This window comes from Oryzias latipes, chromosome 12 (genome assembly GCF_002234675.1).
Source record: "Oryzias latipes chromosome 12, ASM223467v1".
Taxonomy (NCBI): Eukaryota; Metazoa; Chordata; class Actinopteri; order Beloniformes; family Adrianichthyidae; genus Oryzias; species Oryzias latipes.
The window spans coordinates 17,236,880-17,452,017 of NC_019870.2; the positions used below are offsets into that span (position 1 = coordinate 17,236,880).

General features: G+C 39.9%; 1 protein-coding gene and 1 long non-coding RNA gene across 2 annotated transcripts; both read left to right on the top strand.

Moving 5' to 3' along the window:
• The first annotated feature begins 21,414 nt into the window (after positions 1-21,414).
• LOC110016012 lies at positions 21,415-31,850 on the top strand. Its single transcript, XR_002291269.2, has 4 exons — positions 21,415-21,795; positions 21,891-22,036; positions 25,998-26,049; positions 31,087-31,850. It is a non-coding gene; the product is annotated as an uncharacterized LOC110016012 (long non-coding RNA).
• Positions 31,851-78,395: 46,545 nt separating this feature from the next.
• On the top strand, positions 78,396-213,569 carry LOC101155447 (matrix metalloproteinase-17). The gene is made up of 10 exons (XM_011481917.3): positions 78,396-78,945; positions 154,943-155,075; positions 155,967-156,102; positions 176,967-177,253; positions 186,273-186,449; positions 187,248-187,350; positions 191,877-191,959; positions 194,377-194,529; positions 194,612-194,869; positions 209,226-213,569. The coding sequence occupies exons 1-10, from the start codon at positions 78,826-78,828 to the stop codon at positions 209,546-209,548; spliced, it is 1,773 nt and encodes a 590-aa protein (XP_011480219.1). The 5' UTR covers positions 78,396-78,825; the 3' UTR covers positions 209,549-213,569.
• Positions 213,570-215,138: the final 1,569 nt, after the last annotated feature.

Genomic DNA, 215,138 nt, shown 5'->3' on the forward strand with positions numbered 1-215,138 from the left:
TACTTCATTATCAAGTTTTCCCATCTGCAAAACAAAGGCAATCATTAAGAAGTAAAAAATAATAACTTGCTTAATATTTGGTCTATGGGGCTTTTGTACTTTTTGATTTTGTTCGGGTTTAGAAGCTATATCATTTGTGGGCCACATATGTTGTCTATGGGCCTTAGAACATTGTTCAGTGCTTTTTTTCCCTGAACACTGATGTCAGTATTCTTGCATCTTTTTATTTTTTTTCTAACTTGTCCAACAACTACGAGAGAGCTATGAGAGCTGAAAGCCTTTTGTGTTGGACGTATTTTACTTTTACAACAGGGGTTATGAATCTTATGATACACCAGATGTATATTTAAAAAAAAACTTTTGTAATTTCAGCTAAACTTTATTCATGTTAATTATATTTGTAAATATATATATATATATTTTTTTGTTGGACTGGATGGAAAAGAAAAGGAGGAAAGAAGAGAGGGATGACAGATGGGGGAGGGGGTAGAGGGGTGATTATAGTAGTGAGGGTAAGATCATGAAGCGTCAGAAAGCAACAAGTTGCTGAAGCTTTATAATCAAAACTGACAGGTTAAGATGCATGAAAAATCTAAAATGAGCGGGGCCTGTCCACACACACTCAAACGTTACAAACACACCTGCCCCCACCGCAGCAGTAGCCATGACCCCCCAACACCCGCACAGTACAGCAAATAGAGAAGGACCACCTGCCGGGCAACCAGATCCGCCACCCCATGCAGGGTCAGCGAGACCGCCACAGCGGCCACCAACGCCAGAGAGCTGGGGGTAGAGAGTGCAAGCCCCAGCCCGACCCGTAGAGCAGCCTCCCCACTGCGCCCATGGGGCCCAACGAGGGGCCCCGCCCCAGGGGGGGCAGCCCAAGCCCCAAACAGGTGGCCCACTACCACCCAAGAGTCCTGAGCATCAGAAGATCAGACGTCCCTCTTCCTTGTGTCATGTATGTTTGTTAGTGAACGTGTATGGGTGTGTGTGTTGGAGTGTGTATTTTGTGATGTAAAGGGGGGGGTGTGTACTAAAGGGTGTGGTTAAAATTGGCGGGGAGGGCACTGAGAGGACATCTTCTGCTTGCAAACGGTGATGTCCAAGCACCCCCCTACCAAGGGTCCTAGATGTCTAAAGTGCAATTAAAACCGAGAGGGGGGGCACGTTCCATACGGCAACCAAGGGAGGGGGGGCCACTGCCAAGTAGCTCCTCCCCGCAAGGTGCATCGCAGGCCAACCCCCGCCACCCTCACCCTAATAAATGGTTATATGAGGAAGAGGGTCGGGGACAGCTGGAGGACTGATTTTTGCATCTTAAACTAATGTTGGAAACTAAAACCTTACTAAATCACCCAACACGTCAGAAATGTTACCATCTGTCTCCATTTAAAAAATGATATAGCAAATGTTTTGTGAATTTCATCAAAGGGTTTAAAAAGATAAGTTAGTTCCCCCCAATTTGTTGTCAGTTCTTTGGTGTTGTGGGCTTAAAACCATTGCAAAGCAAGAAACTGCAGTAAAATCTGACTTGTTTAGAACCTAAACATGCAATGATAAACAAGAGAGAACGCTGTGAACCCCACGCACTGAGCTTTAAAAGTTTTGTTGCACGTTGTGCAACAAACTCCAAGTATCAAAAAAGCTTTGAAACTAAATTGCATCCTACAGCCTTTGCATTAATACCAGAGAATCTTCATTGTCTTGGAGCAGAGCATATTCTTTTTTTTTTTTTTTCCCAATGTGTGCCTGACCAAGTGTAAAATTGGTTTGGGGTAGTCTTGTTTTGTTGGCTCAACTCTTATCTACATGGCTAGCACAAGGTTGTGTTGTGTTTTTGTGTTGGTCCTGATGAAAAATGTCTCATTGAACAAACACGTCTGTTTTCCTGCAGTTTTTTTTTCTACTAGCATTGCACAACAGGTGAGTGATTAGAGTGCTTTCAAAAGAAAAAGTTGCTTTATTGCTCCTTTTGTAATTTTATTTTGAAAGTCTGAAAATCAGAATGAAATTATTTCACAAGAAATTTCACGTGTGGAAAAACTAAAGAAAAATCGTAAAATAATGACATCGATGATTTTGTGTCACATCTACAAAGAGGTATTATGGAACCCCACCCCTTCGTAACCCTTGTGCTATCTAAGATGATCCCACCCTTACATTGATGTGTTCTCCCTACCATGACAAAGGTGGATAAAGGTGGAAAGATTTCATGTAATCCATGGACACCAGTGAAGATCACAAATCATTGAAGAAAAAAGGTTCAGAGCACTGTCTAGTGGGTCTATATGACCCAACTCCCAATGTCAAAGTGCCTAGGATAGCACAAGGGTTAAATGTACTGAAGCCAAATAGAATACTTCCACATCCCTTAACGGCCCCCTCTGATGACAGTGGTGGTTTTTAACATGTTCTTATGGCATTTTTGTCATAAATAAAGAAAATGCTGCTTAAATGAGCATTTCTGACTAGTTCTTTTTTCAAATCATTGCGAATCAAGAGCGGATGGAAAAAAAAGTTTAAAAAAAAAGCATATTTGTAAAAAAATAAATAAAACCCTGTGTCCGTTAAATTATATAGGGAATAGAGTTAAAGCCTTATTTTCCCACAAAGGGAATAGTGATGTCTAGAAGCAAACAGCATACAAGTAGCCACCAAGTATACAATCCCGAGGAAATATTTTGTAACTTTTTTAACCGTTTGGGCTTATTCATTCTGATGTCCATCAGTTTTCCCAACCCTTTTGGGGTCACTGAAGCCCATCCCAACCTCTGTTGGGTGAAGGCTGAATACACCTTAGACGGGACCACACACACTCACATTCACACCTAAGGGAGGATTTGGAGTGAAAAACCGCCCTGGACTTGGTTTCCGCATTGGAAATTGTACGGTTTAAGATTGTACATTTGCTGAGTTTACCACAAACTGGTGTACTTGATCCTATCCAAGGAGACAATTTTATTGGTCAATTGGGTGTAGGGGGGTTAATGTACCTTATCAAGCCCTTGTTCCACCTTTTCCTGAGAGTGATAGCCAGAACCACTCCTTTTCATGTTTCATGCCCCCGAGTAGGGTTGTCAATGCTGCTCCTCTATGTGTTTTGTCTATGAGGTGGGTCACCGGGGACGCTCCCCCTTATATGTTCTTTATCCCTTACCAGGGTAACTAGGGACTGCTTTCCTTAATGTTTCCAATCACTGCGGAGAACTGGCAAAAATTCTCCCATCTGTATTTCCTTTTCTAGAAGAAGGTCGTCTGGACCGCTCCAATTCCTGTTCTATTCCTGAAGGAGTTCACCCTTTTACCCCTCTCCCTTGTTTGGCTGCAGAGACCTGCACTATATTTTGTTTTTGCTTTCCGTTCTAGCCCTCCTCTAGATCTCTTCCACCAACTGCTGTGGTGTTTTGTGGCGCGTGGAACCTGCCCTTTAAGGTAGGGGTATCATGAGGATTGTTCCCTTTTGTATGGTTTGTCTGATCTCGGTTATGTTTTCATGTTGCATTTTTAGGCTTTGTGTTTTTTCCCCCAGTCACAGTCTCACCTGGTTTCATTTCCAAAATTGTCTTCAGTTGGATCATTCATCCTCACTGTATTTTAGTGTCTGGTTTTTAGGTCAATCTTGTCACCCTATTCTTTTCTGCCTTTGTTCCTTGTTTTGAGTTTATTCATTTAAGTTCTGTTTTTGAATTTTTGGGTCCATCAGTTCCTGAAAAAAGACTTCCTTAACTATAGTTGGCACAATTAGTAAGACATTCTGTGTTTGACAGATTTTCTTTCTTTTCTTGACAATAAATCTTCAGTTAGGAAACCATTTTATCCCTCTTAAATGGTTCCAGATAATTAAAGGCAGAGCTGAGCATGGGAGTTGCATGCATTTTCTTAAATTTCCCCCGCAAATGACAGAAAGCGTTTTCTATTAAGGCTACATTCACACCCGCCACTGCGACCACTTTCAATGAAAAGTCTTTGTAAACACGCATAAACTCTCATTCCAGGCTTCCGTGTCCAGAACCCTCGCATTCATGCGTCGCCACACAAGTTTTTAAGTCCACTAGCAGGCTCTATGTACAAATCAGGCCTTCTCTGATCGGACGCTGAAAGTTCAACCAGTTGAATTTTTGACTGCTAAATCGCAAAAACGCTGAACTTTTACCAATCAGGGACTTGGATTTGGAAGTGACATGTGGAGAGTGTTCTTTTCAAATTACGGCATACCAGCAATTGTAAACATGATCCCAAGGGAGAAATGAGTAACCCTTGTGCTATCCTATGACCCCACCCTTACATTGACGTGTTCTCCCTAGCATGACAAAGGTGGATAAAGGTGGAAAGATTTAATGTAATCCATGGACACCAGTGAGGTTCACAAATCATTAAAAAAAAAAGTTCAGAGCACTGTCTAGTGGGTCTAGATGACCCAACTCTCAATGTTAAAGTGCCTAGGATAGCACAAGGGATAATTGTGGTTTGTGTCTGGCTGGACTTATGACACCAAGTCTTTCATTTATCAGAATAGAGCTGTAAAAGAAAAGACCTGGAGTCAGATTTGCGGGATTTACACCACTTCCACATTTCGCACCAAGCCTCTTCCAATTGTCAGTGGCAGACAAGTGTTAGTAAACAGTAGAAAGACAATAGAAGAAGAAGCCCCTCCCTGCTTGTCCAGTTTGAACATCACAGGCCACGCCATGGTGTTCAACTTATACGATGTTCATGAAACATTGTATAACAGTGTGAAAAAGCTTCATAGAGTCTTAAATCAAACTTCTGGTGCTCCCAAGATAAAAGCTGAATTTGAAGACCCGGAGAATGCTATACTAATTGCAGCACTTTATAAAGTATTCTCTTTTGGTGGCGGTGGTGTGATGGTCTGGGTCAATTTCTACTTTCTTTGGGGGGAAAAAGCTTTGAAAACAATCTCAATGGGAGAAACATGCAATTCTCAAAGCAATGTCAATCATATTTCTGCACATTTAGGGACCAAACTGTCCTTGAAGATGATGCTCACCTTCACAGTGAGGTTCATCAGGGACTGCCGCGAAAATTTGGGAGAGGTGAGGATGGAATGGCCTGCAGCAGTCCTGAGCATTAAAGAGAAAACAGGCCTGCCAGCAGTAAAAGATTTATTGCCAAGAAACAGAGTTTACAACATAAAAAGTCACCCAGCAAACACAAATTCTTTATGAGTTCAAACATTCTCAAGAAATCAAGTAAAAAGTCTTTTCGAAGACAAACTAAAAGACAGCATGGATGGGGAAATAAATGAAAGACTAGATTTCCCTTGACGTGAACTATATCACAGTTTGACTGATGTCACACTCCATTGTTCAGACATCTTAGCAAATGATAAGACAATATTGTAAAACTGAACAAACCCTTTTGGTGTTTTACTGGACTGTGAGATTAGGAACTTCTGTTTAAAGCTTCTAAGCTGATAAATACAATAAACCAGATTTTTTGGTATTTCTTATTTATATCAGCAAGTGATTCAGCAAGCAGTTCATCTGTCCAATCCACTGAGTGTGAAAGGACACTTCCTTTATCATTTTTGCCCTTTATCTGTCTGCACAGCTGCACGGGTTTCGATAAGAAAGGAAAGGGAGGCCTTATGCTGCATTTTTCAAGTGGTAATTGTGTGCTACCACTGAGGAATAGATAAGTATGACTCAAAAAGAGTCCAGAGAAGCAAATTTATGTGAGAAATGAGCCTTTGTCCTTTTATTAAAGCGGTTAGTCATTTATTCGCAGTTTGTATGGCATTAGCTCTTCTGGCACATTTCATTGAGCCTGTTTTAATCATTTGAGATGTTTAGTGTCATTTGTTGTCGGAATATTCTGTTATGGTTTGTAGTGTAGGGAAAGCGGCCTCTATAGTAACAGAGAAATGTCCAATTGAATCCTCTTTGAGGCAGTTTGACTTTTTAACCCTTTCATACCAGAGACGTCGCCGATGATGCCCAAATGACAGGAAGTAACACTTTGACGTTCATGTGATCAACGTGAATCAACTGGTTCTGTCGCAGAGAAAAGTGGCTTTTTATATAAAAAAATTACGCCAATTTCGTGAACGGTTACGGAAGTTGAAAAAATGTCATCACTGGAGCTAAAGCTCTGGTGAAAAAGGGCTAAAAATAGTTTTGTGACCCTGGTACTTCAAACCTGTTTGCATCTCAGCTGTTTTTCCTCTCTTCACAATATCAGAAGCAATTATAAAAAAGAAATAAATAAATACTTATTTTTTCTCCTTTGGTTTAGGGGTGGTTTCAATATTGGTCAGGACATTGAAAAACCTCACTTGTGTGTCCAAAACTAGTTGACCGGCATCTGCGCCCATCAACAGCCATGGATTGGTCTAGCAGCCTTGGCCGACCTGGCCTCTCATTGCCTGATTTTTGCAGGACTCTCTCCTGTGAACGCGGACAGTGGATTTTACAAGCATCTCTTCATACTCCAACTTCACCCACAAACATGAACGGACAGTCATTACGGCACGCACAATCACCTTCCACTGGTGGGTGAATGATTTTCAGTCTAAACTTCAACATGTAAACTCCAAAGACTCTGTAATTAATAACGCGCCTGAGACTTTTACTCTCGTTTTTTTTTATTTATAGGAAATCTAGAACTTAATCTGGTCCACCTAGCTTAGATGTTTTTATGTCTACCTTCTTATATTTTATGACCTTTTATTCTTGTGTTTTTAACAACACCCAGGGCCCTGATCTGGATCTCCTGCAGGTATTCCTCACACAGTCCTCTCTCAACCGCACTTCACTCATCAGCCATCAGGTTTACCTGCTACACATCAGGCATCAACACTTCTAATATACTAGGCCCAAACCTGTCATGTCCAAGAAAAAAATCCAGTAACTTTATCTCAGCTTGGTAGAATAAGAGGCTAAAAATCACAAGGAACCATTTATGTTCTCGCGGGAAAACTCAACTCACATTCAGTGGACACTCAAAGGGGGAGGGGCAAAACATATAAAAGATTCTCTGCACGGGAGTCCTTCCAACATTACACAGGAAGACCTTCACAAAATGAGCAGCAGAAGCAGAACAATGACAGTCTGGGAGGCTCTGGAAGTCATCACTGATCATGATCAGAAGAAGACTATCTTGAGCTAAATTCTGATTCTAATGATTCTGATTTTGAACCAGATGAGGGAATTGTTATTCCTGTTCCTCCAAGCAAGACATTCATATCAAAGAATGGTGAAATACATTGGTCTTCATCCCCAAATATGCGTCAGACAAACCTGTCTGCAGAAAACAGAATAAAGGCAGTGCCAGGGCCCACTAGGATGGCAGTGATTCATGTGACCATGGCAATTCAATTCAATTTCATTTAATTTTATTTGTATAGCCCAAATTCACAACAACAGTCATCTCAATGGGCTTCGTATCGGTCATTGAAAACGGACATCCCTTCCCTTAGACCCCCTTCTAAGTAAAAACTCCTGAAAAAAACAGATTCCGGGAAAAAAAAGAAACCTCATTGGAGGGATCCCAGGACGGACAGGTGATTTACCAGAACTCATAGAGAAGAAATAATTTATCTAACTTTACAACCACATATTTAAAGTCCAGCAGACGAGGTTCATCCAGACGGAGTTGGGGGGACAGGATCCACAGCCAGAGTCGAGCCGGAGACAGGATCCAGGTCAAGACAAGCACGACCTGTGCGAAATGTGCAACATTAATTTGCACAAAGCACAGTGTGATGACTGGTCACTCTTGTGCTGTGTATATGTACAGACACACACAACTTCATTTTGCAATTGCTTGTCTGTTGTATTGTGATTTTGATAGAATAGGTTTTGATAGAATAATTAGTAATGAGCATAGTAATGATATATTCACACTGCTTGTTAGGATTTTTGGGGTTTCAGACATATTTTAATTAATAAAACATGCACCGGGTCAAATTGACCCAGGAACATCATCTCTGTTCCTCACAAATGAACATAATAGGAGGGTTAATCTTTCTTCTTTGCGTTCACTAAAGCCTGGAACAGACTCCAGGAAGCCACCAGGATTCTAACATCACTATTTAAAAGAACATCTCTACTCACAACAACAGATACAGCTGCAATTACTAATATTGTTTCTAACTTCCAAACATGCTGTTTCTTATTGAACTGTTAACGATTGTATGATTGTTTTTGTTTTTATCTTAGTATTTATGTTGGATGTCTTGAATTATTTGTTCTGCAGAACAGGAACTTGCTGAAAACCAGGTTTTAAACTTAGTCAGGCCCAATTGTTTTGAATCTTTTCCTGTGTAACCCTTGTACAATCCTAAGTATTTTAACATTGGGAGTTGGGTCATCTAGACCCACTAGACAGTGCTCTGAACCTTTTTTCTTCAATGATTTGTTATCTTCACTGGTGTCCATGGATTACACAAAATCTTTCCACCTTTATCCACCTTTGTCATGGTACGGAGAACATGTCAATGTAAGGGTGGGGTCATCTAAGATAACACAAGGGTTAAAAAATAAAAGACAGAAAGCCGCCTTATCTAGTGCACCTTAGATATGTATTCTAGCCGTGTTTACTGACCTCTGATGGATTTTCTGTGTTACATGGAGTTCAGTAATCTGTCAAAGTGTTTTGGTACGACTTTGGAAACGACTTAAGTAAACTATAAATGACTATTGGGAAAATTACAGCTACCATGGTCAAAAACTCATTAAGTGATACATATTGTCCTTCAGCTATTTGAGTTAAATAAAGTTTGGGTTTTTTTCCTTTACTTTTTTTAACCACCTTTTTGTTTTTCAATTTTTTTTTTTTCATTTACCAAAGAGCCACAGTGGAGAGGTAAAATAGGCACAATGGAGAGGTAAAAGAGCCACAATGGAGAGGTAAAAGAGACACAATGGAGAGGTAAAAGAGCCACAATGGAGAAGTAAAAGAGGCACAATGGAGAGGTAAAAGAGCCACAATGGAGAGGTAAAAGAGGCACAATGGAGAGGTAAAAGAGGCACAATGGAGAGGTAAAAGAGCCACAATGGAGAGGTAAAAGAGACACAATGGAGAGGTAAAAGAGCCACAATGGAGAAGTAAAAGAGCCACAAAAGAAAGGTAAAAGAGACACAATGGAGAGGTAAAAGAGCCACAATGGAGAAGTAAAAGAGGCACAATGGAGAGGTAAAAGAGGCACAATGGAGAGGTAAAAGAGACACAATGGAGAACTAAAAGAGGCACAATGGAGAGGTAAAAGAGGCACAATGGAGAGGTAAAAGAGCCACAAAAGAAAGGTAAAAGAGCCACAATGGAGAGGTAAAAGAGCCACAATGGAGAAGTAAAAGAGGCACAATGGAGAGGTAAAAGATCCACAATGGAGAGGTAAAAGAGCCACAATGGAGAAGTAAAAGAGCCACAATGGAGAGGTAAAAGAGCCACAATGGAGAAGTAAAAGAGCCACAATGGAGAAGTAAAAGAGGCACAATGGAGAGGTAAAAGAGGCACAATGGAGAGGTAAAAGAGACACAATGGAGAAGTAAAAGAGGCACAATGGAGAGGTAAAAGAGCCACAAAAGAAAGGTAAAAGAGCCACAATGGAGAGGTAAAAGAGCCACAATGGAGAAGTAAAAGAGGCACAATGGAGAGGTAAAAGAGGCACAATGGAGAGGTAAAAGAGCCACAATGGAGAGGTAAAAGAGACACAATGGAGAGGTAAAAGAGACACAATGGAGAGGTAAAAGAGGCACAATGGAGAGGTAAAAGAGCCACAAAAGAAAGGTAAAAGAGCCACAATGGAGAGGTAAAAGAGGCACAATGGAGAGGTAAAAGAGCCACAGTGGAGAGGTAAAAGAGACACAATGGAGAGGTAAAAGAGGCACAATGGAGAGGTAAAAGAGGCACAATGGAGAGGTAAAAGAGACACAATGGAGAGGTAAAAGAGCCACAATGGAGAGGTAAAAGAGGCACAATGGAGAGGTAAAAGAGCCACAAAAGAAAGGTAAAAGAGCCACAATGGAGAAGTAAAAGAGCCACAATGGAGAGGTAAAAGAGCCACAATGGAGAGGTAAAAGAGGCACAATGGAGAGGTAAAAGAGCCACAAAAGAAAGGTAAAAGAGACACAATGGAGAGGTAAAAGAGCCACAGTGGAGAGGTAAAAGAGACACAATGGAGAGGTAAAAGAGGCACAATGGAGAGGTAAAAGAGCCACAATGGAGAAGTAAAAGAGCCACAATGGAGAGGTAAAAGAGCCACAATGGAGAAGTAAAAGAGCCACAATGGAGAAGTAAAAGAGCCACAATGGAGAGGTAAAAGAGCCACAATGGAGAGGTAAAAGAGCCACAATGGAGAGGTAAAAGAGCCACAATGGAGAGGTAAAAGAGGCACAATGGAGAGGTAAAAGAACCACAAAAGAAAGGTAAAAGAGGCACAATGGAGAGGTAAAAGAGCCACAATGGAGAAGTAAAAGAGCCACAATGGAGAAGTAAAAGAGCCACAATGGAGAGGTAAAAGAGACACAATGGAGAGGTAAAAGAGCCACAATGGAGAGGTAAAAGAGCCACAATGGAGAGGTAAAAGAGGCACAATGGAGAGGTAAAAGAGCCACAAAAGAAAGGTAAAAGAGACACAATGGAGAGGTAAAAGAGCCACAGTGGAGAGGTAAAAGAGACACAATGGAGAGGTAAAAGAGGCACAATGGAGAGGTAAAAGAGCCACAATGGAGAAGTAAAAGAGCCACAATGGAGAGGTAAAAGAGCCACAATGGAGAAGTAAAAGAGCCACAATGGAGAAGTAAAAGAGCCACAATGGAGAGGTAAAAGAGCCACAAAAGAAAGGTAAAAGAGGCACAATGGAGAGGTAAAAGAGCCACAGTGGAGAGGTAAAAGAGACACAATGGAGAGGTAAAAGAGGCACAATGGAGAGGTAAAAGAGGCACAATGGAGAAGTAAAAGAGACACAATGGAGAGGTAAAAGAGCCACAATGGAGAAGTAAAAGAGACACAATGGAGAGGTAAAAGAGACACAATGGAGAGGTAAAAGAGCCACAATGGAGAGGTAAAAGAGCCACAATGGAGAGGTAAAAGAGCCACAATGGAGAGGTAAAAGAGCCACAAAAGAAAGGTAAAAGAGCCACAATGGAGAAGTAAAAGAGCCACAATGGAGAAGTAAAAGAGGCACAATGGAGAGGTAAAAGAGACACAATGGAGAGGTAAAAGAGGCACAATGGAGAGGTAAAAGAGACACAATGGAGAGGTAAAAGAGGCACAATGGAGAGGTAAAAGAGCCACAATGGAGAGGTAAAAGAGCCACAGTGGAGAGGTAAAAGAGACACAATGGAGAGGTAAAAGAGGAACAATGGAGAGGTAAAAGAGCCACATGTGGCTCCAGAGCCTTAAGGCCCGTACACACTGGGACGAATATTCGCCAGGTCTTATTCGCCAGCGTTTTTCGCCACGTTTTTTGTATTCACACCCAGGCGATTTTCGCTGACGATGAGCCGAGCGAACATGCAATTTCATTCCCTGACATTAGATGGCGCTTAATGTAAAACAGAAATACTCCTGTACACAAGGTGGCGCTGCGCAACTTTACGCTTCTTAAAGTCGCTTTTCACTCAGAAGAAGAGAGCAAGTATTTACGCGCTTGTCAGAATCATACAAAGAAAACATGAATATTTCAAGCACCAGTTGCTCCAACTGGTGCTTGGTTCGGGGATATTTTAGAATGTCCGTCATTATTTCTTCGCGGCAGTGTAGACGCTACTTGGCGTCTATCTTCTTTGCTGGTATATGTGCTCAGAAAGGCAGTTTTTTTTTTTTGAGCACCCCCAAGTTGTGTTTTACTGTAACTTCAGAAACTCCAGACACGTGTGCAAAAGCGCCATTCTCATTGGTCGTATAGTTTTTGACGCGGCGCGTCAAACCAAAAAAACAAACCCGAGGCGTTTTTTAAAAAGTGACGCTTTGACGCGTGGCGTTTTTTCGCGTCGGTGTGCACACTCACATTGGTGCCCTTTGTTTAGTCACGAGGCGTTAAACGTCGGCGAAAATCGCGCGCAGAATTCGTCCCGGTGTGTAGGGCCTTAAGGTTGCACCCTCCTGGACTGGGCGGTGATGTTTGGCAGCAAAACTCCCCATTTTCTTCCAAACAGAGAAAGAAGGATGTTTAGTAACATGCTTACATTTACCTTTAAGAATCAAGATAGTAATAATAGCTTGCTGATCTGTCATTACTGCAACAACATTATCGTAGTTGTTTTCAAATCCATACCATTAAAAATGTAGTGTTTGTTTTTAGGTGAGCATTTTTAAGTATCTGAATTGTCTATCCCACGGTTTCTTCAAAAGGCATACCATCAGCTGCTTGAAAACGCACAATACAACAGCTAATTAATACAAGACAGCCTTTACTCTGAGACTTCTGACGGTTGTTCAGCGTGCAAAAATGATAACCAGTCGGACCGCTCTTGAGACGCGAAGTAGTTTACCATCTGTGCCAAATTTAGCGATGGCACAGGTTCAAAAGCCCTGGGAGTAACAATAATGAAAACACTGATAGCTCTCACGCGTTAAACTAAAGCGCTCATCATAAAAGCGTATCACTGAGTGATCCACGCAAACGACTGCTCCACTCCTGCCTGCTCACAGTCCGGTCGCCGGTGACCATCATACCCACAAGGCCCCAGCTTAACATTAAATCTGAATTTTATATGCAATCAAGTCAAGCTCATCACATCTGCTCTGATTGATTCTAGGCTAAATTGCAGCCTGGCATTTGCAATTTCATTAACTCGTACTGGCAGAGAGTGATTGTGTGCGAGCGTGAAGAAGACGCTGAAGCAGAAAGGAAGACCGCATGGAGCAAAGTGACTCAGGCAAGCAGTTAGAGAGAAACAAGAGGGCAGGAGGAGTGTTTGTACTGCGGGACGTGAATGCACCGTAATTCAGTAAGACACGAGAGGGGAGTGGGCTGAGGAGAGGGCCGAGAGCTCTGGTGAAACAAGAAGCTCCTTTCCCAAAAGCAATTTATTTTTTTATAACTCGAGTCATAATTTCGGGGCTTCATATGTGGATGTTTTTGCCGAACCATGAGAAGATTTGACGGGATGTTGACGTACCTCGTGATTTTCCTGGTTGTTTGGGGTTTAATTTTAAGGAAGTGCTGCTGCACTTAAGCGTGATCGTAACTTTGAGCTTCTGTGTAAGTAGAGATGGAGGGGGAGGGATGACATGGCTTTGGCAGACGCAGACCAACTGTCAGATTCGGCTGAGCAGCAGCAAGAAGGACTCATCCACAGACGGAGACACAGCATTCTAATTAAGACATGTTTCAAGATAAAACATCTATCTATCGTTCCATCCATCCATCTATATGAAGCCCTCCATTTGGCAGCACTCAGGGCTTCAGCGGTGAAGCGGAGAGTCTTCGAATTCCTTCTTCTTGGCAACCGTTGCTACTGATTTTAATTAGACCGCTTTATCCTTGTCTGGAACAAAAGTCCCCCACAGTCTTTTCTATGTTTACCTTCTGGAGCAAATGGGTCAGACTGGCTTAGAATGTGGATTGCTCAGTGTGAAGAGACAAAAGAATATGCCTTGCACCCCCCACCCACCACAATAAATCCACTCAATCTTTGTCCTTAAAGGTTATTCTGTGATCCTCTGGGTTTCCTCCATGAGAGCTAAATGCCACGTTTCATTCAATTTACCCCGACCTGCGTACCAGCTGTCAACTGTGCTCAAATTCTACATAACAGTTCCTTTGATGACACCAATCTGAATCAACGAAGGCTTTAAAGCTTCATAACTCTCCATTCTTTTATGTTACTGGATGATAGCCAACCCCTCTGGACTGAAAGGGTTTAGTATGCGGGAAAACTATGGAAAAAGCTGAAATAACAGAACTAAACCTGCTTGGGACTGTATTTTGTACTTTACATGCGATCAGGTGCACAAGCTTTTAATTTTCTGAAAAAATTTTGTTTGTTTGTTCTTGTGATGGAATGGATGCTTTCATCTGTTTTTCAAATTTTAATTGATTTATTTTCCTTATATTTAAACTAAAACAAGCAATATAGTTAAATGAAAGTTTAACCAAACTAGATTGATGATTAAAAGAAACTAAGCTAAACTTTTTAAAGCAAACTTTTATAAAACAGCAAAATGGCGTGTATTTATTTGGCGCTTTACTACCTTCTTAGAAAGCACAAGTGCTTTACAGTCAAAAGCCAAATCCAAATTGTTTTCTTACCACTCTAGCTCCTCCCCATATGAAGCTGTAGTGGTGTCCAAAAGTGTTGTGTTTTTTTTGGAGGAGCCGTTGCCACTTAAGGCTGCCTATTCCCCTGTTGATAGGATGTCCTGCGATGGGCTGTGGCGTGGAGGAGAAATGCATTTCTTCACGTGGGTGTGCTCTGAAGCACAAAGTTTACATTTAAATGTACATATTTTAGTAATGTGACATTAATGAGTTTTTGCTCTTTTTAGGAGCTTTTCATAGTTATGAAAAGTATTACTTTTTTTTATTATTACTATTTCAAGTTTTAAAATCAATGTTAGGTATTTTCTGAGCGCTGACAGCTGCATGCTAATGTAAATGATCGGCAACTGTTGATGTCATCAAGCGGTGGTAACATCTGAAATTGAAGACACTAGTTTTTTTATATCTCTCCTTTTAGAGGGATAAATGTTGGGATAAGGAGAAGCCATAGAGGAAGGGAAGGAATTTCGGATTCATCTATAGTCCCATTCACCCGTGCACACACACATTCACACACTGGTGCCAAACTAGAAGTAATGTTGGGTTCAGTCCCCAAGGACACTTTGACACGTAGCCAGGCAGGGCGGGAACCAAACCTGTGATCTTCTGATCAGCCGCTCTACCTTTGCACCATGGCTACTCTAAATATATCATTGCTGTCTCTGCTAGCGCTGTTGCAGATTTAAATCCCTTCTGTTCCACACAGATTTTGATTCTATCAATAACCAAGAATATGAAAAATGTGACTTTTTAAAAAATTATTTCATGCCTCTTTTAACAGCATGTCACAAATAATTTTTTACGTCTGTCAGAGGAGCTTTTTTTTTAATGGATGAGCCAGATGGTTTGCGTCGCAGAACCATCTGCGGAGTCCCGTATGGAAGCAGTTTAAAAACTTTTGTGGAACTACTTTAGCAGCCAGATCAAGAGGAAAGCATGGTTTCTAGGTGAAATGGGCAGAACCATGTAGAATTAGTCAAACAGGGTTCTCTTTGTTAATGGTCAACGTGCCCCAAAAGCTCCACACCAGGACGGAACAGTTGGTGCTCACATTTCTTTGGTTGTAGCTCCTCTTTACTGTCCTCTAACAGAGTGTTCCATGAGTACATTTAGTTATTCTTCAGGCACTTTTACACAGTAAAAACAGATTATCTAGAAATAAGTAAAAAAATTGAAGAAAAAAAAACTGTATTTAAATAATTTTTAATAAAAAAATCTTGTCACTAAGACATGTTTTCTTAAACTAAGATTAGTTAGCTATTGAAAAACTTTCTTTACAAGATTACTTTTCTTGCAAGACAGAAAATAAGACACATTTTCTGAAAACAAGTCTATTCAAAATTCAGTCAACAAAATTTAAGTTAACACGAAAAAGAAAATGCCCCAGTGGAGAAACGTTAGACCTTCACAAGTAAAAAAAAAACTTTTCATAGTTTTAAGGGGATTTGAAGCTCCAGATGATTTAAGTTTTCGGGAAGTTTTGAAAATATTGGTTGAAGGAAGTTTGTCGTGCAGAGTTGGGTAGTTCATTTTACCATTGTGGATCACGGAGCTTAAAAATTTAGATTATGATCTTTTGCTGCAACATTAGTCAATCTTTGGTTTTATATTTTGCTTTATTTCATATTTCGACGACCTTTAACCTCTGTCATTGCAAAGCAGGGTTACATTACAAAATAATGAGGTTTTATTATCGACCAAATACGTATTTTCTGCTCCATTTTACAAAAACAAAATCTTTAAAAAGCATAAAAATTAGGTTTTTTCATGTTCCTTTTTTTTTATTCTCTCTCACACTTGAGGTTTATGTCTTAAATGTTTTAGTGTTTTGAATGTTTTATTGTCTCAATCTTTCAATGGTTGCCTCTCGTGCAGGACTCCCTTGGAAAAGAGGTTTGTAATCTCAGTGGGATTCTCCTAATTAAATAAATAAAGGTCATCAATAAGAATAATCATCTACAGTATGATGAAAATTACAAACCTCTACCATCTTTTTAGGAGGGACAACTTGTAGCATCGATGACTAACAAATACTTTTTGTCCCAAAATCATTTAACTCTTTGAAGTCCCACTCCGATCATCTTTTACTATATGGTAAAATCGTTCCCAGTGGTTTCTTTTTATTATGATTTTGATATTTTTAGACAAAATTTAAAAAAAAATTGTTGTTTTCTAGGACATAGTTTCTGCAAAGCCCCAGGAGCTCATCAGAAATTTGCCTCTGAGTTGTGGGCGGGACTGTAGCCCGCCGATTGTAGTAGCTGCGTCACAGATATAAGCTTTTTCAAATTGCATTTTGTCGTCAGAAAAACACCAAAAGCACAATTTTTATTAGAGTGGGTCTTTAACACAAGGAAACAGCTAGGTAACACACTTTCTTTGACACATTGTAACTCGTCGACTGTTTACGCCGTCAACACGAATTAGCTGATTGTGATGCACAGAAAAGCAAATTTTCATCTCGGCTCTGCTCCAACATGCAATACATTACTAATGTAAAGTGTTGCATAATGGCGCTTTTCTCCGCTTCACCATCCGCTGGTATTACCTCAATTGTGTAAACGGTTGAAAGACTGTAAACACTGGGACTAAACATTCGATCTTAAAGAGTTAATACCTTTATCAAGCTGGTTAGTGAACATCTGTCCCCATTGCTAGTCAGTAACTTTAACTATTTTCTCTTTTTTTATTATTCACATCTGGCTAAATCTTTGATAAACATATATTTTAGGAATCACATAAATGCAATAAAAGAAGAGAGAACCAAGAAGTAAATTTAGGAATTACAGTTCAAAATAATTTGTGGGTAGTACTGAATAGGATGAGACTTTGTGCTCTTACTTACCCAAAACACAGAAAAGAATGACCTTTTTTTTGTTTGGAAATGCTTTGTTGAAAGGGATTCATAACAACGGCTTCTCCTCATTAAAAGTGCAGATATGGCAAACAGCACCGCTGGATAATCTCCCTCTTTACTCCCACTGTGAGATCCCAGCCAAGATAGTGAGATGAATTGGCTAAAAGCGTCACATATATGGGCACCGGTTTGGCACCTCAGTGGCTGCTATCAAAGGAAAAGCACTCAGAGGTAAATGGTGGATTGTTGTGATGGATAGTGATTGCATTCTGCTTCTGCCAGTTGTATTTTCAGGCCCACTACTAACTGCCAGCCTAGTTTTGCCTCAGGTCTCAAATTGAAAAGGCCCCATACCAAACCTGCCTCTTGGATTTGGACCACAGATTTGTGGCAGCGGCGTGTTCATGGTCCCATCATTGATTTATATATTTAAAAAAAGCTGACATTATATAAAACACTTTGTCTGCAATCAGTGCTTCTAAAATGTGTATAAAAAATGTTTCAATCATATTTAGTCGCATCTCATCAATGTCCAAATAGCAGTAGCAAAATATATCTCTCCAGAAATCCACACAAATTACAAGATTTTAAGACCTAATGAAAAGATAAAGTCAGGAACTTGTTCAAAAACTATTCTTATCTCTTACCAAGCCACTTAGAGAAGTGTCGTCGCTGATACATTTCTCTGCAAATATGACATAATTACCATAACCTGAACCGTGTCGTGAAGCCTGTGATCTAATCTTGGCTTCAGCTGTGCCGTGCAGCAGGCAGCTATTGTCCGCAGAGACAAATGTTATCATTACTGCTCAATTGTCTGCCTTCACAGCAGGCTGGATGCTAAAATAAAATGTTTGTTGAGCAGTAATGTTCATCCGTTAGAGTGTCAACGCTTTCTCAAATATCAGAAAGTAGCACCATACTTTCATATGAACTTTGCATTCAGTTTATATGCAGGAAATATGGGAAATTGTACAAAATCAAAAGTAAATTTATTACAAGATGATGAAATTGTATTTGTTACCTAGACAAGTTAAACTGAGGCCCCGGAACCATATGTGGCCCTTTTACCCCTCTCTAATTAAAGGAAAATAAGAAAAGAAAAAAATCTGTAAGGTAAAAAGAAAGTGCAAAGGCAAATTAAAAAAGTAAAGTAAACCAACTCAAACTTTATTCAGCTTATGCTCAAAAAGTTGAAGGACAGTATTCCTTCAGCAGTTGAAGGGTTGTCATGGTTACAACCCAACTATTGGTGAGGGTTTTAGACTATTAGGGCTGCAAAGAAAGGTGTCAATCCTGGTCCTCTGGATCACCTTTTAGAATATTATAGATGATAAAAGACACAAAGACACACTTTTTATTTTACAATTGTGTGGGAAAAAACGAAAAAATGGAAAAAAGAAAGACTGTTGACTTTGGGAGGGTTTGTTGGGTTGACTTGGTGTCCTGACAGACCCGTGTTTGTGTGGGTTTTCTCCGAGGGCTTCGGTTTCCCCCCACTTATCCAAATTCCCTTGTATAGATGGTTTGGATCTTTCAAAGTCCTCAAAGCATTATCTGACCTGACATTTAACTTTGGATTCATTGAATCACTTGTCAGGTTTAGATACATGCCACCACCCTAAACACTGGGTTAGATCAAAGATTTCAGAAGCTTAGTACACTGAAATTTTGGCTGTGAATATATAATTGGCGCTTAAAAAAACAGGGCGGTACGTTGGTTTGTTGGGTAAACCTTATTATCTGACAGACCCGTGTCTGTGTGTGTTTTCTCCGAGGGTTTCCTCCCACTTATATAAACTAAAATTATATACAGAGAAAAAAAATCAGTCATCCAAAATTATTGGTAGCAAATTAAAAGAGGCTGAGCTGGCCTGTGGGTTTCCTCAGAGAACTTCGGTTTTCCCACACAAATTATTAGTAATTGGCTAACAAATTTTCCCCGTCCCTGAATCGCCACCTTATCGTGGTGGAGGGGTTTGAGTGCCTGAATTTACCGCAGGAGTCCGGTTGTTGGGAGCATTTGCCCCCCCCTTGTTAGGGTCAAATGCTCCATCATGACTGTGTAGCTCCTGGGAGACTTCAGGCAGGACTAAGGGCGATTCAAAAGATCTTCAGAAAAACAGAAACAGCAAAGATCCAGTATCCTAAAAAAAGTCACCACCAACCTTTCTTTTCATGTTAGGTCAAAAAAATAAAGAGACTGATAATGGTATGCCTGCTTTAGCAGGTTAGGGTTCGATTCCCTATGGTGCTCTGCAAAATATTTGGACTTTTATACATGAAAAGATGGGCATTGCAACAATAAAGCTGGAGAAGAAAAGACCAGACATTTATTCATTTGTGAGAAATTATTGATTTTTTCAGAATGGTCTTTTCTTCTCCAGGTTTATGGTTGCAATAAAGCTATCTGAATTTTTGGAAACACCTGCCTTCTTCCTGACCTTTGATGGGGCACCATCAGACTGACATCATGTGTCCAGTTCACTCCAACATTGTCCAGCGTAACTAGAGACCTGACTATGTCATCAGCTGTTGTTGTATCCATCAACTCAAGAAACTCCGCTGTGACCGTTTTTTAACACTTCTAAATGTGATGTTGGTGCTTTCATCAATAGTGACTGAAAATGCAATAAATGCCTGGATTCCTTCATTTGTGACCTCAGACGTGTTGGTTCTGCAATCGTAATCCTTGACAGACTCATGTTGGCAAAGGTGGACTGCTTTTTGGGGTACAAGACTTCTTCAGCCTTCAGCATTTTTCCATAAGCTCACCATCCAAAAATGGATTGGAAGTTGGCTCCAACTTGTTTGCAATCAGGTGTCTGTCACTGCTCCATCACTGACGTCACTGCTGTAGTAAATGCAGACGGTTGTTCTTCAGTCCAGCTAATAGTTGGTAAATCTTCTCTTTCCTTAACTGCAATTGGTGAAACTTTTCTTTATGGTGAGTCTCATAGTGGTGCTGAATGTTGTATTCTTTGAGCACTGCGACCTGTTGATGACATACCAAGCATGCAGGTTTTGCATTCAGCTCCGTGAACAAATAAAACTCTGTTCATTTTTCCTGGAAAGCTATGTATTTCACTTTAACCTTTTTTTTGGACAACATTTTGGTCATTAGGGTGTCGCTACTGATCATTCTTGTAGAACTGCAACAGCAAAGATCTTATCCAGACACAGAGCTGTTAGGTTTCGCTTTTGGCACGTGCAAAGATATGCTGCTTCACCTGTTCTGCTTTTCCTTTGCTCCCCCTAGTGGCGGAGTTGCGCATTTCAGTTATTTCTTTACAAAAATCAAAACTCGCCACAGGAAAGCATGCTTTTTTTTCAAAAACATCCTTGTAATTTTACCATTTCGTGGATAGGCCGGATTAAACCATCACGGCCCGCAGGTTTGACACCAGTATGTTTGACACTCCTGCTATAAACCAATGAACTTGATTCATTTATTCTTGGTGAAAACCCAAGATTCTTATCTGTTTTAATACACATTACTGATATAAAGCTAGAACACTTTTGATATAAACACAAATCATTTGCTGAAATCCCTGTGAAAAAAAACTTAATGAAGTTTTTTACAAGCTTACTATTATTTTTTGTTTCAAGTTTGTTTTTACAATGTTGTCACTTTAAAGTCTGTGTCAACCGGTTTGTTAGTATGTAAGCAGTGAGCTACATAGAATTATCTGAACTAGATCCAATTAACCTGCTTAACCAGAATAGGTTAATAAGGAATTAACATTCCAAGACAGCTTTGGTCAACCAATCAGTATGTCCGCAAAAAAAAAAAAAAAAAAAAGCCACATTTTTTAATTGAGGAAGAACACCAGAAAAGGAAGCATCAGTTCAGATGTTACACTACTTGGGGTGCAACATGTTGCAGCAGCAATGATCAGCATGGGTTCAACTCCAGGAACAGTTGCAGAATTTTAAAAAAGTTAAAAAAGGTGGTCAGATTTGTGAGTGGAGGCAAAAATTAAAAAGGAACTCGGCGCATCCAAGTGGGGTGGATCATCCACAGATGAGTGGATTTGCTGCATTAATAAAGAAACACTCTTGCCTAGAGCATGGACATACACACCGGACAGATAATCTCTGACGTCACCCATTCGTTTCTGCAAGAAGAAAACCTGAACGGAGAAGAATACATAGTCTGAGCATTATACTGCCCTACTCAATGTCTGGGAAGCAATGTTTTGGTGGGACAATTTGATGCTTTGTTTGGTTCACCCATTGGTCGACCTCTCTGACAAACAGTGCTTTATATCAGCTGTGTCAAACGTCAGGCCTCGAGGGTTGGCCTCCTGCTGGTCTTCCAGCAATCCTGCCTTATCTGCTGATGATTACCTGGATCAGGTGTCTTTAGCCAGTTAGGAGCTTCTATGGCAAGTTGGCTGGGAAACATGTTGGACACCGGCCCTCGAGGCCTGGATTCTGACACCTCTGCTTTATATGCTCAAATCTGAGCTCTGACAAAATAAAAACTTACAAACAGTTATTGAAAAACCACAGTATAAATAGGTTTATTGTAATTGGCAATCACATGGAACTAAATGGTAAACTCCTTCCTTTGGTAAGTTGCCTCCAGTGGTCTTTTGAGGGACTGCAACATTTGGTACTTCCTGGTTGTCTCCTAATTCAAAATGGAAGATGGAGGCTTGGTCTGGATTTGTCTAAGAAACTAAGGCTGAACCAAATGCAGGTAGGAGGTTGTAGAAAGAAAATTATTAAACTATTATTAATATTATTAATATTAATAATAAAACTAATCTCGACTTTTGTTTTTAATATTTTAAGGAAAAATGAATCTGATATCTGCAGATCAGAATTCTTTACTCTTGAAGTCTTCAGTGTTGTGGCAACAACAACAAAAGAGGGCTGTAGTGCTGACTGCACACGCTCAAAGCTCTCCAACTCCAGCTGGGGAGACAAAACAAATGCAGGTAACAACTTTACCTTGGGATATCAGAGATGTCAAATGTTTTCCTTCACATATATGACATATATACTCATTTTGTTTACTTCTGTGAATAATTTTTAGTAAAACTCTGTATTTTTGACTGTAGTGTAGTGTTTTTTGCTTTTGCTATCAAAAATTTCTCAATTTCTTCTGTGAACAATCTTTTGCTACTTCTTAAAACCCTTGTGTTATCTTAGATGACCCCACCCTTACATTGACGTGTTCTCCCTACCATGACAAAGGTGGATAAAGGTGGAAAGATTTCATGTAATCCATAGACACCAGTGAAGATCACAAATCATTGAAGAAAAAAGGTTCAGAGCACTGTCTAGTGGGTCTAGATGACCCAACTCCCAACGTTAAAGTGCCTAGGATAGCACAAGGGTTACAGTGGGCACATTGTTTACCTTAGATACTTTCCTTGTACCGGTAAATACAAAGCCATACATATTGGACGCAAGAAAAATAATTGCACATTTTTCTTACCAATCATCCAGCTGCAAAGTCATACTCACGCCTAAAAAACCAACCAACCAACCAAACAAACAAACTTTTCTTTAATGTCAGTATTTAGCAGCACCAGTGAAAAACTCATACAAAATTTTCTGCACTATAAGTCATTTTTGGAAAAAAAATTAAGTCTTCAAAGTGTTCCTTAAAGTACAAAAAATACACTAGTTTGTTTTAAGGAGAAAACTCTAATTTTTCCAAAAGGAAAGCTAAAGTTTGGATAAAATTAGTCTGTGCAACAAGAACAGCTTTATAAATATTCTAACAAAAAAAGAAAGCAACTGAGATACGGCATCAGACAAATGTCAAAACCCAGATTTTATTTCATAACATTAGCATATAATTATAACAATAAAATTACTAAATCACTTATCAAAGATGGTTAAAGTGATTGATCTCTAATCATATCACTTCACTTGGTTTCCCAAAAAGTGAATTACGTTCATGATTTTTCTTATGAAAAATAAACTGCACATGTTTTGACTTTTGATACTTTATCTGCATATGCTATCATGATTTGGGAAATAACATTATGTTTATTTTTAGATAATTGAAAAGTACTTTATCTTTGTCATGTGATTTATTGATAGAAGGATTCTTAATGACCTGAAACTGTGTTGGTAAGGTATAAATATTTGAATAAACCTTATAAATCGGACAATGATAATCAATGTAAACAAATTGTGAGGTTTTTTGATTTCTTAAAATTGGCCATTTCCAAATCCCAAGTTCCAAAATTTTACATTTTACCTTAGCAGAGAAACAACAGACAGCAAATGCTCCGACCTGAGAGGCCAGATGTTGGGTTTTTTGTTCGTTTTAAATGGATTTGCTGAATACCTATGAGAGTCACATTTGTTCATTTGCTGTCATTTGTAAAGTATGCTGCTATATGAAAATTTAGAAATTGAGCATATTGGAAATATTTCACCTCAGTGATTTTGTTGCACCTCACAATGATTGATGTCTGGAAAAAACAACTGGATTAATGCACACTGCTGTGAAGCCAGCAAAAATGGATTCAATGAAGACCCAAAAGGTTATATATACATATTTTTTTAAAAGTTACAGTATAAACCAGTTCCTATCTCCATGGCTTTTAATGTGCATCTTAACTTTGATCTTAAAATTGCATTTTGTTTTATCTTCAGTGTTCTAAAACACCAAATTTGAGAGTTTCTGTAAAAATGTATGTCCCTTTCAAACTCATGTCAAAAGCTTTTTAATGCCCAGACTTTTCACCAGTGGGAATCCCATCGTCAGGTAAAAGTCCCATCAACACTTTGAGGTCAACAAAAATCCAAAGTTCATCCTTGACCCAATGACTGTGTTCTGTTCAGTAGATACTCCTGTCCATTTATAAATAAAGCCATCTCACAACTGAAATACTCAAAAACTTGTGAAATTGAAGAGATAGTGGTGTGTTTTGCTGTAAACTGCAGCATGAGACACATTTTTCTTTTTTTATATAATAACAAGAGTAAGAGGTCTTTGACAGGCTGAGGAGGAATACCATCTGCTGAGAACTGCTGTTTTGTTACTGTTAGAACCAAATAATTACTACTTCTCACTGCTAAATCTGAGAAAAATTCATTCAAAAAAAATCTGACCTTTTTCCAAAAGAAATATGCGTCATCTGTCTTTTTAAATACCCACTCTGATGGAAATAGTATTTTTGGTGTTCTTAACATTGTGGCATTTTTCTCTTAATGCAGGACATATATTTAAAAAAAATCAAGGTCAATATCACATTTCGGAGTATTAGCTTATTTACACTGTTATGAATTGGGAGCAAATGAAAAAAATGCAGTTCAAAAAAGAGCATATTTGTGATGTAGAAAATATGCTGGGAGGGCCTAAACGGAGAGCTCTCAGTAATGGGGAGGGGAAGGGAGGACGGGGTTGTTCTGAGCCAACTGTCCCGCCCACAACTCAGGCAAATTTCTAATGAACTCCTGCTGCTCTGCTGAAACTAAGTCCAAGAAGACGGCACAGTTCTTTGATTTGTTTGTTTTTTTGGCTAAAAATGGCATAATCATGATTAAAAGACCACTGGGAATGGTTTTAAATTAGATCAAAAGATTATCAGAGTGGATGACTGTGGAAGAGTATTCAGAAATTGTAAGGCATTTGGCTTCTAATGTCTAAAAAAAAGCTAATTTTACCCTGTTACCGATTAGTTTTTCTTTACCATTTAATCCTAAAACGTTAGTTTCCTTGCTCGCTTCCTCCAAATAGAAAATTTCCTAAACCTCAGGGGACAATTTTCTCTGTGTTGACCATCACAATGTCTAAATCTACCATGGACAGTTGAAAGAAGCAGCAAGATATCAAAGAGAATTTCCGTCAAAGTTGTTGCTGGCAGGCGCGGACAAGTGTTTACACCGGTGAATATTTTCATAAATGCATTGTTTAGAGCTTCTGCCGTTGGAAGCTGGCGGTAAAGGTTTATGTACACAGAAGTATCTGTTATGCAACAAATAAGCTTGCAGCTAAATGGACTGATTTCTCTCATCTTTGTTTGGACTCATGGAAAACATGGTGTGGATTTCTTTTCTTTTTTATTAGGTGTTCTAGTTTTGCCTTGTTGATGTGACAGCGTGACTTCCCCGCAAATTTTGTTCCCATTCTGTCTTTCCTTTTTAAACACTATTCTGATTTTTCCATCCATGCAACTGCAGAATGTTTGCAGAGAGTGCTCAGCCCACTGTGACATTTTCTAAGCACAACAGGAATTATTAGCCCTTAATTTATGCAAACAAAGCTGAAAGTGTTTCCCTTTTTTATTCTTTGTTGTTTAAATATAAAGAAGAGCGCTATTCATGGGTAGTTATGGGTAAAATACTTATTACAGTCCGATTAAATCTTTAGATTGTATTTCTTTTCTTTTTTTTTTGTTTGGCAAAACTACAAAAATGTCAGGGCCCAGATAAAGATATAAATAAAAAATAAAAATAAAATTGGATTATCACATACTTCCACTGCTTCAGTACACCCAGCAGACATGACTCATTGTTCCACTTCACAGTGATTTTACCCACACAAAGACTTAAAAATGAGAAAAAGAAAGGTTGCAGAGCAAACAAAATGAAACCATCCATCCTGCTATGTTAAATTTCTGGCACCGTGCATGCAGAAAAGCGGATAAAAGTGAGACATTCCCGGCTCTTGTTTTGGGGAAAGACTGCAGACTACAACGAAAAGTGGCAGATATTTTTACATTTGCATATCATCGCGGTTTAGTATCCCGTTTTAGTCTGAAATAGAGATGCGAAAAAGATTGAAAAGACAAGAAAGGAAACAAATAAAACAGAAGTTACAGGGAACCGAAAACTTTTTTATGAGAAAAGCACTGTTGTGGATTAAAAAACGAAAACGGAGGTGGCAGGAGCAATTGTAAAAACTTCTGCTGCATCTTTTTTTTTCCCATTTAGGATCACCAGGAAGTTGTTTGCTTGGTTGGGACTGAAGCTATGGACACAACAGGTATGCGACGTTTCGCCCATAGTTTTCACACTGGGTAAGCAAGGAGGGGCTTTTTTGTTGTTTGTTTTTTTAACTTTTTACTAGTGCACCTACAGCTGAAAAGTTTCGATGTGAAATGTCAAAGTGGAGCCAATCTTGCTCTATGTTTTCTTTTCTTTTACAGCTTTTTTCTGATATCAATGAAAGACTTGGTGCTGTAGCATTCCAGCCAGGCACAAACCGCAGTTATTAATTTCTCCTCCATGATCAATTTTTAAACAGTTGGCACATCCTTGATTGTGCTATCCTATGACCCCACCCTTGCATTGACGTGTTCTCCATACCATGACAAAGGTGGATAAAGGTGGAAAGATTTCATGTAATCCATGGACACCAGTGACGATCACAAATCATTAAAGAAAAAAGGTTCAGCGCACTGTCTAGTGGGTCTAGATGACCCAACTCCCAATGTTAAAGTGCCGAGGATAGCACAAGGGTTACAAGGGACAACATCAGTACGTCACTACCAAATCAGAGTCCCTGATTGGTTAAAATTGAATTGCAAAGGCGTCCAAGCTGTTTTTCAAACGTCACTTTTCACCTACTCCTGAATCCAAATTATTTTAAAAAGGAAATACTCAGAAATGCAATTTTTAGGCTTGATATGTGTCCTCCATCATTGGACAAATGCCACATGAACATGTTAAAAACACAATTTTTCTCTGTCATTCCTTTGGCTCAGTTAAACAGGGCAAACATCTGAGTCGCACAATTAATTTCGTGAAAAGTTGGATAATTTTTTCTTTCCCATTAGACAGAATTTGCTGTATTTTTGTTGGATTCTTAATTAAGATCAAATGGTAACCCAAAAACACACAGCTTTTCATATCTTTGTGGTTTACTTTACTGTTGTGATGGAGGCTCTGTAGCACAATAAATAGAGCTTTTTGCAGCTGCATCATGGAGAGAAAGAGCTAAAAACAGGCTCCAAACAAAAGCCCAGATGCACACGCATGCGGACATGTAAAGTGCAGCTGTGGACAATGCGGTGCTTCACCCCTGGCGCGTTCACCTTCTTCCTCTTCATCATCTACTCCACAGCACGCTGAAAACATCTAAGGACCTTGGAGTGCACGCCTCGATTGCTTTGCTCCTCTTAGCGGAGCAGCGCAGCAGGGCTTCGTCTTTCCCCGGTGCTTTCAAAAGCACTTACCAACTTTTGCTGTGTGTCCACACAAGTGTGGGACTTGAATATCCATTAGCCGGAGTCGCTCACATGCTCCTTCAGCTCTCATTATGAATAAATATTTTTATGAATCCCTTTGCATTGTTTTACAATTTACGCAATTGGATTTTTAATGGTTCCAAACACTTGTGTTTTCCATGTATTTTTTTATCTGCCTCTTATGGTATTTTTCTGATGATGGAGGACATATGTTAAGAAAATCAAGCAGAAAATTGCATTTCTAAGCATTTATTTATTCAAATGACATTGTGAATCAAGAGCAGACACGAAAAATGCTGTTTTGAAAGGAGTTCATTTGTGACATCAACAATACACTGGGAAGGCCCTGCAGGGTAGGTCCCGCCCATAATATTCAGGTCCCACCCACAACTCCTAGGCAGCTTTCTAATGAACTCCTGCCGCTCTGCAGAAACTATGTCCTGAAAAACGTCACTGTTTTTTTTACTTTTTTCTTTTTTTATTTGAGAATCTAAAATCGGTGTAGGTATCAAAAGTATTCGGCCTGCAATAACTGTTCGGGGTCCTGTTCGAGGTATTGAACGCGCCCCGGGGCAACATTCTTCAAGACCGCAGTATCATTAAGATCTGACCTCAACGGTTCTAATATCGTTACTAGAGAAGTCACATTTTTTTGTGTCCCACAAGATATAAACGTTATCTTCAAGATTCAAGATTAAAGAAGTGTTTATTGCCATATTCAGTGAAGTTTCACAGAATTGGAATTTGCTTTGGTGCCAGTGTGCAACATAAAACCACAGAACAACAGTAAGCAAAAATTCAAAATGACACAATGGTCAGAACAATAAATAAATAAAGTAAGTAGTGCAAAACAGTGCCAAAAACAGTGCAAACTAAGAATGATCAAGGTGCAGGTAGTGGGCTGGTGACTGACAGGACATAGAAGTGAAGTTTGGGGGGGTAGGAGTTAAAAGGTGTTCATGAGTCTGACTGCAGGATCTGCCATATTTAACTCACCAAGTCAGTCAATTTTCCGTTAATTACTGATGATATTAATTTCACTATTCTCACTGAAAAGGAGAGGTCTGTCTGGCTATTTGTGTGCGCGGGGCTGTTGTTCAGACAGCACGCGGCGCGCGCGTGAAATTAATTAAATCTGTTCCAGAGCACCCCGACTATCGTGTCAACCTGCAGCTATGATGACCGTATTTTGCGCTCTCTGTGTAGAACACACTGGAGGAGCGCAGGGAAAAAATGACCCGCTGCTGCAAAGGATATGAACAGGTGAACAGGTAGAGAGGAAAAGCAGGTAGAGAGGCGGGGGATGGGCTTTGGCTTCAAACTCTTTCTCTGGGAGGATCTTATGAACTTTAACATTTATTTAATTTGTTTTATTTTACATCATGACAGCAACATGTCAAAACATTGCTGTTTATTATTCTTTTTTTTCTTCTTTCTTATTTTTTCATGTATTAAATGAATTATATTATACATGTATTAAAAAACATTTTGTTGCATAATGAGGAAATAAACAATTTATTTTCTTAATTTGTTATTTATTTTTTTGTTTATTTTTCGTCCTCAAAAAGTATCGATAAGAGTATCGTTAAAATACCGGATCAATAAGCAGTATCAATAAAAGTAGTAATATCGTTAGGGTTAGGGTTACGGTAACACCGCTTGGACAAACTGCATAGCTACGTAGAGTCGAGCTGTTCTTTTCTCTCATAACTAATGATGCCTTCCCCCAGTACAAACAAAAAAGCAATTCAAACATGTCATTTTGCTCAGCTTTATGATTTAATATAAGTTTATTTTGTGTTCGTTTCCCCCCTGGCACTTTGAAAAATTGATGTACAGTTTATTGTTCTTTGTTTTTTTACTGTATCACCTGTATTCTAAAATGAAAAAATAAGAAAATAATAATAATGCCATTTTGAATTTTAAGAAGTGTCTGACATAATTGTTTATTACACCAAATGTATAACAGGGAGACACATCGGCAATATAAACTTGTTTTTCCAAGGTGAGTAAAGAAATAATATTTATTTATGGTGTGCAGTCTAATTGGCCCAAATGTCCATTTCTAACAGTTATGATTGCAAGGTTTATGTTTCCTTTTTAAAACACGTTGAAAGCATTAATATACGAATTACAAAACATAATTGGTTCAATGTAGCTTATTCCTTCCCGCTAAGACTTACGGTCCTTCAAATCCTTGAAACTTTTCAAGATCTCCCAGGATTTCCAGGACTTTTAGTTCTTTTGAAAGACATTGGGAATCCCTGCGCTTAACTCCTTCTACAATTTTTCACCTATTTCAACCATTCTACTACTAAAATGTTTAGCTCTTTTAGCTTATTCCTGCAGTGACTTTTGGTCCTTGAACTTTTCAAAATATTCCAGGATTTTTGCCTCCATTGAAATACATGGGGAATCCTTGAAAACCTCTTTAAAACATTATAACTTCAACATACTTTTAGCTAGGAGACACCATTTAAAATGACCACAAGGCTTTGAACTACAACATAAGTTTTGAAATCATTATGGGATGGCGACGGTTTGGCAGCCATTTTGTGTTCTTCAATTTTTCAACAGTTCAGCCATTTCTTCAGCAAATTCAGCTTTCATTCAGCAGTACAGCATTCAACCCTGCATTTTCTTCTGGAAATACAGCTCCTTCTAGTTATAATTAAAGCCCACTGGGACGCTTTTGAAATAGATCAAAACATGATCAGAGTTGGTTTTTAGCAGGCGAGTGTCAAGCAGAAAGGCATTGGGTCCCATTTTGAGATATTTTGGTATGGCCTGACGATGGATTTGAACATAGACCATCCAGTCTTGAGGCAGACTCTCCATATCAAGGCTACTTAACCCTTGTGCTATCCTTGGCACTTTACCATTGGGAGTTGGGTCATCTAGACCCACTAGACAGTGCGCTGAACCTTTTTTCCTTCAATGATTTGTGATCTTCCCTGGTGTCCATGGATTACATGAAATCTTTCCACCTTTATCCACCTTTGTCATGGTAGGGAGAACACGTCAATGTATGGGTGGGGTCATCTAAGATAGCACAAGGGTTACTTGTAAACATTAAAGGGGAGTTTGTCCAGTTTTAACTAAATACAAAAGCTCTTAAGCTGGAAAACTCTAAAACAATGAGAAGATACATTAAAAATGATTGAAGTTAAAGCTCTGTTGGCATGGTCATAGCCTAAAAATGTCATCTTTTGAACTAAAAAATGAAACATGCTTGCTTTGGATTTTTTTTTCCATGTCTCAATCTTGTAATTATCGTCTAAAGAAAGCTTTTTGTTAATCTCCCCTGTCGTTTGTTGGATTACCTCAAAGAGCTGCTCTGATTTGAACCCGTGTGCGTGGTTTCTACCCCAGGACTGCTCATTGAAATCTTCATTTTCTTTCAAAAAACTTATCAAAGACTTTTTTTCCATTTCACTCCTCTCTGCTGGAATTGACATGTCTGAGGACTTCTTGTTGAGCTGATTTTTTTTCCTCTTCTCCTTTTATAGTCCTGGTTTGCTAAAGAGCCATGCGGCATCCCATATCTTCTAATAAAAAGACCTTTTTTCCCCTCTTTCTGTCTCTGGGGATTGATATTCAGCTGAGAGTTGTTCAGATGGGTGAGGCATCATCTTAATTAGAGGCATTATTACCCCAAGAAGGAACCCCACCGAGCCCACCAACGCCATCTATCAACGCGACGCAGCCGAATAATTAAATGAAGACACCAGTGCTTCCTCTTTCTTCCTCTTTCCTCTTCCTCTTCTCTTTGTCAGGATCTCCAATCGCTCCATCTATTTTCAGTTTTTTTGTTGTTGTTTTTTTTTACTCAGAAAAGCTGCGGTGGTCTTATCGCCCGGATATTACATAGCAGCCTCTTCTCATTCAGAGCAGAGTGAGGTCGCAGCCCGGCCGCTTTCAGCCTCACCAACCAGCACGCCGGCTTTTCTCCTAATTGTAGCAGCACACGTTGCATCTGGCTTCTGACCGTCCAGCTGTGCACACGTCGCAGGCAGCCCAACCTCTGCCACCGCGGAGCAACAACATCTGAGACACCGAGCTCTCTTCACAGGGGCGCCTTTCTGTTTTTGTTCCCTCAGACTGGCGACAGCAGCATTGACCTGTTTGCCCTCTTGCCCCCATTATAAGTTATGATCGCTGAAACATGCAGCTAAAATAACACATAAAAAAAGGCTTGATGTGATCATGTGGCCGCCAACTGAGAGCATCTTTCATCGACCAGCTTTGTTTGGACCACACAGAGACCAAAAGGAGGGCTTCTTGTTGAACATGCTGACGGAGTGGAGATCAGAAAGTCAGATGTCGCCGAACAGTTAGAATAAATATTAAGTCTTACCCAATGACTTCATAGCTGTTGATATCTGGATCAATTAACCAGAAATGTTATTGAAACATCGCAGTAAAAACTGTCACTGGAGCAGGTGTTACACTGTAAAACATGTTGTTGATGAATTATTGGATGTCCCAGGTTGTGTGTTTTACTGCTTAATGTATTCTGTATGTGGTTGCTGCAGCAACAATTCATTCTAGTGAAAGAGAAAATCTAAAATTCCCAATAAAACTGTGTTTTTTTTAATTTTATTTTCAATAATGATTCCTATTGAGTCTGAAAAATAAAAATAAAAGTTCAAATAATATTTTTAGAATTTTTCCAGCATGAACCGGCAGTTATTGCTATTTTTAGCAATAAAGGACAAGAAAATGTTGACTTTTAGCAGTTAAACATATTTAAAACAATCTATTTTTCAGACACTGAAAAACCGTTTGAACATAGTGTTTGCTTTACTCTTTGGAAAGGGTTAAATCAGTCAGGAGGAAAAACTACATGCAAAATTCATGTATGACTATTTATTTATTTGTTTGTTTCTACATTTCACACACTAAAATCATAGAAGTTTTATATAAATATGCCAAATAAACATAATAAAAGAGTAAATATAACTATGACAAAATATTATAAATAAAATATGAAAATTTTGCAACTTTTTCAAGCTCTTCTTAATTTTTTCGTAGGTTTTTTAATGGTAAAAAAACAACAATGTCAAACCATGAATTTCATTGCGTTTGAGTCCTGTGCCGGTCCCCAGCCCGGATAAAAATACAAAGTTGTGTCAGGAAGGGCATCTGGCATTAAATCTGCCAAACCAAATATGAGGATCACTGAAAGCTGATTCACTGTGGCGATCCCTGAGGGGACGTGCCAAAATATGAATGAGCAGTAGCATGGCAACTAACATCCACTGAAGCTAAAAGAAAGACGTATGTTAATGTGGGAATAATAAAAATGTACCTTTGTCATGGTCAAATGGACTGTTGTGCTGTTTGGAAAATGGTGCTCAGAACACATTTGATATCTCTGCAGTCTCAGTAGATGCTCAGGTATGGTTTGCTGATTGACTGCAAGCTAAAAGAAAAATAGTGATAGTATCCCTGCATCCGATCAGTTTACAAATACATCTATTAAAATTAGCTTTTTAATCTCACAGCTGTCAGATTTTAGCAAAAATAAAAAGGTGTACGTCACATTTTTTTTCAGCTGGAACGTTAATAAATGGTGTTCAGTGAAGGTGAAATACTTGCAAAAGGAAGACAAATAAAAAGTCCCGGGTGACCTAGATGTGAAGGAGAGTAAAAATAAACTAAGAGCAACTATAAAGCATTTATTTTAATTATTTTTATCATACTTGCTTAATGTCCCACTTCAATCATCTTGTAATCTGTTTTACATGTAGCTTCTGCAGAGTTGTGGGTAGGGCTGTTGACACAAAGCGACTCCGCCCCCTTCTTGTTTGTTAAATACAAATCCCTTCTATCATTCACATATCTCTTGTAACACTGTAATCACATTACACTGAGCCTGACAGTGACAGCTTAGGTGTAAGTTTATGTATTTATCAAGTAAGCTTGAATCAATCCAAGATCAATTCACAGAAACACACACTAATAGCACACCTTTATGCTGTAGGCTGACCCTGCACCAGTCCCACACTTTCCCCAGACCACTCCTCCCCCGTGATCCCCCCATCTAACCATAATGTACGAAGACCTCCTGTCCTGTAACTCGTGGCTGATCCCTTCTGCAATCCCTGCTGTGTTTTACTCCATCAGCCTCATCAAACCTGTGCAGTCATTCGGATCCAGCAGATAAAAACCCAGACACAGAAACATAAAACTTTAACCTGCCGAGTGATTTATTGTTTTCTATTCTACAGCTGCAGCCTCTATTTACCTGTGTGTCTCTTGTCTAAGGAGCCCATGGCTCTAGCATCCAGTGTGAACATTGGTACTGATGTCAGACATGCCTTTCTCTGTGAAAGTCAAATTTACAATAATAAATGAACCTAGCTTTTATTTGTTTGTTTCATGTGTTAATGAAGGTTTTATTTCAAGTTTTGCACATCATTGAGACTTAGCATTCAGAATTTATAACTGAAATTACAAATATATTGTAGCACCTTGTTATTTTAAAAAAACAAAAAGAGTTGTGTAACATTTTAGATGTAAAAAAGAAAGACGAGATTCAATAAACGTGGGGAGCCCAGACGAAAAACATTCAACAATAAATGAGCATGTCCTCTCTCTTGCAAAGACGAGACTACTATTAAAGCAAACCAGAGTTTGCTTGTAAAGATGGAGTTTGGGGAAGCATGTCAGCAGCACAACTTTGACCTTGCATCAGGCCGTTTCTTGACTCAGAGGAGGGGGGAAGGAGGAAATGCTTACAGGGTTTTTTAGGACCTGAGAGGAATAGATGAAGTTGCAGGAGTTAGAAGATCAGCAAACAAATGGAACGTATGTGAATAGGAGCTGGGTTGAGTCCCAGTTGAACGAGATTGACTTAACATTTGTGTCAGATTCTTTCTGGAGCAGCGGTGCTGCCTTAGGAGGAAATTTGAAGGGAAATAAAACAAGATTTCTAGGTTAGGAATCGTTCCACTTCTGTTTTATTTGCCCTTGAAAAAAGAAAGATCCATCAATGTTATTGTGGCTCAGAACAGGGCTTATGAAGATTGTTAGTTTTCTTGTTATCTAATTATTTTTTCTCTTAATTTTAGGAGATTCATTGTTTTGTTTTGACTTTAAAGTATTTATTTTTTATTTGTCAAAGATTACGGGTATAATGCTTGACATGTTTCATGTTATAGAAAAAGTGAGAAAAGCAGGAGAGCTTTTTAAAATCTGGTACAAATGAAGCAGTAGGACATTTTATACCACATCCATTTAAAATACATTTTTAAAACAATTATAAAAATATCAAGAATATTTCTATTTGTACAGTGCACGTAAAATTCTATTTTTTAAATACTCCACATTTTAAAAGGAGGCAGTTTTAGTAATTATATCAGATACTTGCTAAAAATAAGCCCTTTAATTTAAAGATCCACTCTGACGAACAAAATCTTTTTTTTGTGTTTTAACATGTTCATGTGCCATTTTTCTGATGATGGAGGACATATTAAGGAAAATTAATATCAAAACTGTACACAATGGTTTTTTTCAAACCATTGTGTATCAGGAGCAGAGGAATATATACCATTTAAAAAAGAAAAAGAGCTTAATGGTGTTGTAAAAAAACACACTGGATGGTCCATAAGCTCCCTGCTCCAAGCTGTCAGCAAAAGGGAGGGGAAGGGGGGCGGGGTTGCTTCAAGACAACGGCCCACCCCACAACTCAGAGGTGAATTTTTTATGAACTCCTGCCCCTCTGCAGAAACTATGTCCTAGGTTTAATTTAATTTTTTTGGCTAAAAACGGCACAATCAATTAAAATAGATAAGATGATCAGAGTAGGAACTTTAAGTATTTAGTCTTAATATACAGAGTAAGTTGAGTTGAGTACCTTGTTTTTAAAAGAAAAAACAAAGCTCTTCTTAAAATTCCTATTTTCGATGTTCTTAGAAATCCAAAAGAACAATATCATGACAGCTCCAAGAGAACAACCCATTGAGAGCTGAAGGGAAGAAAAAAAAGCAGCCAAATTTTCTCCCTTATCGTGTTACTATTTAGGCTTGACTCTAATTTAGAAGATGCTTATTGACGGAGTCTTGTCTGTTAAGAGCTGCTCTCCTTGAGCTGCAAAGGATGTCCTGTACTCCCCAGTGTCCTGCAGTCAACTTATAAAAGATCGATTTTAATTTGAGCTGAATAACCTCATCGGGTGCTAATGGATTGCTCACATGGGTTTGAATGGATCTGGAAATCGATGGAAAAATAAAAAGAGTGTTTTGTTTTTCTCAAAGGGAAGCATATTCTCTTTTTATCACCCTGCTAACAAGGATGTCACAGAGTTTCAGATGGGTGGACTCACAGACACCAGTTCTTGCCTCTATAAGTGCCACCTGTTGGCCTCCATGACGGCTCAACGGATGTCGAGGTTTCACTACTTCTTCACATCTTCTGGTAAAAGCAATGGTTTCATGGTAAATTGATTTTGAGCTGAACTTAGAGAATAATAATATACCACACTGTTTTTATGAGATGATAGATTGATTACCGTATTTTCCGCGCTTTGGGGCGCACCAGATTGTAAGGCACACCGTCAAGGAAAAGTCTATGTTTGAACTGGCGTCATATATAAGCCACACCGAACTATAAGGCGTATTGAGAAAGACAAAAGAGTCAGAGATAAGTCTGTCAATCAGTCAGATTCTGGAACCTTTTGTAACACGCTACATGCTAGCCACGTTAGTATATTAGGAATATCTGTGACTCCCAACCTCGTTTGCAACACATAAAAAACACGTAAAAAAACAGACTAATATAAGAAAGGTTACTGTGGGTACACTAATTCCAAATCTTGTTAGTAAAGGCCCGTACACACCGGGACGAATATTTGCCAGGCGTTATTCGCCACGTTTTTTGTGTTCACACCCAGGCAATTTTCGCTGACGATGAGCCGAGTGAACATGCAATTTCATTCCCTGACATTAGATGGCGCTTAATGTAAAACAGAAATACTCCTGTACACAAGGTGACGCTGCGCAACTTTACGCTTCTTAAAGTCGCTTTTCACTCAGAAGAAGAGAGCAAGTATTTACGCGCTTGTCAGAATCATACAAAGAAAACATGAATATTTCAAGCACCAGTTGCTCCAACTGGTGCTTGGTTCGGGGATATTTTAGAATGTCGGTCATTATTTCTTCGCGGCTGTGTAGATGCAACTCGGCGTATATCTTCTTCGCTGGTATGTGTGCTCAGCAAGGCAGTTTTGTGTTTGAGCGCCCCCAAGTTGTGTTTTACTGTAACTTCAGAGGCTCCAGACACGTGTGCAAAAGCGCTGTTCTCATTGGTCGAATAGATTTCGATGCGACCTGTCAAACCAAAAAAACGAACCCGAGGCGTTTCTTAAAAAGTGACGCTTTGACGCGTGGCGTTTTTTTCGCGTCGGTGTGCACACTCACATTGGTGCCCTTTGTTTAGTCACAAGGCGTTAAACGTCGGCGAAAATCGCGGGCTAAATTCGTCCCGTTGTGAACAGGCCTTAACACGTAAAAAAGCCACAATTCAATACCGCTACATATTAACCCTTGTGCCATCTTATATGACCCCGCCCTTACATTGACGTGTTCTCCCTACCATGACAAAGGTGGATAAAGGTGGAAAGATTTCATGTAATCCATGAACACCAGTGAAGATCACAAATCATTGAAGAAAAAAGGTTCAGAGCACTGTCTAGTGGGTCTAGATGACCCAACTCCCAATGTTAAAGGGCCTAGGATAGCACAAGGGTTAACCGCATCAGCGTTTATTTCACAATAACAATCAACCTTATTTGCAGTGGAATTAATCCATATATAAGGTATGTATAAATTCGGTATTGGCCTCAGCAAATGAACATACTTCAAGGATTATATTGGCTTGTTAGTCAAGTTTCTGTGTCTAAGACTGCAGGGTAAAAAAGGGAAGTTTGGAACAAAATTTAAGGTTTAAAATATGACCAACTATAAAATTTAATAATAGATATGATTTATTGATTATTCAGAATTATTAAAAATGTATTCAGATGGCACAAAGTTAGAAATGTGGTTTTTGTGTCATTGTATGTGATTGGTTGATACTGTAGCATGTGTATAAATACGTAAACATTGGTTGTACCCGAATTCCTTTACTACACAGTGCACTTTATGCTGCGGTCGCCATTTTGTAGTGCTGTACGAATCTACAGTTCCAAAATCGAGTGCCCTAGAAATTTCCCAGAAGTCTCTGCGAAAATCCAGTGTGCTTCAATGCTCACTAGGTTGGGGGATATAGACCATAATGCATTGTGTTTGAATTTTTTTTTCAAGAAAATGAATTGAAACATTTTTTTAATGAACCATCAAAGTTTTTTTTCTTAAGAAGACAGTGGATTCATGAATGATCGTCCCAAAACACTTAGTTTAACAAAAATAGTAAGCATGGTGTCCAAATAGCTTTTAAAACCCAGGGTACTACATAGTCCCGCACTATATGGTTTTTTAGTAGTTAAGGGTTAGGGTGAGAATTGGGACACAGCCATTGAGAAAAGGTTAGTTTTTCTCAACCAGAAAGAGTTTTTTTTGATCAGAAATGAATTAGGCGTCTCTCAGAAGGTAAAAAGATGTTATACAAGAGGCATTGCTGATTAAAAATAAATAAATAAGAGAAACTCTGCCTTTATTTACATTCAAACAAGTCCAGCAAGACATGTCCATAATTTGTCAGACATAAAGAATTTTGGACTTGACCATCTCTTTATGTGTGAATGTATTTTATGTTCAGCCTGTACAACCTATACAACCTATACATTTATTTGGTTTTAGCAGGTGACATATTATGTTTATGTGAAGCTCTACAAACATGAAAGTGACAGAAAGCATTATTCTAAAGTAGAACAATTGAGGCTTTTGCTTCCCCACACTCTTTTTCACATGTGTTCATATTTTTTTAATTTTTATTTTTAAAATGTATTTGTTGGTTTTCTTGTCCTTCTGCTAGATTCTGTGAGTTACATTCCATTAATGTGGTAAAGTGTTTTGCTTCAGCCTTTGATTGGTGCGGTGTAGATGTTAAAAAATGGTTAAAGATTGTTTCTGTGATTATCTTATGAATAAAATACTTTAAAAGAGACAGATTGACAGATCATCAACTTATCACAGAACAAAACCATCCTTTATTTTCTTTTAAAATGGGTACAAAGGTAATATGAAGGTTATTTGCCTAACACAAACCAAATTCGCGTTCTTTAGGCAATTTTCCACTATAACAGGAATATGTTGCCAATATGTATTTAATACAATTTGACAGAATGAACAATATTTCATGCAGCAACAGTTTCATCTGATGGCCAAAGGCCGTAGTTAAAATGTCAGGACTCTATGACCTCAGTGAAGTAACGCTGACACTTTCCCCCCCAACATTAATGAAATCATACATTGACCTTCTGTCTACATTTACCCCAACTGTCACAGGGTATGAACATTCCCACTTCTTGTTTTGTTGCATATTGAAGTTTGCATTTCTCATTTAAACTAGCATACAAAATTGTAGCCACATGTAGAAACGTTATCTTTACCATCATGTACTAATTCTAAATATTTACCTCAATTTAGAGAGTAAAGGAATATCATTAAAAATAGGACATTAATTTGATTAATGAAAAAAATACTCTATTTAAACATGTATCTTTTAAAGTCTGTATTTAGGTTGTATGTTTCAGCGAAAACCAACATGTAAGAATAAACCATTTGTGGCTTAGTTTATCAGTCATTAACTCAAAGAAAGAAAGACGACTGTAGAAGCTGGTGACTAAACGTTTCATAATTACAGAGAAAATAAAGGTTATTCTAAAACTCTTCACCTCTCTTGACAAGTTTAAGATCAAACCTGGTTGGCAAATAACATTTGCACAATTGTCGAGTAAATAGCAAAAGAATTATTGCACATTTTCTCCCTTTAGTAGACACAATACGACTGATCTGCATACTTAACTTTGTTTCCAAATCCTCCCAAGCTTTGGCCACACTAGTGAGATGCTAGACTTATTTGGTGGCACATATTCAGTAACACTTAAATTTGAGCCCAATACTGGATTGTTGTTCAGTATAAATTTAATCCCATACCAAGTAAACACTGTTGCCAAGTTACAGATTGTCTCATAGATTTAAGTTTCCAACTAAAGCACTTTAAATTCCTGGTTATTGCAGAAAATTGGGACAGTGGTTTAATTTAAAGGCATTGCAGCTGAAAATCACTCCTAGCAATTTGTGCATGTGGTGGATGGTTATGACACGCATTATTTGCACACTTTAGACTTAGCCTCCTTCTTAGCCTTCTGTCAGAAAAGGGATGGAGTGTGGTGAAGATGGAAGTGGCCATGACCAGGTCCAAAACCTGGCATCATCACTGAGCCCCCCTGGATGGCATTATGAACCCACATGTCGTCTATTTATACTGTCAGTAGTTTTATCTTATCACCAAGCTCCTGCGTTTTAATTCATCACAACCTAAGGATAACTTTAAATTTGCCCAAGCAGAGTTAATAAGTAAGATTTGATCTCATTTTATCCGGCTTTAAACTCTAACCTTGTTCCATAGTCCTTAGATTCCACACTAACATTCTGATACAAGCCTGTCAGGAACTGATGGTGTAGGACCCAGTATACAGGAGACCAGGCTTGGTGGCAGAATAATTGTTTAATAACTAAACTTGAACATGACAAAAATGAGAAAGAGAAACAAAAATGTGACAAATGAGGTGACCTGAGCAGGAAGAATTGAAAACCAGACGCCTACACTGTATTGAGGACAATAAACTGAATCAATACAGCTGTGAATGGCAGGCAACCTAAACCTGGTGTGACTGACAGACGGAGGGAAAGCAGCAAATAGAACATGACCAAAACCAAGAACTCAATAGAAAAAACAAACAAAAGTGCTCACACAACTCTAACCTTCATGGTTACCTTTATGGCTATGTGGCCCATCTGAGGAAGGCGGACATAGTTTTGGAGATTTTATTTGCAACCTGCTTACCTAAAGTAAATTCAGATTGCAAATATTAAATAAACAACTTGGTAACCACAGAAACAAGCTTGTGACCATATGGGATTTTATCCTCATGTATAGTTTCAATAAGGGCAATTTGCCTTAATAATGTATACATCAATTGTGATTATTAAATAGGCCCACAATATGCTTGAAAATAAAAAGCAACAACATTGTTGAACGCTTACAAATTATCCAGAGAACCAGATACACAATTTTACTGCTGAGTAAACTTTAATGCATTTGACACACAAGCACCACTTACACAGTAAGAACTGCTCAGAAGTGCCTTTTGCTCTGAAAATACATAACTAAAGGGGCATAATTTAACATATTTTCATTTGTAGAGAATTTCATTATTGCTGTCAGCTCCGAAAGACAAACGGGAAGCAAGAAGACACCAAAAAACAGGGGCCGCGTCAGTAGAATGTATGTGAGCTGTCACTTGGGAATAAGATGAAGGATAATGAGTTCCTCACAGAGTCAGCAGAAAAGTGATGCTTCCAGGGGTAAAACACAGATGTGATCATGAGCTCACTTGTGTTTAGATGACGTCTAATGTAGAGCATATGCAACAGAAACATGCAGTGATCTCAACGCAATTCATCAAGGAGTAAAGTAAACGAGCCGTTAAATATTTTGTGAACATGAAATGTCGGTGACAGAACAGAAATATTTTTTCTTTACATCACTGCAGATGTGCGTTATAACTGCATCCTGTCATATGTTGTCTGTCCTAGGCTGGTATTGCTGCCCAAGTGGTAGTCACTAGCCCAACACATAAATTATTTAAAAAAAATAAATAAAAGCCACGTGAGCAGCTGTTTTTTGAGCTCATTAGATCTGAACCAAAGCAGAACAGATGATGCGCACTTGGTTTTGATCTTCTTTGCTCTTTGAATAAGGCAGCCTGGATGACACTGCACGTTTGAACAGAAGTGAGGAGGGGGGAAAAATGAAAGGGGAAGACTATAACACAATTCAAACGATTTGCAGAGATGACACGCGTTTATTTTTGTTTGTGTTCATGCCACCAAAAATGTTTTTGAACATTTTTGAGCGAATTTTTTCAAAAAGAAATGTCAGTAACCTCTCAGATAATTGGAAAAGAATAGGATTATACCTGTTTTCTCTCCACATTGTGTAACCTCAAGACAACCAAACCTCCCACTTCATTCAAGCTGTTGTACAATTATCTGACTGTTTAGAGGTGCGACTGAAATACAAATTTACCACATGAGATTAAAAGGAAATTAAAAAAGCAGAAAGAGTGGGATTATGAATTGTTTTACAGTTTCAAGAGAAACTATTTTACTATGGCTTCTGTTTTTTGTTTTTTTTTAACTTGTCCTGTCCAACAGCTGAGCAGACAAATGAGGGCTGAAAGCCTCTTGTGTTGGACATATTTTACTGTTACAATAGGGGTTATGAAACGTTTGACACACTAGGTGCATATTTAAATAAACCCCTTTTGTAATTTAGGCAAGACTTTATTGATCTTACTCATATCTGTAACAGTCTTTTGTTGGACCGGACGGAAAAGACAGTCAGGTTTATAAGCAATATAAACCCAAAAGGGGGCGGGGCCTGTCCACACACACACCCAACAAAAATGCCCACACACAAAACATATCAACATGTACACAATACAACTGATGTTCACACATACATACATATGCATTCGGACTGACCCATGGGATTCATTCATTCAGTCATCTTCTTCCGTTTTGTCCCTTTCGGGGGTCACAGGGCTGCCGGTCCTGCGACAGACCTGTCCAGGATGTCCCCTGCGTTCACCCACAAGTGGCCGGGATAGGCTCCGGCCTTGTGAAATATTTCATTTAATCACTCAAACTATTTGTGCAAAGGTGAGATAGCACCTGTGCTCGAGTGGGACTTTATGTTCTTCTAAAGTCTTCTAGAGTCTGGGTGTCATCCTCGACAGCTCACTTTCTTTCCAATCTCATATTAATGACATCAACCATTCTGCTTACTTTCATCTCCGTCCGCAATATATCTCGTCTCCGCCCTTCTCTCACCCCTCATACAACTGCTGTACTTGTTCATAGTCTTGTCACTTCTCGAATCGATGACTGTAATTCCCTCCTATTTGGCTTGCCCAATAAATCTCTCAAGAAACTGCTGCTTCTCCACAATTCTGCACCCCTCATCATCACCAGGACCCCGTATTCCCACCAAATCACACCAGTTCTCCAAAACTTACACTGGCTTCCCATACAGTAAAACAAAGGATTAGATTCAAGATTCTCCTCATAACCTTCAAAGCACTCCCTTGCCTGGCTTCACCCTACATTTCTGATCTTCTTCACATTTCCATTCCCTCCTGGTCTCTTCATTCCTCTCTCCAACTCCATGTCCCACCTGCCCATCTTGCCAACATGGAGGGCAAGACCCCCGCCACAGCAGCAGCGGCAGCTAGAACCCCCCCCCCCCCCCCCACACACACACACACACACCCACAACACCCGCACTGCAGCAGATAGAGAACAACCACCTGTCGGCACCAGGGGACAGAGAGTGCAAGCCCCAGCCCAACTAGGAGAGCAGCCCCCCTAGAACGCTGGTAGGGCCCAACACGTGGTCCAACCCCAGGAGAGCACCCACAGCCCACGACAAGCACCCCACCGCCACACAGGAGTTCTGGGCATCCCCCGACCCCGGGTACGAGCCAGGGCCCCCCAAGAGAGACCTGCCCTACGCTCCAGACAACTGCCCACCCAGTCCACGTTTGATCCAGGTAAGAGCAAGGCAGGGGCGAGCCACCCCTGCCCAGGAAGAAGACGCCCCAGAGAGGTGGGGGTCCACAAGGAGTGTTGTTACCATGGCCCGACTAGGCTCACCCATAGATGGAATTTGGAGAAGGCCAGTGCTCGAGAGCAAGGACCAGAAGCCACACCACAATCAGACACTCTTTTAGGTCATGCCCATAAGTTCTGGATTTTGAACATTTTTAAAACCAAAACCAGAATAATAGCCCACATCAAAGGCTGTTTGTTCCAGTAAGAGGGTTTGAAACAAGCAGCTAAAATCAGAGAGGTACTTCTTTATTGAATTAAAAACAGACAAGTGATGGAAAAATTCATGCCACATTGCCCTTGTTGAGTTGACTTCAAAAGAAGTGCTCTTTGATCCTTTTCATGTCTCCTCAAATGCCCACATTAGCAAGATAATTAAAGAAAAACATTAGTGCCCACCCCCACAAGTCCTTTCTGGTATGCACTCCACCCTACCATTTACTTCTATTCAGCTACTAATTAATAAAGAGCTGTGAAAGGGCCACCCAATCAAACCAGTGCGAATAAATCAAAGATTTTTATTTCCAAAGGGAATTTGGCTGTGTCATCAACCATTCAGGAATTTAAAAAAAACACTTCATTTTTTGAGTGAGTAATCTCTCCAGAATCAGGAGGTTGTTGTAGTTATCATGCAGAGTTTCAGTAAGAGGCCAAGCATGGATGTGAAGGAGCGGTGATTTAAAATCAAAAGTGTTTACTATTTGCAAGGTGGAACTAAGATATTTGCTTTGCTCAGCTGCGCAAAGACTGGACCCATTAACCAGATTAATATGGAAGATTGGATCAGTGTGAAAGGAAGAAAAAATAGACGTCATCAAAGCCAAAAGCAAGAGCTGGAATGAGACGGCATGGAAGAATGAGAAGGGTTTTTGTGTGTGGTAAAAAAGAGGGCTTTTGTCTGCTTCATGATAACATGTCAGTGTGTTTCTGAGAAGGTCCAAAAATGCTGCAGAAACCCAACAAAATGCAGAAAGGTGCAGTCATGAGATTTTCACAAAGAAAAAAAGGAAAAATAGTTATGCTATGAAGCCTGGAACCCCGTTATGTGACATATGTTTTTTTAATTTTTAAAATAACTCATAAATGTTGATGTTTTTCATCCTTCAGCTTTTTGTTACGTTAACACCGGGCATGTGTTGCACCTTCAAAAATGCGCTGAACTAGGGTTCGTGAACACACTATTGTTTGCGTGTTCTGTTGTGTAAGTTAAACCAGGTCAAGCTTTGTCTAATCGGGGACTCTGATTTGGTAGTGAAGTATTAATTTGGTTTAAATGGCAGACAGGCTCTAGTAAACAGTAGAAAAGGAAAAAGAAGGAGAAGCCCCTCCCTAGTTGTCCAATGTGAACTCCATTGAACGCGTGTCACATGCCTTGTTTTTTCCGTAGCATTAGACATGTATGAAAGCCAATGCCATGGCACAGTCTGGGCTCAAGCAGCGTTTGAAAAAAGATAATAATACAGTTAATAATTAAAAAATACTGAAGTGGCTATGGTCTTTTCTCTTCCATTCAGGCATCCTGATGGCTTGTGTAATTGTGACTGAATGGGGACAATCCCGCCAACTCTGTCACTACAATGGAATTGTGCTTCGATGTGCACTGCCTTTAGTTTTAAGTTAGATCTTTACTCAAATTGAACGCTTTCAAAAGTAAGCTCTCTCGTGTGCCTCAGTAATGTTGATTCATAAATAAGTCAGTATATTTCCAGACGCCCCTGTGGTTAATGGAACTGTTGAATTGTTTTCAGCAGGGCATACAGGAAGGGGGAGAAGTAAATGTGGAGTAAACGTGGGATTTGAGTTTCTCATTTGAAGAGCAAATACTGAACACATTATTTGATGAAAAAAAGGTACAAATGCAGCATTTTACGTATATGATTTATCAACGTTATTCTCCTTTGGTTACACAGAATTTTGTGAAGATTTTTAAAAAAAAGGTTATTCTATGTGCTTTAAAGTTGTTAAAAATAAAGGTCATTTTGAATCTGAGCAGTAAGCTGAGCAGTAAAATTCATCTATTTTTTTATGATCCTTTATGAGTCTCTGTATTGCATCCATCCATCCATCCATCCATCCATCCATCCATCCATCCATCCATCCATCCATCCATCCATCCATCCATCCATCCATCCATCCATGCACACTATAGTTTTTCTTGAATACAAAACAATTTTATACAATTAATTTAATAAAAAAGCAAAAAATATTAAAAAAATTTATGCCAGTTTATTCAAGAAAAGATTAATAATCCTCCAAGAATATCACTTGCTCATGTTGTAGATTGGACATTGTTGTTGGTGGACAAGAGTGCTTTTAAACTAAATTATTCATTGTTGTTCAAAAGTGCGCAATTAATAAATAATATGGATTTTTATTTTTAAAAAGACAAATCCCAGCTGTCATCTTTCCATTGTTCAGAATTAGACAGGATGAAATGATTCATTTTATTTGAAGAGATAACACTGCTCTGACACAGCTACTGCCAAGATACAAAGTCTGGGGTGATGTTAGTTTTACTCCTTTAGGGTTGATTACCTCCCCACCACCATCACCACCAGTATGCACAGCTAGATTAAGATTCTTATGCTTACATAAAGTTTATTAGCAAACGTTTTGGTTTAATCATCACCATTTATAACCATCACATGGATTTTTTTAATTTTTACGTCTTCAAAAACTGAGTCTGTCTTTTTGTCCCTCAGTCTCTGCACTGAGAGTCGCACACAAAACCAAGCCGTAATGAGTTAGAAACTACTCCACAAACCAAACCATTTATGAGTAAAATACACAAAAGAATTTAAAGAGATTTTGCATTTAACACCACATGAAGACACTTTTTCTATATGTTAGAATATCAAACACCAATGATAAATTCAACTGCAGTAAAATTGGGCAAATACAGTATTTCTGACATCACTTTTTCCTTTTCTTTCCACATTTCTCCTTTATAACATTTTTTAGCCACAACCTTAAATGCCCACCTTTTCATCTTGTTCACCCACCTCTTCCTCCTTTTTTTTCCTTTTAAAGTCCAAAATGTCACCAAATCCCTGCACAATGCAATGGTAGTTACATTATTAAAAACTGTCCAACTTTATCACCCAAACCCAGAGAAATACAGATATTTTAGTACAGTCTGTGAGATATAAATACAGATCTACTATGAAATTATCACCAATTCCTTTTACCGTAGATACAGAAAAGCAATAATGTTTAAAGGTAATAATCTAAATGACTTTGAGGCAGAAATTAAAGTAGTTTCTGCTCTCCTGTCTTTGTCTTTTTTTTGTTCATGTTTTGACTTTCTTACACTTATTTTAGGTCTACTATTTTGAATTATTTTCTCTAACTCTACTTCCTGTATCTCTTGTTGTTTGGTTGTTTCATCACATTTTCTGACAAAAATGATAAGGGTCTTTCTTCTGATAGTGTGAACAAACACTTCTTTTCTCCTCCTTCAACACTCAGTGTTAACGCATCTCTCTGCTAATGCATTCCCTGCACATACTTTTTTATAATTAGTTTTCAGGTTTTATGATTGATTCATGGAGCGTGTGTGTGCCCTTCTTTTTTTATCTTGTTCATAGTTTTTGCGCTGCGCAGACCTTTGCAGATGTTATCAGCAAACAAGTCTGCCTTCAAAATCAATTCCTAAAATTTGTACTTCTTAATTTATGCGGTAATTGAGGGAATGCCTGATGACATTAAAACTATTGAGATTATTTCTAATCTTGACTGTATCATGTTCTCTGGCTTTTTAAGTAAACTCATAGTAACCCATTTGAATTTTTCCGGAAATTCAAATGATGAGCAATTGTAAAGGCGTCCCCAGTGGTCTTTTAATAATTATTAGGCTGTTTTTAGCCAAAATCCAAAAACCTGTGTCATTAGTTTCCACAGAGCAGTAAGACTTCATTAGAAATTCAGGTATGTTGATGTGGAGTAAGGCCACCCACTTCCCATCATCCATCTGTTTACACGCTCTAACTTAACAGCCCCTTACAACCGCAAAAATGACCAACACTATTGGAGCTATCCAGACGTACAGTTTTTAGCCAGATGCCAGCTCGGATGTGGATGTAGTTGTTTCCAAGTGGATGTATAAGAATGGAGCAGAGCAGGGAGCTTGTGGCTTGCCGTAGTAGCTTTTACATCACACCTACAAGCTTTTTCTGACAGCATTTTCTCATCTGCTCCTCATTCTTAATGATTTAAATAAATAAATCCTCAGAAATGCAGTTTTGTGCCTAATTTTCCTTTATATATCATGAGAAAAATGCCACAAGAATTGTTTTTTTTAAATCAGAAATCTGATGACCAGCAAGGATAACTTTGTCCCTAATAAGCCCGGACATCTGCAGTATGTAAAACTAGAGGAATCGTTAAAATCTCATACAGTTGAGGGGTTAGCAGCCTTTTTTTTAACTTTTAGTTTACTGTAACAGTTTCATAACAACATCAGCACTTCAACATCCAATTTACACTTTTTGTGTCTTTATGAATTAAACACTTTTCAAATGCTTTTTATACATAATACCTTTTTATTAAATCATTTTTGTATTTAAGTATCATTTTCAATGTTCATAAAAAAAATTTCAGCTACTTTAGCATTTAAGTTTTTTAGGTTGTTGCAGAAGCTTCTGCAATAAATGTTAGGGTTTTGCATTTACAGTGATAGCTTATCTCCTTCTTGATGAGGCAATTTAACGACATAGACTTTTTGGTATGTAAAGCATTCCTTTTTTTCAGAAAATTCAGTTGTTTTTCTGTTGTTTGAGAATCTGTTTTATTTTACTTTTCCTATGTTTCTTCTCCTTTGTGCAGAAAAAAAGTCTGTCATTGGCGCCTGCTGTGCCTCAATTCTATCTTTTTGAAGGCCCTCACTTCGGTGTGAGATGCTGAAATGCACTCAACTTTTCTGCTCCTGTTGTCCCCTGAGCAGAAGCTGGCAACATACACTGAACACAAGCAGAATTGATCATCTTCCAGATTGTTGGGGGCATGTGAGGACAAGTAAATACCCAGCCTGTCCAATCAGCTCATGTTTAAAAGCAGAGGGAATCATGAAGTCAAAGTTGTTTTAAATGCAACAGCAACTTGGACACTGAAGTGATGGATAAACAGCGGGGAAGACAGAGCCAAGGGGAATGGCAGCACACAAGTGTTGCGCTCTGAAGACTGGATTAGCTTTAATTTGAAGGGGGGGGGGCTCAAAAAATGTATAAAAAAGCTCAGAGCAAAGAAGGTTTATCTGAAATGTGCTTAAATGTAAACAAAGTCAGGTGAAGACAGGTCATTTTAATGAGCTTAGCCTCACCTTGGGCTATTTTAATGCTGCAGTGACTTTAGTGAAAAAATTCTAAAAATAATCATATTTTTATGTCAGGCTGGGAACAGGATTTACATGTGAATATGGATTAAAAACATTCATTTTTATCAATTATAAAAACGTGTTCAGCAGAAAAGATGGTATAAGTCCAAATCGTATGGATGTAAGAACACTTTCTGATGAAAAGAATGCCGAGCAGAGAGATCACTGCTCTTTCAGGCCAATGATGCAGAATTTGGCACCCATGCGCTAACAATTCAACCACAGCAATGTGATACTTAAATAGTCTTTATAATGTTGCTGTGTAACCTGTATAAACAAAATTACAACATCTAACTGAATACTTCTGTTCATTCACAGCTGGTCTTTACTGTCACTGTCAGATTTAAAGTTTTGTAGCACTAAACTTTGTTAGTTCATTTTTTTTGTAATATAGCAGATATTGAAATTATATTTATCCAATTAACAGTCTATTGTCTAAAGTATTAATTTTCCTAGTGGGAACAAAAAATAAAAACATGTGGCTAATGCTTTATCATATCTATTTATGTGAGTTGTGTTATAACATTGTGTATTTTTCTGTTATCTTATTTTGAAAATCTGCACACATTTTTTTCACAGATTGTTTTTTATTTAAATACTGATGATTGCTTTCAGTTTTGCATCCACACATTGTAACATGGTTTATGCAGCTTTATGCAGAGACGCTTATGAATTAGGCCCCAGGTCAGACGACAAACTTGTTTTTAACAGAATTTTATCTCTAAAAAATTTTCTGAAAAAACAGCAAATAACTTGAAACTTTCAAAATATATTCCCATGCATCGTGTTCACTATAGCACAGCTATGCACATAAAGCCAATACATGTGAATTAACATGTTAATTGAAAGACAACAACCAAGAAAAAGCCTGAAATGAAACAAGCAAGATGAGAACAGAAATATGACAATGTTTGATTGTTAAAAAAAAGGATGGTTATGACAATAGTAAGACACAAAATTTGTTTCAGTTAGACTAACAGGAGCAGGGTGGAACACAATTGAAGGCTAGAAGGTAGGTCCAGTGAACTCCACAAACTCCAAAAACAGAAAATAACAAACACAAAACAAAAAGTCATTGGGCAAAAACTAAATTGAAAGAAAATATGGAAGGAAAAAAGGGCAGCCAGACAAAACACACCGAAAAAGTATCCCACAGAAAGGGGCGGAGTCAACCTGGGAGGAGCCACAATTAACCAGCCTAAACCAAACATAAAGATCCATGGCATAAATTATGACAAAAACACATCCTGATGTTCAAAAAAAATCGTCATTTTTATGAGAATGAAATTTTTTTGCCTAAATTAACTAATTTATGAATTAATTTATCAACAAAATACATAGATCGACTAGTGTGTTCAAACTGAATAATAATGATAAAAGGAAAAAAAAAACATTATGGCTGACGAAAATCATTTTTTTCCAAGATCAGCTGTAGAAATTTACTTCATAGTTAGTCTTCAAAAAATGAATATTTGCAAAAGAAACAAACACATACATTTTCAGGTAAAAGTGCTTGTGCGTCTAAACCTGCCTGCGAGGAAATACAGCCCCATGACGGGAAACGTCAGCTGAAACAATGAAACAAACCACAAATTCACGAAACCTCCTCTGGATTGAAAATTTAACACACAGGGTTTCAAAAGATGTTTGCAGCTTCCCGCCAGCTGTCACCTATTTGATGCAAGTACAAACAAAGAGATGTGAAGTTGTTAAAGACAAGTATGCGGACAGCCTGAGGAAGATGTCAGAGGGAGAAAAGAGGGGGGAAAAAAACGAACAGATGGCAGAGCGAGTTGGTATTGTTTGTCCCTGATTTAAGGGTTACCGCCTGACACAGGCAGTCAAACACGAACCTTCAGCAGGGAGAAAAGAAGATTATTAAATATTATGGAAGAGTGCATTTCCAGACGCTTTTTGTGATGCAAACTTATTGAGATTTGATCCGTCAACTGTTGGGAAAAAAGGCAATCCAAATTTACTAGATGGCAAAGAATTGTATTATTTTTTGGGGACATTTTTTTTTCCTAAAACTGAATGATAAAACTATTAGCTGGTCATAAAAAAAAATTAGAGGGTGGCTGGATATTGGAAATTAAAGACTTTCATCTGTGGCTTTAAAGTCTTGGGATCAGCTGGATTGAATGAAAATCGGTTCATATTTAATGTATGAATTTTTCAATGCTGCTCATGAAGAATAGTGTGTGGGGGGGGGAATGGTTGTTTATTTTAAAAGCTTGATATGTTATCAGAGCTAAGGGTGTAATTACATGTTAAAATACGTTTTTGTTGCTACTAAAATATATAGGCACCATTTAAAAATGAAATAAAAAAATAAATAGTCCACCAAATACAAGTTTTTTATTTTTAGAGCTAAATGTAGCTCTTCTGTTTTTCATTATCTTAGTAACACTCATTCAAGATGATAAATGTAGCGACAAGGCTTGTTAGCGTGTGATTTATGCTCAAAATATATATAAAAAACTTGGATGTATATTGTTTACAAATGAAAGGAAAAGAGTTTTGATGAACAAACTCTGTGGGCTGAAGGAAAAAAAAGTTTAGTAAATGCTGTTGTACAACTATGTTGACAAAGGTCCTCCTGGAAAAGAATCTTTAACTATCATCTCTCCACTCATCACAACAATAATTAACTCTCCACTCTCCTCTGGTACCGTTCCCCAGTCTCTCAAGCTGGCAGCTATAACCCCCATCATGAAAAACCTGGTCCTGACTCAAACAAAATTGCAAATTTTCGACCCATCTCCAACCTGCCATTTCTGTCCAAAATACTTGCCTTCCAGCTCAAATCGCATCGAAACTCAATCTGTTTGAACCCTTTCAATCTGGTTTTCGGAAATAACACGGCACTGAAACAGTCCAAGTCTCTAGTGACATCCTCCTCTCTTCCGACTCTGGACGGCTCTCCATCCTCATTCTCCTGGACCTCACTTCAGCATTTGACACCATAAGTCACTCCATCCTGCTCTCCCGTCTCAAGAATTGTCTCAACATCACCGGCTCTGCTCTGTCCTGGCTTCAGTCCTACCTCACCAACCGTCAGTTTATCAAGGGAAACAACTACTCATCCTCCATTGCTCCTCTGTTGCAAGGTGTTCCCCAAGATTCGGTGCCTCGGCAACATCATCCGTCGGCATGGTCTAAATTTTCACTCTTATGCTGATGACATAGAACTGTACATCACCACCAAATCCATCAGCTCCACAACTCACTTCACAGCCACCCGCCGTCTAACAGACATCAAAATATGGCTTAAACACAATTTTCTCAAACCTAACTGTGATAAAACAGATATAGCCTCAAAACCATGAAAAAAAAATTAACACATTTTCAGTTAAACTTCAATGCCACACTTTCTCCGCCACCATTCATCTGAAACCTTGGGATTCTCTTTGACAACAATCTATCATTTGAACAACATGTCAACCAAATAACCCGGTCTGCTTGTTTCCACCTGTCTCCGCTCAACCCTCTCTTTTTCTGCTGCTGAAACCCTCATTCATGCCTTTATTTATTCCCGGTTATATTCCGGCAACAGCCGACTTTATGGAACAGCCTCCAAAATGACAATGCTGCTCGTCTGTGCACACATACCCACTCCTGTGCACACATCACCCCTGTCCTCCAGAACCTTCACTGGCTCCCCATCAGCTTCAAAGCCCTTCATAACCTGACCCCGCCCTACCTCACCGATCTAGTCCAGCGTCACACTCCATCCCCCTCCCTGCGCTCCTCTGATGCAAACCTCTGGTCCCTCCCCTGTTGGACCAAGCATCAAACCTGGGGGAGACAAAGCCTTCTTCATTGCTGCCCAAACCCTCTGGAACACTCAGCCTCAACATCTCAGAGACTGCACTGACCTCCCAATGTTTAATAAATCACTCAAACCTCATCTCTTTAAAATTGATTTTAACCCTTGTGCTATCCTTTTACATTGGGAGTTGGGTCATCTAGACCCTGCAAGACAGTGCGCTTAACTTTTTTCTTCCATAATTTGTGATCTTTACTGGTTTCCACGGGTTACATGAAATCCTCTCCACCTTTATCCACCTTTGTCATGGTAGGGATAACACATCAATGGTCATCTTGACCCCATAGGATAGCATTATTTTAAGTTTTTATTTTTTTATTGTATTTGCTCTTGTTTATATTGACTGCTTTTACTTACATGTTGTAAATAGTCTTAATGTGACTTTTAAAACGCTATACAAATAAAACTGTATCATTACTATGATTAATTAGGCTACAACGTAAACGTGGAGACTGTTTGGGAGTAGTGATTGGCTGTAATCGGTTTGAGTCATTGTTTCTATGGCAGACACTCTCACCAATCAGGAGTAAGCTTGTTGGAAGGCCACACCCCTACCACTTGAAAGTGGGCTTGGAAGAATCTGTCAATAGAATATTTCGAACACTCGACATGAGACCAAATCATTTTTTTAGGCTTCTTATTGGTCAGCATTGTATTGTCCCGCAGGCGCTACCCGCCCCACCCCTCGCCACCCGCCTTTGACCAAGCCTTAATTGCTGAATTTTTGCGGAGCCACAACATGCCCTATGGCCTCCATAGAAACCTCATTGACTCCCCCCACTCTACCTTGGTCAGGCTGGAGGTGCATGTGTCAAATTGATAAAAAAAAAAAAAAAAAAATTCTGTTACTTTTATCTCTAAAGCAACCATTTTATGTTTGGGTTGCCTGGGGATAACAAACAGATCTATCTATGTAAGTTTCAGAAGAATCAGGAAAGGTAAGCATTTGGAATGGCAACAGAAGTTATTTGCTAACCACACCCACTTTCTAACTATGTCTATATCCTATGTTATATCATCACATTTAGCTCTGTCACGGAATCCATACATTGAAGTTTCACAATATTCCATTAAAAAAATATGAGTAACAGGAAGACGTCACTTTTGCATTCTCGCCACAAGCAATTTGTTCACGCTACTCCAGGTCATGTGGTGTATGGGACACGAGTCGGCATAGGGGGGGCAGTTAGTAGTTGGTAGCACCCAGGGGGGAGCTAGTACAGTTGAGTTGAGTGGTTAAGTCAGTTTTCAGTCAGGTAGTAATATAGTTGAGTTATGGTCTGTCAAGGCATTAGTGTCTGTCGAGGCAGCCTTGGCACTTACTGCTGACTGTTCAAGGTTGTGCGCTGTATGGGACACTGATCAGCTTCAGTCATTAGTTGGTGGTACACAGCTAGCTAGTATAGTTGAGTTTTGTTCTCTCAAAGCTTACGTGTCTATTTACTTGTCTGTCCAGGCAGCCACAGCAATTTGTTCAAACTTCTTTGGGTCCTGCGGTGTATGAGACATGAGTCAGCTTGAGTTGTCTAGTCAGTGTTGGCAGTACCCAGGAAAATGGCCAGAAAAGATGATCGTGCATTATATGCCATGCTTAATTGTATCAAAGGCACGTTTAAAGTCGAGGGAGACGGTGCCTATACCCAGCCTGGTCAAGAGGATGTTTAGCATTTTTCAGAAAATATCATGTTGCAGTATCAGTGGAGAGATGCTTGCCAGGTTAGAAATGCAAAAGACCCCCAGTAGACACACCACAGGCAATACCACCCCACACCAGTGGCACACACAAGTACTTCAGGAACATGAAGTACGACATGTGCTAAAGTCGACCAACCCAAGAAGGCAACAGGCCCAGACGGGGTACCAGGCAAAGTACTTAGTGCATGTGCCTATCAACTAGCGGACATCTTCACCAAAGTTTTCAACTTTTACTTTAATATTTAGCTTGAAACAGTGTCTTTCAAAGAACCATTCAGGTAATCTTTTGAACTATTTTCAAAGTGTTCTCAATGGTCTTTTGATTAAAATAATGCTGTTTTTGGCCCAAATAAAAGCTGTTTTGTTTTACAGGACATAGTTTCTGCAGATGGACAGTAATTTACTGTTGGCATGGAGTAAACTCCCCCGCAATTCCCATCATCCACTTGTTAACACGCTTACAGCCCCTCACAACCCCAAGCTACCATTAGTGGTGCAACAAAAATGGCGAGCAATATTGAAAATATCCAGTTGTACAGTTTTGAGGCAAGATGCCAGCTCAGACAAGGAAAACAAAAGACATACATGGATATAGTCGTCAACAGGTGGATGCATCAGAATGAAGTGTATGGTGTCAATTCAGCGCCTAAAGTATTGCACATCAAACCGTGAAACCCAGAATCAAAACCCCAGATCCGCGAATCAAAATGCATAAATTGAGAACCAAAACCTGTAATCTGCAACCAAAAGCTATAACCCAAAGCACAATCATATTTCTCAGTTGCCGATTTGTTTTCTCGCCATTCTTGAAATTGTCTTTTTGAGTTGCAGTTTTATTTTGAAATCAGTGTCATCTTACTTTCTAACATCTTTTTTCACTAGCAGCTGCTGGTGGAGCTCATCTGACTGTGCTGGCCTCCTCCGGTGACATAAAGTACACGTTTGATCGTTCAATGTAGTAAAAGATTTGAAAAACTTACCGGTACCTTCAAAACTGGCCTGTTGAAGTAAGACTCGGAGTCATTCGGTAGCCAATGAGCTTCTGGATGTCGGAGATGTGCCGCCTCCCCTCCGCTTGACTGACGTGACACTGATTTTACGTGTCGACATGTTTTAGAATCAAAACCAAAAAAAAATAAAAGCGCATCTCAAAAAATAACAGCGTGACTCAAAAAGACAATTTCAAAATAAAAGCGCGCTCAAAACGACGATTTGAGAATAATGAGAAAACAAATCGGCAGCTGAGAAATATATTTGTGTATTGGGTTATATCTTTTGGTTGCAAATTGTGGGTTTTTGTTCTCATTTTATGCATTTTGATTCGCGGATTTGTTTTTTTTTATTCACGGTTATACGGTTTTGATGTGCAATACTTTAGGTGCTGAATTGACACCATAGAAATTTAAGCATGATTTTCTTTAACTGTGTCCTCCATCCTGAGAAAAATACCACAAGAACATGTTAAAATAACCAAAAACACAATTTTTATCGGACTAAGTTTTTATTAAATTATTGTTTCATGTATTCATGACAGCCCATTTCAATGCAACGTTAGAGTTACACAGAACTGAAAATGACAAAGAGTCTAAAGGGACTGTGAATTAGTGAGTAAACCTTCACCGTCAGAGTGGACCTAATTGGGAAACAGCTTAATGTAGCAGTGTGTGAAGTTTTTTCAGGAAGATCTTTTTTTCCCGGCTTGATCGTCCAACTTTAATGACACGGCCATTCTTTCAATAGCAGCAAGTTTACTCCATTGTCAGGGCAGGTTAGGTGTCAGACAATTTCCTGAAAGAGCACTTTTAATTCTTTTTTCTTACAGCACACCCTACATCATGTTTTGTTCATCGAAAGGGCACTCATCATGTTTTCTTACACCAGGGAGCAACTAAAAGCACACTTTATTGTGTGTGGGTCTGTGGTTGTGTGTGTATGTGTGTTAGGTTTCTATCAAAAAACATCTAGTTTTGCTTCAGTGTGCCATATTTCATCTTAACTATTGTCCTTTCTATTCAGATCAACACTGCATTCTGCATATTCAACACCATATTTCTGTGTAAGGAGTGAAGCCTCTTTGGCTTAGCCTTTTTGGTTGCTCTTGTGCCTAATTATGCTCGTGTTGTTTTACATTTTGTCCCCCCCCCCCCCCCCCCAGTCACCGTCGCACCAGGTTTCAGTTTTCAATTATCCCAGATGTTGGTGTTTTCTTAAATGGCCCTTCATGTTTTTAGTCCTTGGTTTTCAGATCTTTGCTTACCTTCCACCTTCATGTCAGGTAATGGTTTAGGTTCTTTGGTTTTTAAGTTTTGCTTTTCCTATACTTTACGCTTATTTACTAAAGCCCTCACATTTCTGCCACCAAGTTAGTTTTTTCAATTCAGTGTTCCCCAACTCCCGGGCCGCAGGCTGGTTCTGGTCCATGGGATAGTTGGTACCGGGTCACAAAAAAGAAGAAAAAAAAACTAAATATTTTTTAGTTTTATTTATAATCTGATTCTGAAGGAAGTTTTTATTTTGGTGAATAACTAGGTTCGCCCCACCACATCCAACTTATTCTTGACGGATCACGTGCAACAATCCATTCACTACTTTTTCACAGTGGCTGCACCGACCGCCAAATTGAAAGCCCCAAGCTAGCAGAGTTAACAAAAAACAAACGTATTTGGGAAGTTTCTTTTGATAGAAAAGAGCCAGTGTGGAAACAGAAGAGGAGCTGTAGACTTTAAAATAAAAGGACGGTGCATTTACCAGACAAAAACCAGAATTCTACTCAAATATTGACTTATTTCGACAGTTGTTTCAACAGACCATAATAATGCAGAATATTCAGCAACTTTCTCTCTAATGATGTGAGGACGCTGCTAGTAAAGTTGCTCAAATGGTAGATTCACATTTATAGAAAATACCAGTTTTAGTGTTGTTGGGTTTTTTTTGTATTTATTCGTCGCACCTTGAAAGCTGGATTGGGCTGAAGTTGGCGCCTGATATTTTAGCTTTCACTTTGACATTATGGGTTAAAGAAAAATGTATAACACATTTTAATGGTTCCTACATGAAAACTAGAGTACATTTAAAGTATAAACCCACTGCAGACATTTCACACACAATGGAGATAAACATTCCCCCTTAAAAGTTAAAGAGTCCAACGAAAAAGTTGTTTTTGATGTTTCTAACAATTACTTGACATTTTTCAAATGATGTAGGGCCAATGTAAAGTAAAAAGCTTGTATTTTTGAGTTTTTCTTCATTGTAATTGTGAATCAGGTGCAGATGAAAGAAATCTGTCGTCAGGTCATAGGTGTGACTTAGAAGGTACAATCTCTAGGTCACAAACTCCCTGCTCCACTCCGTTCTGATGGCATCTGGTTCATAGCTGAACAGCTGGATAGCTCCAATACTGCTCGCCATTTTGGGGTTGTATGAAGCTGTAAGCTAGCAGAAGAGCATGTAAACAGATGGATAACGGGAAGTGGGGGCAGGCTTACTCCATTCCAACGGTCCTGCCTACAACTTGGACGCAAATTTCTAATGAACTGCTGCTGCTCTGCAGAAACTATGTCCTAGAAAACAACACAGGTTAAAACAGCATAATCATAATTAAAAGTCCACTGGAAACGCTTCAGATCAAAATGTAATTGGAGTGGGACTTCAGAAGAAACTGGAAAAACCCCAAAACATCTGATTCACACTTCAGCCTAGTACAGACCGGTCCATGAAAGCATGACATTATAGCGGTCTGTGGCCTCAAAAAGGTTGGGGACCACTGGTTTAGTTCACAAACTTCTATCCGTGACATTCTGGTATTTCAAAAAGAATTGTTTGCAACTATGTCTCTTTTTCCAAATTAACACGCAAATGCTTTGTCCCGATTTGCCCTGTACCAAACAACCATAACAGTTCTTTTCCTGTCAATGTCAGAAAGCTGTGTGAGAGTTTTTAATCAGTCCTGCTCACATACGAAATGCTTTCTGCAGAATGATGCATGGGGTTGTGTTGCAGTTCAAGGTGCAATGGATTACAAAGTGGTAGATAATGTAGAAATAAGGGCTTGTAGAACAAATTAAAATATGAAATATGTACAATAATTACATGATGCTAATTGCATTGGTGCTCCACATTAAATCACTGTCCTGAAAATTAAAAGAAAGGGAATAATCTTCCCCAGTTCAGGTTAATGTTAAAAACCAATTCATTAATAATCCGGTTTCTTGGGCATTGAATTAACATTTACATTTGGTGCACTACATGGAGTAGATCTTCAGCTTCAGTGGCGGAATGATTTTTCATATTTTAGCTTGTGAGCATTTAATTAAAAACCTCTTCGGTGTACTATTTTATAAATATGTACCTCCAAGGGGATCAGACAGACCCAACAGACCCGGAAAGTTTCCTTCTTTGCGAACTTGGGCCTGGTAAATTTGTTTACAGGGAAATCTGCTTGCTAATTGTTAAATTGGATTATTAAACCGCATCAAATCTCTTTTTTTATATATTGGCTGCTATGAAAAGCATTTTTTGGACTGGACCTGGAGTGTTTTTCATGGCCTAATTCTATATATATGATGAAAAACAGTACTTATTGTACAGAGGATTGTACATGCCGGACAGGTCATTAAAAAAACCTGTCATATTTAAATACAAAAGAAGCCAAGCAAAAGAATAAAACGGCATGTCAGTCAGTAACTGAGAAAATGTTACCTGAATGTTACCTGAGTGTTGGGTAAATATCTGAACTCATATAAGAATTGTATGATAAAAAAAAATAAAAACAGATACAAGAGCCAGTTACAATACTTATCAATTATGTTTACAAAGCAAACTGGGATCGAAGAGTCGGTGGTTCGATCCCCCCTCCCCAGAGTCAACTGTCGTTGTGTCCTTGGGGAAGACACTTCACCCTCCCTGCTCCCAGTGTGGCCCCACTGGTGTGTGAATGTGTGTGAATGTCCCGGTGATGGTCAGAGGGACCGTAGGTGCAAACTTGCAGCCACGCCATTGTCATCACGAGTATGAATGAGGAGAGAATGAATAATGGACACACTGTAAGCACTTTGAGCTTCTGGAAAAGTGCAGATAAATCTAATCAATTATTATTATCATTCAGAAATAATCATTTTAATCAGAAAAGAATAAATTCGTATTCTGATTCTATTCTGATTCCATTTTAACAACTAGCAGACCACCAATAAATGTTCAACCGACTTGATTATTTATAACCCTTTTTACAAATTAATAAATCCTTATTCATGACTGCTTCTGTCAATTTATATACATTTTTATTAACTCACTTTTTAAACCTTACAGTTTTTAATTTCCCACTTTCATACCTTTACAACTAAGAAGCATTCAGACATTCGCAAATTCCATTTTATGTCCAGTTTCTCTATTTTTATGTGCGATGCCTTCTTTCTCACAGCTGGAGCTTCCCTGAAAAGGTTTGTTATCCAACAGTTTCCTGTCACACCAGAAAATTCACAGCAGGAGGCCGGAAAATAAATTAAGTGATGGCAGTGGACCTTTTAAAGTTTTGACCTCAAGTTGAATTAAGTGCGGTGGCAGGACATTCAGAGATGAATAAATCAAGACTAACATTAAAGCTAAAGAAGAGTGACCAATTTTTTTTTCTAGATGAACGTCTGGAACTGAGACATACTGTAAAGACTGCATCTTTCTTGTTATTTTTACACAAGGCTAAAGGAATTTCTAAAGGTACCAACTTGAAGCTATAAAGAAAAAAAAGTGTAATTTTTCCTTTTACATTTTCACAAACATATTAAAGTACCACTCCAATCATCTTTAAATATATTTTAAAACTGTTTTCAGTGGTCTTTTAAGTACAAATTATGCAGTTTTTAGACAAAATATAAAAATAATGTTGCCGTTTTCTAGGACATAGTTTCTGTAAAGTGGGAGTAGTTCATTAGAAAATCGCCTCTGAGGTGTGGGCTGGACCATTAGCGCGGAGAAAGCCTGGAGAAATCATCTTTTTATTTAATGCCCTCCTGCTAGCTTACAGTCCCTTACAACCCCAACCTTACATTACAACAAAAATGGCTTTTATATTTTTCAAACTGGATTTTTTTCATTTGCTCCTGATTTGCAACAAGAAATATTCATAAATGCATTTTTTAAGCTTAATATACTTCATATATGTCCTCCATCATAATAAAAATGCCACAAGAACATGTTAAAAAAAACAAATTTGCAATTTTCATTGGAGTGGGTCTTGAACTAATTATGCATGCAATACTGATTTGTTTGGATAGTTCATTTTTAACCACTATCAAATGGAGAACTTGTTCCCATGTTGTAGCTGTTTTATCATTTTGCAGTCAAGACACTGCAGCCTTCAAACCCTTCAAAGGCAACGCGCCCTGACAATTACAAATGATGAGAAATTGACTGGTGATGGAACAGCAGCACCCTCGAAGAGCACATGAAAGGCTGGCATCGAGAAGAAAAAGAAGGGGAGACCACTATTGCTTCTGTGATGTATTGGTTTGCTGCATCCCCTTTGGTGCAACTGTTTGTTATCTGAGTCACAGCGCTGAAAGAAACCCAAAAGGCTAAGCACGCAATACCACTTTGTCCTGTTAATACCCACAGGGAAGCAAACAGTAATTTTTGCCACCTGGAAAGCTAACATTAACAGAAATGTTGAAGTGGTGTAGTTTGGCTTGTGTTTGCATGTCCCTCAGCTACAATTCCTTCCTGCATTCCCCCAGCCGTGTAGCAGTCACTTTTTCAGTGACTGCATCGACTTTTCACGTGAAAAACTGCATCAAGTCCAGTGTAAACAATTAACAAGCTGTGCTAATGTCATAATTTACTCACACAACTCTGTGCATTGTGCATAATTAACTCTTATGCTCTCATCAACCTGTGCGACGTTGGCCAGCAGCCACTGCTTTAATCAATTTGCAGTTTACACCAAATCGACATTCTTTCTGTTATCAGCTACAATATGGCACCTCCTGTGATTTGAATTGAATTTCACAAATGGGGCATCTTAAATTAGTCTCTTCAAGTCCATTTTCAATCAGATTTGAGATAGTGGCTCCTCTCCTTGTGTACTGTAATAGGTTCCTAATCTGTTTCTAACTGACTGACTAACCTGACAACGGGTTTAAGCGAAAAAAGTTGCTTTAAGTATAAGTGGTCTACTTTAATGGAATAACACCCCTAAAATGGTATCCTGTCCCACAGCCAAACAAAACTTCAATGTTTGAGTCGTATGTCACTCTTCCAAACACAAACAACCTTTCAGGAGACGCTCAAATAGAGTTAACTGAGACATATTTTCTGTTTCCTTGGAGAATGATTAAGTGACTTAAACACTTTTAGAAAACCGATAACCAGACTAAAGGACGTTGAAGCTCCTGCAGCTAACCATTCAGCTGGCAACTGCACCAGAGCAAGTCTCCATTACACCGTAGTGACCAGCATTACTGTGTTAATACGTTCTGTGTTTGACTTGGTGCTCTGTATGGGAAGTGAATGTGATTGGGTGAATGTGGGTGAGGGCTGGAGAAGCAAGTGAAAATAAGGATGTGTCGTGAGAGCGCTAGTGTTGGGTGGACTGCTGATTGCTGCTTGCTTGTTGAAATGTGCAATCATCATGGAGCAGAAGATGCACAATAACTCTTTCTTGGAGTTAACAAAGTCAAATGTTGTTTTTTTTAGGCACTTAAATAATCCCAGCATAGCCAAAAGTTTTGCTTCAACCGATAAAACATTTAAATCTGGGGTTCTGTTACTGCGTGTGTATAAAATCTTCTGTTTAGGCATGCAAACTGCTTTTGGAAACAATTTTTGAGCAGCAAGTCTGGTTGCTAAAACTTTCCACATAACAAAATATTCCAGTCAACTGCCAGTAGTAGAACATGGTTGATGTGATTGGGAATGACTTAAACACAGTGTGGTTCGCCATGCAAACTCACAGTGATGTCGGTGGTTGCTGAGGCAGACAGTGTGTAGAAGTTACCAACCTTCTGCAGAGTAAACTTCAAATGATCTCAAAACCTTATGTGGCCTTCAGGTTAGCTCAGGAATAGTGAGGATTTGCACTTCATAGAAGTTTCCATGACGACTGCATCTTGGTTTGGTGAATGTCAGGAGAACAGTACTTCTCTGACTACAATGTGCTAAGAGTAAAGTTCAGTGAAGTGGTCACAGTGGTCCCTAGTGTGCTCATGGAGCTTGTGTGTATCCCTTGTGCTATCCTAGGCACGTTAAAATTGGGAGTTGGGTCATCTGGACCCACTAGACAGTGCGCTGAACCTTTTTTCTTCAATGCTTTGTGATCTTCACTGGTGTCCACGGATTACATGAAATCTTTCCACCTTTATCCACCTTTGTCATGGTAGGGAGAACATGTCAATGTAAGGGTGGAGTCATCTAAGATAGCACAAGGGTTAAGCACAGACGCATGAAACATTAGAAGGAAATATGGCCCGGGTATCCACGTTGGCTGGGATCGCCAGATTGTCATCCAGTCTTCACCGGGACCCCAGCCCATGTCAACAGTCTTCATCAATTGCCCGCACTGCTACCATACAATTTCTAACTATCAGGCGGTGGCAGTGGGATGGCAGCACAGGGGGAGGGAGGTAGCTGGATGTCTGAAATCGGCAGACGAAGTGGGGGACCTTGGAGAACCTCCTATCAGTCAATAACTGCGCTGCTGCGTTTTGGATTAAGTTTAGCTGCAACGGGTGGTCCGACATCCTAATAAGTCCTTTGAATCACTTAAATGTATGTGTGTGGGGAGATCAGGCAAATGATTTGGAAACAGTGCGCATTTACACACAAAGAAAGTAATAACACCATAGCCCTTATAAAAAATAGCTACGGTTTCCTTTTAAGTAAAATGTCTACATAAATACTGCGTTACCTTGTGCCCTGAAGTGAGCATGGCCCTTATTCTTTGGAAAAACCTTCTCCAAAGATATTGCATTCGCTGTTACTGTATCAATAAACCTCCTTGAGGATTGATGGGATTGTCAGGTCACTTGTTGCCTAATAGTTAAGTTTGTTTTTTTCATTTAATCGAGAAACATTCAAGTGATTTAAGACAGTTTCTCAGCAGGCTGTATTTCTCCCTGAGTCATGAACTTCAGTAATAAGTTCTCCTTGGATATATCTGAGCACTATTCCACATCTGACTGCTGACAAAACACACACTGATGATTGTGCTTACCTATCAGTCAATGCCCCAAAAGTCTCCTGCTCTTAGGACATTGATTGACCTTTTTTTTGTTACATTTTTTCCAAGTGATACTCCTTATTCTACATTTTGATTTAAAAAAACTGATTTGAAGAGAGAAGACTGGGTCCATGAAGTGTTTGCTCCAAGGGTTTTAGAATACAGGTTTCTTGTTACACAGTGGTGTGAAGGAAATTGAGATTGTTGCCTACATCTATTCAATTTTTTTCTTGTAAAGGCTTTGTTGCCTCAACAAAAAATTGCTTTTACAAAACATTGTGAATTGTTGGTGCTGTTGGGAAAACCACTACTCATGTTTTGATTTACCACAAGATTAGTCCTAAATAGAATGAATGGTCAAAAAGAAATTGTACACAAAACACATTTGCCTTGCTTGTTACAACACAAACACACTCAAACACATACACACACCGTGATAAAAAAGAGTGAGAAAAATGATACAATGTAGAAACCTTCAATGCCATGTTGTATTTTAGAAACAAGCTGCATCCACTGCTGCCAGAATAAACTGATACAACACAAGACAACTCGTCTGTCCCTTAGTGAGTATTGCAAAAAAAATGTTTGCAACAATTAAATTCTTTTTTTTTTTTAGCAAAAAGCACCAGTTAAACAAAGTTGTCTCAAAGAGCTAGAGGGAAAAAAAGATCAATATTAAGCTTTATGCATTACATTTTTCTAATTATGGCCCGCAGCAGTCACAGACTGCAAGGACCATATTGTAACTGCTACGAGGGTCGAACACTCAAAAAGGTCCAAAACGTCAAAAAACTGCATCAAAACGCCAAGAAATGAGGTCAAAAGTCGCCCAAAGCACACAACGACACGACAATTGTGTAACGCAACAAAAATACATACACACACGCACAACACCACCGCAAAAACGTCAAAATTGTAATCGCAAAGATGACGACAAAAAAGCCCAAAAAAGCCCTCAAAGGACGGATATAAAGCCAAAAAGACATGCCCAGCCTATAGTAGAAGACAGGCTGCATTGAAATACATAGGCCAACTACCGCAAAAACTTTTTATTGATTTTCAAATATTTTTTTATTATTATTCTGGTTTCTTTTTTTGTTTTTTGTTTTTTGTTTTTTTAACTTGTCCTGTCCAACAGCTAGGCAGGCAGATGAGAGCTGAGGGCCTCTTGTGTTGGACATATTTTACTTTAACAAGAGGGGTTATTAATCTTCAGACAAACCAAAGGTGTGACTGAACAAACCCCTTTTGCAATTGAGGCCAAACTTTATTAATTTCAACCATGATTGAAAATCTTTGGTGTTGGACCGGACGGAAAAGGAAAGAAGGGAAGAAGAGGGAGGGATGTCAGAGGGGGGGGGGGGGGGGGGGTAGGGAGAGGGGGGGGTAAGACCATGAAGCAGCATAGAGCAGACAGGTTTACTGGTTGTTTATCGTTACGGTACAGTTCAAATGTAGTACAAAAAGGGCGGGGCCTGTTCACACACACTCAAATATTATCAACACACCTGCTAGCTGCAAGAAATGTTCACATGTCAACATGTACACAAAACAGATAGTGTTCACACACGCATACTTATGCCTTTAAACCAACTAGTGTGAAATCTTTCATTCATTCAATCATGCAAACTATAAGTGCAAAGGTGAGCTAACACCATTATTCTGGTTTCTAACGGATACTTTGACCTCAAATTTGACCCCCGCCACATACCCGATATGGACATATAAGGAATGTAGACGTGGTTAGCATATAACCACTGTTGCTAAGGACAACAACAAGTTTACTTTTTCCGATTCTTCTGAAACTGACGTCAATCTGTTCGTCCTCCAGAGACGACTAAAACATAAAATGGTTGCTATGGAGATAAAATCAACAAAAACCGGCCATTTTGAAAAAGGTGGTTTTTTTTTATTAACTTATGACATATAGCTCTCACCAATGGAGCAATGTGTTTTTCTGTGTTAGTTGATGATGCTGATCGCTATGCTAGCACTTTTAGCTAGGTTAGCATAACCAGCATGGTTAGCATCTTCTTCTTTCTCTTTCGGCTTTTCCCATCAGGGGTCGCCACAGCGAATCATCCTTTTCCACCTCACTCTATCATGGACATCTTCTACCCTAACATTAGCCAACTTCATGTCCTCTGTTAAGACATCCATGTATCTCCTCTTTGGCCGTCCTCTCGCCCTCCTGCCAGGCAGCTCCATCTCCAACATCCTTCTACCAATATATCCACTATCCCTCCTCTGAACATGTCCAAACCATCTCAGTCTGGCTTCTCTGACTTTGTCCCTAACACAGGCAACATGAGCCGTCCCTCTGATGTACTCGTTCCTTATCCTGTCTAACCTGGTCACTCCTAAGGAGAACCTCAACATCTTCATCTCCGCTACCTCCATCTCAGCCTCTTGTCTCGGTCTCACTGCTACCGTCTCTAACCCATAGAGCAGAGCTGGTCTCACCACTGTCTTGTACACCTTTCCTTTGAGTCTTGCTGGCACTCTTCTGTCACACAACACTCCTGACACTTTCCTCCAACCGCTCCAACCTGCCTGCACTCGCCTCTTCACCTCTTTTCCACACTCCCCATCACACTGAACTGTTGACCCCAAGTACTTAAACTCCTGCACCTTCTTCACCTCAGTCCCCTGTAACCTAACGCTTCTACCTTGATCCCTCTCGTTCAGACACATGTATTCTGTCTTACTACGACTGACCTTCATGCCTCTTCTTTCCAGAGCAAACCTCCACCTCTCTAGCTGTTCCTCCACCTGCTCTCTACTCTCACTGCAGATTACAATGTCATCCGCAAACATCATTGTCCAGGGAGATTCCTGTCTTACCTCGTCTGTCAGCCTGTCCATCAGCATAGCAAACAAAAAAGGACTCAAAGCTGATCCTTGGTGTAGTCCCACCTCCACCTTGAACTCCTCTGTCTGACCTACAGCACATCTCACCACCGTCATACTTCTCTCATACATGTCCTGAACTACTCTGACATACTTCTCTGCCACTCCAGACGACCTCATACAGTACCACAGCTCCTCCCTCGGCACCCTGTCATACGCCTTCTCTAAATCTACGAACACACAATGCAGCTCCTTCTGACCTTCTCTGTACTTTTCCATCAACATTCTCAAAGCAAAAATGGCATCAGTGGTGCTCTTACGGGGCATGAAACCATACTGCTGCTCACAGATCTCCACCTTCTTCCTAAGCCTGGCTTCCACTACTCTTTCCCACAGCTTCATTGTGTGGCTCATCAACTTTATTCCTCTATAGTTGCTGCAGTTCTGCGTGTCACCCTTGTTCTTAAAGATCGGAACCAGAACGCTTCTCCTCCATTCCTCAGGCATCTTCTCACTCTCTAAAATCCTATTGAACAACCTCGTTAGAAATCCCACTGCTGTCTCTCCTAAGCACTTCCATACCTCCACAGGTACGTCATCAGGACCAACGGCCTTTCCGCTCTTCATCCTTTTCAGAGCCTTCCTAACCTCATCCTTTCCAATCTCTGCTACTTCCTGCTCCACAACAACCACATCTTCCTCCCTCCTTTCCCTGTCATTTTCCTCGTTCATCAGCTCCTCAAAATACTCCTTCCATCTTTTCTGTACACTCTCTTGGGTTGTTAGCACCTTTCCATCTCTGTCCTTAATCACCCTTATCTGTTGCACGTCCTTCCCATCTCTGTCTCTCTGTCTGGCTAGCCTGTACAAGTCCTTCTCTCCTTCCTTTGTGTCTAACCTGTCATATAGCTCATCGTAAGCTTTCTGTTTGGCCTTTGCCACCTCTCTCTTCACTCTACGCTGCGCTTCCTTGTACTCCTGTCTACCTTCCTCAGTCCTTTCTACATCCCACTTCCTTTTAGCCAACCTCTTCCTCTGGACGCATTCCTGTACTTCCTCATTCCACCACCAAGTCTCTTTACCGTCTTTCCTCTTTCCAGATGACACACCTAGCACCTTCCTACCTGTTTCCCTGATAATTTCTGCTGTAGTTTCCCAGTCCTCTGGAAGCTCATCCTGACCACCCAGGACCTGTCTCAACTTCTGCCTAAATTCCTCACAAGTTTCTTCATTCTGTAGCTTCCACCACTTGGTCTTCTTTTCTGTTGTCCCTCTCTTCTTCTTCCTGACCTCCAGAGTCATCTTACACACCACCATGCGGTGCTGTCTGGCTACACTCTCTCCTACCACCACTTTGCAGTCATTAACCTCTCTCAAATGACCTCGTCTGCATAGGATGTAGTCCACCTGAGTACTCCTACCTCCACTTCTGTATGTCACTCTATGTTCCTCTCTCTTCTGGAAGTAAGTGTTGACTACAGCCATTTCCATCCTCTTCGCAAAGTCCACCACCATCTGTCCCTCCAGATTCCTTTCCTTCACACCAAACCTGCCCATCACCTCCTCATCACCTCTGTTGCCCTCACCAACATGTCCATTAAAGTCTGCTCCAATAACAACTCTCTCTCCTCTGGGGATACTCTCTATGACCTCATCCAACTCACTCCAGAATCTCTCCTTCACTTCTAACTCACAGCCAACCTGTGGCGCATACCCACTGACTACATTCACCATCACCCCTTCAATTTCTAACTTTAGGCTCATCATCCTGTCTGAGACTCTTTTCACCTCTAGAACACTGTTTACAAACTCCCCCTTCAGAATCACACCTACCCCGTTTCTCTTCCTATCAACACCATGATAGAACAGTTTGTATCCTCCTCCAATACTACGTGCCTTGCTGCCCTTCCACCTTGTCTCCTGCACACACAGTACATCTACCTTCCTTCTCTCCATCATGTCTGCCAGCTCTCTGCCTTTCCCTGTCATTGTGCCAACGTTAAGAGTCCCTATTCTCAAACCTATGTTCCTGCCTTTTCCCTTCTCTCTCTGGCCACGGACCCTTCTGCCTCCCCTCTTTCTTCGACCAACAGTAGTCAAATTTCCACCGACACCCTGTAGGTTAACAGCATCGGTGGCGGTCGTTGTTAACCCGGGCCTCGACCGATCCGGTATGTGTAAAGTGTTGTGGATGATTCGCATGGTTATTTTGGCAATTTTTACGCCGGATGCCCTTCCTGACGCAACCCTCTCTATTTATCCGGGCTTGGGACCGGCACAGAGGCAACTGGCTTGCAACCCCTGCGGCTAGATTAACCAGCATGGTTAGCATAATTAGCATTTTAGGTAATGTGTTTTCCTGAGTCAGTTAATGCTGCTGATCGCTATGCTAGCACTTTTAGCAACATTAGCATAACTAGCAAGGTTAGCATAATTAGCATTTTAGGTAATGTGTTTTTCTGAGTCAGTTAATAAAGCTGATCGCTATGCTAGCACTTTTAGCAACATTAGCATAGCTAGCATAATTAGCATCTTGAGTAATGTGTTTTTCTGAGTCAGTTGATGATGCTGATCACTATGCTAGCACTTTTAGCCAAATTAGCATAGTTAGCATAATTAGCATACGCAGTTCTAACTATCCTTGATCAAAGGTGGCCGGTAAGGGGGGTGAGGGCGGTGGGGCTGGTGAGGGATAACTAGCCCTCACCAGAGAACAAGTGGTGGTGGTGCGTAGAGTTGGGCGTGGAAGGCGGGTTGTGTCTGCTGGCCATACAACGCCGCTTGCGGCTTTAATTCAATTTTCATTTTTCATTTGGATTACATTTTATTTTATAATGTTACCCTACTATTACATTATCTACAATATTATTAGTGCAACTCACCAAAGACAATTTTCAACAGACAACTATTTTAAAAAGATTTTTTAACTTGTCCTGTCCAACAGCTAACAAATGATAGCAAACAGATGAGCTGAAGGCCTCTTGTGTTGGACATATTTTATTTTAACAACAGGGGTTATGAATCTTCTGACAAACCAGAAGTATGTCTGAATAAACCCCTTTTGTAATCGAGGCCAAGCTTTATTCATTTTAATCATATTTGAAAATCTTATGTGTTGGACCGGACGGAAAAGGAAAGGAGGGAAGAAGAGAGAGGGATGTTAGAGAGGGGGGATAGGAAGGGGATTATAGGGGGGGGGGGGGGGGGGGGGGTCATAGCAGCATAAAAGAACAAGTTTCTGGGTGGTTAAACACATTACAGTGAGGTTCAGATGTACTACAAGTCTATAAAGGCGGGGCCTGTCCACACACACACTTCCACATGCCACAAACATACCTGTTGGCTCCAAACATGTTAACATGTCAACATGTACACAATACAAATAATGTTCCCACACACATACCAATGCATTCAAACCAACTAGTGTGAAATATTTCATTCAATCACGCAAACTATTTGTGCAAAGGTGAGCTAACACCTGTGCTTGAGTGAGTGTTTATGTTCTTCTAAAATGGATGATGGAATGTAAAAAGAAAGAGAGAGAGTGCCCAGTCCTCCCCACACCAAGACCCCCGCCGCAGCAGCAGTGGCAGCAGCAGCCAGAACCCCCCAACACCTGTACGGCAGCAGATAGCTGAACAACCGCCCCCCAGGCCTGGGCCAGCAGGACCGCCACGGGGTCCCCCAAAGCCAGAGAGCAGGGAGGCACGGGGGGACAGAGAGTACAACTCCAGCTCAACCAGGAGAGCAGCCCCCCATCGCGCCAGGGCCAAACGCGGGACCCTGTCCCAGAAGAGTACCCACAGCCCCAGACGAGCACCTCATCACCACCCAGGAGTTCTGGGCATCCCCCCACCCCAACCCCAGGAGTAAGGACCCCCCCAAGGGAGACCCGCCCCGCGCTCCAGGCAGCCACCCATCCGGCCCACGGTTGGTCCAGGAGAGAGAAAGGCAGGGGCCAGCAATCCCCGCCCAGGAGGAGGACACCCAGGGGAAGAGGGGGTCCACAGGAAGTGTTGTAAAACATGACCCGACCAGGCTCGCCCACAGTTGGAAATTTGGCGAGGCCCAGCGCTCAGGGCAGGGGCCAGAACCCACACCACAGGGACACGACACCCCCAAGCTCAGATGTAATGTGATCCCCGGGCCCAGGAAGCCAGCACCCAGGAAACATGGCCGCCGTTGCCAAGGGCCCAATACCCCTTCCAGGGATGGGGTAGGGGACAGATGGTCCTAGGTCCCACCTTCCTTGTGAAATGCATGTGTGTGTTTGTGTGCATGTATGTGTGTTTGTATTGGAGTGCATATTTTGAGGGGTAAAGGGTGTGTGTACTAAGGGGGTGCAGTTAAAATTGGTGGGTAGGGCACTGAGAGGACATATTCTGATTACTCACAATAATGTCCCATCACCCTCCCCACCAAGGGGCCCTGAATGAATAAGGTGAGAAAACCAACTTTACTGTATTTACAACTGCCACCAGTTTGAATTATTTTTTGAAAGTCTGGAAGAAATTCTTCAAAGTGAAACAACATTGTGTGGGATAGGGCTAAAGCGTCTATCACAAGCACATCAGAAACATTGGAAACTCCGATTTAACCTTGTTTATCATAAAATATGTAATATCACAGCAATGACGTAGCTCGAAAAACAGAATCCCCTCTTAATCACCTTAGAAACAGTCCATTGCCCACTGTTTAGTGTTTTGCAGAGACTCAATCTTACCACAGGATTGATATCAGGACATTTAATTACAACTCAATAGCATTGTTTTTGTGTGCACACATTCAACAGTCTGTGAATTTGATCAATAAACAGCTGTCTAACATCGGTGGGAAGGCAGCATGAGAGCCCGCAGTGTCACCAAAAGAGCCTGCAGTACAAGTGATAATATTTTAGTAATGAATGGTTTTACCCACACACCTGTGGATGCTGCTGAGGAGCAAAGAAAGAGCTGTCGATATAAATCATAGATAGCTTTCACTGATGCCTCAAACTAAGGACCTATTCCTGAGACAGACAAGGTCTTAACACAGATGACATTTTCTATCAGAAGTAGTCACTCTGACAAATAAAGAAAGAATTGAAAAGGGGTGAGCATCTTTCACTATTGCTTCTTGAATTGTTTTTCTGATTGTGCAGCCTGGATCAGAAAGTTCATTTGAAAAGGGAATTAAAGCAAGGGAAATTAGGAATTAAGTTCTTTAAAACTGGAAATTGCCTATCTCTTGGTAAAGCTATCCATCTTGCTGTGCTCTAAAGTTCTATACTTTTGCTTCCTGGCAAAAAACAAAACAAAACATATACATATTTTACTTTCATTATAATTAGAAATACAGGCCTAAAAAATAAAGATTTAAAAAAAACTTAAATCAGATCCTTCGTGCATCTTTAAGCATGGTGGGAAGAGGTTTTAGGAATAAATATGTAACATTTGCTTTCTTTAAAATGCTTTCTCATTATGGCAAAAGGTGTAAAGCAGAGGCAGGAAGATCAGTCCAACTCAAATATTGGAACAAAGACATAATCGGACGCTCATGACACCCCACACAGAACAGATTTTTACTCTGAGGACAGCTTTGTAATAAGACCACTCAAGAAAGCAAAATTACAGCATTATTTGAAGTGGTATCTGTCATTTTTGTGTCGCTGTATCATATATTGAACCTTTGTTTTGTTGCCAAAACAACATTGGCAGTTATATAAATCCATATTCCATTCTTTGGTGCAAAGATAGAGCCTTTCCAGACTTTTGTCACAACATTCAAACTCACTAAAATGGGAGCTGTTGCGTACATTTATTAAAACTTGCCATCTCTCAGTTTTCTACTTCCAGAAACTTTGTGACCTTTATGATATGTGTTTTTCAATTATTGTATTCTCCACACTACAAGTTGCACAGCAAGGAATGAGTGATCTATCTTCAAGCTCAAGTCATAAATAAGGTGCACCGAACTTCAAAGTGCATTAAGCGAGACAAAGGAATCAGAGATAAGTCCGTCAGTCAGACTTTATTGACTGCGTTCACAATAATTCCAGAAAGCTTGTTTATGACACGCTACATATTAGCCATGTTAGCGCATTTACAGTACCTGTAACTCCCAATCTTGTAAAAAAACAATCTTGTAAAAAAACAGACCGATGTCATTAAAACAAAAATTACTGTTACTTCATTAACCCCGAATTTACACTGGTCCATCTGCGGTGCATTTCCCTTGCGTTGCATAAGAAGTCCATTTCAACATTGACTCTGTTACGTCTCTGGTATGTCCATCCACCACACTTTGTCCTTTATTTTGAAACCTGCACCTATTTCCTGTTTCTCCTGCTTTTTACAGTAAAATTGACGCATTGGAGGGCCACTGCTGACAGCCGGACTTCAGACGCAGCCTGATGGAGGTGATGTAAAGATTCTGATTTATTAATGAGCATTCTGTTTTTCTGTGTCAATGCAACGCAACAGAGATGCATCGCAAATGGACCAGAGGAAATTAGCCTTAACTACCAACCTTGTTAGTAACGCTTAAAAAAACACAATACGACACCGTTACACATTAGCATATTCACAAGAACATCCAACCCTGTTCAAAACTCGTCCAAAAATACATAAAATTTTGACATGTTGCCATGTACCTCTCAAAATCATATCAGCAAACACAACCAGAATTAATCCATATGCAATAAGGTGATCTGCATTATAAGGCACACTGTCATTTAAAATAAATATAACATATAAAAAACAACAAATAAAAATAACATAAAAATTAAAGCATTTTAGTGAATTTTATAGAGCGGAAAATACAGTAGTTTGATAGTTGACATGGACCAAATATTTCTGATCCATGTCTACTATCAAAATACTGTATTTTCCGGTCCATGTCACCGGAAAATACAGTAATTTGATAGTTGCCATGGACCATTAAATCTATTAAGACTTATATTTTCTAAGAACAAGAAGATTACAATTTATTAAGACAATTTAAAAATAAGTAAGGGGATAAATGTGGCAAATATAGAACTTTTGACTGCAATAGACTAGCAAAATGTCCAGGGTGTGTCCTGCCTTTGCCCCAAGAGTAGCTGAGATAAGCTCCACCAGGCAACCCCCGTGACCTAACACAGTGTCACAAGAACAGGCAGACGGCTGGTTCCAAATGCAGCAGGTTTTATTAGCTCAGCTGAAGGGCAACAAAGCTAGATCAGGATCAGGCAGGCAGGGGTCAATAACAGGCATGAGGGCATCAGAGAAGAGACAGGGGTAATCAGGATCCAGGCGAGGGTCGCGGCAGGCAAACTAAGTCAGAAACAGCGGGTTTTGAAGATAGCTAAAAGTAAAATTTCAAAATGTCTCTGCTGATTTGAGTGGAACACACACTTTGATAAATAATTGTAGTTATTTTTTGCAGCTCCCTAAATTAGGAATCTTCCAATGATAGTTAGAATACATCAACTTATTTGTTCATTAAATATTTTCAGCAAACATTCTTAAAGATCCACTCTGATAACTTTTTGATCTATTTTTAAAGCATTCACAGTGGTTTTTTGATTAAGAATGAGTCTGTTTTTAGCCAAAATGTAAAAACCTGTGTCAATTTCTATGACATTGTTACTGCAGAGTGGCAGTTCGTTAGAAATTTGCCTCTGAGTTGTGGGAGGGACCGTTGGCGTGGATCAAAACCAAACCCCCTTCCCTTCCCCGTTACTGAAAGCTCTCTGTTTACACCCTCTCCTGTTAGTTTACAGTCCCTCACATTTCCAACCTAAAATTATCCTGATTCACAACAATTTCAACAAAGAATCAATCAGAAAATACATTTTAAACATAATCATCTTTATGTATGTCCTCCATCATTAGCAAACTCCCACAAAACATTTTAAAAACACCAAAAAACACAATTTTAATCAGAGTACGTCTTTAACTAACCTTGGAGAAAATGTTGTAACAGTCTTTTTTTGGATTAAATGTCACATTTTTACAGCAGGGAATTGCTGTAGACTGCATTTGGGACACAAAGGAATGATCTCCTCTAATGTTGAAAATGTCCTGCACAATCCCAGTGGCCTGTTAAAGGTCTGAAGGCTCAAGGAATCATTACACGCAGAGCTGCAGCCTTGTTCAAGTAAAAGTCAGACATTGGTTTTAAGATGATGAGCAGCCGACTTCACAAAAGAACTATCTCACAAAACAGGCATGGACAAAAATGAGAATGGTAACCAAAGAGCCCTCCTACAATATTAAAGGCTACCTCCAAGGTTAAAATGTATCAGTGTCAGATCTCACCATCCATCACTGTCTGAGCCAAAGTAGACTTCATGAGACGCAACCAAGGAGGAAATCGTTGTTGAAAGTAAATCATTGAAAAATGCTATAATTTGACACAATACTTTTTGACAAACCGCAAAGCTTCTGGGAAAATGTCCTTTGGAGAGATGACACAAAACAGAAGCTTTTTGGCATCATCCACTCTATGTTTGTGGATGCAAAAAGGAAAGAAAACAAGAAAAGAAGACAGTCCATTTTATGAAACATATAGGTCATTTATGGTCTTTCCTGGTTTGGTGCATCTGGTATAAGGTGTCTTGAATTTGTGAGGTTGAATGAAACTTAAAGACAATTTAGGCGTTCTGAGGTGTTATATGACCGGAGAAAGGTAGTTTGCCATCTCTTGGTGGGTGGAGTGTCCCTGCCCCAGGTGGAGGAGTTTAAATACCTTGGGGTTTTGTTCACAAGTGAGGGAAGACCGGAACGTGAGATTGAAAGGCAGATCGGAGCGGCGTCCGTAGTTATGCGGTTGCTGAATCGGTCCGTTGTGGTGAGGAGAGCTCTCAATTTACCGGTCGATCTTCGTTACAATACTCACCTATGGTCATACGCTATGGGTCATGACCAAAAGAACGAAGTTCCGAATACAAGCGGCTGAAATGAGCTTCCTCCACAGGGTGGCTGGGCGCTCCCTTAGAGATAGGGTGAGAAGCTCGGTCACCCGCAGAGAGCTCTGAGTAGAACCGCTTCTCCTCCATATCGAAAGGAGCCAGTTGAGGTGGCTCGGGCATCTAGTCCGGATGCCTCCTGGACGCCTCCCTGGAGAGGTGTTTCGGGCATGTCGAACTGGGCGGAGGCCCCGGGGAAGACCCAGGACACGCTGGAGAGACTATGTCTCTCGGCTGGCCTGGGAACGCCTCGGGGTCCCCCCAGAAGAACTGGAGGAAGTGGCTGGGGCGAGGGAAGTCTCGGCAGCTCCGCTTAGACTGCTGCCCCCGCCACCCGGACCCGGATAAGCGGAGGAAGATGGATGGAGGTGTTGCAGGGTTGTCCGAGCCTGTGAAGGGTAGTAGACAAGTGCAGCCACATCTGAAAGGGAGCTCAGGTGTGTGTTGGGTTAAAACAACCTGCAACATCAGAACAATTCAAAAAGAAAAGAAAGACAAACAGACCAAGGTACCTTAAATGAGGAGAGCAAACAGAGATCTATCCAGTAAACAATCTCTCTCCACTCTGGCATTTTCCCTAAGTTACACATGCGCTGTGCTCTAAGGGGGGACAAGAAAACACAGCTGCAGCACGATTAGAAAACATTAATTACAACAAGTCTGTCTGTTACTGTCTTCCCACATCATCTTCGGACCTGCAAAGCCTTTTCTCATGGATAAACTAACACAGAGCCTCCTTCGATTCATTCTAGACACAGCTATCGCACAAGTTCGCAGGAAGATGCTGGAAAGACGCAAAGATTAACGTTTTCTCCCAAGGGTGTCACCTCCACCTTCCTGTGAAACAGAGTTGGACACAGACACTTCTGCAAACATTATTATATCACCTATATATAGGTGATGCATAAAAAGCAAATATGAGATAACTTATATACATTATCCCAACAGTGTGTTGCACATGTGGATTTTGCTCTACTATATGAAAACTCGTGCCCCATACAGGTTTCCAATCCGTTAAGGCAATTGTGACTAAGGCATTATGGATCTTCCAACAAAGTAATGACCACAAACCCAAAAAGCAACAAACACTCAAGAAAGGCATAGGCAAAAAATATTTAGAAGAAACGGTCTAAGCTCTGATTTCTATCCTATTGAACATCTGTAAAAGTATATAAAAGAGGCTGAAACAGACACCCTTCAAACCTAAATCAAATGAAGCAGTTACCAAAGGGGGAGTGGCCTAAGAACATGTTGATAGTTACGGAGGTCTTATTGACCGTTTCAGAATTTAATTATGGTTGTTTCCTGTTTTATCTGTTTTAAAATTCTGTTAACCGAAAAAGTGAATAAAAAATGCATCACAGTTGTTAAACAATGTTTATCATCGTATCAATTATGTGTTTTTTTTGTGGCTCTCACAAAGGTTGTAAATTTTCTGCACATTTTAAGGTAAACAATGCATGTCATTGAGCGTTGAAGTTATAGCCAAATCAGGTATTGGTTCAGAGGGATGCAGCTGTAGAAAAACCTCCTCCTAACAAATCTGAATTTTACAGCGTTAACATGACTAATGGGAATGATGGCAAAACTAATTAAGTATAGTGTGAATACAAATTACACAAAGCTTAAATGATGTTATTAATATGAACATATCATCAATCACTGCCTCCATTGTCAAGCAACGTCCCAATCAGCTCATATAAATCGTCTTACCCCTAAGTGACTTTACAACATGTTGATCGATGTTGTGGAATATTTATTTATCCTGGGGCTTTAATTTATTGTATGGCGGTAGACAATAAATTCTGTCACTTGATTTCCCCTTTGCAAGATGAGACTGGAGCATGATGCCATTGAGTCAGATTTATATCCTGAGAGAAGAACTTTTTTTTTATAGTGACATCAGTGCCATTAAAAATGTTTAAAAATAAAAAATTTTAACATCTTCTATCCGATGATAAAGGATGTATACTAAAAAAATTAAGCTAAAAATTATCGCATTTCTGGGTATTTAAACCGTTGTGAATCAGGAGCAGACAAAAAAAGATGCATCCACGTTTAGATGACTAGATCCATGTATGGTACGTCTACATTTTCCTCGTCCGAGCTGGTATCTGCCTCAAAATGGTAGAGCTGGATAGCTCCGATTTTTCTCGCCATTTTCGCTGTAATGTTAGGTTGGGGTTATGAGGGGCTGTAAGCTACTGGGAGAGCGTGCTAACAGATGTGTGATAGGAAGTTGAGGTGGGGTTGCTTCTCAACAATAGTCTAGCCCACAACTCAGAAACTGCAGAAACTACAGTATGTCCTGGACACAGGTTTTTGATTTTTGCTAACAACAGCATAATGGGAACACTTAGATAAAAGATCAAAAGACGACCAGAGTGGGACTTTCCAAAGTGCTTTCTAAAAAGAAAATGTATAGAACACTGCATCTGAAAAACATTTCAAGCTTAAGAATTTTTTCCTTTTATTTAAAAAAAAAATTGTCTTTACAAAGGATGTTAATGATAGAAAACCTTAAAGGATTTATTACTTCATGTCTTAAACTTAAGGATGTGGATGCATTAATTCTATATGTTTTAGAAGTCACAGCAGTTTATTACTTGAGAGACTATTTCTGTGGCATCCTCTTCCCTCAATAAATAAATAAAACAAAATAAATTAAATTAGTTTAAGATAAAATTTAAGAATTGATTTGGACTTACAAACTACAATATTGTGAGAATCTAGGTGCAGCAACATTAGTATTTTTTTCTAGATCACAATATTAAAAGCAGCTGAATTTTTTCAGTCTTAAGAGATTAAATAACAACCCCCCCCAACCAAACTCCAACTCTCCAACAGCTGTTAGAATGAAGTTAGAAATGAACTCCATATTAAAACAAAAAAAGAAAGCAGGAAAACGACCTTTCAAAATAAAACCAGGCTATCGTAGGATAAAAAGTAAAGATGAATAGTTTCCTGTGACGTTTCTGTCATTATTAAACATGAGTTTGATAAGATTAATCATAAATCTGGTTTATATAATTTAATAACTTGAAAACAACAATAAGACCAAATTATTTAATTTTAATTAGAGATAAAATGTAATTAAATAAAATATTGAAATGAAATGTAAAAAATGTTTTTTCGCAGAACACACCAGTGAAATTGTCACTTTTTTCGAATTTGTACTATACAATGATAATTAATTGCATTTTTGTGTAAAATTGAGTTAAGGGAATGATTTATTTATTGTTTTCAAACATACTTTCTTTTTTAGATAATTATTGAGATATTGAACTGTACCTGGAATTAATTGGATGACTGAATGGTGGAATTTAGACATTTTTCGAGCATTTTATTTTGGGTTTCCTTCAGGAAACTCCACGAGGTTTCATGCTAGCTTGCGCGCTACATGCCCGCGCGCGCAGCTGCTGCTTTCATTTTTTTTTTTTTTTTTAATTTTCTTTCTTTTTTTTTTTCCTGCCCTCGCTGAGAGTCAGTGACCGAGCGCGGAGCTGGCGCCTCTAGCCAGAGGGATCCCACCTCTGAAGGACTTCAGACGGCAGGAGAACGCCGCCTCCGCTTGACTGAAGAGTGTTCGGGTTTTTTTTAAGTTTTTGCCGGAAAAAAACAAAGTGCTCCGATGGACTCCGCTGCTTCAGACGCTCCTCTTTTCATGGGTTTTAGGCGTTTGCGCTCAACAGTGAGGTAGACTTTCTTGGGGGACAAATTTATAATTATTACTATTTTCCCCCCCCTGATATATCGGTTTGTGATTTACCTCGTGAATGCGGCTGTCGGCGTCAAAGCCTTGCAGGAAGAGCCTGTCATAGGGAATCAGGATTTCTCTGCTGCTGCTGCTAATGCACATGTGGATGAGGAATATGTCCCCTAAGATGCTGCTCTTGCTGCAGATACTGAGCTGTTTGCCCCTAACTGGAGCAGCTCCTTCACTGACCACCGAGCAGCTGGACATGGGGGTGGTAAGTTTTCCACATTTTTTCCCCTCCCTAGTCTCTAAAAAATAAAAAATAAATGATCAAAAACAGGTGAGGTTTGGAAGTTTTTCCAAGTCTTCCCTTTGTCGTCTTCTTCTCATGGCTTCACTTACAGTGTCATCCTCCTTCCAAGACTTGATCCGAATTTTAACTTGGCTCTGCAGTCCAGTCAAGGAGGTAGGAATGAAGCACAACAATAAATAGTACATAAAACATATGTGCTACAGGGGTTTGACTCTCTATTCCACCTTAAAAGGCTGTGAGAGCATGGAAAAGGCGCCAAAGCCTGGTTAAAACGGAGCATCCCCTGGATAGGTTTAGGGAAATTTGCAGCATCCATGACTGAGGATGCAATTTTAATTGCAACTGTTTTAAAACCCTAAACTTTTGTGCTTGACAGCTGACAGCTCCAGATTTTCCTCATTGAACTGAGCTCTCATTAGCTGTTACTGTAGCGTTCAAAATCTTCTAAATGTATGGGGAATACAGATTGTCGCCCTAATTGCTCACCTTCAGCGCCTTTTCCTTTACGTTTCCCCAAATAACATGCAATTTCTTATCTTTTTGCTGTTTATATTCCAACTTCTACTATCTGCTTTGATTTCTTGTGTTTCTGAACTAATCTTTCTGATGCTTGCATCCATTCTATTTTGATTTCTTGTTTCACATCTTGCAAAAACATCGACTTTGCGTAGATTTATGTCGGGTCGTTTTTCACGCCGTGACAAAACTCAAGGTAAATACCTTCAGTTGATAATTAAAAAGCCTACTCATCCCCAAAGCCATAAAGTTGACTCCACCCACGCATTCTTACTGTGTGAAACCCTGAAAGTCACTGCTGACATCGAGACATCATTTATTGTGCTTTAGTTCCGAATCAATTCCTTTCAAGCTTCGGAAAAGGTCGGTTTGGCCACATCTGAGAAGGTTTTCAACAGTACCTGTGACATGTTTCTTTTGTCAAGTTTGTCTGTCAGGATGTCTGGGTTATTGGTCACGCTTTAAAAAGAAAAAAATAAAGTTAAAACGCTCCTAAACACTGTTAAATTTCAGCATTTTTTTCTTGAAATACCATGCCCCCCCCCCCCCCCCCCATCAAAATAAAATAAAAAAGAAAATGTATAGCTTGATTTGGTTTGCTTTCACACTATACTCTTGAGAGTGGACTAAGTGCCTCATGCAATTACAACAGCTGCTCATTGGGGGGCAGCATTGCCCCAAACAAGTACAATCTTGACTTGAACAAGAGTACGTCCGTGTTACTCAGTGGTTTCAGTTAGTGTTCCCTTTTTTATTTTGTAAGTTACATTATAAAATTAACCCCACAAGCGACAAAACTCACAATGTAGTCAACTTAATTTTTTACAATAATTGTAGTTGTTTAAAGGTGATAAAACTTCTTACTAGACACTTTATTCACTTTTTTCAGACAGGCACGAACATTTTCGCTCTTTTATTTTAACTGTCAAAGTTTAAACTTTAATTAGGTTTCTTTCAAAGGGGAAAAACTGATAAACATTGTTTAAAAAAAAGCCAGAACTAGCCAAGGCTAGTTTTCATCTGTAGTCTCGTGGCCATGATGTTAAAAACAAAAATACATATACAGTAAAATACATATACAAACACTTACTATACAAATAGACAAAAACAGCATCACAGCATAACATTAAAACAATGATAAAATATATATATAAAAAAAGAATAATCATAACATCAAATAAGGCTTATCTTTTACTGTACTGAATTTACATTTTTTTTAAATGTTGTTTGCAACCTACTCTCTGGTTCTACGCAATGGCACTCCTTGCTGATTTACCAAAAGTACTCCTGTGCAGAGGAAGCTGACAGTCGTCTCTGACAAAGCCATGAGTAACTTGCTCAATGCTTTTTCTTTCACTGACAAACTCTGTCAGAGGATCTGGAGTCATTTGTGGAGTACTTTATACAGTATATAAGTTTTATATTTGCAAAATAGGGAAAACTGTTTAACATACTACATTTTTTTAAATTACATAGTTATGGTAGTGTCTTGGTTTTCTTTTATCCATAATTCTAATTGTTTGTTTGTACAAGTGTTCCAGTGGTTTTTTGCACTCTGAGCAGCCTGGGACCAACTAGTTATAGAATTGTTGAAGTGACTGAAAATCATAGAATGCAAATACATTTTTGCATGTTCAGGTGACATTCATTTCGAATTGTGTGAACATTTGAAAGGTTAAACTTGATTTTTTTTAACTCAGTTTATCAACAAGGGCTTTAAAAGTAAGCTTTGAATCCATTAATAACTCAAGTTATTTATATTGGCTGACAATTTGTATCTTTTCTCCATTGATATGTATGTCTATCTATAAACATCTGTTGAAAAATAGTTTCAATATTCAAGATTATAACATAGTTTGGTTGAATACTTGATTCTGATTGGCTGATGGGTGTGCATTAAAAAGTGACAATCCATAGGGGTAGTAACACGCACACCTAAAAAAGACGTTTCGGTCACATAGTTTAAATGTTCTATATCACTGTGCTGGCTTCTTTAAAACAAACTTTTGCTTCATCATCTTTAAAGCCAGCCAGTACCATGACAACGTGCCACACCACGTGTCAAATAGTCTGCTAATAGTCCACTTTTTGTGAAAAAACTATTTAAAACTGAAAAAAATAACAAGAAAAAAGTACTAAGAATTGATTGGATATTTATTTCTTTTGTAAGCAACCATGGTATATGGGAGAATGCCCTTTGAAGAGCGCATCATCAGAAATTAAAACACTTCGCGGAAGCAACCATCCAACGCGGAGCACAGACTCAAGTCTGGCTACCACGGGTGCGTTAATTTCTAAAAATGCACACTTCGTCTGACATTATCCCTTACATAATGCCAAGATCATCTTTTCAAATCTAAACCCATTTTGTTCTGGAGATACGGCACAGACGATATTGATTGACAAAGGTCTACAGCCAATCAGGATGCACAAAATGAACAAAAACAAACAAACAGCAAGGCTGCAAAAGGTGAGCCATGTTATAGCAAGGGACCACTGTCTATCATTCTGTCAACCCCATGGGGAAAATTAGGGACAAAAATTCATTCATCAAAATTCTAAACCCAATTACCACTTGTTGGGGTCATGGAGTTACTGGAGTCTACCCAGCCACTGTTGGATGATGGCGGGGTTCACCCTGGACTGTGTGCTGGTCCATTGCAGGGCCACACAAAGACATACAACCACTAACACCCACAATCCCGCCTAAGGGACAATGTAGAGAGGTCAGTCAACCAGGAAGCTTATGTTTTGGACTTTGGGAGGAAGCTGGATATTTGCAGAAAAAATCTGCTCAAGAACGAGAACAAACAAGCAAACTCCACACGAATAGGACCCTGCTGAGGCTCGAACCTGGGTCTGTGAAGCGAGAATGCAAATCCCTACCCCACAAAACGTAAGAAAAATTGATAGAAGTTTTATTTCTTTTTTCACGCTCTTAATTTTAGTCATAGCTAAGTAGCCCTAGTTATCTATAAATTCATATCTGCTAAAGAATCTGGTGTAATATCAGAAAATGTCTTGAAGGGACCCAATATTCACCTTCTATTTATGTGAAAACCACACTGATGTCTACACTGACCCAATTCCTAAAGCCATTATTTCCTCTATTACTAATCTATTTAAAATGCTGCACCTAGAGTAATATCAAGATTGCTTATGATGGAAAAACTATGTGTTTATTAAAGAAATACAATTAGATCCATTTCTGTAAACATTCCCACTGTTAAGACTCCAAATTATACTGCATAACTGCACCAAACTATTGTCCATATTGCAATTATATTTTATTGCTATTTTAAATGTCAAGATTAATGAGGGGTTATTGATATTATTACAGAGGTGTTATTTTTTATTCTTTCCTTATTTGAAGATGTTTAAATTCTTGACATAAGGGTAAAAATAATACTCAAATGACAGATTTTAAAGCAGCTGTTAGAGATCCTTCAAACTGTTTCCTAGTTCTTTTACATATGCTTAGATTTGCTATTGTGGTCATCCGAGTTTTGATATACTCGTTGAAGGCCTAACAGTAACAGAGCCGCACCAGTTTTGTGCTGAAAGTCTTAGATAAACTCTTCTAGAGAATTGAATAACAATTGTATGTCCATCGCGGTAGTGCCACGAGATCAAATGCTTTTATCATATCTGAGGGTATAATACTTTAAGTGGAAGCTTTTGTCCTATTGTAGACTGAGATGTGTGATCTACGAAGTCTCTGGAAAGCTTTTTTTTATTGTTATGACATCTACAGCGTACAGTTTGTATATGTCGGTCTCAGCAAATAAAAAGTGCAGCACATTTACTTCTGTGGCCTTACATTTCAGAAGCCTCTACACGGAGGTCAGGCAGTTTTGTTTTGAAAAGAACTTTTTTTACTTGGTGTAAAACCACATGTTTCTTCCACATCCTGTGCTAAAGAAACCCAATTTTGACAGGTAAAGGATGAATTTTTTATGGTTTAAATTAATAATGCTTGCTTAATGCTGAAGCCCCTGTGACTTGAACGAAATTTGCGGCTCATAAACCCTCTGACTTAGCACTTGTATATTTCTGCTTTTAAGACTTTTCAGCATTGAATGGGTGCTTTTGGATATGAGTGAAATGCTTGGACTGTTGGAAGCGTGTTCTGTTGTATATGTCCTGAAGGACCGTGATAGATTTAATTTACACATTTAATTTTTAGTCTTCTTTAGCTTTTGCTTAGCATGGAAGCTTCTTCTGGGGTATGTGACATCCTGCACCAGTGACTGCTTTTAATGAAAAATCCATGTAAATGCATGCATATGCGCGTTTTGAGCTTCCGCTGTCACAACTCGCGAGTTGGCGTGTTACTATTCAAGTTTGTAAGTCAGGCTTTACATACAAAATGCACAGCCATTGAATAACAAACCTGTTGATTTTTGACCAATCAGGGACTTGTTGGGATGTATGGGTAGCGTCCTTTTCAGTAAATGGAAGTGCCAACTGTTGCAAAAATTGCGGTTTGTTCCCGAACAAAATAGTATAATACCAAGTCTTTCATACATCAAAATAGAGCTGTGAAAGGAAAAGCTTGGAGCAAGATTCATGAGATTCGCATCTCTTCAACATTTCCCACCAAGCCTCTTCCAACTGTGAGTACATGCACTAGTGCTGGGGGGCGATAGTCCAGTGTGAACACAAAATGCCAAACGCTCATTCAAGAATGCCCGCTCAGTGCGTTTTTAAACGCATGTCAAATGCCATGTAACAATATACATCTATAGCAAATCATTTGACTGTGTGTAAGAATCACTGGGCATGGCTTTTTTGAAACTGAAACACATGAAAGTTAAATGCATTTTATGTTTTCTACTATGGTCTTTCATGTAAAGCACAAATTGATTCATGTTTTGGTTTACGCTGTGGCTTTAAGGGCTGCTTTGAGCTGGTAGATGGGCCACACAGGTTATTTCAATGACATCAGATCTGAGTGTGTCCTTCGCCTACATTCAGACTGCAGGTCAAAGTGCACAGTCCCCATCTGTTGGTAAGGAAACGTTTTTGTGATGCGTGTTCATCCTTTCGTTTGGTCATGACTTGTATCAGATGTTATTCAAAAAATACAACACTGTGGCCGAATCTGGATTCTTCCTCTGCCCCTTTGGCTTCTCCCTACACTTACATTTAGCCCTCCAAATGGAGAGTTATAGAATAATAGTGTCTTTTAATTTGGACGTCACTCCTACTCGATAATGTCATCAATAGTTGCTGATCATCCACATTGGCGCTTAGCTGCCAGCACTCGGAAAATGCATGACAACAACAGTTTTATAACTTTAAAAAGTCATGCTAAAACAAAAGTCATTACTTACAATTACATGTATACTTCTGTGGGCGCCGGTTTAGCTTGTGCTGGTTTGCGGCGCCTTCCGTCCGTGAAACCAGGGTTCGACTCTGGGCTGCTCCCTGTTCCCTTCTCTACTTCTGTGCTGGTCCCAAGCCCGGTTGCTTTGAGAGGGTTGCGTCAGGAAGGGCATCCGGCGTAAAACATTGCCAAGTTTACCATGCGACTCGTTCGCTGTGGCGACCCCTGATGGGAAAAGCCGAAAGAGAATCATCACATGTATACTTCTGTGCTTCAGAGCACACCCACGTGATGAAATGCATTCCTCCTCCAGCATTACGTGGATTACCCTTGCGGTGTGGGGATGCAGAGTACTACGCCGTGAGGGTTTCCCATTCAAAAAACTATTTCGGACAGACTTATCCCTCCAAATGACCCTACAATTGGAGTGATAGGAAGAAGCTGGAGGGTTAGGGAAAGTATTCGGATGAATGTACATTTTTGTAACCATTTTCCACACAATAGGGCACACTGGATTAAAATTAATTTAATGTAACTTTTTTGACACGCTTTCAACCCTGCGGCTTATTCAATGATGCAGCTACCATCACCAACGGGTTTGGAAAAGCCGGTCTGCTGCGTGACGGAGAGGACAGCGCAAAATCAGGAGTGAATTTGCCTCAGGATGAAAGTGACACTGACAGCGACAACAAAGGAGACACTGAGAGAGTGTGTGGTGAAGAATATCTGACGCTATTCCAAACTGACACTGAGGAGGATCTTCCTTTGGGGTTCACTTCCCCATTCGGACCCTCAGAACCTCCAGAGTGGGTTAACAAAGAATAATTCACAGCTTTTCTTGGGGAAACCTTCTTTTATTACAGTTCCCCTTCACTCTGTATATCAAACATGAATGCGCACTCTCACTCCCTCTTGCGCTGCACGCGCTCTCTCTTCTTTCTTACACACGCCAGCGATTTCAGCAGATACACATCTTGTTCTACAACACATGTTTCAATGTGGGCACATGCGGCTTATAGACAGGTGTGGCTTATGTATGTACAATCAGGTGCGCTGTATAGTCCGGAAATTACAGTAATGAATTGCAGCCCCCTGGACTGATGGATTTGCATGTTGATCTGGAAAATTGTATTCGTTGTTTTTCAATTAAAAAAGAAAAAAGAATCATAAGATCCAATCATAAGACATGATATGTGAAAATTAACTTTGCTTAGAGCCAATCCCAGAAAACCTTGCAGTTAAAGTTTTCTAAGTAACATTCAATTATTATTTTATTAAATCATCAACTGACTATTGACTTAAGTGAATGTGAAGACAGAAGGGTTATAGTGATGCCGCTCTTTGAAGGATAGTTCTCTACTTTTTCTAACTGCCAAAAGGATTTGCAAGGAAATATTTTACATCTCATTACATTAATATGAGTTATATAATTGACTCTTAATAAAACGCATTAAATATACTTTACTATACCCTGCCAGTTCCCAGCCTGCTGCCTACAGAAGTGAATATGAAGTCAGTGATAAAAATGGTCTTTGTTGCATTTTCCTTCTCTTTTGGGATATTCATTAAGCACAGCTGTGTAGTTGTGTGTCATATGACAACAGTTTAGGAGCAGACCACAAATTAAAAAGCTTACAGCTGCAGACTTTGGGTTAAATAAATTTGTTTTAGTCTGACTTTTATTCTTTCTTGCCAGTAGTTGATCCTTATCTATAGATGAAGTCTGATTTGTGGTCGAACACCTCAGCGTGTGACATTTATTCTTAGAATTAGACCCATCTCTTGAACAACCAGTGAACTGTAAGCACAGCCGTGTCTGGGAATCGTTTTGTAGTTTTACCCTCCAATCCCTCCCCTGATACTGAATGTTGGATGCAGACATTTGGTCCTACTTTTAGAAACTTTGGTTCTGATTATCTTTGGGTGAAAATAAATAACTAAAGTAAACAGAAAAAAACTTAGTATACAAATATTTGGTTTGTAAAGAGTTTTTAATGAAATTAACAATAAAGACTTTGGGTTCTGACTGAGACAGGTAGTTTGAGGTCTGGATCAAAGACTAAAAGACAGTTTTAAGAAGCAGGTCTAGAGTCAAAATTGTTGAGATTTCCAGATGTACAAAAGCACATTAAAATTGCAACAGACATGTATTTGACAGGAGTAGTTTAAAGCCAGTAACATTTGAAGCTTAGATAATTTCACAAGATCACTGGATTGACGAAAAAAAAACTGTCTGGCTTGAGGACAATATGAAAAACAAACCTAAACACGGTAAATTTATAAAATAAGGATAATTTGAGTAATTTGACCACACATGAAATTTACCAAAATAAGCTTTTAAAACTAGAATGACCCTAGCTAACCATCATTATAGCATGTGTAAAGTGTCACACTTTGTACGATGCATTGACAAAAAGATGATGTCCCTTAGAATAACTGCTATTTTTTCCTGAAAAATCAAGTTTGTTTTGATGATGTGGATTTCCTGTTAATAAAGTAATATAACATGATAGTGTTAAATACAAATAATTTAATATTCATACATCCGGTAAAAAGACATGCATATAGCAACCGTTCAAACATTATAAAATAAATATTAAGAGTCATGGTTTAGTCTGCGAATCTCTGATCTTAATTCACAAATCAAATCACTTTAGTAACAATCCACAGCCATACTTTTGGGTACCGTCAGTTACCTCTTTTAGTTTTTTTTTTCTTTAAGTTGAAACCCTGTCAAAGCAGTCTCATCTAACTCCAGGTTTTGTTCACCATGAAAGATGGTGACAACCCTGAGCTGGCCAGTGATGGATTCCTTGTTGAGCATGAAGACACACACACACAGAGCATTACTCCACACTACTGAAGGGGCCGTAAAAAACAGATATTATTAGATGGTTGAACGCATTATTCACCTTTCACAGAAACTATATTTTTGTGTGCATTTGTGCATACACGTGTGACTCTGAGTGCTATTCTCTCAGGATGCAAGAACAAACAAATGAACTTCCATCCATCATCTGACGGGCTACTATTGCTGTCAAGTCCTCACACTTAGCTTTGAGCCGGGATTGTGTGTCTCCCTTTTTTATAGAGTAACTTAACTTAGAGTAGACTTTAAGTTCAGTCGTTCAGTAAAACACAGATGGGATATGTTGATTTTATTTTCCACTGTGCCTCTATCCAGTTATATCTTTCACCGCAAATCTCTTACTAGCCATCTTAGCCCTGGAGGGAACTGAGTCATAACAGCTAAAACGTTATGTGATCTTCGTGCTCTGCTCATCGTGTTACGCTCCTCTTGAGGACTATTTGTTTCAACAAAACTGGGCTTCCTAGAGAAACTGTTTACCCAATCTAACAGGGTTTCCTTTTGATAAGGGGATGTGAGCTGACCAGATTAGCGGCTGATAAATTCCCTTAATTACTCTTTACCCTGCCTCTGGTGGAATTCAATTTAAGGTAAAAAGTTGAAACATTCACAGCCAAGAAATAAACTCAACACCTTAAGAATAGGTGGAAAAGGAACCGTATCATTTACATTTTTTTATTCAATTACGCTGTTTCATTTATGTTGAAAAATTCAAAAATAATCTGGCATCAAATTTCGTAAGGTTGCAGATGTTTCACTTCTCCGCCTATTGCAGTAAAACAAATATTCTTACTAAATAAACTTATTTCAGGAAGGAGCAATTATAATAGAGAAAAAAATATGCTAATTTCCCCACTAACATGCACAAAAATGAGTTTGTTATTAAACATAGTTGGTTATTACGATTACAAATCCTTTTTATTTAATGTTGCTTTTTCAAAAAAGTTATTTTGGTTGCCCTGCATGGTTTCAAATTAAATGATGGTTGGAAAATAGTATTTACTAATTCCTGTTATTTGTTTCTTAATAAGGTCAGTGAGTTGCAACCTTGTGTTTTGTAGGGAAAGCAGAGCAGCAACTCGAGTAGCGTTTGGCACCAAAATAAATTCATAGCTTTGAAACTGTTTAGCAAAAAAAGAAAAGAAAAAAGAAATCCACTCTCAGTGAATTGCACTGAATCCCAGCTCATTTTCTTCAAGCGCCATTAATCCTCCACCCAACAGCAGCGGCTCACCAGTTTTTACAATGAGAGGAAAAGAAGAAGCTGTTAATATGGGTGATTCCGTTTTTGTTCAGAGAGCTATAATATGTTTTTTATGCAGCTGGTCTGGCCGGCCTCATTAGCACACCGTTCCCCTTGAATTTCTATCTGTTTCCTCAATCTTAAATTCCGAGCCTTCACACTCCGTCTCAGACAGATCAAATGTTCCGTGGCGCTCCTGCGTTTCACACTGCAGCTTCTGTGCTGCCTACCAACAAATCATGATGCCTCTGATTGCACTCAGAAGCCCAAGGATAGAGAGGCTGAAAGAGACTGGAATGTAGTGAGACTGGAGGCTGGTTACACTGGAGTCACAAGGTATATAGGCTTTGTTTTACTGTGTGCTCAAACTACACCATAGCAGATTTTGACGGCAACTTTGACTCAACATTATGATTTATCACTGAAATGCTTTTGGTTTGTAGATATTTTTGATGGCATTTTAGAGCTGTAATCTGTTATGGCATTTATTGACATACAGCACACTCAAGGTGAATGTCAGGGATTGGAAAGGATTTTCCATAGTGCTTGAAAATAGTTTTTTCCAAATGTGGTCTAGTTTGCAAAAACTCTCAATCACTTCTGTTTCAGAGGCCCTCCCAAAGCAACTGCACTGCTTATTTAGCGAATTTCACTTAACTAAAGGAAAATAGTAAACTCTGCCTCTAGTAATTAGTAAATCGAAGTTCACTGGAATGTAAGTATTGTAATAGTGTCTTGTTTAGGCCTTCAACACTGGAGCTTTATTCCAGTGTTGACGTACCTGAAATTAAAGTGACTCTTTAACTATTTATTAACGTAATTCAACAGATTCTGAAGTGAGAACGCAGCTTTGAACAGTAGTGAGGTGTTCACACATTAACTTAAACCAACTCATTTTGACGTGGAGAACAGTAGCTTTGCGCCATAAACACTTTACATAACTGCGTAAAACTGCTTTTCTCAGCTTTTTAATCTGTTGGAATCATGGTAAGTGCGTAAACGGTTGAAGAGTTACAGTAGTTCCAGGTGCGTGTTTTATTTGCGGTCTCCCAGCGACAACTCTGGTGTTAAAAGATTAAAGGGTCCAATAAAAAAAAATGTTTTCCCAATACATTTTCTGGCCATAAAATTTTTGATAAAAGCCATAAATTTGTGTATGCATCTCGCAAAAGTCACGCACAGTTGGGTAAGATTTACGTAATAATTGCGCATATACTATGCATAAACTGCGTAATTCTCAACCAACCAAAAATTTTGAACAAACTGAATTCACGTAAAGACGATGTTGGCTGAAACCCTTGACGGACATCTTCTACACATCGACGAATGATGAGAAACACATATGATTTACGTATATCACACATGTATCATGAAAAAGCCACATTTAATCAGTGAAAAATGCGCAAAACATACGTAGTTTGCGGCTGAGTAGCTCGGTTGGTTAGGTGAGAAGCTACCATGCAGGGATCCAGGGTTCGATTCCCGGAGGGGAAGAAACAATGGTACTGGGGGCAATCACCATATCAATGGCGAGCAGTTAACATTCACTCAGTGAGGGTCCTTAGGCAAGACCCTTAACACTACTGCCTCCGAAGCCAGGGCTCCAGACTAACTTTTTTCACTAGGAGCACTGTGGCCCCTAACTGAAAATTTTAGGGGCACAACCAGAAAATTTAGGGGCGCATACCGTAAATCAACATGCTAACCAAATCTACTAATTTCCTCTGTATTACTAATAAATGCTTTAATAATAGATGGAGAAATTACAATGTGCTGTTTCTAATTCAGTGTCACATTTTATTCTGCACTTTTGAAGATGCAACAACAGGTAAACTGACAGCACCATCGCTGTCATGACAGTACAAATAGTAAAGAAAACAGATGGAAATTTATCTTGGTGACACCAAATAGGTGCAGCCAAGATGCACAATGAGTGTGTTTGAGATCACCCAGGTGAACTCAACGCTGAGCAGATCACCTGGTGTGTGACATATATTTTTGTTTTTGCACCAACATCACCTGTCAATCATCACAAACATATTGCGAGAAAGGGGTGGGAGCAAGGGGCAAACCTACCCGGACACAGCTGGAAACTGAACTGACTGAAAGCTGCCCTACAGACTACAAAACAATGCATTATGGGACATGTGTCCTGATGGTTTTTGTACTTGAGTGATTAATTAAAATAATTTAAAATACCAATTGATTAAAAAAAGCTACATACATTACAAAACATTAAAATAATCATATAAAACAGATCACACTAAGGGGGAGAGGAATATTAATACTAAATTGAATGTTAAGGACAACTCCAACTTCCTGTTGTCCTTCAGTCTTGCTGCAGATTCGCCTTCATCTCACAGCCCCCCCCCCCGGCCTGGTCTCCCCAACGATCCAGGCAAGGTGCCGGTTCAACTCAAACACATCTATCGTTGCATTTTCCCCACGTATTTTCAGTGAGTCTAAAACTAATGTTTTTTTTGCTCGAGCGTGTTTAAAGTTCAAGCCCCGTTAGCTGTCACGCATGTAGGTGTGGGACATTTATTCTCGTCAGCAGACCATCTCCCGCAGGAGCGGTGAGCTGCGTAACAGCCGTGCACGAGAACCGTTTGATGCGCCGCCGTAACCGTAACCAAAACCTAAACCTTCCTCCGGTTCTGTGTGACTCAGAGAAAAGTTCAGCACGGACTGCATGTATGTAGAAAATTACGAGCGAATAGATACGTTCTAAAAAGGAAAGTAAGGAACTCTTTGATGTGGTCCGTGGAGGGGGCTGTCAGGTTTCCTGCTTTCAAGCCCCGTCATTGTCCCGACCCCAAGAGTCATTTACCCCACTGTGATTGGTTGGTCATCTCCGTGCACGACAATGAAAAAGTGTCATTCAGACAAACTGGCGGGCTGCAGTAACATTAAACTTTCATATATAGGCGGGGGCCGCAAAATATCATCTTGGAGGCCGCAAATAGCCCGCGGGGCTGGGTTTGAGACCCCTTCTGTAGACTCTGGCCCTGGTACACTAGCCGCAGGTCGGAAGAACGAATCAATAGTTTGCTTGCTCTTTGTTTAGACGCACATATCAGGTTGTGATATTTGTCTCTGTTTCCTTCCCACAGATGTTTACGGGCGCTCGATTATCTCTAGGCCCCTCCCCCTCCACGCATTTTAGCCACTCACAGTGGCTTTCCCTATTCTTCTCACACGCATTGGCCGCCTCACAGACGGGCATCACGCGAGTGTGTGCTCGCGTTTCATGAGTATGTGCGCGAGTGTGTGTGTCTGCCTGCGTGATGATTATTTCATCGATCATTGACGTGCCCCTTCTACGTTTAATGTATAAAAAATGCGAAGGGTGGGGGAGGCAAATTTACTGGTCGCACATGTGCGACTGGATGTAAAATTCAGTCGCACATTCTCAAATTTTGGTCGCATTTTGCGACCAATTGGTCGCAGTCTGGAGCGCTGGAAGCGCAGTTCAGTTGCAGCTCACCGCTCCCCCAGGGGATGGGTCAAATGCGGAGAAGAATTTCCCCATTGAGGGATAAATAAAGTATATGAAAAAAAAAAAATAGTGGCTGTGTGACAAAGGCTTAAAGATCATACCTGTCTGTGTTCCACTTCTAGATCACAAAAAAAAGAACAACCAAAAGCTACATAATGCTTACAGTTGATGTATATTTACAAATATGTTAGTAATTAAGTAATAGGTAAGCTTGTACCATTTCACTTTGTAGTGAACAGACTTAATTGTATATGTAGCCCGGCTAACCTCACCTGTGCACAGCTATTTTCATATTCAAACAAGCATTGATTTGGATGTTAGTAGTGTTTACTGATTTTCATTTCAAATTGCAAAATGCAATCTTAAATGAAATGGATGTCCATATTAAGCTATCAAACCTCTGTTAAACATACGAATGACCATGTGTATTAGCTATTATGTAAATCCAGACAAAAGATGGTAAAACATAATTCTGTTTCAATAATACATTATGCAAAATGTTATATCATACTGCAGCATCTCGATTAGAAAAAAGACAGCATATTTAAGAAATCTAGAAAGATTTGCTAAAAAAACACAAATGCATAGACAACAGCAGTCATCACAAACATCTCAGTTCCACCTGCAGCTCACATTCGTTATTCCAACCTTTTACAAAGCTCTTTAGCAGCAGCAGTGCTTTGAAGAAAATACATAAACACAGCAATACGTTTAATATTGGCTTTAGCGTGGCGTTTTTACAGATTCCCTAAAAAGGGGTTCGTTGAATTGTGGCTCTAAAATCTCAGCTTAGCACAAAATCTTTAGTTCTAATCATTTAAGTCCTAGTTCTGGGCTTGGATATGTTAGAATTTGGATTAATGCAAAGGGAAATGATGGAATTTCTTATCCTTCCTCTCTGTTAGATGTTGTTTTGTTGTGTGTTGCAGGTGCTGAGTTTGCTTTAATTATTCAATTTACCTTATTTTGTTAACCAGTTTGGAAGATTTTATTTTAATATTGCATGTAAGAGGTCAATTTTATTGCAAGTTGCTGAAAATCTTACAGTGGCAGTGGTTTGCATTAATTCCAGCTGTGAGTCATGGCTAATTTACACTGCCAGGTGTTGCCAAGTGCTGAGTGTTGTTATTTTCAACTATTTTGTCCCAACATTGTTAAGTTTTTGTCTTTTTCTTTTTTGCATTTTGCCAGCATCCTTTAGAGTTTGCAACTGAGAATGATCTACCTTCATCTAACCCTGTCCTCTGCATTGTTCTTGCTCACACCAACCACCCCATATCCTCCTTGACTACATCCATGAACTTCCTTTCTGGTTTTCCTCTAGCTTCCTTCATCCTGGCAACCTCTGTTTTCTTAGCAGCATAACCACTTTTCTTTCTCTCAATGTGTCCAAACCATCTCAATCTGCTTTCCTGCATTTATCTCCAAAGCATCTTACATGAACTGTTTCTCTGATGGATTCATTCCTAATTCCATCCATCCTTGTCACTCCTTAAGGGAATTTCAACATCTTCAACTCTGCTACCTCCAGCTCTGCCTTCTGTCTCTTTCTCAGTCCCTAAACCAGAAATTGGGAAGCTCTGAGCACAGTCTCCTACACCTTTCCTTTCTTTCTTTCTTGCTGACACTTTTTTGTCACACATCTCACCAGCAAACCTTCATCTCACTAGGTGCTCCTCCAGATGCTATTTCATTAGTTAACATTGTCAATGTTTGGTTTTTATATTAACCCTTTAACACAGGAACTTAAGCTTCAGTGCTGACAATCTCTTCACTACCGTAACTCTTATATGCAATTACCGGATTTCCAGCAAATTCTGATGATTGTGAACTGTTTAGAGTCCCCAACCTTTTTGACGCCACGGACCGGTATGACGTCACACAAAACTTTCATGGACCGGTCTCTCAAATGTAGGCGGGTGATTTTTATAGCAGTACTACGATGAAGGAAGAGATGTGACAAAACAAACCCCGATCTTTTATTTTGAAACGCATAACATTGTACATCGCACAGGGGTCATCATCCTCTCCCCTTCCCACACTTATGGTGCAAAAAGGTAGTACTGTCTATTAAATGTAGCTTTCTTTTTTTAGAAGTCATAGCTCCTCTTCTGTCTCCTGGCTGGACGTTTTCCCCTTGGCAAAAAAACTTTCCAAAGTTGTTTGTTTTTTACTCATTCTGCTAGCTCCTGGGTTTTATTTTAGTGGCAACCTCTCACGTGACCGAGAAGAGCGCCTTGGTCTGTGTCAAGAGTCACATAGATGGATGTAACAGAGAATCGGGCAATTTTGCAAAATAAAATATCTTTCACATTCCGAAATAAATAAAACGGAAGTAATGTAAGTTATTTATTCTTTCTCTTCGGCCCGGTACCAGTCCGCGGCCTGGAGGTTGGGGACCACTGGTTTAGAGGACAGCTAGATTCTCTACTCATCTGTGACAGAACAATCAGAAACATAAACAAGATCGGACTTTGGGTTCTAATGCTGTTTCTGTATCTCCTCTTAAAGAAATGAAATAGGCTGAACTTTGTACTATTAAGCAACCTCCTATGGATAAGTTTAACTGTGGGTTCAATGTTCCAAAACTTCAATGATCTAACAATTAGTTGGATTAGTAAGGACTATTGTTTTTCTTTTTCTGAGAAAGCTAAATTGTTCTGGGTCAGGTTAAGATACTTGTAGCACTGTTGCCCCACTTCCATCTACCAGAATGACCTTCTGCTTGCAGAACTGCTATATGGGACTCGTATTCAGGGCAAGAAGATTATTTCAGGAACAATGTCCTGTGGGGGAGGATTTGAATGTTGAGGGGACAGTACTTTTCCATTGAGATTGACTGAGGGTGAATGTACAGTAAGTTGCATAAAACACATATCCAGCTTCATAAGAAGGAATAGAGGCTTTTAATCAGTCTGCATGTTATCTGTCACTTTGGTTGTGTTGTGTGCTGAAGTTCCTGAGAGACCTGCAGATATCTTGAAAGGATTGTCAGCATTATTGAAGAGTTCATGAGTCCTTAGGAATCAATTCCGAATGGATCTCTGGGCTCTGACACCACGTTGGGTGTCACTTTAGCTCTGTGGCCTGACATTGATGTATGACAACTGCACAATATGCATTTGGATAATTATCTCATCCATTTGCAGATAAAGTTTGGCAGCATGTTTCCATAGCTTAATTAATTTTTAGGCCTTCGGATCAGAGGACAGAATAGCGTTCTAACACAAACTCTCATATTTCTCATATTTCAAGAACTTTATCTGTTTCATGTAGACAGCAGTTTGGGTTAACTCTTGGTCAAATTGGCTACAAAGGAGAAAAAGCTAAAAAAAAGAAACCAGGCTAAGTTTTTTAAATTAGTGATGAAAATCAATAAGAAAGGCTTTCTCCTAATTCATCTTTCCAAATGAGATTCCTCTAAATTAACACAAACACTTACATCCATTTAGACTTGTTTCCATGTGTGTTTCTGAATCTGATGCTGTTCTTCTATGTTTTAATGAAAGTTTATACACACAAAAAAAATTCTCAGAGTTTTTACAATTTCCAAAATGGTTTCCTAAAGCAAAAAACAAGTTGTATTTTATCTAAGTATATGAGAACTGGACTGAGTGACCCCTCACCCCTCACATTCCAAATAGGAAATACTCACTGGTTCCAGGAAGCCAAAATTCTATAGACTTCAAAAGAGAAATAAACAGCGATTAGTCACTCATTATATTTGTCAGAAAACCCATTCTAACATGTTCTTGCTAATCCTAATTTTTTTCCATGTATTTTTCTGTAGGGCAAGTTATTCAATTTATAATCTGGCCAATCAGATGCAAATTTTCAAGGCCGCTTTTAATTAATAAGAGTATGGACTTCCAACAAGCTCATTCCTGATTGACAAGAGTGGTTGCCATAGGAACGATGAATTACACTCATTCGGAATAATCCTTACTTACTGACACCGTCCAACTTAGCGGCGTCCCTATAATGAAAAAGGGGTGGCTTAATTGACCTCATTGTGTTGGAGTTGTATTTAAGCCATTGTCATCGCTAACTCGGTCCAGTCACAAATAGTCAATGATATTAACACAGAATTAAATGGATAGAAAGTTCCCTCTAACTGAAAAATTAGGAGATGAACTTATCAAGCTAATTCTTAGTCTATTTAAAATGAACAATTAAATAATTTAAAGTTTGAAAATGAAAATCTAAAATATATTAGGTTGAGATGCAGAATTGGTACATCTTATACCATGTGTTTGCAAAAGCATCTAGATAGAACTAAAAGACATGACTCAGATTATGTTAATAGTGTTTTACTAATGTATAAATTGCATTAGGAAATACATTTGTACAGCAGTTCATTTTATTTTAATGAAAAAAAATTTTTGGGGGGCGGGGGTATGACGCACTCATTTGATTATTCCCATTAACCCAGTGTCTGGGGCATAAACATTCAGAATGCAAGGCTGTGAGGAAAATGCGATGCGTTGAAATGCACTACCCCTCCATTGTGTGTGTGTGATCGAATCAAAGCACATGGTTGAGTCTAATGGTGGTGTGCAGCCGCTCCTAAATTAAAAGAAATACATTTATCAGCATACATCTCCTGCTGAGTTCAGATCGTTGTAGGGATTCATTGAACTAATTCCATAAAGGTGAAACACAGGCGTGTGTAGCAGACAGATCATTAATGTTTCAATGCAAGAATTCTGCTTTGCATTTGCTGATGTAGACATACTTAGCAGAAAGTTCGACTTGGCTGCAGTTAATATTTAAAAATGGTTAAATCGAGTTATCTTTTCTGTTTGAGCCTTGACTTTGGCCAAGTGAAAATTCTTATATTGAAAATAGATATAGTTTGGTTGCTTTTGGAAAAGATTTTGGATTAAAGCGTTTACAGTAAACCATTAACTAGAAATTTCATTTTTCCCCCATGATACTCTTCTTTTAATGTGTTGTTTTTTGTTCTGGAATCTGGCCCTTATCTCTACTGTATGTTTTTCTTGTAGAAACCCCCCAAACAAGCTGCATGTGGTTCTTCAGTGTTAACCATGTCAGTTTACTTCATTAATTACTTGTACAAGATTTAAGTTGGTTTTTAATGCAGTTCCGTAAACTTTCTTTTTTTTTTTTTTTTTTTGGGGGGGGGGGGGGGTAGCTTAAGCGTTACCACCAATATATCAAATTTAGAATGATCCAGAATTCCTTCAAGCATGTCTTTAGATAAACAAGGAATCTTGTGCTTAACCCAGATCTTAAAGAAGTCAAATATAGACGTGGGTGTGTGTGTTGGGAAGGGCGGGTGGGGACCTAATTTTGTCTAATCTAGAATAACTAAAATCCCTCTGAGTGAATGGTAGTGAAATGATGAGACATGACATGCGGTGACATACTTTCCAGGCAAAAAATACCTTGAACGGTCTATCTTTGTGACCTTGTTAAATTAACAATTTTTTTCCAATTCAAGCTTTGTTGATTTTAACAGCTTTACATATTTTGACTGCTTCGATATTCAGAACACAGGATAGTTTATTACTTTTGTTGCTGAAAATACGTTTTTTTAGGTATAATATATTTATATTGACTATTTAAGGGAACTGAACTGAGTGAGTGTGACATCACCAATAAAACAAGACTTACTTCTATGAATTCCCGATATGGGCGCTGCCATGAGGAAAGCAGTCGACAGTGATTGATCCAAGTCGCTCTGAGTCATCGTATCTATGGCAACTGCTGTTACCATTGCCATAGATGTGATGACTCAGAGTGACTCGGGTGACGCTACACATCGATTCGTCCATTGTTTTTACAGTCAATGCTTACTTCCAGCTCCAACCAAATTAAGTCAATTCAGTCGCCATTTCTTTGCAATACGGCATACGCCATGTTGTAACCAGACGTTATCTTTTAGCAGTCCTTGGTCCGAGTCAGTCTAAGGGTATATTCAGACTGGGAAAACCGTTTGGCTTAATTTGTTCTGGATCGAGTCCTGTACCTTGCGTTAGGTCTGTTTTCAGACAGCCGTCAAGGGAACTTTCCTGTTTCAAACCAAAGCTTGTAAACAAAACCACGTGACAAAAAATTTCTTCACTCATTAGTCAGGAATTACAAGGGGCGGAGAAAAGCAACTAGGACAGAAATTATGGAAGACCTTGGCTTTGCAGTCCTTGTTAGGGTTAGTTCATTCAAACTTTATATTTTGCTGACCAATTTTAAACGTCTGTATTGCTGTCAGGTACAACACTTTTTACTCGCTTTTTTGGTCCGGTGGAAGCATGCTGAAAGGCAGTTACTGACAAGAAGACGTCTAATAAGTTACTCTGATAAGTCTTTATGACAAAGATTGTCGGGAAAAGAGTGAGCAATGTGTGTCACGTTAAAAGTTGTTTTAATGAGCGTGCATTCATCCGATCACATTTTAATGAGTTGCTGTGTCGCATCGTTCTGGTGTTGTGGCATTGTTTTTTAGAGAATTTGTCAAGGAACTATATGGTAGCTTTAAGGATGATGTCGCAGCAGCGCCTGCCATGCAACGACGCACAGAAAAGCAAGTAAGAAGCGTTTTCAGTGGTGTTAAAATAAACATTCTAACAAATAAACAGTTGGACCCTTTTTCTGTCCCATAACACGACAATTGTTGCTTTATATTTGTCCACGGCTCATTTGGTGCTTTATTCCTTCTCAGTTTATGTCGGCTACGGTGGTCATTTGGTTCAGTCATTCTGCTCCGGGAACAGATTGAATTCAGACTGAGGAATTTCAGAGCGAAATGAAGCTCAGTCCGTTTGGAAACGAACCAAGACAACCTCCAAAGATGGGTCAGAGAAGGATTCCTGGTTCTGGACCAGGGTCTGCTTGGGTGTATTCAGACTGAAAATCAGTTCCGGATTATTGAGGAAAAAGATCTCTGGTTCACTTTAAGCAGATCAAATGTGTCCAGTCTGAATAAATCCTAAGTCAACGTTTCTATGGCAAGTACTCTTGCTAATCTGGAGTGAGCTTTTTGGAGGTCTACACCCCTACCACTCAAAGCAGGCTCAGGAGAATCTGACAAGCAAATTTTTTTAATGGTACCTGTGAGCCCACATTCTTTTATTGAGGCATCTGATTGGCTTTTGTATAACTTGAATAACTTGCACTAAAGGGTGACTCAGTCCAGGCCAGTTCCCATGTACAGTCAATGAGTTAACACTTATTAATAGATGCCTCCACAAATAGTGTACCTATTTATATAAAGGTTTTTTTTTTAAGCAGAGGTATGATTTTAGCACAGCTCAAATTTACTATTATTGGAGCCATTTGTTTTATTTTTGTTTTTCAGTCTTTTTCTTTTCTTTTTTTTTGCAGAGGCGTGGACTTAACAAAGCTCTCACTTTACTTTGTTCACCCATTTTTAGAACATTGGGTGGCGTAAACTTCAGTAAATACAGTTGACCAGCTCTAAGCTTGATTTTCATGTCCAGAATCCTAAAGGTGTAAATCCAAGATAATTGATCTAGCCAATATAAACCTATGAGGAAAGTTTTAGTTTTCTTGTATTTTTGGGTTTTTGACAAACCACACGGTGCCTAATGCAACTTCCTGATTCTAATCATTCATCAGAACAATAAAGCTGATCAGTAATTGAGGCTTTAATCTGGATTTCTGGCAAATTATTTTTATGAAATGATTAGTTGATTGGTACTAAGCTCTCAGAAACACAAACTGTTTTAGTTGGTTTCTGTAAAAGTCAAAACATTCACCTGGTCAACATACTGACCTAAGATAGAATCAGTGTAAAAAGATTGCTAGCAAATATATCTTTCTGAAAATACCAGAAGTAAAAAAACAAGATATAGTGGCTTGTGAAAGTATTTGGCTCCCTTGAACCTTTCAACCTTTTGTCTCATTTCAGGCTTCCAACTTAAAGATATAAACCTGTATTTTTTTTGTGAAGAATCAACAACAAGTGGGACAGAATCATGAAGTGGGAAGACATTTTTTGGATATTTCAAACTTTTTTAATAAATACAAAACTGAAATATTGGGGGTAGAAATTATTCAGGCCCTTTACTTTCAGTGCAGCAAACTCTCTCCAGATGTCCAGTAAGGATCTCTGAATGATCCAATGTTGACCTAAATGACTAATGAAGATAAATATAATCCACCTAATCAAGTCTCCGTAAAAATGCACCTGCTCCGAATAGTCTTAGAGGTCTATTTAAAGCGTAGAGAGCATCATAAAGAACAAGGACCACACCAGGCAGGTCAGAGATACTGTTGTGGAGAACTTTATAGCCGGATTTGGATACAAATAGATTTCCCAAGCTTTAAACATCCCAAGTGGTGCTTTGCAAGCAATAATATTGAAACGCAAGGAATATCAGACCACTGCAAATCTACGAAGACCCAGCCGTCCGTCTAAACTTTCAGCTCAAACAAGGAGAAGACTGATCAGAGATGCAGCCAAGAGGCCAATGATCACTCCGGATGAACTGCAGAGATTTACAGCTGAGGCGGGAGAGTCTGTCCATGGGACAACAATCAGTCGTATACTGCACAAATCTGGCTTTTATGGAAGAATGACAAGAAGAAACCAATTTCTCAAAGATATCCATAAAAAGTGTAGTTTAAAGTTTGCCACAAGCCACCTGAGAGACACACCAAACATGCGGGAGAAAGGGGTTTTGGTCAGATGAAACCAAAATCCAACTTTTTGGCAACAATGCAAAATGTTCTGTTTGGCGTAAAAGCAAGAAAGCTCATCACCCTGAACACACCATCCCCACTGTCAAACATGGTGTTGGCAGCATCATGGTTTGGGCCTGCTTTTCTTTGCAGGGACAGGGAAGATGGTTAGAAATGATGGGAAGATGGATGGAGCCAAATACAGGACTATTCTGGAAGAAAACCTGATGGAGTCTGCAGAAGACCTGAGATTGGGATGGAGATTTGTCTTCCAACAAGACAATGATCCAAATTGAGAAAAATCTACAATGGAATGGTTCACAAATAAACATATGCAAGTGTTAGAATGGCCAAGTCAATGTCCAGACCTGAATCCAATCGAAAAACTGTGGAAAGAACTGAAAGCCACTGTTCAAAAACGCTCTCCATCCAATATCACTGAGCTCGAGCGGTTTTGCAAAGAGGAATGGGAAAAATATCAATCTCTCAATGTGCAAAACTGATAGAAACATACTCCAAGAGACTTACAGCTGTAAACACAGCAAAAGGCAGCGCTACAAAGTATTAACTTAAAGGGGCTGAATCATTTTGCACACCCAATTTTTCAGGTTTTTATTTGTTAAACAAATTTGAAATATCCAATAAATGTTGTTCCGCTTGATGATTGTGTCCCACTGGTTGATTGTTTACAAAGATTACAGGTTTATATCTTTTTTTTCTGCAGCCTGAAATGTGGCAAAAGGTTGAAAAGTTGATGTCAAGAGTGATAAAAATATGCTCTTTTTTGTTTCTTTTTTTACATATGGTATGAGGGAAATAAAAGAGTGACCGTCCTGAATCAAAAGAATTAGCCCAACAATAACCCAGTCGCTTGGAAGCAATGCATTCTCGTAATTTTAATAAAGGCCAGGAGGTAAGAAATAATAAAGCATATAAGTCTATCCTTGCCTACAGTTAGTTTGTACTATGTTTCATTTGGACAGGCTGCTGCTGCCAAGACTGTATTTTTAGGAGCCTGTTTAGCTCAGCAATTATTTGTTGGCTAATTACAGGTGCGTTATGTCTTTTTCTCTTTGCAGCCCATGGGAGACAATCAAATGAGTTGTGTCTCATCACGTCCCTCCTTATGTGACAATTAAACTAATCAGGTAGGCTTTATTAGAAACAATATGATTTGTGGTTTAGACTTTTTTCTAAACTCAGTGATGAGCAATAACCAAAAGAACACAGTTGAGCCTTTAAAGATAAAACAGATGGGTCAGTGATGAAAATTAAGGTAAAACTTTGATAAAAAGAGAGAAAGATTAACCTTTAACATGATTGATTGGGCTAATTGTTGTTCAACACAACAAGCTGTATACAATTCTTTTGGATGAAGCACATGCATACGTTTATATATTTTATACCTACCAAATAAACATTGTTCTTCTATCTAAGTAAAGTTGCTTTCTGGTTTTTGTGTTCTTTTTAGGGATCCTTTTGATTCCACTGTAATTACCAGAATAAAGACATTTTGGTTCAACTTTACTGAACAACTTTGTCCAACAAATCTATCACTTTGTAGCAGTTCTGGAGTTTACAATAGAAAAGTCATCGTTCAAAGGGATACCTGAAATTTAGGGTCCACCAGTCGATGCTGTCAGATTTCTCATTTTGTTTAATTTAAAAACTGAGCCAATCCAGAACGTGCTCGGTCGAGGAATTTTTCACCATGGCAACTGAAGCTTTGAATATGTCATCCTGATCTTAGAGAGAGTACTAAATGAAAGACATTTACGATACATGGCTGTTGCAACTGCTGTGTGAGGAATAGTAGGCAAGAACATGTGTGGTCTTGGGTTTGAAAAAAAAAAAAAGGATTGTTGGCATGGACTCAGTTTTGTATTCCATGCAGTTGCAATGAGATGTTTAGATGGTGGAAGCTTGTGATTTTGTAGCTTTCAAGCTAACTCTCCATCAAAATTATTACCTTATTTATGGTAACAAAAGAGTTCAGCTTGATGCATTGTGCAGGAAAGTAAAATATATCAATGCCATTTAAATTTGATCCTCATTAGGTAAGAAACTGAACTTTATCAAATTTATCGTTATCGCAATATCCAGCTCTGCAATATGCATATAGCAAAAGACGGAATCGCAAACGGATCGAATGAATCTCCTTATGTATTTGACCAATCGGAGGGACGCCTTCACGTTGTTGACCAATCAGTTGGAGGCTTATTATGTTAGATGTTTGTCACCTATATTGACGACGGTCATTATGAGGATAATTTTAAACTGTTGCAATGAAATGGGAACGATGTTTTTGGTTATTTTGCTATTTGTTCATATACCACAAATTATATGGTTATTGCAATAATAATCTCTAATATCGCATATTGCGAGTTTTCTTTATATCTTGCAGCCTTTATCTTTATCTTGGTCTAATTTATCCTCTTTAACACGAGAGATCACGAGTAATAATTACAAACTTTTTGACTATTTACGGATCACTGTGAATCAGCTGATTTAGCATGTGGAGTAGTGGCTTTTTATCGGCTTTGTTCTCACATGCAATACATTACTAACACAAAGTGTTGCAGAGTGGCGCAAGATTGCTTTACTCAACTACAGAAGCCAATTTGTTGCCTAACCACTTCCCTACTAAGAAATGTTGCATATCAGCAGAATGTTGCTTTTCTCTGTGTCGGGATCCACTGGAATTACGTTGACTGTGTAAATGGTCGAAGAGTTTAAGCTTTGGAGTTAAAGGGTTAAGTTTAACAAGGTGGACATTGAACATCTGTGTGGCTGAGCAGAGGACTGCCCCTTCCTCCTGTGAACACACACACCGTTGAGTTATACGTTAGCTTTCTCTCTGAAAAACAAACTGCAAGATTGTCTTCGCAGTGTTTTCAGATGAAAATGGAAGTTGGCTCCTGTGGCTTTATCCCCCCTAATGCAGTTAGACTGAGAGCAAAATTGTGGAAAATTAAGTGTTTTTGAGCTTGCACCAAAGAAAGTAATCAAGTCCTAATGCACCTAGATAATCATGTGCTATGAGCAGAAGCACACAACTTGCCATAGCTCACCCAGTGCGGTTTTTCACATGAATTTAAATGAAACCCAGCACGCAGGCTCTCATTGATTTTGTTTTATTTTCTGTATTAAACGGTGACATTTAGTGTAAAGCAGTTTGGAGAGAGCTGCAGGGTGTGAAGGCAAGCTGACGAAACAACTCCAGATGTAAAGATAAGTCTGTTTATCTGCAGAGAGGACCTATTTGTTTTACCTTTGCTTTCAGCGGCTGCCCATCAGTTTATAGATTTCACCTCAAGTGCTCATATTGTTCAAATTGTTAATGATTTTTTTTTTTTATTAAATTGTCCGAGTCCAATTTCTTTTAGCAGAATTTGTTTGTTTTTTTCGCGGCAGATGACCTCATTGCTTAAAAGGTTTTTCCGTGTGAAATAAACACACCTTCATTTTCAGCCCTTCACAGGAGAAGTGAACGTTCCAGCAACCGTCTCTACGTCAGAGAAGTAACTGGAGGCTAAAGGAGTTTTGAATGCATTGTTGATGCATGTTTTATTAGAACGAAGGTGCAGCTTTACATCACAGCAGAGACTCTGAAGGACTCTGTTGTTTAATGCACTGCTGGATAAATAGAAACCCTCAGCTCAGTGGAAGTTGTTATCCCTCTTAGATCTTGACCTGTCTCCTCACACAAATCTCTTGCTCTTATCCCACTTTGTTGACATGATAAAAAAAAAAAAAGTCATTATAGAGCAGGACCGTAGGGCTTTGTCTGCTCTTTATCTTTCTTCCTCCCTCTTTGTTCCATAAACACAAACTCAGTGAGAGTCGTCACTTTCTCCCTTCTCTCAACTGCTATCAGGCAGATGTGGCTAATAAGGGATCTGAAAAGGCAAGCGGTGCAGTTTTTGTTGTGTTTTTTTCATGAATAAACAGATGTTGCAATGAAAGCAGCTAATTTGTTGTTAATGCGACTTGAGACAGGAAGAAATATAAATAATTTTACATTGTTTCTTAGCACAAAAAAACGTTAACACAAACCAAACCACTTGCATTGTTCTACATAGTGTTATTTGAAGCTAATACTTCTATCCTGGTGTTTGTTTTGCCTCTACCGAATGTTTTCTGATAGTTTTCCTGTTTTTCTTTCTTTTTTTATTTTCTATTTTTTGGCTTGCTTGATATATTTGTTATATATTTCCAAATGATTTTTATGAAAACCCAATTAAAAAGCATACTGTTAATGGATAGTTGCTTTGGTCAAAAATGTAATGTTTATTTTAAATTAATTTAGCAAATCTGATCAGTTTTTAGAAGGCCAATGTCTTAAATGTTTTGTTGATTAAATAGCTTCAGTAATCTGCAATGCATTTTAGATATGAAATATGTACAAGGCGTTGCTTTAAATGAAATCAACACACATAACTCTTAAAAAAATCTATTCAACACATACAAATATTTACATAATTCAGTTGTAAATGAAAAAAAATTGTGCAGGATAATAGTTATATATATATATACAAAAAATGTCAAAGGTTTTTACTGATAAAAGCTTATCATAGACAGATCATAGATAAAATGGGTGTACCTCTTACTCTAAATTTAAATCCACTATAATGCTTGATGTCAATGATTAATTTTATTTATGATTCAGTGTAACTTAATTTTTTCCACTTCCTCTGCAAAAAAACAATTTTAAGGCCCGTTCACACCGGGACGAATTTCGCCGGCGATTTTCGCCGACGTTTAACGCCTCGTGACTAAACAAAGGGCACCAATGAGAGTGTGCACACCGACGCGAAAAAACGCCACGCGTCAAAGCGTCAAAAAAAAACCCGCCTCGGGTTCGTTTTTTTTTTTCGACGCCTTGCGTCGAAATCTATTCGACCAATGAGAATGGCGCTTTTGCACACGTGTCTGGAGCTTCTGAAGTTACAGTAAAACACAAAACTTCCTTGCTGAGCACACATACCAGCGAAGAAGATAGACGCCAAGTAGCGTCTACACTGCCGCGAAGAAATAATGACGGACATTCTAAAATATCCCCGAACCAAGCACCAGTTGGAGCTACTGGTGCTTGAAATATTCATGTTTTCTTTGTATGATTCTGACAAGCGTGTAAATACTTACTCTCTTCTTCTGAGTGAAAAGCGACTTTAAGAAGCGTAAAGTTGCGCAGCGCCACCTTGTGTACAGGAGTATTTCTGTTTACATTAAGCGCCATCTAATGTCAGGGAATGAAATTGCATGTTCGCTCGGCTCATCGTCAGCGAAAATCGCCTGGGTGTGAACACAAAAAACGTGGCGAAAAACGCTGGCGAATAACGCCTGGCGAATATTCGTCCCGGTGTGTACGGACCTTTACTGAAGTTTCAACAGAACACAAATTTAAAGCACGGGTGAAAGTTGGATCATTTTAATTCCTTATACTTCCACTCAAAACAAACTGAAGTGATGTTTTCTACCACACAAATAAAAAAAATAGAAAATTGATTGATTCTTTCATTCATTCATTTACCTTCTTCCATTTTTTCCCTTTGGGGGTCACGGGGCTGCTGGAGCCTATCCCGACCACTTGTGGGCAAAGGCAGGGGACTACCTGGAAAGGTCACCAGTCTGTCGCAGGGCCACAATCACACACCCATTCATTCTCACACTCACACCTGTGGACAATTTAGAGTTGCCAATTAACCTATGAAGCAGGTTTTTGGACGGTGGGAGGAAGCCGGAGACCCCGGAGAGAACCCACGCATGCACGGGGAGAACATGCAAACTCCACACAGAAAGGTCCTCCATTTATGTTCTGGTTCAGGTCCCCCAGCTGGGACTTGAACCAGGGGCCTTCTTGCTGTGAGGCAAGAGCGCTAACCACTGTGCCACTGGGATTCATGGATTTTAAAATCTGTTCTTAGTTTTAAATAAAACATTCGACAAAATTATATGAACCGCCACCTTAACGTGGTGGGGGAGTTTTAGAGCTCGGGTGATCCCAGGAGCTAAGCTGGTAGGGTCTCCCATGGCAGACAGGGTGACGAGCCAGACAAAGAGCGGTTCATAACCCCCTTATGATAAGAAAGAACAAGGACCCGATTACGTCGCCCGGATTGGCGTCACCGGGGCCCCGCTCTGGAGCCAGGCCCAGGGTCGGGGCTCGCAGGCGAGCGCCTGGTGGCCGGGGCCCGTGGGAAGACGTGGGACCACTCTCCCATGGGCCCACCACCCGTAGGAGACCTCAAAAGGGGCCGGTGCAATGTGGTTTGGGTGGCAGTCGAGGGCGGGTGCCTCGGCGGCCCAAACCCCGATCATGGAACCTGGCTTTTGGGACATGGAATGTCACCTCTCTGGGAGGGAAGGAGCCTGAGCTGGTGCGAGAGGTTGAGAGATACCGTCTAGATACAGTCGGGCTCACCTCCACACATAGCCTGGGCTCTGAAACTTAGTCCTTAGAGAGGGGTTGGACTCTCTACCACTCTGGAGTTGCCCAAGGTGAGAGGCAGCGGGCTGGCGTGGGCTTACTCGTGAGCCCCCAGCTCAGCCGCCAAGTGTTGGAGTTCACCCCGGTGTACGAGAGGGTCATGTCCCTCCGCCTCCGGGTGGGGGACAGGTCTCTAACTGTGGTTTCGGCTTACGGGCCGAACAGCAGTTCGGAGTACCAGGCCTTCTTGGTGTCTCTTGAAGGGGTACTGGAAAGTGCCCCAACGGGGGACTCCATTGTCTTCCTGGGGGACTTCAATGCCCACGTGGGCAATGACAGTGGCACCTGGAGGGGTGTGATTGGTAGGAACGCCCCCCCTGATCTGAACCCGAGTGGTGTTTTGTTATTGGACTTCTGTGCTCGTCATAGTTTGTCCATAACGAACACAATGTTCGAGCACAAGGGTGTCCATCAATGCACCTGGCATCAGGACACCCTAGGCAGGAGGTCAATGATCGACTTTGTAGTTGTTTCAGGCGACCTTCGGCCCTGTGTCTTGGACACTCGGGTGAAGAGAGGGGCGGAGCTGTCCACCGATCACTACCTGGTGGTGAGTTGGATTTGCTGGCGGGGAAGGAGGCCGGAAAGACTTGGAAGACCCAAACGTACTGTGAGGGTCTGCTGGGAACGTCTGGCTGAGCCCTCCGTCAGGGAAGTCTTTAACTCCCACATCCGGGAGAACTTCAAACAGGTACCGGGGGAGGTTGGGGACATTGAGTCTGAGTGGACCATGTTTTCCGCCTCCATTGTCTTTGCTGCTGCTCGGAGCTGTGGTCGCAAGGTCTCTGGTGCCTGTCGCGGCGGTAACCCCCGAACCCGGTGGTGGACACCGGGAGTAAGGGATGCCGTCAAGCTGAAGAAGGAGTCCTACCAGGCCTGGCTGGCCTGCGGGACTCCAGAGGCAGCTGACAGGTACCGGCAGTCTAAGCGAGCTGCGGCCCGGACTGTTGCGGAGGCGAAAACTCGGTCATGGGAGGAGTTCGGGCCATGGAGAAGGACTATCGGTTGGCCTCGAAGAAGTTCTGGCAAACCATCCGGCGACTCAGGAGGGGAAACTGGTTCTCCACAGGCACCGTTTTCAGTGCAGGTGGGGAGCTGTTGACTTCGACTTGGGACATTGTCGGGCGGTGGAAGGAGTACTTCGAGGATCTCCTCAATCCCACTGACACGCTTTCTTTTGAAGAAGCGGAGAGTGAGGACTTTGGGGTGGGGCTGTCTATTACCCGGGCTGAAGTCACTGAGGTAGTCAACGAGCTCCTCGGTGGCAAGCCCCCGGGGGTGGATGAAGTCCGCCCTGAGCACCTCAAGTCTCTGGATGCTGTGGGAGTGTCTTGGCTGACACGTCTCTGCAAGCATCGCGTGGCGGTCGGGAACCGTACCACTGGACTGGCAGACAGGGGTGGTGGTTTCCCTCTTTAAGAAGGGGGACCGGAGGGTGTGTTCTAACCATAGGGGAATTACACTCCTCAGCCTCCCTGTGGAAGTCTATGCCAGGGTACTGGAGAGGAGAGTCCGTCCGATAGTTGAACCTCGGATTCAGGAACAACAGTGCGGTTTCCGTCCTGGTCGTGGAACAGTGGACCAGCTCTACACCCTATCTAGGGTGCTGGAGGGATTGTGGGAGTTCGCTCATCCAGTCCATATGTGTTTTGTGGATTTGGAGAAGGCGTTCGACCGCGTCCCCCGTGGCATCCTGTGGGGGGTGCTCTGGGAGTATGGGGTCCGGGGAGCCTTACTGAGGGCTGTCCGGTCTCTGTATGACCGGAGTAGGAGCTTGGTTCGCATAGCCGGCAGTAAGTCAGACCTGTTCCCGGTCCACGTTGGACTCCAGCAGGGCTGCCCTTCATCACCGGTTCTGTTCATAGTTTTTATGGACAGAATTTCTAGGCGCAGCCAGGGGCCAGAAGGGATCTGGTTTGGGGACCACAGGATTTCCTCTCTGCTTTTTGCAGATGATGTTGTCCTGTTGGCTTCATCAAGCCAGGACCTCCAGCGTGCATTGGGGCGATTTGCGGCCGAGTGTGAAACGGCTGGGATTAGGGTCAGCACCGCTAAATCTGAGGCCATGGTCCTTGACCGGAGAAAGGTAGTTTGCCATCTCTCGGTGGCTGGAGTGTCCTTGCCCCAGGTGGAGGAGTTTTAATACCTTGGGGTCTTGTTCACGAGTGAGGGAAGATCGGAGCGTGAGATTGACAGGCGGATCGGAGCAGCGTCCGTAGTTATGCGGTCGCTCTATCGGTCCGTCGTGGTGAAGAGAGAGCTGAGCCGAAAAGCAAAGCTCTCAATTTACCGGTCGATCTACGTTCCAGTACTCACCTATGGTCATGAGCTATGGGTCATGACCGAAAGAACGAGGCCCCGAATACAAGCGGCTGAAATGAGCTTCCTCCGTAGGGTGGCTGGGCGCTCCCTTAGAGATAGGGTGAGAAGTTCGGTCACCCGCGGGGAGCTCGGAGTAGAACCGCTTCTCCTCCACATCGAAAGGAGCCAGCTGAGGTGGCTCGGGCATCTAGTCCGGATGCCCCCTGGACGCCTCCCTGGAGAGGTGTTCCGGGCATGTCCCACGGGCGGAGGCCCCGGGGAAGACCCAGGACACGCTGGAGAGACTACGTCTCTCGGCTGGCCTGGGAACGCCTCGGGGTCCCCCCAGAGGAGCTGGAGGAAGTGGCTGGGGTGAGGGAAGTCTGGGCATCTCTGCTCAGTCTGCTGCCCCCGCGACCCGGTCCCGGATAAGCGGAGGAAGATGGATGGATGGATGGATGAAAATTATATGATATTGAAAATATTTTTTACACCAAAATGTTTTGCAACTTGTTAAAGAGGAGCAAAAGATGTCAGACTTCTGTACTTGCTTTGGACTCCACTACTCACTTTGGCCAAGATAAACACTAAAGTTATACTATTGCATGTTTCAACATGTTGCCATGCATCTAACCAACAGATATTTTTCACTTGTCAATTAAAATAAAAACATCCATCTATCCATCTATCCATCTATCCATCCATCCATCCATCCACATAGATATATATACATAGATAGATAGATATAGATTTATAAACATTTTATTACTAAAGTTCACAACCACAGTTTCTACAGACTCCATAAAAAAAGTTTTGGTTTCTAAAATTACCTGGCTGCTATGAGAGTAACATAAGCTCAGCTTGGATTTCTTGCCTACACGGTTGCATATCTTTGCAGCGAAGTTGCGCTCTGCCAGACAAGCGTCTTATTACCTCACAGTATTATCCAGAGGAGATGGGTTGGGAACACGCACACAGCTGTCCTGCTGACACCATGCATGGAGAAAGAGCTGCATAATGAACGGAGCCACAGAGGGCAACAACAACGCAAAGAAATACTATTGGTCATGTATTTGCATATATCGACAAGCTGCCTGTTTTGTTGTGGAGGTGTGGTTTTTATCAAGGGAGACCAGAAGTATTGTCAGAGTGTAAACTTTGACCTAGTTTCCAAGGCTGCAGCTGTGCGACATCAGAGCAAACAAATTGAACAAATTTTGCAGTTTTAAATCAAATCTAAAGTTTGGATGTGGCGCTCATAGGCTTCTGGTTTTGTTTGATGGTTGTTGCAGATGTGTTGGCGCAGATCTTTTCTGCATCCCTTTCAAAGCACATCTCCAGATAGACTTCTGCATTTCCACAGAATTTCATTCACACTAAGAGCATCTTCACATACACAAAAAAATCCTTACATAAAAGTCAGTATTTGCTCATCACAAGTGATGATAGATGCCCTGCTTTAAGCCTTAGTCTCATGCACCTGTACGGGGGTTGACCTGTATAGGTGCCGTGGTTGTTTGGGCTGTCTGGGCCAGTTGAGGGTATACACTGCATCTTAAAGGGAGCGCAGCTGTATCTTGCACTTTTAAGGATGATGTAAGTTGCACGCACTTAGAAAGTAGGGTGCCTTTATACACTTTACGTGTATTGGCCCTTTACTGACTGCACGCATATGCTAAACAGGTGTGCTTAGTTGTCCACGGGATATGTTTGGCCCCTAGGACACCTGTAGGATGCCCATAATTAGGGCTGCACGATATGAGGAAAACTCGCGATATGCGATATTGGTGATTAATATTGCGATAACGATATAATTCGCGGTATATAAACAAATATCAAACCAACCAAAAACATTTCCATTTCAATGCAGCAGTATAAAAATTATACTCCAAATGACCCTTGTCGACATAGGAGGCAAACATCAAACATAAAAGGGCTCATTTGATTGATCAACAGCGTAAACGGGTCCTTCCGATTGGTTAAATGCATAAAGGGATTTATTTCATTTATTCAATGTTTCAAGCTGCCATGAGTTTGTTTTAGCACATTTAACCCTTGTGCTATCTTAGATGACCCCACCCTTACATTGATGTTTTATTCCTACCATGACAAAGGTGGATATAGGTGGAAAGATTTCATGTAATCCATGGACACCAGTGAAGATCACAAATCATTGAAGAAAAAAGGTTCAGAGCACTGTATAGTGGGTCTAGATGACCCCACTCCCAATGTTAAAGTGCATAGGATAGCACAAGGGTCAAGGTAACCATTTATTGCGATTTTCGCCGTCTTTTGCGGTATGCATATTGCACAGCTTGATGTCGCGATAACGATAAATTTGCGGTATATTGTGCAGGCCTACCCATAATCATAATTAAACTCCGCTCTGGTTGTGTAATTTCCTAATATGTAAAAGTCAGGCTGCACTCAAGGAGTGTACACTAACAGGATCCTTGAGCAGTCTACAGAATTAAAATACTTTTTCTAATAAATGTTAACACCCACATAACTCTTCAAAACATCTATTCAACACAAATTGACAATATGCAGACTAATGGGAAAAATATTTTGATGCAAAGCATATATATATATATTTATATATATTTGGTTTACATGCTCTGCCTTATTAGCTTTGTGTACACATCAAATTATGCACCAATTTTTGTTTGGTGATATGGCAGTGAAGAGATGCTCTGTTTTATAATTGAATAGAGTTAATAAAAAAGGCACCCTTTCGAGAATAAAGGATTGAGTTTTCTAAAGAACTACTTCTTTCAAAACAGTTGAATCATTCCAAAAATATGATCTCATTTTGTACACATGATTCAAATTGTAAATGCCTAAATTTTTGAGCCGGGTAGCACTGCCAAACTTGTAAATTAATTTAATTTTTGATTCATTATAATTTAATTTGACAAATGTTCATTCTAAAGCCATTTTTGTTTGGTTATGAAAAGCATTTTTCTCATAATTTGTGTTTATAGTAATTAAAGATTCACTCCAATAAAAAACTGGTGTTTGGTGTTTTTAACATGTTGCTGTAACATTTTTCTCATGATGGAGGATATTTATAAAACTGCATTTCTGAGTATTTCTTTATTCTTAATTTTGATAGGTCAGGAGCAGATAAATATGCGCCGTTTGCAAAAGCTCATGTTTGTGACGCAGCAATTGACATCTGGTGGGCTAAAGTCTCCCTGCTTTGTACCACTCCTCTTCATGTACGTCTTCATTTTCCTTGTCTGAACTTGCATCAGGCTCAAAACTGTATCACTGGATAGCTCCAATATTGCTCACCATTTTTTTATTTTTGTGCACCGCTAATGTTAGGGCTATAAGCTTGTGCGGAAGTGGGCATACAAAGCGCTCTGCTACCGGGAAGGTGGTGGGGTTGCTCCACACCTACTGTCCCGCCCACAAATCGGATGCTAATTTCTAATGAGCTACTGCTAATTTGCTGAAATTATATCCTTAAAAAAACAGCACATATGTTTGGATTTGGGCTACAAACTGCATAATCATAATTAAAAGATCACTGGAAACAATTTTACAATAGAAAAAAAATGATCCAGAAATCAAATTGTTAAACCCAACTTTACAACATGGTCATATCATTAAAAACCATAGATGTACATTTACTTACATGAAGGGGCGGCTGTAGTGCAGGTGTTCAGGGGTTGACCTTGGAAGATTGCAGGCTCGGTTGAAGTGTTGAAGCACCTTTGGGCTAAACACTAAACCCCCACTTTGCTGTGACTGTGCAGCGCTGTAGGCCTTCTAAGAAACTAGTAAAGCGCTATATGAGTGTACGCCATTTACCATCAACTTGGATGACAGCTGAACCAGAACAAAAAAGAAAAACCATCCACCCTGACCTGTTGGAGTCAGTGAAAACGGTACAAAGATCAAACAAATTAGGGAAACTTTCTATTTTTAGATCCTTTCATTTATTTTGCAGAGGAAACTTCCAAAAAATAAACTTCAGAGATCAATTTGATAAGAACCACAAGGAAAAATTTCTGTCTGTTTGGCTCTAAACTTTGAAATAGGTTAAGTATTGACCTCGAAGAAACTCTAATTTCACAATATGAAGGTGAGACGAATTAAAGATCAACACGTGCTTGAATAAAACAATTATTGCTCTTTTAATAACAACCAATGAGTCTATAGTTTTGTTAATAGAGATGTGATTTTCAGAAATGATAACTGACATGATGCAAAAACAAAATCTGATTATTATCAAAAAAGTATCAATTTTCTTCACTATGTGCATGTATTCTGATAAAAATCAATAAGTATTACATATGTTTACTGAAATCATGAAAGAACATATTCTGAGGCCCTATAGGCACTCTATTTTGTTACTTGACAAAAGATCTGCACTTGAAAATATAAACAAATGGGTAAAATTATATAAGTTTGCTTCTTCGCACTCTTTATCAAGCAAGAAATCAAACTGTATTTGACTTTAGTTAATAATCAATATATTTAATAAATGTAATGTGGTCTAAGTGTGTATTGTGTGAATCACTGCAAAAATCTCTAGATATGATTATTAGTAATTACACTGTTACTTTTTTCTTACATTTGTGTTATTTTTTTCTTTGTTTTGTTTATGTTTGGTTTAATCAATGAATTTCATCATTTCTTTAGTGACTTTGATATATCTGTGTGATTCTTTGTTGTATTGTCTACAATTAATGCTTGCACCAAACCAATAAATCAAATGAAACTTCAAGGGATTTTGTTGACAAAACCTGTGCACATAGTTGTGCAGACACATTACTTTCATTGTTCAGACACTTTCATTTAAAGCAGTACAAGACAACATTTTCTCCGGCAGTGTGGAACTTGATGTCTTGGAGCCACTCTACCTCCTAAGCGCTGCCTCTTAGGGTGCCCTGATTTTCTCTGATCAAGCTTCTGACAGAGGTGTCATTAGAGCTCACTTCCTGAAGAGTGAGTTTATTTCCAGGATTGCGGCGCAGCTCCAACTCTGTCTCGAAACCCTGTTTTACAGCGCTACAGAAGGTTGCAGAGACACACAGTGTGGGCATCGATCAGTCAGTGGAAGAGCTGAGAGACTGATGACTCCAAAGATTAGGTCCACCTACTCCAGACCTTATGCAGGCAACAAGAGACAGGGGGGGCTTTGCCAAAGAAGCTGTGAGGCACCAGGTTTATGTCTCAATGTCTCTGGTGACCTAAACAGAGATCAGATATAAATCACTGACTGACGTCTACTGAAAGGATGCTCCTTTCATTAAACTGATTCACTTTTTCAGTCAGGTGCTTTTCCTTTTAAGCAATTTCAATGTTCTCTTTCTACATCCCAATTATTGACTGCAGAGTTTGTATTTCACACCAACTACAGGTGGTCATAGTCATTTTGGAAATATAAATTCAAGCATCCATCCATTTTTTAACCCGCTTAACCCTTTTTGGGATCACTGGTTGCTGGAGCTCGATGAAAGCGGGGTGCACCCTGTACAAGTCCCAGTCTGTTGTGGTGTCAAACAACCACACACTCACATTCACACCTAGGGACAAAGTAGAATCAACAAACCATGAAGCATGTTCTTGGGCTTTATCTCATACAATCACGAGGAGAACAGAACGGACCCTGCTGGGATTCAAACTAAGACGTTCTAGCTGTAAGGCAAGAGTGCTAACCATTGCACAACAATGCAGGCTGGTTGAAGCATTTCAAACAAATATTTCCAGAATTGTGTTCTAAATTAAGATAATTATCTTAAAACAATTTGATTCTGGAAGATTTGGATTCAGAGATGTAACTTGATTTGGTCTATCACATCCAGTACTGCTATATTTCTTCTCTACTACAACTGGCAAGCAATTGAAATGTGTCCTATGGATTTTGACAGTCCAGTGATCCATCGCTATAACAATTGGCGTCCTGATTACATCATTGCCAAGCAATCTTCTGTACAGTACAGAATGCTTTCAGGTTGCAAAGACGATCTTTGGTTTCATTCTATAATACTGGATTTATTTTTCTATGACATTTTTAACTTTGAGCGTTTAAACAGGAGAGAAAAGTGAGAAAAAATGTATGTCTGTCTGAGAAAAGTATAGAAATTGTGAAGTGAGGACAAAAACCCCATTAAATATATATAATTGTTATCAAAAATTAAATTAATAATTGGCAATTATACCTATGGAGTGATTTTTACACCTCTGGGACTGTCACAAACAATTGGTGGTTAGAAAGAAGGAAGGGAACTCCAGCTCTGTTAGTTGCCGGAGTTATACATGACCAGTTGGCACCAATCCTCAGAGCAATTGTCATCAAGCGGCCCCACAGCTAAACCCTCAGTTCTATAAATTACAGACAAGCTCCATAAATACACACTTGTATGTTCCTGCTGTTTATTTAAACTTGAAGCTGACATGTGAAGGCTCTACGGTCCAATAAACCTCCACACAGAGCTCAAGAAGAAAAAAAAATACATGGACATGCATGCACATCTGACAGTGACTTTGAAACACAGTGTGCAGAATACAATCCATACTCAAATTCACTGTCTTAGTTCCACACTTAAAAGTTATTTTTCTAGGCACAGAGCTGCAGATATTAACAGTTGAGCAGATCTGTCAAGATGTCAAGTGTCTTTTTTTTTATATGCATATCTATGCGTGTGTGCATTTGCATTTTCTTTTTTTTTTTACTGTGGAGAACGGGATGAAAGCCGAGAATGTAGGCAGGCGCTATTCAATCCTTGTGTTTATGCGCTTCCATGCCACATTTCTGCAAACAGAAGGAGAAACTTCAAAGACGGCTTGGAAATTTCTCCCCGAGTGGAGCCCCTGAATATTCCTGCTGTTCAAACTATAGTTTCAAGGGCATGTCCTAACTGACCTAATAAGAGGGTTGGTATTTTTGTTATTTTACCCTGAAACGGTCCTTCTTTCGAGTTTTGGAAATATGCCTTTCGTTGGATAATTTGGTTTCGTGGTCATTTGATGTCAAGCGGGCTGACAACCATGGAAAAACCAAAGGGCACTGGTTGCGTAATACTGTTCTCTACACTTTGATGGTTGCAAATCATAAAGTTATGGATAAAGGGTTAGCTTCTGCTTCATTTATGTCTCCTCTTTTTTTCTTTGACTGCAATTTAAATTTAAATAAATTGCCGTTCTCTTCTCTTTAAAACCTTGAAAAGTGTGCTCACTTTTCAAGGTTCAAGGCAAGCAAAGCTGAAATTACAGTCCATTAATGAAGTATCCATGCCCACAAATAAGCTATTTCCAGAAGGAAAGAATTTAAGCAATCACTGCCCTGCAATGTAACCTAATCCAAGCTGTTCTATTAGATGGATTGGTGAAATTAGCAGTTATTCTAGTATATTCAGCCTGACCCTTTTTCTATTGCCTTCATATGTGGATGAGCTTGGTGCGCTGGCATTTCCTTCATGGTGTCTGTGAGCAACACCCTTGCCTAGCCTCAAAATTGCTTCCTAAGTGCTACCCAAGGTTAGTTCCTCGCATGGCTGCATCGCTCTCGTCAGTCTGCCGCAATTACAGATGGTTCTGAGGCGCTTCTCCCTGTGGAACTTGAAGACATTAGTATGTAAGGATGCCAACAGGTTAATTCCACTGATCTATCAATCAAAATCCTTGTGGATGGATTGTCTTTAAATGTAACTAAAAAAAAAACTCATTGGCTATGTCTGGATTCTCTCCCTACTTCCTACTACTAAAATACTATGAAGTGCAAGACTATCTAGTGAAGGAATTTGGACATAACCTTGGTCTTGCATTGAGTTGCAAAGCACTCTGGGAACAATATCAACAGAAGAAAAAGTATATGGTGATACAGTTACCTGTATGTTCAGCGGCATACAGGTAAATGTAAGTGTTTAAAAAGAGTCTAAAAGCATTTGTCATTGTCATATCGGAATGTAAACATGGTACTGGTTGGCCGTCAGATGTAAGCAAAAATGTCAATGATAAAATTCCCAGAGAAACTGGTCAGCTGGGTTATGTGTGTATGGAATCCTAACTGTGGTTCTATTCTTTCATGCTAAAAGATCTCTGTGGGACGCTACTACATTTCATTGCTGTACAATGGTGGCTGTTGGCTCAACACAAACTGCACCCTCAGCATGGTAGGCATCTCTGCCATAGCCAATAAAGCTGAACTTTAAACCACAAAACAGACCTAAAGCATCATTTTCTTATTACAAACTTGCTGTATAATAAGGAGAATGTCTTCATGACCTTTTATTCTTCTACATGTTTCATGGATCTAAATGTTTCATGTAGCCAAGAAATTCTATGCAATATTTTCCTTTTTTTCTATTCTCAAACAAGTACCTATAATAATTGAGAAAAAATTCAAACTAGATCATTTTGCTTGAAGATGTCTGTAAAACTCTACCTACTTTACCCTGACAGCTACAGTTGTTTGCTGAAAACCTGGAGTTTCAGAGCTTACTGCGTTAAAGGTAAAACAGAAAAACATCATGAAGGACCTGTTCACACTGCACCTTTGCATCTGCAGCAGAGGGGTTATTCCTGGATGCTATGCTGAACAAGTTTCAAAGCCCAGCTGTACTCTAGTGCCTACCAAACAAACAAACAAACACCATTGCTCCTGAAAATAGGTGTCCCCAGTTAGCATAAATATAAACTCTGGTGCGTTCACCACTGTGTGACATTACACTAACGTCTTAGTGCATCAAAGAGCTGAAATGAACCAAGATGATCAAAGATGTAAGGACAGTACATTATGAATGTGAAAAAAAAAAGTCCATATTGTGAGTCAGCTGAACCTTAAGGTATAAAAAAATGCCCCATTAGTTAACATTATAGACCGTTGTAACTGCGGGACATTTCCAGGTAATTCCTCTCAAAGTAAAAGCCAACCAAAATCAATTAAAATGTGAAATGATTCAATAGTACCTGCCCGTTAGAACTGAGTAATTTGTAGTAAGATGTCTTACTTACTGATGCTTGCATAAACCTGTTTTCTGCTTGGACCACCATCAGAGAATCCATTTTTTGTTGGAGTCACTAAGCAAACCCATTAGTTCAAACTCAGAAAATAGAGAGACACTTCATTAATCTACAGATTACATCATGGCATTATACAGAGCTTTAATAAATCATATGTAAAATGATACATCTTAAATAATAACCCCAGTAATAAATGGTTCCACAGTTGGTTCTGATAGTTGGAATTTCAGCCACAGGACGGCCTCGATGCACTGTGGTCACAGCACCAGAGTCATTAAATGCATTACATTATATTGGTGTCTCTGTCAGTTACCTTCAGCATGGCAGCCTCTCAGATCAATTTCGTCTATTACCAACTTTTCCTCTCTCTCTCTATCCTTCCTTCTTTCATTGCTCCATATTTAACAGGATTGACCAAACGGCAGGCTTCTTAAACCAAGCATGCCTAGGTCATGCTGCTAAAGACTGTGAGTAAGGCGTTTACATTTTTTTCCCCATCTGACAGTGGGTTTTTTTTTTCACGGTAACTGCAGTTGTGTCGGGGCTGTCTGCAGAGCCAGCTGTTGTTAAACCTCAGATTAAATGATTCACTTACCAGCCGCATGCTAATCCTCGCTGTCACACTATTGCTGTCGCACGTACTATGTTGTCACATGGTCGCGTTCTAAATTGAATAGCACTTGAATTTTGCAGAAGAGCTAGATATTTGGAGTTAAAAGCACACATTTCTGTAGAAGCGGAAAAAAGGTGTTTGTAAAAGGATGCTTATCCTGGATGTATATTTGCCAAAAGTCTGCCATGTGCTCCATTATAAGTACATTAGATGGAGGTACTTGTCTAACGAGGTGATTGAGTGCTTGAGTAAGTGGGGGTGTTTGCCATCTGCTTGCAACGTAGTGGCTTTGAATCCAACAGATGACTGTTGGAGGAAATCACTTCTTGCATATCTAGTGTTATACCCCGTGGCATGCACAGTTGTGCAGCAACAACACAACGTGGGGGGCTTTACGTCTTAGCAAATTATTTTTTTTACAATCATATCTAAGCTGCATTGATTTGTTATAAAAATGTATATACTTGGTTGCTAAATGCTGCTATTTATGTCAGGAAAATGTGTTTTTTTTGACAATCTTCCATTCTACTGAAAGGAAGAATAAAAATAAAAAGACTTACACAACTTTTGTGGCTATTAGATTTGAGAGCTTCTTCCTGCACTTGATTCAACTCCCCACTGCTTGCTTTTGAATTTGCCAACTCTCCTGGCTCTCACATTTTTTTATCATCTACAATAAATATAATTCCAGTAAATATTCTATTTGGTTTGGAAAAAATATGACAGATTGTCAGGAACCTGTGGTGTAGGACCCAAAATACAAGAGACCAGGTTTGGCCTGTCATTTTCTAGATTCTGCGGAGCAGCAGGAGTTCATCAGAAATTCACCTCTGAGTTGTGAGCCATTGGCGGAGAGTGAGCCTGCCTCAATTTCCCATTATCCCTTTGTTTACATCCTATAGTAGTTTACAGCCCTTCACAACCCCAACCAAATATTACTGGTGCAACAAAAATGACAAGCAATATTAGAGATATCCAGCTGTACAGTTTTCAGTCAGATGCCAGCTCATACGAGACGTAGACTACGTTCACACTGCAGGGCTTAACCCTTGTGCTATGCTAAGCACTTTAACATTGGGAGTTGGGTCATCTAGACCCACTAGACAGTGTGCTGAACCTTTTTTCTTCAATGATTTGTGATATTCACTGGTGTCCATGGATTACATGAAATCTTTCCAACTTTATCCACCTTTGTCATGGTAGGGAGAACACGTCAATGTAAGGGTGGGGCCATCTAAGATAGCGCAAGGGTTAATGCTCAATTCCGATTTTTTTGAAAAAATCTGATTTTTCTGATTTTCACATTTTGTCACGGGGTGGGGTGCTCGAGAGCAGGTAGGACCCAGACGCAGAGGCGGAGGCACACGGTTCAAGGACAAGGGGTTTAATTATAACAAAAAGCGCTGCAGAGCAGGATTACAAAACAAACAAAACTTACGTTGGCGTGGCTTGAAACATGGAACAAGGCGTGAAGACAGGATGACAAAGACACCATGACAAAGCTAATGGACCAGCACAGGAGGAAGGCAGAGACAAGACTTAAATACAGACAGGGCAGACAAGACACAGGTGAACACGATCAGGGCAGATGGGGACCAAAGGAAGTAAAGCTCAAGAAACAAGACAAGACAGGAAACCTTTCAAAATAAAACAGGAAACAGAACCAAACAAGACAGAACAAGAACTAAAACGAAAAACAAGACACAACAACTCAAACCATGACACATTTCCAATTAAATGCAAACTTTTGTGATCTCCGGTGTGAACGTGAAATGACCCAGAAGTGACCCACATGCGCAGAAGACTACTCAACGGTGAACGTTGACTGCGGAAGTAGCTAACATTAACAATGGATGTCAACATCAGTGTTGTCAACAGAAGAGCTCTTCTTGCATTATTACATTTATTTTCACAAAGGAGCCAGCACAATTACAATCTTCTAATTTTAAGAAGGCATTGGAGCCAGGATCGTCTGTACCCACTGTTGTGGAATGGGGATGTGAATGTGCTGGGGCCGCGCGCATGTGTGTATGAGAGAGCGCGTGCAGCGCAGTAGTGCACTGTACGCGCTCTCTCCTCTCTGAGGGGCAGTGAGAGGGGCAGTGGGGGCACACATTCATGTTGTGTGTTAGGGAGGAAGGAGAACGATAATAAAGGAAGGCTTCCCCCAGCAGATCTGCTATTGACTCTTTATCAACCCGCTCTGGAGAATCTGAGGGTACGAACGGGGAAGGGAACTCCGAAGGAAACCGTCTTCGGTCCCCTGCGCTTCTGACCACGGTCGGAAAGGGGAAGAAAAAGTAATTGCAGGAAAGGTTCAACACCATGCTCGGCCATTTAGCTAGAAATGTTTTCAAAAACCGCCCTGTTGTGATAAGAGCCCTGGAGTTTGGCTTGAATAGAGCTGTCACCCCAAATATTAATCAAATCGGTGACCTCGCTTCCCTTCTACTGACTGGTCTCAGCAGCATCGTCCGCCATGGTTGATGTTTATGTTCTCGTTCCTGTCTACTTCAACGTAGAATGATGACGTTTGTAGCGTATCAATGACGAACGGGTCGGAGACATATGGCCTGGCACGTGTTGGATTCAGGACCACACACCCTAGTGGCCTGGGTCGCATTTGAAAAGATCAGATCCGTGTCGTTTAGACTGTCATGAAAAGATCAGGCACAGGTCAAATAGGGGCAAAAAAGGTAGGAATTGGGTCGTTTCAGCCTGCAGTGTGAACGTAGCCGTAGATGGACCTATTCGTTAACAAGTGGATGTATCAGAATAGAGCAGAGCAGGGAGCTTGTGGCCTGCTGAATGTATCTTTTATGCAATAATCACAAGCTTTTTCCTAGAGCATTTTTTTTCGCCTGCTTCTGATTCAGAGTGATTTGAATAAAGAAACCCTCAGAAATGCAATTTTTACAATAAATTGTCTTTATACTGTATATGTCCTCCATCATCAGAAAAATGCTACGAGGACATGTTAAAAAAAGCAAAAACACAATTTTTGCTGCACTGGGTCTTTAACCCTTGTGCTATCTTAGATGACCCCACCCTTGCATTGACGTGTTATCCCTACCATGACAAAGGTGGCTAAAGGTGGAAAGATTTTATGTAATCCATGGACACCAAGTGAAGATCACAAATCATTGAAGAAAAAAGGTTCAGAGCACTGTCTAGTGGGTTTAGGTGACCCAACTCCCAATGTTAAAGTGCCTAGGATAGCACAAGGGTTACCCCGTAAGAACCCGTACCCTTTTTTCCTGAAAAATTACATAATGTAGAATACACCATAAACCAGGTGGACCACTAAGCACATTTCTGATATGTGTCTGTTACACTGATGTCACCATGGGTTCTTGCGGGTTAAATAAACTAGGGAAGATTACCACATGTCAAGACGACCAACCAATGAAATAACACAAATAAACTAAAGGCACTAGCCTGTTATCCTGTAAGACTAAATGATGTGGGGGCTACACTCGGATTTTAACACACATAAAACTGTTTAGGTACAGATTAACGTTTGAAAGAAAAATAATTCAGTGAAGTAGTGTTGTATTGATATCTTTTTCTGTTTTCAAACCACTTGTCTCTCTAGCGGTTTGCCAGTTATACAATCACCTCTTGTTGTTTTTTGTTCATAAACACACATGCCGCTTTATGGGTTTTGCTTCTTGCATATAGCAAAGCAAACTTTATTATCTTTTGTTCAGTTCAGAAACTACGATATTTAAAATTCTGTTTATAAAACCCGAATTGAACTCTAATATGATACACCGACGTTATATGCAAACAAATAAAACAGATGAGACCAAAACATTTGGGAGAGAAGCAGTAGGAGATGGCCAAATTGAGTCTGGAGGAAAAAATACATATTCAGTATGAAAGATGTATTACAGCAGGGTCTGCTGGAGGTTGTTGCGTATATGTAGGTGATGCATAAAAACCAAAAGCTGTATGTGCTATGGTCTGTTTTAACCGCATGGACACAGAAGGCATCAAGATGCAGGACATCTCAGGTGCTCCTCTGTAACTACACCACTTGAAGGTTTTGAAACTGACATTTTTTTTCTTTATTAACTCTTTGACCATCAGGAAACCAATGTGGAACCTTAATGTTGGAGAAATTTGATCTCAGTTTTTTTAGGAAATGTGGCCATGAACCACCCCAGCCCGCAAACCATGCATAGCGCTGTAGTACACAAGGCAAAGAGGGTCAGCAGACCACAAGCTACTGAACTTTAAAGCTGCATGAAGGTAGAGCCAAAGAAAAATGTTCACTTTGCTCCGTCCATTTGGGAGGGTGTGTGTTTCTGAATTTCCACTCATAAGATCATTACCTGAACCGCATGATGACTGCTGCATTTGCAGCCTCTCCAATCTAAGCCTCAAGGGACATCTTGAATCATTTTCAGATAAACTGAAAACTTTTGTTAAAAAATTGTGTGTCGTAACACCTTTTTTTTTTATTGACATTAAAAGTTCACACTCTCACCTCACAGCAGGAACTCCCTGGTTCAAATTCCAGCTGGGACCTTTCTGTGTAAAGGTTGCATGTTTCCCTTGTGCATGTGTGGGTTTGCTCCAGGCACTCTGGCCCACAATCCAAAAATATGCATCCCAGGTCAATTGGTGAATCTAAAATGGTCCTTAGGTGTGTGTATGTTGTGTCTCTTAGTGGCCCTGCAATGGACTGGCAGACATTCCAGGGTGTACCCTGCCTTTGCCCAACAATGGCTGGGATAGGCCCCAGCAACGTCATTACCCCAAAAGGGAATTTACTGAGTTTAGAAAACGGATGACTAGATGGACATTTTTCATTTTGATGATGAATTGTTTCAGGCTTAGCTTCAAGTAAACAAAAAGAAGAGTGTTTTTTGATCATCAGATCAGAAAAAAAATGGGGCAGAGTAAAAACAAAATGTCCTTAATCTTTTTGCAAGAAGAAGAGGAAACAAAAAATAATTTTAAAAAGACTTTGTCTACATGATTAAAGTGTTGTAGCTTTAAATAGTGGCTGTAAGCATTTGTAATACAAACAGACAAGTTTAATGTGAATACTAAAAGTAAAATAGACATATTTTCCCATAATGTTCAATGACAATTTACCACAACATAGTGACACGGTTAATTAAAGACCTTTCAGCAGAACGCTTGCTACTCTGAATGTTGTTGGGTTTGCCCAACACACTGATAACTACATCTTACTGGAAAGCTTAGACAGAGCACACTCTGTGATTATTTTCTTTCTGGTGACCCCTTTAAAGGCACATAAGAGCGCAAATGAATCATTTCTGATGCCAATGTTTTATAAGATAATGACTGCAATAGATCAAATTCAGGCAGAGCGCAGTGGCTACTCTGCAATTATATGTGCCCTTTGCTTACAGAGTTCTCCGGGCATTCATCCTGGCATTCATGTGGGAAGAAATATAATGCCAAAAAAAAAGAAGTTCTGGTATATTTCAGCAAACAATGTATTAGACCTTTATAGAAATTGTTAAAAGTAATAGTTTATAGTCTTTTTTTCTTTCTTTCTTTATTGTGTACTTTTGCTACAGAATGCATTGCGCTACTGACGATGACATGGCACAAAAAGTTAATCCTGTCAAATGTACAATAAAATAGGAAAAAAGTATTGAAGCTTGAAACTTAACATTCTATGGTAGGTCCCAAGATTTTTGACGGCATCAAACATTCTGCGAAACTTTGATTGACGGCTATTAATGTACGTTTTACCAAAGAAGTAGAGTTTTAACATCCATTTTTGGATGCAATGCAGATAAATTTGAATAACTAGTCAAAACATCAAATATGGAAAAAGAATAAAGAAATATTTCAGCAATCCACAGAATATAAATACATTTGGATAAAACTGTCATCCAAGCAAACATAAACAAAAAAAAAACGTTCTTAGAGCTTTTTGGCGCCTTCTAAAGTCGTTCTTTGACAGAAGAAATTCTGAGAATTTTGTTGTTCTAAGTTAGGGTTGGGCAATTTATTGAAAATATTCAAAATGTTTTATATTTTTGGAGTAAGATATAGAAAATTAGCGTATTGTGAACAATATGCTAAAACTACAACAGGGGCATCTAATGCTGCATTTACACTGCAGGTCTTGATGCCCAAATCTGATTTTCTGACTATATCTGATATCTGACCCGCTTACATCATCTTTTAAAAGTGACCTGTGTCCAATTTTTGCACTTACACTATACAATCCTGAAACTACCAGACGTAGACGTTCTGACCCTGACATGCTAGGAGCAGTGCGGCCAAGCTTGTAGCCTTGTGTTAGCGGCAGGGTAGATGGCTTTGTGACGGTTGTACACTCATGATGATTGTACACAGTTTCTCAGGACTAAATAGCAGCATTTCCGCCTTCCGCGGTCCTCCTTCGGACGCACCGCGGTTTGTCGAAACTTTCCCCGGGACTACCTCTGTCTTCGGACCGGCAGGCGAAAGTGCTGCTACGTAGATCTGAGAAACTCTAAATCATCATCTGAAAATGTGTTTCCAGTGGTGTCCAGACAAATTAAAGGCTGATGTTATTATTCCTACATGTTTACATCCAAGATGCTCATTGCAGCATTACCTGCACAGAGTTTTAAGTTCCCCCACGGCCAATGTTTTTAGCATGTATTAGCCTAATGATAATCGGTCTTCGCGGTCCTGTAGCCAAGAAAAAAGCACTGACTGCACAGATAAAAAAAATTATGAGCGAGCAGACCCTTAATAATAATCATAACAGTAATAAAAGCACATTTAGAAGTTACGTGTTGGTCCAAACGGCAAACGTTTAGCATGGCGAATTCTGTGCTGAGTGCTGTTTTTTAGCAGCTTAGCTTGCCCCCCCCCCCTTTTTTGCTTGTGTTTCTTTTGTGTGACTGCGGTTGTCATGGAGGAAACGCAGCAACAGAAGGAGGCGTTGCCTTGGGCGCTCCTGGATGACGCAGGTGAACGAGGGGGGATGCGCGGGAGAGGAGAAAGAAGGGCTGCTCGGCCGGCTTATGTGTTCTCTCTGAGTTTTGAATGAGGAAGTGTTTGCAGACGTTGTGCTGTACTAACAGTTTGGTCCGAGCAAAAAAATAAACGACTACTAGCCTGTTTCAGAGCAATGGTGTCCCACTTGATTAGTTACCGTTTGCGTCCCAACCGGGACCGGACCGGAAATAACAGCGGTTTCCGACTACGGTCTGAAGCCTGAGGCTGAAAGGTAATACGCTGATGGGGCTCCAGCTGTCCTCAAACAGCAAAATCAGCGCACAAAAGCACCTATAATGTCATGTGATCTCAGTTGGTGGTGCCCACCTTAGTTGACGTCAATGACGTGCGACTCACATTTATTGGGGAATATCCGATTTGTGTGCTTACATGGCACACGCAAATGCACGTATCCGATTTGTATCCAATTTATTACCACATATGAATGAGGCCTGAATCTGATCTGAGAAAATCGGAATCCATGTGGTTTTTTCCTGCTTACACGTTCACCGGTCATATCAGAGCTCTGCCACATGAGAGGAAAAAAATCGAAATTGGGTCACTTAAACCATGCAGTGTAAATGAGGCCTAAATGTGAAACTGGGATCTTGTTTTTGTGTATAGTTCCATCATTGGACACAAGGAAAGGAATTTCAGACATCAAATATTTCTGCATCAAGCTGATTTATGGATTTTTTAAAGATACAGACAAATTATGAGCATTCTTTTTAAAAAAAAAGTACTCATATATACTATATGAAAAAGGAGTACTTTTTCTTCTAAAAGGATACTCATAAATTGTTTACATCATTAAAAAAAATCCAGAAATCAGCTTGATGCAGAAACATTTGATGTCTGAAATTCCTTTCCATGTGTCCACTGATGGAACTATACACAAAAACAAGATCCCAGTTTCACATTTAGGCCTCATTTATGAATATATATATATTATATATATAAACATATTTGTTTTATATGCTAAATTTCTGTTTTATGTTGTTTTTAATTTATGTTTTTTTTTTGTTGCACTTTTTATGCTAAAGCGTAATCTTGTTAATAGTAGAGGCTCACCTCTTCAAGTTTAAGATTTGGGATTTCAAGTCAGATGTGATATATTGGTAGTTGTGGGTTTATTAAGCAATATCAAATTTTTTATTACAAAAGCTGACATTTTTCTTTATTTGGTCAGTTTATTTATGACCCAAATTGACAGTAAACCTTTTGTTTTAATTTCATTCTAGATTTCATTTCACTGTAGATGTAAATAGAAGAACTGGCGGGCTGCACGGTCGAACAGTATAGTTAGCGTTCTCGCCTCACAGCGAGACAGTTTGTAATTTTCCTTAAAAGAAAGTTTTTAACTTGCAATACATTCATGAAAATCCCAATGCATCTGTCTTTTTTGGTGCCAGAGGTGTTTTGCCCTCAATTTGAGGCCTTTGGGCAGTGTCACTACTTAATATTCCATTTCTTCTCTATTTCATATCAGACTGGTTCTTGTTTGGCTGTTTCTGTTATATAGAGCTTTGCCTGTTCCACATTTTTCATATAAAGTTTCTTATCATGCTATCTGCCCTTGAGTAGCCATCTTTGTTAAATTACTTCTACGCTTTAGAGGTCAGCACGCCCTTCCTGCATGTAACTATGCATGTTCTCTGTGTTTTAGAATGGATTATCTGTCAGTTTGTTACTTGTTTTATTTTTTTTATTTTATCATTACTTTGTCGACTGGACTGAAGGTCAGAATCTTCCCACTCTGTTTTTACTGTATGTGCAACTGAGCATGTGCAGACTTTGTATGGCACACATAACCTTGGTTCAAATATTTACAGCAGCCTAATGAGAGATTTATTCAACAGTTTCCTAGTAAGGAAGACAAGGAAGATCAAGGTGGTTTCATTAAATCTACATGAGATCATCCAGATTTCAAAAGACACACAAGATAAATTAACTTCCCTTAATATCAAAATGAAGCAGTTTCTCTAAATGTTATATGCTCTACCAGGCTATTCTAATCAGTTTAATCTGTTGTTTTAGTGAATGAAAGTGTTTTAAGTGAAAGAAAATTGAATAAAAACAACAATTTACTGAACTGATCAGTTTTAAGCAATGTCTGTCGTTTTTGGTAGGTTGAATAATTAGGATGAAAGGGTACACATGTATATTCATATATTTTCAATAGCAAATAATGTATTACTTAAAGTTCAAACTGAGCATCAGAATACAGAAGAAGAGTGATTTAAGTGACTTTGAAAATGGCATGATTGTTGGTGCCAGACGGGCTGGTCTGAGTATTTCAAAAACTGCTGATCTACCAGGATTTTCACCCACAGCCATCTCTGGGGTTTACAGCCCCTTAGTACCAAATGAGCATGTTGCCAACGCCACAGTCTACCTGACTATTGTAACTGACCATGTCCATCCCTTTATGACCACAGTGTTCCTATCTTCTGATGGCTACTTTCAGGAGAATAACACACCATGTCATAAAGCTGAAATAAAATCAGACTCTCTGAGGAATGTCTCCAGTACCTTGTTGAATCAATGGCGCCAAGGATTAAGGAAGTTCTGGAGGGGAAAGAGGTCCAACCGGGTTGTAGCAAGGACTACATGATAGCCTATATGCATGTAATCTTAACACCACCATGATGCTATCTGTTTTGTTTGCCTTGGTAAACATATCCTATCTGATCATGAAAAATCTTGCAGTTCCCACTCTTAATGCAAATGATTTTGTTTGTGCAATTAAATCTGGGTTTAATACAGCCATGCATGACATTACATTAAATGACCATTTTCTGCTGATACTGTGCAACCAAATAATGATATTGAGTGCAAAGCAGTTCATTTGTGGCATGTAGTATTTTTCTTATCAAATAGTAGTTAATTGTTTGAGTCAGCTTGTTATTTTACAGACATTATTCTGTGTTTGTCTTGAAACGACCCCTCAAAAAATAACAACACAATGATCCCAACTTATTATTGGCGTTTAATTAAAAAAAGGAAATCTGAAATGGATGCTAGAAAACTAAGAACTTAAAGCCGAAGTGACAACAATATGACATATTAGAGCCACTTTGTGTTTTATGCTTTTCTTTGAAAGTACTTAAACTGAATTAAGTATTTCGATACACACAACTAATGTCATGCCAGTGTGCACATCAGGGTTGTACACACTAGTCTCCATCCTATGACGATGTAAACAGATCCTTGTTCCCACAATGTGATAAATACCAACTCAAAGACACACACACAGACACTTAGGCACACTCTGGTTTAACATCTCGGATTAAATGTGACCCTGGGATCAACATATGCTGCTCGTGTGTTTCACTCATAGCATTGCTCCACTGTTTCTGCTTGTCATTCATCAGGCTGTATCACAAAACCGAAACCAGATACACTCACTGAGCATCGAGAGCCCTCTGGGTCAAATGCCTTCATTTACATTCTAAGCAGTACCTGCTTTGGTTTGGATTGATGTTGGTTGTATTTTAGCAGTTAAGATGCACACTAAGGCCATCACATGAGTCTGAGGGTTTATAGAGAGAGTAAATCATTCTGTACGACAAAGAGCAGCATGGAGGGAAAACGTAAAAGGAGTTTAAAATGAAGAAATATCCTTAAATCCGCATACGTTTACATATTTGGGGCTGTTTTTCACTTTATTAGTTTCAGAATTGGCAATGAAACAACATGACAGAAATTTAGGTTGAGAATGAACAGAATGGAGAATGAAAAACCTTAATAGAGGTGGATTTTTAATCAACATGGTTATACCAACACATTTTATTCCAACTTCTTGCAAGAAGGCAAAGCAGCTGGATTTTAACATCCATCCATCCATCCACCTATCCATCCATCCATCCATCCATCCATCCATCCATCCATCCATCCATCCATCCATCCATCCATCCATCCATCCATCCATCCATCCATCCATCCATCCATCCATCCATCCATCCATCCATCCATCCATCCCTCATCACAGATGGAATTCACATTTATCATGCTTAGGATGCACAGTTAATCACTTTAATCCAACTTTAAATTTGATTAAATTTCCATCTGAACAAAAAAAAAGAAAACACATTAGTTCTTACAGTTAAACTGAAATGATAAATTGGTCGTCAGCTGCAGTCAAAAATTGTTGGAACCCCTCTTTTATTGAAAGATTATTGCCACAATTTTTACTGAAATAATGAAAAATAAAAAGGCAATAACAAACGAAGATTAACAGAAAATCAACAAATTTAACTCAGACATTTCTTTAGAATTGTTCAACAAAATTATCACAAAATACTAATTATACAATCTTGGAAAGAAATCTTGTTTCTTTGACTTGATAGGTTGCTGCCCAACCTTTTGATGCTATCAAATGATGTCTGTATCTGGTATTGAGACACGTGACACTGCTTTTTACAAGGCCATTGAGGCTGTAAAATCAAAGCTGAATGATCAGCAAAAGTCATCCAGCCAGCCAGCCATCCTTTTTCTAAACCTGCCCCACTTTTTTGTTTATGGTCACAAGGTTGCTGGGGCCACCCAGCGACTGGTAGATGAAGGCAGAAGCATTTTGCCAATTCATAACAAGGCCACCCTGAGACACACAACTACACAGACACATTCACACCTATGGGACAACTTCGTCACAATTAACCACTGAAGCATGTTTTTGTACTGTAGGAAGAAGTCGGAACAGTCGCAGAAGACCCACGCATGTCCAACTCCAAACAGAGAGAACCCATACAGGATTTGGATTTTAGGGCCAATATTGTGTCATAATTATTGTGCATCTCTGTAAGTCATCTTTTAAGTTGGAGATAAATCAAGCTCAAAGGAAGGTTTAACTGATTTATGCCTCTAGATAACAAATCACCTTGATGTAAACTATGAAGTCTTGGCTGAACTTTTCACAAGTCAACTATGCTCACAATACAATTGTTTATTGAGCCTGTTTTTTTATTTATTTTTATAAATACATCATCAGAGGTTGGCAGAGGTAATTTTCCCTTCACAATGTGATTTATGTTAATGGCGTTAACTTTGCATTTGCAGGTGGTTATGAAGTGTGGATGTAAAGTTAAGCTCTTCCTCACACTGCTTCAGCTCACTTGTCAAAAAGCAAAAAAATCCTGTTTGTTTGTAAGATCCCGAACAGCAAACAGAAGAACATTTGTTACAGAAAACCCGTCATGCTTCTCCTCAGCTTGCTTAGCATTATTTTTTTTGCAGCCTTGCACTGCAGCCACAATCTCTTTGACCTTAATCAAATATGTTCCCAAGATTGTGAAACCATCGCTTCACGCCAGCTGTAATATCTCTCACCCGCTCTTTCTCATGAGCTGCTTTTTTCCCCCGCTTGTTCTGTTTGCACAGGTAAGACTAAATCCTTCATTTTTTGCCGGAAATGGCATTTGCTCCTGAAGTCCGCCTATGGCTTTGCCTTTTATGAGCTTCTTAGTCAAACACACAAGCTGCCATTGCCTGCCTGTTATATCATCCCAGGGTAATGCTTTAAGTGAGTGATTTCTCAAAATAAGCTGCTGATATGAAATGGAAAGCTGCTCCAAATGCTTTTGAAAATGATAGCATTACTGCTGCCATTGCAATGCACACACTCAGAGGGGTGTTACAGAGACTTATGGAATGAAAACTGCTTGAAAGCTCCTGCTTGGTGGGATGCTGAAGGGATAAGGGCATGGTGGGGAATTTTAGGGCTATACAAATATCTATCAAAGGCATTTATCAATATCTTACATAGGATAGGTCTTTCTATCTTTATACCAATGAACAAAGGTTTTAGATCACTTTGGGATATTTTGTTTTTCTTTTTTCATTTTTCCTGAAAAGGAAACCCCAAATCACCCAAATTTCAAATGAACATTATATAAAAAAAAGTTTTTCCTAATAGATAAAGTTAAATGTGTTCTATAAATGTTATTGAAAAAAAAACATAAAGTCATACATAGCTGGGGCATTCTGGCTCCTAGTATTTAAGATAATTTTATAAGATTTTACTCCCTTCTTTCTAAACTGACTTGATGAAATCCATACCCCCTAGCTGCTGCCTAAACAGCTTGGTCAGATTTACACTATAATAGTCTTTAGTTTCGACATTTTTGTCATTTAAACTGCTGACACATTTTGGAGATGTTTGTGATCATTATCTCCTGCGTATGACATGATGCAAAATTTGCCTCCCTTTATCCAAATCTTGTTTTTGCCCTCCCACACCACCTTCACCATGCATAAATGATGCCAGTATTATGTGTTTTCATTTTTGCACACATCTTTTTAAGTTGGATCAGAAAATAAAATACTTTGATTTGTTTTTTTCCCAAAACCCTCTTCTTTTGTCGATTATAGCCTTTTGCTTTTATTTGTTTTACTGGTGTGTAACCAGTACCATTTGGTGCTACGCTTTAATCTCAGTAAAACTTGCACACTCAGACAGGTCTTCTTGCTGAGTTGTGCATCAGGGCGTCCTGGGCTTTTTTTCCATCCTTGTCGAAGCCAGTTTGTGCTGCTCCCCATAAATAGTAGATAAGAACAGTAAAAGATTGCAAGGTTTCTTGGAATTTCACGCTTTGCTTTCACTTCTAATCAGAACAAGAGGAGCATTTGCTTGAAGACAGTCCTTTTTTCCCCCATTAGAGGCTTAAAAAATAACTACAAGTGCTTCATACACTTAACTTACTGACAGTGTCATGCTCCCCTTATTGCTTCCTTATTAGTGCAGCAGTTTTCAGCTTCCTTAACAGAAATGTTAGAGGGTTCTAATACTCAAGAAGACTTAGAGCTACTTAACTGCTTAGCAGCTTTTAATACAGAGCATCAACAGTTGGAGGTAGTACAATTATCTGCAAAAATTGAGATTTTTATTTTAATATTTTTTTCTTTTTGGGCTGCACAGTGGTTTCATCACAGCAAAAAGGCCGCTGGTTCAAGTCCCGGTTGGGGGACCTGAACCAGAAAATCAATGGGGGACCTTTCTGTGTGGAGTTTGCATGTTCCCCATTGTGTATGCATGGATTTTCTCCAAGGACTTTGGTTTCCTCCCACCATCTAAAAACATGCTTCACAGGTGAACTGGTTACTCTAAATTGTCCATAGGTGTGAATGTGAGAGTTCCTGGGTGTGTGATTGTGGCCCTGTGACCTGCCCAGGATGTCCCCAGCCTTCACCAACAAGTGGCCGAGATAGGCTCCAGCAGCCCCTTGACCCCAAAACGGGTTTAGAAGATGAATGGAGAAAAAAAAAGGATAAATGATTGAATTAACAATTTTTTTATTGTGAAATAAGTGTATTTATGACTTTATGAAAATTGTTTTTCTTTAGAAAACAATTATTTGGGCAAACATATGAGTGTGTGTGTAAAATTCATCACATGGCTTCTTAAAGGGCCGATATCATGCTTGTCTTAAGCCTTTCAGAGTTAACTAGATCCAGATTTATAATACTTTATTACCTTTGGCACACATAAAGAATGATTTTTTATGAATATGAGATTTTTGTGAGTTCATTTTCTTACCCTGAAGTAAGATAATTCCATATCTGAGGCACCAGCTTTCACTCCTTGTGGATGCCGCCCATTTCATAACGTCAACCTACTGTAGAGTTGACCTCGGCAGTATGTCTGCATTTCACCTACAAAAACAAACAACATCCGAACTTTTGCAAAGATGGATGTGTCCTCACTTTGTGACATCACAATGTGAGGACCGTCTTGTTATTGTGGATTGGGTGGGGCTGGTGTTCAGAGCGTGAGTGATACTATGAGATGCGTGAATGGAGCAAAATACCGTTTGGGGTTGTTTTTTGCGAGGAATTAACTTTATTGTAAGAAATCTTTACCAATAAATCTGAACATTAGCTGTCAACAACAACAACAAAGGTTTTATTAATTAATAAGAAAGTTATTTGACATCGAGCCTGTTAACTCTGTACCGAGCAAAAAAGTCAGTATCAAATGGAAGGATACGGTGTAAAAAAACTTTTTCATATCAACCTCTCCCTTCAGAGATAATTTAAATGGGAAAGTAATGAACTGTTATCTACTGTTATATATGGCATTGCCCTACGACTGACTGGTGACCTGCCAAGATGTACCCTGCCTTCCTCCAACGTTCAGTGGGATAGGCTCCGGCAGCCCCATGACCTCAAAAGGGATTCAGTGGGTTCAGAAAATGGATGGAAGGATTTATATAGGATCATCATTGGACTAATTTACACACATGAAACAGTGCTATAACACTTCCACAAAAATGACGGGAAAGCAAGACCTGGTTGCTCATTGCATGTCTTCTAAACTTGGTTCAGTGGGACTCTGCAGGTTTTCATTCTAAAAAAACAGAGAACTTAATCTGAAAAACGAAGGCTCAATTTATGTCATTTACCAAATTTTAGAAGGCTAATCAAGGGCTTTAGTGTGATACATTAGATCAGTGATCTGTCTGGATCATGTTCTTTTTAATTGTTGCTTTAGATAGCCATATGGGCTGTTAGTGCTTGTGATGAAAAAGTGATAGTGGTGTTTATGCACAGATGGAAAAACTTGAGATGCTTTCAGCATCTCTAAAATCTCCAGTGTGGGAGCACTCAGGTTGCTGTGTTGAGAATTGCGGAGGCAGGATGGTTGGTGGATAAAAACAATGGAAATGTCAGTAATATGACAAAACGTTGAGCATGAACAAACAGCTGCTAAAGGGAGGCTCTTCACTGAAGGGCCTCCCTTTGAACATCCATTCACACCTGTATAATGCTGTGAGGAACTCTATTTTGATGCGTTTCTCTGTGGCTGTGGCACAAAACAGCTTGTAGCATTTTCTGATACAGAGACCATCGGATGTTTAAATATTATAACAGACTTTCTCAGTCGCCCTCAAAACTATAATTGGTAGTTTAGACTTTAAGTGTTGCATTATAGATTTTTAAAAATGTTACATTTTTTACAGTACTTAAACTTGTGTCTTCACAGCTTTGTCAAAAATGTGAAAGAAAGTTTGGGAAATGTCCATGAAAAAGGTGTGACATCAAGAGCAAAATCTTTTAGCTTTCTTACCTGTGTTAGGGTTTTTGTCATTTGTTGAAACAGGAAACTACATTTGTTTTAAAAGCTCATCAAGGAGACTAAAGCTCATGATCTATATTTGCTGTACCCATATAAAGGTTGCTGTGCTTGTTGTAGACATTTCTGGTAAAACAAATGTTGACACGCATAAAACAAAATATATATAACATTTTTAAAATGTAACTAGAAAATTAGTCATGTCAACTGGACTACCCACTGTCATAACCTTTAGTGAAACATTTTAGCTGTGTGATATAAAGTTCAAATAAAACGACAAAGCTCCCAGAAAAATTCACCCGGATTACTGGAAGAACCTTAATCAGACTTCAGAAGGCAGTGTTATGCGCAGGGCTCCTAATTTATAACACGACAAGGGTAAGAATGACATATTATGTCATTTTCAGCTTTCATAAAAAAAATAGGTAAACAAACAACATTTTCTTGATCCGTAAGAACTGGCTCACTTTTCATTGGTCTTTTATGTGAAGTAGCCAGCATTTGAATAGCTACTGATCCATATCAAATTGGTTTTAAAGATAATATTCTAAAAATAAATCATAGAGGTTGTTAATTTCAACTTCTGGTTCTTATGTTATCATACTTATTTTCTGTATTTTATGGTGCTATTTTCAAAGTATTCAAAAAGTCCATTAGTTAGTCCATTCAGGTTTACTCATTTCAATTGCACAATTTGCATTATAAGTAGGAGCCTGTTATCACTAACTTTGAAGCCCTCTGTGAGATGCGATCTCAGTACAGTGACAAGCATGATAACATGGATTACTGGCTTACAGGCTCCCTGAGAAAGTAAAAATATATCAATATGTTAATTCTCTGAATGTTTACCAAGAAATGAACATTAAAATCTAATCTTTGTGACTTGAAACAGGTTCTGGAAAGGTCTTAAACTTGTAGAAACCTATAGGAAGTTTTTTAGATCTTTGAAGTTTCCTAATGATTGAGTTGTAGCAACTCTTTTTTTCTTATTCTCCTCTAAATGTGTGCTTAGTTTGATAGAAAAATGTTTTCATGTTTCATGGCATTACAGCCTCATCTCAGACGTTAACCTCAGTCAAAGGGCTGACTTAAGGCAAATTAAAAGCATTATTAAAACTACCAGGGGAGTTATCGCTCCTTTTGCATCTTTAAGGCTATATAAGTGACTCAGCAATGTGGGAATACTTGTAATTGCAAAATAGATTAATTCAACTAAACAAAAGCCTAAACCAATCAATGTTCCATCTTTATTTGTGTCTAATGCTGCGTACACACCGAGCATGTGATGGACGCTAAACAGGCATTCTTGAATGTGCTTTTAGCATATAATGTTCACACTGTACTGCCGTCAACCGATACTAGTGCATGTGCTCTAGTATCTAGTAGTAGAATCTCACGAATCTTTCACATGTTTTTTTTTCGATAGAAAGACTTGGTGTCATATAATTCCATCAGACTTTAACTTTCAATGCGCTTTCAGTGGTAGCATGTTTTGTACGAAGAGCCCGAATACTGACTTAAAACCTTCTTTAGCAATGCGTGAATGGAGAGCTTTGAATGCGGAAGCCCAAAATCCGAATATATGCGCGCGAGGCTGTTATGAACGTAGCATTAAGCCCAGTTTCCACTGAGCGGTACGGTACAGTCCAGTCTGGTATGTTAAGAATTTCCATTATAAAATGGACCCAGTGAGGCGGACCAAACCGTACCATTTTTGGCGCCCATTGGTTGTAGGCCAAAGACATATGGAAAATGGAATGGACCAGTTAGGGCGATGCTACTGTTGAAACCTGTTGATTGGCTGAAGGTCATTACTACAAAAGACAGCGCCAAGAAAGTGGCTGTATTTCTCTTCCCCACAATCTTCTCTCAAACAGCATTAAATGCTTTGTATATATGAAGTACCAAAAGGCAAGCAGAAGAAATGTGCTGCTGGATGACCTCCATTGTGGTTGTTGTCAGCTTCCCTTGCATGCGCCAACTTTGAGTGGAAACGCTCACCTGAATTGCCTGTACCATCTAAACTGTACCGGACTGACCCGCTCAGTGGAAACAAGGCTTTAGAATGCTCTCAAATGAAACTGAAGACCTCTATTTGTGATTCTGCTAGCTGCCGATCTTTAAGTGCATCAACACTGTCGCATTTTTCTTTGCTTTGAAAAACAGATGCAGGCTCAATGACGTAGCGGCCAGAAAGGGGAAATCATGGCCGTCAACACAGGGGCTCTAACTTATCCCAAGCAGGTCGCTTATTTATGACACTGAGATCACCAGTCCACAGACAATTAGATCAAAAAAGAGGACAAACTGTGTGGACAAAGAGGACTCCTCCCAACCAGAAAAAGACAAAGAACAGGAGAAATGAGCAATTCCAACTGCTACTCACAGCTAATATATTTGGCCAATTACGCGACCTTAGTTTAGTACCTGCATAAACACTGAAGACATCATAGCTCCTGTGGTAGGGGGGAACTGGTGGAAACACAAACATTATAGTTTTTTTTCATATGCCTATAGAATAGAGAGGCATAAATATGACTTTATTTTAAGAGTTGATTTAAAAATAACAAACAATGTTAAGTTTATTCTGGACACAAGATTCGAGAAACCTTTGTGGAATTTGTCCAATTAGCAGGTTTTTATTTACCTACTACTTGGACGGAATCAACCTGGATGAATCTGAATCTACAGACACACCACAAGATTTTCTTCTCTCCTCTACAAGAAAAACAGACCCAAAAGGTAGAGGTGGAAGCAAAGTTTTATTAACCTACCTTTTAAAATGTCCAAAGCAAAACATCTGCTTAAACGTTATAATATAAAACAAAAAATAATTTGAAAGACAGGCTCACTGCTCAGTCATCCTCTAAATGAAATGAACACCAACTTCTGATTTTTCCATCCATCCAGGTTTATGCATCGAAATGTATTCTGACTGTCTTTTAATGTACAAAGCTTTTGAAAGAAGTAGATTACACTGACAATTTAAATGACAATTATTCATTTCTTGCAGTGTTTGTTTAAATTTAAGAATATGATGAATTGGTTGATTTGTAATGATAGATACAGATTAAAGATAATTTTAACTTTTAAAAAGGCACATTATTATTCTTATGTCTTCAAATTTGAAACTTTAATTTGTTTTTCTGACAAAATGTTTCCACAATCACCTAATTAAGCCTGAAGGCTATCAACTCCTGTACTCAGAAACTAATAACTACCAATATAACATCTGGACGTCTCAGCTAAACTCATTATGTACCACCTGCAGCCTTTTTTGAAATATGTCCAAAAAAAGGTGTATTATAGGGCCTGTAGAAAGTACTCCTCTTCACTGCATCAGAACGCATACAGAAGCTGCATACTAAGAGATTTGACTAAGAATACTTCTTTCAACACTGGCTGTAAATGCCAGTATAATTAGTCATCAGAAATAAAGCGCCCAAGTTACTTAGCTTTGTTACACACAGCAAGATCATTACCTTCCAGCACTGCTGGAATGGAACACAACAAGGTCATCTGCATACATCAAATGATTCACACGGGGGGTACAAACCATACCTCCGGGGTTACAGTCTTAAATGGGTTTGACTCACTATGTAACACAATTTTTGCTCCTGGCTTCTAAGTGTTATATTTCAATTGCTTATGTCTAAAGTATGTGAAAAAATGACTTCATTAAGCACAAACTTTGCTTTCTTGACAACAGCACCAAGAAAACTCGTTTTTTTGTGAAAATAAAACGATTTTTATTCATTTTTGTCATTATGATTAGGTAAAAACAAAAATTGCACAAGGAATAGTACAACACAGTCGGAAATCACTCAACAAGGTTCAGAAATATGTAGATTTTCTAGATTAACGATTGTACTTTGAATCACTTTCTCGAAGTAGCCCCCAAATGTAGTCCACTATCATGTTTTCGTTATACTGTCCTTGGTAACGACGTTCAAGTTCCAATATACCTTGATGAAAGCGCTCGCTTTGCTCCTGAGAGTAAGCTCCCATGTTCTCCTTGAATTTGTCGAGATGCGAATCAAGGAAATGGACTTTCAGAGACATTCTGCATCCCATTTTGGCGTAATTCTTTATGAGAGTCTGAACCAACTCCACATAGTTTTCAGCTGTGTGATTACCTAGGAAGCCATGAACAACTACAACAAAGCTGCTCCAAGTCGCTCTCTCCGTCCTGTTCAACAGCTTTGCGAAATCCTCTCATTCTATGATCTTCTTCATCTGTGGTCCGACTAAGCTTTGTGCTTAAGGTAGTCTAAAACAGTGTTTTTCAACCGGTGTGCCGTGGGAGATGGTCAGGTGTGCCGTGGGAAATTGCCCTCATTAACTGATCTAAAAACATTTACCATCTCCAAGATATCAGCTCTTTGTTCTTCCAAACAGGCCCTGATAAAACACTGAGTAGTTAGGAATATGAAAGATTATAAAACAGTTTTATCTTTGTGTTTATTTGATTCTATTAAAGACATTTTGATAAGAATGGTGGTACCGCAATTTAGCCGTAGCTTCAGCTCTGTTTTCGGAAAAGTCCGGCCCCTTTAACTGTCTCCACCAATCATTCTTGGAGGCTTAATCACATGTCATCAGTCTGACCAATCAGAAGTGGTTAAAGTCTTCACTTCCTTGTTTCGATTCTGCTCATAAAATTGCTTAGTTCCAACAAAAAGACCAGCTAACGCTCATATCTAGCGGTGTAGCTTTCCGCGGGATCCGGTATCAGACAGTGTAACATGTGAACAAAACAATGAAGCTCAGAGAACAGAGTCTGTCTGCCATCACTACATCTCCCATGATGCATTGGGTTAAAGTGACACTGTCTCAGCGTACAATGAGTCTTCTCTGCCTTCTCCAGTGCCTTTAACACCATCCGGCCTTCTTTACTGGTTGATAAGCTGCGGCTGATGGGTGCTGGTGCGTCCACCGTTTCCTGGATCACTGATTACCTGACAGACAGGCCACAGTTTGTCCGCTGAGTGGTGTGGGAGCCCCACAGGGCACTGTGCTCTCTCCATTTCTGTTCACCTTGTACACCTCAGATTTTCAGCACAACTCAGAGTCATGTCACCTACAGAAATTCTCTGATGACGAGTACAGGAGGCTGGTCAGGGAGATGGTGATCGACTTCCGGAGGAAAGGGACAGTCTTACAGCCCTTCTGCATCCTGGGCAAGGATGTGGAAGTGGTGATGGAGTACAAATACCTGGGTGTGACTATCGACAGCAGACTGAGCTGGAGGAGCCACAGCACTGCTGTGTACAAGAAGACCTGCAGCAGACTCTACTTCCTAAGGAAGCTGAGGTGTTTCAATGTGTGCAGCAAGATGCTGGGGATCTTCTACCAGTCTGTGGTAGCCAGCACCTTGTTCTCCTCTGTGGTCTGCTGGGGAAGCAGCATTGCAGTCAGTGACACCAACAGACTGAACAAGCTGATCAGGAAGGCGGGTTCTGTCATTGGCTGCAAACATGAAACATTTGAAGCAGTGATGGAGAGGAGGTCACTGAACAGACTACTTTCAATCATGGACAACCCAGACCATCCTCTCCACCCTGTTCTGGGCAAACAGCGGAGCTCCTTCTCTAGGAGGCTCAGACAGCTCCGCTCCAAAACTGCCCGGTACCAGAAATCCTTCATACACAATGCAATAACCCCGTACAACAACTCACAATGCAAAATATAACCTTTGCACATTTTTTTTATTACCTATTTTTTTTTTCTATTTTGCACATTTCTTTTGCACATCTTTTTACCTGCACTGTTCTGTAAATAGCTTTTTAAATTATACTACCTTGTTGTTTGCATTTATGCTACATTTTCTTTGTTCTTGTTTTTTTTTTTATTATTATTTTTAGTCTTTTTTTTTCTCCCTCTGCTGTCAGTTGCTATGGTGACAAGCAAATTTCCCACGTGTGGGATCAATAAAGTATTTCTGATTCTGATTCTCTGTTAAACGTCTTGAAATCACAACGAACACGCATCAAACAGTTTTTAAATCTTTTAACTTAACTTTTATTTCATCTTTTAGAAAAAAACAGCTGCAACTTCCAGCTTTTTCTTCCACAATTATTACAAAAATGCATGTGAGATTGCGGAGGGGCTGTAGATCAATACAGACTTTGAGTTTCTCCTTTTTTTTTTTTTGGATGCTGGTGTGCCATGAGATTTTTGTCAAAGTTAAAGTGTGCCCTGGCTCAAAAAAGTTTGAAAAACACTGCTCTAAAATAATTTGTTGCATTCAACTTTTTTGCTAAATAAAAAAATATAGTTGAGCTGTTTGGTGTGAAACTCAGTGAAATTGCTGCATTATGGTAGAATGCCTTTTTTTACAGCTAAGTTTTAAGAGTAAGGACCATTTTAGTGAGGCAGTGAACAGATTGGTGATGGAAAATGAGCTGGGGATAAGTTTTACACTTTCTGCTTTTATAAATCCATTTGAAATGTAGTTGGGTTGGCACATAAATAAAACACACGGATGATGGTCTTTCACTACTCTAGTCAGAAGTCTCACTCCTCCCGTGGTCTAGGAGACTGTTGTCTGTAAAGCCATCTCGATATCTTAATGTTATTGTACTGACCGCTTGCATTTATTTTCACTCATTTTGTTTCTTTCTCCATTGCTTCTGTTCTGTGTAAAAGTCATGTATTTCTTTACTGACCAAATGCCTACATGTGTAGCAAGGAGGACCAAGTCACTATAGAGAAAAAGGCAGACTTAGACAGGATGAGAAAAGGAGGTACGGTAAACAAATTGGTTTGCTGAACACAACTTGCATAATTGCAAGGCTTTCCTGTGCAGAATTTTTGAGCTGGCCTGGGGAGGTTGGTGCAGGGAGGGACTTTTTATAAGAGGACGTGCTTGGTTTGCAACTCTGTTTAGGTGGGCTTTGCATGTCAAAGTAACATTTAGTCGAACGTTGGGGCCCAAGGATGATTTCTAGCAAGTATTGCATCACATGAAGACGATCAATGTCTCTCACTTTTCCTGGCAGTGTTTTGATGTTGCAGCTGGGAAACCCTGGTCTTTTTATACCTTTCAAGATATCACTGCACTGCTGGTAAAACACGGCAGCTGTCAAACCATTGTGCTTCATGACAGATGACCCCTCAAACTTTCTTCTGTCGATGAGTCTTTGGCAAAGAGTATGTCGAAAAATCTTTATTAAGACGTTGGAGAATTACCTTTAAGCCTTTATTGGTTATCGAAGCTAAATCCTAAAGCTCAGCGTTATACGTAGTAATGTAATTCAGTTTTTGTATGAATCTGCACACTTGACAAATGAGGCAACACTAGAAAAATAGTAAAAGGAGTGGTTCTCCGGTAAGAGGGGAAACCAGAAAAGGGGAGTGCAACAGATGTAAGAAGATACTTCACTGTCAGGTTTCACATCAAACCTGATAAAACATTTAAGGATGCACAACTTTCATCTGAAACACTGCTTGATATTTTATGTGTAGTGGTCTCTAAGCACACCTGCAGAACATGGCATTCTTGTCCTTTTTTTTCATTTATAATATTTTAGTAAGGTGCTTCCTACTTTGGTCTGTTGTAAGAGTTCAGTTTTATAAAGTTGTGTTGCCTAACTGACATGCATTGGCATGAAATGGCACTTTTTCACAAGAGTGTCACAACTTTTTTACCTGACCTGGAACTGATAATCTGATTTCGCCACATTAAGATGATTTAGTGGCCCCAATATTTCTTTCTTTAACAAATATATTAGATATTAAAAATTAAAGTTTTTTGACAATACTAATAATATAAGTTTGGTAAATTCAGAAATGGATTTACTTGTCATGTTGTTAATGATACCTATTAAAGGCCATGTCACACAGCCACACCGTATATTTTGAGCATATTAAATTTATGTGAAAAAAAGTGAGAAAATTGTGGTCTTTAAAATTCAAAATTTGCACAAATGAACCACGTTAAACCATGGAAGAAGTACGAAAAGACCCACAAAAGAACTTTTAAATCAACATTGAACATGAACCTTGCGTAACCATTGTGCTGTTTATTTGCAATTTATCCGTGATTTGGGCGCCAATTACATAATTGACGTGTGTAATGTGCTTACAGTTGTCTGAATAAACCATTGTCCTATTTTCTTACCACTTTTGAACATGTTTACTTCTTTTATTGAAACATTTTTGCCTCTATTTCATAAAGCACACTTAGCAACCTTTCCTGTGTATTCTGCAATTTTTTTTTAGAACACTCTTGCAAATTAAGATTCTATTGTGTTATTTCATACTTTTATATTCTATAACTTTATTAATGTGTTGTTCTGTCCTCAACAAGCAGCAGTTTCCGTTACCGATCTTCTTTCACATTTTAAGTACCTTTTGTGAAACCTTACATCATATAGCGTTTTATGAAGTTGATGCTTGACTTTCCTTACCCTACAGTTTAACTCCCTCACACAGTAGCAGTCAAAGTCACAGTACCGTCACTTACAAATAGCAGACGCTGACAGGTAGATTGATGACGGACTTTTAAATTCTTGGCGGCGTACAATGACAGAACGCAAAACAGTAAAGTGCTGCTTTTAGAGAAATAGTCCCGAGGCCAAATACACATTGGTCAGTTCTGCAAAAGTCAGCCTAAGCTGTTTTTTAACCTTCAGTTTCAGATTTATTCTCTACAACAAAAGGCATCAGTCTTACTATCAAGTCTTTTCACAGAAAGGTCACTTCATCCTACTCTGAATAGGCTGCTAACAGAATGTGATAAGAGATAATTCCTACAGAAAAGGAAAAGGTTGGAAAATTGCAAAGGATGTAAAAATATTTTCCAATAAGTTTACAGTAGTTGTAATGCTATGTGGTTCACATGGTTAATTTCTGCCTAAACGAATTACAGTTTGCTAATATCTAATTATTTCACAGAAATATTGTATTTTGGTGCCCTTTACTGTGGTGTAATGGTAGTGCCCACATGAAAGGCACACTCTCCCACTTATTTTTATATTGTATTGCTGGAGTACAACAGCTACAGAGATGCACTTTCTTTATTCAGTTTATTTAGTACATTAAGTTAACTAAACGTGCATATTTAGTCATTTTTCTTCTCTTATCTTTAGTGCTTATTATTGATTTGTTTGATTACAAGTCCTTTGAGTTACTTGTTTATTTAGATTTCCTGGTTCTTCACTTGTTGAGGTCTTTCTGCTCCAAAGAGATGGTTGAGGATAAATCTGCCTTTTCTGATAAAGTTCATGGAAGGACCCAACCACAAGTGACAGAGGATATACAATGTTGATTCGTATTTTGATTCATTTAAGGAGCTAAGCTTAAATTAAAAATCAGCTTTTCATATTGGCTTTGCGGCGAAATGCAACATATTACAATCATGTTTTGCATAACGATCCAATGCAACTTTTCTCTGCGACAGAATTAGCTGATTTATCAGCTAGAGGAGCCGGTTTAGCTCGTGCTGGTTTGCGGCGCCTTCCGTCCGTGAAACCAGGGTTCGACTCCAGGCTGCTCCCTATTTCCCTTCTCTACTTCTGTGCCGGTCCCAAGCCCGGTTGCTTTGAGAGGGTTGCGTCAGGAAGGGCATCCTCGTTCGCTGTGGTCTTCCCCCTGATGGGAAAAGCCAAAAGGAAACAACAACAACAGAATTAGCTGATTTATGTCGATAGCGTAAGGATTTAACTACAGTAAACTGTTGTATATCAGCACAAGGCTGCTTCTCTCTGCTTCCGAATCTGCTGGAATTAAGTTAATTCTGTCAATGGTTGAAGAGTTATGGAAGTCAAAAAAATGTAAATAATCCCATGTTGAAGGTTTAAGACAGGGGTCGGCAACCCATGGCTCCGGAGCCACATGTGGCTCTTTCATCTTTCTGTTGTGGCTCCCTGTGACTTTGGAAAATAATGAGTATTTTATAATAATTAAATTTTGTTTTAGTTTGTTCATTTTAATGGCATTTCAAAGGCGCTGCTGGCTCCGCACGAAGCGCGAGCCACGTAAAAAACAGCTTCGTAATGAGCTCGTATTTATCCGGCGAGACCTGCAGAGCTGATAGCAGGGAGAGGCACGAGGGGCGGCTTCAATAAACACTCCGATCTTCTGCCGGGAACTTGACGTGCCGTGGGGCAGAGACCAACTCGCTGATGACAGACTGAGAGTTTGCGCCAGTGTTGCTAGATAGAGTCACAGTTTTCCAGCCCAAAAGTCATCTGAAAACCGCCAGACCCAGCCAAAAACCGCCCAAAACAGCTTTTGTTGATGTTTTTTCTCCTACTGGACTGATAAAATAAAAGATTTTTCTAAATAAAAGATAGTTCAGACTAATAATAAAATGTGTACAATATTGAATATTTCTTCAGCGAGCCGCCTTCTTCCATTCATTTTCTTAACCCGCTCTCCGCGCTACAACCTGCGTCCGGCTCTTTCATCCTTGTGCTGCACTGGAGCGCCCCGACTACCGGTGTCATCCTGCTATGACAGGGCTCCAGACTGCGAGCAATTGGTCGCATTTTGCGACCAAAATTTGAGAGTGTGCGACTGAATTTTGCATCCATTCGCACATGTGCGACCAGTAAATTTGCCTCCCCCACCCTTCGTATTTTTTTATACATTAAACGTGGAAGGGGCACGTCAATGATCAATGAAATAATCTATGAGACGCAAACGCACACGCACGCAGGCAGACACACACACTCGCGCACATACTCATGAAACGCGAGCACACACTCGCGTGATGCCTGTGTGTGAGGCGGCCACTGCGTGTGAGAAGAATCACAGTGGGGTATATGACTCTTGGGGGCGTGGCAATGACAGGGTTTGAAAGCAGGACACCTGACAGCGCCCTCCCTCCCCGGACCACATGAAGGAGTTCCTTACTTTCCTTTAGAACGTATCTTTTCGCTCGTAATTTTCTAAATACATGCAGTCCGTGCTGAACTTTTCTCTGGGCCGCACAGACCCGGAGGAAGGTTTAGGTTTTGGTTACGGTTACGGCGGCGCATCAAAGGGTTTATGCACGGCCGTTACGGCAGCACACCGCTCCCGCGGGAGTCGGGTCAGCTGAGGAGAATATGTCCCACACCTACATGCGTGACAGCTAACGGGGCTTGAACTTTAAACACGCTCGAGCAAAAACAACATTAGTTTTAGACACACTGAAAATACGTGGGGAAAATGCAACGATAGACGTGTTTGAGATGAACCAGCACCTCGCCTGGAAATGGAGTTGTCCTTAACATTCAGTTTAGTTTTAATATTCTTCTCCCCCTTTGTATGATCTGTGTTATTATATATGTTATGATAATTTTAATGTTTTGTGATGTATGTAGCCTTTTTTTAATGAATTGGTATTTTAAATTATTTTGATTAATCCCTCCACTACAAAAACCATCAGGACACATGTCCCATAATGCATTGTTTTGTAGTCTGTAGGGCAGCTTTCAGTCAGTTCAGTTTCCAGCTGTGTCCGGGTAGGTTTGCCCCTTGCTCCCACCCCTTTCTCCTGAAATTTTTGTGATGATTGACAGTTAATGTTGGAGCAAAAACAAAAATATATGTCACACACCAGGTGATCTGCGCAGCGTTGAGTTCACCTGGGTGATCTCAAACACGCTTATTGTGCATCTTGGCTGCACCTATTTGGTGTCACCAAGATAAATTTCCATCAGTTTTCTTAACTATTTGTACTGTCATGACAGCGATGCTTTTGTCAGTTTACCTTCTTGTTGCATCTTCAAAAGTGCAGAATAAAATGTGACACTGAATTTGAAACAGCACATTGTAATTTCTGCATCTATTATTAAAGTATTTATTAGTAATACAGTGGAAATTAGTAGATTTGGTTAGAATTTTGATTTACGGTATGCGCCCCTAAATTTTCTAGTCGTGCCCCTAAAATTTTCAGTTAGGGGCCACTGTGCTCCTAGTGAAAAAAGTTAGTCTGGAGCCCTGTATGACCGTATTTTGCGCTCTCTGTGTAGGACACACTGAGGAGCGCGGGGGAAACAAATCTCAGCTGCAGACGGTGTGAACAGGTGAACAGGTAGAGAGGAAAAGCAGGTAAAGAGGAGGAGGGGCTTTAGCTTCAAACTCTGTCAGAGAGATGAAAACACGGGCGTCAAATTGAGACGCGGCTTTCCCTGCGGGAGTTGAAGCAGAGACTTTCTCTGGGATCATTTTATGAACTTAAACATGGAAACATGATTACCAAGTAGAACTCTTCAAAATAATAAACCTGATCTCTCCACATTCTCAGTGTCTACCATGCATTGATAAACACATCGCTCCATGCAGCGGTCAGACCAGAACCAGTAGCTCCGCCCACACGCAGCCGCTGTATCTTTCTTTAAAGAACATAATGTGCATTTGCAGCGACGTATGCTTCAGACAATGTCCGATTGGCCAATCTACATGTCAATCAAGTTCCGTGCTTCTCTGTGAGGATTTTGATTGGCTGGTGGATTTTAAAGAAGTACTTCTTTTTTTAAAATCTTTTCTGGCCCGCGATCCACACTCATGTCATTGAAGATTGACCGGTCGATCGCGATCGACGTAATGAGCACCTTTGAATAATGTATACATGCATAATACATATAATGATGTCAAAACGGGTTGTGGCTCCGGGTGCTTTTTTTTCATTAGGGGCGGTCCCAAATGGCTCTTTGAGTAAAAATGGTTGCCGACCCCTGGGTTAAGACAATGTTGTGTGTTGTGTTGTGTAGTTCCCTTTGTTTGAGTGAATGATCTGATCAGTCACTATGAACACTCCTGATGTGTCGTGACTTAAAGGGCCTATATCATGCAAATCACATTTTTTTTTATTTTTAAGTGTATTATAATTAAATTCCCTACAAAAACCATCCCCAAAGTTGTATTTTGATCCATTCACGCATTTCTGAGCATTCCTATAAAAACCTGTTTTCTGAGCACCCGCCCCTCCCAACCCACGAAAACAAGCAAGTTCTCACGAGCTGACGTAGTGAGAACAGCCCCTTCCAGGAAGAGTCTTTGCTGCCAGCACCGCCCCCAGGCTAACACAGACACCCACTTTCTCCGTGGACCTAGCAGTGATTGGCTAAAACACTGTCTTTGTACATGTGCACATCCATCTTTGCAGAAATTTGGATGTTGTTTGTTTTTGTGAGCTAAACACAGAAACGCTGCCGAGGCCGACTCTAGGTTGACGTCATGAAACGGGCGGCACGAGGATCGAAACCCAGAGGCTAAGAGATCAAGTCGTCTTACTTCCGGGTAGGAAAGAAGCTCAGGAAATTAACTTGTTTTTAATAAAAAATAGTTCTTTTTTTTGCCAAAGGTAATATCATGTATGTATCATGTAGGTTGTTGTTTTCTACAAAAGGCTTAAGAATAGCATTGAAAGGGCCCTTTAAGGTCAGTGGTTTGTTTTCACATTGAGTCAGTTTTATTTCTGTCTTGGTTTATGTTTATGTTTGCTGTTGGATAGATTTTCAGTTGAGATCTGTTGAGTTGACCCTTTAAATGAGCCCAAAAGTTTGTAGCTGTTTTTGTTTTTTTAATTCAATCAACTTTGCTGTTTGGGTAAATAAAAAAAAACAGCATTTTTCAAAATGTTTCTACTTGTGATTTTTTCCTAAACTCTCTGTAGGTTTAAAAAATTTGTTATCTTAAATAATTTGGGTGGAAAAATTCCACTGTCTATGTCATCTACCACACTCTCCAACGGTTAGAAAATGGTTTTGAAGCATTAAGTCTACAATTTCTGTATCTTTGGAATCATGGCACATTTATTCATTGAGAAGTTACAGCTCACATGCTGGATTGATCTGCTGGGTGGATGTTAAGACAGTTTTATGCACAGAAATATCTGCCTCTGTTCGTCTCAAGGGCAGTTTCGGTTCAACAGTGAAGCCTTACCGTTTCTTCTGCTTGGCCTTGAGAGTAAATGCAGCGAGAGTCTTGTGATCTGTCTTCTGACTCTCCTGTTGACTTTGTTGTTCTGTGATTGTTCTCTACAACCCTGACATGAAATGGAAAAAAAAAAACCTGACACTTACGTACAAAACACAGCCAAACATCTGAAGGAGATACATGCAGAGATGTTTTAAAGAAGAGTCTCACTTACTTGCATCAGACGTGTTTTTTTTAAAGTGCTTATCTCTTTTTAAATTATTCATGAATCTTCTCTCTCCGCTTTAGTTGGCCTGTGATTACCACAGAGAAACTTAACCAATATGTCATTTAAAGCCCAAAAATCTATTTTAATCAATGCCTTTTACCACAAACAGAAAAAACTGTAAAGTAAAAGGATAAACCACGAGTGTATCCAAGAAAACCTTTAATCAATGATTTAGCAAAGATGATATTTTACATTTAACATAAAAGTTATCTTTTTCTATTTTTCTTTTTGGATAAGACGTGAAATGTCTTCAACTTTAAAAACCAAGTCAAGAAGACCTCCTACTATGATCGAATCAGCTTAATTGACGTGAGGAAACAATACCAGGGATTCAGTTTTCCATGCTTCCATGAGTCGCGATCACCTGGCCAGCCTAAAAAAATAATAATGCCAAAAAATGAAGGCTCTCTCTCTCTGGTATTGTTCAGGTAGCCGGGTCAAATGGGTGGGGGGCCGTAGTTTGCGGACGCCTGCCCTAAATAAAAGACCTGTCACAATTTCAGGCAGGCACTCGGCAGTGTTTTACAGGTTACTCCCCTAGGGCGGTTCAGTCAATCAACTCACCTGCTCAGCGTCCTATTTAAGCCCAGGTGCGCAGTTGTTCATTCATTCTTACCTTCAGCGCTCATTCTTCGCCCCTCCCTCCTCCCCGGCTTCCACCTGTGGGCTCCGTTAAGGGGGTTTTTGTTACCCGAAAGTCTTATGGAAATGATCTCATGGAATTGAAGGGAGCCCTATGCCAAACGAAAAAGATGTGAATGCCAACTTAAAGAATGTGAAAATTAAGGATGTGAAATAAATATTGCTTACTGCAAGAGTTGTCTGACTGAAATGGATACAAAATGAATTAATTGTGTCTCAGCTTTGCTCCTGTTTCTGCACTTTTTTTTTACATCCTGAAAAAAACATTTGTATACCAACACTAAAGCACAGAGAAGTGTCTTATTTTGTAAACAATAAACGTCTTGTTTATTATCACAATAACCATAATCGCTATTCCTGACCTGACGTTCACTAACAACAGGATTCTAAATGTCAGCCATATAAATACCACAATTGTATCTATTGTTTGTTGTGTTGAATAACAAGGAGATATGTCCTTATGCAATCAAAAGTCTTAAATCGTTCTGGTAAAATGTAATCGAATCCTCATGATTTGTATTTCTACCATTTTGTTTTCCTCCAGCAATAGTCCTGTGATCATTCTTAAAGCTAATGTACGATTGCCAAAAATCAAAAGTGAAGCCACTTGTGTTTGCCAAACTTGTCCGCAGAAAACAATTGGTTTGCCACAGAGTCGTTGTTTGCAATCCAAGCAAATGAAAGCACAGCTGAAAAAAGAAAGTCTGGTTTATCAGGCATCTGCTCGGATCAAGGGAAAGTGGCACCAAAACGGGGGTTTTGCCAAAGAAGTTTAGCTTCTCAAGACTGAGGAGAGTAGCACAGACTGATTACACAACCTGAAAAAGAGTTACCTTTTCGTGGTAAATCTTCTACAACAGCAAAAATGATTTTACATATTTTTAGAGCTAGAACAGTTATTTTGGGTACATTTCTTGGAATTTAAAATTTAAAATCCAAATTTCATCAAACTATTTATTTTATTGATTCTTTTAGCATTTATCAAGATTTGCTCCCAACATCAAACATTTATATTATTTTCAAAGCTTAGTAAAAAAAAAAAAAAATTAAATGCGTATTTGTTTTTATGTTAGATCCAAAATTAGCTTCTATACCTTGAGTTTTAAGATGTTCAAGTCAACTGGTAACACTGGAGTTATTGTGGTAGTTAAAGTTCATTGTAAAATTAGTAAAGACTATAAAATAAGTGCAGCCTTAATTATTTCAAGTTCTTAAATGATATTGAGTTTTTCCTCCACTTAAGTGTTTTCTTGTGTAAATTTGTTTAAAAAAATAAACTAACTTACTAAATAAAGTGAAAATTTGGATGGATGAATGGATAGATAGGTGGATGGATGGATGGATAGGTGGATGGATGGATAGATGGATGGATGGATGGATGGATGGATGGATGGATGGATGGATGGATGGATAGGTGGATGGATGGATGGATGGATGGATGAATCGATAGGTGGATGGATGGATGGATGGATGGATAGATGGATAGGTGGATGGATGGATGGATGGATAGATGGATAGGTGGATGGATGGATAGATGGATAGGTGGATGAATGGATAGGTGGATGAATGGAGGGGTGGAGGGGTGGATGGATGGATGGATGGATGGATGGATGGATGGATGGATGGATGGATGGATGGACGGATGAATGGATGGATGGGTGGATGGATGGATGGATGAATGAATAGGTGGATGAATGGATAGGTGGATGGATGGGTGGAGGGGTGGATGGATGGATGGATGGATGGATGGATGGATGGATGGATGGATGGATGGATAGGTGGATGGATGGATGGATGGATGAATGGATGGATGGATGAATGGATAGGTGGATGGATGGATGGATGGAGGGGTGGATGGATGGATGAATAGGTGGATGGATGGATAGATGGTTGGATGGATGGAGGGGTGGATGGATGGATGGATGGATGAATAGGTGGATGGATGGATGGATAGATGGATGGATGGATGGATGGATGGATGGATGGATGGAGGGGTGGATGGATGGATGAATAGGTGGATGGATGGATAGATGGGTGGATGGATGGAGGGGTGGATGGATGGATGGATGGATGGATGGATGAATAGGTGGATGGATGGATAGATGGATGGATGGATGGATGGAGGGGTGGATGGATGGATATAAGGATGGATGGGTGGATGGATGGAGGGGTGGATGGATGGATGGAGGGGTGGATGGATGGATGGATGGATGGATGGTTGGATGGATGAATGAATGGATGGATGGAGGGGTGGATGGATGGATGGAGGGGTGGATGGATGGAGGGGTGGATGGATGGATGGATGAATGGATAGGTGGGTGGATGGATGGATGGATGGATGGATGGAGGGGTGGATGGATGGATGGATGGATGGATGGGTGGATGAATGGATGGATGGAGGGGTGGAGGGGTGGATGGATGGATGGATGGATGGATGGATGGATGGAGGGGTGGATGGATGGATGGATGGATGGATGGATGGAGGGGTGGATGGATGGATGGATGGATGGATGGATGGATGGATGGATGGATGGATGGATGGATGGATAGGTGGATGGATGGATGGATGGATGGTTGGATGGATGGAGGGGTGGATGGATGGATGGATGGATGGATGGATGGATGGATGGATAGAAGGATGGATGGGTGGACGGGTGGATGGATGGAATGGATGGATGGATGGAGGGAGAGGTGGATGGATGGAGGGGTGGATGGATGGATGGATGGATGGATAGGTGGATAGGTGGATGGATGGAGGGGTGGATGGATGGATGGATGGATAAATAGATGGGTGGATGAATGGATGGATGGAGGGGTGGATGGATGGGTGGATGGATGGTTGGATGAATGAATAGGTGGATGAATGGATAGGTGGATGGATGGGTGGAGGGGTGGATGGATGGATGGATGGATGGATGGATAGGTGGATGGATGGATGGATGAATGGATGGATGGATGAATGGATAGGTGGATGGATGGATGGATGGAGGGGTGGATGGATGGATGAATAGGTGGATGGATGGATAGATGGGTGGATGGATGGAGGGGTGGATGGATGGATGGATGGATGAATAGGTGGATGGATGGATGGATAGGTGGATGGATGGATGGATAGATGGATGGATGGATGGATGGATGGATGGAGGGGTGGATGGATGGATGAATAGGTGGATGGATGGATAGATGGGTGGATGGATGGAGGGGTGGATGGATGGATGGATGGATGAATAGGTGGATGGATGGATAGATGGATGGATGGATGGATGGAGGGGTGGATGGATGGATATAAGGATGGATGGGTGGATGGATGGAGGGGTGGATGGATGGATGGATGGAGGGGTGGATGGATGGATGGATGGATGGTTGGATGGATGAATGAATGGATGGATGGAGGGGTGGATGGATGGATGGAGGGGTGGATGGATGGATGGATGAATGGATAGGTGGGTGGATGGATGGATGGATGGATGGATGGAGGGGTGGATGGATGGATGGGTGGATGAATGGATGGATGGAGGGGTGGAGGGGTGGATGGATGGAGGGGTGGATGGATGGATGGATGGATTGATGGATGGAGGGGTGGATGGATGGATGGATGGATGGATAGGTGGATGGATGGATGGATGGATGGATGGTTGGATGGATGGAGGGGTGGATGGATGGATGGATGGATGGATGGATGGAGGGGTGGATGGATGGATAGAAGGATGGATGGGTGGACGGGTGGATGGATGGAATGGATGGATGGATGGAGGGAGAGGTGGATGGATGGAGGGGTGGATGGATGGATGGATAGGTGGATAGGTGGATGGATGGAGGGGTGGATGGATGGATGGATGGATAAATAGATGGGTGGATGAATGGATGGATGGAGGGGTGGATGGATGGATGGATGGATGGGTGGATGGGTGGTTGGATTGATGGATAGGTGGATGGATGGATGGATGGAGGGAGAGGTGGATGGATGGAGGGGTGGATGGATAGGTGGATGGATGGAGGGGTGGATGGATGGATGGATGGATGGATGGATGGATGGATGGATGGATAGGTGGATAGGTGGATGGATGGAGGGGTGGATGGATGGAGGGGTGGATGGATGGGTGGATGAATGGATGGATGGAGGGGTGGATGGATGGATGGATGGATGGAGGGAGAGGTGGATGGATGGAGGGGTGGGTGGATGGATGGATGGATGGATGGATAGGTGGATAGGTGGATGGATGGAGGGGTGGATGGATGGATGGATAAATAGATGGGTGGATGAATGGATGGATGGAGGGGTGGATGGATGGATGGATGGATGGAGGAGTGGATGGATGGATAGAAGGATGGATGGATGGATGGATGGATGGATGGAGGGAGAGGTGGATAGATGGATGGTAAGTTGGTTAATAAGATGGCATGTTAGGTGAACAAAGTAACAAAGGCAGTGCAGTTGTTTGGTAACAATAAAGGAATTTTTATATATGAGTGTTTTCCATTTTTTCAACCTCAGTGATCAATTGGAGGTGTGTGGCGCCCAAATATGCAGCTGATGTTGATTATTTTGCAATTTCCTAATGCAAAGAAATGTCAACTGCCTCCAGATTTACTGTATGTTGTGTCCTATGCTCGTCTTTCAGGACTGGCTGAGTAAGTTTGGCTACCTGCCCCCACCAGATCCAGTGACTGGCCAGCTTCAGACTAAGGAGGCGCTGACCAGAGCCATCAAAGCCATGCAGAAGTTTGGAGGACTAAAGGTGACTGGGCTCCTAGGTAAGGGGGTTATGTCTATGACTTTCCATGAATTGTGACTTTATTTTATTGAGAGACTATATTGTGTCTCATACTAAGTAGGTAGAGAAGAAAACACAAACCTTAAACATAATAGAATTCTACCATCAAAAACGCAGACAGTGGAATTGAAAATAGCTGAATCAATATCAGTCAGAGACACACACGGAGTTGTAATATTTATTCCTTCTTTCCATTTTTGTATGGCTAAGATTACAATGCACAGCTGTCTGCACGCCACAAGACACCTTGTAAACATAAATCAAATTTGCAGTCACACACATACACACACGGCAAAATGACAGTGCTCCGATGTGCCCACTGCATGTGATTGATGACACTTGTATGCGTAAACCAGAACAGTTTATTGATTAGTGTGCATTCTACCATTCTCTCTGCACTCATAATTTCCTGCAGTGCATATTGGCAGTCTCACTCACTTACTCACAGGCGCCGCAACTCTCAGCTGAATATGCTATCGTTCCTTATTTCTTGCACACACAACCAGGAGAAACACAGGAAGATGCTTCATTTGTGTGATCTTTTTATAGGCAGTGCAGTTTCGGGACTGCTTTTTATGCGCCGTACGGTCTGGACAGCGGCATATGTGATGCCATCATTTTGCACACAACAGGCCGTTTTACACCGCACGTGTATTTTATTACTCAATTGGCTTCTCAAAACCGATGAAACTCGCCATGCGTGAAAATGCACACTGTTTGCACAAGAGGACATGAGTTAGACCTATGGGAGCAGCCATTTTTGAATCACATGTATGAACATCTTAACAATTTTTTTGGTTTAGTGCATGTTGCATGCTTTAACTAAATTGGTTTTCCTAATTCTATACTCACTCCCGCTGCTGTCCTCTAGATCAAGCAACTCTAGGTTTGATGAAAACGCCCAGATGCTCCCTGCCTGATGTATCGGAAATGGATGTAGCAAGCAGGCGCAGAAGAAGAAGCCCAAGCCAACAGAACAAATGGAATAAGAGACATCTGTCTTGGAGGTGCGGAAAAATAAAATACCTTCTACACTACACTACAGAAAGTACAAATATCGCAAATGTCAGGATTTTCCAATGTTTTAAGCTGTTTTAAGTGATCGAAATGGGACAGATACACAAAACGCACAAAAGACAACACAGTTAAAACCGAGAAAAGAGCTAGTTCTTACACTGTTTCAGATGTATGCCATTTTGAAAAGCATGATGCTGTTGCATGGCAACCAAACAACAGGTAATCGATCCAGTACTCTCTTGGGAGTAATTGCAGTCTCATTCACATGTTCACAAACATCACCGGTCTCCAAAAAAAAGAATCTAATTTCTTCACTTTATGATATCTCTCATAGGTCACTTTAAACCAACACAAGTTCAATGCATTGCTGCTCTTTGTTTCCTCTGACTGTTTTTGAAGTGAAATACAACCTTGTTTTTTCTTTTTTTTTCTTTTAGCAACCCAGAATCTAAAAGCTATGTGGGAAATTGCTCAAAACCACCTTAGCTTGAAACTCAGTAGGAGGGAACAAAAAAAGAGCCCATAATTCAGTTAACTACAAACAGTTTAACTGTAATCTTGTAAAAAGCCAGGCTGCTGCACAGCTTAAGGGAAGACATATACAATACATCAGCCTCAGTGGATGCACAAGCAATACAATGCGGAGAAATGCACGAATAACCCCCTCGTGTTTATCTGTTTCCTGCATCTTTTTGGTTTACTGAAAAAAAACATTTGTCATTTGAATGAAATCATTTGGATAACTTAGAATACAGCTGCATGTCAATAAACATAAATCTACTGTTTATAAATTACTAGAAATAAATGTCCTTGAAAGCATATCCCCTATTTAGAATGTAAGGCAACCATGTTTAACGTGCATTTTCACAGGAAAAGCCCAGAATTGTAATGATATTCTCTCTGTCCGTATTGTTACATTTTTCCAGATTTACAGAATCTGTAGCTCTCCAAATGTAAACAGAACACAGACAACTCAATGAAAATCAGAATAATGAAATAAAGGTTCATCTGTCATACAGTTTTTAGATGCTTAATAACTGATACTCCATGAGTTGGACTTAAACACTACTGGGTTGGAAGAACCCTTTTGGCCTTTCTTAGTGTCTTAATGTGTGGACTAAATCATAATAGGTGAAGGCTTTTTTGTGCCATTTTAATCCTTTTAATCTCTCATAACTTTGTATATAAAACAGTAATAGGATGAAGCGTTCGACAAATTAAATAGTGGTTACTGAAAAAATAGCCCGTTGGAGTGTTTGGAATCCCACGTTTTTCCGCTACGCCCCCTTGTGGATCCCTTCAGACAGCAGCATGGTAAATAAAACCTGGAAGTGTTTGAGCATTATGGCTGTTTTTACAGCAGACTGCGTTTACAGATGTGCGCTTAGAGATTATGTGCGTCTGCGTTCGAAAGGAGATGCAGCGAGACACGCATGGCATCTGCTGCTTAACACAACACTGTCACGGTGATTCAACAAGGAAATGATCTACTGTAAGGTGGTGTGTCTGCCAAGTTCTGTAATCTGTGTCTGCCCATGCAGTGCAAATCATTTCAGCAGATGTAAACCTGCAGGAGCCTAGAAGCATATCTAAACATCATGAAGGAAAATAAAGTGTAGTACCACATATGCAAGCGTGCATACTGAGAGCTACATCAAAACACAAATAACTACAATGTTCTCCCTCCATGCCTTCCACTTATTTCTTTTCTCTGAGAATGCTTTTTGTCAAGCAAATGACAAAGTAAGATCTAGAAAATCCTGGAAGCTGCATTTATATTTTTCTTGTATAAATACATGTTACTTTATGATTACACAAACGAACAGAGCAACCCTTTTTTAAAGCAAGTTTATTGCAGAGAAATCTATAGAAAGAAGCAAATATTGATATTGAAGTTGACTTCTGCTCAGTTTAGACATCAACTAAACGTCATAGCAGAATGGCATCGTGGGAAGGTGAGAGGACAGAACCTCCTGTTGCTACACTGATCGTGGTGGAAATTCTAGTGGGTGATAGAGGCAAAATTTGATGACTTTAGGTTTTTCTGTGCATATATTATGACAAAGACAACTGATACACTAATTTCTATAACAACAAATCAGCAAATATTTCAGAGAAGAAAAACCATAATAATTTGATCACGCATGGAGAGGCCTGTTAGAAAAGAGTCTGATGTGCTGGCTCCTTTACTATAAGTATTATTAGCAAATCACCTGAAGACTGAAGCTCGCCAATTGTGGTTTCTTAAACACGGGTTTAGCCGATGGTGTTTACACTGGACCAACAGGGAGGACCTTTCCAATTGTTCTAAGGTAGGACAGAAGACGAAAAAGCGCAAAATCAGGTGAGATGAAGCCAGAAAGCAGGACTTCAAGGCTCCAGGGGATTAAGGGAACAGCTCCATAGGCAGGAGTCCTTATCTGAGGGGAGGTGGCGCTGGGAAAAGAGGAGTCTGAGAGGCTGGAGCCCAGGGGGTAATAAGAAGAAGATTCTGCTCAGAACACATGTGTTTGTATATACAAAAAAGCTAAAAATTATCAGTAAGACTTTACCTCTAAACAATTTGATTCTGACTATTAGATTCTAATCCAAACGTTGTTCTTTTAGATTTCTTGGAGTTCTTGAAATCAAGTTTTCTAGATGAATATTTTGATAGATTCTGATACCATACGACTTTTTAAGTCACAAAAGACCTTACGACAGGATACAGGCTGTCTGCGGGCAAAAAATGGGCAAACCTGTATGGGGCCTGCACGAAACAGCTAGGTTGTAGACTGCTTACTGTGCCCACAGAGCAGGGGTGCTCTATTCCAGGCCATGAGGGCAGGTGTACTACCAGTACATGTTTTCCAACTAACCTGCCATTGAATCTCCTTATTGGCTAAACACACCTGATCCAGGTAATCAGCAGCAGATAAGGAAGGATTTCTGGAAAATCAGCAAGAGTACGGCCTTCGAGGCCTGGAATAGGGCACCCCTGCCATAGGGCAGAAATGTTCATGCACAATTTTCTATTGGCATGCTGCATGCAACAGGTCGTAGGAAACTTTTAGACAACTCTTAGGGGTGAAGTAAGTGAGATGCAGGCGTGTCATACATATTTTTTAAGATCCCTGCTAGTGTGCAATGGGCCTGTAAGTACTGTTTATGTATTACTGTTGGAAATGAGGAAATTAGACAATCAGAGCGTAGTTGATGTGGGTATCCTACAGGCGACCTACAGGAACTTACCTGCACGCCCTGTGCATGCAGCCTTTACGCCCGGTCAGTAAGAAGCCAGTACTCGCACCTCATAAATGACAAGAGTGTGGTGCAAAAGCACTGTACAATAGTGTTACCCGTATGTCATAAGTGCACAAAACTTACATTAGCCTACATTTACAACAGGCTATGCAATGAGCGTTTAAGCGAACACCTCCAATATATAGTCCACGTTAACACGCATAAATGCTGTTTTGGGGCTTCTGCATTCAAAACTTTCACGTGTTGCTACACAATTTTTTTCGACTGTTTTTGGGGCTAAATGTACAAAACGTGCAGCAGTTGAATACACATTGAAAGTTGGTAGTGACGAATGGGCAGCATCCTTTTTCATTTACGGGAATGTCAGCCGTTTGAGAATTGATCATGGAGGAGAAATGAATAATGGCGGTTTGTGCCCAGGCAGAATTATATGACACCAAGTCTTCATTTATCAGAATAGAGCTGTGAGAAAGGAAAGCCTGGACAGAGATTTGCAACTCTTCAGCATTTGGCAGCAAGCCTCTGTCAACTGTGAGTACATGCGCTAGCATCCGGTAGCGACAGTGCGGTATCAACACCATATGCTAACTGTGCGATCATCAACCCATAGCGCATTCTTGAATGTCAAATGCCCAGAGTGTACGTTGCATTACAAATACTTCATGACACGCTTACCACCCGCATAACAATTGCACGTTCCATTTTCAGTGACGCTGCTTAAGGTGGTCGTATTAGCCTCAAAGAAACTGCAAGACAAATCCTTTGCTCTCCAAGATGCTCCTCTCTACAACCTTCCAGGAGCTTGTGCAACCCAAAAACTCAAAGCGCTTATACAGGTCAACCCCCATGCGGGTGCATGGGACTAAGGCTTTAGATATCTTCCAAACTGATTTTTGTTACAAGCTTTGATAACGACAGTCTCATTGGGCTTCACAGCTTGACTTTGACGATTACGGCAACCACGTTACTTCTGAAGCTTGCTTTAAGTGTAGATTCTGAAAAACAATCTTAACCTAGATTTGCAGGAATAAATGTCTGGCTCGTTCAGCCATGATCAGCTGAGCAGGGCAACTGTTTCAGCAGCTTCTCAGTCTGTGAGAGTGAATAGTTCAAAGGGATGTATTTCCTGTCACAGAGAGGGCAGGATAGTCGGTCCTTGTTGAAAACAAATTACCTGGAGACTTTTTCCCAGTGGCACTGCCTTGTTGAAATAATCCCACACATCACTGGAGGCTTTCAGTCAGAGGCTCCAACATTTTTGTGAGGAATGTGATTGCATTACTCCCTCGTACGGTCTCAGATGACCTGGAAAATAACAGCAGCAGCGTCCAGCTCTGCACTATGAAGAAACTGCAAAGTCAACATCTACTGCAGGGAACCAAGATTCACACAGCCTCAAGGCTCAACATTCAACTCTTTCAACTTTCCATGAGTCACTCTCTGCTCCTCTAGACCCCACACTTAACTGGTCTGTTTCATGTTTAGCAGGACTTCCTGGATTAAGGCTCATTATTGCAAGAAAGCCCTTCTCATTTCTGTACTGCTGCACTGAAATAACAGCGCCAAGGAGACATATTCAGCACAAATTAGGTATACAATGTGATCCAGTACAGCAACTTTAACATGAATTCTGCTTTTACAAATTTAAGTGTCCTACTTTATCTTACTGTAATCTTAGTTTGTCATTGGTAACCTTCAAAGTATCTGTTGCTACAGATACATTCATCACAGAGCCATTTTTTCAGATTGCTTTATTTTTAATGAGTGTTGCTTATATGTTCACCAACTATGCAGATATAACATCCAGCAAATCAAAACTATTAAGTTTAGCAAAATCTGAAAGTTGAGTACCAGGCACTTAGAAAGAGCAGTAAATATTATGATATCTATATATATTTTTTTCAGTTTTGGATCAATTAATGCTGAAGTAGTGGATCTGGTATGTGTTCATACATTTGAAACTGTCACAGATTTTGTCTTTGAGGCATGACAGTGTTCCCCCGCTTATTTGCGTTTCTACAGTCGCGGTTTCACGTATTTGCAGATTTCTTTTTTCAGTCACAAGACTCGTCCAGTTCATTACACAAGCTAAGACAACTCAAGACGTTAATGAGGAAGGCGCAAATTTCTGGGAAGGGGGAACGGAGATGCACGCCGGCCCGTTGGCCTCCCAACCGGCTGCTGAAGAATATTTAACAGCGAGCAACAGCTATTTCCACCTGTTCCTCAATCGTTATAACTGAAGTTTGTTCCCCTGAAAGGAGAAATGCCATCAGCTGACTCAGAAGCGGCTGGAAGATATCCTGATAAGCTGAGAAAGATAATCTCAGAAAATAATTATCATCTGGATGAATGAATGATGGATGAACCGACGTTGTGCCACGATATCTTTCCCCTGCCAGAATTTCTTTCCCCTCTGGACTGACACCCCTTGCCCCACACTGCAAGAACCCTCACACACTGATGAAGGAGGATGAACGGGCACAGAGTGACACTCCTAATGTGTGTTAGAAAGTACACTACGGTACAGTCAGTTGCTCTGAATAAAAAGAAAGTTGAGCAATATTCTACGGAGCTTGCAACCTGACATGGGTAAAAAAAATAATTATTCGCCGAGTCAATTATAAATAGATCCCCTAGTTTGATTCTTGTTTTTATTTTTTCCCTCTTGAATTAATGCGGGTCACAGAGACATGAATGTAGCGGCGGCTTTTGCGGCAGGACGGAGTGCGTACCAGGAGAGACTGAGGACGAACCCAGACATGGAGACGCGATCACTGATGCTTTTGGAGAGCTTTTTAAAATAAAGAAATCCGATCTCTACATGTATTGTAGATACAAGACTTCGGTCTTCCTGTATTGTCATGAGATACACACAGACAGAAATTTGAAGGTACCTGCTGTAAATCCAAGAATTGCTCAAATCCCTGTTCATGAATGACTTATCACGTGAATTATTATTTTATGGGAACGAATTAATTATTTTGTGGGAACAAAATATTATTTAGTGGGAACGAAATATTATTTCATGGGCACAAATTTATTATTTTTTTATCCACGTCAGGCTCCATAATATTCCAATATTCTTCAATGAATGTTTTACAAAGCATCAGAAATGTTTTAGAAGGGTTTTAGAAGGTGTTTCTCCATATTCTTGTACGAGGCATATTCCCAGGTACTATTACAGTATTTACTGCACCATAAGGCGCACTTAAAAGCCTTAATTTTTCTCAAGAAATGACAGTGCGCCATATAATCCAGAGCGCTTTATATAGAAAAGAATAGAATAGAATACAGTATGCTTTAATGTCTTTTTTACGTGTATGCATAACGAAAATTTCAGAAGTGTCCATACAGTCGTGTGTTCAGAAAAAGTGAAGAAAAAAACACAATGTTATAGTACACAATATATATGGATTACTTCTGGTTGTGCTTAGTGATGTTGAAGCAATTTTGAGAGGCATAGGGTCCTCTGACAAAATGTTGGGTTGGGTGTTATGAATATGCTAACGTGACCAACGTAATGAATAACAGTGCTGGGCTGTTTTACCATTGACAGTTGGTGTAGTTTGTTTTAGTGGCATCAATCTTTTTTTTATGTGTTGCAAACAAGGTTGGGATTTACAGGTGTTGTAAATACACTGATGCAGCTAACATGTCTAACATGGCTAACGTGTAGCACGTTGCAAACAGATCCTTGAGTTCTTGGTGAATTCAGTTAAAAATGTCTGACGGACTCTTTTGTCTCGCTATATGCACCTTGCAGTTCAGTGCGCCTTGTATACAACAAAAGTTTGACAGTGTACATTATAATCTGCTGTGCCCTATAGTGTGGAAAATTCGGACAACATACTGAGAAACAAACTTTTGTTGCACTTCTGATATTTTATGGGGACATGTGAGGACATTAAACTCATAATACCAAGCATTGCAGTATATTCACATCAAAGTGAATGAAAAAGACCTTAAAATGGCTCTGTTAGAGTTCAGTCAGACCTAAGCATGGTTGGATTCCTGTGACAGGACCATAATAGACCTGTTCATAGAGAAATGCCTGCAAACCCCAGTGAACTGAAACAAAGTTGTAAAGGAGAACGAGCCCAAATGTCCCCACCGATGGGCTACTTCTGCTTGAGAACAGAAGAAAATGAGGGAAAGTGAGTGGTTGGGTTTAGAGTCACTGGACTGTTTGACACTAGATTAGACAAAGTTGCTAAGTGGGCAACAATGACAGGGAGTTGTGGGCAAGTGTGCAGCTCACCTCTGTGCTTACGAAGACAAAGACTGGGAGAAGGAAGTGCACACACTGAGGAAAAAAAGGATATAATTTAAGGGCTGGAAGAAAAATGTCTACGCTGTAAGAGATGTCAAAGGCTAGACTTTTTTTTTTAATGGAATCTGCAAGAACATTGCCTTTTAACTTCTTTTTGAATATGCTGCTGTTCATCTAGATGGTTTGTTCCACCATCAAAGGATCAAAGAGCTCTCGGGTCTAGCTTGTGATCTTTTGCTGTGTGGACTGCCAGTCACCGTTCGTTGTCAGAACGCAGTGAGCAGGAGGGGTTACAGACCTACACGAGGGTGTTCAGGCAGGAAGGTGCCACTGAGTTGACCAGCTGTAGGCGAGCGCATGCGGACAACCACAGAAAGCCAATGCAGAGATCTGAGAGCTGACTTAAAATAAGGCAAGCAGCTGCATTTTGATCCTCTGTTGAAAATTGATTCTACAGACTGGTAGCCCTGTAAAAAAGCATTGCAAAAATCAAACTGACGAATGTCTACCCCAGGAGAAGGAGATGGACAAAAAAAGATTGCATCTGAAGTTCCTGATATGCAGACTGGAAATTCTACATGCTGGGAAGTGTAAGAGATCTGTACTGTTGGGATAAGCTGGTCACTGTTGATGATCCACGTGTTTTTCATGTAGGTAACAATTTCAAAAGATCACAGATTGATGGATAAAGCTGTGCTATAAGGAAAATCTGGTATGAAATATGACATTGTGTCCAAACAGAGAAGTTTGCTATCATTGTCATGTCATTAAGTGGAAATGTTACGGTGGCCCTGAAGTGCAAATCACACCAACTAATAACTCAATGCACTAACATTTTTATCATTACATCAATTACATAAGCAAAGCAAATAAAAATAAAAAACAGCAACATTACATTTTAGAAATCAAAACATTCCAGAAATCAAAACACAATTACAACAAACAAAAACAAAAGTAATTTCTAGAAATTAAAAAGATAGGTAGTGTAGGACATTGCTTATTAGAATATGATGTTTGAGTTTTGACATTAGAATATTTTCTAATGCATCTTCAGTGTCAGCACACTTGTAAAGTTTTGTGATTAGTACAGGGCAAATCCACTATCACTGCAAAGGCAAACATCATCATCCAATCAACGACGCCCCATAATACCTACCTTTTCCAGTATCTTGTTTTGTTTTGATTTTTTGATGTTTCATTTTGATTTCTGGAAATTACTGTTGTTTTCCGAAGTTTCAATTTTTATAATAGTGTTTTCATTTCTGGAACTTCTTTTTGATTTCTAAAAAGTAATTTTTTTACTATTATTATTATTATTATTTTTAATTGCTGTTGTGATCTTTAATATGTTTTTGGATTGAGTGATTTGTTGGTAGGATTTACTTCAGGGTCACTGTAAAAACTCTATTAAAACTTGTGTTATCAGCATAGAAAAGGTAATAGCTACATTAATAAATGATGGAGGTCAGAGATGGCATTTAGATTAAGAAAAGGAGAAGTCCAAGATCCAAACCTTGTGGAGCACCGGTGAAGTGGCAGTAAAGACTGACAGGAAACTTCAAAAATGCAAAAGACAGTTAAGATTTGAGTGTCAACTATGCCAAAAATAATCATTTCATAGAATGAAGTAAAGGGAGTACAGTGAATTTTAATACTGAAGGCTGTAAAAACATCAAAAAGTTATTAAAAGAGAGGATAAGACTGCTGTTTTAGTTTAGCTAAGGGCAAAGATTGTATAATCTGCAGCTTTGGAAGGAAGTAATTTGTGACATCATTTATGTAATACTTTCAAACATTTTTAGTAAATATATTTGAGTAAAAAACTGCATATTTTTGTACTTATGATTTATGGGAAGAAATATCCAAATGCAAGAAACATGTCACACACAGTAGCAGCAAACAAAGAGCCCATAAGATTTAAGCACATGAAATAACAGCCGGGTTTAAAGGCTGTGATTAGAATCCCCCTATCTTTTACTGTCTAGTTTAAGCCTTTTGTTTGAATGAATGTATAAATACCTGTATAATCCTCAAAAGCATTGCGACATATTTGCATATCCCATCATCCTTGCTCTGTCTTCCTTCATCTTTTACTCCCATCGGCGTCTAACAAAAGGCCTGTCTACTTTCTTTTATTTCTCCCTCTCATATTTTCTCCTCTTCTTTCCCCAGCTTGCCACTTAGGCTTTTTTAGCAAAAGACCAACAGTTCTTCAAGGACTGCCTGCACAGTAGTGTCACGGTGTTCTTTGATGTAAGCAGTTCTTTATGTAGGTATTATATTTGATTGATATGGAAGCATCTGACAGCACATTCTGTTCTCAGATATTTATTTGTAAGTCAATGATGCACAATCCGAAACTCACTGGGATAAAGCCCTCTGGGCACAGAGCTGCTGATGACTCCTACTTTATGCCGCAACCAAAATCTCCCACATCTGCACTTTTCTATTGACCAAACTTGCTGGCTAATATGCTTATCACTCCCTCATGAGTCAGGGACATAAGAAAATGGACAAAGTAGACTTTTATATGGTGATCTAACAGACATTTACTAAGACATTTGGCAGATGCTTCACAAACAGATATTTGGAGGAAGTCAGGAAATAAACTGCTAAAAAAACTGGCCAATGCATTTTAGCTTGATTTACCACATTTATTATAACAGAACCAGACATGATACAAAGTCATCATTTTGCAAATCTTCCACTGTACTGCCTGTGGCTCAGCACACTCCATCACTGATAAATGCCTTGCTGCGTTTAAGGCCCCACAAAGACTGGGAAAACCCACTCAAAGACAGCGTTGGAGACTAAATAGGGAATTTATTGAATTACAATAATTTATCAGCTGCAGCTCTGTCTACACAAGCATTTTATTCCCCTGAAATAAAACATTTAATTGTAAAAACCAACTCTGATCATCTTAAGCTATATATTTATTTATTTATTTTTTCTTTTCTTTTTTTTTTTAACTTGTCCTGTCCAACAGCTAGGCAAACAGATGAGAGCTGAGGGCCTCTTGTGTTGGACATATTTTATTTTAACAAGAGGGGTTATTCATCTTCAGACAAACCAAAGGTATGTCTGAATAAACCCCTTTTGTAATTGAGGCCAAAATTTATTAATTTCAATCATGTTTGAAAATCTTTGGTGTTGGACCGGACGGAAAAGGAAAGAGGGGAAGAAGAGAGAGGGGCGTTAGAGAGAGGGGGGGGGTAGGAGGGTGATAATAGGAGGGGAAGGGGGGTAAGACCATGAAGCAGCATAGAGCAGACAGGTTTACTGGTTGTTTATCGTTACGGTACGGTTCAAATGTAGTACAAAAAGGGCGGGGCCTGTTCACACACACTCAAATATTATCAACACACCTGCTAGCCGCAAAAATGTCCACATGTCAACATGCACACAAAACAGATAGTGTTCACGAACGCATACCTATGCCTTTAAACCAACTAGTGTGAAATCTTTCATTCATTCAATCATGCAAACTATTAGTGCAAAGGTGAGCTAACACCTGTGCTCAGGTGAGTGTTTATGTTCTTCTAAAATGGATGGTGGAATGTGAAAAGAAGGAGGAGGAGCGCCCAGCCACCCCCACACCCATACCCCCGCCGCAGCAGCAGCGGCAGCCGGAATTCCCCCAACGCCACACGGGAACAGGCAGGGAACAACCGCCCCCCGGGCGACCAAGACCGCCACCCAGGCCAGGGCCAGCCGGACCGCCGCGAGGCCCCCAGAGCCAGAGAGCAGGGAGGCGCAGAGGGAAAGAGAGCGCCGCCCCAGCCCAGCCAGGAAAGCAGCCCCCCGCCGCGCCGGAAGAGCCCAACGCAGGGCCCCACCGGAGAGGGACGCCCACAGCCCCAGACGAGCACCCCACCACCACCCAGGAGTTCCGGGCATCCCCCCGCCCCGACCCCAGGTACGAGCCAGGACCCCCCAAGGGAGACCCGCTCCGCACTCCAGGCAGCCACCCACCCGGCCCACGGTTGGTCCAGGTAGGAGCAAGGCAGGGGCCCGCCGCCCCCGCCCAGGAGGGGGGAACCCCGGGGAAAAAAGGGCGGCCCACAAGGGATGTTATAAATATGGCCCGACCAGGCTCGGCCATGTTGGAAGTTTGGCGGGGCCCAGCGCCCAGGGGCAAGGACCAGGACCCACCCCCCAGGGACACGAACACCCCCGGCTCAGGTGTAATATGAACCCCCCCACCGTGCGGAGAGAGCACCGCCGGCTCTTAAGCTATATTTTAAGTGGTTCCCAGTAGTCTTTTAATCATGATGATGCCATTTTTAGCCAAAATTAAAAAAAACCTATGTCGTTTTCTAGGACCTAGTTTCTGGAGAGCAGCAGTATTTGGTGCTGAAGAACAACCCGCCCCCTCTTTCCCTCCCCAGTGCTGAGAGCTCGAGGCAGTGATCTTTTGGTCTGCCCAGCGTATTTTCTACATCACAAATAAGCTTTTTTTCAAACAGTCTCTTTTCTTCTGCTCCTGATTCATAATGATTTGAATAAAGAAATACTGAGAAATGCAGTTTTGAGCTCAACTTTCTCTACAAATGTCCTCCATCATCAGAAAAATGCTACAAGAACATGTTAAAAATACCAAAAATACAGGTTTCATCGTAGCGGTCTTTTAAGTTAGTGTGTGGGCTCCTGGTGAAGCAAGCACCTACAGCAGGGGTGTCAAACTTAATTGCTCAGGGGGCCAAAACCCAAAACACGGACTAAAACTAAACTTTTAAAACTTAACCTTGTTTTATTTTTTTGATTTGATTTATTTCAAGCATTGTAGTCAAAGCATAAAAGAATATACACAAATTTATCAAACTCATTACAGAAATGATAAAATGCATAGACAAAAAAGAAAACAGAAAAAAAGTGGTGCTACGTCTGAATCACTGAACTCCTCATTAACCATTTTACTATGCAGTAACTAGCTTTGCATTACATATTGAAAATTCCTGTAGCTACAATAAATGCATCTAAATAAACTGAATAAACAAAACAGTAAACAAATCTCGTTATGCAACTACAGCCAGCACAAAACTTCGAAAATAACCACATAAATTTAGAATATTATTTATTATATTTATCATTTCACTCATCAAAAAATCGGATTATTTGAAGACAAAATCCATCCTCCTCTCTTTCCTCAATAACAGTTCCATCACCCTGTCATGTACATCATCGCACTTCAGTTCCATCAAGAAGTCCTTTTCTATTGCCATCAAGGCCAGTGCTTAGAGTCTCTCCAGTTTTGTTTCTGTGTAGATTTTAATTCACTTTAGAGCATGTCCGTTGACAGACGCAGTGGACATGGGGATGGTCAGCGCCAAACACACAAATCTGTGCAGCTGCTTCATGATCTCACTCAGATTTTTCTGATGAAGGAAGTCAAGGAGATCAGTGGGAGATTTTCCTGCTAAATCATCCATGGCGTACATAACAGTCAGCTCTGATTTTAACCGAGACGGATCCAAAAGTGCTCCGTGGCTCTGTGGACAAGGCTGCATGTGACTTTCTGAGACTTCTGTCCAATCAGAAGATCTGAAAACTGTGACATTGCCTAAGCCTGCTAGAAGGCCCTACTGATAATTCGGCTGAACTAAGTAAAGTTTGAAATTCTGTTGGGTTCACCCATCGATCAACCCACCTGGCAATTACAAAACTTGCTGCTAATTGTTCACAGATTTGAGAAATAATACAACTAGAACAGCTAATTAAAGAATTGCCCCTTTAACAGTTGTCATCGATATCCAAAATAGAACTTACCATTAAGAGCATTTATATCACAAGATTATGTCTTTTTTGGTATGAAATAAATTTTACATGAGTCATTTAGAAATGTCTCCCTTCTAAATCATAGCTCCAGTGGTCATTGAGTGAACTGCAACATTTGGTACTTCCCAGTTTGATTCAAATTGTTGAACAGAAGGTTGGGGCTTGCACAAAAAAACAGTCATTACATGGGATTACATTACTCTGGGTTAATCCAATGAAGAATATGCATCTGTTTTGCAAATGACACATACCAAAGAGGCCGGTTTTTGTGAATTCCTCTGGAATACATCACATTTAGATTCAGAAAGAACCACAACCTGACATCATTGTTCGAATATTGTAAGCTTGCAATGCACATGGCTTATATGTTAAACAAATTAAGTGGAATAGCAGTGCTGCAAGATGCTCCTTTACAGTAAAACACCAATCAGTTTGTTATGATCACTTTACGGGAAAGTATCAGGTATTTTCAAGGCACTTTGCGTGTGTCCAGGTGGAGTGAGGGGTTCCTGGAGTAAAAATCTTAGTGGAATTAAAAGTTTAATGTGCCTTGAATCTTAAGTCATCAAAGTCATTAAAGCCATGCACGTGCAGTCCTTACTTCCCTCTGACATCACACAACTTGTGCTTTTGGGTTGATGCTCTTTTTGGAATCTTTGACCTTTTCTTCAATGACATCTGGATGGTAATCCTGATAGTAAAGAGGAAAGATAATTACTCCTCCACAGGAGAGACCTGACTCTCTGCATTTGGATGTCACAAAATGGGGCTTAATTAGCAGCAGCAGTCTCATAAGGGTTGGAATAGCTCATAGGTCATAGTGCAGCATGTACCATTATTAGACATTAAGCAAAAAATAAAAAAAGAGACAACTGTCATAAAAAGATTTTTATATTTCTTATACTTGTGTTATTATTTGGGACACGTAACATTAACGAACAATCCTATACAAATAAAGAGACTGTAAATGTGCCTAATAATAGAAATCTGTTGTCCCAAGGCATTGTACATGAAAAGCATTAAAAAAAACAGCATAGAGATACTGTAAAAATAAAACAAAGATCAGAAAGTGCCATAACTACTGGTGAGCTTGTTAAAATTAAGATCTTTGATTTCTAATAAGATGGTGCTTTATGCTTTTGTTTTGAAGGTGTAAAAAGCAAGGAAATCTCTTAGGTCTGTTGGCAGATTGTTTCAGAATTGACTTCCCCCTAACTGACAGTTCAGTTTATCTCCTTCCTGTGAGGGATCCTAATGTCACCCCTGGAATAGGCTTTGTTACCATGACCTCCATCAGTTTTTTTATTAAGGTCACAAAACCACAATGTTTCATATATTATACAGCAGTTTTTAAATTAAACAAGGTTTTTAAAAACCTGCATATTGTAGTTTTCTAAAATAGTGCATTGGTGAAATGTGAGTTAGGATAAAAGAGAGTAAGGAAAAAACATTTGGCTGTGTCAACCCCTAAAGGACAGAGCTAAAAGGCAAAGAAGTGCGAATGGTAAAGGGTAGACATATTTTGATACAAAAGTCTTATAGATTTTGAGTATGTCAATGGGTTTTCTGGTTGTGTCTCTTGAGAATGACGAGGATGTAATAAAATCGTTGATGGGTGAGAATATTAAAGAATGTTGGATTGTTTTAGCAGCTACTAGTGTGATAGATGATCTGTTCATTTTCAAGTTCTGAATATTGGACTCTATTTTGCTAGCTGTGTGTTGCACTTTTTTTTTTAAGAGCAGCTATAGATCCTGCGGAACAACAGGAAAATTACATTTTCTAGTAGGTCATTGTTAAAACAACCAACCAGTGATGTAGATTTTTTTAATAACATTGCTACAGTTTACTTTTTCTTTGGTAGCAGGCATGAAATAACAAGCTGCTGGCCACTTTTGAATGTTTTAAAGCTGCAGATTAAAGAGGCTGCTTGTGTAGAAATCACAGCATAGTTATCATAAATCTGAAAGTCGACATTTTGAAAAATTAGTAAAAGAGTGCAGGTCTTAAAATAGAACCTTGTGGTACACCTGTGGGACAATGGGATGATGTGATCCCTCCCATATATACACAATGTCTCACGTCAGACAGAAATAGACTCAAACCATGCTCAGTTATGTTGTTTGGACAAATGCCTTTCTATTCTTCCATTCTTTCAACCTGTTTAATGCCTTCCTTACTTTATTCTTTATGATCTTTGCTATTTCCTATTCCACAATAGTTAACTCTGCTACTTTGTCCTCTCTAAAATTTTCCTAATTTATCAGATCTTCAAAGTTGTGTTTCCTTCATTCCATCACACTTGCGGAACCTGTTGACAAGTTTCCACCCCTGTCCTTAATCACTTTGGCCTGTAGTACATCCTTCCATCTGTTTATGTGCCTTACGTTTACATACACTCACCAGCCACTTTATTATGTGCACCTTGTTCGTACTAGGTTGGCCACCTTTTTCCCTTTAGAATTCCCTCATTCCTTTGTGGCCTAGATTCAACAAGGTACTTGACTAGAAACATTCCTCAGAGAGTTTGGTCCATATTGACATGATAGCATCACACGGTTGCTGCAGATTTGTCGGCTGCACATCCATAACGTCAATATTCCACCACGTCCCAAAGGAGCTCTATTGGGTTGAGATCTGGGGCCTCATTTATAAAACTTTGCGTAGGATTTGCGTCAGAAGTGGCGTACGGATGAAACATAGGACGTGCGTACGCACAGAAATATTCGGATTTATAAAACCAGTTTAGCCATTCTTCTCTGACCTATGGTATCAACAAGGCATTTCTGCCCACAGAACTGCTGCTCACTGCATATTTCGTCTTTTGTGGACCATTCTCTGTAAACCCTAGAAATCTCAGTAGATCAGCAGTTTTTGAAACGCTTATAAATTACATATATCACACGTGTACCACGAAAGACCAAGCTTTCTTATGTGGAAAATTGTAAAATGTACATAGTGGCTTTGTGACACGGCCTTTAGCCCTTAGCTGATGAGCTATTGAATGAGTCAAAACGTTTTTGAAACAGTAGTCTTTTCTGTAACCCTTTTACACTGGAGCTTTAGCACCAATGTTGACATTCTTTCAGCTTCTGTAATTCTTTAACCGTTAATGCAATTAATGTAATTTCAGCAGATTCTGAAAAGGAGGAAATCAGCTTTGTGCTGATATGCAATACTTTGTAGCAGTTAAATCATTGCACTATTCATGTAAGTCATCTGATTCTGTTGTGCAGAGAAAAGCGGCTTTGCTCCTTTATGCAGTATTTAAAATTAGTAATGTGTTACACATCAGTGCAAAGCCAAAAATAAAAGATGTTTTTTATTTACGTCAGAATCATTCAAATTTGAGGTAATTGCATGAACGGTCAAAGAGTTATGGTATGTCAAAGAGTGTTTGTTATGTAGGTATTGCCGGCGACATCTCCAGTGTTAAAGTTTTTAAATTAAGAGGCAACTGTAGTCAGGCAGTGGAAGAACTTAATTACTTCTGTGGAAAAAGAAGGATAAATAATCTTATTAATCACACAAGCTAAAAAAAATAATTGATAAGAAACAGTTATACCGTTGGGGACTTAACCAGAGCAAGCTATTTGAAAAGCATGGGGTTTGACTGTTGCTACTTGCTTGATTAAAATGAAATGAAGAGTTCAGTGAGGTTCAAAGTGTATGATTGACACACAGACAAGTTCTTTGCCATTGTCAGTGTGGGAAATCAAATTCAGAGGAGTTATCAGTGGAGGATGACACCTGCTTCATTTGTCATGCACCCATTGTCTCTGCATGAGAATGCCAGCACTTTGCAGACACTCCTCAGTTCATCTGAAATGCAGGGCAGGAATTCTCTGACCTTGCCTGACTCACCTGCAATTACATTCACACCCACTCCTTCACACACCATTAAGATGCACGCACATGCTTGCAGCTGACAAAACTGTGTTCTCTCCCTCTCCATCTTCTCCATCAAACACTCTCTCTAACACAGACATACACAATTACCCAGCGTCGTCTGTTTGAGTTAGGACTAATCAGCAGGTGAATTGTCTGTGCAAGCCGAGCCATTTGTGGGGACCTTGTCCGGCCAGGAATCCCACCGACAGTCCCACACTCGGACAGTGAACAAATAAACCATTCAGTCGTGTTTTTGCAAATAAAATTCAGACTTACTGTACATCACTGGTCTTTCTATAAAACTAGCTGGCCCACTTGCGTTTTGTTACAACTCTTTGCATATATTTGCATATTAATGAGAAAAATCTCATTTTAAGCTACCACTTTGTTAGCTAACATTGCATCATAAGCAGAAACTGCCCATCTGTTTTGTGATAACATGTTGATCTGGACAGGTTTGCTAATTAATGCATTAATTAGTTGCACTAATGAACTGACTTGTATCTACAGGCATGATAAAGATGTTTCAGTAGCAGCAGAAAAAGCAGCTCAACTGTGGACGGCAGCTTTTTATTTTGGCATGCTGGAAAAAAAAATTAGTTAAAAGATTTGAAGATAGTTGAAAGATTCATTTGAACTAAAGAAATTGAAAAAGATTGGTTAAACTTTAAGTTGTTAAAATTTTTTATGATTTAATTAATAACTTGAGTGTTTAACTTTTTTTAACTCTTAATTTGTTTAGTTTTGAGCTCATTTGCTACTTAAAGTTCCACTCCTATCATCTTTTGATCAATGGTAAAAGCGTTCCAGTAGTCTTTTAATTATGATTATGCTGTTTATAGCCAAAATAAAAAATAAAAATCTGTCATTTTCTAGGACATAGTTTCTGCAGAACCGCAGTAGTTCATTAGAAATGGATGAGTTGTGGGTGGGACCACTGGCACGGACCAACCCTGCCTCATTTCTCATCACCCTTAACTAAGTTATTTGTTTAAACCAGGGGTGCTCATTACGTCGATTGCGATCGACCGGTAGATCGCAAGACAGCAAAGATGAATAACCAAAAAAAAAAAAAATCCACCAGCCAATCAAAATCCTCACTGAGAATTACGGGACACGAATGGCATGCAAAACGGCCAATCGGACATCTTCTGTTACATACGTCACTGCACATGCGTGTTTAAATTCACCGAGCGCAAATTCTGTCTGTCATCAGAAAGTCGCCCTCTGTCCCGCGGCACGTCAAGTCCCCGGCAGAACACCACTGCGGAGTGTTTATTGAAGTCGCCCTGCGTGTGTCCTCCTGCCATCGCCTCTGCAGTTCTCGCCCGATAAATACGAGTTCATTACGGAAGAGTTTTTTTTTCCGTGGCACGCTCTTCTTACGCAGCCATTAGCGCCTTTGAAATGCCATGCTCCTCCCATTGCATTGTTTACAACAGAGCATGACATACGATAGTCACTGCTTTCTGTCTTTGTAATAAAACGCCTCATCTGTTAATGCAAAAGTATCTTTGTGTAATCTTACTGTGTAGTTTTTAATCATCAGTACATAAACAACAATGTACAAATAAACATGTAACTCATAAACAAACATTTACTAATAGTAAATGTTAGTAAATAGTAAAATACTACTTACTAATAGTATTTTTATATATATAGATATCTATCTATCTATCTATCTATCTATCTATCTATCTATCTATCTATCTATCTATCTATCTATCTATCTATCTATCTATCTATCTATCTATCTATCTATCTATCTATCTATCTATCTATCTATCTATCTATCTATCTATAGATATATACGCACACAGGTAGATCTTTAAGACATTGTTGACTCAAAAGCAGCTCACATGCCAAAAAAGTGTGAGCACCCCTGGTTTACACGATCTCTCGTTAGCTTACAGCCCAAACCTACCACTACCATTTTTAAACAAATTTTTTTCAGCTGTTCCTAATTCACAAGGATTTGAATAAAACAATACTCGGAAATGCAATTTTAAGCTCAATTTTCTTTATATGTGTCCTCCATAATCAGACAAATGCCACAACACCATGTTAAAAACACCAGAAACACCATTTCCATTAGAGTGGGTCTTAAAGCTGCCATCTATGAACTAAAACATACAAATAAAGACAACATTTTGTGCCTTTCACTTACACAAGGTGCATCTTAATATTGAAAGAAGAGCAGTATTGAGGCACATTGTCCTCCAAAACCAAGGGCATCTTTTTATAGATAATATTAAAAGATCTGGAGCAGCCTGAATGGTTGTGCATTTTTCCAGTTGAGTGAGAAGCTCAAGAGTTTCTTCACCAGGTCATGTGAGGGCAGAGGGACAGAACAGCTCTTTAACCATTCAAGCTGCGGTTTGCAATTTATTCTGATAAATATTAGCTTACACTGTGAAATTTCAAATTCATGTCACTAGTCTATTTAATGGTTCGCAGCTTTGTGGGACATGTTTCTTATACTGATTCATCTTAAAAGTACAGGACACCTCTGCCGTTCAACAAACAGACATTCTGTCAAAGTAGAAGTCGTGGCAAAAACAGGACAAGGATCATTTTGAAATTCGTGTGTAAAATGCAGCAGGCAGGGAATGATCACGACTTTTATAGACTTTTTGATGCCGTTGGCTGTGCAAAGTATTACAAATGTTCAAAAATTAGGAAGAAACATCTACTAAACATCAATTTAGCTGTCCATTTAATGGTAAATAAGTGAAGAGCTTTAAAAAGAAACTGCCAACAGGCCTGTGTCTGGTTATTCCAGCAAGTTCACCCCAAGAGCAGTCTGCAAAAATATTAAAAGAGATCTCCAAAAACCCTTAGATGTCATCACAGGAAATACAGGAGGCTTTGGGTGTTGTTAATTCTAAAATTCATCCCTCTCATTCATCCCATAGAAATGTTAAAGCCAGACTGAAGTTTTCCAAGGAGAATCTTGATTTCTAGGATAATGTTCTATGGACAGAAAAGTCACCACAGTAACCAAATGTTTGGTGTAAACCAAAGACAGGAAAGAAAACCTTAAATCAGCTTTAACGCCATGGTGATGCCACTATCATGGTTTATCGATGCTTTGTTTCAGCAGGATCTGGTCAGCTCATGCTCATAGAATCCATAGGAATTAGACTTTGTGTCAGAGGACGCTTCAAGAAGATGTAAGAACATCTGGCAGAAACTTGAAGCTGAACAAAAACTGAACCATGCAGCATAACAATGATCCAAAACATGTCAACTAAGCAACCAATGGCTGGTACAAAACCAAGAAATGGAGAATTGCAAAATCTCAGCCCAGATCTTAATCCCATTAAGATGATGTCAGACCTGAAATGTTCTGTTCATGCAAGAAACCACTCAGAGATTTCTCTGCTAAAAGAATCCTGCACTAAGGAGTAGTATTAACGTTCAGACAGATGTCAGAGAATGGCCATTTCAGCCAAACGGGTAACAGTTTGATGTTTGATGCCCAAAAGTCGCCTCAATTAAGAAATTAGACATTTTTCATGGTAAACTACTTCAAATTGGAAATCACCAATGAAAAAGATGTGGCATTTATGAATGTCTTTTTTTGTGTTGCTTTTAGGGGTAGCTTTTTGGTTTTCTGGTAATATTTGTCTCACGTTATTAATTCAGCATAATTTAACTTGCTTCTAGAGTGAGGACCTTCCCCAAAGACTCGGCTCTGTTGGGCAGAGACACCGTCCGAGCGCTCATGTACTACGCCCTGAAAGTCTGGAGCGACATCGCCCCTCTGAACTTCCACGAGGTGGCCGGAAACGACGCGGACATTCAGATCGACTTCACCAAAGCCGACCACAACGACGGATACCCCTTTGACGGTCCGGGAGGAACGGTGGCACACGCCTTCTTCCCCGGAGAGAGGTTCACAGCGGGAGATACACACTTTGACGACGACGAGGCGTGGACGTTCAGATCACCAGGTAAGGAACAGGGTGCTGAATTTGAGCTACTGCAAAGAAAGCATATAAACCAGCCAATACAGTATTTTTTTTTAAATGCACCTAGAGAAAGAAATTGTAATGCAGAAACATGATTTACAAGTCAGATTTGTTTAAGCTTGAGTTGATAACAAACCACTGGGCGGAGACCCCAGGGAAGACCCAGGACACGCTGCAGAGACTTCGTCTCTCGGCTGGCCTAGGAACGTCTCAGGTCCCCCAAGAGGAGCTGGAGGAAGTGGACGGGGAGAGGGAAGTCTAGGTATCTTTGTTTAGACTGTTGCCCCGTGACCCAGTTGAGCAGAAAAAGATGGATAGATGAATATCTGGAGAACAACATAAACAACAACTTCAAGTACCTTTGTTTTTGGACAAAAAAATTAATTTAAGTTCCATGGCAACAAACAGAAGATATTCTCAAAAACATAATGTCAGTTAATGCATCTTTTTCCCAACTATAATTGAATTTTACCGTTAGCTGGTATTGATCCGACTTTGACATTCTACACCAACTCTGTTGTATTGAAATTATGGAGAAAGGAAAAAACACCATGTTTATGAGGATTACAGAGTTCTGCCTCTTGGCTAAATGTTTCCACAAATTATATAAGACGCTGCAAAAAAGAAAATGTGCCACCATACCCCAAAGCTTCGCTATCGTTATTGAACTCAAGTAATGTGTGATAATTGATGAAAGCCCTATTCAGGTGAAACGGCGCTAAGAGGAGACTGTCAAGGTTGTTCTGGGCTGAAGAGCGTGTCAGCTTTTACAGGAAGCCTAAGCAAAGTTGATTTAATTATAAAGTACACACATTCAACATTGTTTTCTCAGTTTGCACGTTATAGTTATTGTCTGTGATTGCATTTCAAGCTTTTAATTGAAACTTACTCCTAATCCTTGAGGTGATGTGGATGGTTATATCTTGTGGCCTAACAAGGAGTGGCTTTCACTCATGAAATCCGAAAAAAAACTTTGACAGACAGACTCTACAAACCATTTCAAAAATTGGATTTCACACAGCCACTCGAGTTTAAATGAGGGCAAGACTGACGCTATGCTCTTCCACCCCAGCAGAAACAGTAGCCCCCTCTCTGTGGACCTTTGCCTTCCTGCCGCACTTAGGATTCCAAGTGTCAAGATCGATCCTGTTTAGAACTTTCACAAACAAGTAAATCCGGTCGGTTGTAAATCCAGCTTCTTTCCCAAGTGCTGGTTGGTAAAAATCAAGTCCTGCTCAGCCAGACCGGATTTTGAAAAAGTCATCCACACATTCATTACAACAACACTTTGCTAATGCAGGACACTTTATTCTGGAGTCAGCTAGGCATTCCTTTCTCGGCTGGCACAGAAGTTATAAATTCCCCTTTTTGGTTTCCCTCTTCTGGCTCTCTATATATTTTAGAATTTGTTTAAAGAATTTTTTAATTAACTTTTTGGCCTTACACCACATTACCTGTCGGATTTTTCACTATAACAAACCCAATTGTTCCTTAACATCCAGGAAACGGCTCCTACTAGTTGACCATTGACTGTGAATGAAAACTGGACTGGACTGAGTGAGTGTGACATCACTCATAGAAAATGACTTCCTTCCATTTCCAACTAAATGAAATCAACGATATGGATCCTGAAATTGTCAGTAAGCGGTGATTGGTCCGAGTTGGTCTGAGTCAACATTTCTATGGCAACCACTCTTGCTATCAGAAATGAGCGCATAGAAGTCCACACTCCTACCACTTGAAAGCGAACTCTGGAGAATCTGTGAATCAAACGCTACGAACACTCAACGGTAGTCTACTTACTTTTGATTTGGCCATAACTTTGACTAAACCTGCACTACAATATTATTTTTTAATTCAGAATTAGCAAGAACATGGTTAAAAAAAAGGTATCAGAGGAAGAATGGTCATTCTGACCAATATAATACCTGAGTAACAGCTGTTTATTTCTCAATCAAAGTCAATTGGATATTGGTTTTTCGGACCAGTGGGTACTTCCTATTTAGAACGTGAGGGGGAAGGGTCATACAGTCTAGCTCTTGACTCTGGAACACGCTCTGTCATCAGATCAAACAGGACTTGTAACTATGTGCTTGTAACACTTTCATTAAACCTTATTCCTATACTTAGCTTTTCATTCTACTGACAATTGATTGATTTTGACCCCCCTGTGGGGATTTTTTGGCATTTGATCGGTTTGTTTTTTGTTGCACATCCACTGCTATTTATTGTTTTAATCCTGCATTTTATTGCTGATTTGATAGATTTTGCAGTCCTTTGGGCAACATGTGCTGTTTTACTGGAGGGGGTTGATAAATAAAGGAAGTTTAAAGTTGTTGATTCCTGGCATGAAGGTGGATACAGCATGTCCAGGACAAACTTTTGGTCGGTTCTTTCAGCAGGTAAAATGACAAATCTAGCAAAAGTACAGGACACCAAACATAATAGTGGCTTAGTGACTCACTAGCTTAACCTGGTATTGTCTGGTGGGAAAAAAAAACAAATATAGAAAACTTCTATCTACTCCTTGACATTCCTTGCAGCTGTTTCATATATTAGTGTATAAAGCAGTGGCTGACTCAATTTTTCCTTATTTTGTACTTCATATGAAAGTACCTTTTTTGCTCAAATCTTTTACCATGTGGCCAAATATGAAGTAATAATAGAGCTTATCCCTGCCAAAATCTGTTCTATGCTTAGAGGGAGAATTGGAACACTTTTGTTTTAGCTGTTAAGTTTTCTGCAGAGTTGCACTTGGGTGCAAACCAGACAAGAAAACTCTGTTTGGCCCTAAAAGAGGAACCATCCAACAGTTGAAAAAAAAAACAACAGCTCCCAAACAAGGAAGGTTTGAGCTGCTGTGTGTGAAAGTGAACCAAATCAAAGAAAGTTTGGGCATTCTTTTTTTTTGTTTTTGCTATCTTAAATTGGAAGTTTTTTTGTGGTTTTTCTTTTGACCTAAATTCCTCCTGAAAAACATCTACAATGCTCATGTTTTTATCAAAAATAATCTATGAATTCCCTAAATTACAATGTTTTTTCTTTAACCCTTGTGCTATCCAAGGCACTTTACCATTGGGAGTCGGGTCATCTAGACCCCACTAGACAGTGCGCTGAACCTTTTTTCTTCAATGATTTGTGATCTTCACTGGTGTCCATGGATTACATGAAATCTTTCCACCTTTATCCACCTTTGTCATGGTAGGGAGAACACGTCAATGTAAGGGTGGGGTCATCTAAGATAGCACAAGGGTTAAAGGCGACATCAGCAGAATGTGGTTGGCTGCCATCCTTTCCACATTTTAATAGCCTCCACAAATATAAATAAAAAAGTGCCTATGTGTGCAAATGTAATGAGAATTGCTTGATTTGGATAAAAATATAATTCTTCAGTGCTCACAGACACACTGTTGACTAAAGTGTGAAAGATGAAATCCAGCGAGTTACAGATGATACCGATGAGGTGCTGGTTTACCATCAGGAGGTTTTTGTATTTTAGCGTTGTAGTTAGTTTTGTTCGTTGCTTTTTCACCACTAAATCTGTGAACCATATTTTTCCACTGCTTAATTTGCTCCAATTATACCTCCCAGTAGGCTCATGACAGAATCCTGCTGTAGTTTACCGAGGCATTTGTATCGACAAGGTTTTGTTAATGAGAGCAGAGCGTGAAGGCATGAAAAGTGTGTTTGTTTTTTTATGACAACACTTTTGCTTCAAACCATACAATGTTATTATGCATATCAACATATACAATCATTTTTTTCTACAGCTACACATTATGCAAAAGTGGTTGCAGACAGAATAAGAAGCACTTTATTGTGGAAAACAGAAGCCTCTCACTGGGAACAGGACACTGACTGCAAACCAACTCATCTTATTGGATCGGTCTGCTTTCAGAGTTTTAGTGTTTTACTCCCTTTGGTGGGGGGTGAGATGTACATGAAATGAAACACTTTCTTTCTGTTTATAGAGTAAACATTACTCTTCTGTTGTGCCTGACCTCTATATAGGAGCTGATCAGTCTCGCTGAAAATCATCTCTGTCCTACTGCTGCTTCCTCATTCAAAAAATCTTTTTTTTTTGTCTTTTTGGTTTACTCTGCTTTCTTATTGGTGTCTTTTTAGGAAAGGAGACAGCAACTTTCCTGGAATCTCTTAAACTCAGTGAATTTGCTGAAATGTCGACTGCAATATGAAACTTACCTCTGGGCCGAAATGCTTACTAAACATAGCATTTAGAGTCTTATTTGACTTTCTAATGCGCTGAAAAGAACAACGCACTCCCAATTAATTTTCAGTTTAGAGCAATGTGGTCTTCAAACCTTTCAGCCTGACATTTAGCTCATTTTCCCACCGTTCGTGCTCTGAGCCTGTGGTCTGCTTTACACCCTTCTTTCCTATCTGCCTTTTTTAAAATCTGTTTAACCAGTTCTTATGCACAAGATAGATATGTTGAAAAAAAACAATGACAAAGGGTCTTTACTGTTGGGAACTGCTCTTGCCATCAACCCTTTGCTGTCCTGTTCATCTGTATGCGTTGTATCATTTTATATAAATATCCTCTGAAAATGACTATCTGTCTGTCTGTCTGTACGTTGCGAATTTGCGACATACAGCATGAAGGGGTTAAGTCTTATGACTGAATGGAGAAATTACCTGCAGTAGTGTCTTCTATTGAAAAAGCTCCTCTGGGTCTCCCCAGTGTAGTGTAAGGGGTTGAGAGATGTTGTTTCTAACCACAAGTATCATTGTTATGTCTGTCACTTCCTCCATGTGGCCGCCCAGGACAGAACTTTCTTTTCTCACCAATTTGTGCAGCCATTTTCTACCACTGTCAGTGCTGCTCTCCTCTAGCTCACAACAGCGTTAAGAACCGCTAAGGTCACCGCAGAGTTGTAAAAGTTCCTAAAGATGGTTCCGCTCACACCAAAGGAGCTCAGCCTCCTTAGGAAATGAAGGCATGTCAGACTCCTACTGTTGCCGGCACTCATGTCTTCGGTCTGGTTGAGTTGACTGTCCAGGTGGACACCCAGGTATTTGAAACTGTTCCCTACCTCAATGTCAGAGCCTTTGGATGTTTACTGGTTCGGTAGTATGGCTAAAGTCAATCACCATTTCCTTTGTCCTGGTTCTGTTGGCACCAGATGAAAAGTTCCAGGATTACAACTCTGTATTCACTGTTGTCCTTCTCAGACACACAGGAAATGATGGTGGTGTTGTTGGAGAAGTTATATATATATTGCAGTTGCTGGAGTTGTATGAAAAGTCCAAAGTATAAAAACTAAAACATGATGAGAACAAATACAGTGCCTTGTGGAGCTCCTGAGCTACAGACTACCTTTCTGACACAGTTGTGTAGCTTTGTTACATTGTGATCTCTCAGTGAGGCAGCCAGGGGTCCACTCTGGTCTCTTCCGGCTTCACAGGTTGCAGGTCAGGTTTGCTTGTGTTAAAGGCACTATGGAAGTCAAAGAACACAAATCTCACAGTGCTGTTGGCGGTCTCCCATTAATCGTAATTGCAATATCCAGCTCTACAATATGCACATTGCAAAAGACGGCAAAAAATGCAATAAATCGTGAATCTTAAATCAAATAAATCCCTTTATGCATTTGACCAATCAGATGCAATCCGATTACTGACATTTTCGGATCTAGGATTCTGACCTGATTCACGTCTCTTATTTTCCCATAGATCATCAATCTGTCCTGGTTTTTTGTGTGTGTTTTCTGGATTCTGCTGGTCCAGTTCAGTTTCTGGTATCCCTAAGAATAAATTTGACCTTTCATGGGGTTCTTGACACATACCCAGTTTTCTTTTCTTTCTCACTACTGTTAGTGTTGCCAGCCTGCAGATTGAGCTGAGGTTTTCTCTGATGTCCCCCCTCACCCCTGACTAGAAGAAACTTAAGTAAAATCAATATCTGAACCCTATCAGTCATGTTTTACAAACCCACACTAATCTATCTTTCAGTCATCATGTCCACTTTAGAGGCTCGCAATATTGTCTTCACGGAACTGCTTTAGCATTTTTCTGAGTTTTATTGAACTGGGAAAAGCACTCCTGGGTCTTCTTGGGTTGTCTATTCATCAGGATTACAACAGAGACAGCTGTACAACTATAGAAGCTGCAAGTGGTAATGAAAATAGACTTCTAATTTTATCTTGCATGACAACTATGAGAATTTAGCACCTAATGTCTTTTGAGAAAATCTGAAGTTCTTTTTTTTTCTTCAAAAAGAAAATTGAATGGATAAGTTCAAATGTATGGAAAGCTGTTCAGATCATAAAACACCTAATTGATAAATTTATTATAACAAGGGTTATTAAGAATATTTCTAACTGCTTTCCTCCTTTGTCATTGTTCATTGGTTTTGCACACATTGATTCTTTGAGCCTAATTAATTGGCATTGGGATTTACACCCAGCACATTTCTTGATTAGTATAAACCATAACTCCCTGCTAAATGCTTAATTTATTATATCATTAAAGCTCCTACCAATTTAATTTGGAAAGAATTGAATTGATCTGTTTTGTTGTTTTTACATTTCCCCCTAAAAGAAACTGAAATTGACTTGTGACTGAATGTAAAAAGTTTAACGGAAAAGAAAAAGCAAATATAGGACTTAAGAAAAATCGTTGCTTCCAAATACTTAACCTAGATAAATATCTGCTCATTTCTGCTTTTCTGTGCTGCATAGTCAATCAAAATGACATGACTGACATAAATGTAAAACAGGTCATGAATTTTGTGTCTCTTTTAAAAGTTAACTTTCAAGTGGATTTTTCGCTTACTTTCATTGCAGTTCTTTGATTTTCATGGAAGCACATGAACTTACAAATGCGATTTGTAAGTTCGGCTCAAGTTCTTAGATGTTTGTTTGATGAAATTCAGAAAAATTAGATATGAACTTCAAAGTTTTCTCAGTTGTGTAAATCAATTTGTCATTGAATTTTTATCCCACTATAGAGAATCAAAAGTTAGATCTATAGAAGATAGGGGTATCTTTTATGGATACTCTGGTTTCAGTAATCAAATACAGTCTAGGCGTCCTCACTCTATGGGATGAATCATGTGGCAAAAACTATCTTTATAAAAGCTATATTGGTTTTTCTTTTTCTTTTCTTTTTTTTTTCTGCTCCTAAAAGATTTAGAGAAATAGTTTTTATTTTTATAAGCAAGTGCAGCTTCTGTCTTACCAAAAGGCTGTATTGGTTACATGTCCTTTTCTTCTTTTTTTTAGTTCAGCCAAACACAATTTCACACAAAGAGATGATAAAAAGCTGTTTTGCTGTCATTTTTAAATCAGTTTTCTGACTGTTTTAAGCATACCTGGTCTTTTGCTTTCAGTAACTTCATAGAGCAAAAAGCACTTAGAGGAAGCCAGATGAGATAGAAAGCAAGATATGTGAAAATATAAAAAAACTCAACAAATATAAACGTAATTGAGATATAGTAGTTGATTTCTTATGGATGTTAGTCAAACTAGAAGCACAGTTTTTGTTCATTACACTGAAGATGTCAACAGCAATACTTACTGTAAATAACATGCACTTTTTAACAAACCTTAAAAATGTGACCGTTTGTGCGATCAACGTGAATCAGCTGATTCTGACGCAGGGAAAAACAGCTTTTTATGCGGGCTTTGCACTGATATGCAACTCATTGCTGTGGTAACGTGTTGCATAACAATGCAAAGACACTTTCTACCCGACAGAATCAGCTGGTTTACATTTATCACATGAACACTTGACTGCTGTAAAACGCTGCAGCGCAAGGCTGCATGAAATTCGTTAATTGCACAAACGGTTGAATAGTTACGATAGTCGGGAGAATGTTTGACTCTGGAGCTAAAGCTCTGGTTGAAGGTTTAACACTTTTCAAATAAAATTAAGGCTCTACTTAATGCATAACCTTTACTACTATCTTAGACTTTCAAATATTATTGTTGAACAGTAGAATGCAAAACAAAGCAAAGTCAAAATCACAGAACCTGTTTTCCTGTGGTGAAGCACACTCCGGATTTTCACTTCCTCTGCTCCATCGTTTGTGAAAAATTGTTGTTTTTTTTTGTCTGTTTACCTCAGCAGTGCTCCTCTTTGGTTTAGTGTTTTTGGTTTTGTTGAATCTTGTTGATCCACTTAAACCTCTCAGTTCTGACTCGGTGTGCACACGCTGCTCTTCTCTGTTTAGCTCAGAAACAGGGTGAATGTGATTACACGGTACCTAATTTGTTTTTAATTCCAGTGTTCTTCCAGGATCCTTTTCTTTATCCACTGATCCTCTCTGGTTTTTTTTTTTTTTTTTTTTTTTAGATTACAGTTACTGTTTGACCATTAAAAGTCCCAAGTGGGTCCTTTGTCTTTCCTCAAACGCTCCAAGCCGAGCCCAACGTAAAGTTACTGGGATGCAGATTTGATCTGAGCCACCAAGGAGCACTAAGCTAACTTGGCTCAACACGCTTGTGCTCACGTGTTAGCAAATCGAAATCTCAGCACCCGCGGTTTTGTCTTGCTTAGCAGAGCCAGACAAGGAGCTTTTCGGAAGCTTTGCCTTTTCTTTTAACAGAACATCCAGGGAAATGTGCTGTAATAGCCTGCAGCCCCTTTAGCTGTCTTTACACACTTAGGTCTTGATTGGCAGCCCAGGGGCTCAGGCGGTATTACCATCGTTATCTCACTGCACCACAGCCTAGACAGCACTCACAGCCACCAGAGCTACCTGTCATGCCTCTTAACTTGCAACCTATAGACTTCAATTGAATGAAATAAACCTGCAAACAGGAGCAAGTTCCACAAAACTTTAAGCAGCAGTTTGACACCTATCACAGCCAGGGGATTGTGGGGGGAGTATTTATGATTTATGAAAGGTAAAACCATGTTTTAAACTAGAATCTCTAGTAATCTCTCTCTTATATAAATGAAGGGGGGGATTGTAACATATCTTTGGAAGGTTGTGAAAAAAAGAATGACGGCTCCTCATTTTCTCCGTCTCTTCCAGAGTCTCACGGGATGGATCTGTTCGCAGTGGCAGTCCACGAGTTCGGTCACGCCATCGGACTCGTGCACACCTCCGCCATGGAGTCCATCATGAGACCGTATTACCAGGGTCCAGTGGGAGACCCTCTGAAATATGACCTGCCCTACGAGGACAAAGTGCGAGTCTGGCAGCTCTACGGTACGAGGATAAACCCATTCAGACTGAACTGGAGGGGGTGTGTAGACCTGCGGGGGGAGGTCATTGACTAATGAACATGTGAATGGAGATAATTGGGCCTCTTTATTGCATATAACCTTATCAACATTATGCCCTTGAATAGAAGGACTGTGCAGGAGAGAGGTTAATGACAAGTGTGGGTGTGGATAAATTATCAGATGAAATTGTAGCACATGGTGCAGCAAAGGAGTGGAAAAAGGAAGGGCTTTAGAGGTAAAACCAACAAACTTAGGAACTAAGTGCAATTGCTCCTGCTTTTGAAGTTGAATACAGTGTTCCCTCACTCTATTGGGGTTCATCTTTCGCCGTCTCGCTGTTTCACAGATGTTTTTTAGTGCGATATTGCATGTATTTTTTAAAAATATTTAGTTGTTTTTCAACAGTGCATTGTCTTCTGCGTTCTGATTGACTTTAGATTCGTCAATCAATCTCCTCTGTGCCATTTTTCCTGTACAGCATAAATCAATTTTTTTTTCTATGAACTGTGAGAGTTTAACAAGAGAGAAAAGTGTGGAAATGTTCACGTCGGGCATAGAAAAGTGGATATAGTTTGTGGTGAGGGATTTACAGCCTTAAACACCTGTTATCCTACTTACTGGATTCCACCTATCACAGTTTATTTTTAGAACGTAACCCCTGCAATGAACACGGACGCTCAAATTATGTCTAAAAGCCGCTTACTTCTGTGTTAAAAGTTAGCCAAATTGATATGTTCAATGTTCTTTTCATGTCTTTGGTGTGTTCTTGTGAAATATCCAGGTGTTAGAGACTCTGTGTCATACACAAATCAGCCTGGCGGCGCCTCCCAGACGCCTGATCCCCCCGTGCTGCTGGATCTACCTGACAACAGATCCACTCCCCTGTAAGTGAGGAACATTCTGCCTTCTCCCACACGGTTAATCCTCAGCACCCAGGTAAACAGTTTTGAAGTAGACGGCTGTAGTTCATGTTTCCCATGGAAGAACATAGGAGCCTAAAGCTACAAATAAGTAGAATCCCTCGTGGCTCTTAAATTCAATAATCCAGAGACCTGTGGGACAGAGGTTCCCCACATTTTTGGGTCCTGGCAGCTGAATCAACAAAGCCCATTCAGTGACCACATGTATGAACAATGCATAAACCCGTAACTAAGCCTACTACAAATAGGTGACATCTGTAAAGTAAAAGTGTGTGGAAGAGTGTGCGCATTTTACAGATAATAATTAAACACTCTTTTATCTATTCTGACAGGATAAGTGGAAAAAGTTATTCATTAGAAAAATATCATTTGATTGTGATGCGTATTATAAAAATACGTTTCGAACAATATTAACATTTTGTTTTGTATTTGATGCTGCTGTAGAGTTTTAACAGTTAGATTTAAGTTTAACCCTTTAGTGGAGAAAAGCAGGATTGTGTCATTATGGAACACTTTACGTTAGTAAAGTGCAAAGCCGCTTTTCTCCGCGTCAGAATCATCTGATTGCAGTTTATCGGTCGAGGAGTTACTTTATGTCAAAGAGTGTGTGTTATGTACGTAATGTGGGTGACTTTTTCTTTAATTTTTCTGTCATCAATTCCATTTTTATTTTTTAAAAATAAAGTACAATTCAACTATGGACTGCTTTTAAACTTCCAGGGTTCGTTTACGATATGAGTCGACAAAACACTCTCCATCTTTCCTGCCCACCATCATGCTGAGCTTAATGATCCAGGGTGGATGATACTCACGAACAGGTGTTTTCGTTTCTCTACCATTAGCTCACAATATCCAGGGAGATTAATTGTAATTTTGTATCTCTGTGGAACATTTGTTAGACGTTTTTAGATGTTTCTTGTTTGATGTTCTCATTGGCAATGCCAAGTGCAAGAAAAAGAACACCTTTTCCTATACATGGGAGAAATAGTATTTTAAGAAAACAAGTGTGTAGGTGTGCAAACATGTACACTAGTTAAAAACATGTTTACTCTGCTTCGGGTCAAAGACGGGGATGGAAACCCCTCTGAAAGGACTTGGTTCAGTCCACTTTGCTTCCGTTGCTGTGTGAATATGAGCTGGATAATTACTAATTATAATAATTAGTAACTATTTATTAATTAATAATTACTTCAGTAATATTAAGTAATAATAATAAATACTTAAACCATGTCTATGCAGAGACAGTCAGCTCCAGAGTGTTGTATATGAGCCTCAGAACCTCAAGTCATAAAACCCTTTTGTTCTCACACACAGACAAAATAGGAGTAGAAATGAGACATGCAGACATAATCGAGCCACAAACGTTGACATTTTTTACAGAAAACATGCTGTTGGGTGTGGTGGTTTGTGAATAAACCTGGGGTTTTAACAGACACTAAAAAGAAATTCAAAATGAAGTGAAACTTTAGTGAATATAGTAAGTAACAAGTGACAGATGGAGGACCTGAAATCACTAACCTAAATGTGACCGTGTTAGCACCAGGAGCAGCAGGTGTGACTATTAGCTAGAACTATGTGGGAATTATTAACTACATTATAGCAGAAAGAGCTAACAAAGACTATATTAGAAGCACAAAAGTAAATAAAGCAGGAATGAATGCAATAATGAAGTAAACATCCTCTTTACTAACTTTTTTCTCTCAAATGTAGGTTGCGTCATGTGCTGCAAAGCGCCAAAACTAGCTTTAAAGACCAACCCAATGAAAATAGTCTTTTTTGTGTTTTTAGCATGTTCTTCTATCATCTTTCTCATAATAGAGGACCTGTGTAAAAGAGTTTATGATTAAAACTTTATTTCTGAGTATTTCTTAATTCAAATCCCATTGGACCAGAAAACCGGTTGTTTGAAAAAGCTCAGACTAATGACGCCGTTACGGAAAAATGGGCGTGCCAAAGTCTCTCTTCTCCACTCCGCCCTCCTGCACGGACCCTGGCCCGCTCACATTTAGTTCCGAGCTGGCCTCTGGATTAAAACTGGACGGCTGGATTGATCCAATATTGCTCACCATTATTCTTGCACTGCTAATGCTAGCTTGATGCTACAGAGATCTCAGCGACGGGGAAGGGGCGGGGTTGCTCAGAACTAACAGTCCCCGCCCACAAACCAGAATTGTATTTCTAATGAGCTACATATTTTATGAGCTGGGCTTAAAATGTGTCTTAAAAAACAACAGTCTTTTTGATTTTGGCTAAAAAAAACTGAATAATCATAACTAAAAGACTACTGGGAATCATTTTGCAAAAGGAAAAAAATATGGTCAGACTGGGACTTCAAAGACCCACTCCAATGAAAATGCTGTTTTTAACAAGTTCCACCAGCATTTTTTCTCATGAGGAAGGACATATATAAAGCAAATTAAGCTAAGGACTAGTTTTAGGTAACACTTATACAACAAGCAGGGATAAGTAAAACTGAAGTAGACGAGGCGCGGCACAAGGTATGCAGGTGCTGTCTACGTGATAAGTGTGTGCTACTTGTATCGGTTTATCCATTTTTTGCCCTCAGACAGCCTCTATCTAACATAGGGGCAGTTATCACTAATGCTTTACTAATGACTAGACTGTCATGTCAGGGTATCTTATGACAGCATTATCTGAACGTCAAAAATGTTTGCAACTTACACGAGCCTTACAAATCCTTCACGATACCCTACACACGACAATCATGCGTTCCATTTTCAAAGAGCTTCAATGGAACTGCAAGGCACACCTATATTCCCTTTGAGATGCTACCATTCTTCTCTACAACCTTCAACAGGTCGAGACGACGCAAAAACCCAGTTTGATTGTTTTTTTTGCATAGAAATAAGGTTTAAACATGGAATCAAACGTCGTCTCATGTTTACTAAAGCAAGTTTTGAGTTTCACAGCACTTTATTTTGTGTTTGTTAGTCAGCTTTAAACGTGCTCTGAAGTTTTTGCATGTACTTTACTTTACTAAACTGAATCAGCCTGGATGTTACAAAAAACTGCAGTTTTCCTATAATATGCAGTTTTGTGCGCATTTTGAGCACTCGTGTTGTAAGGAGGTTTTTGCTGTAAAATACATTAGTTATTGTGTTTTGCAGCATGTTGAACTCTCTGAGCCAACATATATGTCTCTGTAAGATCTATGTGATCCCACATCTTCAAATAAACATAAAATCTAAAATAAAGCATGGCTCAAAGTAGTTCATGGAAGGTAAGACATAACTGGAAGAAGATATGTAATAACTCCATTGTAACTAGACAGTTTGCTCAAAGTTCTGGAACTACCAGCTTAGCAGTATCATGAAGATGAGAAATGAATGCCTGCAGAATAAAATTTACTTTTTTTTATAAAGTCCTGTTTTCTACAAATCTATTTTTATTGGTTGTGAAACAGTAATTTATGACCAAACCTCATAAACAGGCTCAAGTTAATTACTTCTGTCAAGCATTGTGCATCTTTAATTCATAAATAAACCAGCTGTGGTTTGTTTCTACATGCAATTAAATTTTCTATAATTGAGATAGATGATTTAGCATTAGCATGGATGGCAAATGAAAGATATACGAAAGTAGGCAGGTTGCTTGGGGAGAAATCAAGATGTGATTAAATTCACAAAGAACAACTGCAAAAACCCCTGGTCGATCAAACTCAAATCTTTGGAGGCTCACAAACAAACAAACAGTCTGTCTCTGGTTTTGGTTTTTCCTTCTGATCTACCAGCTCCATCAGTTTGGGATGTCTGCATTCTGCTTGACAAAGGCTGGAGTTGCAGCTCTGAATGAGGACCTTTGTGGTGAACGGGAGGGCTCTCACTCACAGTGGCGGGCCTGTGGTGCTCCCGGCTTCAGCATTGGCAGGCCGACCACGTCACAGCTTTAAATCGCTTCTTCTCCTCAAGGCCATAAATGAGCCGGTGGACTGCACCATGTTTGTGTGAGGGCATTTTATCCCACGTTAAGATTTTTAATGAAGGCAAACTTGCAGATTGGTGCACCACCGTGCAGCCCTTATTATTTAATAGCTGCAATATTCGGACAGTTGTTGTAGTTCTTTTGGTTGCAAAGAGGTTGTAAAGGACTGAACTTGCATTATTTTCTTTTCATGTTAGAGAGCAACTCTGAGGAAAATTGTGTTTTTGGTGTTTTTAACTTGTTCTTGTTGCATGTTTCTGATGATGGATGACTTATATTAAGAGAATTAGCCTCAAAATGGCAATTATTGTAAATCAGGAGTAGACAAACAATGTCCTAGAAAATGACTCATTTGAGCTAAAAAAAAAATAGGACAATCATAATTGACAGACAAAATATATCAAAAGATGATCGTAGTCGGACTTCAAATCCAAACACGCATGAAACATACATGACAATGAAATTGTTCATGTTAATTGATGTTTTTTCTTTTCCTGTTTTCTTCATTTCTCCCTTAACTCTCCTAATAATTTTTCTGTCTCTCTCAGGCTGGTGCAGGACGCCCCAGACAGATGCACCAGTCGTTTTGATGCCGTGGCCCAAATACGGGGGGAGGCCTTCTTTTTCAAAGGTATTCTGAATTTGAAAGAAAAAGTGAGGCAGAAACAATTCTGAGATGGTTTGGGCTCAAATTAGTTACAACTAAACTTAGTTGATCTCACTTAAAAAGAGCAGAAACAACTCAACAAAGATCAATGTGTTTGTAGTGAATCATCTATAGTGAGACACCAGAATTACAGGGAAAATTAAACAAGTATAATCAATATATTATTAGATTAAATAGTTTAACGGGCTGGATATGGCACCCGGGCCGTGAAGTTCACCGCTGCTCCAGAGCCCTTTATTACATTTATGATGCGTTTGAGGAAAACGTTTACATAGATTATTTTAGGGCTGTAAAAATCTAATAAAAATTTCAAAAATAAATTGGACAGAATTAACTTCTACTGCTATTGAGTTGTTTTCTAAAAATAAATGCTATAAACACTTATTATCAGACTGTTTTTCTAAAATAATTACAATATTGCACTAATACCTGCCACATCAAATTTACTGCTGGAAGATGTAGACTGCAATGTAAAAGAAAGGCTTAGAGAAACTACACAAATATCTGTTATATATGCATCACACCCCCAACCCACAGTTGTTTGGAAATAAGTAAATAAATCCAAATCCAAAAAGTTTTATAAAGCTGTGTTTGTGCTTCACATTTCTGTGTGTAAAGTTGGTCTTTTTAAACTTGGGAATCAATGGGAAACCATATTGTTGCATTGCTACTGTATCCTTGTTGCTGTTTCTTTCACAGCAGATTACTGGGGATTTTATTTTTCTGCTTTTAGTAAAAAAACACAGAGAATAAAAGCAAATGAATGGTAGAAACGTCTGACAACATCTACTGATCTTTCTTTAAATTAAAAAAAACTAAAAATGTAATTGCATAAACATGGATTTCATCAGGCTAATCTGTAAATGAATCCAAGTATAAACAAGAAACCTACTGTGTAAAACTTTTTGCCTTGATTGATTTGCCAGAATGACCAAGGCGAGCATTAGTGTAGATGCAGTGTAATAAATAACAGCTCAGTCTGCAGAGCAGTGCACATTTGCTTTTGGTACATAATGGCTAAAACAAATAATGGAAATAAAAGAGTAACAATGGTCCAAGGCCTGATCTCTCTGAGCTCACCTGGAGGTGGATCCTTGAACAATGGGATTCTGGACCCAGACCAATAGAAAGCACCTCTCCTTTCTCCTCCTCCTCTCCTGGGAGGAAGGAGGTAGCACTATATGTGCTGGTTTTGTGGCGCTGTTGTAGCTGTTTATATGTTATTGAGCTCATTTGGTCTGGGTTTTATATTTTTTTTTTTTTTTTTTTTTTTGGCCATTCCAAAATCCCCCCCCCCCCCCCCCCAGGAGGATTTTGGAATTCATCCTAAAACTTTTACTTTCAGGGTTTTGTGTTATCAGTAGGTCATTATTGTGCGTCTTTGTTGTGAACACTCCTGTGGCATATTATGTTTGATTTCTGAAACTTTTTTGTTTTGTTTTCGTCTCTCTTACAAACTCTTACACACTTGTGTGTTTCTCGTGTAACTGCAATAAAAAGCTGTTGTTGTTTTTCAGGTCTATAAAAATTAATTTTATTTAGAATGCGCTTTACATTTTAGGTAAAATCTCAAAGCGCTAAAATTCTCTTAAAACAAGAAAAACTATTTGTTACACAGAATCTCATACTTAAGAACTGAAGGTCCATCTAAAAGCTCAGTATGTGATACAAAAAAATCAGTTAAAAAAAAGTTTACTGGACAGTTAACAGCATTTGTTGGGGCTGAATGATGAAAATAATTTTGATAAAAGTGAATGTAGCTGCAAGAAACTTTAGCAATTTGAGGCTAAGTTGAAGAGTCCAGTCCTGATCTGCTTGCTGGCAATTCCATTAAATGTTATGTTAGGTCTTAATTTCAAACTGAACTCTTAACTAAACTAGCATTCATCCTAAAACAGTTTAGGATTTTTCAAAAAGTCTCTGGATGACTATCTAACAACATGAACAAATCCTGCCACCTTCTGCTGTGAAGGAAGGTGATTGTTTAGTTCTGGAAAAAAGGAGAGTAATAGTTTTCCTGTTAAGGTTTGAATCAGGAAGGGACAGAAGTATGGCACAAAAGTTCTGCATAAAGAAGAGATTGACAGAGAAATACTGACTGTGAACTTGATGCATCTATATCAAGTTCTGCAAACAAAACAAAATCATTTATCGTAACAGCTTTTGTAATGTTAAGGCTTGATCATTTGAAATCCCTGCTTTTGCTTCATTGGTCAAAGGCCTATTTGTCTTTTGTCGCAGTCAAAACAAAAACCAGAAATAATAATTAAATACTGAAGGTGCATCAAAACTGTGGCAACGAGTTTCCAAAGTAAACATTTGTAGTGAGATGAGATTAGGAACACACATTTTGAAGCTGTTCTCCTCTCTGACTTCCATAGGGAAATACTTTTGGAGGCTAACAAGAGAGAAGCACCTGGTGTCTCTGCGTCCGGCTCAGATCCATCGCTTCTGGAAGGGTCTTCCTCCAAATCTGGACAGCGTGGATGCCGTGTACGAAAGGCCAGGGGACCACAAAATAGTATTTTTTAAAGGTGAAAGAACCTAAATCAGTAATGCTTTAAGAATATGGACTTGAGACAACTGATAATTTGCTCTTCTGTCCTCACCCCTCAGGTTTAAAATATTGGGTCTTTAAGGACAACAATGTGGAGGAGGGTTACCCACGTCCAATCACTGACTTTGGCTTACCTGTGGAAGCCGTGGACGCAGCCTTTGTGTGGCAGCACAATGACAAAACCTACTTCTTCAAAGATAACCAGTTTTGGCGCTACGATGATCATCTGCGGCATATGGACATGGGCTACCCAAAGGACAGCATACTTTGGAAGGGACTGCCACCCCACCTGGATGACGCCATGAGGTGGTCGGATGGTGAGAAGACATTCTATTTCTTGTCTTAAGTACAGTTGTGACTAATGCTTTACTAAGTGTGGCGTAGGGGCACTCAGTGTATGTCAGTGTCACCCGTACGTCATAAATTCGTGCAACATACAAATCCTTCATCAAACACCACACACACAACAAGCGTGTGTTCCATTTTCAACAAGCCTCAAAGGAACTGCGAGACACACCTGCGCTCTCAGTAATGCTACGTTATGGTGAAGTGGTACAAATCTCACAAATCTTATCTCACGACTTTTTCTTTCACAGCTGTATTCCGATATTTGAACGACTTGATGTTATATAATTCTTGCCATGCACAAACCGCAGTTATTCATTTTTCCTCCCTGATCAATTTTCAAATGGGTGGCACTTCTGTGAACTAAAAGGAACGACATCTATATGTCACTACCAAATTCAAATCCCTAGTTGGTCAAAGTTTGACCTGGTTTAGGTTGCTATGCACATTCATTGGCCACACATTTTGCACATTAGGCCCAACAGCTAGCGTAGAAACGTGCATAAATGCAGACGCCCGAAACACCCATTTGCTTGTGTTTACATTGACTTTTTTTTTCAGTGGTCGCTTGAATGCAAGTTACTGTCGGGGTGTAGGAAAAACAACAATTCGGCGAAATATCGCACTATTTCATTTGGCGATACTAGTATTGGCTCAAAATGCTGTTTATGCTTATTTATGATCTATTTTTTTCTTATACTGAAATGTATTTACAGTGTTGACTGTTCGCTCCAATAACAAATATTTCCTAATTTACCAAAATAAAAGCACTAGGAATTTGCTTGGGTAAAAGCAACTTGTACATGAGGTACAGCTGCAGTACCTCATGTACATTGTGATCATTGAATAAAATGAATGTCACAATTATTACATTGAAAGGCATGTTAATATTCAGGCACAGTTTTTTTCTAAGTCATACTCTTAAAAAAAATAAAAGAAAATGTCATCCGGTACAATATTGCGATACGTATCGTGAGACGGGTATCAGGATACCTATCGTATCGCCAGACTCCTGCCAATACACACCCCTACGTTACAAAGAACTGTGTCAACGTAGCTTAAGGTGTGCCTTGAACCAGCTCTCCATTGCCCGCACAGTCCAAAAACATTACTTAAAGTGTGTGCAATGAGATTTTTTTTAATCCTATTTTTGTGGCGTGTAATGGAAACTTGCTGAAGTTTCACTCCTGTGGGAAGTTGTAATCCCTCAAGATGTTTTCTAAGGTTAGTTACTCATTTTCCAACTCTTGACAAATATCCCACATGCACGCACACACAACACTAAAAGCAGTATTGGTTGATCCGCTCAGAAAATCCAGTCTGAGGTGAACATCAGCTCTGCCATGTTTTATTTTAAACAAGAAAGGGTACAAAAGTTTATCCATGTTGCCTGGGGACCTTGTTGGATGAGAGCTGCTCAAATTTACCCAGTTCATGCTTTTTCGATTACAAAGCCCACGTCATCTTACCACAAAGTGATGGTGGAGGGGGGGTGTAGGCTCGCCAACAATGGCTGTGACCTTTTCCACCATAAACAAACCAGAGAGCTACACTGGCTGTTATGAATCTACACGCGGTCAGGAGCAGAGCAGAGGGCTCCTGTGGGCTCATGGGAGTTATGGTGAGCGCACTCTCTTGGAAAAAAAAGATCAAATCAAGGACGTGCAGCAGTCTTCAACTCAACTCACCGCAATCAAATCGATCTTAATCTGTTACCGCTACTCCATCTTCTGATGCCCCAAGATAATATGTCAAGTACGACTGTCCCTCCTTAAGACGGCTCATTTGGAACCCATGCTTAGAAATAAAAACCATCAATAAAAGCAACTCTTGATTGTACTCCGTCTGGGTTGAGTGGGTTTCCCAGAATGCTCCGTTCAGTGTCAGTTGTTCAGCGGCAGCCGTCAAACTCTTCAGCATTCCCATATTCATAAACACCTGTCTGGCCAAAGAGCACACAGCTCTGACTTCATCAAACTCAAATGCAGATGAGAGCGAATGGGAGTTTTTTTCCGGTTCTGTTCCAGTTTGCTTCGACTGTTTACATCTAACCATATTTCATCGTTTAAAACTCCTTTATCTCCCATTTTTTTTAACATATTGTGATTCTTACTTTTGAGTTTGCAGATCAAATAACAATAATCAGTTTACTTTGGAGGACAACCCATCTTTTCACAAATCACTCATTTTTTTAAATCTTCAACATGTTTTTTCTTTTAGATTTTGGACAAAGTCAGCTTTGTTTATCCAGCGCAGTTGCTTGTGTTGAGGGGCCAGATGGAGAAAAGTGTTGGACTGTTTTGTTCTCAAAAAGGTACAACAGGGATTTACTGTGGGGTGCTTGGCTTTAGCTAGTGTTTGGAGAGAAGCTTTTATTGCTTTTTCTAACTGGCCCTTTTGTATAAACACAATTTATAAAGTACAAGGCTTAAGTAAAAAAAAACAAAAAACATCTGTATAAATGTTGAAATGCAGCTTGAGCTGTGTTAAGGTAACAGCCTTAACACTTGCAGAGAGCAGATAAAGAGCTTCTGTAATACTAAGAAAAAAGTACTCCAAACATCTTTTTTTAAGCTGCTGGAAAGCTCTGCTGATTAAAACTTTGGACTTCAAACTGCAGCTGGAGCCACTTATCTGATTGTTTTTAGCCAGGATTCAAACACTAAACTGCCAATAGAGCTGGAGTCCATCCACCTCTACTGGACTGAGGGGAGATCGTCTCAAAATGAGAAGGCAGAAATGGACTGAATCTGTAGGATGCAGAAAAGAATTGCATTCTGAATCTGTTTATCACTGTTTCTGACCAATCAGATGATAGAAACGAAGACATTTCCTACTTGATTCCATCCATTTATCAATCTAAGCGAGGATGTTGGCTGACATCCCTCTCTCTGACCACCTCTTTCATTGCCATGGCACCTTCGGGATCTGCCACTGGCGCCTCCCCTTGCTTGGGTGGGTCCATGGACCTTTGTCTTTCACTTGCATCCCTCTCTTCTCTGAAGCCCCTTTCATGCAGCTAATCCGTCGTGGTGAAGAAGGAGCTAAGTCTGAAAGCGAAGCTTGATTTACCAGTCCATCTTTGTTCCAATACCCATCTGTGGTTGTGACCAAAAGAACGAGGTCCCAAATACAGGCAGCCAAAGTGAGCTTCCTCCACAGGGCAACTGGGGGTTCCCTTAGACCAGGGGTCGGGAACCTATGGCTCGCGAGCCATATATGGCTCTTTTGATGGTCACATGTGGCTCGCAGACAAATCTTTAATTATACTTTTTTTTTCATCAGACCAGTCCTTCTCGGGCGCGATGCGATGCCAGAGGCGCGCAGTAGTAGCGGTGCTTGGAGAAAAAACTATCAGTTTACTATTATCTATTATTTCACAGAGTTTGTACCACCCGGAAACCTGTGAATTGCCGTGCCCAAAACTGCGCGCTCCCGTCTCTGAGAAAGAGCGCGCAGTTGCGGGGACGGGATGTGTGAGGGAGAAAGCAGGGGGGGGGGGCAGCAGGTGAATCGCGCAGGGATTGTAAAAACGTAAAACCCGCTGCCCGTCACTCACTGCAGCGTGTGAGTGTGTGTTTGTCTCCCCGTCTGCATGTGATCAGTCTGTCTCACATCTACAAAACATTCATACTAACCTACCATCACGTTTAAAGTCTCAACGCCTGCGTGAAGCAGAAACTCACCACGTATCAACCAGACTAGACCATCAGCAAAACTACCACGAGAAATACTCATCATTTATTAGCAACAGCATAACAATGTTATTAAAAAGAATCCACAGACTTATTGTACTTTAAAATTGTTGAAATTACACCAAATGCACACATTCATTTGTATATTTAGTTTTAAACATATTGTCGCGGACTGAGTTTAACTTGGCTGTTGGGCCGCGTTAAAAGTTCTGGAGTTCAATGAACGCATCAAGCAGAGATCTGATTGGCCCTCAGTTCTGTCGCTCAGCCTGTTGTTAGGTAGTTTGGACCAATGGGGTTCAGCTATGGGCCGAATCAGGGAAATGGGAGGGCTGGAGCGGGAGCAGGGGAATATAAAGTTGGGAGAAGCGCTCTCGTCTCGGCGGGAGAGATTCAGGAGTTGCTGAGTTAATTGTACGGCGTTTGTTGCGGTCTGCAGTAATCGGAATAAAGAACCTTAAAAGAGGTTAAGTCTCAGTGTGGGAAAGAGACGCTACATTAGACGCTACATGGCTCTTTCGAAATTACATTTAAAAATATGTGGCGTTTATGGCTCTCTCGGCAAAAAAGGTTCCCGACCCCTGCACTAGACATTAGGTGAGGACTTGGAAGGAACTTGGAATAGAGCCGCCGCTCCTCCACAGGAGCCAGTTAAAGTGACTTGGGCATCTGGGGCCTCATTTATAAAACATTGCGTAGGATTTGCGTCAGAAGTGGCGTACGGATGAAACATAGGATGTGCGTACGCACAGAAATATTCGGAGTTATAAAACCGTGCGCACGCACATCCTACGCATCTTTCTCTTAATAAATCACAACCAATTCTAAATGCTGCGCAGCTTTTGCGGCCTCATGACACGCCTATAGTTGCCCATAAATAGTCCGTGAAACGCCCACAAATGAATATTCATTGATTGCGAAACCATGGCAAACACGGAAAGAAAATCAAAAAAACGTAACTTCACTCAATGTGAAGTAGAAGTTATCGTTGGCGAGGTGGAAAAGAGGAGAATAATGTTGTTTGGAGGGCACAGTGTGGCCTTACTATTGCCAAAAAGGCACGTGAGTGGCAAACGGCGGCAGACGCTGTAAATGCTGCAGCCTCACAACCTCGGACCGTGGCCGAAATAAAAAAGAAAAGGTCGGACATCAAAGTCAAGGCAAAAAAACGTCTAGCGCTGAACCCCCCCCCCCCCCACACACACACACACACACCTGTGTCTGCCACGGGTGTGTGTGGGGGGGGGGGGGGACACCGGAGCTGACCCCTCCTGATGAGAGACTGGCGGCAATAATTGGGGAATCCCTTTTGTGGAGTGGTGACTGAGGCGCAGGGGGACACCGACGCACCAGATGCACCGGGTGACACACCCCCAAAAGCCCGCAGAGGAAGTCGGAACCGGCTCATAAGCCACTCGTCCTCGTTTGCCAACAAGTCTCCTTGCTGTCTAAAGATGCGTTCACTCCGAATTCTTCCATTTGCCACATCTTCTAAGAGCGCAAGATCAGCCATTGTGCGTCATTACGCATTGTGATGGGGCATTTTATTTCCACCCATTTAATTACATCTGACAAGCTACAGATGTCGGTGATAATCGACGTGGAAATGGGAAATTGATCAGTGCAAATGTAATTTCTTGTTGCTTTCTGAATGGTCGAGACATACGCCATACATTGTTTCATCAAAAATAAAACAAACTAAAGGCATATGCATGAATACCATAATTCTGTAGCTTATGAAGAAATGTTTTACTATGAAAATAACTTTCCCTAGTGGACAATTAATGCATCTCTCTCTATCTATCCATCTGTCTGTCTATTGCACCTATATCTGCTCCGCCAGACGGACACATTGACGGGAATGTCAGTTTTGTACATTATTTCGTTCTGTTAAATATATTATTTATGAGGATGAATTGCACAACATGCCAATATTGCAGAAAATATTTCACTTTTCTTTTTGCAAATATTTGTTCATTTGAATTTCTGTTGTAATTTTCGTTTGATTTTTTTTTGTTTGTTTCACTGCTGATCGGTCCAACGGGTGTTCGTGTAGGCTTTTAATTGTAAGACTTGCTTTGTGAAGTCTTCATGTTATTTATGAGAGGCAGTATTGTCATTTTCACTTTCACGTGTTTTTTCCATCTGCCGACGGTGTCGCCGTTTCTCATTTCACCCGTTTTTGTGCGTACGCCTGGGTCAGAGCTTGCGTGAAGGACCGCACATTTTCCCGTCAAGTTTGCTTTTTATAAATCTCAACTATTGCGTAGAGAGTGGCGTACGCCTTCTTTTGTGCGTACGCAACGTTTATAAATGAGGCCCCTGGTCCAGATACCTGCTGGTGCATCGTTCTTGGCATGCCCAATGAGGCGGAGACCCCATGGAAGACCCAGAACATACTGGAGAGACTACATCTCTCAGCTGGTCTGGGATTCCCCCAGAGGAACTGGAAGAAGTGGCCGAGGAGAGGGAAGTCTTGGCTTCTCTGCTAGGAGTGCCGCCCTGGTCCAGCCTGGATGAGAGTGAAAAAAATGGATGGATGAAGGATGGATGGATGGATGGATGGATGGATGGATGGATGGATGGATGGATGAAGGATGGATGGATGGATGGATGGATGGATGGATGGATGGATGGATGGATGAAGGATGGATGGATGGATGGATGGATGGATGGATGAAGGATGGATGGATGGATGGATGGATGGATGAAGGATGGATGGATGGATGGATGGATGGATGGATGGATGGATGGATGGATGGATGGATGGAGGATGGATGGATGAAGGATGGATGCTGACAGTTGGATTTTCATCCAAAAATAGACTAATGACATGCAAGTCTAAAAGGTATGCAGACCTGAGTGTCGGAGACGGGAACTCTGAAATCCTGGCTTTGGAGTCACTTCCTGTCTGTGTGTACAGAGAGGAAGTTTTGCTCTTTTCGTGTGTGTCGACCTCTTTAATGCTTTTTTTACTGATCTTGCAGTACATCGAGCATAGACAGACAGACAGACATACATATTCTCTTGTTTTAAAATATTATTTACAAAGTTGTTTTTAATCTGTATGGCTGAGGAAATCCAACTAATGCTTGATCATTTTTGGTTTTTTTTTCCTTGTAAAAAGCTCGATGGCAGTTATGCAGAGACGGCATATAAAAGAGTCGACTAAAAAATCAGGTCAACAACCCTCAGTAATATTTAAACAAAGAACGTTTTATAATAGAACAGCAGTTTCTGTAACCGCAGCATTGCTCAGATGCTGTGTCGTCTTACCCTCACCCATTTCACCTCTGATCCGACCCTTCAGGATCGGAAGAAGAAGAGGTTGTCTAATGGAGAGAAAACAGTTGACTCATCTGACGGAACATATTGGACTCTGGAACTGGTGGGGTCAGAAATCCCTGCTGTTTGAAAACATGAGCATAATCCAAAAAACAGGTTAGACTGGAAGATGAAGGAGAAAATTGGCATAATATTGTCAAGGGCCAGAGTTAATGTTCTAACCGGTGGGGGCTCAACAGAAGTTGCCGTACAGACTGGCGGGTACGGGCTAGCTAAAGTGGCCTTAAATCCAGAGACCTGGAGATGTGTCAGGAGGCCCCACCAATAATCCTGCACACTTGGGAAGAAAAACTGAGACCAGCAACTTAAAGTCAGAGAACAGCAATGGCAGAGATGACCAGAAGAGGGCGACAGAGGGACAGGGATCTGCCAAACCATCAGACGTAACATTGAGAGACGTAATATCAAGCAGCACAGAAGGGCACAATGGTAAGGCTAGTATGGAACGGCTGCATAAATAGGTTTCAGGAAGACATGAACCACCATGAACGTCCCCCCGTATCTGATATCCATATCTGGGTCTTTATCAACTTTTTTGTTTTTGTTTTTAATAGCTTTTAGTAGCTACTGAGTCTGGATTTTTTTAGAAGGCTACAGGATTGTCTAGTGGTCAGATAAATTTAAAATGTTTCCCTCATTTTTTCTCTCTTACAATACAGTGAGCCTTAATGACTTTGTAATTACCTCATTATGTCTACGATCCTAAGTTGAAAAAATAAACAAAGTAATTTAGAGGTTGCAATATAAATCTATGCAATTTGACACTTATGTGAAAAAGTAAAGTTTAGTTTGAAGATGGATAAAGTTTTCCAATGGTTTTAAAATGGTTCCAACAATACAATAAAGAAGAAATCCAGTCTTGTCTGTGTTGTTGACAGATGATCTGCTCTTGATTGTCCTCAGCTTTACCTGTTTGTCATTTGTGGCTGTTTAGTGGGTTGCTTTGGTCATTATTAAAATGAGTTGATCGCACTGCCTCTTATGCTCACGCTTATGATTGGCTTTTATGTCTGTACAATATAAAAGTGAATCATTTTACACCTTGGTTTGTTTGTATTTTTTTTTTTAAAGTACTTGACCACGTATTCATAAATGCAGATGCACCAAAATATTCGATTTGATTGTTTTAGCTGCATATAGAAAGAAGTGAACTTTTTCATGTCAGCGTTAAAACTGATCTGGAGGAATGTTAATAGTTCCATTTCAGCTTGAAGTTTTTCGGGCTGTTCTTAGTAACGACATCTTAAACTTTCTTTTTAGTACTCTCAGTTGTTTTCTCTGAAAGGTAAAAAGGACATCTTTTTTAGTCAGATCATTATTTTCAGCTTGTGTAAATCTAATCAGCCTCCAGACTAAGATTCTTTTCTGGTACGATTCGGTGGCTCCTGGAACCAGACGGATGAAGAGAGGATTGTTTACCGCTAACCACCACCAGTTGTATCATAGTTTTACAAATAGTCCACCCAAACCCTGAAGTTGACAGTGAAACTTGAAACAGTCATCCCCAACCACAGGTCTCCTCTTTTAAACATAAATGTACCCATTGTGACCATTCACTACTTCAGAAGAGCTGCTCAGTTAAGCTGATTAGTATTAACCAATGTGTTGTTGTTTTTTTAAAGATATTGAATTCAAAGCTTTATAAATATCCTAATCATCATAAAGTGTTTTTCCTAATTATTATAATTGCTTCCACAGGAGCTATGTTTGCAAACCCTGAATCCCTGTTGACAGGCGTTTAACACAACTTCTCCTTTTTGTGCGCAGTTACAGAAATTGTTTACCAAAAAAACAAATATTGTGTATTGTATGTGATATTTCTACTCTCCAAAGGCTTCCTTCCAGACCCAGTTACCAAAGGATTTAAAGTCCCACTCCAATAATCTCTTCATCGATTGCAGAAGTATTGTAGCAGAGCTTAGTGATTCCAGTTTAGATAAGGAAAACAAAGACATTCATGGATCTATTTGTCTGCAAGTGGATGCATCAGAATGGAGCGGAGCAGGGAGCTTTGGCCTGCCAATTGGAGCTTTTAAGTCACAAAAACGCTTTTTCCTTTTATTTTGAAAATGCGTTTTTTTTGTGTCTGTTCTTGATTTACCACGATCGCGCTATCATGAGAAAAGAAAATGTTAAAACACCAAAAACACAATTTTCATCTAAGTGGGTTTTGTAGTTTTTCTTTTGAATAAATTATTTTTTAATTTAATTTTTTTTATCCATTTTTAATACACTGTTTTGCAATAAATATTTTAACCACAAAGGGGGAAAGATTTAACATCTTTTACAATTATAAACAATGAGTCCTTTCATCCTATTACAGAAGCTCTTTCATCAGCATAGATAAATGCATATTTATGCAGAAGAACCAAATATACTGAGCAACGTTTCCTCCTAGGTGTGAGTTCTTAGAAATGATGATGCAAACTCAAATACGGAAAAAAATAAAATAAATAAAAGAGTCTTTGCTAGCAGCAAAAGTATCCAATAGATCCTGAACTTTTGAAAGGCAGACTGGATTCTCTGAACTTCTAAAAGTACTATAGAAATCTGCAATCACATTGGATTTCATTTATAGCAGCTCAGAGCGGAGAAAGAAAGGGGGTAGTAGCCACATTTTATTTCTTTACTTTTATTTCAAGTTTGTTTTATTCATACTTTTTTTAACATAGATTTTAGCCAAACTAACATGACCCCCCACCCCCCCCCACCCCACCCCCACCTTAAAAAAACAAGTTACGTAATCACAAAGCCATTAAAAATGTTAGTTATTTAAACATACTTGTTAATTTCTGGGGTAATTACAACTTTGATAAACCCAAAGGCAGCTTTTGATGCACAGCCACGAGTATTTAACACAAACCCATCTGTTACAGTCATTAATATATTAGCAATGAAAAAAACAACAGCACCACTGTGATGATTCAGCAGCAAAATTAAACTGGAGAAACCATTAATAATGTTTAGATGAAAGTACCTGAAATGCTTTAATGAAAACCTTGCTTTACAGGCTGATTTACTGATTCCAATCTGTATCTGGAGTTCATGAAAGAGTTTTGACAAGTAGAAAAATAAAACGACTACTGCATTATTATTCAATTTTGTGGACAGAAAAAGTTTAGTTTTGAAATTAACAAGTGAAGTTGCTAAACTGGGGCTGCACGGTGGCGCAGTGGTTAGCGCTCTTGCCTCACAGCAAAAAGGCCCCCGGTTCAAGTCCCGGCTGGGGGAACATGAAAAAACACAACATCAATGGGGGACCTTTCTGTGTGGAGTCTGCATGTTCTCCCCGTGCATGCGTGGGTTTTCTCCGGGATCTCCGGCTTCCTCCCACCATCCAAAAACATGCTACATAGGTTGATTGGCAACTCTAAATTGTCCATAGGTGTGAGTGTGAGAGTGAATGGATGTGTGATTGAGGATATTCCACCCTGCGACAGACTGGCGACCAGTCCAGGGTATCCCTTGCCTACGCCCAAGTGGCCGGCATAGGCTCCGGCAACCCCGTGACCCCGAAAGGGAATAAACGGTTAAGAAGATGAATGAATGAATGAGTTGCTAAACTGGTCAGTTTACACCCAGTGATATGTGTAAAGCTACGGAAACATCACACAAGCTTGTGATCCATGTTCCGGAGTGTGCCAAACACAGGTTCTTGAACGTTCTGCTGCGGTTTTCACACTGGACGAGCAGGGAGGGGCTTCTTTGTCTTTTTCTACTGTTTACTAGCGCACGACTGCCACCTACAGTTTGAACAGGCTTGTTGCAAAATGTCGAAGATGTGCAAATCTTGCTTCAGACTTTTATCTTTTAAAGCTCTATTCTGTTGAAAAACTTGGTGTTGCATAATTCCAGCCAGGTACAAACTGTAATGATTTATTTCTCCTCCATGATCAATTTTCAAACTGTGGGCGTTTCCTTAAATTAGAAAAAAATCCATATGTCACTGACAAATCAGAGTCCCTCATTGGTTATAGTTTGACGTGGTTTAACTAGCTATGCGTGTTCAATGGCTGCGTGTTTGTACATAGAGCCCGAAAACGGTCGTAAAGCTTTGAAAGTGGAAGCCTGAAACGTGCGTTTAGGTGCGTTTGTGTAGTTTTCATTGGAAATGGCGGTTTGAATTCCCACTTCTGAACCCGGTGTGATAGCTACAGACTTGAGTAGCCGTGTTTCCACTGACTATTTTATTGCCCAAATTGGATTGCGATAATAAACCCGCCTAATGGGAAAATGACGATTTCGAAAAAACTTGCATAAATTGCAAACAATGAAATGGAAACACTTGTTTTGAATTAAATGAGTGATGTGACCACAGGCAGACCACAGTTTGTTGATAGCAATGGCAATGCGCTCCTTGGTAGGAACTGGCTGCCTTGGTCCCCGCGTAGCAGGCGCCACAAGACGTCCCACAGCATCAAACAGCTCATCAAAAGTTGAGTGTGTCATGCAGAGTTGTGGGATCCACAGCTCCTCTGTAAAATCACTTCATCCATCCATCCAGCCGCTCCCACATGTAAGAAGCTCGCCACTCCATGGCCTGAATAAGACGCCGACGTGTCCTTTGATCGATGATGATGAGCGCTAGTGCCGTGGCAGGAATGCGAACGGATGTGCTGTAAATCAAAGGATTGCTTGCATCCATGTTTTTGAATGACTTACCATGTGAGTTGGTTTGTAGTTATTTACATAATTATGATTTTATGGAAACAGTGTAAATTGCGAAATTGTGTTTGTTTGCTTTTTAATTTCTAGAATATCGATAAAGTTGCTTCCATGTCATTAGCCAGATATTAGAGCAGATTGTGAGACCAACAGCTGGAGACTTCACCTTTCATCAGATTTTAGACTGGAGTGGTCAAATCAACCAACAATAAAGAACGGCCTGTGTAAGTTCAGCCGTTCCTCAACAGAAAAAGGACTAACGTTCCACACTAAAGATATTACCAAGAGTTCAAATCCGTCGCTGCACAGCGTTCATTTTCCCAAAGAAACCCGTCAGTTCTTGTACCAAATGAGATATGAGAAAAGTCATAGACAAAGCTTACCTACTTTTGGTAAAGTTATTAAACTTTAAATTCAGAGGCCACACTATAATATTTGACATATCACAGAAAAGTAGTGCACCTATGCGAGACTATTCACAACTCTGGTCCGTAAAAACTAGTATTTATGGAGGCATCAATCTGTACCCTTTACTTTTTAAATTGTTTTCTTTTTGTTTAGTTGTTTTTTTTTTTTTAATTCATTTTCTCAAGTTTCAACATGTTACTCATATCTACTAACATCTACTTTCTAATGAGTGCCATTCAAGCGCCATTATTCACATTAAAGACGTTCATTCCTGGACCAGCCTGAGCAGATCTTGACAAAGTAGCCGGACTTTGTAAAACTAGAACAAAAATATCCCTTTAACAGTCGGTACTTTGTCCTAATTTCAGGTCTGTCTCAGAAAGCTGCTGCCTCTCCCTGCTTCAGCGAGTCCCAGGAGAAAAAAGAAAAGGCCTTTCCTGGGTCAGGTGTTTGAGGCTTCGTGTCTGATGTTTTTGCAGCTTTTGTAGTCCTGCTTTGAAACCTGAGATGTTCCTCAGACACTTCCACATGTGAAAACGAACAAATGTGCCTGTCCTTCTGCAAAGCATGCGAGGAGCCTTAGAAAGGCGCTAACTGTGAAATCCATGATTAAAAGTGCATCAACTGGATGGGAAAGTGTCAAAGACCCACTCCAATAAAATCTATCTTTTTGGTGTTTTTAACATCTTCTTGTGGCGTTTTACTCATGATGAAGGACATTTGTTAAAAAATGAAGCTTAGAATTGCATTTATGAGTATTTCTTTATTCAATTCACTGTGAATCAGGTGCAGACGGACAAATGCCGTTTGAAAAACTGATAATTTTTTAAGTAGAAAATATACAGGGGCTCCCTGCTCTGCTCCATTCTGATGCATCCACTTGTAGACAAATAGATCCAGGTACGTCTTTGTTTTCCCCCTTTGAGCTGGCTCCAAAATGTACGCTTGGATAGCTCCAATATCGGTCACCATTTTTTGTTGCACTACTAATGTTAGGTTTGGGTTGTGAGGGGCTGGAAGCTAGTGGGGGAGCACGTAAACAGATGGATGATGGGAAGGGGGAGAGGGCTATCTTACTCTGCACCGACAGTCCTATCCACAACTTCGAGGCAAATTTGTGTTGAACTCCTGCCGCTCTGCAGAAACTATGCCCTAGAGGAAGACACAGGTTTTTTTGATTTGGGCTAGAACTGGCAGAATCATAACTAAAAGATCACTGGGAACACTTTGAAATTAATTTGAAAATGTAAAAGATGGTCGGAGTGGGTCTTTATGAGAGAAGGGGAAGCTTCTCTCTAGACCAGTGTTTTTCAACCAGTGTGCCGCGGCACACTAGTGTGCCGTGGGAGATGGTCAAGTGTGCCGTGGGAAATTGCCCTCATTAACTGCTCTAACAACATTTTCCATCTCCAGGAGATCAGCTCTTTGTTCATCCAAACAGGCATTGAGAAAACACTGAGTAATTAGGAATATAAAAGATCTTAAAATTACTTTTTCTTTGTGTTTATTTAATTCTATTAAAGACATTTTGATAAGAATGACGGTATCGTGATTACCCTCCAGCTATAGCAGTTTGCGGAAAAATCCCGCCCCTTTAACTGTCTCCGCCAATCATTTTTGAAGGCTTAATCACATGTCATCAGTCTGACCAATCAGAAGTGCTTAAAGTCTTCACTTCCTTGTTCTTAATTCGTTACGTTTCACCCCCCCTGACCTAAAGAGTTCAGGTCCGCTGTCGCTGTCGGTGTTATTCGTGAGAAACAAAGGTGTCTCCCTGAAGAATGCATTTGTACTTACTCACATTTCAGCACAAAACCTAACAACTATCATGAAATCCGGGTCTTTGACCGGGTCGCTTTTGAAAAATAGCTCGATATGTAAAGTGAACTTACAGGCGCAACTTCATCTTGGAATAATGACCATTCTCCACTCATTACTTGTGCAGTTTTAGGAACCACTTAAAGTGTTTTTCTTGTAAGCTCCCAGTCATTTTGGGGTTATTTTCTTTCCCTTGTCTGATATGAATCTTGCAAAAATGTAATGTGGAGTTTTAATACAGCATCTTCCTTCGTCTTGGAGTGATAGAAAAACTTTCCACCCACTGGGGGCTTAATAACAATGTGTTCTTTCAGCATCCTCTTCCTATAAATCACCCAATTTCACAATCCAATTCAATACCAACCTTGTGTGTATTTTTTTTTTTCCGTCTATGAAGGTTCATCCTATTTCTTCAATGGGAAGGAGTACTGGCAGGTGCCGGGCAGCGACATGGAGGTGGAGGCTGGTTCCCCCCGCCTGATCGCAAAGGACTGGCTGTTCTGCACGGAGATGCAGGCGGACTCTCCGGACACAGAGGCCAAAAGCACCGAGACCAGGGTCAACGTGCACCGCCACCCCGACCACGCAGAGAATGGGTTCGAGGTGTGCTCCTGCACCTCCGACACCGCCTCGCCTGTAGGTGTCCACCCACCCCCGTGCCCCATGTGGCTACTACCCCCTTTCTGGACGCTCTTGGCTCTCCGCTCTGAGCTGCTATGATACTAAAGCATGGGACTGCGTTTTCCTGCTGGGTTTTAACAGAGACTTTTCCGGGGTCACCCAGCCAAATCAAACTGGAAGGAGTTCTTCATATATTATTGATTTTTCCTTTGTAATTTATTTCACACGGTCATTTCAAGCGCCTGCAGCGTAGCTCTTACATTCTGTAACCATTAGCAGGCATTTCTCCACTGACAGCAGCTACACCAGTGCTGGGCTGTGCAAATGAAGCTTCACAAAACCACCACTGACTCATATCTGACTTTACCAATGGTCTCCCATTGACTAGAGGGCTGACTGAATGGGAATGTTCCCACAAACTGAGTACAGAAACATTTGGACACTGACAGGTCCAATCATGTTGGATGAGGGAATGTTCATTGCAATATCTGATTCATTGGAAGATTTTTCAAACAAACAATTTACAAATTATATCATTCTTATTATTAAGTTTTGGAAATAATGTCCAAAGAATGTGGACTTCTGGAGGACTTGACCTTCAGCTGTCTTGGCATGAGTCTTTCTGATGATCCGCTGAAAAGCAGCTTGACTGGGTTAAGATCAAACTCTCTCAGTCTTGAGCCAACTTGGCTGCAGTTTCTCAAATCACCACTAGAGGCCGTTTCCAACAAGGCCGGTTTTTTCATTAACTTCAATGATTAGACATAAAATGTTTTTACAATTTTTTCATATTTATTGAGTAATATTCCATAGGTAATTTGAAATTCTTTTTTAAATCAGATGATTTGATTTTATTAGTCTTCAAATATGACCCTTTCATAAGGAAATGTTTTTTCATTGGCAGAAGAGTGAACTAAACAAAAGTCTCCCTTCACTTTGTCCAACCCAGTGGCTCATTTTTGGAAGGTGGGTGGAGTCAATTCTAGTTTATGTACCCCTGATGCAATTTAGGCTTCTTTTTCAACATTCAAAATCCAATAGATGGTATCAGAGGGGATCAGTCCAGTGTATTTAAATCATTGGATTGTTGGTCCTTTTGATCCTGAAATTGACTTGCAACCTATTAGATGCTTTTGCTCAACAGTGGCTGTGATAGGCTCCAGCAACCCTATGACCCCCCCCCCCCCCCCCCCCCCCCCCCCATAGGAACCAAGCAGTACAATGATGCATTTAACACAAGCCTGTTGTTCAAATGAATTACAAGTCCCTCCGTTACAAAAGTGTCTTATTTGGTTTCACGTTTTTTGTTGTTACTTCTGTTCTTGACAGGAGACTGCACATCCTCAGCTATTGCTGGCTGTGCTCTAACAAGTGCCATTTCTTGTTTGTCTTGCCTAAATTTTAAAAAGAAATGAAAGGTTGTTCTTCGTTTACCTCACATCCAAAGATGGAGATCAGCTTACATCTTTATTGAACATGAACAGTAGGCTGCTTTGAAAGGCCTGCACTGTTAGTGTCTGAATGTTTCTGGATCTGCATGTTCACATGGAGCTCCCCAGGGGTTGTTTTTATGTTTGCAGAATAAATGAATGGCAGCTTAGTAAAACAAAAAGAATAACACAGAAAATGTGTAAAGCGTTTCTGTAAGGCAAAAACAACAACATCCATTTTTGAAATATGGCTTCTTGTTGAGGAGAACATCCTTATTTTAATTCAAGACAAAGAAGCAAGGCTACTGCCTTCAGTATTTTTTTCTAGTTTTGCTAAATGTTTTATTTTTCCTTTTTCTTATACAGCTTTAGGCTACAAGGTGAAAAGCATTTCCCCCAAAGTGTCAAAACTACTGCTTAAAATAGAGACTGACGGGCAAAACTTCCCTTTAGCCTCCAAAGTGGCTCTTCTCTGCCAGCCTGACGCTACTTCCCAGCTTTAGAGAGACTGTACTGGGTATGAATCATGACCAAGGTCAGAGTTTAGGTCTGCCGGTCCATAAGGAAGAGACAGGACGGTAACTGAGCCGCATTTAGACTTGGAAGCACAGCAATCGATGACATCCTCTGTTATCACAGTTTGACAATTGAATGACACTCTGGCAGCTATCTGTGCCGACAGGTGAAGGCGCCCTGAGATGTCGAGCAGACAGATAGTTAGCTTTACGGATGAGTGGCGCCGTGGGATTCGGACTGGAGGGATGAATGGCGTGCTGCATGTCGGCGGTTGGGCGGGTGGCATTTAGTCCGGTTGAAGAAAAGAAGACATGCGACGGGCAAACGGGAAAATGTCCCTCTGAGACGAGTCGACGTTCCAATTCAAGCCTCCCGCCTCTGCTTGGGGCCATTATCTCTGCTTAAATTCTTTACCTGGATGAGGTCACCATCAAGGCTATATCTGAATTTAAGAGTAGAACTCTTTACCGATCAGATAAAGACGAGCTCCTAATCAAAATTCTGCCTGCTTGGCTTCGCTTCCAGACTGTGTTTAGTTTCAGATACACTTTTCGGCCCTCCTGTCGGAGCTTTTCTTTATATTTCTTCTCTAAACTTACTGCTCTTGAATAATCCTGTCTTCAGGATGTCCCCCCCCTTCCCCAGCCACTTCTACTTTATCTGAGTTCAGCTGATCTACTGAAAAAGAATCACCCAATCCTATAAGGAAGTCTCCCCCACTCTTTGTAAGGAGGGTTTATCTCCTTCATTTATGGTGGCTAACCCATTCATTACAGAATGGATTTTTTATTCTACCAAAGACACATTGAAAATGTGTTTTAATTAGCAAAAAATCAAAGTACTTCTCCGAAAAAAAATAGTATTTCTGGTCATCTTAAAGCTGCGTTCACACCAAATTGCGTGTCGAGGACGTCCAGTTTTAATGTTAAGTCAATGAACAGACGCGATCAGAGATCCTGTGAGGCGATTGCATCGGTCTGGATGCAGCACGTTTTGTGCGTTGAGGCTTTAAAAATCGGAACTTTGGCACAGACGATGGGCGAAGGGGAGGAGAATCTGATTGTATAATATCTGTCTTTTTTTATTGAGACAACAATAAAAAAGATGATACATTTTATTCTTGTTTTTATTTTTCCCCTCCTCAGACAATTACTGGACAGCAAGTCATCAAACTGGGTTACAGAGAGACGGGAGTAGCGCTGAAAAGCGACGGGATTCAGTCACTGAATGATCTCGTGAACCCAGACATGCAGTCGGGATTTTGTAGAACTCTTCAAAATAAGAAAGTCGGATCTCTCAGTGTTACCGCGTCCTCCATGCATCATAAACAAGATGCATGTAGCGATGGCAGTAGCTCCTCCCTCCCACGTCTGCAGCATCCGGTTTGTGTGTCAAGCAGCCAAATTGCTGCGCATGTTCGAAGAGCAAATCACATTCGGTGCGAACGCGGCTTAATGGAACAATCGTCCGACAAATTCCGTTTATATTTTCCTGCAGTCGTTCTGCCATTTATCTCGAAGAGAAGCCTAAAATGCATCTGTGGAACCTCAGACGGATGTCATTGCAGGAGGTGAGCTGCATCGTCAGACTCTTATCTTTCCTGTCTGAGATTTTGGTAAGCTTGTTCCAGAGCAGACGGGGAGAAAAAAAACTATCAGACTGAAGCCAAAAACCAATGTTGAGTCTGGCTGCAGCGTGTCGAAGGGCTTGAAAAGCGGGGAACGTCTGAATGTAAAGGCAGAGTTTTGAGGAAGAACAGAGCTGGACCTGAGCGCGCTGAATTCTGCAAAAAAATGTTTGAATCTCATTTATCGACAAATAATGTATTGATCTCCGCTGATGCATTCCCTAATATTACCTGATGTAGTATTGGTTTCCTGTATTTTATATATAAATCTAGATAGATAGTGAGTTTTTCTTGCTGTTGATGGCAGCCAACAGTAGTTGAAGCCCCTCTGGAAGGTGTTGATTGCAGAACTCAGGAGGCAACCATCAGATTTCTAACTGTTGCTCACATATTTACTTATCGGTTTCAATATAAACACAGAGATGTTTGGGTCCAGATGTTCCATGGTTTTTGCCAACCACAAGGACTGTGTATATTTCAAGCTGTGTTTTCTAATGTAAAATATTTTTGTAGAAAAAAAAAAAGAAATAAAAGAATCTGAATGAGATGTGGTGAATTGTGGTGTAATAAGGTGTTCAGATGCAACGAATAGCTACTGTCCTCGCTTCTCGTAGAAGATCTTTAAATTTCCACCTTTATTTGGGGGGAGAAAGGACCTCTGCTTGACTTTATTTTTGAGTACATAAAAAAAATGATTTAATGTTTTAGCCGTTAAGGTGATGCTTAACTGAGTGGAGCCCTGGATAATGGTGAATTAGAAGCATATGGGATATTTAGGGGTTCTATTGTATTTTTCAAAAACAGTTAAAAAAATGTATTTCATTTCAAACCAGTAATATTTTGTAGCTACTCGCTCAGGAAATGAAAAAAAATATATGTTTTTATCTTTTTTATAATCCAGTGTTTTTAGTTTATACAGTTTTAATAAAAAGCTAAACAAAATGAATTTAAAAAACATTTTACTTATCAGTGTCAAACTACCTTAGTGTGCCAAATTTGAATTTGAGAAAAACTGCTGCCATCTAGTGGACAGAACTATATGACAGGATTGTTATACAAAGGTTTGCATTTGTTCGGCCTCATAAATGGCGAACAGAAAGTGAATTTTCCTTTGATGAGTAATCAGATGTTTATGTGTTGTCAAAATGACTTTATTAGATTTTTACATAGTCAAGCTATTTAAGAAACTCAGATGATAATTTAGAAAACTAATAAAAATCCGTAGAACAAAATAAGTTAAATACATTGAACACAAATTGGTGTATAAATAAGTTATGGGGAAAAATACATAATAGGCACCAAAAATGTCTTTTTTTTCTCCATTAATGTTGATTTGAAGGAAACCACATCAAGTACTTTATTTATTTATCTGTTTATTTGCTTTATGAGTACATTCATACTCTATAGGAAAGTTTGGCAACTTAACATATAGGTTCAGCAAACTAATTCACTTAAATCCTATGTGTTACTGTCTGTCTTTAAAATGGGATCACTTTTGTTACTTGAATTTGTTGTTTGTCACACCTTGAATGCATCACTGAGCAGCTTTCCTGCCCTGCTGTGAAACACCTGAGTGGCATTGATAAACTGGTGTGACCACCAGCAGGGCATTTTGTCCCCCCAAGTAAGTCCAGGAGGTTAGACGTCCCCCGTGTGTCCAGATGGTAGAAAAGGGAACTTAGAACCAAGCTTTCAATTTTGTATTTTTTTTTAAAAAAAGCCAACATTTTCCCACATTTTGGGGACCCACTCCAATCATTCCTTGATTTATTTTCAAAGCACCCCCATTGGTCCTTTAATTATGATTACGTTGTTTTTTGCCAAAAAAAGAGCTGTCTCGTTTTCTAGGACACACTTTCTGCAGAGCGGCAGTAGTTTATTAGAAATGTGCCTCTGAGTTGTGAGTGGGACTGCTGGCACAGAGCAACCCCGCCCCCCATCACCTCCCTGTGGCTGAGAGCTCTCTATTTACACCATCTCCTGCTAGCTTACAGCCCACCAGTACAACATAAAATGGTGAGCGATATTGGAGCTATCCAGCTAAACAGTTTACTGCGAGTCTACACATGGATGCATCAGAAAAGCTTGTGGCCCCGCCCTGTGTATTTTCCACGCC

Coding starts and splice junctions, on each gene's coding strand:
- LOC101155447 (XM_011481917.3), top strand. CDS start 78,826: ATGCACATGTGGATGAGGAATATGTCCCCTAAGATGCTGCTCTTGCTG. Junction 78,946..154,942: donor AGCAGCTGGACATGGGGGTG/GTAAGTTTTCCA, acceptor CTCGTCTTTCAG/GACTGGCTGAGTAAGTTTGG. Junction 194,530..194,611: donor CAAAATAGTATTTTTTAAAG/GTGAAAGAACCT, acceptor CTCACCCCTCAG/GTTTAAAATATTGGGTCTTT.